The following is a 288,358-nucleotide window of genomic DNA, read 5'->3' as shown; positions in this document are numbered from 1 at the left end:
GCTTAAGTTTCAAAAACCTTACAAGTCCACATTTTTTCGATACACTTCTACAACAAGTGATGAATGTTTGAAGCCAAAACCCAGTATTCGTTACAGTTCTGTCCATAACATTCAGATACGCTCAAAAGTGTATAAATGCTGCTAGTATGTTTTAATATCGATACTGATAAATCATTGAGAAATAAATTAATTATTAAAATATTAAATATTAAATAGCCTTATTTCTGCTATAGAGAGGGGAAAGGGTTTGCAACCAAGGCTGGTTTTATGCACTCTCCTCTCCTGAAAAATCATAATCCCACAATCTATTCACCCTCTTCATTCACATACTGCATAGTACTCCATCCACCCCAGTTTTGGGAGCTGCAGCTGATGGAACCTGCAATTACCTAAATATGATTACTATGTATTACTTAGTTAATCACAACAAAGCAGCCTTTGAATAATATTGAAAATAGGGCAGGAGTAGTTTAGGATTATTGCCTCTTATAGGTAGATTAGCTTGTGTTTAAAAGTTGGTGAACATTTTCCTACCAATAATCAGGGACTAAAAACAAGATTCTAAAGGGTTAATCATATTGCACACCAAACAGCAGCTTTCATCCACACACCAAGGCTGTTTTGTTTTTTTAGTGGGGGTGGGGCGCGGATGTAGACAACTTCCAGAATGAAACAGCTGTTTCTTTAAATATAGATCACACATCTGAAGTAGTGAGGGCTCACTTGAAATCTCTATTAACATGTCTTCTAAACTTGGAGCTTCCACAATAATGATGGGCATTGAACTTGTTTATTTCTGAAAGCACTTTAGCTCTGGCATGTTAGTAGAATATGGAATATCCTGAGATGTAGTAAAGCAATAAAGATGTCATTTTCATCAAAACAATGAGTTTTGTCTTTTTCCACTTTAAAACCTCATACACTTCACAAAAACTGTTCCTTCCTAGCACCCACACTGTGTCTTTTACCATATGCAAATTTAAGTCACTTGAAAGCTAGACAAAATGAAAATTAGCTAATTTTTTAATCTGTTCACCTTAGATTAAAGCCCAGTTAAATCAAATGGAACATAATTATTGCTAGAACAGTAATAGCAGAAATACCCTTTGATATTGAGAGAGATTACCTTCCAAGCAGAGGACTATAAAGGGCTAAGCTATGGACTCAGACAGCCTGAGGCAAATAATTTGTGCTAGTTTCCATTTCATATCTGAGAAGTGGAAACAGTGACCCTATCACAGCATGTTATGAGTGCATTGAAATATATTTAGGAAAAGGGTTACAGCTCCATAGTACAGAACACACTTTGCATGTAGAAGGTCCCAGGTTAAATTTTTGGATTCTCCAGGCAGGGCTGGAAAAGACTTTTGCTGGAAACCCAGGAAAACTGCTACCATTCAGCATTGATGGCTCTGAGCAATATGGACCAATGGTCTGACTCACTGTAAGGCAGCTTCCTATATTTCCTTTATTATGCCACTATTCAGGATCTCAAAGCAATTGATAATATATACAAATACAACATTCAAAATCAGCAGTCATACACTAAAATAGATTATCCACTCATTATAATAGATGAATACTCCTCCTCTACCCACTACATAAGCACACTCCCTAATAATACTCAGGCAGAATGCCCACAGGAGCTATAATTATATTAGCATTCAAGTACCTGGTCCAAAAAAAAATGGTGCCAGGCAAGGCTTCCCAAGGAGAGCAGTTCACAAATGGGTGGGGGCATCCCTGAAAACATCCATGCTCTTGCTGCCGTCCTCCATACAAAGAACCTCTGATGATGATCTTAGGATCTGGGGAAGCTCATATAGGAAGAGGCCATCTGCAAGCTGTTGGGGTTCTGAGCTGTGTAAGGCTTTATAGGTTAAAACCAGTCCTTTGAACTGGGCTTGGAAACAAACTTGGAGCCAACGCAGCTAGGCCAGATCTGGTGTTTTGCAAAAGCTGCAGTTTCCAAACAACCTGCAAAGGCAGCCCAATTTATAAAAACAGTAATGTAACCTAGAGATTACAGGAGCATAGGCTACTGATGCCAGGCTATGCCCATCCAGATGAGGCCGAAGCTTATATAAGGCACTTGGAGCCAGAGAGGCTTCTTGTCCCTCCAAAATGATTATAGAATTTAAAAGTAAAATGCCAAAACCCTTCTTTGCGCTTATCTCAAATTAAAGGCAGTAGAAAGAGCAAGGTCCCCCTTTGCCACAGTTTCCCTTTCTTCCTTTTGAAGAAAGGGTTTGCTGTGTCAGAATTGCCTTCAGACTGCAGATGCAACAAGCCTTCAGAGTGGAAAAAGAGGGAAAGGGCTCCTTTAACATTGATTATTAGTTACGAATTAAACAGGCTTCAGCCACTGGGCCACTTTCCAAGCCGGGATAGGTTAAAGAGAGAAGGCACTCGAGTGGATGAAGCCGCCAAGTGTGAGATTATAAATGGTGTAAAGAACCATTTGGTGGTAGTTATTCCGGATTAAGCATCCTTGTGCATCTTGACTCTCCTATCCGTGGCCTACGTTTCCTCCTCGAGGAGAGGGAGATGCAGGCGAGGGCTGCCTCCCTTTGGCCACCTGTCAAGACACCCCCAGCCACGGCTGCGAGAGAGGGAAACCCCGACTCCGAAACACACACACACGGGAGAGACACTTGTCAAGGGCTGCGATGTGCCACTCGCGTGTCGCCCTCCCCTCCCTGGATAGGCCATCGATTCCCAGGCCTGTCGCTATGAGGAGCTCAAGGAGAGCGAGGCCTGCAGCTCCCACTCAAGCCCCGGCCTGGAGTTAGCCATTTCCTCTCAGAGCGGGGAGCGGCGGCTATAGCGGGGCAGGCGGGAGAGGGAGACGGATCTGGCCCACCTCCCGGGGGTCTGCCCCTGATGCCAGGCGCAGATAGGGGGCGGCAGGCCGAAGGGGTTATTATTCCCTGGGCCCCGTCCTGAAGGGGCGCCTCCCTGCGCTCCCCCCACCGGGCGCAGCTCTCGCGTCAACTCCGAGGCTCCCCGACACCTGACAGCAGATCCCCCTCCCCATAAGGAAGCCCCCCACAAACACACTCTTCCCCAGTTAAATTATAACCGGGGGGGGGGAATACGAAACGAGTGCACTACCCCTTTCCAGAAAGGCGCTGCGCAAAATAAAATCACCCCGCAGTTTTAAAATAAACAAGTGCCCCCCCGCAGTGCTGCCCCCTCCCTGAATTAGCCAGCTGCCTTCAAAACCACACACGCCCCATTAAGTGGAGTGGGGGGAACAACGGATCCTTCCGGATCCGGCCACAAAACCCGACCCCGGTCTCCATTTGGGATATGTTGCGTCTCTCGTTATTTACTTTTGTCATTTGCCCCTGGGATTCCTTCGGGTCTTTATCCATTTTGTTCCCAATCACCCCCGACACTAGGAGGACTAGGCAGCCAGTTATTAATATACATCGGTTTTTATCTCTCTCTTTAAAAAAAACCTATCAAGCCTGGCAGAGTAGCCGACACTTTCTGATTGGGAAGACGAAACTTCCACTCCCACAAACCAGACCGCCACCATAAACATGACTTGGGGTGGGGAACAAAAACAACCCCCCCAAAAAACCTGTCAACCATTTTAGATCTCTATTTGGGAAACATCGGGGGTGTTTGTGTGTATAGGAGGGAGAATACGCCTCTCAACGCCGCTATGGTCGTCTTCCGATGCGGGCTCGGGGATGCGGGCGGGGTGGGGGTGGGGGAGAGAAGAGAAGAGGAAAATAAAAATTGGGGAGGGAGGGGGAGGGGTTGCATTACCTGAGACCAGCCACTGGCCTCCATTGTTGGAGAATTCAATGGCATTGACACAGCCGAAGTGGCCCAGGAGATCCTTCTTGTAGAGGTTTCTACAGCCTCGCAGGCGTCTCCTCTGAAAGTCCTGGGTGAGCAGGGGGTCTCCCTGCAAGCCCCTCTGGGACAAGAAGCCCACCACTGACCTCATGTTGCCCCCCAGATCAGCTCGCCTTCTCATGCTGCTGCTGCTGATCCCCCACCACCCCCTCGCTTGCTCGGCTGGCTGGCTCACTCCCTCTGCCTTCTCCCCGCCTCCCCCCCTCCTTCTTGTTATGGTTATGATGATTTTTCTTTAGCCAGCCATAGCAGGGGAGAGGTGTTAGACACTCCGTTGCTTCCTGATCCCCTTTAAACTCCTCCCCTGCCTCGCAGCGGCGGCGGCGGCGGCAGCAGCTGATCCACAGCTGCAGCCCCTTTCCTAATGCGATTCCTCGGCCGGCTGCTGCCCTGGACTGAACGTTGATCGGGGGTGTCAGTGGCTTTGGAGGTTTGGACTGTGGCTCTTGTCTCACTTGCCCCCGATCCCAGGCGGAGCCCCCAAACCCCCGCTTTTTCAATAAAGATAAGATATTTACGCTGCCTAACTTCTTATATCAGTCGCCTTCCCCTCCCCACAAGAACAATCTGCGGAAGTACATCCCTCTCCCGCTAGGGATCAACGTGTTATTGGATCCACTTTTATTTTAAGGGGCTGCAACAGCGGGAAGGCGCTAGATTGCGCTTGGGTGGGGCCAGAGGAGGGAGAAGGAGATGGGGGCGACGGCGACGACGGTGAACCTGGAACTGCCGATGCACCTCCCTCGGGCCCTTCCTCATAATAATTTAAAGCAACACTTAATTATGAAGTTGGACAGACGTAATAAGAGGCAGCCAGGTTCAAACTCCCTGCTGGAGTTTGATCTCTCTACCATCACCAAAGCCCATCCGAGGACTGAAATCGGAAATAAGATTGATTTGCTGTGCCAACATTAGCCTCTTCTCCCTGAGCCTTATTAGAAATGAGGTGGAAGAAACTTTGGGGAAAGAGTGTGCTTCCCGGATTTTCTGGTTTCTTTCTAATCCATCTCTCGAGACAGTTGCTAGCATTTAATATATTCCCCGTAGATAAAATGGAAACATGATAAGTTTGTTTTGGATCACCAAAGGATCTTCATAAAACCATCCAGTATTTCATCTGTTCAAAGGGCTTCTTAGAAATTGATTCAGACAAAGCAGATTCGAAGAGAAAGGGGTCAATGGGGAACACGTTTTGAAGGCATTAGCTAGAAAGAACAATAAATGAAGACAAGTTTGACATAGGAACTAATCTAAAGTGTACATAACTCTTCTTTCTTAAGCAGTACATTCAAGGAATGCCACTGGTTTTGTAGAACAGTGGATTTATTTGTCAATTCAATTTTAGAGAAGATTAAAAATGGATTTATGTAGAATGTGCATTTTAATTGTGAATTATGATAAAATTTTAAATATTTTTAGAGGGGTGACTGGGTTAGTGTATTGCAGCAAAAAAACTAACAACATATCTGTAACTGAGAATCACACTACACGTATCAGATGAAGTGGACCCAAGTCCATAAAAGTTTATAACATAGTAAAAATTTAAAAGACTCATTCTGGATCAGATCAAAGACCATTCTAGTACTGTACAGAGTCCTGTTTCTCCCACAAGCCAACAAGTAAGACATAACAATATCAGTCTCCTGGTTGTGTTCCTCAGCAACTTGCATATCACCTCTGATGCTTGAAGGTACTATAGAACCATTATTATTATTATTATTATTATTATTTACCCAACTTTTATCCTTGACAGGGACTCCAGGTGGCAGACAGATAAAATAAGATCAATTAAACATTAATGGAATTAAATACACACACATACGATCTAGTAAAAAGTTAGAGATAATTACAATAGAAACACAATGCACCACTATATAGTGTAGCAAATTCCACAATTTAATTATGCACTGTGTGAAGAAGTGCTGCCTTTTGCTTTTCCTAAATCTTCCACGATTCAGCTTCATTGGATGACCCTGTGTTCTGTCTAGTATTATGAGAGGGGGACTTGTCTACTTTCTTCATACCATGTTCCCCCTAACTAACTCTTTTTTCTACGCTAAAACCCATGTTGTAACCTTTCCTTATATGGAAGTTGAGCCCATTTGATCATTTTGCTTTTCTGAGTGTTTTTCACTCCGGAGGTGGCATCCAGAGTTAATCACAGTATTCCGTGTGTGACCACACCATAGATTTGTATTATGAAATGGGCAGCTTTGCTTTCAATTTCTTTCCTAATGATCCCTAACATGGATCATTTTCCAAAACTGCCATACAATGGGCAGATGTCTTTGTTGAGCTGCCCAATATGACTCCAAAGTCTTATTCTTGGTCACCCACTGCCAGCTCAGACCCTATTAGTATATATGTGAAATTAAGACTTTTTGCCCCAGTTTGTATCAATTTACACTTGCTTACTTCAATTTACATTCCCCATTTTAGTGTCCATTCACCCAGTTTGGAGCTCCTTACAATCCATTTTTGTTTTAGCAATTCTGAAAAAAAAAAAAAAGATCAGCAAACATGGCTATTTCACTGCTCCCCCTTCATTTGCGGTATTTGCCACAAAGCAGATTTGCAATACTCAGCTGATGGAGGGGGCAGCTTATAATGAATCCGTTCCATTGTCATGGACAGATCACTGTTGAGATTTGTGCTGAATGCAGTTATAATAATAATCATAATTTATTATTTATATGCCTCCCATCTGACTGGGTTATCCAGCCACTTGGTGGCTTCCAACAAATTAAAACACAAGACGACATCACTATGCAGGGCTGGAAAACCAAATTAGATAGTCCACCCATAGAGAATCTGATGTATTCCTGAATACTTTGAGGGATTTCCATCTGGTGATTGGTGCTTACCATTCCACAGTGTGACAAGAGCCTTGACACAAGCACCAGTCACCGGAACAAAAAAAATACGGAAAAGCAAAACAATGGATAAAATCCAGAGCCAAGCAGCTACCTATAGCCTCAGTTGACTAACAGACTCACTGAGAAACAGCTTGATCTTTTATTTTCCCAGTTATTCCCACCCAGCCAAACTGTGGTCAGCTGTCAGTATCTGTCACTCATTGTCCCAAGACAATCTGTTCTGAAGATGCAATCCCACAAATATCATTTTGACCCGTTCCATATCTCTATCCTTCATCCCTCCCTCTGCTCTCCAGAGAAACTTAAAAGTTTAGGGAAATGTCTTATTAGTTACACCAATGCTTGCCAGTTTATTTTAAAAATTAAAATATTTTGTGCACAAATACTACTTTTTAAAGAAAACACACACACATCCTCTGATCCTTGGAGCAGGAGAAGGGAAAGGGATGGGCAGATGGAAGATTTCCTGTATTGGTGACCTTGACAAGGACTTCACCCAAGCTTCTCCTGTTTCATTGAGAACAAGGAGAGCGAAGAGATAATGACTAAGCTTTCCCCCAGCATTGTCAGGTTCACCAGAAATCAGAGAAGGGAGACCTTGGCATTAGTAAAACTGATAAGAATGCATACATTTTTTTTAAGAGGGAGAAGTGGTAAAAATGTAGAGAGGGGAGAATCCCCAAATGTGTGGTACATTATGGGAAGAATGGTGGGTGTAGACCTCAAATGTGTTTCATAAAAAATATCTATATACTTCTAACATTTCTTCTAGCACCTTAGGATGGTGGAGAGCCCTGATGTATACCAGAAAAAGCACCAAAGAATCCTCTTTGTTTCCTATATGCACATTTAATTGTTAGGTACCAACTAACATGCCACAGAAGATCGCAAAATGAGGAATTGTCCTCGGGTATGTCATGGCTTGCAATTTGATTTATTGGCGGTGTTGTATAACATCTTCGATAAGACTTGAAAGTTAAATTATTATTTTTTTAATCTGAGAAGGCAGTTCAGTTGCTTTCAAGCACAAACAGTCACAGATGAGCTTTTGGCCAAAGTTTGGTGGCCATCTCCCTCTTATGTGCCAGTCAAATTTAGTTCGGAGTTTCAATATTTCTTCCTTTACCAGAATCAACTCATGCATCACTTACTTTCATTTATTTTTCATTCAACATTTACGCTTGAATACTCTGTTACAATACTTAAACTGGGAAACATGTTTGTGATATTGATATTATGAAGAATAAAAGCTTTCCAATCCAACAGCTGTTATTTTGCTTTCATTTTCCTGTTTCTGACTTATGCCTCCTGAACAAGGATAGAATTGCTACTAAGCCCACTTGAATTATGGAGCCTGAAGATACACTGACATCATGAACGCTCATTTGCTCTCTGGGGAACTGTGGAGGAGTATGGATTTGATATCCCGCTTTATCACTACCCGAAGGAGTCTCAAAGCGGCTAACATTCTCCTTTCCCTTCCTCCCCTACAACAAACACTCTGTGAGGTGAGTGGGGCTGAGAGACTTCAAAGAAGTGTGACCAGCCCAAGGTCACCCAGCAGCTGCATGTGGAGTGGAGATGCGAACCCAGTTCACCAGATTACGAGTCTACCGCTCTTAACCAGTATACCACACTGGCTCTCCGTGGAAATTGGCTCTCTGTGGAAAATGAAGGTCAGATGATGGCTAGAGTGCAGATGGTGGAAATCTCATTGTGAAGATGACCAAATATGAATTAGAGTTCTTAATCATGACTATTGCATCATAGTGAAGAGGTCTTACTATTCTGCTTCCATTGCAGCCTCAGGTGGCCATCCTGCAGAGCTGTTCCACATGGTGAGTTTTTTTGTCATTTTTCCTGGCCAATGAAATGTGGAGCACTTGAAGGCCTACTGAGACAAATTTGTGAAGCTTTTAGGGGATAAAGCTGCTCACCTCATGCTAAACTAGACAACAGGCTTACTACATCTCCAAATGAGATTCCTTGCTCATGTTGCCAAACACATGGATGTTGGGTAAGCATTTCATATTGCAGGAAGCTACAGTGTAGGTGTGACCATGCCATATAGTGGTGTGGGAGGGACTAACTATGCATTCCTGTGCCCCTCACATTATTTCAGTGCATCTGCCCTGAAAATGCAGTCTCACAACTTTCATGTTGGTCTGTTCCATTTCGGTTTACTTTACCTCCCCTTCTGTTCTCCAGAGAAACTGAAAAGTCTGGGTAAATGTCAGTTACACCAATAATAATAATAATAATAATAATAATAATAATAATAATAATAATAATAAATTTTATTTATATCCCACCCTCCCCAGCCGAAGCCGGGCTCAGGGTGGCTAACAACAATCAAATAATCAAACAGTCAAATAATCTCACATTCTAAAAATATTTCATTATAAAAATTAATTAAAATCAAATTGATGGCAACCGATTAAGCAAAATTCTGTGCAGGTTGCCAGAGGAGGGAGTCAGGCTGCACCCTGACCAAAGGCCTGGTGGAAAAACTCTGTCTTGCAGGCCCTGCGGAAAGATGTCAGGTCCCGCAGGGCCCTAGTCTCTTGTGACAGAGCGTTCCACCAGATTGGAGCCACAGCCGAGAAGGCCCTGGCTCTAGTTGAGGCCAGCCTAACCTCTCTGAGGCCTGGGACCTTGAGGATGTTATTATTTGCAGACCGTAGGTTTCTCTGTGGGGCATACCAGGAGAGGCGGTCCCGTAGGTACGAGGGTCCTAGGCCGTATAGGGCTTTAAAGGTTAAAACCAGCACCTTAAACCTGATCCTGTACTCCACCGGGAGCCAGTGCAGCTGGTATAGTACCAGATGAATGTGATCTTGCAGCGAAGACCCCATAAGGAGTCTCGCCGCGGCATTCTGCACCCGCTGGAGTTTCTAGGTCAGTCTCAAGGGCAGCCCCACGTAGAGCGAGTTACAATAATCCAGTCTGGAGGTGACTGTCGCATGGATCACAGTGGCTAGGTCAGGGCGAGAGAGATAAGGGGCCAACTGCTTAGCTTGGCGGAGATGAAAAAATGCCGCCTTTGTTATAGCTGTAATCTGCGCCTCCATAGAGAGGGAGGTATCGAAGATTACACCCAAACTCTTAACGGACGGTGCTGGCACTAATTGCACCCCCGCAAGAGATGGGAGTTGCCCCCTCAATCCCATATCGTCCTGCCCCAGCCAGAGGACCTCTGTCTTCGAAGGATTTAACTTCAACCGGCTCCCACGTAACCATCCAGCCACAGCTTCCAGACATCTGGTCAATGCCTGACAGTTTATTATTTAATCTGATTAATCCGTGCTTATGTCTTGGAGTACAGAATATGAGGTTAGTACTTTTTCCTGATAAATTAATACATACTGAAATAATATGTTCTTGTGTATACATTATTATCTGACAGGAGACCAAAGCTCCACCCTCTTTCCAACAGTAGCTTCCCAGGAAGCTCTATGGTACAGGCACTTCTGTCTCACTCTGGCTTGGCAACTAAATGAAGAACCAGGCAGCAACCTTCTGGCTAGACTTGGCACAGGGGCCAGCTCTGCTCTCTGAACTCCTATTTTGATTACTTGCTCCTTGTTCTGTTAGGTAATCCAGGTGAGGGAAGAATTGGTGCTTGCAGGATGTTTTTTTATTTTAAGGTCAACAAGGGCCAGGAGCAAAACAGAGATGCTCTTGATCAGGTTGTCACTGAGGACCCAGAGATTTGTTGTCAGTATCATAATGGAGGTCACAGTCCTGTCATACAAAAATCTCCCCAGCCCCATTCTCTCCATCTTTGCAGCCTAATTTAGAAGAGGGTCAGAGTCTGAATCCTGCAGGTCTACAATTTATTCAAAGATCTGGACCAGATACCAGTCTACCTACTGCTGTCCGGTGAAGTAATCATTATCAGTAGTGCAACCTGCGAATTTGATAGTTGGGGAACTCCTGCCTCCTGGACAGGGATCTACATTAAAACAAAATCACCGACAAGCACACATTAATATATATATATGAAGGAAATACACACGGCAACCGTTTCCAACATGTTGCCCCAGCAGAGATAGTTATGAGTTCCAGGCACAAAGGGCGATTGATTTTTATTTTTGCATTAAACTGAGGTGCAAAGATGCAATCCTATGGGCGCTTCCATTGAACCCCGTCGCAATTAACTTCGTTCCAAACAAACCGTGATAGGATCGGGCTGCTTGCTTCTCTTTCCGCACTCATTCTAAAAGCTCGGTTAGTGCGATCCGGAGCACATTTAACTCGCGTATAGGATTGCACAACCCGCGCAAGACACACACGCCAGTGAATCCCAACCGCACTTGTTCTCTAGTAAAGGCTGGCCTGGTTTTAAGAAGAACTTCGTCCACCAGGCGCTATTCCTTTAACCAGCCCGGAAGCCCAGACAGATGGAACCAGGGTCACAATTGCCGTACAACATGGCGGCTCCCTGCGTTCCTGGAAGCTCCGGCAACACACGTGTACGTTCCTCTCCTCGAAGGACGGAAGCGTTCGCGTACGAGCAGGCTCCGGGAAGCGCGCAGACCACGGAGAAGGAGTTCCTGCCCCGCGCAACAGAAGCAGGTAACATGCACGTGTCTTTTGTTGATAGTAGATACGGGTTTCTTGAAAGGTTCAGCCCTTGGGGAGGATTAAAAAAAAAGCGAGATTGTTGGGACTGGCGGGAGGGAGAAATCGCCATGAGATGGTTGCGTTTGATTTCCTCGTCGCGTGGTATTTTTCTTTCCTAGAGATTGTTGTAATATCGTTCAGAGGTTGGTGGAGCTCTTTGCTTCTGCCTGCGACTGTAGCCCTAAGAATGCTAGTATAAAAAACTTAAAGATGTAAAGGGGCTTTAGACAAATCGGGTCTACTTGAGTGGAGATAGGATACCCTCCTGCTCCTTAGGCGAGCTCTGAACCTGGTCCCGATTCAACAAGGAGCATCCCATTCCCCAAGTAAAGAATATTGTGCGATCTTTCCTCACCAATCGCCTTTCTTACCTCTCTCAGCTTCAACAAAGTTTCGCGGTGTAGGGGGAGAGATTAAACTGTTACCATTATTATTATTATTATTATTATTATTATTATTATTATTATTACTACTACTACTACTACTATTATTATTATTATCTGTTATCTGTTCACTCTGTCATGCAAACGCTATATGTGTGTTCGGATTATTTAAAGAACATATTATGCAACACATTCAAAGTGCCTAAAAGCACTAAGCACCATACCCTGCATTAAAACTCTGAGGGAAGGAGGTCTTATAAGGTGAAATGGACTGATCTGAAGGCTTGCCTCTTGCAAAGCTCACCTTACTGGCCATTAACTCCATTTAAGAAACCTTAATGGTGAAATAAAACAGTCGGTAGCTCTTGTAGTGAAACTGACTGACTGGGAAGCCAATTACCTTGAGTCTATTAAGATTTACAAACATAAGGAAGGTTGGTCAGTTGTAATGGAGTGGCAGTCTCTCTGCCACTCAAAATTGTTACAATGGAAACTGAAGCCACTCTTCTCAACGAAGACACAAATTGGCACTGAGAAAATATTTATTACATTTATTATTATATCCCACCACATGGAAAGCACAGAGTGACAAAGCTAAAACCCTGGAGCAGTCTCCCAAGCAGTCCTTTAAAAAAAATGCCATTTTCTATCTTAAACCCATTGTGTTTGCTCTTCCTTCCTTCCTATCTTTCTCCCTCACAACTCTCTTCAACTGTCACTTCCATTGGATTCTAAAGGGGTTTCCAGAGGATTTGTGCAAGAAGGATCAGAATTTGGAAAAGCGGTTTTGGGGCCTAATAAAGAACTAATCTCTAAAATATATAAACTATTGTTAGGGTGGGAGACTAAAGATGAACTTTTTAAGGAGGCAGGGATAAAATGAGCTATTGATATTGTGTGTAATATTGAAATTGTTGAGTGGGAAAAATTATGGAATTCAACGATGCAACTTTTCAGCATGTTATCAAATATGAGAAAATACGTACAAAATGCAGTATAGATAGTATTTGACACCGGTCAAACTGGTTAAAATGTACCAAAAAATAAAATAAAAAATGTGCTGGAAATGTCTGGAGGTAATGTAAACGGGCAAGAAAATTTTGAGATAGTGAACAATAAATTAAAGAAAATCTTTATATTTACCTTTCCCAAGAAACCAGAAGCATTTCTTCCAGGTGTAATTACCAAAGAAAACCCATAACTTATTTTTATACATAACAGCAGCAGCAAGGGCAGTATATGCAAGAGACTGGAAACAAAGAGAGATCCCAGGGAAAGAACAGTGGATATACAAAGTAGTTGAATATGCAGAGTTTGCCACTATAACATCTAAAATAAGAAATCAAGATGACACATTGGTGAGGAATGAGTGGGAGTACCCAGGGGAATATTTACAAAAACTGGACCTTAAATATAAATTCCAGGTAGGAGGCACTTTGTGACCGACAGTTGATAATATGAAAGATAAGAGAGAGTGGAAAATTGGGTGAAGGAATAAATATATATGCAGTCAAACAAGAAGTAAAAAGAGCTGTCATGAAATGCTGGGTAGGAAGTAAAAAAGAATTATGGTATATAGTATGGGAAAAAGGTGTAATTGTAAAACTGAAAAAACTCAAAAATAAAAATCTAAAAGGGATTTCCACAACCAAGTGCAGGGCTATTTCTTTTGCCAATTGAGTGCAAAATACTAAGTTATTTCCCAACCAATATTATACCAGTTTAACGTCTTAGGCAATGAAATAACCACACACAACTAAGCAATACACTTTTAAAATACCTGTAGTTCATTTTAAAACTTGAGGTGCACAATTTTAGAAAATGCATGATAGATTGTTATGATGAGGCCTGGATACAGTAGGCGTTTACTCAGTAGATGAATTAATTAATCCAGCATTTTACAAACTGTGTTCCATGGAACCCTGGAGTTCTGTGACATTGTAATGGTTAGTAAGCATGCACAATGTGTGATTTCCACTGAGCTTAGGATCTCAAAAATGTATATATTGTGCGTTACATGCTCATTTAAATTTAATTAGTTGATTTTGTTAAAAGGCTGTTCAAGCAACTCCAAGTTACTTAACTGGCTGTAAGCCCTCATTATAACTTAAAATATTAATATTTTTTCCTTTACTGTTTGGTATTATTCATTCATTCAGTGCCATCCATGGAATGTGGCATCTTACAATGAATGAGAGGATACATCCCTATGCTAAAGTGCTAATTGTCTATAAAATGGACACAAGGGAGACAACAAAGAAAGGAGAGGGACACAGAGTGACGGGAAATTGGATGGAGAATGCACAGTTCTGCATTTTGCATACATAGATTTAGTTACTGTAGGGCAAAGGAGCCAGGAGACTGTGCCAAAGTAGAGTATTGAGGAATAGAAATGGTGTCATTAAGGGGTTAGGCATCTGATGAAGAGCAGGAAGTTGAAGCTGGGTTTATTTCCCTAAAATGGATGTTCTCCTGGAAAAGGACCATGCTGGGTCAAGACTGTGTTGGTTATATCATTATAAGCTTCCTAACCTAGTAACCTAGTAAGCAGCTAGTTTGTCAGATCTTGAACATCTCAGTTGCATGCTTGATGGAATTAAAAGTAATATATGACACAATCCTATGCATGTTTACACAGAAGTATATTCTGCTGAGCTCTGTGAGACATACTCACAGATAAATAGGTATACAGTAAGATTGGAGACATAATGGTCCCCTCTCCCAGAAGCCTGTCTAGGACTTCATATATTTTCCATAATATTTTGTTTACAAGGCAACTCTAAATAATGCCATTTCTTCTGTAGGTGAAGATGTATGGGGAATGAAAGATGCCAAGACAAACAACCGTTGCTGTTACTGTCGCCTCTCTGCTGGGCATTGCAGCAGGAGGCCTGATTTTCTGGAAAGTCATCCGCCGTCAGAAACACAAATCTTGTGTTGCACTTAACCTAGGAAGAGCAGTCCAAGAAGGAGAAAAGGAAGACACCTCAGAAGAGAATTTTCTTTCACTCCATTCTTCTTCCACAATCCCCTGGGTGGAGAAGATTCTTGGGGCAGAAGTAGTGGTAATTTCTGAGGCAGAGCAGTGGAATGAAGTGGAACCCTTTATTCAGAAAGTGTTGGTGCGTTGTCCAGTCCTTGGAATTGACTGTGAGTGGGTAAGTCATAAACGATGGGAAGGTCTGTTCCTTTAACACCTTAGGGCAGAAACAGATGATGGACAACCACATTACAATAGTCCAGTCTTGAGGTTACCAATGCAATTGCATTGTTTTTACTGATGTTAAAAAGGATGCAATTGTCTAGGTTCCTTTGGTGTTTGTTTGCTTTTTAAAAAAATACATCACAACACATGTTTTATGGCAGATTATTAAAATATAACTCATCTATAAAGACAGAAAGTATTATAGGTTTATGGCACTAGATTAGTGGCCCACCAGAATAAAAGAACTACTAGCTGCTGGCTAGGATTTTAGCCTAAGGGTTCTGAAACATAATACAGGCATACCTTGGCTCCCAAACGCCTTGGGAGTCGAACGTTCCGGCTCCCAAACGATAAAAAACCGGAAGTGAGTATTCTGGTTTTCGATTTTTTTTGGGGACACTGAACGTCCAGCGCAGCTTCTGCTATTGTTTCTGGCACGCCTGCACAATTGGAAACAAATCGGAAACCGCGCCTTGGTTTCTGAACATTTCGGAAGTAGAACGGACTTCCAGAACGGATTGCATTCCACTTCCGAAGTACGACTGTAATAATGGCTAATGCATGGTGTTACTGTCTGAATATGGGAGTGCTTCTGAGCTTGTTCACCACCAGCCCATACATTATGCAAGTAGGAGAAAGCTGTGTGCTTCCCAAGGTGTAGTGTTTAGCAGTCTTAGAGCCCAGAGTCAGTTTGCAAATTTAACGACTGGTGATGCAACCTGTATCAATTCACATTAGGATAGGCAAGAAATATTGACTGAAAATGCATAATGTTCCCAGTAGGCTTGCTCTAGATAGCCAAAAAGGTTGTTAAAATTAACTCTGTACTTCCGTTCTGTTATGGCATATATATATAATCCAGAAATTATCTTTTTATTTTTTCAAGGTCTCAGTCAAAGGAAAGAAGGATCCGCCTGTGTCCATCTTGCAACTGGCTGTTTACAGTGGTTTTTGCACTATTCTTCGCTTGCCCCAGCTGACCAGAGGTGGACAGGTTCTTCCAAAGACTTTGCTGGACATTCTGGCAGATGGAGGCATCCTGAAAGTTGGGGTAGGGTGTTGGGAAGATGCTTGCAAGTTACTTCATGGCTACGGTGTAACAGTGAAAGGGAGCGTGGACCTTCGGTATCTAGCCATAAGACAGAAGTATGTATCCTTGCAAGAAAGCTTTGTGTGTGTGTGTGTGCGCGCGCGCACATGCACTGGTGGTAAGATAGAATTGTGTTTTCACATTTATTTATTTTTTTAACGATGATTACCAGAGACGGATGCTAGCATGGTTTTTCCCTAGAGTGTTATTCATTGCAATTGGTACAGAATAGTGTCGGTCTTTCCTTTTAGTGTTGCTAACTTTTTTTATATATTCCCCATATATATATATATATGAGGAATATAAAATTCACCCAGAATTTATTATATATAATTCATATAAAATTCATTAATCACATATTGCATACAACAACTCCCAATAAAGGGGGGGGGACAAACTGCTGTATAGCATCTTTACATTTATCCCCCACAATGCCACATTTTGGGGCCAGTTACTGCTGGCAGGAGCAGCAGGTATAACAGTGACCTCTGTGACAGACATGGTTCTTCAACCAGCTAAGAAACCCCTCCTCTCCATCCTAACTGCCTGCAGTCAGCTGGTCTGTTAGGATTGCTCTGCCAATTATCTTCGGCATCACAGCAACGTGCCATATGCTCACACTCCAAAACAGGGCGAGCATTGCCTCTTTTCCAATTACTTGTGATACTTGGCTGTAGTTGGTAAGTTAACTTGGCTGTAGTTAGATTAATTACTAATGAATTCTAAATTAGTCTCTGGCACTAAATCATTCAGATAGTATTATAAAACTACTTCTGGGCTCAGTTTTCTTTTTTTTTTTAAGTTATAACTGTCACACTTATCTTATATATCAATTATTCTCTAAAACAGATTAATACGTAGGCATGCCTGGAAGATATGGGAAAAGTCATTACCCAATTTATAAATTTGCCACATTTTGGGGGGCAGGGGTAAAGATTTTCGTCATACATAATACAATATAGAAAACTAATGCAGATAAAAAAGAATAAGAAAAAGAGCTAAGAAAAGTACAAGTAGAATACAGAGTCCTCTTATAAAGGTTGATCTTAACCCTTACCACCCACAGAAGATAGTAACACCTCCCAGCTCTTGCCTGGGATCTTTCCTTTCTCCTCCCAGCCTCTCACATTTACTGATCTATAAAATACTATTCTGCTGGCCAGGTGCCTTGTTTTTCTGAAGAGAGTCTTCTAGTTGAAAGGACAGCAGACTGAGTGGGCCCCTAGGCCACCTGATCACAGTCTTTCCCATTATAGATGAGAGAGAGAGAGAGAGAGATCAACAAATGGAAAGTTGGGTTCTATCTGGCCACTTTTTTGTCTATGCATAAAGGGTCACCCTATATACCACAGATACTGGATTTTGAAAACATTTCCCTCGAATTCTGCCAACATATATTCCTCCCAATATAGACCCCATTAAGCTTGTATATATATTAAAAAAGGGACGTGCGTGGCACTGTGGGTTAAACCACAGAGCCTAGGACTTGCCAATCAGAAGGTCACAATTCGAATCTCCGAGATGGAGTGAGCTCCCGTTGCTCTGTCCCTGCTCCTGCCAACCTAGCAGTTCGAAAGCACGTCAAAGTGCAAGTAGATAAATAGGTACCAGCGGGAAGGTAAACGGCGTTTCTTTGCGCTGCTCTGGTTCACCAGAAGCAGCTTAGTCATGCTGGCCACATGACCCAGAAGCTGTACACCGGCTCCCTCGGCCAGTAAAGCGAGATGAGCACCGCAACCCCAGAGTCATCTGAGACTGGACCTAATGGTCAGGGGTCCCTTTATCTTTAAGCTTATAAAATAGGTTGTCCTGCATATTTTCCCTACTTCTCCTTAGAGCCACAGTTCTCTTTCTGACCAATGTAGTCACATTTGATACATTTACTATTAGCACTTTGAGAAATACCTCCTGTTATTTCTAATTCAGAAGATGTTTTAGATCTTAAGGCTGCATTCCTAGACATTTTTATAGGGAAGTAAGGCATGCTAAACCGAGAGGGACTTACTTCCAAGTAATCATACCTAAGATTGCAATGCAAATCTCCAGGGCGTGTGCGCGTTGCTGTTTTTACTAAAGCCATTGCCAAGCATCCATATTGGAGACAGCAGCAATTTAGAATATATTTATAAATAAAAACAAACTGTACAATGTTCTGCCCGTCCATGATATGGGTCATGTCAACCAGAAATTACTCACGAAATTTGTCATGAATTTGCTATGATTTATCCCTGAAATATTATTCGTATCACCATCCAGCCATATCCCTAAATATTTAGCTCTAGTTTTCCATGATGTTAGTGTACTGGCACAAGAAAGGTGGGATAGAAAACTCGTATATACATAAGGGAAGATCGCCTGCTTTTTCTTCTTTAATAATTGTATTTGTTTTATATACAGTTACTCTATGTTTTCAAGTAACTGCAATTGTGAAATAACTTCATATTAATAACACTGACAATTTAGATGTCAAATCCCCAGATTAAACAGTGAGCGGTTACACTCGCCAAGACAGTTCTAGACACAGATGGCACTTTCATATAGTGGTTGCAAAAACATATGCATCATTCTGTTCCGAAGTCATTTCGTTTTTCTGTGTAAAAAAATAACTCTTCTTTCTCCCATTTACAAAACCTAAAGTAAGGTCCTTCCCCAAAATGGACTCAGCCTCAAAGCTCTTTCTGAGAGGATCCTCAGCTACCCACTTGACAAGTCTTTTCACCTGCGCTGCAGCAACTGGGAAGAAGAAGAACTGACTCCAGAGCAGGTTTGGTTTTTCATCACTGCACTGGTAGTAGTTAGTGGTTGGAGAGGCAGCTCACAGTAGTTTTGCAGTCATTCACTGTGGCAGTTGGAGCGTCTCATTTTTCCCATGGGAAAAGGGGAGCAAGGCTTTGCAAGAAACAGATATGAGGACGACTGAAGCACATCTTAAGGATTTTAAAATATATATACTGATTTGAATTAGGACTGCATTGCTTAAGCCAGGATCTGAATACGTGAAAACGAAGAAAGAGTGGCATAAGGAGCTGCCACAACAGAGGGTGTAAATGAAGGTCGGGAGCACTTGTGGCTGTGCTGCAAGGAGGAATGTCAGAAAATTGTAGTGAAAACAGAAATGGGAGTGGAAATTGCTGGTGTTTGCTTGTGTGTCCAGAACATAAATCAATCCAGTGAGTACAATCAATAGTTGATGTTGCTTTCAGTCCACAAATGATATGCAATTGATTATGTTCCTCCCTGCCCAATCTGAATTGCATTTCCTTTACATTGAAACAAATGGGGTGCAATAATGTAGTGACAACCTAACGTACATAATTTATTACATAAGTTTCATAATTTTTCAACAGCAGACAGCGAGGCAAATAATGTAGTTGGTGGAAGACGAACTGCAGCAGAATAGAAACAGTGCTTTCTTACACTGTTGGAAGTCAGTTCTACCATAACTTCACGGAGCTTTGGTGTTGACACTTCAGTGTGGGGGTTCTAAGTAGAATAAGGGAACTTAATTTCCTTATCTTATTAACCTGCATTCATTATTTTCATGTTTGGAATTGTTCCTCTTGGGCCCTCTTGAATACTAGAATCACTCCTGCATACTATAACACGGAGTTCTTGCTTTTCCTCTTCAGGTTGCTTATGCTGCCAGGGATGCCCAGGTGTCAGTAGCTCTGTTCCTCCACCTGCTGAACTTGCCCTTCCTTCCAGCAGGCCGTAAATATGCTCTTCTTCCTGGTTGGGAAAAAGTCCTGAAGATGTGTCAGGGTTTGGCAGATGTACCTTTCAAAGGAATAAACAGGAGTAGCTTTGGAGATGACGAAAATATAGGAGGCCCAGAGAAAAAAATAAACATTCCAAAGTCAGTAAATGATGGACAGTCCCCTGTCAATCAACAATCAAAGGATCCTCGGAAGCTCAAGCGAAAGCCGTTGGGCGTTGGATATTCTGTCAGGTAAAACTGTTTGCAGCTTTGTATAGTTTTTCACCAAATAATGGGCAATTGGCACCGGTTAAAAATTAAGTCCCCGCCCCGCAGGTTAACTTGTGAACATAGGATACTGTCTTTATACCCAATCAGAATCTGCTTGGTATTGGTTGCACTTACTGGCAATGGTTCTCCCGAGTTTCAGACTAAGGACATCCTTAGCCTTCCCTGCAGATGATGGAAATTGCACTAGGGATCTTCTGCATGGAAAGCAGGTGGTCTACCCCTGAGCTGCAGCCCTTCTCCAGTTTGTCAGTGGTGGCAATGAGCATGCCTGCCTGCTAAGGAGAAGGGCCATCTACTTGCATGTTGTGAAAGTTTACTCAAAGGTTCAGTCGGACTTACTTCAGAGTAAGGTGCATAAAATTGCAGTCTTCCTTGGAAGGCAATCTTGTTGAAATTAGTAGGTCTTGCTTCCCTGTAAATCCAAAGACTGAGGTGATAGTATTATTTACCTTTATTGCATGTGAACTTGTGTGCAATAAGCGGAAGTATTAAGGCACTACCACTGTATATTTTGGGCAATGTATGCTAAACTTACTTCTCTGTGACATCCATTGGTTTTTGCAGAAAATCTCCCTTGTATGACAATTGCTTCTTACATGCTCCAGACGGGCAGCCTCTATGCACTTGTGATCGCAAGAAGGCTCAGTGGTACCTTGACAAAGGCATTGGAGGTTTGTGAGCCTGTTATTTTACTAGTCAACAACACTAAGCTTTTTGGCCAATGTTATGGTGAGTTAGAAGCTCAGCTACATATGGAAAACAGCCCACTATTTAATGTGCATCAACATTTGGGCCATATCTGTTGGATAGTCTCTTGGGGTGCAGATGCTCTTCCCATCCATTCCAATTCAAATACATCAAGTTGCTTATCTGAGGCTCACCACAGTGTGCCCTCCTTCACTTCATAACCCAGTCTTGGCCACATGATGCCCTTCTATCTTCTTTTGTTCCTCTTCCTCCAACGTGGGAACTAGATCTCTGTCTGGATGAAGGAAGTGAGGGATGAAAGGTATCTGAAAGGCAACAAGAGGTTTGTGGGCTAAAGTTGGGCCACACTGAAACAGATGCAGAGGCTGAAGATGTTGGCTTGGAAAACAAGATTTGCCACATACACCACACCCTGCCACTGCTAAGCATTCATCTTCAGACAGTCATTATTATTATGTGCAACCCATTGTTTAGACAAGACACGTAAGCAGAAATTAAACATTTTAACATACTTTTTTTTGCCATTACAGAGTTAGTGAGCATGGACCCATTTATTGTGAAGCTACAGTTTGAACCTTCTGGGCGCCCTGAATCTAAAGTGGATTATTACTTGACTGTCAAAGAGAACCTGTGTGTTGTCTGTGGCAAACGAGAGTCTTATATTCGGTGAGTTCTCCAGTAATCCAGGGAAGGCATTATGTTCTGGTAGAGCAAAATACTAGAGGCTGAAAGAGGATCAGGTGTTTGCTGAAAACCTTTATGGGGGCAGGGGTGCACTCAGCACCCTATCCCCCAGTGCCCTCATACACCTCGCCCTGCCCACTCAGTCTCCGGCCTTCCCCATGTTGGTCAGGAAAGGTCTGCTGAGGGCTGTCACGCTCCTGTCCCACAACACAACAACAGTGGGGGTAAGGAAGAGATCTTTACTCAGGCTAATAGCAGTATGGGCTCAGAAGCAAACACAAGGTCCAGGAGCCAAGAGTTCAGGGTACGTGAGCAAGACAAGAGATTCATAACTGAACAGGAACTACAAAGATGTCCTAATGTTTGACACACCTCTATCAGATGAGGTGGGGCGTTTATGAGACTTGTGCACCAGCACAACTCCTCCTGGGCAGGCGCAACTGATCCCACCTACCAAGGTGGTCCTGAGCTCTCAACGAAGAGACTTTCCTGCCTGCCTACCTCAAGCTCCTGTTTCTTCAGCTCATCCCTCTGGCTGGACAGAATCCTCTCCATTCCTAAGGAGTCTCTCTGCTGCACAGGAGGGGTGGCAGCGAGATCTGATGGCTGTGCTTCCCTAGCCCTGACATCTAGAGTAAAAAGGGGGAGGACTTGCATTCTTGGCTTCCAGGTGCCCACCTTCCTGCCCCTCATCTGCTCCATCTCCATCCTCTTCCCCTTGTCTGGGATTCCCACCCCATGCCCAGTCCTGATGAAACCAAGGGAGCCGTGACAAGGGCTTTTATTTGCGTTTGCTTTAATGTAACTAGAACCAAGCATGATTGTAGACCCTGAAAAACACTTAAACATGTACAGTATACCCTACCTTTTTATTGCTTTGCTCATTTTACTGTGTTTTGCTGCTCTGTACACTGACTTTTTGTGTCATTAACTGCCTCAGGGATGAGGAATTGGGGATGAGCAAGCTAGGATACCGCATTAGATCAGGTTGTCACTGGGTTGTTGCAAGCTCAGAGCTGACTGTTGGCAACCGCTGCTGTTTCCTCAACAGGAAGAACATAGTTCCTCACGAATACCGGAAGCACTTCCCGATCCAGATGAAGGACCACAACTCCCACGACGTGCTTCTCCTCTGCACCTCCTGCCATGCCATCTCCAATTACTATGACAACCATCTCAAGCAGCAGCTGGCTGAGGAGTTTGGCGCCCCCATTGGTTGCGAGGAGGGCGTCCGCCTCCTGGAAGACCCCATCCGCAGGCAGGTCCGCTCAGGCGCCAGGGCTCTCTTGAATGCAGACAGTCTTCCCCATGCCAGGAAGGAGGAGTTGCTACAGGTGATCAAGGACTACTTTGACTCTGTGACAGTTTCCCCGGAGATGCTGCAGGAAGCAGCTGGACTGGAAACCAGGTACAGTCGGAAACTTCGCTCTGTGTCTAGGTTGCAGGGGTGATGGAGAGCCAGAGGCTAGACCTGATCCTCACCCCCAGCACTTCTCATTTCTGCCTGTTTCTTTGCAACACCCTCTCGAGGCTTTTGTTTGTTTGTCCCCAGCCTGCTCGTATTACAGATAATTTTATAAAGTGCATACAGGAGGCCAAAGCATAACAGGCCTGTATGTGGTTTGGAATTCCATGGGGTCCTGTCTTTGTATCTGAATCCACATTTTCTATCTGCCCTTTCAGGATTTGTAATGAGAACTACATGCCACATGGCCTAAAAGTGGTCCAGTGTTTTTCCCGCGGGGGCCTTCGCTCTCTCATGCAGCTGGAGAGGCGCTGGCGACAACACTTCTTGGACGTTATGCAGCCTAGGTATCTCCCGACGCAGTGGTCTGTCAGTCACAATCATGAGAAGCTGATCCAAAAATATGGGGAGCATCTCCAGGTCGAACTTTCTTGAAGCGTCATGAGGACTAATACGCTAAGAAGGTGACGGGAAATATACTTGGGAAACTTGGGAAATAAACTGGGGCTCTTTGTTTTCCATTACGCACCTATAATGGATGTGCAGGATCCTGCTCAGATTGTCTGTCGCTTAGGAAATGGTCAGCTGAGTCAAATCAGCAAAACCGTGTGAAATGGTTAAAACGTGCATTTTTTAAGTTCTGAATAAATTTTAAGTACCATTTGAACCTATTGTTTCTTTGCTGCTTTGTTACACAAAGGCTACGGTAGCCAGATTTTTGTCAGGGAGGGACTTTCAGGATCAGGAAGGATGTCATGGTAGCAATGAATACTGTTTTAAAGTCACAAGTGTGTTCCCTCTGGTCCCGGTCCGCTTGGCGGACTGCAGTAAGCCTTTTTTAACTTTACCTTTGTGGTAACTGGAAAAAAGCCTTGTATGCAATAGAAGATAATGTCAGACTGGTGGTGCTACAGCACAAGGTGTATTTGAAGCTGCTGAGTGCTTGAATTTCACCCACACAAGGGCTTTTCAAGTTCCCAGCCATCCAGGCTCAAGCACTCACTTGACCAGTGACACCAGGGGAAGGGAAGGAACTGTTCAGGAATTCCTGTATAAGCCACAGGCAGTTTCGAGAAGACCACTCCTTTGTTGAAAGACTGAGGCATGTGGATGTTTCTTTCTGTCCATCATTCTCTTTCCCAAGTAAGACATACTGGCAAATACTAGGTGCAAACTGCCTTAACAGCATCTCATAGCCACTTTTTCTCTATGACTGACCAGGTATGGAGGAGCCAGTCTGCTAGCTTCCCAGCAAGTGTGTTGCTGCTTTGGTTCTCATTCTGTTTCAGAAAGTGCAAATTAGGGAGGTTCCCCTAGTCTGAAGCAAGATCTCTACCTTGACTTCTGGAAGGTGTTGAAATTCAATTCGTATTTAAATGTGAACCTACCTAAGTTTGAACTTTCCAGAACATTACGAGATCCAAAACATAGCCAGCCGTCAAAATGCACACCTCACTGAATTTTGAGATGCCACTCTCCAGCCAAACAATGTTTACCGAAACACATATATCAGGGGAAAGTGTGCAGAAAAATGATTTTTTTTTTCGAAAAAAATGTACATTGGTCAAAACTATATACAAGAATGTCTGTGTGAGAGGATCAATGTTGATCATGCAGTTTAAAAAAAATAAACCCACAAATTGCTGCAGAAATGTGGCAAGCTGATTTTAAGACTGGAGAAATATTAATCTGAGAGAACTGAGATTGACAGGTCTGTCCATCCCTACTTCAGACACATGGAAGAGGAGGTTGTTACTAAAACTTACTGCAAAATTAAACAACAACTGACTGCTATCTTATTAACCAAGAATCACTGTGGCATATGAATTTTGAGAAGCTAAGTGGCTGAGGCCTCATCTGCAGTATCATACCACTTTAAACAGTCATGGCTTCTCCCAAAGAATCTTGGGAACTGTAGTTTGTTAAGCAGTCCCATTCCTTTCACACTTACAATTTCCAGAGTGGTTTAATGATCAGTCCCTCTTCCCAGGGAACTCTGGGAATTGTAGTTCAGTGAGGGGAATCCTAATACCCTTAACAAGCTACAAGATAGGGTCTTTTCTGCTTGCCACAATTAGCTCCTTAGAGCTAGAACTAAAAATAAGACTTTTCTTCAATTGCTTAGTCCAGCATCTGGACTGATAGTTCATTGACATGATTTTAAAACTCCTGATATTTGAGGTTTGCCAGGCTTCTACTGGCTCTCAGTCTGATCAGATCCTGTCACTTTCATACTCTCTTTGGTGCGGGAGGAAGGCCATTTTTATTTTCCCAGGCTTTTTAAATCTTTGCCTCTTAATGCAATGAATTTCAGATCTGCAGTGTACTTTTAGTGATGCTGTGCATCTTGTACTATTTTACTGGCTGCCGCTGACATTTTCATGCTGCTGTTTTATTGTTTCATTGATACTGTATTTTAGTGTTTTGTTGCTGCCCCCCGTACACTGATATTGGGCGGCATACAAATACTGTAAATAAATTGAAACAAGCTGCCTTGCAATGGAAAGGGGGGAATGGCTACATGAATCTTTACTTAATTAACCTCACAGGGTGCTGCAAAGTCTAACCATTATTTATACATTCTAGGGAATTTAATTGGGTTTTTTAAAAAGAAAAGAAAAGAAAGAAAAACTGTGCTAGCGGCTATTTGTGTTCACCATTAATATTTGATAGGAGTGTCAACATTTTCGCGCATTTTAACACTGTTGAATAAATCTTAGTTTTAAAGAAATGATACACCAGCTGCTTTGTTTTCTTCTCTTTGGGTTGGCGCCAAACTTCATTAATTTGAGTGGAAATTCTGTTAAGTGCTTGGTAAGGTCACCCATATTTCTGCAGCTCCCTGCCACACCAGATGCCCTTCCAATGAATCCCCTGGGCGATTTAAGTGACTTTTGAGGGCCACAAAGAGGAACGGGCAAATCTGTCTCTTTAGGGCCTATGTCACTTTCCCATCTGTTCGACTCATAAATACCTTTTGTCTTATTTTCACATATAATTTGATATTTTAAAAAGCCAACCCGCCTGAAAATCAGCACATTTAAACACACATTGTGAACATTTCCTTTAAGGATACAAAGCTCCTTTTCTCTCCAAGTATGAGATTTAGACACGCTTTATGCTTTTTTTATACGTTTTTGTAATTAGCTAAGAATTGTGTTTCAGCATTTGGAGATGAGCAGAACCAAATAGCTCTGTTCTAATCCACACACCAGTGTGGGAGGTGCGGATCAAATCAGTGCATATTAAATTTGCAAAACTTGAGTTCCTTTTGCAACTCTAGCTGAAACAAGGGAAGGAAATCAATAAATCATTGCTCACATGCATGGGCAGAAGTGCCTCTGTTTTTTGCATTAACAGGTTTGGATCCAGGCACACGAGTACTACTCATTTTTGACTGATCTGTTTTAGCTATTCCTGATGAAAACTCAGACTGTTTCCTTCAAAACTATTCTACCACTTTTTCCTCTTTCCCACTGTTTAATTTCATTAGATGAATGAGTATTGTGTTTTGAGCAAAAGTGAATGTACTCATCAAGATAATGAGAGAAACAGAATTTCTTTCATAGCCCCTAAGAGATGTCTAAGCAGGTATATTATTTATTTCCCTTCTTACGTTGTTCCTCCTCCATCCCTCTCTGTGTCTTCCCTTCCCTTCAGAGTACAAAATTCTACTTGATTCTGGTGCTAAAAGCAACCTAATGTCAGTGAGTCACTAGATGACATCTTAATGTTGTAATTAATGTTTCAAAGACAGGAACTACTAGAAAAGGTGCAAGCTGTCCTGTAACCTACTATGGGTGCTGCTGCTTCTGCAAGGTTTGGAAAGGGTGTCTTTCTGCTTCCAGTGCAGTGTATCACCTTTGCCTGGATCCTAGAGAAGAACACGGATAGGGAACCTGTGGCCCTCAACCACTGTTGGGCTCTTAACTCCCATCCACTCCTGTCAACCTGGCCAATGGTCAGGTGCGATGGGAGTTGTGGTCCAACAGAATCTGGAGGGCCACAGGTTCCACATTTCTAGTCTTAGAGATCATAGAATTGTAGAGTTGGAAGGGACCTTGAGAATCATCTTAGTCCACCCTCCTGCAATGCAGAAATATGCATCTGTCCCATATGGGGATTGAACTTGCAACCTTGGCATTATCAGCACCATGCTCTAACCAACTGAGCCATCTAGCCTTGAACCTTTTCAGTTTCTTTCCTTTGACTTTTAATAGACTACAGTGGAGGGTTGCTTGCCTCATTCTTCACGCCTTTTTGACCTAGAACCCCTAGACCCTTCTCCACTTCTCCCACTTCTAAAGCATTTTACCCCACCTTTCTTAGGTCTACGCGTTACTCAGATCAGCTTACGACAATGAAAATTACAATCACACAATAAAACTGAAGCACTGGCAAAATGCAACAGAGGCAGAAATGGTGGATTAAACAATTCTCTGTATTTAAAACCATTAATGACCAACGGAGTCTGGTCCTTTAGGGCAAATGGGAACGGTGCCCTGCTAATCTCAATCTGTTTTTCTTAGTTACAGCCAGGCCAGAGGGTGGCGCTGCCTGTTAGCTTTCTCCTCCCTCGCCTCACTGTTTCCTTAGTAGACATCATCAGGGAAGAGATTGGGGACAAAACTAGAATTAGATCTGCCTTCACCTCCCCTGGGCCTTTCTGCGTTCTACTGTACCAGTCTCAACAGGACCCAGCCATCACTGTTGGTCACCTTGCAAGGCAAAAGCCTGCTGGAGTAGAAAGGTCTTGAAAAACTCTAAAAGATGCTGCCAGCCACATGTTAACGGGTAAGATGCTCCACGATTTTGGTGTTGCTCATCTCTCTAGTCACTGCCAACCACACTTCCACCACATCCAGAAAGCAAAGAGGGACCACTCTGGCAGATCATAGGCAACAGGAAAACTGGAGCACGAGGAGGAAGTCCTGAAGGGTCCAGAGCAATTTATGCCAGAAAATAAATTGTTAGTCTTTAAGGTGCTACAAGACTTCATTTTTTTAATGTGCAGATATATCACAATTCTGAATTAATCCCCAAAGATAACATCATATTGACTTTGCTTTTTAAAAGGTGTGTGTGTGTGTGTGTGTGATAGTTCTGCTTGCTCGTTACATTAGCCTTCCTTCATAAACAGTTTACAGACAATATACAAGAGATGAAGAAACAGAAAATGTATGTAAAGACCTGCCTTGGTGCCAATATTCTGCCTGGGATTTATTGGCTAAGCAGGCAGAAGGCAAAGTATTCTCCTTCAAAGCAGGTGGGATTTGAGGCCAGGACTTGGTGTGTTCCTAGAAACAATGAACTTGGGCTCCTTAATTGCTAGCAAATCAATGTTGTCAGTCATTTTATCTCTTGAAATTCCCTCTAGCGATCAGGCCACTGGGCAGGGAGCAGGAATATTGCGGAGAAGGAAGTTCAAGGCAGTAATGAATTCACCTCTTAAATTCTTAACACCAGGATGGCAAGTTTACAATACTAATTTTGCTCACAGTGCTAACTATAGTACATTCATACTTACTCAAGCGCAGAATCGGGGTGGGAGGAGCTCAATATATCTCTTTAGGTTTTGGTTGGGTGGGGCTGAGTGGGAGTTGTTTGCAATTCAGTGCAGCCTTCTGTTCTGTCAGACCCAGACTTTATGGCAATTTACTGGGATTTTCTGTGACTGGTGTCCAGGTTAGGAAGCACCTCTCTGGCCATTGTCACTTGCCATAGATTCCTTTTCTTTCCACATTCCGTTCCTCTGTAGTCAGAGTGTCCAGTATCTTTGTCTCACTCCAGCCGATATTATGGCATCCTGTTGTTTTGCTGGTAGCACCGAGACACTTAACCCTTTCTCTCTGCACCTTGCATGAATTCCATTTTTATGGCATAAACATTTTTTTCCTATGTAGCTGTTAAGGTGCTATCTTATGGTCTCTGACATCCCAGATGATATTATCCTCCAGGCAGTTGCCAATTCTGATGCATTCGTTTGGAAAATGACCTCTTGGTAACCACGCAGCTGTCCATTTCCACTAGTCACGCAGATTGGCATATAAAATCCTTGACCACATTCAGCCTTCAGCTTCATTCCAAAAGCCTAAATGCTTCGCTAAGAACATATGGCTTGAGTTTAGCAAAGTAGGGGGGGCTTTGGAAAGTAATTTATTACTTTATATAGCCGCTTAAGAAGTTTCCAAAAAGCAATCCTTTGGAAAATAAAGCCAAAACATGAAGAAGTTCTCCACTGCCATACAAGGCTATGTTTTGAATGTTTTAGTATAGCACGTGGATTAAAAAGAACGAAGGCCTCTAAATTCAAGCTGGAATTGCATTTTTTAAAAAGCCATTATAAGGAGCGGAAGAAGAAAGGGGGAAAGAAAGATGAGAAGGTGAAAGAGAACCGTGGAAATAAGGCACATTCATAATTTTTATTTCTGTCTTAAGCCACAAAATATTTGGGCCATCAATCCACAGAAGTTAGGAAGAGTCAACATATGTTTTGGACTACAACTCCCATCAGCAGGGGCCAGCAAGACCAATGCCACCCTGGGCTCCTTTGGGAGGAAAGGCAGGATACAAATGGAATAATTCAAAAGAAAAACAAAGGCTTTGTGTTCCAGCACTATAATATTTCACGTTCATCTTTTTCCCACAATAGCACAGGGTGGATTAAATCATCATCGTCATTCATTTCTGCTTTGCCCCTGTGCCAGAAAGAAAGGTGTGGCTATATTAGAATTACCTCCATATGCTGGGTAAAGGTAGAGGATTCTGCTCTTGAGAAGGGAACATTGTCCAGTTATGCTTATCTGGGACAGATGCAGATACTCTGAACGCCAGAAGCATCTTGGAAAATGCTATGCGGGAACCAAGATATAAACAATTTCCTGATCTCCGAAATAAGCCACAGATATGCAAAGCATAGCCTAAAATGCAGAGATATAGAATAAATCGATCAAATAAACATGAATATATATATATATATATATATATATAGAGAGAGAGAGAGAGAGAGAGAGAGAGAGAGAGAGAGAGAGAGAGAGATCTCAAACATGAAATCAATTTGAAATCAATCAAATATGTAGAGATATATATACAATCAATCAACATGAATTCAGTTACAGTGTTCTAGGCAAGCAGAACTAACAATGATGCCAAGAAGAAAAGGTAATGGATTTGTTTCTTTTTATAAAGAGATGTAAAAATACCCACGTTTCTATTTTCTTCTTCTAATTTGCAAGCAGGCCTCAGAGGAGAGAAGAGGCAAAGATGCCTAAAACAAAAGGTTGTCAGCCAGCCAAAGTTTTACTGATCTAGCCAGCAGAACTCCTTGGCTGTGTACACACTATGCATTTAAAACACATTTAAGCATTTCCCCCAGTGAACCCTGGGAACTATAGTTCACCCCTTGCAGAGCTGCGATCCCCAGCAGCCTTAACCAACTACGGTTCCCAGGGTTCTTTGTAGGAGGGGGAGTCTTGTGCTTGAAATGTATGGCGTGTATGCAACCTTTGTGGGCCCATGGAGAAATAGTCCAGTGCCTCTGCACCCAAAGTATCAGGCTGAGCAGCTCCACGCAGCCTCTGTGTGCTAGCTGCAATGCACACCTTGTTCTCAGGTTCCTTGTAATGGAAGGGAACTATTTCTCCCTTTCCTATGCCATACACTTGCAAGAAGGGACCCTGCACCAGTGCATCAAAGCACAGTTTTCAGCCTGAGGCAACTGTGAGATACACAAAGCGAGAGTGGTGCCGATGAAGGGGGTTCGGGGGACTCTGAGAACAAACGTGCAGAGGAGCCCAGAGCAGCAGAAGTGATAAAAAGATTGGACAGATGGCCTCCTTCTCCACAGTGGATGCAAACAGCCTCTGCAACCTTCCATAGGGAGCAGGCTTCAGAGCTTGTTCAGCAGGAACATTTAATTACTGTGCAGTCGGAGGGACTGTGCAGAAGGAAGGATTTCATCTCCCCTTTCCCTCTCTCCGAAGGCTGCTGAGCCGCTGTATTTTTCTCCTAAAAATTCCATGATTGACATTTAAAAAGCTATTGTGATTAAGGAACCGTTTTTTAATTGTAGCAGCATAAGATCGGCCCAGTATACCTGAAGGAGCGTCTCCACCCCCATCATTCAGCCCGGACACTGAGGTCCAGCTCTGAGGATCTTCTGGCAGTTCCCTCACTGTGAGAAGTGAGGTTACAGGCAACCAGGCAGAGGGCCTTCTCAATAGTGGCACCTGCCCTGTGGAACTCCCTCCCATCAGATGTCAAGGAAAGAAACAACTATCTGACTTTTAGAAGACATCTGAAGGCAGCCCTGTTTAGGGAAGTTTTTAATGTTTGATATTTTGTTGCTTTATTACTACGACTACTACTACTACTATTCTTGTTATTCTTATTTTGTTGGGAGCCGCCGAGAGTGGCTGGGGAAACCCAGCCAGATGGGTGGGTTATAAATAATAAATTAAAGGTAAAGGTAAAGGGACCCCTGACCATTAGGTCCAGTCGTGGCCGACTCTGGGGTTGCATGATCATCTTGTTCTATAGGCGGAGGGAGCCGGCGTTTGTCCGCAGACAGCTTCCGGGTCATGTGGCCAGCATGACTAAGCTGCTTCTGGCGAACCAGAGCAGCGCACGGAAACGCCGTTTACCTTCCCGCCAGAGCGGTACCTATTTATCTACTTGCACTGGCATGCTTTCAAACTGCTAGGTTGGCAGGAGCTGGGATAGAGCAACTGGAGCTCACCCCATCACGGAGATTCAAACCGCTGACCTTCTGATCAGCAAGCCCAAGAGGCTCAGTGGTTTAGACCACAACGCCACCTGCGTCCATAGTCACCACCTATGTAAGGGCCGCTTACTGTGAGTTGTAGGGGAGCTGCGGTTGTGGTCCAGTGCAGCCACGGTGGTTCAGGGCAGTCTTCCATCTTCAGCGCTGATGGGTGAGGACACCACTTCCTCCTTCACCAGCCGCCCTGGCTACTGGGGTTTGCCTGTGGTTGCAGCCTAGCTACGGGGTGTAGTTTGGGGAGCAGACCAGAGGGAAAACTTCATCCCTCTGGCCTGCTGCCTGACTATGAAAGCTCGCCACGCCCAGACGTCAGCCTCAGTGGACACTGGAGTCCCTAGACACCCTACTCTTTATGTTGTGGGACACTGCATTTGAGGCCAGGGAAGAATTCGCCTTCAGACAATTTGGGCTTGTCTGGATTTTGGTCTGCCTCATTGCAAATGTTACAATGTGACAGCGAATAAAGCATAGGGTTGGATCCTTAGTCTAGGTGGACATGGATGGGTTGGTAGCCCCCCCCCATCCTAGGGGTCAGGGCATCCCTTTAAATGGATCCAGGGGGATTAACCCCGCCAAATAATGAGGCAGTGCATGAGTTGGTTAATTCAGGATACACACCCAGTGCCTGTGCCAAAACCTGCTGACATCTGTAATCAATAAAGTTGTGGCCTATTTAAATCCCAATTGGTTGTCTTGTGTTTATTGCAACTGCACCATGTCTTGGCCCTGGGGCTTCCCTGCTCCTGGAGCTGCAGAGCAAATGCCTATTTCACAAGCTCTGCACTTTGCTGTGCCTGCTTCCTGCTCCCAGCACTGCAGAGGAGGGGGCTGGACTAAAGGCCGCATCCAGACCTGGGGGAGCACAGGTGATTGGAATACATTAGCTGCATGCATGTAAGCAATCTAATTTACATCTCATTTTAATGAGCCTAGCAGATGTCAGATTCGAGCTGGCACTTATTTGACAGTATTCTTGCCTTTAAAAATTGGTTCCTGTCAAACTGGCGGCAGGGGGGATGGTGGAAGCCAGGCCTTTAAAGGTCTTGACATGCGGACATAAGCTGAAAAGGCACAGCTTCTTTTCTAAGAATAGAATTTAAAAATGAACCTTCACCGTAGCAGCAATTTGTATGCCACAGCCAAGTACTGTAATGTAACCATAGGCGCCGACTTGAAGAATATATTGGGGAGACCCTCTTCCCCTCTGTCCCCACCCTGCACATCTCCCCCCCCCCGCACATCTGCAAAGCGCACCTTGCTCTGCCACATGCAACTGAGCACAGGTCTCTCTCCCCCCACCTGCATATAAGAAGTTTTTGCCCACTCCCCCCTGCCCCCCCTGCCTACTTGCCTCTCCCCAGCTGCCTTGGCTCAGACATGCTCAGAAATGGTTCCGAAACCTGAGAGGCAAGCTGGGAAAAGAGGAGGCGCTGGGCTGAGGTGGAGGTGGCTGCCCAAGGGAGGGAGGCACTGGTGTGCAGAAAATATTGGGTGGTGTCCCCCCTAAATATTTTATTAGGGAGCTAAAGGGGCCAGAGCCCCATAGAATTGGTGCCTATGAATGTGACTCTACCCTTTTGTGCGATGCGAAATCCTGTGGGGTTTGGTGCAGGGCTTTCTTAGCAGTGGCACCGCAGCTCCATGCTCAGGAGCCACGTGAAAGGTATCTTTACTCTCACTAGCACTGGCAGCTGAGAAATGTCCATTGCATTTTTATGCATCGTTGCTTTCCTTTCTATCGACGCTGGCATTTTTTTAATTAATTGTGCACAGCCTTGGGGCTCTGTTCAGACAGGAAGATGTTTTACACATACATAAATAAAAATAGTTGTGAAGGCAATCGAGGCTACAGCCCTATAAATGTTTACCTGGTGTAAACCCAATTAAACACAGTGTGACTTACATGCAAATCAACATGCAAAGGATTAGTTTCCCCGGCTACATCTTTACAGGGCTTGTTAACATATGTAAATAAATCCAAGGTCTTTATTTCCTGCTTCCAAGGTCTGTTTCACAACTCAGTTAAATTACTTGAATTTAAGACTGTTTTGCCCCATAAACTGTTTAGATTTAACTGGATTGTGAATCAGGCTGCCTGCTCAGTGAAAAACAATGAACACAACACCCAGGTTAGTGTGTGTGCAGGTGTGTTAGATAGAAATCCACCTATCCAACACTTCAAGGCTTGCCTGCTCTCTATTTAAAATAGCTAAGGGTACGGCTGCCATGTGTCATACGAGGGCAGTCCTGTATTTGAAGTGTCCAAGCTTGATCTAAAGGCAAGAAACCATGAAAAGGGAGAGTAGAAGCCTATCGAAAGACAGCAGCACCTGGTCAACAGACCGAGCAGGTACACCTGATGTCTATGGTGAGATTATTTCTATTTAAATTATAGCAATGTTTTCTAAATTTGCATCTATACATATAAATTACCTTCTGCAATTTTAATGCTGATTGGCATTCTCTTTTCGGTGATGCAAATTCTCTTCTTTGGCAATGCATCATGAGCCACCCTATGTATGAAACGTGGCAGAGGAACAATATTTTGCCCTGTATTCTGAGGGTTAGTGTTGGGGACAAGCTGGAAATCATGTCAGCCAACCAGGTTGACTTTGAGCTGAAACTCATAGTCTGATGGAGCAAAGAATCATTGAATTGTAGAGTTGGAAGGAACCACAAAGATCATTTAGTCCAACTACCTGCAGTGCATAAATCTTATTGCCCAACGTGGGGCTCAAACCCACATCCCTGAGATTAAGATTCTCATGCTCTACAGAGAGTATTTTCTGAGATGTACCACTGAGGCTGGAAATAAGGGAACTGCATGCTTAAAGAATGCTCCTCCACATAAAAATATATATTGACTATATACAGTATATAGAAAACCTCACGTCTTTCCCAAAATTAATATGCTAGTTTTGTAGTCTGGAATACAAACTAGCTGGATTTTTTTTTTGCTCTGAAACTTCAGGCCATGCAAATTGTCTCCCTGAGATTTATTCATCAAAATGGATAAGGCAACGTTGATCCTTTGGTTAGTATTGCAGACTGTCTGCAGACTCTCCCGGGATGCCAATTCTGCATCGCTCACATTTTTTGTTAAAAGAAAAAAATGCAGGGTGTTTCTTTTTTGTTTTTTTGCAATCAAAAGAGCTACATAATATTAGAAAGTAAAACCGTCTCTGGGCGCAGAGACGCCAACAAATCCTGCAGACACAGAATCCTGTATACAGTAAATGTGACCCAGACCATAAAATGTCACTGTCGAGACCTGCAGCTTGTGCTCAATACACAACACTTCAGAGAGCTGACAGCCTTTGAGGAGGGCGGGATGTGGAATCAATGTAAACTAGCAAAAGGACGTTCCAGGCGCTGCTGCCACATTCTGAAATATTGCAGAAACTGCAGGAGCCCAGTTCAGGAGTTCTGTATCTGCAGGTACTCCACCTCCTCATCTTTACAAGCTCCACCTCTGATCCATGGAATTGTCAGCCTTGCCTTTGCAGGGTTCTCAGCTGTGTGGAGAGGGAGAGCCCTTCCTGCACACAGCTCTACCTGCTGAGGCATCCAAATGAAGGCATATATCTCTATCAGGGTTGGATTCTCCTGCAGGTTCAGTGTCTACAGATATGCAATGTCCGGCAGGGGTACAATTTACTCTGCCTCAACAGGAGCAGCTGGGTGTTTTCCACTGCCTTGCCCCTTTCTTCCTGAAAGTCAATACTTTGGTGGCTTGATGCTGTTCCATGCATATTAACTGGATGCCAGCAGTCCCTGCTGCAGGACCCTAAGCTTGGGTCCTAGAAGGTAGGTAGGATTGTAGAATGCAACAACTGATTGGCTTGCAGGAGAAGACCAATCAGGCATATTTCACCTCCAGTAGGTCTCCTCCCTACTAAGGACTCTGGAGGTCCCTGCCCCAGGACTGGAGGTACACGCACCAACTGGATAAGTTCCTGACTGGTTCTTAGAGGCACACACCCAGTTTCCCAGAACTATAGGAACAGAGTAACTAGTGAGCCAGACAGAACTTCGGAGCTGCCAGCAAAGTACCCAGTTAGCTGCATTGAGAAACCTTCTCAGATTAGGGACTGAGAGCCAATAATGGGTAGAGTCTTCGGTTCCTGTATAAGTTCTGAGTCTGAGCTAGATAATGAATTTTTTTTCACAGAACCAACATTTACTTGCAGGCAAGTTTTCACACTGTATCTTCAGGAAAATCAGTGGCTTCTTTTTTCTTTGGAAATACTGTATAATTTAAAAAAAAATCTTCTGGCAAGAATGCTTTGGGCTAAATGACACAGCATTCTTATTTCAAATAGATTTCCCATTCTGTGGTGACATTCCTCTAAGAAACAGCACCTGTTTGGCATGAAATTCTGTATAGGCTGTTTGCTGGGTGTTGTTTTAACCAACTGCGTATTTAGACAGTGATCGCTTTGAACTGGGGTGTAAGAGAGAAAACAAGCCTTCCTTCCGGTTTGGGAAGTGAATTAACAGTTGGCAATATTGTGTCAAATGCAGCATAAAGATGTCCAGAGACTTCATCAATCCAGCGGTAATAGCTGCAGTGGTTGGCTGCAAGGCAAGCAGCCTATAACCTTTTGCAAGATGATGGGGACAAAACCATAGAGTTTGAACGTACCTCAAAGGTCATATTGTCCAACCTGCTGCAAATGCCTATACAGTACTGTATGAAAGACTATTGTGTTTCTCTGCTGCCCCCCCCCCAGCATTATGTAGATAGATGTGCTGCAAGCAAGACTCGTCACTAATTGACACAAACCCTGCATATGGAAAAGGACCCAGCTTCTAACTTACCAGCCACTCTGGCATATCAGCAGTATACAAATTAATAAATTAAACAATTAATTAAATAATGATGGCGTCTGCGAGGCCGATCACTCTGATGCCACAATTATGGCTTATAAATGTCAGAAGCCTGAAATCCAAGATGGATGAATTAGAGTACCTAGAATATACAGAGACTTTAGATATATAGTGGGCACATCAGAAACTTAGTGGAACAGTGAAAATCAATGGGGTACTGTTTTGCCTGGATATTCAATCTATAGAAAGGCCAGAGAAGGTCACCAGGATGGAGTTATTCTATAGGTTGAAGAAGGAATAGAGTCCAATAAATTAACCTTAAAATAAAGAGCTAGTCCTTCTGAATTGCCAAGGGAAGAAATGGGGGAAGGGCTGTTTGTTCTGTGGCAGAGCAAATGCTTTGGGTGAAGATGTCTTAAAAAACAGGAGGGTTGGGAGAAGCCTCTCTCTGAGACGCTGGAGAGATGATGACAGTAGATCCTGGTTCATTAGGAAAAAATAGGACCCTGGCCCAGCAACCTCAGCCTGCGTTCAGGCAGCCCCCACCTGCTTTCCTTTTTTCTCACAGCCAGCCCAGGGGGTGATAATTTCTGTCAGCTTGCTCTTCTTCAGTTTTTGTTTTGCCCTGGTAGGGTGAAGCAGGAGGAGGATGGGGTGTGAATAGAACACACACTTTTTAACTTCTGGGAAAGACTCTGGAAAAGTGATTTGAAGTTCACAGCATGTTATTCTTTGAAGGAGAACTACTTGAAAATGATTCACAGGTGGTATTTAACTGCCAAGTAGGGTTGCTAAGATGTGTAAGACTGAATCAGATAAGTGCTGGAGATGCAAAGAGGTTGAGGGGACGTGCTTTCATATGTGGTGGACTTGTAAAAGGGTATTGGGAAATGATACATAATGAATTGAAAAAAATGTTCAAAAGTACTTTCCCCCCAAAACCAGAGTCCTTTCTATAGGGGATAATTCCGACTGAAATTCCCAGGTGTCAAAAAGGTTATTTATGTATGCCACTACTGCGGTCCATCTGTTGTTAGCCCCAAAATGGGAAATGAGCGAGGTCCCAACCAAAGAAGAGTCGCAACTTAAATTGACAGAATCTGCACAGCTTGCAGACTTAACATATAAAATAAGAGAACCAGAAGAACATATGTTTAGAGAAAATTGGAAAACATTTATTGAATATTTGGGAAATAACTGTGTACAGCTGAAAACGCTGCCAGCGTTAAGATAGATGAACTGATGGTTTGACTAAGATTGAGGCAGATTCACCCATGAAGAGGTAGGCATAAAAATATTAGTTGCATGGTATGCACAATGGCCCCCTCTTTTATTAGAAGACATCACTGATTGTGCACATGAGTTGTTCTTGTTGCATTCTATGTCTTTTAAAAATCTGATAATCATGCAGTACAATCCTATGCATGTTTACTCAGAGGAAATTGGCACTGTGTTGAATAAGGCTGACTCCCAGGGAAGTGTGCATAGGATTGCAGCCTTAATTGAGAAAGTGTGTGTCATGGATGTGTGTTTGCGTAGGAAGGAAGTGCCCACAACTTGTCAAACTTCTGTGCAAAGCCAACATGTCGGCTCCATCCCTGGAGGCAACCATGGAAACATTACATTCCACTGCCAAAACTTTTCCATTAGGCTGTGTTTAATCTAAGCTTGACACATCAGAGGCATTTGGGATATCTCAAACAGAGAGTAGGAGTGGGATGGCTGGATCAAACTTTGTATTAGAGACACTATATAAAGTGTTGAGGGACGCGGGTGGCGCTGTGGGTTAAACCACAGAGCCTAGGACTTGCCAATCAGAAGGTCGGCGGTTCGAATCCCCACGACGGAGTGAGCTCCCGTTGCTCGGTCCCTGCTCTTGCCAACTTAGCAGTTCGAAAGCACGTCAAAGTGCAAGTAGATTAATAGGTACCACTCCGGTGGGAAGGTAAACGGTGTTTCCGTGCGTTGCTCTGGTTCGCCAAAAGCGGCTTAGTCATGCTGGCCACATGACCAGGAAGCTGTACGCCGGCTCCCTCAGCCAGTAAAGCAAGATGAGCGCCACAACCCCAGAGTCAGTCACGACTGACGAATGGTCAGGGGTACCTTTACCACTGATGTTCTGAAATAGGGCACATGGATATTCCCAGTGGCCTGCTTTGATGAGAATGAGCTGAGTTGAGCCTTGGGACTGCATCATCATCATCATCATCATCATCATCATCATCATCTATTATTTATACCCCGCCCATCTGGCTGGGTTTCCCCAGCCACTCTGGGTGGGTTCCAACAAAATGTTAAATTACAATAGTCCTTCAGATATTAAAAGTTTCTCTAAACAGGGCTGCCTTCAGATGTCTTCTAAACGTCAGGTAGTTGTTTATTTCCTTGCTATCTGGTGGGAGGGCATTCCGGAGGGATGGCGCCACTACCGAGAAGGCCCTCTGCCTGGTTCTCTGTAACTTCACTTCTTGTAGTGAGGGAACTGCCAGAAGGCCCTCAGCGCTGGACCTGGGCTGAGCAATGGAGGTGGAGACGCTCCTTCAGGTATACTGCTCCCCCATCCTCCTCAGGTGTCACTAGGAGGATTTTGGAAGATTTCAGAAGCTTTTTCATTAACTGCAGCTCACCGTGTCATCAGAACTTGGCAAACTGTGGTTAATTTTAACTATCATTTGTTTGAAACAAGCAAATTTCAAACCATGGTTTACAGGATGGTCAGGTGGCCTGCTTTGAGCGGACAGACCTGTATAGAGGACAGTCTTCTGTTTGAAGGAGTCGTCTCTTTGAAGGGCTGCCCTGAAGAAAGGAGAACAAGGACCTTAAAGTTGCTCATCCAAACTGAGTAGGCACATAAGTCACCTGGTCACAATCTTTCCCTGTATGATGTATTTCTGCTTATATAATTGTAATTATTTCAAAATATTCATATACTGTACTTAGACATGTATCCAATGGAGCAGCTAACACAAATTGGGAGAGGTGGCACATTGAACAGTGGCATGCTTCCTATATTTTTTTTGTCTTATTCCAAAAGAATGATTATAATAAATGAAATTAAAATTATGATTGACTGGTAACCCATTCACTATGGATATGTTAAAGATATACTACCAGTGGGCAGTGGCGTAGCGTGGGTTGTCAGCAGCCGGGGCAAGGCAAGTAATTTGTGCCCCCTAACCCGTGGATTTGCGCCCCCTAACCCATGGATTTGCGCCCCCTAACCCCCAGATGTTGCGCCCGGTGCGGCCGGCCCCCCCTGCACCCCCCACGCTACGCCACTGCCAGTGGTCACACAACTGATAACATATTAATGGATGCTTGCAAAGCAATATGTTTCACCTGGGAGAAACACATCTTTATGTTAGAAGACTGGATAGTAAAACTACGAGAACTGTCTTGTGGTAAAAGAGCGGGGTAAGACAGACAACTTGATAATGTGTTTCTTTAGAAGTGGAGCACTTTTGTACCATATTGGTATAACAAGACTGAGGGAATCGTTCAACTAGATATATTATTAGTAAGAATTTAAATAAAGAAAAATAAATTAAAATTGCCTCTGAGACTTGGGATTCATATCAGTTTCCTCTAGAGACACAGCATCATGTGTGAAGCTCACAGAAGTATTTATTTTACCCTAATTGCATAGCGGGAATTCAGTGCATACAAAAATGCAAGTGAAAATTCTGGGCAGACACCCTGGGTCCCTGCACCTCAGTCCTTGTCCAATATTCTAACCATTACACCACACTTTTTCTCTACCATTAAGAACTGTAATCCTGTGGCAATATAGTTAAGAGAGGCACAGCTTCTGCACGACTTCTTGTAATTTCAATGGGGCTTGCCTGGGGTTCCCATACAGGCACCTCGAAATAGGCAGAGGTTGCACAACAGCAGGGCTTGATTAATTGTTTTTTGCTCTCAAGGCTGACCGTTCCCCTGCGTCCTACATTTGGCCTGCAGTCAGCACACAGTTTCTCATGCTTTGTGCCAGTCCAAAGGAAAGATGTCTCCGAAATGTTATATTTAACAGAAAACTATTTTTGAGTTGCTGTGACTTCTAGCAAAATTGTTCTCCCTCATCTTTTTAAAAATCCCTCATAATTCAAAGCCCATTTGCTATACGGAGGTCAAGCCAGCCTCACGGCGAGTGATCAGGAATAGGATAAGATTTGTGTGTGTGTGTGTGTGTGAGTGAGTGTGTGTTCCGCTCTGCCAACGTGCGGACAATTTGTTTGAGTTATTCAGATATCAGATTGGCTTAGGGAATGTACATTCCAACCTTCATGTGGGTGACAGACCTCCTGCAAAGCGAATCCTGCAATTATTTACAGCTCCATGGGCTATGCCAGTAGTATTTTACTATATCTGAAGGACAAAATGTGGTTCTGCTGATAGCCTCAGCCACGCAGTGCTGTCGATTTAACAATTTGTTGCTAAACATTTATCTATTTCTTTTGCAGTGCGTAATGTATTTTAAATGTGTCACACCTTAAGAACGCTTATGGTCCGCATGGGAACGGCTTCCACAGCAGAAGCTGTGCTACCTATTTGACAGAGCCACACGGTGATGGCTAGGAGCAGATCCTTCTTGGCATTCGCCCCCCAGACTGTGGAACAGCCCCCCAAACCATGTAAGCAAAGCTTCTTCTTGCCAATCCTTTCACAAAGGTTGTAAACTTCTCAGTTTCCTGAAAGCTTTGAGTGATACTTTATTTTATTTGGTATGGCGGTGTAATGGTTCTCAGTTGTGCTGGTCCCGTGGGTTTCCATGAGGTGTGGTCTGAGCCCAGTCCGAGGTCGAGGGTGCAGTATTGAGGCCGTCCATCAAAGCTGAAGCTGGGTCCAAGGCAGGGAGTCAGGCGAGGTCAAGAGATCCGTGCAGGCAGGAACTGGCTACCAATAACATTGCTCCCGCAACTTGGGACTGGGGCTGGCTGGCTTTTATCTGCCCCGAGGCATAGGGCAGCCCCGGTCCACAGGTGACTCGCCTATCCTGGCCTGGAGGTGAGTACTCCTCCTGCAGGAACTTAGTTCCCTCTGCCTTTCTGCCCTGAGCCTCTGCAGCACAGCAGAGGCTGGAGGGTTACCGGACCCAGAGGCTACCTCAGCCACCCCTGACGGGGCTGAGAGTGGAGCACCTGCAGGCAATGGGTCCTCCATCACCTCAGGAGCCAGAGCAAACTCAGCTGGTGCCTGCACCTGAGGATCCAGCACAGGTGCGGACCCTTCAGGCTCAAGCCCCAGCCCCGGCTCAGCTGGTTCTGGAGGCGGGGAATCCTGTGCAGGCTGGGATTCCTCAGGTTCAGCCTCTGAGTCCGAATCCCAGGCCATCACATCAGTCTTGTTTTGTTTTTGGCTGGTGTGCATTGAGAAAGGGCTGTACAATATTTTAATCCATAAAGAAAAATGCCACTGATGTTGCATTGAGCGTTCAAACAATAATTTGTGGCATGATGCTTGGGGAATGTGTGAAAATTCCCTGACGTATTTTTTTGCTGGTCTTAAAGAAACTCTTCGTCTCCTGTGACTAGAAGCTGGGATCCTACCTACCTGTGACTTGGCTCTATCTCAAATGGGGCTTGTTTGGCACCACCTAGAGAGGGCGTCATCAGCAGGGGATACATTAAAAAAACATAAAACCAGTTACAGTACAAAGAACTTTCGGTACAGAAGACGTGATGGGATGCCACATGGTGGCAGCATCCTCAGTGGAAAGCAACACATTTTCAATCTAGAGAGCGTGGATGTTCTTCGGAGAGGGTGACTTAGCTGAGAAAGAGTGGTCAGGTTTAATAAATCAGAAGCTAACGTAAATTCAATAGTACAAAGGCAGGGGTTCTCACTGATTTGTCTACTGAAACCAAGAAAAGGAACATTTCAACACAAGTGTAGCTTATTCTAGCTCAGCCTTCCTTAGCCTGGCACTCTCCAGATGTTTTAAACTATAACTCACTCTACAGGAGTGGTGCTCATTCTAGCTCAGCCGTTCCTAAACCTTTTGCCTTTCAGATGTTTTGGACTACAACTCCCATCAGCCCCGACTGCTAGCTGGGAGCTGTAATCCAAAACATCTGAAAGGTACCAGGCTGGAGGAAGGCTGACACAACCCCATGCATGGAGGCAGGTAGATTCAATAAAAAGGCCAGGCCCTCTACACTGTCCAGACATGAGAATGCATGGAAGCCAGATGTGAGCTACTCTGACCTGCTCAGAGGAAGAGGGGCATATATGGGTAATAAAGAAATAATTTGTGATCCTTTAGGAAGAGAGTTTGCAGCAACCCAAAAAACCTGTCCAGAATTGATGTTGATTGTCAATCCCCATAGTGGCACACCGAATGTCGCTCAGATGCAAAAATGCATTTTACTTTGCACCTCCCAGAATTGCAGAGTAAAGGAGAACAGGGCACTTCCATGAGGTATTATGGCTGGCAAGACTCACTGTGGAATAAGGAAAGCCTTTACTTCAAAATGGAGATGTCCTGTCTTCACAGAAAACAGCAGCATTTTGCATCTAGATATCATCAATATATGAGAGTCAGCATATTCATATGTTAGCTGAAACATCAACCTGGCTGCCAGCTCTTTCTGAGTGAATTTGTCCATAAATAGCCTGGGTCTTGCCGATCAGAGCAAATGACTCATTCCAAATGAGTTGCTGCTGGGGCACTTTAGATCTTTAAATGAAGCCCCACTTTGAAGTCCATCTCGGGTGGAGGACAGAGTCACCTCAAAGAATAGCAAAGGCTTTTCTATTCTGACCCCAAGACTTTGGAAGGTCATTCTCCAAGGGGTCTGTCCCTTGATATTTTTTCAAAGGCAGGACAATATCTCTCTTACCTTGCATGGTTGTGGTGGAGATTAAATTTTTTTTGGAGAGGGGGGAGAACCATGTATGTGCTGAGAATCCACTCTTTCTTTTTTTGACCACTTTAACCCACACCTGCTTGCATTTGCATCTGAAAACTAAATCCTCTGGTTCCCATCCTTACCACTAGGCGCCACTCCCTTTTGTGCTTGTTACTGCCGCCCAGTTTGTTGATTCTAACCTGTTCATTAAGCACGAAAGTGGCATGCAGGTAGATACTGGTAAACCAGGTAAACTCTGCACCTTTTAAATAATAATGCCAGTATGCGATTGCATTCCTCCCACAAAATAGTGACAGTCTAGAGGCAACCAGCGATGGCTCTGCTTGCTGACCCTGTTACTAGGGTTGACACCTTTGGCCGGGCAAGATACAGGTGAGGTCGGGGTGGGGATTGTGGAGCACACACACTCTCATGACAGCAAATCCTCCTGCTTTTGAGGAGGGGTTTCCCCCCTGAATTTGGTCTCCTGTCTCCTCTCTTCCCTTTGACTCATGTTGATGGGCAGGGGCCAGGAGTAGACGGCCAGCTCTCATGAGCTGCAGCTCTAGCCTCTTGCCCATGCTGGCATCTGAAGAGACTTGAGTGCAGAGGAGGAGAAGGAAGGAGGAGAGGTCAGGTTGGGGTACCAGGTGGAGCCAAGGGGCAGCAGACCCATACCATGCTAGACCAGCAGGTGGTGGCTGAGGAGGAGCACCAGTGAGAAAGAAGGAAGGAGAGGGCGAGCGAAGGAAGCTACTCCTTCCCCTTTCTCTCTGTTGTTCTTCGTGCCAGGCCGGGGTCCTTGTCAGCTGTACCAACAGCGACGCAACTGCCATTTGGGGCTGGGCGAGCTCAAATACAGCAAAAAAGGTGTCCTGTTTGAAGTCCAAATGGGACACTTTTGTTCAAAAACAGGGCGACCCCATTTTTCTAGGGATGGGCGGCAAACTTACCTGTTACTCACCTGTTACCCAACCAGGACCAGCCCCATCATGCAGCAGTTTGGAATGGCCTGCTTCAGGCAGTACGTTTCGGGGAATCTTGAAGCAGGAACTGGTGACTGCATGATGCAGAAAGATTTTTGGAAGTGTGGCCCTAGGATTTAGGGTCTTGTTTAAGGCGGTAGCAGAGGGAGAATTCCATTAAGGATTCTGTAAGTGTGAGGAAGGAGCATTCGAGCTGTGCTTCAGGCAGCAAAACGTTTGGGGCAACACAGTCCCTGACTTGGGTGCACATGCCACAGAGGAGTGTACACTTCTCGTAGCAATTCTGCATGTCTCTTCATGGAAGCTTGCCAGATATTCTGACAATCCTGTTTCTAAAGCATACGATACTTAACACCCTTTGTATAATGTCAACAGCTAAAAAGTTGTTATTCCAATTAAAAATATTGATGTAATAACAAATAAAAAACACACACCATGTGGTTGTGGGAAAAGTAGGGGGGAATAGAGACGGAATACTTCTGTCCTGATTATGCATGTAAAAAATCTTTGTGAAAATGGAGAACGCAGTGCAACTAAATAGAACTTAAAAACAAAATGGAGGGTTGCATAGGTGTGTGTGTGTGTGTGTGAAATACCCAACAAAATTCAACTTAACAAAGGTCCATGAAGTCGGTTAAAGCTATTACTGCTCCAGCCTCTTGACTTCAATTGAAGGATAATGTGGCATTAAATATTTTCAATTTAACTCTGCATGACTTAGTTTAAATTGTTTCCAGAGCTCTAGACAGATCTTCCTCCGCTATTGTGAATGGCACGTCCTCCCCCACAGGCTGTGAATGCTGCCGACCCTGATTTTCTCAGATCAGAGGAGTGTTAAGGAAAAGCTCCTAGACAACTCCAGATGTTGCACCATCAGAGGTGTATCTATCTTATGTCAGGATACATCAGAATAACTTCATGACTGTCCATAGTTTAAAAAGTGAAGGGGAAAGTCTTTTATTGTGTGTTACTACAAACTGTCAATCTGTTCTCAGAGTGATTAAACACATGAGGTGGTTCTTCAGACCTTATCGAAGTGACCAACATTTTAGTCTGGTTTGCCTGAGGAATGTGGAAGATGCATCTGTGCTAGTTATCCCCAATTTGCAGACAAGGATTTCTCTGTAGCCTTGGATTTTGAAGCATTCTACCTTGATAAAAATGTAAACTGGGCATATTCTGGAAAAGAGTTGTGCAGGAGGGGAATGATTTAATTTGATCAGCACTCTCGCTTCATATTCTGAGCATACATCAGACCTTGGATTTTAATGATTACCTTGGAAATCAGATAATGTTTTTGCTGGAGAAAATACGCATCTAAGGATTAGCTGCTCTGAAGAAGATGGCAAATGTCTGTGGCAGATTAGATACACCTGGAAATGCCCCATTGTAGATTAGACGCACTATTTGGTATCCCCCATTGAAGATCTATCAGCCCAACCCTTCTGATAAGGGGATGTATTATTAATAATTATTGATTTGCAACTCTATGAAGTGGTGTGGTATTGCTTTAAATGTGTTGTGAAGATGGGACTTTTCTTGAATAATCTGCTCTCCTATACGCAATTCAGGTTCTCTGCCATGGATTCACCGATTGTCCTTGGGACTAGTCTCAGCATTAAGGGTTTCCCATTTCAAAGCTGGGTAAATGTTTCCTACATATTGTGCTCCTTAGAGAGGCTGGCTTCCTGATTGCAACTAGAGAGTCTCCTCTTCAGCAGGGGGGAGGAAAAGCTCATTAGTAACTGATAGCATGTGCTGCTGACTATTTGTAGCAAGGCTTCTGGATCTTACAAAAGGTGCAGAAATGCTCACTGCTAAGGATAAATGCCATATGTTAAAGTCAGCTATTGCTGTTGCTGGACAGCTTCCAAATGCGTTTTAGGGAAAAAAGGCCCTTTGGTAAACCCTATTTTAAAAGCTATTAAGTAGCTGTTAATTTATCCATTCTCTTGTGCCTTTTGAGTAGGCATCCATGCTTTGTGCAAAACACCAGCATAAGGATTAGGACCTGAAATCATCATTAAATTATTAGATCATAATTAAATCATTCACAGAGTTGGTACAGGAAGCATGCAAGACTAGCACTACATGCTCAGAAATCAAGCTCACTTGCATTTAACAAGGTACTCAGGCTTATATGGAGCAAGGCTGAGCTAGTAGAAGAGGGGTGTGTATACACACACACACCTTTGATTATACCAAGAATAGGTCCATAATGGGCTGATTTGAGACTTAGATTTGAGTACCAAATCTGCTTACTCCTCACATCCATTCTGCCCTCTACCCTTTTCTGAGTGTTCCCACGTTTTTCTCAATTGCTGTTAGCCCTAACTGTGCCATTGCCACCTCCACCCCTGACTTGGGCTGTGTTTTGCTCCTTCAGAAGTTGCTTGTGTTCAGTCTAGTAAGCAATTCCAAAGGAACAGTGGAGAGCAGATGTTCATCTCAGTGGCCTTTCCAGAGGTGATGTGAAATTGAAGCCACCACCATCCCATTGAGTGTCTGTGCATTCAGTGCAATGTTAAAGGTAAAGGTAAAGTTACCCCTGCCCGTACGGGCCAGTCGTGTCCGACTCTAGGGTTGTGCGCCCATCTCACTTAAGAGGCCGGGGGCCAGCACTGTCCGGAGACACTTCCGGGTCACGTGACCAGCATGACGAAGCTGCTCTGGCGAGCCTGCACCAGCGCAGCACACGGAAACGCCGTTTACCTTCCCGCTATAAAGCGGTACCTATTTATCTACTTAAAGAGTGCTTTCGAACTGCTAGGTGGGCAGCTGGGACCGAACGACGGGAGCTCACCCTGCTGCGGGGATTCGAACCGCTGACCATATGATCTGCAAGTCCTAGGCGCTGAGGTTTTACCCACAGCGCCACCCGTGTCCCTTAGTGCAATGTTACTGGCACGATATAGACACCACCAGGAAGACGTCCCTTGAATTTCAGTTCTCCTCCTGCTTGTTGGAAGGCTAGTTTAAGTTGATTTCATTTCTGGCTGATCTAAATTAAGGACAGGTACAAGGATTTTATTGTTTTGCCGATGGAAACACTGGGGTGCTTTTACAAATATATATAAGGGGCTGTAGAGTCTGAACAATTGCCATGAATCAGGGTGAGTTAATCCTCAAGATGTATGCTGTAAAGAAGGGGTTACGGTACTTCATGCACTGTGAAAACAACACCTAAAATACTATCAAATTGATTATGGCATTAGCTTTCATGGGACAGAGTCTGCTTTGTCAGATGCATGAAGTGTGCACTGGCGGAGGAACGGGAGTGTGGAGGGCGTGGACCGCCCCCGGCACCACTATTCCGGTAGGGTGCCATCGCGGGGGTCCCCCTGGACATGGGCCACACCCCCACAGGCAGCGCGTCATGGCCCCAGAATGTGTGCCATGCCCCTGCGGGCACCGTACCACACCCTCAGGATGCACGCCACGCTCCTCTGCTCTCCGCCCCCGGTAGCAGAGCATGCAGCTTCTCCACTGGAAGTGTGATCCCAAATTGAGTGTCCTGCATTTAAATTAATCAGAAGCAAAAGCCTCACAACATTTTGCTCTCTCTGTGTGTGTGTCATCAACAACATATTTGTATGCAGTTTCCTATACTTGAACTGCTTCTGGTGGGAAAATTCTGGAATATATGAAATGGCCTTTGGCCTGAAACTGAACTGCAGGCCCAGTGTTATAGTACAATTAATAATCTGAAGCCAGCTCTCATTGACAAGCAGGTCTGTTCCTTGTGCTGGGCTCCTTAAGAATCCCCCACATCTGTTCATGATCACATGAGCAATGGTTGTGGTCCCAGCTGTGGAGAAACTGAAAAACCTCTAGTCTGGATCCCAGCTGTGGAGAAACGTAAAACCCCACAGCCTGCAGGATGGTATGATAAACAGAATGACAATATTCTCTGAACTCTGGGTTACTGGAATCTGGCCCCATCTGTGCCAGATATTTAAAGCAGTATCATACCACTTTAAAAAGTCATGGCTTCCTTCCAACGAATCCTAAGAAGTGTAATTTGTTAAGGATGTTGAGAATTGTTATGAAGCCCCTGGTCTCCTTACAGAGCTATAATTTGCAGAGTGGTTTAACCATCGATTCCTTTTCCTGGCAAACTCTGTAAATTGTAGCTCTGCGAGGGGAATATGGGCCTCCAAACATCTCTCGACACCATTAACAAACTACAGTTCCCAGGATTCTTTGGGAGAACCCATGACTGTTTAAAGTGTTATGATGCTGTTTTAAATGTATAGTGTAGATGTGCCTATGATGACTGGGATAATATATTGTACATAGGAGCTGCTCATTGAGAATGTGGTTCTACATTACGAAGGTTGCAAGTCCAACAAATGGGTAACTGCATTATTTCGTTCCTATAGAGGTTCTAGAGTTTGGGTGGGGTGAGTGGGCAATGCCCCTTTATGTTCAAACCCTCCTGCCCATGAAGAGTTACTGGAATAACAAAACCTTTCCCCTTGCAGCGGTACCTCAGGTTACATACACTTCAGGTTACAGACGCTCCAGGTTACAGACTCCACTAACCCAGAAATAGTACTGTACCTCAGATTAAGAACTTTGCTTCAGGATGAGAACAGAAATTGTGCAGCAGCGGGAGGCCCCATTAGCTAATAAGAACATTTTAAGGTTAAGAATGGACCTCCAGAACGAATTAAGTTCTTAACCCGAGGCACCACTGTATAGTTAAGTTTGAAATCAAGTTTGGTACCAGAATTTACCTTTTTTTTAAAAAAAAACCACAACCAACCTGCAAGTGGTGATATGGGAGATTTTTACCAGTTGATACTGGTGGAAACGAACATCTGGAATAGATTACTGGTGAAGGTGACAGAAGAGTCCGAATGAATCTAAAAGATGGCTCTTCTTGCTACTGAGGAAGAGATATATGAAGTGCTGGGGAAAAGTGGGGATGTTTGATAATAATAACCTAAATCTGGTCATATCTCTCATGTGATGCTGCCATACATCCAGATTTTCCTGGACATTACTGGGATTTCAAAAGCAGAAGTGATCTTTGGCAAGTAAACCGAAAAATCACAATTATTGGTGTTTTCATAAAAAAAAAAAAGCTCAACAATTTTGGGGTCTTCCTACTCATGTTACAAATCTTTCTGCCAGGTGGAATGAATCATTCTGAGATATCATACTGACCCATATTAAGTATGACCAAATGTTTAATGTTTCAGTGTTTTAATGATATCACTGCCACTGTTTTCTAGTGTGGAGGAGGCAGCACCTCAAGAAGATAGCCTAGACAGACATTCATTATCATTTGCTTTGTGTATACCACTATAACCTCCCTAATATTGTTAAGTTGGACAGTTGGAACTTTTCTGTCTGCCTCTTCCCTGGGCTTAATGGATAGGCAGATATGCTTGGCATACCATATAGCTTAGGACAAACTTTCAAGCAGTGCATCCATTTTATTTTATTTTATTTGCATTTCCCTTATTTATATTTCAAAAGTAAACCTGCCTTTTCTGAAATGGGCACTTGATCTAAAATTGACCATCTCCTGCCAGGAGAGCAAAACAGTAACTGTAAAAGGCATTTCAGGCTAAAACATGGGGAGGGAACTACAGGTCCAGAGCCCAGGCTTCCCTATCTGGCCCTCAGGACTCCCTGGCCCTGCTCCATCAAGTGCTCTTCCCTGGCTGGAGTGTGTGCTGGAACTGTGACCATGCCTCTTGCTTGCTTGGAGGGAGGATGGAGAGGTACGAGTGTACAAGTGTGTAGAAACATTTGCCTTTTATATGGCTGGTATGTGGACAACGGCATGAGGTAAGAGTCACAGCTGTTGCCCAGCCCACTTTTGCCTCTGACCACATCCACCACCATGATGAGGCCCCTGGGAGGTTGCTCATATGTGAATGTGGCCCTTGGTGTGGAAATGTTTATCCACCCACCCCCTTGGGCTACAAGGTGTCATTTGGTGTTATGAAACTGTAGTCAGATTTAACAGCCATTACTCGTTTGGAGTTGTGTCTGTTCAGCTCTCTGTCTTGGTTTACCAAAATTCTCCTCAGCTCACTCTACAGACAGAAGCTCGCTCATTACAGATCAGATAGGGAAGTTTTTAATGTTTGATGTTTTATTGTGCTTTTACATCTGTTGGAAGCTACCCAAAGTGACTACGGCAACCCAGTCAGATGGGCGGGATACAAATAATAAGAATAAGAATAATGTGAGATTCAGCTCCTGTGCTTTGACTGCACTCTGGTCTTGCTCATCATGGGTATTGCACATCCTCAGTTGGGATTGCTAAACTTCACTCGGATTTCCGAAATATCCACCTGAGAAGCTTGGAGCTACCCTAGATCAGGTGTAGTCATTCTTAGTGGCTTGGAGCTGCAGGGCCACAGAAGCTTCTCTGTTGCCACTTCCTGGAGTTCCCACTTGCAATGCACCCCAGTTTCTACTACAAACGCTCTCCTGCCGCCTGCTGGTCGGAGTTCCTTACTGTGCAGTTCTCTAATTCTGCACCCCACCTATGGGCTGCATCTCCTACCTGACATAGGCCCCTAACTGCAGATTAAAAATCACATCAGTAACCACTCCAGTGTGCCTTTGGGATGAAGTTGTTGTTGTTTAGTCGTTTAGTCGTGCCCAACTCTTCATGACCCCATGGACCAGAGCATACCAGGCACTTCACAGTTACCATATTCCAAAGCTGTTGTCCACCATGAGAAACAGAAACTCCCCCCCCCTCACCGCCCTCATGCTGCTAGCACAGCAAGGCCTCAGGGAATACGGGACCATTACACGCAGAATATCTGCATTCTTCAAGTTTTAGGGTTTAAAAATAAATATTCAACTGCAGCCATATGGCCTCCCTAGAAATAATAACTGTGAGCACAATTCCCTGGGAAAGTTTTCTGTGTGAGTCCTGTTGAATTGAAACAGCCAGGCTCTTGTACTTCTCCCAATTGTTTTGATTATGCCGCACTGAGGAGAAAGTTCTACTGCAGGGCTAAGGGAACTGTGACCCTCCAACTCCCTTCAGCCCCAATCAGTGTGGCCAAAGGACAGGGATGATGGGAGCTGGTCTCTAACAACAACTGGTGTTCCACACCCATTTTAGTGGAGTCTGACCCATATATTAAAAAAATATTCTACTTTGTAGCCCAAAGAAGCTATCAAAAGATTATCATAATAAAGCCATACTCTCATCTAGTATAGGACCAAAAAGCACAGAGTGTCCATATGGAACCAGGAATAACCAGGAAGCATTTCATTTCTCCATCCTTAGCTCCCCCCCCCCTTTGTTGTTGTTGCTAGGAGGCAGCAGCTCCCACCAAAGTCTTTTGGGCAAAGGAATTGGGCTGAGCATCTAGAACTTGCACAGCCCAACTCAATCGCATTTGACTAGGATGTTCAGACTGACTCTGTGTTTCCTAGTAGGTGTAACAGAAGTTTTATGAATACAAGGATCCACCAGAACTCCCGTCTTCCTGCCACTCTGCATCTAATGTCATCCTCCTGGGGTGTTTGTTTGCGTAGTCAATTCTAGCTGAGACAGGAGTCTGAATCATTCCTACTGAATCATCAATACCACAATTGCTCACAAAAGTTAGCAGGGGCCATTCTGTCTGCAACACGGTCATGTTCTGTTCCCTTTCAAAGCACATTTTTATACCTGTCTGATGCTTTTTCATTCTAGCAGGATGGCTAGATTTTCCATGGTCATAACGTACATAATTTCAAGGGACATCAAGATTTCACTTTCATCCTCTTTGCAGAAATCCAGGGCTGGAATTCTAAATGCATTTATCAATGACAAACCATTAATTTAAAACCAGGCTGCAAGCGACAACCCCCCCCCCCAAATAGTGTTGTTTTACCCAGATGCTCTTGTTACCTTGGTGGGAACAGCAGTTCTGGTATTTCTTTATTTTATTTTTTTTAGATGTTGGGGTTGCAAGGGCACATCTAAAGTGTGACGGCAAGGCTTTCTGCATGATTCATCTTCCAAGAGGCAAAATCCCTCTCCACAATCTCTCATGTTTTCAAATCTCCTGTGGCCAGAGAAGAGAAGCTAGGATGATAAGGGGTCTGAGAACCAAGATTAAGGGGGCATGATGGCAGCCTTCAAACATCTGAAAGGACTGGCATGCAAGAAGATGGAATAAGCTTATCAGTGCTTTTTTCTGGGGGGTACGGTACACATACCCCTAAACATTTTGTGACTCTTAAGTTTGGCCTCATTGAGGGGCAGAATTTTTAAAGGAAAAAAGCACCGAGGCTTAATATCTGTTGTTCCAGGCATTGGGTGGATTGCAGGGAAGCAGATATCCAGATATCAGTGAAATGTTAGGAGGTACTTTATACATATTTGTTTTGCAATGGAACAGACTAACTTGGGAGGTCGTGGGCTGCCCTTTACTAGAGCTGTTTAAGCACAGGGTGGTCAGACATCTGCCAGGGGTGCTGGACTTGAATCCTGCATTGTAGAGGGTTGGACTGAATGACCCCCTGGGACCCTTCCAGATTCTATGATTTTAAATATTTGGGTTTGCTGGGCAAGATCTGTCTTGCAGCCCCTGGCATGCTGGGAAATGCAACATGTCCAGCAGCACCAGATTTAAAACCAACTGCATGCAAATAGTGTCAAATTTGTGTTTACAAACGAGGAGCAGCGCTACTCAGGCTTATACTGTAGTATGCTTTTTCCCTTTGGCGACGAACGAATGAATCGCTTCCTTCTGCTCTATGGGCAGGGTAAGCAAACCCCACTGCGCTCTTTGCACCCTCCCCTTCCCCGCGGGGCCTTGAAACTATCACAAAGCTCCCCCAAAATACAACGCGCAAAGGAAAATATGCCCCATTCTCCTTTAAAATGCGAAAGGCAGGTGCTAAAAAAATAAATAAACGGGAGGACATAAATGCTGGGTCCTGTCCCTCTGAGCCAGTCGGAAATGCAAAGCTAGATTGTCCCCTGTAGGATGGGCTGTTAAGGGATGATAATATATTAAAAAATGTAGCTGCTGAAAAGGGCATTAGGACCCTGAAGAGCTCTCGCTCGCTCCCTCGCTCTCTTCGCTCTGCAGGACTGAGCAGTGAGACAAGAGCTAAAACAAACAGCTGTGACTGTACGAGCCAGCCAAATAAGAGGGAAAGAGAGAGAGAGAATATCCTATCACCACTCCCCCCAATCAGTCTCTTCTCCACCCCACCCCCCGCACCTCTCCTACATCTGATCCCCACCCCACCCCCAGATCCCTCTTCCTCAGTTTACTCCGGGTCTCTCAGCATGAGGAGGATCCGGGCTAATGCCATCGCCATCCTGACCGTAGCCTGGATCCTGGGCACTTTCTATTACTTGTGGCAGGACAACAAGCCTCATTCAGCAGCATCCAGCCGTTCGCCGAGCAGCGGCGGCGGCGGCAGGAATGGGCAGAGATCCACGGGCAAAGTCGAGATCCACAAAGAAGAGAGGACTATCCCCCTCATCGTAAGTGTGTGTGGCACGGGGATCTTCCAGAGGGGGGTGACCTTTGGTTTCATCCTCATCCTCGCAGCAGCGGCAGCAGCAAACCCTCCGCGCCGACGAGCGCGGCGCAATCGCGTTGGCGCAGCTCGCTTTCGGGTTGCTGCTCCGGCGGCGGCTGCTGCTGCTGCTGCTCGACTGCGCAGGGAGCGCGAGGGATGCTCGGCGGCGCCGGAGCATTAATCTCGCTTGCGGAGAGATTGGCAGCGGCTGCTTGAATGGATTGGGGGTGGGGGGAGAGATGAAGGAGCGGGAAACGAAAGCGGAGGAAGAGTTGCCTTTGCATGGCGGGCTTTTGTATTTATTCTCGCATTCTTGCTTGGGTAACCATGGCAGCATTTACAATCGGGGAAGAGCTACGGAGTGGCGGGAGGAGAGCAGAAAGCTCCCTCCGGAAAGTGCGGGGAGCCTTGGCCGCCGAATTGCCCCCGGGGTCAGCTCCTCTGGCTAAGAACAACGGGGTTTCTTTTCTGGCTAAAGAGCGGTGGGGGAGAGGAAGCGGGAGGGAGCAGCAAGCCCCGGGGAAGAGGTGGCTTTGCAATCCGGATCCAGCCATTGCGAAAGATGCACTTCTTTTGTGCGCCGCCTTTGAGGCGCCTCGCGGAAAGCGAGGGAGAAATGCAATAATAAATATCGAGGAGGGCGCCTGTTGCAAATGGGGCTGGAGTAAGTGGCTCACAAAAAGAAGGCGCCTGTGCGGATTCTGGGGTCTTTGACCTGTTAAGGACTGGCGAGGAGGGATGGTGATGTTCTTGCGTTCGGTGTGAGCAGCCTGGAGGGGCTGATGGAGGTCTTGCTCCTGCTTCTCTGGCAGATGAAAGAGGCATCTGTGTGTCTGCAGGCAGGAGAGGCTGTCATGTCAAAATTGGCAATACTTCGATTTGGCTGGCTTCCCCAGCTGTGAAATGTTGGGTCCTTAAGGGCCAGTTGGGATGTTCCTTTGCAAGCTGCGATTCCAGATGTGGGAATCGCCTGGGGCTCTGCATCGCTGCTAGCAATGTGGCAGCCAAAGGGGAGGGGGATCCTGTGCCCTGCTAGACCGGGGTGCATGAAAGTCTGCCTGATGCAAGGTGAAGTCCTCATGCTGGTGCTTTTGGCGTTGATAGTAGTGGGGAACCAGATGAACAAGGGTCTGACATCAGGCATATTCACTAGTAACATTCATGTCAAAAGTGGCCATCAAATGGGCTGGGTTCATACCAAGAGAGAAAAAAGAGGGGCTATCCAGTTGATTTGGATTTCTTCTTTTCTCACTTCTTCTGAGATGTGTGAGATGGGGCTTACAGTTTTCACCAGCCATGAGCTCCAGAGCGTCCCAAGATTTACAGATCTCATTGTGCGTGCGATGAATGAGTCACACAGCTCCTTTCCCCCCTCTACTCCTCAGTAGCAGAGAGGACCCTGTAACTCAGCAGTGTGCTTTGCATGCAGACGGTTCCATGTTAAATTCTTAGCATCTCCAGTTAAAGTAAAAAAGAGGTGGCAAGGCTGGGAAAGTCACCTGCCTGGTGCTCTGGAGAGAGGCTGCCATTCAGGACAGACAGCACAGGATATAAAGGTAATCACAACATTTATATCTCCACTTCTCTTCGGAGCTCAAGGTAGCATACATTGTTCCATCCCCTCTGCTTTTCCCTTGAGTCACAACAACCCTGTGAAGTTGAGGAGGCTGAGAGAGAGAGAGTGAGAGGGGGGGGACTGGTCAAGGTCATCTAGTGAGCTTTATGGCTAAGTCCAACACTCTAACCGCCACATCACAAATAGGAAACTGCTTCATTTGTAATGTGTGAAGATGCCCTCAGAGAAAACCCACTAACAGTTCCTACATGTTTAAGCTGAGCATACAGGACCAGCTGACACAATGGCAAAAATATATGAATGTGCAAACTAAGTCAAACCACAGCTTCACTTGTTCAGATCAGAAGAATCCCTGCTTGCTCAATGGTCAAAACTATGATGAGGCATTCTTGGTTACCACAGTAGGAGGCTTAAAGGACAGCAGTCTTTTGCATATTCTTTCTGTGCAAAATTCTATGCATACATTCAAACTAGCTGGCAGCCTTGGATTCTGTCTGTTGTACAGGGTACTGTATCAACAGTCTCCTTTGCAAAGAGCTGCACTTTTCTCTTAGTGACCCTCCCATCACGCTCTTGCGATGAGAGGAGGCTCCTGCTCTCCCTTGTGTGAAGGAAAATCATAGAAGCCTTTCATCTCTGCTAGATGAAGGCTTTCCTCTGCCAGAGAAAGCTGCCTCTTGTTCAGGCTGGAAGATATCCTAAGATAAAAGAAATACATTTTAATAAAACTAACAGAACATTTTTGGGATGACCTGGCTTAAAAGCACTTTAGAAATTGCAGTACGTCATTTAATCTGTGTATCAAATTATTTCCTGGATGAAGAGATGAATGTGAAATAAAAGAAATGAAAACACATTGTAGGCCTTAAAAGTGAAAGCCCTGGATGCTTAGGAGTCTTGGGTCTTAGTCTTGTCATTTGCAAGGATGGGGCTGCCTTCCTTGCTGAGTCTCAGCTGTAGAATGGGTCTAATAAACTCTGGGGCATAGTTTTTAATGTTCCAAACACTTGGGTTCCACAGGACATTATATGCTATGATGATATCCCTCTATTGCTATCATCATATATCCAGGAAGGTGGTACTATTGTGGTCTAAGGATTTAGCACATGCACTTCCATGGAACACAAATGTGGCATTTCTTAACCCTCTGGTATATTCTTGAGGAACACCCACCAACAATTGCGCCTCCATTTGTTTTTGTGTTCAGAACCAGGCAGCAAAGCAATATATACTGCATGACACAAGAATGGTTTATATTTCATGTGGATGGCTGTAATATTTCTCTGAAGATTTTGGATGGAAGGTGGTGCAAAGGGTTATGTTTTTATTACTACCATGGACTGCACAGAAGCATGCAAAAGGTTCAGTTACAAGCGGGTGTTCTTTTAAGTTTATGCAAAATAGAATAGCGTTGGCAGAATAATATTGCAGGTGTAGTAAGATGTAGTAGTAGGATTATTGTTATTGCTGGGTTTACTCTTCACACCTATTGAAACAGAGACATTTCTACCTTTTTCCTCACTCTCTTAAGTATCTGAGTTGATGGTATGCCTCCTCCTCATACTTGCTTCATTTGGGGGTGGGGACATAAATAGGGATGATTTTGAAGTATGTAGCAACATACTCTCTGCTATGCAATCTTGGTGATATATTCTTTCTGAACTTGACCAGTGATCACTTTATTTAATGAAGCAGGGTGGAGAGATACAGACTCTTTTTCAGATGGCTGTCCCCCCCCCCCTCCAGTGCATACATGGCATAGTTTCCACAGCATTCTCTACTACCGCTATAAGCACCAAGCCAATAAAAAAGCCATATTCCTGCTGCCATGACCTCAAGCAGTTGTGCTTTTATTGATTTGGCAATGTAGTGAGTTGGTAATGGGACTGTACTGGGATGTAATGTGAATAACAAGCAGCTCCATTGGTCACCAGATTGCTTGATGTGGAGAGGAAAGTGGATAGGCTGGAGAGCAAATCTCGAAGTGGGAAGGCAAGTGAGCAGAACAGAACAGATGGGGAAGGAATGGCACCTTTGTCTTCTGTTTTTCTGGAATGGGCAGTAGAGCACATCAGGTACTTGTTGTGTTCACACTTTCATATCGGTGTGAATCCCAGACTCTCTTATCCCAGTCTCAGGCCCCATCTTCACTATACATTTAAAGCAGTATCGTTCCACTTAAAAGGCTACGTCTTGCTCCAAAGAATCCTGAAAACTAGTCTGTTAAGGGTTTTGTGAGTTGCCAGGAGCCCCCCCTCCCTTTGCAGAGCTGCAGTTTCAGAGTGGTTTTGTTGGGGAAATGTTGATGTTCAATACCCAGTACCCTGTAGGTTCAACCAGGACGGCCAGTAAGATCCAGACTCCAATTGTCAGTCCACCCCTAATCTATTTGCTGGTTGAGATTATGCCACACTGGTCTTGCAATGCCTAAATAAATGCCTGAATCCAGTTTGTGTCTGGATTCTCTTGGCCTTATAGGATGAACCTGCAGGGTGTTGAACCCCAATATCTCTCCAGACAGGTTAACAGTTAATCCCTCTACTTAGTGAACACCAGAAATTACAGCACTGTGAGGGGAATAGGGGTCTTCTAACAACTTTCAGCACCCATAGCAAACTACAGTTCCCAATATTTTTGTGGGGGAGTCATTGCTATTCAGATTGGTGTTACAGTGCAGCTGGGCCTTTAGACAGGGTGGCTAATTTCTAATTCAAAAAGACTGACCCTCTGGAGGAGGCCAGGGGTCCGATCATGGACAAGCAGAGGCAAGGCAAAAACTGGCCGAACATATGTTCTGGTGGAACATAGGAAGCTGCCTTATAATGAATGGATGAGACCATTGGTCCATCAATTGTGAGCACTGAGGGCAGCGATTTTCCAGGTTTTCAGGCAGGAACCTTTCCAGACCCTGTGTGGGATTGAATCTGGGACCTTCTGCCTAAGCTCTAACATGGAGCTGTGATGGGTCAGTGAGCAGAGGGCAGGATAGAGCCCGTCCCTTCTGAGTGAACTCAAACCCACCATTTCCCTTTTCACACTGCCCCCTCCAGTGTTCAGAGCATTGCATAGAAAGGACCCCAGTAACAGACTAGGAAAAAAAGCTGCTATTCCTGACTTTTTTTTTCTAGCTCTGAGCAGGGTCCCTTTGCTCTTCTGCCCACTCTGATTCCTGAATGTTAAATGTGATGAAAGCTTTATGAGCTATTAACTGCCCAGCTGAGTACTTTCTCTCTTTGAATAGGAGGTGGATGGGAAAGAGTCTGGGGTCGCCTCCAGGCTGTCAGTGTTTTGTGCAAGAAATTAAATCAGTCGTATACTGGAAATATAGGTTTGTGCAATTAAAGCAGATTAAAGTGTTCTGTCACTCTGGTGCAACAAATCCACTTTTTTAAAAAAACCTGAGGGTTTTGTGACTAGGAAAGTGAAGGGGAAATGCAGTAAAAAAATTGTTAGATACGTGATTGATTGATTGATTGATTGATAGGAAGATATATGGTGTTTGTGCATTGGGATGATTATTCATTGCCATAAAACCTCCCTGTAAACAAATCAGAATGAATGCTCAGTAAAGGATAGACATTGTATAACCTCCATGCAAGCAAATCTGAATGAATGGTTAATAAGCCGGGGGGGGGGGGGAAGACTACAAGGGCACTTCCAGACTGCCACTATTTTCTGGGTAGGATTTAAGTGAATTCTGGCAGATTCAGGTTGTTAAAATGGATTTGGCATTCTTGTGCAACAAATCCTATTCCCAGAAAAATAATCTGAATTTTTTTGCAGTAAGGAAAGCAATGGGAAAATGCACTGGAAAATGGGGGGGTGACAATTGCTTCATACAATGTCATATAATTTCCCTACAAGGAAGTTGGGATGGCTGCTGAATAAACAGCCGCCCTTGTATAACTTTCCCACAAACTTTCTGTGAACAAATCAGGATAAATGCTCAATAAATCGATTGTCTGGAAGTCATCTCTGTCTGCCTTGCTAAATACGTAGTAAATAAGAGAGTACCTTGGAGGTCAAGTGGGAGTGAAAGAAAGAGACTGCTTTCATCTGCTTTGTGGATTCTCATAGTGTATATTGTATTCCCCTGCCCCATTTTTTTCCTAGTCTACAGATTAAGTGTGTATGTAACTTCCCAATTCCTGCAAACTGGTCTTACTCCAGCTCCCTTAATAAACTAGCAGCTCTACAGAGAGGATTTACTAGAATGCAAGAGCCAATCACTGTTCAAGCAGCCAGTTCTATGCCCAATTTTCCTGTTTTTGATGGGTCATAAGGCCTGAGAACAGCTTTGAATTTGGAGTTGAGATCCTAACATCTTGGTACCTGGGAGTAAGCCCCTTTGAATTCAGTTGGACTTAACTTCTCAGTAGACATAGTTAGGATTGCACTGTTAGTCTGGAGCCAGTGAGTTTTAGGAGTAGCGATTCTGTTGTTGGCATCTGTCTTGTCTAAAGAGACATTAGAGTGTGCCTCTGGAGGTTATGTTAAACTGCTTCGTTAGCAGCACTGAAAGACCTTCTTGGGGTGCAAGCTTGGGCAGTGTGTATGGAGGTCCTGGCCTGCCCAGACGACAAGACCCCTGTCTTGGCCTCACTGCTGTGGTCCAAAGGAAAGTGAGCAATACATTTGGCACCAGCTTAGCTTCAGTTGCCGGAAGGAGGCGTACAAGGTGCCATCCAACTGTCTAAGGGACTCCACTCCGCATTTATGTAGGGTTTACTCCTTAGCCTTTTATTCTCCTGAAGTCATCTTGCCAGGTAGTCATCTTGCCAGGTAGTGGATACAGGTTGAAAGTGCTTCTTTGTCCTTTTGAGTTCATTCCCTACTCCAGTGAAAATTCCTGTTTGAAAAGAACACTGGCATGGCAGAACCAGGAATGTACTAGTTTTTCTGTGCCCAGTGCTGGTTACCAGGCAGGCAACCATTTTGGCTGCTTGGTAACCGTAGCCTCACTATTTGTTCAAGTGATGCTTTCCTTGCTTTTGGAACTTCTCACCTCCTTGATTTGAACTGCACAGGCTTCTCAAGAGTCATCTGCCTGGTTACCTACGGTGAGTAAGAATCACATCCAGGTGACCAGAAGAATCACCTCCATCTGGCCCGGGGGGAGGGGGGGGGAATCAGTGTGCAAGAACCTGTGCAGGAAGCTGCCTTATGCAAAGATAGATCATAAGTCCATCTACATAGCTCAGTCTTGTCTCTTCTGACGGGCGCTGTTTCTCCAGCACTTCAATCAAGTGTGTTTCCAGCCCTACCTGGAAATGCCCCGGTTGAACCTAGATTCTTCCGTGTGTATATCATATGCTCTGCTACTGAGCTAGGCCACACAGTGCAAGGGGGCTAAGTGCTGTTGCTTTTTTAATGAGCTGGGGGATAATAACCTGTGTGGACTTACTTGCAAAGTGGCAATGCAGCTAAAACGGATTCTTCCACTTTCTGTCTCTCATTACATACATTCGCATGAGACACATTGCAGTCTAAAAGGCACCCCCAGCATCAGTTGTGAAAATTCCCATTCTAGCAAGAGGGATGAAAAGCAACAATGGAAGCCAGGAAACAATCTTACGGCATGCATGCATGAATTCCTTCCCTCTTAAAAATAAACACTCCACCAAGAGTCTTCTCAAGTTGGAAGTGGTGAGTCAGGCCCAGGAAGGTAGTCTGCCATGGCAATATGTGTGTATGTAGGAGCAGATGTATTTATCTATACTCACATGCAGATGAATTACACAGTTTCTAGGATGGTGCTATTCAGTATATAGGCTGAAGATTGTGAGTTTTACCCCGTCTAAAAGCTTCCTGCACACAGAGCACTTACAGACCAGAGGAAAGATAACAATAGAACCCATCCTATATGGACTAGAATATTTATATACGTATATATTTAAAAGTAGCTGTAGGCTTGTTCAGCATGTTCAGCATGGTTCTGAGTGTATGTGGGAAACCCCACAATTATAGCAAATTAAGGTTAAAAAGAAAAAAAGCTAGAGAAGGTATCAGCCAGTCAGAAAAGTCACTCCAGGGGAAAGCAGCAAAGGGATGGTTGATGAAAAAGGGGATATTTTGCAGCAGGGCTGGCTAACCTGAAGCCCTCTGGATTTGCCTTCTACCTCCCATCAGCTACAGCCAACTTGGCCAGTGCTCAGGGATAATAGGAGTTGCAGTCCAGCAAGCCATCTGTAGAGCCAGTGGATGATGGTGGTTGAAATTTGTATACCATCCTTCATCTGTAGATCTCTGGGTGGTGTGGACATCTCAAGCAGTGAAGCCACAGGCTTTCTCCGTGCTCAGTCCCCCATGTTCAATGCATGCCTGGAAGTTGTGGGAGTGGGATAAGGCATGGTGGTGCATGGTGTCAGTGGAAGGTTCAGCCTTGCAGCTCTGCTTCCCATTAATTGTGTGGAGCACCATCACACAAGTAATGTGTGGGTGGGACTCCTGTACCACCTGGATCTAGTTTGGTGTATGTACTGATTCAGCAATATCAAGTGGATGAAAAGCTTTCTTAAAAAAAAAAAATCACCCCAGACTTAATACTTCTTTTAATTTAGTATTGGCCAAAACAGCAATAAAGGAGTTGTTGCACTTTCAAATCTGGACTGCAGTTTTAAAAACTCAGCAAATCTCTTTCTCCAGATTCCACGAAAGTGGCTTGAAATAATAGTTTATGAAAGAAGAACTAGACTTCAGAGATCTGCCTTCTTTTTTCCTTTGAGTATTCAGAAAGTATTCTGTTGTCAAGCTTTCGTGGTTTTCCCACCTGAGATCATTAAGACGCAACGTTTGCTAGGGCTGCCATATGACCGGATTTTCCCAGACATTACTGGGATTTCAAAGGCAGAATTGGCAATCTGAAAGGTGGCACTTTGGGGTTTGTCGAGAAAAGCTCAACAATTTGCAGGTCTTCCTGGTTCCTGCTTTTTGAAATACGGCAGCCCCTACATTTGCACGCATTGAAAAAGTGGAAACTGGCAATAGAAATTGTTCAAGTAGCCTCGTATAAGGAGGAGAGAGGGAGGCAAACCTGCAGGGCCTGTGAAAAAGTGCAGGGATGTTTAATCTGAAAAACAACAACTATAACAACAAAGCTGAACTGGATCAGTTGTTCAGGTTTTCTTTCCATTTTTCTGGAAAAAAAAGAGAGGATGAGAACCAGATCTCAACAATGCCATTAACAATTTTGAAATACAGGGTGCAGATCTAATTAGCATACTTTGCAAGCGAGTGTTGTGGTTAGAGCTGGGCTGTGAGCGTTGTATGGAAGATGAGTTTCTTGGCTCTGTGGAAGGGCAGGATGACATGGGATAAACAACTGAACAGTAAATAAATGTGAATGTTAAAGTCTGTATATGTGAAATTCAAGTAGAACACATATCTTGTCTGTTTCAAACCCCTTCAAAGCTACTGTGGCTTTGGTCATCCCCTTCTCCCCCCCTTCCTGGAAACTGGAGGATAAAATCAAATCATCTGTGAGGTATTAATGCTGAGGAGCCAAGGCAAGACAACCAATATGTTCTGCCCTATCTTTCCAGGAAAGCGGTACAACATGAGCTAAGCTAACCCAAGCATTGGGGCGGCAGCAGCTATTTAGAAGTGAGATATATCTGTGTGTTTCTCTTCAGGTATGACAGAAAATAATATATGTATATTTCAGCTAAAAGCTGGTGAGAAAGCAAGTTCTTGAAAGCCTTTGCACTGTAGGAAAAGAAGAAACAGTTCTTTATATCTAAGGATGCTTCTTCCAGGCGGCTGTTGACTGTGTGATGGTGTGCTCTTCATCCAACTATTTTTATTTTTATTTTGCAGCTTCCACACAACAACATCAAATTGCTAGCCTGCAGTTTCTCCCCATTTAATCCGGATTTACCCTTTCCAGGAAAAATTGAATAAGGTGTTGTTGTTTTTTTGCGGGGGGGGGGGGGGAGAACCCTGTTGCCAATATCTCATTTATGATACCTTAATGACTCATACAATATTAGGCCTCCTGTCTGGCAGTACTCTAAGATATGAAGAATTGGAGCTCAAGAGTGTCAGGAGGGTCCACACTCCGGTTTACTTTTGCAATCCCAGATGTGCGTGAGCTGACTGTGGTCCCCCAATGACAAGAGCATGGTTTTCTGCATGTGCTTAACAGCTTTCTTCAGGCTGAGTCATAGAACCGGACATAGGTTTTGAGCCCTACCCTTGATAACCTCTGGTTTAAATTAAGCCCCAGAAGCCTTTCATAAAGCAAGAGTTGACCCTCTTCCTCAAGATTTTATGATATTTGTATTATTGCTTTGGCACATCACTATTATTTTTATTATACATGTAAGATGCCTTGGGTTTATGAGGAAAGTGTATTAAAATAAATGCATATAAAATATGAGGTGAGATTTTGGACCTTTTCTAGAGTCTGGTAAGTGCTTCATAATCCATCCTGGTCAGTCGTTTTGTTTTGTCCCCTTATTGATCCTAGGGTGTTTCTATCCCACCTTCCAGCATCTCATTTCCAAGGCAGGTTACGGCAGATAACAACAATAAATGAAATCTATAAAAACACTGAAAACAATTAAAAATAATAGCTAAAACATCAGACAGCAGCACCAGAAGCTGCATTTATGTATTATATTTATTGCTTGCCCCTTAATGAAAGTTGTCTGGGAGGAGCACCATAAAATCACAAAACTCTAATAAAACGCCAAAGTAAATAACAGCACACTATAAAACAGAGCAGCAGATAAGCCAACAGGGATTAAAACAGATTTAGTTGTAATCATAACAATCAAAATGAGGTGAGCAACAAAAGAGCCTCTTCACAAGGTTGAATCATATAGTGACATCATAATGAATGTTAAAATGTTCACAACTTTAAGCCAATTTGCTAACGGGGTTCCTCCAGACATCCTTTTTATTTCATGTTCATCATAACTTGTGATTTGTTCTCTTGATTTGTTCAGGGAAGTCACACACATGATCCTACTTTAAATACTGTTTGCACCTGCAGAAGCTTTGGATGAGTCACACTGATTCATTTCCAACTAATGCATATCCTGTAACTTCTTGCTAAAGTCCAGTTTTTTCTTGTCCCGCTTTTGCTCTGCTATAGCCACTCTGGCCTGGACAGCAATAATGCGATAGAAACTGGGGAGCAGGGCCACCACTAATACACTATTATTGTGTCGAGAACATGCTGTAGAATACACCAGCAATGAAATGCTGATCCGGAGGGGCCTACAGATTTTTAAAGGCCAGAGAAAAGGCAATGACATATAAGCACCAGGTGAGTCTCTCTGAGGAGGACATTCTATAGCTAAGGATGGGAGGTGCTGTGGAAAAGGCCCTTTTCCTTGTGGTTGCCCTCCTTAACACAGATTGAAAGAACACTTTTAAGACAGAACCCTTAAAAACATGGCCAGAGACTGATAGAATAATAAAAACAAAAATATACTTCATGTGCCTCACAATCTGAAACCTGAAAAGTAGCTATGATGACACCAGGCACATGTTTCTGAGGAAACTCTTTCTCTAGCTGCCATCTACCTAATCTTTGAAGAGGGAGGTCCTTGGGGAAGAGCCTCTGAGGAAGATCTTAAAATATGGGAAGGTTTTTGTGAGAGTCCTTCAAATACCCTGATGCCAGGCTATTTTAGGACTTCAGAGGTTTGCATCAGCATTTTGAGTTGTGCTTGGAAACATACTGGAAGCCCTTTTAAAGCCTCTGAGAGACCCTGAAGGCTGAATATCCATTTGAAGCCCCTCTTCTTGGGGCACCTTAAGTCAGTGCCATTTTTTTCATAGTTGGACTGTGTTGTCTGTCAGTATTGCTGAGGCAACTTGCAAGTGTATATGCCTACCGGCAAAAAATGGGGCTGGTGTTGGCATTATACACTCAGTCTCATAGGTCCTGGGCTACAAGGTTGTTAACATAGAACCATAAAAATTGTAGAGTTGCAAGGGACTCTAAGAGTCGTCTAGTCCACCCCTTGCAATGCAGGAATCTCAACTAAATCATACATGACAGGTGGCCTTCCAACCTCTGCTAAAACCCCCAAGAAAGGAGAGTCCACCACCTCTTGTGGGAGTCTGTTCCACTGTCCAATAGCTCTTACTGTCAGAAAGTTATTCTTGATGTTTAGTCAAAGATCTACTTTCTTGTAACTTGGATCCATTGGTTCAAATCCCAGACTCTGGAGCAGGAGAAAACAAGCTTCATCCTCCATGTGACAGCCCTTTAGATATTTTAAGATGGGTATCATTTCCGCCTTTCGAGGCATATTTTGTGTTAACTGAAGTTTCCAAACTGTCTTAAAAAGGCAGACTTACATTTAATGCTTTAATTTAAAGCATTTAATTGATGCTTTTGAATTCTGGTGCTGGAGGAGACTTTTGAGAGTCCCATGGACTGCAAGAAGATCAAACCTCTCCATTCTTAAGGAAATCAGCCCTGAGTGCTCACTGGAAGGACAGATCGTGAAGCTGAGGCTCCAATACTTTGGCCACCTCATGAGAAGAGAAGACTCCCTGGAAAAGACCCTGATGTTGGGAAAGATGGAGGGCACAAGGAGAAGGGGATGACAGAGGACAAGATGGTTGGATAGTGTTCGCGAAGCTACCAGCATGAGTCTGACCAAACTGCGGGAGGCAGTGGAAGACAGAAGTGCCTGGCATGCTCTGGTCCATGGGGTCACAAAGAGTCGGACACAACTAAACGACTAAACAACAACAACAACATTTAATGCATTGTAGTGACCCAGACCTTGGAGAGACCTCTTCAGAGAGAGAGACTTGGGGCTTCACGCAACACCCAACTCCCACTGAAGACGTGGAGAAACCCACACTGGTCCAAAGGCTGCGGAACCTCATTTTAGAGAAGCCTCTCCTCCAGTGACCCCATATTAAGTTCTGTTTTGTTCCCTGATTCTCCCCCATGATGCCCAAGGCTCAGGAATCAAAGATGGTGGTGGACCAGACAGGAAGTCCAAAGTTGCAAGTGGAGCACTCTGTTGGCTGCTACACAGCACTATTGGCAGGGGTCCTCTGAGAAGCAGGGGCCTCCTTGGGAGGAAGGATTGACTCCAGCAAGTGACTTAGCAGAGGACTAGGTAGAGGCACTGGTTTTCTTTTCTTCTATTTTCTATTTTATTGGTTATTTCGTCAATAATATTATGTGCTAATAAATAGTCCACATATTTACACATTTTCTGCTCATGTAATAAACATTGGAATAATGATTATGTTTCCGTGTTCCTGATTTAATTGCTATTGTAATGTTACCACAATCGAAACAACCATTTAAATGATATAGACTTGTTGTTTATCATTTCATTACAGCTGTTGTTAATTTTTTACATTGCAAAATATGGGGTTGGCTTAGGGCCGCAATTCATGCTGTTTGCTCCAGGTGCCAAGAGACCTAGTTCTGGCCCTGACTGCTGTTCCTTGATCAGAAATGAAAAGGAGAAAGAGAGCAAGGGATCATGAGGAGCGATGGCGCCTCGCTCCAAATCTCCAGCATGGGGAAGTTAAACATCCTTTTGACTGCATCCCTGGTATAAGCTTGCTAGACTGCAATCTGGCCTGAACCTCTGAGCTTCTAATAGCTGTGTGACAATGAGGTATTTGGCAGCTGTACTTCCCTCCATCATTTTGTAATATTGAGATGGAAACAGCTGCATCGATGGGACTTTCCCCTGTCAGAAGTTCTAAAAGCAATCCAAGATGGAATCTGGCACCGATAAATGAAGGGATTTTGTTGCAGTTTGTCAGCTGGAGTAACATTCATGCTTGTAGTGCAGAGCATTTAGCGTAGCACAGATGTGTCATACCCTCCAGCTGCACCTTTGGAAAGGCATAATATTCGTGTCCTCACTATACGTGCCGATTTCTGGTGTGCATCACTGCATCCTTGCCAAGGTAGTGATTTGGCTTACTCTCTGGTTTTATTGAAAGCTAAATGCTGCAATGCTGTGAGCGTGTATTAAGATTTGGCATTTTAAAGCATTTTAATATAATGGGTGCAAGACGTGGTGTGTGATCTATCTATGTCCTCTAAATAAGAAAACGTGCTCCCTCGAGTTATGGGGAAATATTTTGAACTGTGCTTTAAAAATATCTTGGCAGGAGCTCATTAACAGATACCATGAAAATGTCTCATTTACCCTTTTATAACCTTTTATTTAATCTATGTAAACAGATACGCTTAGTTTCTTTTGGCAAATGTTGGAAACTGCAGCATTCTGGTCTGCCTAAATGGGGGCTCACAGTGCCTTTTTGTGGGGGGACACGGGGATGCATACCCCTAGGCATTTTGTGAATCTTAGTACTTTTGTCCATTTACTGCATTTATTTTTCCCAATTTGAACTATAAAATGGTGACCTTCTTGAGTTAAAACATTTTTTTTAAAAAGAAAAAAGCACTGGGGGCTCAGAGCCTGCATCTCTGGATGCTGCTGATGATATAGGCCTGCTATATGCCTGGGATTTCCCTGACATTACTGGTTAGGCAGAAGTGACGTCCAGAGGGAATTTCCGGAAGGCGGTGGTCTGTCCTGGATCTTTGGCAAGTAAACAACTGAGAAATAGTGTTTTCATTTAAAAAAAGCTAGACAATTTTGGGGTTTTCCCTCAACAACTCAACAACTTTGGGGGTGTCTGGATTTTTACTTCTTGAAATATGGCAAGCCTATGGTGGTAACCCTCCCTTCACTAGTAGGTTTCCAGGGCAGGTTACAACCATCTAAAACTTGCAGAAGTACTTTAAAGCAGGAGTTGGCAGGTTGTGGGTCATGATCTTTTGGTAGATCTATGGCTGAATTACAATAGTTTGACAAGGGTTTCTAATGTTCGTTGTGGAAAGATTCAGCAGTAAGCAGCAACTCCTCCCCTTCCCCAAATTAGGCTGCTGCGTCAAAACTTAGGGCAGAACCTGTGTCTCTTCAGATGTTGTTGGATTCCCAACTCCAGCAGAGCCAATGCTCAGGGATTCATGGAATCATGGAATTGTAGAGTTGGAAAGGACCTTGGGGGTCATTCAGTCCAAACCCCTGCAATGCAGCAATCTCAGCTAAAGCATCCATGACAGATGGCCATCCAACATCTAGTGCTCTAGTGTGCTCTCTCTCTCTCTTTCTCCAACCACTACCGATAAGGCCTTCTGCCTAGTTCCCTATAACTTCACTTCTCACAATGAGGAAACCACCAGAAGAGGACTTCAGGCTGAATGATGGGGGTGGAGATGCTCCTTCAGGTATACCGGGCTGAGGTCGTTTAGGGCTTTAAAGGTCAGCACCAACACTTTGAATTGTGCTCGGAAACATACTGGGAGCCAATGTAGGTCTTTCAGGACCGGTGTTATATGGTCTCGGCGGCTGCTCCCAGTCACCAGTCTAGCTGCCACATTCTGGATTAGTTGTAGTTTCCAGGTCACCTTCAAAAGTAGCTCCATGTAGAGAGCATTGCAGGAGTCCAAGTGAGAGATAACCAAAACATGCACTATTCTGGTGAGACAGTCTGTGGGAAGGTAGGGTCTCAGCCTGCGTACCAGATGGAGCTGGTAAGCAGCTGCCCTGGACAATTGACCTGCACCTCCATGGACAGCTGTGAGTCCTAAATGGCTCCCAGGCTGCACACCTGGTCTTTCAGGGGCACAGTTACCCCGTTCAGGACCAGGGAGTATAGTGGTGCCTCTTGCTTCCCAAGAATGTTTCTGGGGGCACTGCAAGAGCTGCTTAGTCATGGGGCAGTGATTAAAGAAGCGAAAGGTAAACAAAACCAGTTAATAAATCTTCCTTGCCCCCTAGGAGCAATCCATGATTGCTCCATATTGTTTTCTCTGCTGCTCTGTCTTGTTCAATTTCAAATATGTCAAACCATATTGTGTCCCTCCTTTTCCCAGCCAGATAATTCAAAAGCTGATACATCTCCCTGCCTAATCACCACCATTACAGTTCCCTTGCCGAAATCCCATCACTGCTTGTATGTCTCCACTTAAATCACTCTGAACACCTTCTCTCTTCAACAATTGCTTTGCCTTCTATCAGAAAATTCAGAATGCTGTATAAACAATCTTCACTTCCCAACTGAAACAGGAGGTCTCCTTAAAGTTTACTGCAGTGCCAGAAGAGCCACTTTTCCCGGGATTAATCCCGTGGTGCTACAGTAAGATTTCAAGGCTGGCATCCATGTGCACAAAGCCTTAAAGCAAAATTGTTGTTCCTGATCCCCATTGGGTAATCATCCTCTGTTTAGCATAGTAGAAACAGTTAGCCTTCTGCCTGGGAACTGGATGACATCATCAGAATGTGGTAGCCTCATTTGTGATTTAGTTGTAACAAAGCACTTGCAAAAGTCAGACCTGTCTCAGCTTTGTAAATATATTGATGCATGCATTAAATACTGTATGCAACGGTCCCACTCACATGGTTATTGACCTTTAGACACCACTGCGGCAGTATCATACAAATGAACAGATGCAAAAACAGCTCCCACAGGCTGTGGTAGTGTTTAAAGGGGACCAGAGTGTGTTTGAGACTGTGTGCAGTGCACACATATACTCTACACTGTAGTCTACAGGCATGAAATACAGTATCCGGCACAGAAGTTGGTTCCTATGAATCCCAGCTTTATTATTATTAATGTCAAATTGTCCTTGCAGAGACTTGGAAACATGAGGACGGTGGCCTAGTCTAGACAGTCATATATCTGCCCAATATGCCAAGCTATGAATAAGCTCCTTGCCCACACAGCTCCTTGGTGGCATACTAGAATGCAGCATGGAAATCCTTAATTAACCATAGATCCCTACCTTGTCTGAACTAGGAACTATGGTTACCAGTTTCAGAACAAACCAGGATCTGAAACCATGGTTTGAAGTTGGCTTAAGATCCTGACTGGTTCTGAAGCAGGTAACCATAGTTTCCTGGCTGGGATGAAATGGGAAACTATAGCTAATTAAAGCTTTCCACGTTGTATTCAGGTGCACCCAGAAGGGAGGAGGGAAACAGCTGCCACATGTGGGCACAAAGCTCATTTATCTCTTGGCTCATTAAACCAATATACGAACAACAAAGATTTTGGACAAGAATAGAATACCTGCTATCATAGAATGTGCCAAACAGCCTTTCTTTTGGCAACCTGGAAAAATCTTGCTGGCAGATATGGGAAGCAGAACTGTGAATATAACAAGGCAGTGTTATAGACTGCCTTTAGACTAATGTGGGTTTCTCCAGGACTTCTGTTAAAGTCTCCATGGAACCCCAAGCCTCTTCTTCTGAAAAGTCTGTTCAGGATCTGGGCTGGACAAAATCCTGACACTCACTGGCAAGACCCAGCAAAGTCTGGCAGAGGGACACCTCCACCTAATCCCACTTCCTCTCCGGCAGTGCTGATCAGGGGATTAGGATTATGTTGTAAGAGTGTTATGGCACTCATTTCCGTCTTGTGGGCTTGCCACAGGCCACTGCAAGAATAGCGTGCTGGACTAGATGGGCCTTTGGCCTGATCCAGCAGGGCTTTTCTTATGTCCCAGTGTTTTTCCTGCCTTCTTTCTTAGCACAATCTGACCTTTTTTAAAAAAAAGGACGGAAGAGTAGCACAATCTCCACAGGTGTAGGAGCTTTTATTGCCACTCTTCCATCTATTTAAAGAGGCATGTGATGTATTAGGCAGGTCAATTGAGATCACAGCTCAGCACATATTATTTGCACCGGGAACCATTTTATTGCCCTGTTTATATTAATGAAATACCACCTAAATGAAACAGGATTATAATGCTGTAATTCTGGTTCATTTTGAAACCCTTTCTGCTCACCACCTTTCTAGCTGTGTGGACTCCCCCCGCCCCCCGCAATTGAACACTTGCACTCTACAGTCCAAACCAAATGCTGAACGCAATGGGAGGGATTCAACGTCACACCCTTATGATCTTTCTGTGAGTGCAAGCATTTCTACTTGCCAGACAGAACAACTGCCCCCTCTCCTCCCCCCTGCATGCTGTTCTGGGTTTTCTCCCAACCCCGCAGAGCAGATTTGGTGGAGCTGCAGCAGGGGAGGAAGGGGGAAGCCCAATTGCATTGGTGGGAAGCCTTGTGCTGGCTTCCACTAGCGCACTGGGTTAGTTGAATCTGGGCCTTGGGGTTCTCTTTTTGGCATCTAATTGGTAGTAATGGACTCAAAGGCATAAGTGAGTCATGCTAAATAAACCACCGTGTAAGGGAATTCCTCCCCACAAGGAGCTGTTTGGGTAAATTTAACTTTTCCCTTATCATCACACATCAGTTATGTCACACCCACGGGAATGAAGGGAATACTGTGAGAAGTATCCCTGATAATGTGCAAAGTCTGTTCCACTTGAACCTTACAGAGAAAGAACTATGAAGGCTTGTCCACACTTCCACTTGTCCTGTGCTTAGAAAGAATGGGTCCAAGAGGTTTTCCACTTGTCCCAGACTTTCTAAGCACAGGTCTGAGTGGTTTTCTGTTTGCGCCACTACGTTCCCTGGGAAAACCCACTTTTTAGCGCTGAATTGGAACGAACAGCAATCTGCTGAAAACCCATTTACCGTTTGCTTCCTTTCAGTGGTAAAGAGCAGGTTTTCCCAAATGGGGCAAATGAAGTGTAGACAAGCCCTAGGAGCCTCCCAGTGGGAAGAAACCTTGTCGTCCTCATACCCTTGTACTGCTGATCTTAAAGATTAACTCTTTTGGAGATCATATGCAAAAAACCCCACATGCCTGTGATGTATTTGGAGATACACAACACAGCTCACCTTTAAACATTACATGTTTACTGTGGCATAAGAACAGGGGTAGGCAACCTAAGGCCTGGGGGCCGGATGCAGCCCAATCGCCTTCTCAATCCGGCCCACGGGAATCAGCGTGTCTTTACATGAGTAGAATGTGCTCTTTAATTTAAAATGCATCTCTGGGTTATTTGTGGGGCATAGGAATTCGTTCATTTCTCCCCGCCAAAATATAGTCGGGCCCACCACATGGTCTGAGGGACGGTGGACTGGCCCACGGCTGTCTTCCTGTGGCTTCCAGCTACTGCTATTCAGAAGCGTGACTGCCTTCAACTGGTGGAACACCTGTGCCCCCAGGACATGGTGTGAAGTGAGAATTTGTATCTTCTCCTGCTTTCTTGCTTCCATGGAACATGAGGCAGCCTGTGAAATCAGTTTCGAAATCCTGTTTTAAGAGGCTGCGGCAAGATGTCAGGTGGCCTTTAATCTCCCTGTCTTTCTTGATGATCCAGTGCAGCGCGGTCCACTTGTTTTATTTTGCTCTGACCGTTTTGTCTTTAAGAGTGCTTTAAAAAGCTATTCATGTTGTGGGACTATCACACAGCCTAACAAAGATGCACTCCAGCAACGCCGCAAAACGAAGAGCCTGATGTGCAGTTGTTGTGACCCACATGTGAATGGGGATTTATCTTGAGCCATCCTGACACCCCTGCTGCATAATTAACCGGAGCCTCCCCTAAATTATTTATCCCCTACTTCTCTTCTGCGGCTTGTAAATCTTCTTTAGTACCTTCTGATGAACATTTGGAAGTGCCCGTCTTTCGTCAAGAGATGGATTCACATCTGACAAGTGCAAGATTGCAGTCAATGTCAATAACAGCAATGCACAGTGGTGATATTTTCCCGCTTGTTTGCTGCTGTAAACCAGAGGCGTTGTTTCGCTCACAACTGGGATAAACTGCATCATTCATGGATCAATAAGTGATCTCTTTTATTTAGCCGAAACTTCTGTTCTACCAGGCCTCACAGGCTCATAGGCTCTCCTTCAGGCATTTCTTGTTGGTTTCAATGCTGAAAAGATAGGAATGGTACACACACAGCATTCCTCTTTGGGGTCATGCTAGGCTTATGAAATGTACTAATTATGAAAGCTGCTCCATAGCTCAGATTAGGAGCTGAGTGAGTAGGTTTGGGACAGAAGTACAGTGCTACCTCGGTTTAAGAACAGTCCGGTTTAAGACCAATTCCGTTTACAAACTCCGCAAAACTGGAAATAGTCCCGGTTTCAGAACTTTACCTCGGTCTAAGAACGGAATCCAAACAGTGGAAGGGCACTGGTGGCGGGAGGCCTCATTAGCGAAAGCACACCTTGGTTTAAGAATGGTTTTGGTTTAAGAACAGACTTCCGGAACGGATTAAGTTCATGAGGTACCACTGCATTTGATTTCATTAGAATTTGCCTCTTCCCAACTAATGTGCTCATGACTCTCACATAGCAAATATAATTTACTCTGTCATTTTGATTTTATAAGTTAGCCGAGGTTTTCTTCTAGCTTTTTTTTATTGATATAGCTTAATTCAATCAGTTTGTGGGCATAACATGGCAGGTCTCCCCTTCATGCAAACCAATTTCTTTGGTTTCTTAAAAAAACAAAAACTCTATACTGGCAGTGGGAGGGAGAATAATAAAATGTGACTACCTGCACCCCACCCCACCCCACCAAAACTGGCTGTGGGGAGGAAGCTGAGACTCACATACAAAGATGTAGACTTTCCCCACAATGTTTATTTATTGAAATGTCTAGTCTGCCCCATCTCATGAGCCCAGCATGGTAACAATATGATAAAAATTGTGTACCGTATAGATGTGTCATGTCTTTGAGGAAGGTTGTCTGTGCTGTAATTTGATGGCATATGGTCAAAGATTATACCAAAGGCGATGCTTCCTGTATTCCTTAAAGCATATTGAAACAATTGCACCTACTTTCTGTCGCCCCTTTAAATTCAATCTGAGCTTTTCTTCTGGAAACATTTGAGTCAATAACCATGGTGACAGTCTAATTATGTTAACGTGATTGAAAGGCAATTTTGATTTCCTGGAACAGTATCAATGTTTAAGTTGAGAGGATTTCAAAAGAGTCTGGGGACTTTTGTCCCGCGATAGGATGTGATGTCATTCAGAAGGATTCCCTCCCCCTTATAAAGGTATATCCCCCATCCCTTATAAAGGTATATCTTGTTGATTGTTAGTCCCATACTCTGTATTTGGGCGGTGATCACGCAACACAAAAGTGCTCACAAACGTGGCTAGCAGGGGTAATGGTTGGAGGAGACAACCCATAGCAAATTTAACTTTTCAACAAATGGGAAAAACTATTATTATAAGAATCAAGTAATAATCTAAAATAGCATGTACAGCATAAACACATTTCAATGGCATTGCCATATATAACAACACATGTTAACATCAAAATCCAGGTGTAGGTAAGGAGAAAGATTTCTATATTTTTGCATTTTTCTTGCATTTAGGTAATCTTCAGGACTGTCATTCCAAGCAGCATCCCCCAACTCTGGACTGCTGCTACAAAACTGAATAATGAACCTTTTATAAGCCTCATATTTGCACACCTGGTTGGGAATTGTGTCTCACGCCCTTCCCAATGAACAAAATTAATGAAGTCACTCCTAACTGTTGAAAATGAATCTGTTGCTTTAGTGATTTGCGGTGGCATGTGAGTTTCTCCAAGTCCTAAAGTTTTGGTGTACCAGTTCTGGCTATTCAAGATCTGCAGTGCCTTTCCAGTTCTTTGCAATACTCAAATCTGCTGCCACAAGCATAAACCTAATCAAATCCTTAGAAGGTGTTTCTGCATTATCACCAAGAAACCAAGCAGGAGAGACACAGGAGTTGGACACAGCAGTTATACTTGAAAACAAGTGTTTTCCCCGCTCACTTACATGTGTGGGGCAGTCTGTCCTGCCACTCTCAGGTCTTAGATGTCATTGAGTGTTTGTGTAAGGTGCCAAAGGGTAGGTGCTTGTTCAAGTTTAAAGCAGGGAATTGTTTGCAAAGTGCTGAAGTTCCTATCTTTGTCGTAAGGTCAGATTCTTTTGTGAACAGGGCTCCCTTTATTTGCAGAGTTCACTTCCTCCATAGTTCACTAGTGTTCCCCCTGATCACTTCTTAAGTGTGCTTCACACAAAGCCAGAGATTTGCAGCTCAGCTCCACGCTGTGAACCCTATCATCCAAGTTGTGGTCTCCCTGTGACTGGCGGTGATCTCTTGTAATTGGGTGCTCTCTTACAACATATCCTACATTTGGACATGAGCGGAGCTGCCATCTACATGGAGGTTGCTGTTTAAAAAGGGAATCCCTCTCAATGAAATCAATGGGATGTAAATTATTTGTTCCTGGTCTGGGGCAGGTGTAAATTTGTGCTGACAACAGGGACATGCCCATGTCCTGGAAGACTATAGGACAGAGCTTCAGTGTGCTCCTCTCCTGTGGCAAGCACATTGTAGATGTTCCACCAGCACACTGCTGCCAGCAGAATGGCTCTGATGCTGCCATGTACCACACAGTCATCTGAGTTGTTCTGCTTGCACTGCCATTGTGATGGTGGCATAGCTTGCATTCTGCTGTCATATGGGGCTTTTCCACTGAACCCTTTATCTCCTTAACTGGAAAATCTTCAGTGGCAGTAGACACCATCTTAAAGGTAAAGGGACCCCTGACCGTAAGGTCCAGTCGCAGATGACTCTGGGGTTGCGGCGCTCATCTCACTTTACTGGCCAAGGAAGCTGGCGTACAGCTTCCAGGTCATGTGGCCAGCATGACTAAGCCGCTTCTGGCGAGCCAGAGCGGCGCATGGAAATGCCGTTTACTTTCCTGCTGGAGCAGTACCTATTTATCTACTTGCACTTTGACATGCTTTCAAACTGCTAGGTTGGCAGGAGCTGGGACCGAGCAACGGGAGCTCATGCCGTCGCAGGGATTTGAACCACCAACCTTCTGATCAGCAAGCCCTAGGCTCTGTGGTTTAGACCACAGCGTCACCCGCGTCCGAGTCAGACACCATCTTAGACAAGGCCATATATCTTGTGGGTGAGAGACAAGAGAATGCTACTTCTAAGATAGCATCTTTCACACAGTGGGGTTTTTTATTATTATTAAGTATCTACTAAAAACAACAAAGAAACAAAATCTTCCACTTGCTTAATTGAGGGCACTTTCATAGTGGACCTGAAGGTGTTTAATTGATTAATGTAATCAATTAATGGATTAAACGTTGCAACCCTATTAATTATATATATTATTACTACCATAGCCATAGATTTCTTGAGTGATACAGAACAGGTAGAGAGAGGGGCTCCGTTGGACATTCTGAGAGGTTGGTTCTTGCAGGGGAAGAGTTTAGGGTGGAAGTCAGAAGCTCAACCAGCAAAATGGACAGGTGGGCATTCAAACACAGCAAGGATGGCTCAATACATCTTGAAATAGGTAAAGCACATTGCCGTCTAAAGCATGAGCTCCCATAAGGCAGCATTAAGTCCAGAGTCTAAAATTGCCTAATTGCACCACGAGGGTCTGCGACAGAGTTGGTAACTTTTTCTTTCATTTGGGGTTACCCCTTTAGCTCATTGCATCTCAGAGTCAGGGTACGCTCAGAAGAATGGCTTAAAACCCACCAAGCTCATTCCCCATTCCCCTGCGGTGTTTCAAGTTGCATTTGCACTTGCTGTACACACCCCAGAGAGGGGTAGACATGTCTTCACCCGATGCCTGTTGCCTGATTTGTTTCTGTGCACCTGCAGTCTCCCAAACATGTGCATCGCCACCTCTCTGAACTGTGCACGCCTCAGCTTTGCTGCAGCTTGCGTTCTCAAATTGGATAGCAGGTGGTTTGAGGGGAAATGCATCAAACAGGAGTATTTCTTGAGAAACAACAGGCTACAGATGGATTGTGGCTGGCGTCATGTGTGCTCGGCTTCAAACACCAGCAGTGGGAGAGTAGTGGAGCTGGAGTAAAAAGGGTAACGTGTGCATAGCCTTGGAGTCAATTTTTTTTTTGGCAGATCTAGCCATTAAAAATCTTAAGGCATTTCCCCTCTCCCTGCCCAAACAGCAAAGGTGGTCGGAATTTATCAAGAGCATTAAATCTGTCTGCATAATTGAATTTTAGCCCCCTTAAATTCTGCTTGCCATTTGAGCTGGAATAAATTATACACGTACTTTCTTATCTGGAATTAGTTGTGTAATTTTAAATTGAAGCTCTGTTCAGTCCCTGGCCAGCTCCTGTCAGCCTTCCTTTCAAGGCACATCTGCTACGGGGGAAGCCCTTATGATTGTCTGTGGTCTGTTTCAGACAATTTAGGGAAGACAAGCCTCTGGCATTTGCGGCTTGTTGTGTCAGAGCCACTTCTGATTGGGCTTGACCTTTTCATGCTCACCCTGAATCTGGCTTTTGGCTGTTTCTCACAATCCAAAAAGATGAGAGGATTTTGCCGGCTCTACAGTACAGAGACAGCAGGTAGTTCTCTTCTTTTCTAGGAATGCGACCATAAGTCTGAGATTCAATGAGCATTTCAACCGTTTTATTTATTTATTGTGTTTACACTCTGGATCTAAGGGACCGCTATTTGCCTAAATGGCAGAAAATAATTTCATATTCAGTTTGTTCCTGCACTGCTCGTAGGGTTTAAAAAATGTAAAATAAACAAGAGCAAGAACAGCCATCACAGTAATTTAAAGCAATCCTTATCTAGTCCACTGGGTCTCAGTTGATCTCATGTTGTTGCCATTCTGGTGGATGAATGGTTCTAAGCACATTAGGTGAGTAAGGAGCCGGAAGGCGCTGGGCCGTGTGTTGACTCTGTAATATATAGGATGACATTTATAGTGAGCGGTTCCACAAATTATAGCTGAACATTTTATGATCTCCCCAACCCAAACATGGTTTTCACTGCTCTTCTTACACCATCCAATCCTTGATTTTTCTTATGCACACAGGAGATTCTGTATGGCCAGCTACTGTACAGGATAAAAATGGATTTCTGGAATGTGTTTCAGAGAATTGGGACATACCTTGTAAGCATATTGATGGTTCCTTAGAGAGAAAAGACAAGTTCGACCAATGATAACCATTAGTAAACTCTGCATGTAATGTGTAGGTGATGCTCAGTCAATGTCCCAGTTTGCACTTGGCTTAGCATAAGCACTTGGCTACATCTCAAACCATGAGCCTGGGTTGAGATGACATGCTTAGCCAAACCATGGCTTTGCTGAGGATGGAATTAGTTCTTACGGTGGATCTGGAGCTTCCATTGAAAACAGTTGGTACATTGCTCCTTTCTCCCTTGGAATATATAATACAGGGATGTTCAATGTGTGACATAGTATCAACATAGGTTGTTGGCATCCATCTGTCTCAAGAGGCAATGGAGGTGAAGTCAAACCACTGTGTTAGCAGCACTGAAGCCAGGGTGCAAGCCTAGGCCTGGGCTGCCAAGACGACAAGACCCTGCTGTTGGCCTCGCTGATATGGTCCAAAGGAAAGTAGAGGAATATGTTTGACACCAGCTTGGCTGTAGGAGTTGCTGGAAAGAGGTGTACAAGGCACCATTCAACCATCTTAGGGACTCAACTCCCAATTTGTGTCACTCCATTGTCTTTTCTTCTCCTGAATATATCGCACAAGGCAGTGGAGGTTATGGGGTTATAGTTTTCCTTCTCCTAGATGGGCAACCTTCTCAGGTTGATGAGCCCCATCTGCCCCTCACTTACCTCTACAGCATGTGCAGAAAACCACCTTCTTGACCTTTGGAGCCACTGTTGGTCTTGTCTGCTCAATCAGCCGGAGCCTGTCTTTGCACGCAGGGGAAGTCCCCAACTCACCGAGAATGGGAATGGAATGAAATGGAAAAACGCCATAAAAATAAAATTATGGTGATGTTGATCAGGTTAACATAAGAAGAGTCTGCTGGATCAGGCCAATGGCTCGTCTAGTCCAGGATTCTGTTCTCACAGTGGCCAACCAGATGCCTGTGGGAAACCCTACATCAGTAGGAAACTATTTGGACAAAATCAGAAACGGGAAACTGAAAAACACAAGGAAGGCATGGGATGACAGAGTTCAAAATTATGGCTTCTAAACCAGATATTGTAGATATAGGTTTGTAATAGCTGGATAAGTTTTCATGCTGTGATGAAAATCTGCCGAAGCACATTCAGGGGCTGCAGTTAAAAGATCGTGTTGATTTCCAGGCGGATCCAAGGCACACTTTCTCAGATGTAAGCCCCCATTCCGTTCAGAGGCTTTTGCTTCGCAGTAGGGATGTTAGCACATTTATGCATTTGTAGGGCAGATGCTGCTCCTCAATTAAAGCCCTATTCACGGGCCTCAGCTGGATTCAGCACAGCAAGACACACCCAAATAAGAAAGAAGATTAAAGTCGATGACCAGATTGTTTATCATCCTCGTTGCATTTGCCTCTGTTTAGTTTGTCCGCTCCCCCACCCCCACCCCTCGCTTGCAGAGCTGAGTGTTTTTCTAACTCAAATAATTAAGTTATATTTCAGACCAGAAGGTTCCGCAATCACTGACAGGTGCAATATAGCTCAGTTAGAGCAGAAACAGCATATTTTGTTCTTGTCTTTTTAATTTCTCAGGTAGGCGGCAAAACGAGGAGATAGGCTTTGCAGTGGAGTTCCTGTGAACTGCGCTCAGTGCTATTAATTATGTATAATCGCCCCAGTGTACAAAGTATCCCTTTTGAAAGAAACTCCTTGTTCTCCAGGCAAGAGGTCTCCCTATAGTTTTCTGAGAAAGGGTTCGTAGTTTTCTGAGAAAGACTTTATTAGAGGGGCAGAGAAATGACTGCTGCCGCCAGGCTAACTTCTCTTGAGAGGATGTTCTTAATGCTACACTGCAATACATTTAAGCACAACCCTCTTAAACAGTGTTCAACTGACAGTGTTCTCGACTGTGGCAACCATTTTTCGCAGGGGTTCAGTTCCTGACCCCCCGCGTGCGTTGGCGAAGCACGCACAAGCCCACCCCGTTTGGGGAGCACTTCTGGGTCAGCAACGACAAGCGTGTGTGTGGTCGCACATCAGTTGGGCACGCCTAAAATGGCTGCTGCCTGTCTGTATATCCTACCTTCTGTCAGCGAAATCAGGGCCAGCAGAATGACAGCCCAAACGGGGCCACTGAGAATCTAGAGGGAAGTATCAGCATCCTCTGGGGAACCCCAAAGTTTGCAGAAGTAGAAAAAATAGGGGGGAACTTAAGGGACAGCCCCTCTAAAATAGCTCATTGAGGACTGATTATTCTTACTACCCATAGAATGTTGACTCTCGATTGGAAAAGCAAAAATAGGAAAAGCAGGGAATTACGGTAGAATGCCCTGTTTCAGCTGTTTTTGAGGATTTGATATCCTTGAGTCGGTAGGCTGGCTGGCTGGCAGGAACCCAGCACTCGAGGATTCCTGCAAGATGCTGAGGTTACATTGCAACATTTTCTTGCAGGCCCCACTTGCAGTAAAGAAATAAAAGAGTTCCCCGAGGGTTACTTTTGGTGCAGATGCTGCATCACATCATTGGGTCCTGCAGAAACTCGATTCATGAACATACATTTGGGGTCTTGGTCAGGTGACGGCAGGGCAGGAAATCAGTCTCTCTTCTGACATGCTTCAAACATACCTCTAGATAACACATAGCCCTAGTCCAGTCCTATGTGGTATCTAGGGCCCCATCTTTCTGAAATTTCACTGAAATAAGCACTTTGCAGAGGATAAGTGCCAGGTCAGGATGCTGGGGAGAATTCACATTCAGACATTTGATATAATGGAGAATTCAGTATAACCGGAGCTGAGTAGAGCTGCATATATGTTGGACTGCATCAGGGTACCAAAATGGTTCTTTGGAGATATGTGCATGTGAAAGCACAAGTTAGGTGAAGAGCAAAGTGAGAACGCTCATATTCGTCTGATGCCTCCAAGATGCTTAGCAATTAACAAGTATTTCAGGGATTTCATTCATATCTGACATAAATCCAGCATGTAAGCCAAGAATATGCCCAGAATCTTGCAAAAAGTACATGATAAAAACAAGAACAAAAAGCAGAAACCAATTAACCTCCCTCCCCAAACACGTTAGAAATTGTATTTTATTTATTCATTAAATTAAATCATTTATTAAATTTTATACTACTACTACTACTACTACTATTACTACTACTACTACTACTACAATCATGAGTATCTGCCCCTATCAGGATTCCTAGCTGTACATACATATAAATTACATGTTAGTCATTTTGGTTTGGGGGGATTGATACCATTATTTGAGTGGCTTAACTACATATATCATGAATTATAGGCAGCAGCTTCATTTGTTGCACATAAGGTTTCAGAAAATGGACGACTTCTCTGGGCAGCTTGAATCTAGGGGCTTGATAGGCAGCTGTTTGTCCCTGGGGACTGATCTTTTCTCTGCTACTTATAGACTCTCCTGCGCTGACTTCAGTTGCTTTGTACTGTTCATTCAGGTGGTGCAAAAGAGCAGAATTGTATGTCAGCTCCTTGTAACTTGAAAAAGAAAGAAAAACGGGCTCTCAGTGCACTGCAGGATTTCTATAGTTGGAACTGCTGGGCTTTCACAGTGAACAGCGAGCAGTTGTGTGATACACGCAGTACATTGGCCTTCCCAAAGGAAGTTTGATGGCCGGTGCTGATACTGTTTTCTACTCAACTAGATCAGGAAAGTGAAAGCTAATAGTGTTTCCATGTTAACTGTTCTGCCATTAATGAAAAGAAGCTTGTACTTCAGTGGTGTCAAAATTGCTTCTGTAGGAAAGGAGTGGCATGGGCTGCAGACATAAGCAGAGTTTCTAGAGGGAAATGCTTTTGAACAGAGCAGAGTAGTTCCACTGAGTTTCTTGGAAGGTCAGTGGTTCAAATCTGCACCATAGGTGTGCTCTCGTTGCTCTGTCCCAGCTTCTGCCAACCTAGCAGTTCAAAAGCATGCCAGTGCAAGTAGATAAATAGGTACCACTGCGGCGGGAAGGTAAACAGCATTTCTGTGTGCTCTAGCACTCATCACAGTCCTCCATGAACCAGAAGCTGTTTAGTCATGCTGGACAAACGTTATCTCCCTCGGCCTGAAGCAAGATCATTGCTGCACCCCATAGTCATCTTTGACTGGACTTAACCGTCCAGGGGTCCTTTACCTTTTAGTAGTAAGTTGTATCTTCACCCTGTCATACCATTATAATTTTTTATGACGCTGAGCACTTTCTCTCTCTCAAACCAACTCATTGGTGTGAGACCTATTTGCTGGTGCATTATTCAGCACTCCTTTACTAATTTTTTTCAGCTGCTTTGGGGTTACAGTGTCCTAGTTAACAGGGATTTAGTTCTCACAATTCATCTCAAAGTGTCTCTCCCCCCCCCCCTCCGTTTTGATAATGGATTATAGCTGTTGCATTGAGCTTAAAGGAGATTGGATTGTTCTATATGCTTTTCTTCTTTTCTGAATGTGTCCTCAGAGACTCTGTGAAGAGGGGATAGGAATTGATAAATTAAGTATTACCACTTCCTACAAGCACTGAAGAAGGTACAAGAGATTTTGTCTTCTCTACAGTATGTATCCTTGTAACTGCTACACTGGATACTTTGCAAGCTGTTAACCTCTGGCAGTACCATATCAAATTCCTTTCTAGTTATCAACCTCCAGTATTAGCTTTGACAAGGTGAAAAGAGTTTTCCTTTAGCAGGCCAGTACGGATAAGCTTTCTTCTGGTGAAGGGTCTTATCCACAGTCAGCTCCAGGTTCTGAGGTGCCCTGAGCAAGATGCCATGGGGCATGTGTGTCCATAAGTAGACTCACTTCCTTCATTTTTCTGCCAACCGTTTGCTTGTTCAAATCCTCTGGGCTTAACCCACCCCATCAAGGCAAGCAGAATCTCCTCCTCAGTTGCTTGAAGAGGGCAAGAGAGAAGATAGGGCAGCAAGAAGGAGTCACAGCAACCTTTGTTGGCTCTGTGGCTTGGCAGTAGGCCTCTTCTTGAGTCATGGGCCTTGGCAGATGCCTACTGATGCCAACTCTACCTAGGTTTACCTAATTGTCTATGTCCCTGTACATATTTCTCTCATATGTCCTCTCACTGTGGAGAGAAGGGTGAAGCAGTGATATGGAAGCTGTAGTCCTCAAGATGCTGTTGGACTCCAACTCCCATACGGTAATTCCTGACCATTGGCCAAGCTGGCTGGGACTGATACATGCTGGAGTCCAACAGCATCTGCAGGGTCAGCTGTTCCCAGGGCCTTTTCATCTTAGAGCCCTGCCTCTTTATACTGAGCCTACAGCTGCAAGAGTTGACACAATACCTGTACCTTTAAAAGTAGCTAAGAATTTCTGGATAGCCTTTGGCAGGAGCAGCTGCTCTTCTCCCTGGGATGCTATGACAGTAGAAGCTGCACAGATTATTATTTTTCCATTTGAAACAACTGTTCAATATGCTGCCATTGAATCTGGCAATCCTCACCATGCCTCCCATGAAGATGCCACACTTTATCATTTAATGCCTGCATGCCCCTTTCATGTTCATGCCCTGTGTTTCAGTACAACTTGGTATGCAAAGCAAGATGTGGTTGCAGCACGTACTTTGCTTTTATTTTTGGTTGCATGATCATTGGAACAAGTGCAGCCAGAATTCAAGGTTGCGTAATGGGGCTCCCAGCCAATCTCCCATGTAGGCACTGCTGAGACCCAAACTTGCATAACTTCAGGAAGCTTTCTAAATCATGTGACTTCTGACCTGACCTGGGGTCTCACAGCGTTTTTAAATTCAGTTTCTTGATGAGCAGGACTGTTTGGGGAAATATAATTTGGAATCATGAGCTGAATCTCTTCGATCACCTATTGTCTGCAATCTCAGATTGATTACCTTACTTCAAAATAGATGGGCTCTGATTTAAATTGATATAAATCTAGTTGATGAATCTTCAAACAAAGTAGCAAAATCACAGCTTAACAGCCATTATGCCACTACAGTTCTTGCCCTCTTGTAACCACAACTTGTTTAACGAAAGTTGAGCAATGAGGAAATGATACAGCTTCATTTATTAGGTGGAGATGAAGATCTTGCAATTGATCCTTGTGACAAATTAATTAAGTTTAATTAAGTTTTTGGAGCCCACATTACAGCATCAATTTTCTCCTTATCTTTCGTTTCCTAAAATCCTGGTAGTATGGAATACCACTAAAAGCCTGACTTGCTGCCTCCGTTTAATGCTCCAGTGTAAGCTTTGTGTTTGCTATTCCACATGATAAGCAAAGTGCCACAAATCATAGAAGAGGATGGTTGTTTTTTTAGTCCAAGGAGTAAAATATCCTATCTCTAAGAGCTGATTTAAGGGACAGTCAAGTCCCAGTGGGTGGGTGTGAGGAGAGAAGATTTATTATTTCACAGCCTGCTTTTCCAGTTTGGAATCTGAAAAGTGGATAAAATAGATTTTATGTATCTAGCTGAAACTGACATGATCTGAAAATAAATGACATGGCCATTTTAGGGTGAGCTCAGTCATATTCTTTAAAAAGAAAACACAGTAGCTTTGTCCTCGTGCCTCACAATTTGCACGGCAGATGAACATTTCATCATGTTTAATTCAGAGTCAGTCTTGCGCCCCCCCCATTACAACTAGAAGACTGCTCATCTTTTTTGTATTTTTAAAGTGCCATTTGTAAGTGCATTCCTTGCCCTTTTTTGTTTAGTTTTAGAAAGGTGTCCCCCCGCCCCAATACAAAGTTGCTCTGTGGAGAGGATATGCCTTGGGGCTGTAGCCAGTTGGTGCTCTCCATAGCTGACTTTTGCTGCAAACCTCTAGCTTTAACCTGGAAAGGAAAAACAGCATTATTGGACTGAACACAGGGAGGGCAGTTCCAGACTAGTCCCACTTTTCCCAGCCAATGTTGCATCAATCTGCATCCAAAGAAGAAATGTTCAAGCTGGACAAATATCCAGTTTATTTGGACAAGCACTATATGCAAAATCCATATTTCTTTTGTATTGGCATTTTGATACTGTGCTTTTAAAACAGAGCTTTAAATAAACAACACTATTATGGTTCACTTGAACTCTAACATTCATTATGAGAGAGGTGGTTTAATTTTATTTATTTATGTTACACTTCTATCCTGCTTGTCTTCAATCATGGAGCCCAAAGTCGTGTACATGTGGTTTCTAGGTAGTTTATCTTTCCAATCACTGACCAGACTCGGACCTGTTCAGCTTCAGCAAGGAACACGCCACATTCAGGAAATAGGAGCTTGTCCTCATTTGAGCATTATTTAACTGTTAAACCACTCCCCGCAATTTGAATTTGACCAGAAGGGCCCACCCTCCTACCTACATGAATCTGCCCATGAGGAGCAACTTCAGTCTTTCCCATTCATACCAGTAGGCATTCCTTTTTGTGTCTGTCACTGTCTTCTAATTTTGATCCTATTATGCCCATTCAGGGTCAACAGGGCATGTGTGCAGATAGCTACGTGCATATCTTAAAAAAATAAAAATAAAACAATCCACCCCAGAAATGTGTAGTCAGGGAATTGCAAATTTGGTGGAGAAATCTGGTGAAATTGTCCACCCAGTTTCTCTGTGCACAGATAGGGTGAGGGTTTCGACAAGCCATTTGCGCACAACTCTAGTTTGTAGTTCATCTTTGATGTTCCATGAGAAGCTGGAGAAGGTGCACTGGTGTGGTTCGCCATGCTCTTCTGAAAGGAGGGAAGAAATGGCCAATGAAGAGGTTCTCCTGCTTCCCCTTTGTTAAGGAAAAAGGCTCTAACACCTTCAAGCCTTTTGTGGTGGGTCAGGTGCACACAACCCCCTTCCCCCAAAACTGAAGCCCCTGGGGAGTTGCACACACACTCCCTGATACAAGTATTTAGGTACTGTAGAACCAAATACAGTGGTACCTCGGGTTAAGTACTTAATTCGTTCCAGAGGTCCGTACTTAACCTGAAACTGTTCTTAACCTGAAGCACCACTTTAGCTAATGGGGCCTCCCGCTGCTGCTGCACCGCTGGAGCACGATTTCTGTTCTCATCCTGAAGCAAAGTTCTTAACTTGAAGCACTATTTCTGGGTTAGCGGAGTCTGTAACCTGAAGCGTATGTAACCTGAAGCGTATGTAACCCGAGGTACCACTGTAGATTGGGAAATACCTGGTAAACAGGAGGATAGAGTATGCATACCGCATATAAGCCGTTTCAAGCATGTATGAAAGAATCAAGTTAAACTTTTTTCTAATTAGATAGGATTCAGTTGGCAAGGGCCAATTGGAGGGCATACGGCAGATCTAGATCATTTCAGCCGAGCTGATGTCAGTACAGAGCTTCAGTGCTGCAATTTGCAAAGTTTTGCCTGAGCTCCTGAAATCAATAGGACTCGCAAGGCTTCACTGCACAGCCTAGCAGCCAAGTTTCATGTGCTGCAGGATGCTTCATATAATCAAATTAATCAAATCATATACCACAGCAGCGCAGCTTGGAATAATAACTTTGAACAGATCAGCATTGTCTGATTTCTACTCCTTCATTTTGAACCCACTTACTCTTTTCAATGAAACTGGGGATTGATGAGTAAAAGTGGAGGAATAGTTGACAGTTGATGGGCTTTAATGATTTCCCACTAGTTCTGATATAAGGTAATCTCAGTGACTCAGAGATTACCTCCCGGTGTTGCTTCTTACCTTATGAGAATGGAAAAGCTGTTAAAGTCACATTTCAGCTGGGTAATTAAAGAGTCCTGAAAAGCACTCTTTCTTTTAAGATGTTATCAGTCCTGCAGTGATTGGAAACTGTTTCAGAAAGCTTAACATCCCCAGATGGGTTTTTCCTAGGGTTGAAATTGAGATTTGGGGTGAGAAGAGTTTGGCTTTTCCTCTGCAGTATTTCTGTTTCCTTGGTTCAATATTTAAAAGCATCCAGACATTTAGGATTGGCTGCACAAAATTGAGACTGTCCTTCTATACTGCTATCAGCCTTCAAAGCCAGAAGGAATGTGAATGGTTACCATATGTGGGCATTAGAAAGGAAGGATTTTCAGTGTATATTCTCCATTCATCATCTGTAACCATCTGTAGACATTGCTTCCCATTGCTACCTCTCACCAAATTTAAGTGCTTCAATTACAACCAGGGCATTTCCACCTTGTGACTGATCATGCACTACTGCAGTGTGATGCTAATTTGGATGAAGCAAGGTTTTGCTCATGAAATCAGTCTGATTCAAACCTTAAAGCAAGGACTCAAAGCATCTTATTTTCTGAGCAATAATAAGTTAGGAGTTACAGGCACAAAAATGCAAAGAGCTGAAGCTGTGAGAGTTGGCACGCTCACCTGAAGATGAATGATAAAGCATAAAGGGCAATGGACTGGACTTTGTGGGATTGCCACACATAAAAGGCAGATCTTCTACTAGGCATACATTAAAAATGATCAGGGGGAAGAAAACCACTGACAGCAGTTATATATATTGAAGGGACACTTCTACAAAAACTCAGTGAAAGTATAACTAAGTATGATCAACAGCTTCAAAAGCAATCCTGAGAGGGAAACATCAAGGGTAAGTATAGAACAGAGGCACCAAGATTTGGCCAGGCAGAGGTCATGAGGGACCCCAGCAGTCAACTTCAAGAATCCAGGACAGAATTGAAGACAAAACCGGTGCATTGATTTTAGACCATGTTGAGCAATTCTATAAAAAGAAGGGCAGAAGACTGTAGTGAGACATGAAGGTCAAAAGATCTTTTGCAAGGCTGCCTCTTTTATATATACTAAAGCTCTCCTTTTTGGGTCTGTTTTTTCCACTTGAGAATGAACTGGCCAGATCCACTGAGCATTTCTCACTTACTAATGATTCTATAGTCTACACTAGGGGTTGCCAAACGTTTCTGGATCTGTGGCTACGTTCACAAAACAAATAAACTGTTGTGGGCACCACATGCCTACCACAGCCAAGCACACGCCACAACCTATTCTATTGGGTGAAACCAAATGCCTCTTTCATGCCTAAATGCACCCACAGGTGCCACGAAAGGCCTCTGTAGGCACATGTTGGTGCCACGTCAGCAACTCATTATCTGCTACAAAATATCTTTAATTCCAGAGCAAAGTTTTCTACTTCACTCAGCTCGAGGTCCATGGGTTGGTTATATTTAGCCTAGTCAAGCATTCATCATGGTCTAAGCTAAATAGGAGAAGCTCTTCGAATCTCTGCTGCATAAAACAAATTATTCCTGTTTGCATTTTTGTCATTGTTCTTTGAATGTCTTTCCACTTGAATGCATTTTTCTTGAAAATTGGTGACCAAAACACTGCACTGTGTTACAGATGTGGCCTCATGAGGGTCTTGTGCAAGGCAGCCAATGTTTCTTTATCCGTAGCAGAAATGCCTCGTCTAATGCTTCCAGGAATTAAATCTGCCATCTGTGTAATTTTGTCGGCCAATAGTCATCTTGTGATTAACCCGCTGTTTCCCATACTTCTGGTAACTGAGACATATTAGCTCTTGACTTAAAAACCACAGACATGCACTATTGTGTTGGGCAGGAAAAAATTGAGTGGGTTTTTCAGACAAAACCATCCTTTATTGCTCCACCTCTGAGCCACTGCAGCAAGAAAACTACATGAGCTCAAAACACTGACAGTGAAACCACAGCACCACTGGTATGAAATTGTTTCATTTTTTTTATATAGCAAGAAATCGGAAGAGCCGCCCTCTCTGATTCTTCAAGAGTCTCTGATCTGAACCTGCATGTTAGTTGAAAGAGGCCTTGCAGAAATACCTCATGGAAAGTTCAGGAGTGACTAGCCCGCTAGGGTGGAGCTGCAGCAATAGTCTCCTGGCAAGTTGCTGCCGCTTAGTGGGAGGGGAGAAGAGGGGCAGCTGTATGGGCACATGGGTAAGAACGCTGGATTGGTTCCACTGGTGTGTCTGCACAGCTCCAACCCTGCTGCCAACACACCCTTTCCAATAAGCAGCAGTGGTGCCTCTGCCAGGAGGCTTCTGCTGCGATTCCACAACAACAACAACAACAACAATAATAATAATAATAATAATTTATTATTTATACCCCGCCCATCTGGCTGGGCCTCACCAGCCACTCTGGGCGGCTTCCATAGAAACCAAAAATACAGTAAAATATCACACGTTAAAAACTTCCCTGCCTTAAGATATCTTCTGAATGTCAGGTAGTTGTTTATCGCTTTGACATCTGCTGGAAGGGCGTTCCACAGGGCAGCACCACTACCGAGAAGGCCCTTTGCCTGGTTCCCTGTAGCTTTGCTTCTCGCAATGAGGGAACCGCCAGAAGGCCCTCGGCGCTGGACCTCAGCGTCCGGGCAGAACAATGGGGGTGGGGACACTCCTTCAGGTATGCTGGGCTGAGGCCGTTAGGGCTTTAAAGGTCAGCACCAACACTTTGAATTGTGCTCGGAAACATACTGGGAGCCAATGTAGGTCTTTCAAGACCGGTGTTATATGGTCTCGACGGCCGCTCCCAGTCACAACACTGGGGAAACTGATACTGGTTAAGGTAAAATAGTCAGCTGTACAGTCAATCACCTCTATCTACAGTGGTACCTCGGGTTAAGTACTTAATTCGTTCTAGAGGTCCGTTCTTAACCTGAAGCACCACTTTAGCTAATGGGGCTTCCTGCTGCCGCCGCGCCGCCGGAGTACGATTTCTGTTCTCATCCTGAAGCAAAGTTCTTAACCTGAAGCACTATTTCTGGGTTAGCGGAGTCTGCAACCTGAAGCGTATGTAACCTGAGGTACCACTGTACATTTTAAAAGTAAAAACAACATGAACATCCGTAAGCAGGTACATGCCTGATTGAGAGGATGCTGTGGACTGACTAGTCCCAGTCCCACTGAGCCCAGCCTAGATCAGGTTCTGGCATGTGAGTGTTTGCCCCTGCCTCTCTCTGGGGGTTCATTTGGGGGCCCCAGCACTTGGACCCTGAGGTCAGCCTCTGACTGCACCTGCACACTGCTCAGAGGTGGGCTTAAATGTTCAATTAATGTGTTCCTTGTGGGACGCCAGCAGGTGCCACACTAGAGCTCCTGGCACAGTTTGAAGATTACTGGTTAGAATTATGTTCCCAGGCCCATTTTATCCTCTGTTGTGTCTAGTTGATGATCTTCCAGCCGATAACATATGCTATTTTTGTGGTGTTGTTTTCAAATGAAGGAAGACGGGTGGGACGTTGTCTTGGACTCAGAACCCTGTGGAACATTTGTTCAGACACAATAAAGGGAACTTGTGGGGAAATTAATACTCCTTTTCCTGAGGTATTAGCTGCCATGTGAAGAGTACTGATAAAGGACAATTGGGAGTGGTGAGGGATGAAGTGTAGACCTCAGCAACTCCTCTGGCTACTGAATGAAATGCATGAGTTAAAGCACATGGACCTTTGAATTGGATGGAGTTCAGAGACGCTAGCTAGGTCTGTTCTAAATTTACTTTCTATTCTATATTTATGCATACATTGTTGATACTTCACTGTTTTACTTTGAAATTTTAATTTATTTTCTTGAATTTTATGGTTCTTTGTGGTGCACATTTATTGGTTTGTGTGTGTTCCTTTGCTTTGAAATTTTAATTTGTTTTTTTGAATGTTATGGGTCTTTCTTCTGTATGTTTAATAATTATTGTATGTTCCATCTGTGCACTGCTTAAAGATTGTTTATCTTAAGTGACACATAACCTACATATAAATAAAATAATATAAAATATAAATAAATAAACTGGAGTGAAATGTCCCTTGAGTTCAGACCTGGTTTGCCTTACCATGTCAATAAGCCTCCAGTACTGCTGCTGTCACCCTATTCCTTTCTCACGCAAACTTCCTTCACAGGGATGGCAGCAGAGATTGTGGGAACAGGTGAAGGGGCCTCCTCTAGGCCCTGAGACAGCAGCCTCCTGAGCACCGGGAACTATGGAGCATGCCCCTTCCATGGCTCCGGGTGCCTGGGACAACATTGCAGCAGTATGCTAGGACCTAATGGAGATTTTGTCTATCACAAAGCTTCCCTTCCTGACTTATTACCACCAAGTTTAGACAAAACTATTAACCCGGCAAAGTTCGAGAGGGGACTAAGATACTTACCCGTATATACTTATCACTGGCTCCTCTTCCAACAATAGGCAGCCAAACAGGCTGGACTTCCCAGCAGGTTCACTGCTGTTTTTGCTTTTGAGGCTTTCTGACATGAGAAAGGAGAGAACTGAGGATCAAGGCTGAGTTTGGGATGCAGTTGGTTATTGGAGGGACCAGGTGAAGCATCTATTACATGGGGCTCTTTGGACTGCTCTGAGTTGTAGTGGGGTTGTCTGGGGTCCTTTGTAGAGTCGCAGACCTTTTCCTTCAAAAACTCTGGGTCTGTTGAGATCCTGATGACAATCACCCTCTTTCCACCAACCTCGTCATTTATTATTTTTCTCTAGGATAAATCCTCTTCATCTCCTGGAGAGAGAGGGCCAGGTATAGGCTAGGAGAGGGGGGGGCATAATATTTTCACATAATTGTAATGATACTACTTTCTCCTAAGCTCAGTTTGAGCCAAGCTGAGGAAGTTCGCTCAATACCAACATCCCCCCCTCTGTTTTAATAGTCATTTATTTTTAACTTGCTTGATTTTTGTATGTTTGTTGTAATTGCACATTTATATCAGCAGAAAAAGGCTAATGGTCAAGCGTCTTAATAAGGAAATGCATTAATTATATATGAATTTCTTGACTTCAAATATCACTTTTGCTGTAATTGCCTCCTGAGAACTAATGGCACCAGTTCTTTTGTCTGCTGCTATGTATGTCGTGAAATACTAAATAAATCATCACATGCAAATATACACTTTTTAAACCTGCTGTTCTTTTCCTGGGCTTGAAATGTCCTGGGCAAAAATGAATTTCCACCGGTAATATCATCCAGTGATACACATAAAATAAATGGCAGGCAGTTTGACCTGTGGCGTGTTTTTATAATCAGCAGGTCAATGGGATGCTTCCTCTCTGAGAGAATAATTGTGACTGACGTACAGTATCTAATAAATGGTGAAATAGGATCTGCTAAGGTAGTATATTTAGTGGGAGGCAGCCTTTGGTTCTCTAAAAGCTTCTGTCATTCTCTTCTCCTTGTCTGTATGAAACAGATGTTTTGCCCATAATGTCCCTAAGGGGATCAGGGTGTACTGATAGTTTTTGGTAAGGCTGATTAAAAAAAGGAGTATGTCAGTACATCTGAGACGGTTCATTTGAGGAGGGAACGCCTATGACAGGCCTGTCGCTAAGGTTCATACGCTCACCGAAAGCACCCACCTCTCTAGCAAAGGTGTCCGTGTGTGGAAAACAAATGCTTGCACACTCCCACCATACCTACAGCATAATGTGGAATACAACTATATGTGGTCCCTCCTTGAAAAAAAATGCAAGTATTGCCTGAACTATCTGGGCATATAGCTGTTTCCCACAGTAAGTTGTAGGTTTGGTGGGAGCACATGAGCATTCTTGTGTTTCCCTCCATGCTAAGGGCTCATCTAGACTTATTTTTGTGGCATGCTTTCCAGACACAGGTCTGAGGTTTCCAGGTTCATGTCTGGGCAGGTTATTTTTTTTATCCTGCTGCTTTCCCTGGGGAAAAACCTGCTGTTTACCGCTAAACACAACAAATGTCAATCTGCGGAAAGCCCAGTTGCCGTTTGCATACGCTTCAACATTTCTCTGATGAAAGTAGTGGTATCCTTTGTTGTTGTTTAGTCGTTTAGCCGTGTCCGACTCTTCGTGACCCCATGAACCAGGTATCCTATTTAATAATAATAATTATTATTATTTTATTTTACTTATACCCCACCCATATGACTGGTCTGCCCCAGCCCCTCTGGGCAGCTTCCAACATAATAAAACGTTAAACATTCAGAAACTTCCCTATACATGGCTGCCTTCAGGTATCTTCTAAAGGTTGCATAGTTACTTATCTCCTTGGCTCAGTGGGTCACATAACTCCATACCCTCTCTGATGAAAATAGGGATGTCCTAAGGAATGTCCTAAGTGGGACGTTCCAGGATCAAATCAGAAACCCAGACAGCTTCTCTAAATCCAGGACTGTCCCTGGAAAATAGGGACACTTGGAGGGTCTGTTTTGTTCTGATGCAGCCAGTTTTCCCAGGAAAAGTGGTGGCACAAAAAAATCACCACAGAACTTGGAAAGTGAGGACTGGTGCCTGGACAGCACAGTGCAAAAGGAAGTCTAGATGAGCCCCCAAGAAAAGACGCTTGAGGTGAGCATATGTGAGCAAGACTTGGGTAATGAGGTTTCTGACAGCTGCCACTCACACAGCCTGAAATGCCTCAGGCTACAAGGTTGTCACAGCACACACAACTGCTGCAAGTAATGTCTGGATAGACATCCCAAAAGCTTTGGCTGAGCTGGTATTGATACCATTAGTCTCGATAGTGGTAGCTGGAGAATTGTTTGCAATAATCTCTGTGGGAAAGTGCCGTAGACTATTGACCCATTTGAACATGAACGGCAGTGACAGCAAATCAGGGTTATGTTGACTGCTGTGCTGGGGCAGTTCTTCCAAAGATGAAGTCATACAGTCATTTCAGAGGCATTTTGAGAGTGCACTGGAGTGTTATATTATGACATGTGGGTGAGCTTCACAATAATAGAACTCTTTGGATTGCCTATAACCTTAGTCTTCTATTTCCAAATATACCTTGCTTTGTCCTCTTATGCTGCCTTTAGTGAAACTTCCTTTATGTTTCCATCTCTCTCGGAGAAATTTGGATCTATATACTGCCTGCCTGATGGCAGAAAATCACTGCTGTATCAATATTTTGCAGCTATTGTCTATTTATTTAACTCTTTTATTTAACAAAATGCACATGCTGCTTAATTGAAACCACTACTTTATATAGAACTGTGTTCCTGATTATAAAATGCTTTAGACTTTCCCAAAATCTACCGTGATTGCTACCCAAATATGCTTTGTACCTTTAAATAAGTGGTTGCGTGTGGCTGTTTCGATTGCCTCCAACTCCAAGGAACTATTTGCAAGAAGAGGCTTTTGCTCCGCCCTTTGGTCTTTCTTGTCCCATTCTAATTGTTTGCTTCCATGGAAGCAGTGTCATAGCTGTCAACTTTTCCCTTTGCTTGTGAGGAATCCAATTTGGAATAAGGGAATTTCCCTTAAAAAAAGGGAAACGTTGACAGCTATGAGCAGTGTTAGAAACTGAGATATGAAAGCTAGGAGCTACATGGCACCTTATACGTAGGTTATGAGTGCAACAACGGAATGTCTAGGCACACTTTCTTATAACTAGAATACAAAGCTGAAAATGAATGAACTGCAGCTAAAATATTATGTTCATTTTTCACAAGGTCTAGTCCTTCCCCTGCTTACCCCTCTAATATTCTCAAGAGGGTCTCTTTTCCAGTCTTCAGGGAGTAGCTGGAAGCGGGGAGGCAGAAAAAGGTCCTTCTTTCCTTCCACTCTGCAGTTTTACTCTGAAATCTTAGATGCAGTACTGCGCCCAGACCTCAGAAACTGCTTGCATTAATGAAATTCCTTGTTGCAAAATGTGCCTAGAACAATGGGAGTTTTGAATGTTGCCGGGAAGTACCTAAGGAATCTGATAAATATATGGATATCACAGTGGAAGTCAGATCTGGTATCTAGGGCTCCACCTTTCTTCCCGATTCCTATGCCCTTAAAATGTGTGTGACAGGTAGCCATTCAATAGCTCTAGATTTACACATCCCAAGCCCTGGAAGAGTGCATCTGTTGGATGTTTGTTGGTCTTGCAGCTGTTTAGGCACAGAGCCTCCGTCAGGGAGAAAATGTGGCAGTCTTAACTAGACTAGTGTCATTGGCTTGAGTTAAGCATTGAGCAAAATAGGTTTAATGCATTATTTGGTGGTTATACTAGGTTAGACTTCTGGCACAAACTGTAAAATTTGATTTGTAAATCTGAAAATGCCTCATTGTTTCAGCTGTGCTGGAATGGAACAACTTTGGCTTACCCTACAACATCTGTCAGAGGAAAATAGGTACACTTGTTTTACATTAAGTGAACAGATCATTCATAGCATGGTAGTGATCAAGCCAAGTGAGAGAACTTCCTCGATGGGGCCTGGCAGTAGGCCCCGCTAAATCATTTTTTGGCACATTAACTTCAAAATATGCATTCCCCTTCAAAATATGCACTACAACCCCCAAAAAAATTTTATTCACATTTAGACGTCGTAAACGTTTGTACAGTTTTCCTGTAATATTAATATTTTTAAAATGTTAAAATCCAACACACTAGTGCTATTATCTATTACCTGGCAACAAGATAATATAGTTTTGTGCTAAGCTTAAGCTCCAGGTATTTGGTCCAAAATTCGGTTCACAAAAGCAAATTATCTGCACCAGTCCAATGCAGATGTAACACTAGCCCTATTCAGGCATTCAGAAAAGAAAAAAATTGTGGGGTGGGTGATGGATGTGGGATATAGTGTAGATGGGGCCTCAGCCCCAAACCAGTATTCCCATCATTCCTGGCTTCATGCTGCCCCACGTTGAGTGGGGAAGACTGAGGGAGGAGTCTTATTCAGCTGAATATGCTCATAATTCTCCCTGTGATGGGAAACCCCGTGGAATCAGAGCTCCTGGTGATGGGAAAGATTCTAAGCACATTTCCCCAAATGCTTGCTTCAGACCACCTGGTTTGATGCAAGGTTGGGCCAGTGGGGAAGGGGGCTTGAGGGCAGGACTGCCCCGCACAGGCCTGTGCTTCTTCCATACTCTATTTCCCCCCCACACACACTATTTGAAACCTTGAGGCTATCTCTAAAATAATTGCTAAAGGTTTGGAGCAGGCTTGTAAACCCCCCTCCACACCTCTTTCTCCCACTGATGTTAAACATAGTCTGCCAACCAGCTTGAAACCCCAATTTGAATTCCATTTATTAGCTAGCGTTAGTTAAGCCTTGTTATCAGAGATTTTAACCATGGTTAATGCCAAGGAGGGAAAGGAGAAAGAAATTTGGCCAGAGATGTAAGGAGGGTGGGGGGATGCAAGCCCCACAATGCACTGCTGATCACTTAAGTCATACCTGCAAGGTTAGCAGTTAGGTTTGCAACGGGCCATAGCGGGAATCAAAAAGTACTCTCTCTCTTTTTAAGAATAGGTAAAGTTGGGAGGGTATGCCATGTATGTCTTGCTACAAAACTAAGGCAATTAGTTGTTCCGTTTTTCCTTCTTGGAGCTATTCAGCATGTTCAGAAAAATCCTGTGATGCAGCTCTTTTTGAAGTACTACTTCAGAATGCAAATGGGAGATTGTTTTTGAATGCCTGTAGGCACTGCCATTTCCTTTCTATCCATCACACAATTCCTAGCTTTTATTAGCAAAGGCCTGACTATTACACTGCCAGTCATGTGCTCCCGTCTGCTCTAGTCTGTGACTGCTACAAACCTCCGCTGACTGAGTGGCAATTTTGACACCCATGCTGCAGGCTGGCCACCCAAAGTACGCAATTTATTTATGTATTTATTTTATTTCTAGCACATTTATATCCTGCCTTTCCTCTAAGGAAAGTGCAATGTGCATGGTTCTCTCTCTCCTCATTTTATCCTCACAGCAACATTTAACCTGAGAGATGGGGACTGGCCCAAGGGACATGCAGTGAGCTTTATGGCTGAGTTGAACCCTGGTCTGCCAGGTCAAACACTCTTAACCACTACAATATAGGGAATTTTGCAACAAAATGATCAACTTGTTTGTTAAAAAAAATAGTAATAGGAGTGTAATAGAAAGGATCTGCCTCTCTTTTCAATATTACAGTTTAGTTTAATAATTGCACCTTTAAAAAGACTGGCTGGGTTTTCTCCATTGAGAAATGCGTCATTCTTATTCCCCTTTTCAGTTCTAGGATAGATGTCCTTGACATGCTAATGATCCATACCTGCTTATTATTTAATATGAATTGCACCAATTTTGCCTGCCAAGGCATTGAAAGAACATTCAGATTTGCTAGTCTAGGCTATGATGGATGCAGTTATGATTTCAGACTTTTTTCACAGTCCATCAGCTGAACAATGCACTTTGGCAACAGATATTTAGAGCTGCCCCCCCCCCCGTCACCTTACTCCACTTATGACCTGCGTGGCTGTTTTCAGAGAGGGAAAAGTAACCAACAACGGGTGTCAATTTAGAGAAATATATATTCTGCCTGCTGGTAAACTTCCCAAAGCGTGGTCCTTGTGTAAATAAACTACTTTGACCACAGGCACTGCCTTATTAACTTGAAAACAATGGTGTGGTGGTACACTGTGTATAATACAGCACAGTTACAATTATTACTTTAAAAATAATTACAATATCCTTCAGGCTCTTACGCCACTTGCAGTGCATGTATACTTTTGCCAGTTCTCCTATTCACACAGTACCCAGCAGGCACCACCAACACTAGGGGCCCAAAGACACCTTGGCCCCCTCAATCTTGAGGCAGACCTGCACACATCACATGTGTGTGGCATTGCCAGTCCAGTGGGCAGCTCCTCCAGAGTGATTGGCCTCCTCCGTTGTGCACGGTGCATGATGCACGATGCATGTCATATCGCACACTTGCAATGGGCCCTCTCAATTTGGGGGCAACCTGGCGCCTCTGGTACCCACGATGTTTGTCAGGGATCTCCTTGCAAATCTGTCTTGGAATAGAAGTGAAGTGAAGAGCAGCCTCTCCCATCCTGCTGCCCTCTAGATATTTTAGACTGCAAGCCGCATCAGCCTCAGTCAGAAGGACATTTCCCCACTGGGCTCCTCAGACTTAGAGTTGGCCTGGACTGTATGTGAATGTATAATTGCAGCCTCCATTTTCAAATCTTTGCACAAAGTTCTGATGTTGAGAATATGACTGGAGCATCGGGGGCTGGACCTTTAGTAGGACACTGCCCCACTAATCTCCATCTGCCGTCAGCCACTCTCCATTTCCCTTGACTAGTCCAACTAGTCCAAGGAGTGACACTGCCTGTCAGGTTCCTAACCCTTAGCCTCAGGGCTCATCCACAGTAATTTCCCTCTGCACTTTCTAGGCACAGGTCCACACTTTTCTGGTCCATGTCCTAGCACTTGCCCCACCCAAAAAACCCCATTCTTTAATGCTCTCAGGAATCCACAGAAAACCCATGTTGCTGTTTGTTCCAATTCAGCACTAAAGAATGGTTTTTCTTGGGGAAAGTGGTCAGAAACAGCCAAGGAAAGTGCAGGGCTGTATCTAGAAAGTGCAGGGGGCCAAGTGTGGACGAGCCCTCGGTGTGGTGACTGAGGAAGATAAGGGCAGAACTAGAACTTGTTAGCACCACTTGCAAGTAGCTCTGGCTTTGCCTCTGGTTGGCCTCTGAGCCTTCTGTCCTACTAGTCCCAGTGGAGGCAACTTCAGAAATCCACTTTCCTTTGGAAAGTCCAAATAATGACCTTAATGTTTCCCTTTCTCTTGTTATAAATTAGGTCAAAAATAAAACAAAAGCAAAGCCAAGTAATTTTGGTACTTGAGGTGGGAAATCCAAATAGCCCTTCTCCTGATAAATAGCTGATGATTTAACAGTCTTAATTGCCTGCCTGAGGTTGCCCCCTCAAGACTGTCTCAACCTGTGGCCAGAAATGAAAGGTGTTCTCCTTTGCACTCAATTTCGCCTCTCTTTTTTCCCTTTTCCTTTTTGCAAAAAGCAGTGTGTTATTCTGTTCTTAAGAGGTTAAATCTCTGCCTGGTCTGTCGGGGCTCCTAAGTTGGTTGCTTATTTCCTTCAGTCCAAACAGAAAATAAGCATTAGGCCAGGCAACCAAAGTGGAAAAATTGTGGAGTGAATAAACAATTCCAAGACGTCGTGTTCCCTTCACAGAGTAATGCATGTTGGTCAATAGAAGGGGTTTTGTGTTCTGCTCAGCATCTTTCCAGATATTGAGTCCCCAAAGGATATTGGGATGATTTCTCCTACATCTATAATGAAATCACCTCAGAGATAGAATGTGGCAGTTCTTTAATATTGCAAAAGAATTTCTAAGCCCTCTCTGCACTCTGCATTATCCCCTGGGGCCTACAAGTAGGCAGCCTTCATTGTTAGCTCCCACAATTCTTTGTGAATCTGCAAGAACAGAAAACGAATTATTAAGAGAAAATGTAGCAAAGTCTTCTTAGAACACTCCAGCTCTTGTAATGGTATGGGCATGAAAGGGTAAAATGGCTGAGGTTTCCTGCAGCTGCTACTTCCATTCATCACCACCACTTGTTGCAAAGCAGCCCTTCAGAGGTTTTGGAGTACAACTCGCAGGGTTGAGAAGCATATGTCACATCTGTTGTTCATAGGTTCAAAAGGGACATATGCTTAGATGCTTATTTATTTAACAAGATTTAAAATTGCTTATATCAATAACATTTCTCTAAGTGATTTACATAAAATGTTATAAAATATTCAGTAAAATAGCAGTAAAAAGCACCTTTAAAACAGGAAACATGGAAGCCACCCAGGGTGGCTGGGGCAACCAGTCAGATGGGCAGGGTACAAATAAAACTTTTCCTTTCTCCTCCTGTGAAGAGGCTGCATCCTAATGTTTTAATGTTGTATTTTAATCTTTTTTAAATTATATTTTAATCAACTTGTTTTTATTATTGGTTGTTAGCCGCCCTGACTTGGCTAGGGAGGGCGGGGTATAAATATTTTTTAAAAAAATTATTATTATTATTATTATTATTACCGCCACAACAACAACACAGCTATACCTTGGTTTTCACACAGCTTAGTTCTCAAACGTTTTGGCTCCTGAATGCTGCAAACTTTGAAGTGACTGTTCTGGTTTGCAAACTATTTTTGGAAGCCAAATGTCCAATGCAGCTTCTGATTGAGTGCAGGAAGCTCCAGCAGCCAATCAGAAGCCACGCCTTGGTTTTTGAATATTTTTGGAAGTTGAACTGACTTCCAGAACGGATTCCGTTTGAGAACCAAGGTATGACTGTTATAATAATAATGTAGCAAAATAAACATCTGGGCTGAAAGGAAAAACTCCAGCAGCGTTGAGGAATAACAAAAAGGTGTTTATTGCTACCAATAAAGGCTCAGTGGGATCACTCTCCAAAAGCTGAGTGAGCCCAAAAGGGTGGGGCCTGGTAATATACTGGTACATAGCCGTTATCTGTTAAAGCAATACATATGCACAAACTTCCTCCAATCTAAAATTACAACACAATAATAATTATACCATGTATGGTCTTTCTTTCATTACCTATTCATTGAGCAAGCGAACAAAGAATATGTAGGCGCTTAGGAATGTGCTTACAACCTTGGGAGAATAGCTGCTCCTATCACAAGATAAGGCACAAGGCCTCTAGCCTGGCGTGTTAGCTGAGCTTACAGGTCTCTATGTGCGTCAATAATATTACTGCTACATTATCAAAATATAGATTTTAAACAACAAATATACACAACAAAATTACATATGTGGGTAGGCTTGCCTTTTTTTTTTTAAGCAGGAGTCAGTAACCAAAGTTCCCTTGGTAGAGGATTTGACTGTTAAAGCCATGAGTAAGCAAACTAAGGCCCGGGGGCCAGATCCAGCCCAATCACCTTCTCAATCCGGCCCGCAGACAGTTAGGGAATCGGTGTGTTTTTACATGAGTAGAATGTGTTCTTTTATTTAAAATGCATCTCTGGGTTATTTGTGGGGCCTGCCCGCTGTTTTTTCATGAGTAGAATGTGTGCTTTTATTTAAAATGCACCTCTGGGTTATTTGTGGGGCCTGCCCGGTGTTTTTTCATGAGTAGAATGTGTGCTTTTATTTAAAATGCATCTCTGGGTTATTTGTGGGGCATAGGAATTCGTTCATTTTTTTCCCTTCCAAAATATAGTCCAGCCCCCCACAAGTTCTGAGGGACAGTGGACCGGCCCCCTGCTGAAAAAGTTTGCTGATCCCTGGTTAAAGCACTCCACAAATTGTAGCTCTGTGAGGAGAACAGGGGTCTCCTAACAACTCTAAGCACCCTTAATAAACTACAGTGCCCAGGATTATTGAGAGGAAACCATGACTGTTTAAAGTGGCATGATACTGCTTTAAATGCATAGTGCAAGTAGGGCCACACTGTGCAGTATTGGAACAAATTTACACCGCCAGGTAGAAATATATTTAATTCCCAACACATCACCATTTCTGATTGATTAGTACAAGAAACATTTCTTCCAGAACATTGTCAGAGGAAAAGATAATAATAGAATTTCACATAGTGTAATTGAAGACCACTTGCTTGCTTGTCAATTATTTTCTTTACACTGGCTTTCAATGTGTCTATTCCGCAATATTTGCTGTGCTTCCAGCTGTGTGAAAACAGTTTTTACATGTTCTGTTGAAAACAGTTTTTACACGTTCCACAGTTCATCCAGAAGGGGAATAGTACTTTGGTTAATACATTTACAGCCTGATTTTATGCATGCTTATTCTGAAGTAGGTGTATATAAGATTGTGGTTTGCTTTTTTTTTTGTCCACAGGATTGCAGATTTAATTGGGTGAAGGTTAAAAGTGCAGCTTGGAAGGGTGTCAGGCTGTAACTTGAGCTGGTGTCTGGGACACAGTTTTAATGAGGATGGCACTTTTGTGAGGTATATCTTTTGATCTGGGCAATATATTCGTTATTAATTTCAGACTGAAAACATTTCATGAGGACAACAAAGCATTATTGGCAAATCTGAGCTCCTGTAATATGTCTTTCCATTTAACCCACTGTAAACTGACTTCCAAAATCTCCCATTAAACCCAAGGACAGACATCCCAAACCTGTTTCTTGTTGAAATGCTGCCAAAATAACTCAGTTATATGACAGACTCCGTTTTTGCATTGTACCTTCTGAATGTGGCCCTTATTTGAGAGAGCAACGCAGCTTTCCAGAGACATTAATTTACCATGTGTGTGTGGCATACAAACTATTTTGATGATGAAAGGCCTTTGCATAACTGCAGGGAGATCTAAAACCTACTGTGTCTTTCTTTTTGAAAGGCAGGCTTTTGGATGTGGTGCCCCAGGCAACTAGATAAAATGTGTATCTTGAAATGGGTGGCATTGTTTGCTGCAGATGTTTTTGGTTATTTATTTGCTTTTTAGAATCTCACCTCTGTAAGAGTTGATGTGGGATTGGGTAGTTTCTATGGCTACCAAGAATACACAGTATTGCTAGAAAGATTTTTTTTATTTATTTCTGCTGGAATAGGCACAGTTTTAGCTTGTTTCAAATCACAGGATATAGGACAAAAGCTTGGAAAATCAGGTTCCTCTTGCCCTGTCTTTTAAATAATTGGTAACAGCCCATGAGGAAGAAGCACATATTGCCTGCAAAAGTATAACGATCAGCATGTGGACAGTTCACACATAATGCTAAACTATGGTTTAGTCAGTGGAGGATGTTCCATTCGGGCAAATGAGGCTTGCATGCTGCTCTTCCTTGGGACATGCTAATCTTTTTATTCACATGCTAGGATGGGCCGGATTTGATGCCATTTGTGAAGCAAGTCCCAAGCAGCAGGCAGGCAAAGAACACACTGCTGAAGATCTTGTCAGTTCAAATTGATTTCAGAGCCCTGGAATTGAAGGAATGCGGTTAGTGCAAAAATTCAATCAGTCCAACTGAATTTTATTTGGCTCCTGAACAAAATGCCAACAGTCCTTTCGTCTGAAATCCACACTGGCAAATGGAGCACGAGGCCTTTCCGCCACTGGACGAGCAAGAGACGTGCTGTATACCTAAGTGCTTGTAAAGCTCTATAAACACAGTGCCAGCATAGAGGCGACTGCCTTTATCTCACAAATGTTGACATTAGCCATGTTTGCAGGTAGTGCTAAGCCAAAAATATTGTCTGAGACACACAAGTGGTCTGCACCTGCAGACAGTCTCTTCACCCCTCCCTTTGTGTAAACAGCAAAACAAGCCCAAATAACCAGCCCTTAACTATAGCTTCCTGTTAGTATGCTTCAAAGCAAGCCAAGGACTCAGCTACATTAGTCAAAAAACAGTGTTCTGAATGTGTTATAAACATACAACACCAAATGGCGTTGGAGAGCAAAGAAAATTCTAAGCAATTTTCCATAGTGTTTTTCTATTGTTATACCAATTTAATTTCTGGTTTATTTATAGTGGGTTTTTCCTTTATGTAGATCCATCCCAAGACAAACAGTCCACTTTAAACCATGGCTTCACATCCTGAGTTGCTTTGAAACCATTGACTAGTTTCTGGGTTAGTGCATAATAGGAAGCTATGGTTGAGTACTGAACCCTGTGTACTGAGCACTTTATTCTGAGCTTTCTCAGACCAATTTTGTGCCGACTTTGAGTTATTGCATTTTACTGCTACTGGTCGTGTCTTGTGAACCAACAGACAGTATTATTACTATTTTGGTGAAAGTGGCTCTAGTCCTGCAGAACTAGCAACCTAAAGGTCATATTAATGATAGTCTTTTTTGTTTTTTAAGTGTTAATCAGTGGCATAGCGTGGGTGTGCAGGGGGGGCCGGCCGCACCCGGCGCAACATCTGGGGGGTAGGGTTAGGGGGCGCAAATCCACGGGTTAGGGGGCGCAAATCCATGGGTTAGGGGGCGCAAATTACTTGCCTTGCCCCGGGTGCTGACAACCCACGCTACACCACTGGTGTTAATTCTTAGTGTGTGCATGTGCATCTGAGTAGCTCCATATACAACTTTTCAGTAAATACTACAGTGGTACCTCGGGTTACATATGCTTCAGGTTACATACGCTTCAGGTTACATACGCTTCAGGTTACAGACTCCACTAACCCAGAAATAGTGCTTTAGGTTAAGAACTTTGCTTCAGGATGAGAACAGAAATCGTGCTTCAGCGGCGCGGTGGCAACAGGAAGCCCCATTAGCTAAAGTGGTGCTTCAGGTTAAGAACTGTTTCAGGCTAAGTACGGACCTCCGGAACGAATTAGGTACTTAACCCGAGGTACCACTGTACTATCTTCACTGCTACCTTGAATAGATTCAGGGTGCAGGCTGAACTGTTTGCCTTCCTGGGGATAGCATGAGAAAGTGGGGCGCAAACTAGGCATAAAAGTGTAAGGAGAGAAGCAGAAAGAGGGGACACCACCTGGCAATGAAACACAGTGAGAGGCAGAGCATCAGTGATGGCAGGGGATATGAAGAACAGCACTTGTGATGCAGGCACCAGGAGCCTCTCGTACCTGGCTGCCTCGGCCTTTACCACTGTCACACTTACACAAACATACATGCACTAGCATCCCCCCAACACTCCTGTGGCCATTTCGGTTCCATTATGGGAACTGCATTCAGTGAGGAGTTCATGTTATGCACCTTGGGGTGCCTATCAGGAACCATCGGGGCTGAAGCCAGATGTAGACAGGTGTATGTAGATTTTAGGGTTAGGAAGGTAAGAGGGACTAGAAAAGCAGACTAAAGCAAAGAAGGAAAGGGGGGGTCAGACATAGACAGGTGCAGCTTAATGACTGAGGACACACAGTGACAATATTTTAAGGTAAAATCAACCCTGCTGGTCATTATTATAGAACTGCCATCCACGCCCGGTTCCAGCAGAAGGGATTGTGAATGTATTTTTGAAACTATGGGTCCAGCAAATGAAGTTTGTGGGTGTGAAAGGAATTACCCACTGTCTGCTCATAGCTGTCAGCGCAAGGGTGTATGGATGGATCTGAGGTGGTGACTTTCAGATGTCACTTTTTATTGCATTAACAAGTGATACGTAGAATGAACTTGCATTATAAACAAGGAACTTACAGGGTGGCATTCAGTGCTGCACTATTAAGAATGTTCCATCTGCACAAGCATTTCAGCAATCCCCCTCTCCTCCCTCAGGCACTGTTCTGGGTGTTCTTCTGACTGCCCCCCAAGCCAAATTCAGGGGGTGCAGGGGCAAGGGGGGGAAAATACCCATTGTGCAATGGGAAATCCTTGTGCAGAGCTTTGACTAACAGAGCTTCCCAGGTGAATACCCCTCATAGTGTATTTCACACACTGTGCTCCACAAGCAATAATTGCATTTGTGAGAAGATCCAGCACATTGTGGATCTGTCCCCATGGAAGCCATTTTGTGCTCTTCCACACTCTCACAGCAGCCATTTTGTGACTGGTGCCCACGGCACTCTCTCAAAATTCCCAATGTGCCCTCTGGCCCCAAGAGGTTCGGAAAACCCTCGGATCCCATATATGTTAAAATATAGCGGGGGGGGGGGAATATCTAACTGAGAAACATTCTTCCCTTTTCCTCCCCACTCCCAGCCCCCATAAAAAAACAAAAAAACTCTCCTGGCGCTGCAACACGAAAGTAGCAGTAGGACGGGTCCTTGCAGAATTACAGAAAACCTTTGGCAAGCTGGGGACAATCCATGGCAGTTCCTTGCCTAACACTGAATGTAGTGGATAAAGTTGGAGCTTGAATCTTGTTAGAGACTTTTACTGTTTATACATTGTTTTGCAATTACTATTAATTTTGTTTCTTAAAATGTCAAACCTGCACCTGGGATAAGGCTGACAAAATGACCCAGCCGAGAGAATGCCAGCAAGCATGTTCTGATTTCTAATTTCACTTAGTTCACAAGACTAGAGACACGGTTATGATTCCTCCTCTTTGCTTGGGACTTTAACATGCAAGTCATATCTGCCCTTTGAGTTATGAATTCCGATGTGTTTATTCCCTACTTGGGCACTCCCCCCTCCTTTCCTTTTTTGTCAGTCAGCCACACAGACTTTGCGGTGGGGGGGGCGGGGACCGACACCCATACTCACCCAAAGCTCAGCAGTGAATCTGAGCCATTGTCCTACCCCTTGCCAAGTCTGAAGTGCCTTTTGCCCTTCCTGGGGGAACTAATCACTCTGCACCCAGCTGTTGCTCAGAACAGACATGAATCACTGGAAGAGAGCTTTGAATGTAGGTCATCCCAGTTCAAAGGGAATATATGAGCAAATGGAGATGAATTAATATGCCTGGTGTGCGTGTCTGCTGATAGCATGAGTGTAGGTACGATGAAAACACTTGCATATGTTAATAAGGTCCCAGCCCTTACACTAGGGCTCCGTTTGCCTTCAGATGTTGTGCACGCCAAAGCACAGACACAGACAACGTGTCATGGCAGGAGCTAATGCACAACAAGACTTGCGGGTCTAATAACCACAGAAGCTCCCCAATGTTTAATTGCAGATAACTCTAAAGGGGGAATTTGATCTCCCCAGTTTGTACAATTAATAAAGGACGAAGCTCAAATAAATTTCCTTTCAGGGCCTCACCTTTAAAAGATTCCGCTCCTTGGTGTACTCAGTGCCTGCCAAATCAACTCTTCTCCTCTGAATCTTACAGGCAGCGGCTGTTTTAGGCGCATCCAAGAGTGTCACCCTATACCCACTTGTCTGGGAGTAGGCCTGATTTGTGTCTCGGTAAGCAGGTGCAGGATTGCACCATTAAGGGATATGTATTTCTTAGTACAGTGGTACCTCGGGTTACAGACGCTTCAGGTTACAGACTCTGCTAACCCAGAAATAGTACCTTGGGTTAAGAACTTTGCTTCAGGATGAGAACTGAAATCGTGCTCCAGTGGCACGGTGGCAGCAGTGGGAGGCCCCATTAGCTAAAGTGGTACCTCATGTTAAGAACAGTTTCAGGTTAAGAACGGACCTCCAGAACGAATTAACTTCTTAACCCGAAGTACCACTGTAAGTTATTATGATGAACTTTTTTTTAAAAAGTGTGCTGAAGTTGAGCCTTTTCCTTTTGAAGCAGGAGCAGCCATGTAAACCCAGATCCAGATTGTACTCCTGATCTAGATTGTGGCCCTGCATAGGATACCCACCAGAAAACACCCTCCCTAGGCTGCTCCCCCCCCAAGATGCTGCTTATAGCAAACAGGAGCTTTGGAGGCAAATGGGAGGGGAGTGGCATTGGGGGGGGGGATAGGGCCCCTAATCCAGATAAGAAGCATAATCCGCATTATAATCCTTTGTGTGCTTTCCCTTCCATCCCTTCCCAAAGCATACCTTTTAAACATTATGCTGCTTTATGCAACATACTATTGCCCCACATTTCTATTCACATTGAGACTAGGTTGTAGGTCTTCCTAGGCAATCTGTTGTTGTTATTTGCATTTATATCCCACTCTTTCTCCAAGGAGCTCAGGGTCCTCCCCCTTCTTCATTTTATCCTCACAACAACCCTGTGAGGTAGGCTGACTGTGGCTGGCTCCAGATCACCCAGCGAGCTTCATGCCTGAGTGGGGATTTGAATGCTGGTCTCCCAGGCCCTGTTCTAACACAGTTGCATACAGGCCAGTTGTTTTTCTCGTTTGAGGTTTTGCAGTCAGGCACCACGGCTGTTCTAGTGAAACAGTAGCTGTGGCTTCCTTGCTGATTCTGCTAGCCTCTCTGGTTTTACAATCATCAGAATAGGAAGCGACTTCCCCAAATAAGTGCAGTATGGATGTGAACTACTCACCTGCTGAGCGCTGATCACTGCTTCCGCCTTCTGCAGTTCAGGTGGAGGGAAGCAGAAATGTGATTCTTAACACATGTTTGAGTTCAAACAGTCTGCTGTCCAAAATGTTACTTTTGGCTCTTGGGCTAACATTTTTATATCCTGCAGGAGTCTTGTGCTCAGCTGCTTCCTGCTGGGATTTCATTTTTGATGATGCTGTAATCCTGGCAGGGGTCTGCTGCAGTTTTGTTCTGCATCCAGTATGCCCAGCCTAAGCTCTTAGTTATTCCATCCGTGTTCTTTTGCGTCTGTCTCATTTCTCTGTGGCCAGATGTCATCAAGGAAATGTACAAACTGTGAAACTCGTCAAGAAAAGGGAAAAAGTGTATCGTCCTCGATTAATCTCTTTTTTCCTTTGCCCTTCATGCTACTGCTAATTTCTGAAGACGTGCTCTTAACTCTGTTCACCACCTTTCTTCAGTGTCAATTCATTTGTTGTTGTTTTTAGCAAATCAAGACTGCAAACCTGTGTGCACTTACTTGGGAATAACCCCATTGACCTCAGTGGGAATTTTGAGGATCAAGCTATATGTACGTAAGATCAAGCTATATGCACCCATTTAAAAACTTAACAGGAAAGTCAAAGTTTTTTATTTTGTTAAAAAAGGATTAACAACACAGAAAAGCTGTAGAGGGATCAGAATCATGGAAATGCATACATACCGGGTTTCAGGGAGAGGCAAGGAGGATATAGCGGAAAGTATTTCATGCAGTTAGGATGACTGATCTTGTCATAATCCTTCACAGTTGTGAGAGTCCTGAGTTACTACAGATTATCTCCAGTTTGGAAACAAATTTCACTCTACTGCATAATTTCCCATCTAAAAGACAAATGGAGCTCTTCTATCTTTTGAGATATATTATTATGCAGCCTAATGTGTTTTTATATACAATGTAATATACATCAATCTTCCTGCAGCTGTATAATGCATATATTATATACACAGAAAGTCTGTATAATGCTCAATATATTAAAAAAAAAAAGGAAATACATTACGCTCTGTGACAAGTGTAGTAAATCACACTTGATTTGAATGTGGCCTTTTCAGACTTCCTTTGTATGCTATTCTTATAGCCTGATCCTGTGACCTTTTTTTTCCTTGGGAGAAAGTCCCATTGAATAGTGTGTGTACAAGTGCAATCTGAAGATGCAGTCCTATACACACACAATAATAATAAGAAGTTAAGGACTGGTTGCATCTGGGGAAAGCAGAACCTTTGCTGTATGTGATTTAAACATATGCCTTTGGGAATTGGCATTTTTTGGGAGTAGAGTATTAGATTAAGTGCCTTGCGGCACCCCCATTTAAAATTTCCTTACCACTAATTATGAAATGATAATGCCTTAGCAGCATAAAAGGGCCCTAGTATTGAGAAGATCATCAAGTGCGTACATAGGGGGTAAGTGCTTTTGAATGTCTCTATAGTCAATTTAGACTGATCAGCTGGCCAGCACTAGAAGTATCTAATGCAAGAGGCTTTTCTTTTCCTTATGCTCATGCATATAAACAAGCATTTGGCATTCTCTCTCAGGAGGTCTAGTAACAGATGTGCAGAAGAGGGGGTTTCAGCAGGTGTAGCTTGCCATGAAAGTTGCACCTGCTTATATTTCTTCTTCTGGACAACTATTAAAGAGGCAGCAGGCAGGTATGTCCTCTTTTGACCATGTTATTCCTAGCCCTGCTGTCAAAAGCTTGTTCCCTTGAAGTATGACTATTTATACAGGTGCATCACTGATACTGACTTGGTTTAAAAAATAATAGAGAGTTATCATTCGCTAGGGTTCACCTAATGAGCCCCAATGGCGGAAAGCCCTGTCCAAGGACTTCTGCTAGTGCAGCAGAGCTCCCTGCTCTTTTCCTCCCATGTGCCCCAAAACTGGCTCTGGGAGGGCAGGAGAAACCATCCCCAAACACTGCTGAGGGGAGGGGAATTGTTCCATCTGCACACTGCATGCATGGGGCGGGGGGGGGAAGGTTGCATGGGAGAAGAGGGGAAGAAAGTCCCATTGCACAAGCTGAAGTCCTTGTGCAGAGCTTCCACTGATGAGTCTCTCCCATAGTCTCCCACCAGCCTACCCCCTATATATTGGTTTCCTCAGAAAATGTGCAGAAGAGAATGATGTTCCCTGGGAGAAGTCCTTTTACTTCCACACTCCAGTGCAAGGTTTTCCAGCTTAGGTTACATTACCACAGCTTCCCTGCCAGTAATGTTTTTCAAGGCTAAGACTCTTAAATCTATTGTCTAGATGCAAATAGAACCTAGACAGCATCTTAAAAAGTAGAGACATCACCTTGCCAACAAAGGTCCGTATAGTAAACGCTATGGTTTTCACAGTAGTAATGTATGGAAGTGAGAGCTGGACCACAAAGAAGGCTGATCGCCGAAGAATTGATGCTTTTGAATTATGGTGCTGGAGGAGACTCTTGAGAGTCCCATGGACTGCAAGAAGATCAAACCTCTCCATACTGAAGGAAATCAACCCTGAGTGCTCACTGGAAGGACAGATCCTGAAGCTGAGGCTCCAATACTTTGGCCACCTCATGAGAAGAGAAGACTCCCTGGAAAAGACCCTGATGTTGGGAAAGATTGAGGGCACAAGGTGAAGGGGACAACAGAGGACGAGATGGTTGGATAGTGTTCTTGAAGCTACGAGCATGAGTTTGACCAAACTGCGGGAGGCAGTGGAAGACAGAAGTGCCTGGCGTGCTCTGGTCCATGGGGTCACGAAGAGTCGGACACGACTAAACAACAACAGATGCAAATAAATGCAGAAATTTCTCAGCTGTATAATCTCTCACATCAAAATTTGTTTAAAGTGTTGTATTTGTGCACGGTCTTGTTTTCTCTGTTTATATTTTCATATTTCAGAAATAGAAGTTCACATTTAAAGAGATTTAAAAGTCAGAAGCTAAGCTTCCTACTCTGTGCCTGGCCAAAGGTGCTTATGGTGGAAGGGGAGAGAGATCTGATGCTCTTTGAAGCAAGAATACATGTTGATTTGCAGACAGTCATCATTACATGCTATTAATACACCAGATGTCCTTAACATTTGTCTAAGAGGCTATGGTTAAAGCACACTTCATTTGTGTGGAAATGCATAATGGAGATTTTTCAGGTTTTCAGCAAGCAAGCAGCTGAAGTTTCTAATGGTGATTAATCCAGGCAGGTTAGCAGCGCAAGAAAAAACTCATCTAGTAGGTCCCTGTGGCATAAAACCTGAGCAATGAAGATGAAGGGTTAATGAAAAATAAAGAACAGGACTACTAAAGTTAGTAAGCACATATGTAGAGTGGAGCGGGGGAAAATAGTTTTTGAAGTGATTAAAATAAGAGCAAAATGCTGTATGAGTACATGCTGATAGATGAGAATTTCATAATCAGAGACTCTGTTTGTTGGTGGTTGTAGGGCTACGTGGCTGGTTCTTTTGGATGTTCTGAAATGGGGTTTTGTCCAATGGTGATGTGATGTTCTGGGAAAAAGAACAAGTCTACAAATTATGAGATCATCCTCTGTGTGTGAAAGTACAAACAGTCTACTGGAGAAAATGTGGACCTCTCCATGGCACTTAACCAGTAATACAAGTAATTTCCCAAGATTGAATGAAAGTGTATTTTGCCAATGTCCCCTGCCAGGCTTCTATGTTCCTTTTTCCGTGTTGTGCCATATACACAGTCACTCAAGAAATGGGTGGGGTGGAGGGGCAGCTGGGACATCTACATTAGCTGAAACAGCTGGCTTGTCTTTTGGTCTCCATAGAAACACCTTTTATTTTCTGTTTTGGCAGGGATCATATTCTGAGGTAATTGAATTAATCAAATGCTATCTTTCTCAGAGCAAAGCAATTGTTTTGCAAAGCTAATATCTCTCTCTCTGTGTGTGTGCACACACACCTGTTTGATAGAGAGGAATACTGCAGAAGTATAGACTGTGATTTCTTTGTTTCATGAAAAGGATGCTGACAGGGCACAGTGCCCATGTTTCATGTCCTTTATATCTGTCAAGAGATGTACTAAAAATCATAGCAATAGCTTTTTAAAGCCCTTGCAAAAGCTCCCCCCCCTTTTTCAGCTTATATAAATGTCTAGATGGAAGCTGGTATCAGTATCTGTAACATCTGTTCTACAATGGTCTTTTTTTGCACTAGAGGTCATTGGCAAGGAGCCTTCGAATGACAAGCAAAATTATATTTTACAGTAACTTTAATTAAAGGATTTCAAAGGGCTTTTAAAATTCACACTAATTAGGCCTGACAAAGATTCCTAAAAAGCAGGTAATTACTGTTGTAATAACTTAAAAGTATGCAAGCATTTTTTCTAAGCTGTTCCTAGAAGCCTACAGCTTTTATAAATGATAAAAGCAGGAGGAATACATGTACTTTTCACATGGTAGAAGAGAGGCTTAGAAGCCTTCTCCAAATGTTCATAAAAACAAAAATGTAAACATTTTCCTCTTAAGACTCCTAATCAATAAGCACTTCAAGCAGACCAGCCTGACCATGTTAACGATTGCCTTGGATCAATGGAAAATAGATATTTTCCAACAAAGATGGACATGTTCCCTGAAGCTTTTCCATTGCTGCCATGAACCCCCATTGCAATTTCTGATTCTTCCCGGAGCTGCAAAGGGCAAAAATTATGTAGAATGTGAAGCAATAAGGCCTGTGGGGAAAGTTATGCTGTGCAAAATGGGTTTTCATACCTGCTTTAATTGTCTTATAGCCATAAACATTTGCTGTGTGCTAGGCGTCACATAGCGTACTGTGAATTTTTTATACTGTTGGAAGAAACATGACTTTTCATAAGTAGAGTAGTCATGGTCACTAGCTGTAGCAAAAGAAAAGGGCAGTCACAACATTGTTCTTGTACAAGGACTGAATTTAGATTCAGCTGAAGCATCGGCTCATGGAGAAAATGCTGAAAAAAATAGTATGTGTCACGGCCACCCAGGACGGGTCCCAGCTCACAAGAGACCTCACTCCGTTGCAGTTTATTTACAGGAAAAGTTTATTGAAGATTTCTGCTTCTCGTACAGTTCAGCATCGTGGCCGTACGTCTGTCACGTTAGACCGCTGAAGTCCCCTCTGACTCCTCCCCTCTTCCACACCAACTTAATAGCCTGGCTCTAGACCACCTCTTCCTCTCCTTTCTTTTCCGCAGGGTCTTCCTGCCCCCCTGGGTTCCCTCTCTCCGTGACTCGCCTGAGGCTGAATCCTCTGCCGCCTCTTCCCCCCTCCTTCTGGCTTTAGGGCCGGGCTCCTCCCCTGAGCTCTCTCCACTTCCGCGCGCCTCTACGTTTGAACTTGGCGCGCGTACGTTGCTGCTGACCTTTCTTTCGACCGCTACACCACCCCTTGTTCTGCTCTCCACCCTTTCCGGCTGAACACCTTGCTCCAACCCCCTTTCTCTGTTCTCTCCTAATCCTGCTCCCTCCGAGAGGCTGACGACTCCACCCCCTTTACTCCGTTCCGGCTGAGACGCCTCTTGCTGCGTCTGTCTTCCACTGGGCTCCTCTCCGCTTCTCCCTTCTCCTCCCTTTTGCTTGATTAAGGTAACCCCCTTTTGAGAATCCTCTGACTCGCTGCTCAGACTCGTGGATTCCCTCAGAATTCCGTCATCTTCTTCCTCATCCTTCTGCCCCTCCTCCCACTCGCTCTCCGTCTCCTCTGTCATCTCCTCCTCTCTCCCAGAAACCCTGACATCCATCCCCCCCTCGAAGCCCCCCCTTCCCCCCTCCCGCTCGCCGGGTGCAGGTTGAGGAAAACGTGGTTCTTCCGGGGTCGGTTCAGGATACAAGTTGTCCACTTCAACGTTCTCCTCTGTCATCTCCGTATATGTGTGTTCGAACTCGGGTTCCCCACCCACAGACCTCACAGTCTCTTCCTCCATCACTGCTTCTCCTGGCGCTGCCTGCCAAGGACCTACCATCCATCTCTGACTCCATGCCTCCCTTGGCTGATCCACCCACCAACAAGGGCCTGTCTCCTCCCCCCCCAGTCTCGGATCCCTGGTCGGGCTTGTTTCGGGCGTATGGCCCTCGGGTGAGGAGAAACCCTCGAACGTGCTGTCTGACAAAGTGGGCGTGAAAAGCCAATCATCAAAATACTCCTCGGGCATGGGCTTGTGCGGAAAAAGTGCATGGAACTCCTCCTTCAACAGGGGTTCGTCCAACGCGTAACCCGGCACCCAGCTATTGGCAGAGGCCGGAGTGCCTTCCCTGGCTAGAAAATATTCAACTCCCTCCTCCCCCCATCTCGAGTCCAGTATCTCTGTGACCTCGTTAAGAGGTTCTGGTCTTGGCGATTCCCCCCCCTCAGGCGCCCTCCTACGTGGCTCTGGGAGTGCTCCTGACTCTTGAAACCTGTGTGGGGTTTTGTAGGGAGTGAGCACCGACCTATGAAAGACCGGGTGCACCCTGGAACCCTCCGGAAGGGCTAGACGAAAAGCCACCGGATTGATCTTAGCCTCAACTTGATATGGCCCTAGCTGCCTGTGTCCTAACTTCTTCTTGGCCAATGACCTGGCCGGCATCGCGTGGGCTGCTAACCACACCCAGTCCCCAATCTGGATGTCCTCTCCCGCCCTCCTGTGCTTATCGGCCTGCACCTTATACGCCTGTTTTGCCAGCTCCAAATGTCTCCGCAGCTCCTCGTGCACCTCTTGCAACTCCGCTGCAAACTGGTCGGCATCTTGAGGCCCCCCCCCTCCTGGTGCCGCAAATCTCGGGAAGGTTCTGGGATGACGGCCATTGTTCGCGAAGAAAGGCGTCACCCCGGTGGATGCGTGTTTCGTGTTGTTGTAGGCGAATTCAGCCATCGGCAGATAGTCCACCCACGCCGCAGGTCGCTGGTTGGCGTAGCACCGCAGGTACTGCTGCATGATCGCGTTGACCCTCTCCGCTTGACCGTTGGTTTGTGGATGTCTCGCCGATGTCAGGTTGATTTTGACGTGCAAGATGCCCAGAAGCTTTCGCCAGAAAGTGGAAACAAACTGGCGCCCCCTGTCGGACAAGACGGACTGCGGAAGTCCATGCACTCTGAAGACGTGATCGATGAAGAGCTTTGCGGTCTGTTCTGCCGTCGCCACCTTGGCACAAGGGATGAAATGCGCCATCTTGGTGAACAAGTCCACCACCACTAACACCGCCGTCTTACCTCTGGAGCTGGGCAGGTCCGTAACAAAGTCCAACGCTACCCTCTCCCACGGTTGCTGCGGTGTCTCCAGCGGTTCTAGCAATCCCGCCTGCTTCTGGTGCACTGGTTTGGACCTCTGGCAGATATCACACCTGGCGACGTAGTCCGCCACCTCTCCTCTCATCTGGGGCCACCAAAAGTCTCTAGCCACCAACTCCATCGTCTTCTCTTTGCCGAAATGGCCTGCACTAGGGGCGTCATGCAATTGTTGCAGAACCTTGGCTCGAAGATCGTCGGTGGGCACGTAAAGGGCACCCTTACGAGTCAAAAGTCCATCTTGCAATTGGAACTCATCGTTGTCTCGCGACCCTCCGCGTAGCTCCTCCATCTTGGACTGTGCAAACTGATCCCTTTGCAACGCGCGTCGCACCGCGTCCAGGTCGACTGCGATGGTAGCGCACGTCCACGCCTGCGGTGCGAAAATGTGCTTTGCTGCGATTGGAGCTGCTTCCTCCAAGTATTGCGGCTTTCGGGACAGCGCGTCTGCAATAACATCGGAGTCTCCTGGGATGTATTCTATTTTGAAGTCGAAATCCGCAAAGAACTCCGCCCAGCGCATGTGTCGCTGGGTCTGTAACTTAGCCGTCCGCCAATACTCTAAGTTCTTGTGATCCGTGCGGACTTGCACCGTGTGCTTGGCTCCTATTAAGAAGTGTCGCCACGCTTTGAAAGCTGCATGAATGGCCAACAACTCCCTGTCCCATATGGTATAATTGCGCTCCGTCTTGCTGAGCTTCCGGGAGTAGAACGCACCCGGTCTCCAGTTGCCTTGTGAATCCTCTTGCAAAAGAACGGCCCCAACCGCTCTGTCTGACGCATCGGTCTCTACCCGCATGGGTCTGCCGGGATTCACGTGGAGCAGCTGCTCTTCGGAGGCGAAAAGACCTTTAAGCGTCCGGAAGGACCGCTCCGCTTGTTCGGTCCAGACGAACTTCTTCTTCTTGGAACTGAGGGTGTCAGTGATAGCCGCCGTCGCGTTCGCAAAACCTTTAATAAACTTGCGGTAAAAATTGGCAAAGCCGATGAACCTCTGGACCTCTTTCCGATTTCGAGGGCTTTTCCAGTCCAACAGCGCTTGAACCTTAGCCCTGTCCATGGCCAGTCCCTCGTCGGACAACTTGTAGCCAAGGAAATCAACCTCTCTGACATCAAACTGGCATTTTTCCAACTTGGCGTACAGCCTGTGGTCCTTCAGCCTCTGCAGGACCTCCCTCACGTCCTTATCGTGATCCCCCGGCGATTCCGAGAAAATCAGGATATCGTCGAGAAAGCAGACACACTTCTTGTAGAGGAGACCTGCTAGCACGTGGTGCATAAATGCTTGAAAAACGTGGCTGCCATTTTGGAGACCGAAAGGCATGACTCTGTATTCGTATGTGCCCAGAGGGGTGAACATGGCGGTCTTCCACTCATCTCCTTTCCGGATGCGGATGAGATTGTAAGCTCCACGTAGGTCCAGCTTGGTGAAAATCTTGCCCCTCCTGACGGTCGCTAAAAGGTCGTCAATCTTGGGCATGGGGAAAGCTTTGGGCTTAGTCAAGCTGTTTATGAACCTGTAATCCACTATAAGCCTTTTTTGGGGCGTGTTTTTCTTCTTCACAAAGAACACAGGGCTGCCACCCGCTGCTTTAGATTCCTGGATGAAACCTCGCTTGAGGTTATGGTCTATGAACTCCCGAAGCTCTTGCATCTCGTCTTCCGACATGGAGTACAGCTTGGCAGCAGGCAGTTGCGCCCCTGGCACTAAATCAATCGCGCAGTCGTAAGGTCTGTGAGGCGGCAACTTGTCAGCTTCCTTCTCACAGAAAACCTCCAAGAAGTCCTGGTACTTGTGAGGCACTGTTTGCACCATACCCAGATGCAACTGCTGCTCGGCTTCTCCTCCCTGATCGGTCTGAAAGCAATGCTGAGCACAATACGATGAACAAAAGGTGATCTGCCGCTGGTACCACGCAACCGCGGGACTGTGCCTCTCCAGCCAACTCATGCCTAACACGATGGGTGTGTCCGATAAGTGGGTGACATTGAAACTAATAAGTTCTCGATGGTTGCCAATCTGCATCATCATGGGAGGGGTTTGCTGCACCACTTGCCCCCCCAGCAACTTCCTGCCGTCTACCGTGACCACGTTTAGAGGCGTAGTTGCAGGCAGGAGCGCCATGTTGTGCTGCTTAACGAACTGCAGTCCCACGAAGTCGGCGTTGCTTCCCGAATCGATCGTTATTGGAACCTCGAGGAGTCTCCCATCAGGCAACTGGAGTGTTGCTGTGAGCAGAACTGCCGGTCTGGGAGGCAAAGGGTCCACGCTCTGCAGTGATGCTGGGGGCTTGTCTACAGATCCGCCCGGCTGAGCCCCAGTAGCTCTGCTTCCAGCCAGGCACTGTCGTTTCCCTGAAGCTGCTCCCCTGGTTGCACCTCTGCTGTTACAGTTGCCAGTGCTGCAGTGTGCTTCTGGAGCCTCTGGGGGCACTCCTTCGCCATATGGTGCGCACTGTCACAGATGTAACACTTCCTGGTTCCTCTAGGAGGCTTCGCTTTGGCTGCACCAGGGACAGGGCTCTGGGATGGCTTCTGAGCCCTAGCACCACCAATCTCCATTGGCTCCTCGCTGTCCTTCCCCATTGGCGAGGGGTGCGCACGGCTGAAATCCCTGTGCACAAAAGGGAGAGTCCTCGCTTGCGCACGCGCTTGGGGCCCGTCCTCCTCGTGCCACGGACGTCCCTCATGTCGAATTCCAATAGCTAAAGCCCGTTGCACCACGTCTTCTAGGGTCTGGGGTCTGTCCCCCCTAGCGATCTCATCCTTGATGGGGGGGCTCAATCCCTCCCAAAAAAGATCTCTGACCGGCTTACTGTCCTTTGGCCAATCTAAGGCGGTGAGCAATGCAAAAAATTTAGAGTGGTATTGGCGCACAGTCGCTTTCCCCTGCCTCAGCCCGTGCATTTGACGGCGCGCAATGTCCACATCCACAGAGGATTGAAAACAAGAATCCATCGCTTTGATGAACGCAGTTGAATTGCGACGGGCCGGTCCATCTTCGCGCCACAGATTGCGTAGCCAAGCCCTGGCCTCCCCATGCAGGTGCGAAACAATGAACCCCACTTTCTCCTCCTCATCTTTAAAATCGTGACGGAGTAAATGCAGTGCATATACGACGTCCGCTCTGAAATTGGGATAGTCTTGCAAGTTGCCATTAAAATGCGGAACCAGGGCACCCCCCCTCCGTCCAAGTGCAATGCCCTCCGCTCTGGAACCTGGGGCCCCCGCCCTGTCCACGTGTTCCCACCTTGCCTGCAAATCCTGGCACGTCTTCTCCAAGTCGTCATTCTTCTTCTGCGAAGCAATGACTGCCGATGTGAGAGCGGTAACCTGATCCCGCAGTGCAACCAGCTGCTCCTCAGCGCTCATGGCTGCTCCCGTTCGTGAGCTTCGCAAAAAAAATTTTTTGCTTTCGGAGAGGGGACTTACTGTCACGGCCACCCAGGACGGGTCCCAGCTCACAAGAGACCTCACTCCGTTGCAGTTTATTTACAGGAAAAGTTTATTGAAGATTTCTGCTTCTCGTACAGTTCAGCATCGTGGCCGTACGTCTGTCACGTTAGACCGCTGAAGTCCCCTCTGACTCCTCCCCTCTTCCACACCAACTTAATAGCCTGGCTCTAGACCACCTCTTCCTCTCCTTTCTTTTCCGCAGGGTCTTCCTGCCCCCCTGGGTTCCCTCTCTCCGTGACTCGCCTGAGGCTGAATCCTCTGCCGCCTCTTCCCCCCTCCTTCTGGCTTTAGGGCCGGGCTCCTCCCCTGAGCTCTCTCCACTTCCGCGCGCCTCTACGTTTGAACTTGGCGCGCGTACGTTGCTGCTGACCTTTCTTTCGACCGCTACACCACCCCTTGTTCTGCTCTCCACCCTTTCCGGCTGAACACCTTGCTCCAACCCCCTTTCTCTGTTCTCTCCTAATCCTGCTCCCTCCGAGAGGCTGACGACTCCACCCCCTTTACTCCGTTCCGGCTGAGACGCCTCTTGCTGCGTCTGTCTTCCACTGGGCTCCTCTCCGCTTCTCCCTTCTCCTCCCTTTTGCTTGATTAAGGTAACCCCCTTTTGAGAATCCTCTGACTCGCTGCTCAGACTCGTGGATTCCCTCAGAATTCCGTCATCTTCTTCCTCATCCTTCTGCCCCTCCTCCCACTCGCTCTCCGTCTCCTCTGTCATCTCCTCCTCTCTCCCAGAAACCCTGACAGTATGTTTTACCACTTCTACAGTCACAGAAACAACACAGTAGAAAAATAGTCAAATGACTGTGTGCCTTTGTTGTGCACTTTGTTGTACATTTTCTCATCATTTTGGCTGCAATCCTAACTCCACTTAACAGGGAGTAAGAGCCACTAAATTCAATGGGACTTCTGAGTATACATGGCTATGATGGCAACCTTTAAGCCATCCTACACATTATTGTTTACTCTGGCAATCTCACCACTGGTGTTTGAAGCTGTGTGCATGTGATATTAACCACAACCCATATGTATCCTATAGTTTCTTGAGAAATTTTGTGTGTTATCCCTTAAACCAGCTTCCATCTGATTTGAAAATGTAAGCTAGGGTTAAGCTATGGTATGTACATTTGAGACAGTCACTGTACATGCACAGTGTGTGCAAATATGAGAGTTTCGCTGAATATGAGTTTTTTGGGGGGGCTGAGTTGCAGGTGGATGGAAACAAATCAGGTAATGTGCATCAAGTGAAGGCCTCTCCACTCTTTCTCTGCTGTCCGCAGCACAACACAATAATGTAATTTGAAACATAGGGAAGGGAAATGTCCTCGCTGTGATTGTGTACAATGTGTACTGAATGTTGATGTATGGCTCTCATTACACGTTAATGAGGTACAAGTGGGCTCCTTTGGGAGGAAGAGCGGAATATAAATTTGATGAATGAAGAAACAAATAAAATACATTCGTCAACGTGATAAAAATTGCCATCTTGTAGGATTTGTTCAGGAGTAGAATTTTTGGGTTTGCTTTAGCCATAGTGAAGGGCCATTACCTTCAATAGGTTGCATACATTTAAAGCACTATTATACAAGTTTAAGAGTTGTGGATGTGCTCTTAGAAGTTTTTTTTTTGGGGGGTGGGAGGGAGGGAGGTGATGGTGGTATATATGGTCAGCCTCTTAAACCAGCTCAGCTGGTTTACAGCACCGAAACACAGTTATTGTCAAGCAACAAATAAGACGGTGTGTAGTGTAGTTACACCAGCTCATTCCTAAATAATTAAAAGTTTTTGAGATTAGCAAAAGCTACCTCAGAGAGAGAGAGAGAGAGAGAGAGAGAGAGAGAGAGAGAGAGACTTCCCTATTTCCAATAATAGTTCTTTCCCTATGGGAAATCGTGTAAACTGTCAGTGTTACACATCTTTGTTAGTCATTGCACAATGCAGCTTCCAAACACGCCTAGTCCTGGCAAGATAGATACCAGTAGCCACACTTGACTGTGTACTTTTTTTCTACAACTGTGTTTTTAAAAAATGTGCCTGAAAGAGTCTTCTGCGCCATTTACATAATGCTTGAATATACTGCTGAACCTTGTCCTCAGAGTTAGCCCTTATAAATAAAAAATAATTATCCTTGGCTCCCTTCTAATAGTCATTTTCCTCCCACAAGTTAGAAGCTGCTAGTGTTAACCCAGAAGCAAGCTAATGCAGGGCAATCTGATCCCTGACACACTTTGTTTTACCTGTCCGATTTTGTTCTCAGATACCCAAGGACCTCAAATTCTTCATTCCTTCCTGTTAAACAGATCATTAGACCAGCTTGTGTAACTAACATCTAGAAAGGATTATATTCCTCCTATCCTCACACACCCAGCTTTGTCCAAGCAACTACAGTGGTACCTCGGGTTAAGTACTTAATTCGTTCCGGAGGTCCGTACTTAACCTGAAACTGTTCTTAACCTGAAGCACCACTTTAGCTAATGGGGCCTCCTGCTGCTGCTGCGCCGTTGGAGCACGATTTCTGTTCTCATCCTGAAGCAAAGTTCTTAACCTGAAGCACTATTTCTGGGTTAGCGGAGTCTGTAACCTGAAGCGTATGTAACCTGAAGCGTATGTAACCCGAGGTACCACTGTCTGTCTGTCTATCATCTATCTATCTATCATCTATCTATCTATCTATCTATCTATCTATCTATCTATCTATCTATCATCTATCTATCTATCTATCTATCTATCATCTATCTATCATCTATCTATCTATCTATCTATCTATCTATCATCTATCTTATCATCTATCTATCTATCTATCTATCATCTATCTATCATCTATCTTATCTATCTATCTATCTATCTATCTATCTATCATCTATCATCTCTATCTATCTATCATCTATCTATCTATCATCTATCTATCTATCTATCTATCTATCTATCTATCTATCTATCTATCTATCATCTATCATCTATCTATCATCTATCATCTATCTATATCTATCTATCTATATCTATCTATCTATCTATCATCTATCTATCTATCTATCTATCTATCTATCTATCATCTATCATCTATCATCTTATCTATCTATCTATCTATCATCTATCTATCATCTATCTATCTATATCTATCAAAAGTGATATCATTCCTAACACTAAATTCCTATAGAGTTTTATATTTGCACTCATGCTTCTTTCCATCTTTTGAATGTGCTGCTGATTCTGAGTTAATACCAGTGGTGGAAGCTGGGAGCGATATAAACTTCCTTGGAGTCCTCACCTTGGTTTTTAGAAAACAATTACAGACGGCTGTGCTTGGGAAGAATATGGGATGCTAGAAAAATGTATACACAAGTGTCTCCAAGGCAACCTTTGATCCATGAATGTGGAATACTAAACAATAAGAGTGTGTTGTGTTGTGGAGTTATTAATCTCCCACAGCCCTTATCCTGAGTGGCTAAGAGAAAAGCCATTAAAAGGACATTCATAGGTCATACATTTGTGGATAGTAGTGAACTACCCAGCTAAAAAGGTAAAGGTACCCCTGCCCATACGGGCCAGTCTTGACAGACTCTGGGGTTGTGCGCCCATCTCACTTAAGAGGCCAGGGGCCAGCGCTGTCCGGAGACACTTCCGGGTCACGTGGCCAGCGTGACATCGCTGCTCTGGCGAGCCAGAGCCGCACACGGAAACGCCGTTTACCTTCCCGCTGGTAAGCGGTCCCTATTTATCTACTTGCACCCGGAGGTGCTTTCGAACTGCTAGGTTGGCAGGCGCTGGGACCGAACAGCGGGAGCGCAGCTAATTCCCAATAATTAAAGGCCAGATTTTGCTTCTGTCTAAAGCACTCCTAACTCTCCAGCACGTCTCCTCTTATCTTGATATTCTTTATCTTGTGGAATTGCAGCCTCTCAGCTTGTACGTCTTTTGTTTTCAGAATTGTGGACTCTGCAAAATGTGCGCAATCTTCCTTAACAGATCAAGATAGTAGTCCTGGAAGGCAATATGATAAATATTGAGTTTTTTAGTTATAGCGGTGCTGTCAAGAGTTACATTTTAGATCATGCTTTATTCCCTTTGGAAAGTCTTTTGTTATGAAGATGCTGCTGTCTCTGAGAATCCCATCAATCACAGAGTAACCCAGTGTCCTGCATGTATATTGATAGGGTTTGTTGTGAGGCAGGTTTACAATACATGCTGACGGTTCATAGGGTTTTATTTGCAGACAGGTTTCATTTTCAAAGACTGTCCTATAGAGAAAGCAGTCTGCTTAAATGCAAAGCAACAGCTACACAGGCATTCTCTAGGGTGATCAAATCTGAAAGGAGGTAGAGGAAAGTACAGTAGAGGAAATCTTAGCAGCCTGGTTTGCACATCACACTAAACCATGGCTCAGCATTATGTGTAAGCCACGTGTTTCACTCTGTCTGTTAAGTTGTGGGCGAACATATCAGACAACACAGCGATTCTTCCAAAGCAGCTCTTTATTTGTAAGCTGGAACAGAACTGAACTGAGGAGCTCAGTCAGCCTGCTTATATAGAGCTCCACTAGAATGCAACAGTAACCATTTTCCGTAACTAGCCAATCACTGAACGTCACTTTCGATCCTTCATTTGCATACAAACTATCCAATCACTGAACGTCACTTTCGATCCTTCATTTGCATAACTATCTACAGTATCCCCCTGCTGGCCCAGGGTGAGAACTTCAGTACATAACACCGTCAACCCTGAGTTTTGAGAAGTTTGTTCTTCGCAGTACTCAGTAGCTGAAGGAGGAAGTGGAAGGAGAGAGAGGGAAGAGGGGTACATATATGGCTGAGAAGGTGAGTGGAGCTTATCCACAAAACACCATTTGAGAATTATTAGAATCACTATTTCTTACAGATCAGGGTGGGGAACCTGTTTGACTTGCAGGCTATATTTGTCAGGAGTCTCCAAGTCAGACCTTAAAAGCACCTTCCGTGGTACTGCTCAAATGAATTACCTCCCTTCATTTTCAGAGGGGATTCTGATGTAAACCCCTTCCTGAGCCTGAATCACTTTAACTGTAAAGCTACCCAAATAAAGTGTGAAGCACCTTTGTACTCAAGTACCTATTTCACTAGACTTTCAAAAGAAAATGATTGCTTGCAAGAGTGCAATGCTGCTGTTGAAGAATTATTATTATTATTAATATGATTATACATTGCACAGCTTTGATGCAGAGTACTGAGGCCAAAGTGGGAGAAAGATGAGTGCTGCTTCAGGCCCGGCTTTACCATTAGCAGAGTGAGGCAGCCACCTTGGGCAGCTCATTTTATGTGTCATGAAAGGGCTGCAAATGGTTGCTGTGTTGCATTGCTGCTGCCAGGGAGGAGAGATGCCCCAGTGGGATTTTCTGACTAGCCTTGAGTGCTACGCATCTATATGCACTGTGGAGGGTACCATTTGCTGCTCTCCCTTGGGCAGCAAAATGTCTTGAGCCAGCTATGTGGACCCTCATCCGACACAAAGAGAGAAGATGATTTAGAAACTGGAGCCACTCCAGGCTCTAACCTGGACCCTGGGCTATTCAAAGCATATTTGATGTAGACCATTGACCAGAACATTAATTGACAAGTTTCAGGTTTCTTGTGCTGATATACAACTTGGGCCCAGGATACCTTAAGGATTCCTAGAACCCTTATGTGCCAGCTCCATCACTGAGATAATCCTGGGCTTTTTTCAATGGTACACAGTACTGGCACATCCCTCCTTCAATCTTGTGGTGATCTTCGTGTTCCCTTCCAACTCTACGATTCTACCGTTCCCACCCTCATCCCCCATGCCCAGATCCTAAGAAAAGGCTGTTTAGGTACAAAGGCAAGCATCAGTGCTTTTATCCCCTTGCCCTTCCAAGTCTTGCAATAGGGCAAGGCTTCAGAGGTGCCCAAGGCACAGGAGCCTGGCTGTCACGCATGCACACTGCCTTTCCACCCTTTAGTTGGCAGTGGGTGGGGCCTGGAGTTTTTGGTGGCCATGGAAGGAGGGCAAAAAAAGAAGCCTGGGGCCTAGGGGTGTGGATGCAATCTCTGCGAGCCCATGAGTGCACAGCTAGTTGGCGGCGCAGGCACAGTGAGGCCTAGCCACTGTGAGGAAATGGGGCAGGGCAGGTGATTGCTTGTCTGGCTTATTGGGTGGCGAACATTTGGGGGGGGGTCCCGTGATTTGCCCCCTGTGAAACGGGCAGTAGTGGAAGGTGGATCGCTACGAACCTGGTGAGTTTTTCCTAAAAAAAAAGGTACTGTACTGTGAAGCACCGTTAGTTACCCCCTGTGTAACAGGGGCCTGATGGCCTCTACCAGAGGTTGGATGTTTACCATTGCCAGTAACAGTCAGCAAGCATGCTCAGTTTTTACTTTCAGGCCCCTCTTGAAAACTTGGTTGTGCCGGCAGGCCTTTGCAGCTGTTTAATTTTTTATTTGTTATAGTGTTTGTGTGTGTGTGTGCGTGTTTAAAGAATCAGATGATGTCCTATGTTTTTAGTGTATATCTCCTTGATATAGATGCACTTTTATAAATAAATAAATCCTTGCTGTGGGCAACACTGTATTTCAGACTGAACCAAAACAGTTTTTTGATTCCTAAAACTCTGGCTACAGTAGGATCTGATGATGACCCATTTCAGGCAGAAGAGAATTCAGCCTTTTCATCCTAGGAAGGATTTGGCTATGCTTGCTTGTGTTTTATAGCTTTCCTATTGACAGCCCTGCTTCCTTGGGGTGCAAATTTAGTATGGCCATGGACATACTTGCTTATATCACATTTTATTTTCCTGGCACAGAATTTTGACTCTTATCGGCTCAGGATATGCAAAGCCCTGATTATTCCGTAATTCCATTGCCTGATTGTTCTGATTTGACAATTCTTCTTCAGTCTCTCCTTTATCATTCAGCTGCATTCCTTGTCCTAATAGCCACAGAAAACACCAGTTCTTATCATCCCAGCATATAGCCGCTTTTTGCATATTTGAAAGCTTTTATCCACCCCAACAGTACTTTTCTTTTCACACAACTAATAAGATTGAGTACTCCATTTGAGAAAGTGGCAAGTTCATTCAAACATCATAAAAATTAGACATTTACGGCTTCAGACTTACACATAGCACAGTTCTCGGGATCCTGGTAATTGAAAATAATCTCTGCTCTGTATAACAGTGAGGAGATAATGGCCACTGATGCTATCAACCCAAGCAGGAATAAGGAAGCACAAGTATGCAGGATGAACAGATAATGGGAATGCTGTGCTGAATCCTAATAAACTGAATAAACTCTAGCAGTTGAGGCAAATAAAAGGCCTGATCAGAGGGAAAGTCTTTTCCCTTCCTAAAGTAGGAAGTGTAAGTCAGATCTCATAGTGGTACAAAATTGTATGATAATACCAATGTAAGATGTGGAAAGGCTTGAACATTTGTACGTTGTTCAGTCTTCCGACATTTACTTTGTCTTTCTAGAGCAGTCGCCTTTGATTTGATTCCAACAGTAATTTTTTCTTTGTTTCAGTTTTGTCCATATGCTATAATGATTCCTGATGCACTCCCTCCCTGTATGGATTGGTTCTCTCTCCTCACAACAGGATTGCACCATCCTCTGTGGCTCAGACTTGGAAGGCCCATAGGGGCCTCTCTGCTCTCTTTCTTTCTCTGTCCCATCTCTTGTACAGTTGCTCTTATATGGCACATACGGAGCTTGATCATTCATTCATTCATTCATTCATTCAATTTCTTACCTGCCTTTCAGCATGAAGTTCCAAGGTGAACTTGGAAGCACAATATTAAAATCAGTTATGACAAATAATGATCAAGAGAATAGAGTGGGTCCAGCAGAACAAGCCTTGCAGAAGCAGAAGCAGAAGCAGCATGGCTTCTGAAGGAATAAGCCCTGCTTACAAACATATTAGAGTTCTTTGAGAGTATCAGCAAGCATATAGATAGGGGTGATTGACATTGTGTACTTGCTTGGACCTTCAAAAAGCTGTTGACCAGGTCCCTCACCAAAGACTCCTGAGTTAGCAGTTATAGAATAAGAGAAGAGATGGATTTTGTGTATCAGGAACTGGTAATGGAACATGAAGTAGAGAGTAGGACAGTAAGACCAAAAAATAATAATAAAATTATTATTATATTTACTTATAGCTTACCTTTTTCCCAGACTGGGACTCTATGAGATTTATAGATTAAAAAAACCACACACAGATAAAATCGAAAAAGTTTAAAACATAGAAAAGATTATTATTAAAAAGTAATCACAGTAATAGAATTAAAACAATATAAAAATATCAGTTAAAAAGGATCTCTCCAAGCTAAGTGAATAGACAATAAAATGGCAAATGTGATTCAATGTAAACAACTGTAAAGTGATGTATGTTGGAGCAAAAAAAAATCTTAATTTCACATATCTAATTCTTTGGTGATCACTTGTAGCCAAGTAAGACGCTCATGGTGTCTGGACCGAATGAGGACTTTGGGGTTGTAGTGGATAGTTTGATGAAGAGGTTGACTCAGTGTGTGGCATCTTTGAAAAAGGTATGTTTCATGCTAGTGATCATTAGGAAAGGAGCCATTCACCTTTAGCATGTGCCTTGAAGGTTCTCACCAAAACTTTTAATCAGGAAGTTCTAGAAGGTTCTGAACTTTGCTTTCCACAGATATAGGCAACAATTGTGGAACTGCACAGATGACCACTCAAAAAACCAATTACACTACCTGTTTTTCTGCTGGGACGTGACCTTTCGGTTTAGTCGATTAAAAAAGCTCTAGGACAGAGGCGTAAAGGTGTACACCTTTTAATTTTAGAAAATCTCACTATAGTTGATATACATTTTCACTGACATGCCTGTTGCATTTAATCAGGAGATAAAGGATTCCAACCACAGAGTATTTGGCTTAGTCATGGATAGAGAAGAAGCTGGTTCACTCTCATTTTTCATGGCAATTGGTTTTCCCAGTACTACCAACTTGAATCCAGCCGGTTACCTCTCACTGCTCTTATTTCTCCCTGAGTATTTGAATTTCCATTGGTTTCATTAGAAGTTTTAGGTTTGGAAAGAATGTCAAGGGAGGCTCATAATGGTGCTTAGAATATGAAAAGCCGAGCAATTAGCTGAGCACGTGATGCCAGAAAACAGTTTTGGCTGAAAGCCACTCCAAATGTTATTTTCTTTAAATGTCAGTAGTAATGCAAGAGCCACAGTTTCTAGCTGAATTAGATGAAACCATTTGTCTATAATGGCTCCAGGAGACTTGCTACAGCACTGCCACTGCCACAGAAAATGTTCATGCATCTCCTTCTTAGAGAACGAAAGACGTGGTTTCTCTCCTAATCTTTGGGTAGAAAAATCTGGCTGTGTGGGGGTAGCAGAAATCTTTTGCTAATAAATTAAATGAATGCAGGCCTAAAATGTAATTAGTTTCATTTGTTTGCTTGTTCATTTTGAAATTTCTAAACCTAATGTTAATAGAAATTTGTTTGTTTTGTTTTTAGATGGGAAGGATGAGAATTAGCCCCATGCAGATTTTATGCAAATTTGGTGCCCACCCTTTTTTAGTGATGCAAATCCTTTATTGGTAAAGCATAATTGGCCACCCTAAAATTCAACAGCCGTCACTTGTTGACTGACATACACTTGACACATGTCTATGGTCAGATCTCTTGACAACCTTATTTAAAGCTTAAAACCAGCCTCCTGTGGGGAGTGGAAGAAAATTATTCAAGGTCATACATACTCCCAGGCTGCTATTGCCTTTTCTGGGGGTGGGGCAGGAAGATGGGCGCCCAGATTTTGCCTCTGAGGCTATTACAAGTTTCTGAGGCAAGGGAATTCAATTAGGAAGAGTGTGAGAGAAAGAGTCCATCCCCTAGTGCTGCTGCTCCATCAATTGCCCCCCCTACTCCGCTGTTACACAAATCTACATGTGTATACCCTTTCAGACAATCACTTGTACACATGTAGAGAGAAAGACAGTTTGGATCTGAGTTCAGCTTAACATGTGAATTCAGTGGGAAATGGCTGAGGCAACATCTTCCCCCAGCCATTCTGCCATTGAACTTGCACTCTGCTCCAGCTATTTGTCATTAAAAACACACTTGAGGGAGACTGTTGCATGTGGCAGCCGGAAAACATCTAGTCTGGACCCGAAGTGTCTGGGTGACAGTTATCATCAAATAGCCAATGTTTTTTAGGGCAGGCTTTAAAAAATCTAGTGTCACAGTGGAGGTCACTCGTGTTGAATTCTATGGTACAAAAGATAACTGTATTCAGAGATAGAGAACATGTTAGGTTTTTATTATTATTTTAAAAAACAACCCACCCACCCACAAACACAAAGCAATATTTGTACAATTCATATCTCTCATGGAAAAGAGCACAACAATAATAGATGAATATGAAGCACAGGAAGTATAGAACCTACGCAGCCCAATTTAGTCTGGGGGGTCATGACTAATTCGAAATCCATGTTTGTGAATGATCTGTTCACAGTTTGTTTCTTCCAAAGTTCATTCCCCCTCCCCCCCATCATGTTCTCCAATTATTTGTTTCACTGTTCTGGATGTTCTTTGATGCTTTGTCTCTCCATGTGAGAGGCAGATAATTTGACCACCCGTGATGTTTACATTTCTTCAGAAGCCAATGGCTCTAACAGTGGCTGTGCACAGTAAGTGGTATTTGTGTTCGGTTTTATAATATTTGAATTTTAGACTTTAAAAAACCCTGATACATTATGAAGCGTTGATGAGCCCTCAGGTAGGACTTCACTATTACAGTCTAGCCAGTCTGGTAGTGAGTACCAAATACAGGAGCTTAATACTGCAAAATAGGTTATGTAGGTATCACAAACAGATAATTGGCAACAGGGATTTTTTTTAATTTATTGGGTTTTCTGAATAAATTGGGGGCAGGTGGGAGAGGGAATAAGGGCTGGCATTTTGATGCCAACCACAATGCAGCAAAAGCTAAACTAAACTTACATGCATGAGGAATACCATCCCGTTATGAACACCTGCCTGGAATCACCCACTGTAGTTGAGAAGATAAAATTAGATCATAGGACATAAATGTGAAAAATTAAGAAGTGAAGGAGTTATGACCCCCATGAGCAATATGTGTAAAAACTGGAGGTGAATATATGGGTGGCACACTCATGGTGATATGACAGCTAGGGCTCCTTTGAGCCCACAGCCATCTGCCCTCAAGCCTGAGAGGACCCTGCACAAAAAAGCACTACCTCCTATTGGTTAAAGAATCATATTAGCTTATGCTATTTTCCCCTTCAAAATTCCAGTCCCCTTCAGTACATTAGAGGGGGCAAAAGCTGTATGCTGCTCACGTCTTATTGTCCTCCCACGTTCCCATGGATAGTTTTTAAATGTTGGCATTATCCTCTGCTGAACAGTCAATTGTACAACAGCCATATTGAAAATAAGCTATTTTAAATGTGCTAAAGCTAAAAAACCCAACAACGCTGGGATCGTTAGAGCTGGAAGAAAAGATGTGTATTCTGTGTTCTGTGAATCAAAATAGGATGCATTTTCCAAGGCTGTTCATTTTATTACACTGGCTTTCTTCTCTGTGGGTGTGTGAGCAGTTACTGACAACAGGCTAAAAAATGGCTTTCTTCTGCCATTTTAACAAATATTTTTCATCATTTGTGCACTCTGCTTTCTCTCAGTGAAGCTGTACTTCCGAGAAAAGCTTTCAGGACTGTGGAATCAATCACCCTTTCTATGCAGCGCAGAACAATTTTAGGTCTCCTTTATTGGAGCAACCACACTCATTTCAGCCTGGGGTGAGGAGAAAGTGTCTATTGTACCAACAGAGGGGGGGGGCATTGTTCAAACAAGGCAAGTGGCGGGGTACTTACCACATCATGTTTGTATGGGACTGTAAATTGTGTACTTGCTATTTCAGATTTTTTGAGCATCTTAGTGGACTCTTTGACGGTGCCCAGCCAGGTCTCCACACCAGATAGTGTAGTCTTTGCCAACCTGGTACCCTCCAGATGTTTTGGGCTAAAGCTCTCATCAGCCTCAGCCACATGCTATAGTCCAAAACATCTGGAGGGCACCAGGTTGGCAAAGGCTGAGATAGTGCCCAGCGTTGCAACCAGGCTCCTGGCCTTTCATTTTTTTGGAAAATCTAGAGGGGAGGTAGCTGTTCTGGGGGGGCAAGGATGATTGATTTCTTTCCCAGACCAAAACCAGCACTCAACTGCAGGTAGAAACTGTGTTCTACCGAGTCATGTGCAGATGTGTTGCACTTTAACATTTTTTAAAGTAGTTTTTCCCCCCCACAAAAAAATAAGCATGGCATGCTGATTTGAGGAACTATGAAAACCAAATTGAGAATTTGCTCCTATCTCAGTAGAAAAATGGCAGGTGAAGATGTTGGACTTTTGGGAACTGGCCGACCTGTCTGGAAGAATGTGCGACCAGAATGAAGAGGAGCATCAGGAAGATTGGAAGAAATTTAAAGAATATGCAGCCAAATATTGTAAAATAAGATGTTAGAAGTTACTTGAAAGTGCCAAACAGGCCTAGGATTAGAATAAGAATAAATTGTAAAAGATTATGGACTAGATTATTAAGAAAAGAGAATTGAAGGAGTTAATTTTATGAGAAATATGATTTTGGAGAACTGTTACAAAGTGATTCAATGAAATTCAGTTAGAGGGGATTCGAGGGAGTCAGTTGACAATGAAAGTTAAATTGAGTTTTAGAAGTAATAAGTCTTTTATTTTTGTTTTATTTCTCTTTAGTACTGTAATGTATTTTCTTTTGTGTGTTTTATATGTTATGTTTGTGATAAATGTGGAAAATTAATTTGAAAATTTGAAAAAAGAGAATTTGCTCCTATATAAGGGTAGAGGGGTGGGGGTTATATGTATTTGTTTTGTGCAATTTTAGTCCACTTTAATTGGGCAAGCCTACATTTCCAGTATACACTTGAATCCTACCCGCAAAATAGTGAATGTGGAGACACCCTCAGTCGATGGAGTACAAGGAGAAAAATAGTCCTTTTTCCTGTCATGAGCATAAGAAATTACATGGCCATTGTGTAGCAGGATAATTACCTAGACACCATCTTCTTTGAGTTTGTCCTTGAGGTCATTGCCATGCAATGTGGCCTTTGTATAGAAAGGTCTATATTATGTAAAAATAGGTCCTAAAAAGCTCTGATTTCATACACAGAACTAAATCTTGGTCTTGCCTCCCTCTAGGCATCCAAGCCACCACAAGCAGAGAAAAGTGGCTTACGGGGTTTTGATGAAAAGGCATATGTCTCCTCAAAGCTGCTGAAGGCCGGAGAAGATCCTTATCGGCAACATGCCTTCAATCAGTTAGAGAGTGACAAGCTCAGCAGCGACCGGCCCATTCGAGACACGAGGCATTACAGGTACTGTATCAGACTGCTGCCGTTTACAAACCATCACCTTGTGCTAGACTATCTTTGCCAATCCTTGAGTCATCTTTCCTGTGAGGAAGACAAAAGTAGTGTTCACAGGTAAAGCTAATAAGTTCCATTTCCCCCTAGCACATGCTTTCCTTTTCTGTTTTGAACATGCAAAGATTATTAAGACCGCATGCAACGCAAAGAACAGGCATTTTAAACATGTAAGCTGGCCATAGTTCCAGCCATGTCTGCAGAACCTAACTGGAAACAAATTGTCTATAGTTTTGTAGAAGTAGGACTTGTTGGCATGGTGCCATGGAGCTGTTCTTGCAACAGCAGGGTCTCTCCTGCCTACCCTGGACGGTTGGTGCGTAGGGCAGGCTGCAGTGAGATTGCGGTTGAGAATTTAAGTGTTTCCCAGAACCCCTTCACTTTCTGGGAAATGGTATATAATGAGTTAAAGAAAATGCTGAAATATAGCTTTGTAAAGAAACCAGAAACCTTCTTACTAGGAATAACTAAAAATGAAATAAATAAGAGGGACTGTAAACTCTTTCAGTACGCAATAACAGCAGCGAGAATATTGATGGCCCAAAAATGGAAACAAGAAGAACTACTGACTTTGGAAGAATGGAGAACAAAACTAACAGACTATGCAGAACTGGACAAATTAACTGGAAAAATTAGACTTCAAAGAGACCATAAGTTTCTAGAGGACTGGGGAAAATTCAGAGAATATTTGAAAACTGTATGTGAGGAACATACAACGCTAGTGTGTTTTAAAGAAGCTTTGTGAAAAAATAAGGAATATTGCAAGAATGTAAATGAGGACAGAAAAATTTTATTTAAAGACGATACTATAATTAAGGAATGTGAAGATAGAAATTTAACTACGGATGATTGTCAGAGGAGTTGAGGGAGGTTCAATAAGTCAAAATATGTGATGTGAAAATTTGTATGATTGGAGATATTATGGAAAAATTTAATAAAAAATTATTATAAAAAAGAGAGAATTTAAGTGTTTCAGCCTGTATGTGGAGGGTGCAAAACAAACTGCTTGGGATACCCAGAAGATGAACTCCTTGCATTTGTAGCTGCCCCGACTGTAAGACCTTAACTGGAGATGCCTCTCTAGGTTCCTCCACCTCCTGAAGTGAGGTAGGTGGTTTCAAAGGAAGAGGAGGGTCTTATTGAGGGTGGTTCCTTGCTTATGGAATACTCTCCCCAGGGATTTGCCTCGCACCAGGTTTTTCTCCACCAGGTGAATACCTTTATCTTCTCCCAGATGGTTAACATTTCATGCTTTTAGCTCTAAGAACTATTTTGTCATCTCTTGTTGGTTTGAAGTGCTAATTACTGATTTCATGCTATTGTGTGGTTTTATGCTGATTTTGATTAACTTTGTGTCGCTGTTGCTTTTTCATATTGATTGTTTTTAGTACTGTTTTGCTTAGACCAGCACAGTGGATAAGTTGCTTTTAAATGTTAATTATTCTTCATGAAATGCTGCAGCAGGCTAATGCTTTTACATGTAATTGCCACTTTTGGAACAAGCCAGGACCCTAAACTAGGGTTTGGAACTGGGTTAGACTGTTGGCTGGTAACCCTTAGTTTCCTAGTTAAGACAAAAGTAGAAACTATGGCTTCTTGGTTTAATTGATCAGCCTGTGAAAAGAGGAGTGAAGGGGCTTTATGCACAGGCAACAAGCTCATTCATACCTCGGCTTATTAAACTGAGATATGAGTGCTGTGTTTTCAATTCAGTTGCTGCATGAGGCATCTGAGCTGGATACTGATATTGATTTTTAAAATATGGATTTTTGTTCATTCTTTCACAAATTTTGCTTTAGGACATTCATTATATGACCAGTTAGAAGAAAATCAGAAATACGTGAAAAAATCTATGTACACTCACGTCCGCCCCACTTCAGCCAAAGAGAGCAATTTCTGAGAATGGAAACATGAGTACCAATATGAGTCTTCATTATTGCTGTTTTGAAGCTACTGCTCACAATCCTGTTTTAAACCTGTAGACACCAGATTATTGTCGATTTCCCCACTGTGTTCTGTGTATATTCTTCCATTTCTCCATCGTACCTCACTGCCGTTTCTCACATTTCTCCATGCATTATGCATTCACAAACAGAAACTAAGTACAAGCCTTGATTTCCATACCCTTTCTAAATACCTTGCAAGTCGTTGCAAGACTGGACTGTTGAAGATTGGACCGGCAGCTGTACAAAAGAGCTGAAGGACTGAATATTCCCCCATCCATCCGCAGATAATTCGAGGCATTGCTATCTCCGCTGAATTGTAAGCTAAAGAATGATGTTAGAGGAAAGCATCTCAGCATTTACCAGTTCACAGTTATTTAAGTGCATCAGGAGATAAGATTATTTGAAAGAGATGAGGTGGCAGATAAGACTCTGAGGCTTTGGACTGTAGATTACTTTTATTATCAGCAGGCTACTGTTCAAAGCAATTGAGTTGGCAGGTCTATCTAGCATAAAGCCAAGAGCAGGATATGAATACTTCAACAATTCAGGCCCCCATTTGCAACATACATTTACAGCACTATTATACCACAGTCATGGCTTCCCACACAGAAACCTTGGAGCTGTAGTTTGTTAAGGGTGCCAACACCCCTATTTTCCTAACAGAACTATAAATACCAGAGTGGTCCTCTGAGTGGTCCTCAGGGAACTGAGAATTGTAGCTCTCTGGTAGGAATAGGGGTCTCCTAACAGCACCCTTCATGGACTAGTTCCCAGGATTCTTTGAGGGAAGCCATGACTTTTTAAAGTGGTATGATACTGTGTTAAATATACAATGCAGATGGGGTCTTGAGATAGCTGATAAATACCTGGAGACCATACATATGAAATCTGAGTGTTTTGTTAGTGTCTTCACAAAATTATCGTTGCCTCCTCCCCCCCCCCATGGAACACAAAATTCAAAGTTGCGAAGGTAAAAAGAAAAAAAAAGAAAAAGTCAGCTGTTCCCTACAACTTGAGATCGTGGTTGTGAGTCCTGGAAGAACCTTGCAGGCCTTTTTCTACCCAACCTGTGAGGGGAGGGCCCTGACTGACTCCAGCTACAAAAGCTGAGGCTGCTGAACTGAATATTGGACTAGGGTATTGTTTAGCGGGGTTTGGGGGGGGGTTGTTGCTGTTGTTGATAAAAAAATTTACCTTTATTTTAGATCTTATGATTTAAGTGAAATTGATTTCATTGTGCTTTTTTAATGTTTTGTATATGACTATTAAGTGTGGATGTGCTATGTAAATGCCATGTTTACCTGAAAATGCCTGGTTTACCTGCAACCAAGCTAGGTATATGCTGTATTGCCCAGGCCAAGCTGCTGGATTCAGGTCATTAGAGTGCTTTCATAGGCATGCGTGAAAATCCCCTTAACTGCCGATTATTATAATACCATTATTCTTTATCCTGCCCTTCCTCCACGAAGCTCAGTGTGATGCACATCATTCTGCTTTTCAATGTATCCTCCTCACAACTCTGTGAGGTAGGCAAGGCAGAGAAATGGTAACTGGCTCATGGTCACACAAGGAATGTCCTGACTGAGCCCAATACCCTGAGTGCTAGAACAGCACTCAAACCACTAGATCACACCACTGGCTCTTACGTGTTTAAGAGGCTTTATACTGTATAGCACTTTATAACATGTACAACACACTATCAAGAAGGTCAGTATTATATCCCCCACACTGAGGATGAACTGTAATATTTATTTGGATATTCAGATACAGCAGTACCTTGGTTTAGGAACAGTCCTGTTTACAAACTATTCGGTTTACGAACTCCACAAAACCGGAAGTAATGTCCCGGTTTGCGAACTTTACCTCGGTCTAAGAATGGACGCCGAATGGTGGAAGGGCACCGGCGGCAGGAGGCCTCATTAGGGAAAGCACGCCTCGGTTTAAGAACGGTTGAGGTTTAAGAACAGACTTCCGGAACGGATTAAGTTTGTAAATTGAGGTACCACTGTACTGCTTTTTATTAAAAACAAACAAACCACAAAGCCATATAGAGTACTATACCATGCACTAGCTTTGGATTGGAAATGCAAGCTCCACTATTTGCAGTACTTAAATCAGCAAACAATCAGATAAAACCTATTTTACAAGGAAATGTAACACTAAAAAGTAGTCATGAACAATCAATACCAGGACAGAAGAGAAAACCAGAACATCAGCTGAAACTGCTCCAAGTATCTTCAGGGACACTGCCCTCAGATAGACAGTTTTGCCGGTATGACTGTACTTGCTTACTGATAGCCCCCAACAAAAAACACCCACACACTGGCAACAACAGGCTACCTGCCCCTGCGGCAGACCCAGATGTTCGGATATAGATATCGATCTGGCCCTTGATCGATAGAGCCGCGACTTCAGACAGCTTTACGATCCCAATCAATCACTTATAGCGGTCCGGCACGCTTCCTCCCAAGCTGCGCAATAACTCCTGCTGTCTCTTCTCAATCACGGCTTTTAGCAGAGTAGAACACAGCGTGTAAAGCAGTCTTGCTCCTTGTAAGCACACATAGACAGATTTGTCTATTTACAGCTCTTTATTAAAACATTACAGCATCAAAGTCCAGGGCTTCTTTCAGCCATGTCTCTCTCACAGATACACAGAGAGAAGTGAAAGTACAGGGAAAAACTCCTCCTCCTTAGCTTCTAAAAGCTTCTGTCTCCTCCCAGCTTCTAACAGCTGACGTCGGAATGTGACGCACACTCAGAACAACTTAACCAGTTAAGTTCTGAACACTCACACCCCCCCTTGCGTTGGATTCCGACTGCACCTGTGGAACATCCTCAGCAAAACTCTGTGAGATCAATGCCTTCCCCAATGCCTTGCGCCCTCTCTTGGCGTCCCTTTTAGGCAACTGTGGAACCACCTCACAACTCTCAGAATCGCACTGTGCGAAACTTACCCACGCACCTGTGGCCTGGTACCTCTCTGGTGGGATACCCTTAGTTGTGCGACTGGACCTCCTAGGCACAAACTCAGGTGTTTCCTCTGACTCACTTTGATCAGCAGGTGTGTCCTCTGCATCATGGGACTCTCCTTCTGACTTAAAGCGTCTTCGAATCCTCTCCATTACACTCACAGGAGAACTAGGCTCACTTTTGGGCTGTCTCTTAACAACTTGTGGAGATGCCCTATCCTGCTCCTGACCCTGGTCAGTGACCTGGTCGTCATCAGCAGCCTCAGCCCCTTCTTCCGCCTCATCAGAACTGTCTTCTGGATCAGAGAGACATTCTGAGAGAACATCACGCCTGACAGGAGTCTTTGACTTTACCTCCTCCTCTAAGAACTCAGCGTGTTTACTGATCAGCACCTTACTCTGATCACCTGACGGGTAAGCAAACCGCCATGCACGGGCTTCTGGCTCATACCCACAGAAGATCATTTTCTGGACTTTGGCTCCATCTGGCCCTTGCAAAGCCTTAGGCAAAGAGACAAGCGCAGGAGTCCCAAAAGTCCGCAGAAAGTGAACCTGGGGTTTTCGGCCATTTAACAAAGAGAACGGTGTGTCACCTACCAGTGAGTTGTAGACACGATTCCAGGTGAATGACACAGCCCTAGTAGCCTCCAACCAAAACTCAGGAGGTAACCTGGCTTCTTTCAGCATCACCTGTGCAGCCTTAACCAGAGCTCCACTTCTCAGCTCTGCCACCCCCCCTTGCTGGGGTGAAATAACTGTTTGTCGTATCCCTCTCTTCTGAAAGAACTTCTGCAAAGCAGAACCAGTGTACTCAGCATTTCTGTCACTGATGATCGCTTGAACCCTGGTGGAGAACCTCTGTTCCACCCCCTCAATCCAGCTCTTGATCAGCTGTGCTGCATCCTCCCTGGATTTGAGACCGTGAGTCCAGGAATTCTGCGAGAAATCATCCAGAAAAGTTAGCAGAAACCTGGCCCCCCCTAGACTTGGTTCCTTGACAGGACCGGACAAATCTATGTGTACCAGCTCAAAAGGTTTGGTGGCTACACGTTCCACCTTTGGGTAACTGCACCCTCTCACCTTTGCCTGCTTGCAAGTGTCACAATTAATGGCACTTTGACAATTTCTAATTTTACAACCTGTAACAACCTCAGGTAACACCTGCAAATCCTCTAAAGGATTGTGAATCGTTCTCTGATGCCATACGCATGCACATGTAACATTATGAGCGGGAACTGTAGTACGCTGGTTGGGAACTGTAGCACGCGACGCTTGTGCTTTCTCAACCTTCCCCTCACCCCCAAGAGACGTTTTAAGAACGAAAAGATCATTCTGTTCCTTCCGCACTTTGGCCAGTAACCTCCCCTCTCTGGAGATTGTGCAGACATCATTTTCAAAACAAACTTTGAACCCCTTACTTAACAAATAAGGCACAGATAACAAACAATGATGAATCTCTGGAACAATACAAAAATCCACCGTCTCCTGTAAAACACAAAGATAGGCATTAGTGCACTTGGAAACTCTAGTTTTCTGTCCATTCGCGAACTTAATAGTCTGTCCCTTCGGAACTGCCGTGCAATTCCACCTCTCGACTGCAGGGGTCTCTGGAACCATGTTGCGGTTAGCTGCAGAGTCAATTACAAAGGCCATCTCGGAATTTTCCACTCGGCCGTCTTCAAACACTGCCATACTCGCAGAAACCTGATAAGACTCTTCCTGTTGTTTACCACGACCACCTGGCTCAGTTCCACGCCTGCCTGTCTTCCCAGGCCTGTTGCCATGGAAACCCGCCTGATTCCCATGGGAAAAGTCTTTGCAAACATCCTGCATCGGCTCTCTGCTCCGGTGGGGGCAACTGCCACGCCGACGTTGAACTCCAGTGGAAAAACACTGCCCGGGGCTCCTCCCAGCTGGCCTGGCCTTCCTCCTTCTGGAACGGTGCCTCCCACCAGCCTGGCCCCCCCTGAAGCTCCTCTCTGCTTCAGCACAAAGGGAAAGTCCTTTAAACTCGCCTTTGGAACTCTTCGCCCCCCCGATCTGCTCACTAGCGCTCCTAGAGGCCAAGACATCGGGAACAGGGCCTGCCAGTCCAGCTTCTCCAGGACTCAGTCCATCACACAGACGTGTAGAAGCACTACAACAGCTCCCCAACACTGTCTCAGCCCCCATTGGGCTTTCTGGGCATCCTTCAGCCTCTCCTGGGCTTCGGCCTTCTGCTGACGCCTCACACAAGCCCTTCAGCAAATTCCAGGCAGCCCACGCTGTCGTTATGCCCTCCAAATGAGGCCTCAGTGATACATCAACGCATGCTCTGAGCACTTCTAGCTCTTGCTGCAGCCTCTGGCTATCTTCAGCCAACACAGCCCCACAGCTTGCTTCACCTGCTCCAGCTGCTGGCCGGCTAAGGGGTGGTGTCTTAGGCTCCCACTGGTTTGCTTCCCAGACGCCTTCAACCAAGAACAGTCCCCTTATTTTTCTGGACCACGTTGCCCAACTCTTTAGAGTTAGAGGCTCCACCGGTATATTCTGGCTTTCAGCCATCTTCTCCCGTTCTCCCAAGGTGCCCCAAGCTGTACTTACTCCGTACCAGCTGCTTGGCTCTCCCTTCCGTGGAGAAACGTTATCGGCTGCGTCCCAGCCTCCAGCTCTTAGCTGCTTTTTAGCTCCAGCTCTCTGTGTCAGAAGCTCTCACTGCCTCTCGGAAGCAGGCAATTAATCATTCTTGCTCTCCGGCACCCAGTCAGCTCCCGTTGGCCTCCGACGGCCCCTCAGCCTCAGAACGCTAACTTCAAAAACATTCCTGAGGCTCACAGTGACTGCTTTACGAGCGTTGGCTGACCTTCCATAACCTGATCGGATATAGATATCGATCTGGCCCTTGATCGATAGAGCCGCGACTTCAGACAGCTTTACGATCCCAATCAATCACTTACAGCGGTCCGGCACGCTTCCTCCCAAGCTGCGCAATAACTCCTGCTGTCTCTTCTCAATCACGGCTTTTAGCAGAGTAGAACACAGCGTGTAAAGCAGTCTTGCTCCTTGTAAGCACACATAGACAGATTTGTCTATTTACAGCTCTTTATTAAAACATTACAGCATCAAAGTCCAGGGCTTCTTTCAGCCATGTCTCTCTCACAGATACACAGAGAGAAGTGAAAGTACAGGGAAAAACTCCTCCTCCTTAGCTTCTAAAAGCTTCTGTCTCCTCCCAGCTTCTAACAGCTGACGTCGGAATGTGACGCACACTCAGAACAACTTAACCAGTTAAGTTCTGAACACTCACAGATGCCAACTTTGTCCACACGCAACACTATTACAGGATCTAATAATGCTATTCACAACAATAATAAGGGTTTAAGCATTCGCCTCCTCATCTTCCCATGTGAAACTCACACACCAGTGGTGTAGTGTGGGGGGTGCAGGGGGGGCCGGCCGCACCGGGCGCAACATCTGGGGGTTAGGGTTAGGGGGCGCAAATCCACGGGTTAGGGGGTGCAAATTACTTGCCTTGCCCCGGGTGCTGACAACCCACGCTACGCCACTGTCACACACACACACACACACTCATCTAAATTCTACATAGAACAAACAGACCAGTATTTATGCAAAATAATAAACAGATACTAATCTGACACCAGACATGGTAATATTCAAAAGCTAGTGGGGGCACTTTTCAGCCTCCAATGACACCTGCAATTTCCCTTAAAGTAGCAAAGGACCTTCAGGAGGGGGGCAGCAATGCAAAACTGCAGAATTAACAATGCATCAAGTGGTTCAGTGCTATAACTTGTGGAGTGAACCAAGACAAATGATTTTTAGCACATTACATATGTTAATTGGCTTACCAATGCCAGGATATCTGTATTATTAGCAACTGTTAATTGTGTAATTATCACTGTCTGTCTGTACTCTCTCTGTTGTTTATGATCCACAAACAGCCTCCACCCCACTATGTGTGTGTGTGTGTGTGTGTGTGTGTGTAATATGCCTGTAATTCAAGATAACACTTCATGCCTATGCTGAAGTGGACTAAGTGGATTATAGTTCATGAAAGCTTATACCATAATAAATTTGTTAGTCCTTAAGGTGCCACAAGACTTACTATGAGGGCTATCCCTCTGGAAAATAAAAATGCCTGTCATTTCTCTATATCATGTGGCCTTAATAGCATTTAAACAAACAGCAGAAAAAGAAAATGTGAATTAGTGCAATGATATACATAATGTGTCTTGTGCCTGATTCCACTTACCCTTCATCAGAGTGTCTTTTTATGCTTAGAAATTGCAGTAATAGGCCACTGTCACAGTAATAAAATGCTGCGTTAAAAAATAGTTGTCACTTAGAGCGGCCATAAAACAATAGCAATGAACATTGGGATAAAAAATAGTAGCAGTTTAGTGATAGCCATAAACCAATACTAATAAATGCTAGAGCAATATATAGTTCAAATAAGTCCTGGGCAGAACAGCTATCTTTCCCAGCTCCTGGGGAAAAGAAACTGTAAAAGTAGCCCTGATTGGCCAAATATATACCTTTGTCACACCCCTATTCCTTTGCAATGCCCCCTCTATGTCTTCTCTTTTGCTGTACCATGCTCCAAAAATCCCCTATTCTGAAGTCTCCTGGCCTTTCATGTTTCAGCACTTTATCTTATGGAATCCGTCCTTCAAGTTGGGTCTGTGACATCTGTTGGCGCCCTTCGTCTTGCTCTGCCAATGCCCACTTCTCCCCTATGTCTTCATCTGTGTTTTAGTAGAGTGTTTTCACAAACAATGCTAAAAGCAGCTGTTGGTCTCAATGGCCTGATTCATGTGTCACATTGAACCATAGCTTAAAACAAACTATAGTTTAATGAGAATGTGCAGTGGGCTGGTGCTACCACACCAGCAAGCCAGAGTCACTTTGTTGTGTCACCTGAACCTGGGCTTATGATTGCTCTCTCTCAAACAAACGATTAATGGTAGCCACAGTTTGTTCTTGGTTGACTGCTTATGGGTTTGTTTGTTTTTGGAAGAAACAAACTATGAGTCGGGTTCAGACAACAGAAGCCAGACTCTGGTTGTTTTGCCTGTGGTGCAGTAACTGTACGGGAGGAATGCCGCATGAACTTTTTAACAGTGTGTACTAACACACTGCTAATTTACGTTAAGCCATTTATATGCAAAATGGGCTTTTGTTAACATAAACCGCAAAGTGAAACAGACCCGCTTGTACATTAAATGTGCATTCTATAATGTAGCTTTTAAAATTGACGTATGAACTGCAATTTTGACTGGTTTGAAGATCATTTACATATTAAAAAATTGCCTTTTGTTATTTTTCGCTAAAAATAACAAGCCCCCCCATTTTTTTTTAGTAAAAAAAAATTCAGGGGAAACTTCATCTTGAAACTGGTTTTGGAGCTATTTGCAGAGTAATAGCTGAAACGAATGGAAATCGGTTATTGTTTTTGGTTTGATTTTATATGTTGTGGTCTTGTTTGTGAACTGCCTTGAGACCTCCAGGTATAGGACGGTGTATAAATTGAACTAATAATAATAATAATGTCAACAACCCATGTGGTGTGGGGCTGGTCTGGACGGTGCTCTGTACCACTAGCACCACTATGTGACTCCCACCAATAAAAGCTTGGAACCTCCCCTTCTCCGTAATTATGGCCGATTCATAGACATCCTGCCACATCATCCTATCAGCTGCTGCTGGGCCTTGTAGGAATCAACAGTGCAGCTGCTTTTATAGAGCCATAGATTGCCATAGATTTCCCTCTCCCAGCCCTTTGGAGAGAGCGTGAAGCAGATTCCAAAAGGATGTGTTGATACCAACTTTTTTTTGTTAGTGCTGTTTGAAACCAACATGCTTGTTAACTGGTGTTACTGGCAGTTATAATCCGATGGATACTAAGTACCGCTGTCAGCACTGCCAGCATGTGATGAATTGCACTCCCGTAATAAAAGAAGCTATATGGGGAAAAGGTTGGCAGGGCACCAAAATTCCGTTATCGGCTGTTTGGTAAAGATGTGCATGAGATTTTGTGAGCTTGGCAGCGGTTTGGGGAGTTTTACTTTCCTAGCAAATCCCCCATTTCATCACATGCTGTTTCTCTCTGTTTGTTACAGGTGTGCCTCTGTGCACTACGGTGCCGACCTGCCAGCAACCAGCATCATTATCACTTTCCATAATGAGGCTCGTTCCACCTTGCTCCGCACAGTGAAAAGGTAAGGCATGCTTTTAGCTCCGACGGGACTTGAGGTTTCAGCCCTAAACAAACCTGCTTGGAAGTAAATCAGCGAGGCTTACTCCAGAGTAAGAAGAGTTAAATCTGTCCTGCAAAACTGCAGTCCCAAGTGTATTTAGTGGGAAGAAAATCCCACTGGGCTCAGTGGGGCTTATGCCCAAGTAACTTTTTTGCAATCTAGCTGTTTAGCTCATTTGATAGTAAAAAAAAAAGCACCTGAACCTCTATTTGGATAAATCTGCAGGCCATTTGCTCACTGGATGCTTGGTGATGGGAGTCAATCCATATTGCCTGCTACATCCACAACCATCTCTTTCATAAACTGTGGTTCTGCTTGCATAATCACAGCATTGGTATCAATGTGTTAGAGACTCGGGGCCAAAAATTGGTTTTGTTTTTGTTTAAACCAACTCCCAACAATATACCTGCATCCCATTCCCTTTTAAAACTCATTTAAAGTCCCCCAAACTGTAATCATTGGCTGTCACCACCATTCCAAATAGGCTGTCATAAGAACTTTGGGTTGTCCCAGTTTTTTTGTAGAGACCAGATTGTATGTTCATCAGTCATGTATAGGACATATCTATGAAGGCTCACAGACTGAAATCCCCCAATGCAATAGATTAAAGTAGACAAGGGCTGAAAAGCTGAAGTCAGTGCAAAGAAGGAGCAAGTGAGGAACCTGCAGCCTTCACTCCTTTTCCTGTTTTTTCATAGACTACCATTTATTAAGCCAGGAGAAGTTTTCAATTAGCAATAATTGAACCTCGGATTAACCTCATTGGCTACGAAAGTGCCTGAGCCAATATCTTATATGACTGCAATATACAAGTTATAACTGGGCAAAGCATGAATGATGACATGTACTTGAGCAGGGACACAATATACTTCTGCCCTGTAACAAAGTAACTTAACACTTCAACATACGGTATGAAATTCCAGAATAGATAGCTTTTCTACCCGACAACTCTTTAGATATTTGAGAAATTCCCCAGGGTAATTCAGGGCACTTATTGGGCATCAAACAGCAGATGGAGAGGTGGTAGTGATGGGGAGAGGTATTTTGGTGTGAGAGTTGAACTGGGAGCTTCTTCATGCAGTGCATATACTCTGGCACATGATGATAATAATAATAATAATAATAATAATAATAATAATAATAATAATAATAATAATAATATTGCCATCCATCTGTCTCAAGAGACAATGGAGGAGTGTGCCTCTCGAGTGAAGCCAGACTGTTGGACAGTTACAGCGCTTGCTGTGGCTGTAGAGGCCGATATGGGAGAGACAAGTTTTGTTGCAGCCGGGGCAAATGAAGGTGTCTGGTTGTGCTGCTGCAGATGCACCATGGCGTTTCTTCTTTCTGCGCTCCTCCTGGTGGTCATTCCTCCTCTGGTCACTGTCTCCAGGCACTGCAGCCGTAATGATGACAATAGTAATGATAATATAACTCAAAAGGCACTGAGAATGGAAGGTTTTTATCTGGTGCTGAAAGATGGTCGGTGCTGGCCCCAGCTGAACCATAATGTGTGGGTATTGTGCAGCCGGGGTGCCATTGCTGAGAAGGTGATCCTTACAAGCCACAGTCCTTATGCGTTCCTGTACAAATTACAGTTAAAAACAGGAGTCACACCCCAATGTTCTGCTTTCTATTTTAACTCCCTCTTTCTAGTTTTGTTTCAATATTATTGCATTAGTATATATATTTTTAATAGAGACATCACCTTGCCAACAAAGGTCCGTATAGTAAAAGCCATGGTTTTCCCAGTAGTGATGTATGGAAGTGAGAGCTGGACCATAAAAAAGGCTGATCGCCAAAGAATTGATGCTTTTGAATTATGGTGCTGGAGGAGACTCTTGAGAGTCCCATGGACTGCAAGAAGATCAAACCTCTCCATTCTGAAGGAAATCAGCCCTGAGTGCTCACTGGAAGGACAGATCCTGAAGCTGAGGCTCCAATACTTTGGCCACCTCATGAGAAGAGAAGACTCCCTGGAAAAGACCCTGATGTTGGGAAAGATGGAGGGCACAAGAAGAAGGGGACGACGGAGGAAGAGATGGCTGGACAGTGTTCTCGAAGCTACCAGCATGAGTCTGACCAAATTGTGGGAGGCAGTGGAAGACAGGAGTGCCTGGTGTGCTCTAGTCCATGGGGTCACGAAGAGTCGGACATGACTAAACGACTAAACAACAACAATATTTTTTAATGTAATAAAGAAAAAAGTCAGCTGAAAAACTTTTCTCAGGAGGAGGGATTTGTGAGAAAGCAGCAACCAATCAGGGCTGGGTGCAGCCGGTTTCTGCTGCAAACTAGCAGACCTTGTGTCTGCCTGCCTAGTCTCCATCAGGTCACATAGCCCTGAATAGGGTTCAGGCATGTGTGACATATCCAATTTTTAATATATATTCTTTTCATGCATCCTTGGCTTGGCTGCTTCTGGTTTTCTTTTTGCCGCAAATAAACATTTCCAATGACCATTTCCCCCAATATCTTTCCGGGCTAAAGAATGCAGCAAGACTGTTTACTCTTGGGGGTTGTTGTTGTTTCCTGAGAAAATGTCCTCTGCTCCCTTTGAGATATTAAACTTTTGCTAAAAGTGTCCTTTAAGCCGTCTTCCAGGTCAGAGAAATGCTTTCTCTGTGGACACAGAGGTGGGGAAAGGGGGAGGGAGAGAGAAAGGGAGAGTGTATCTCAGCTGGAAGGCAGCTGAGAGCACCTCTGGCAGTGATGCATTATTCATTGGGACTATTTTCCCTCACTCCAGGTCTTAGGGTCTTGCAGAAAACTGCTTTGTGAATAAATAAGAGGTTCTTTCAAGTGCATCCTGGCTGGGCTTCATGAATGCAAGGATGCTTTTGCGCACTGGAGAAAACAGAACAAATCTTTTGCAAGGCAGTATTGGTCTTGGGGAGGCTGCCCCTGGGGAGCATAAAACTTTTGCTCTGAACAATAGGCAGTTAGGCCGGCAGGACAGACCCACAATCTTTATGTGCCCCCCCCAGCAGTAAAACAATCAAATTCAATAACTAGCCATTCAATAACTGCCTCAAAATAAAGCCAGCCTTTGAAGCAGGGGCAGCGACAGCACACACCAGCTGAATAGCTGCTTAGTTCCCAGCAAAGATGGCTGAACTATTTTTGGGTTCAGCAGTGCAATGCAGGAGCTATACAATATATTGCCCATCTAAGCGCTTCCTTTCCAAAATGACAGCTGCCAGGTCTCAAGTATTCCTGGATGACTGTTGTTTCGGGGCCATTTCCGCAGGTCAGGAAGGCTGAAGCTTGGAGCGTTGATGAGAGCTGTTGCTTTATCAAGGGTAGGGCTGCCATATGTCCAGACATTACCTGGATTTCAAAGGCAGAATTGACATCCAGAAGGGATTTCCAAATGGCAGCACTTTGTCCTGGATCTTAGGCAAGTCAATCGAAAAATCACTTTTGTGTGGTGGTTTTTTTTAAAAAGCTCCTGGTTTTTACTTTTTGAAATATGGCAACTCTAATCAAGGGAGCAACTCAAATGGTAAGCCTGTATAGGAGCTGCGGATTCCACCCTTTCTTGGGTCTCAATCACAGAGCAACGCCATGGGCTGGGAACTTCAAAACTCTGAAGTACATGCATTTCTCACCATCTCTTCTGCTTCTCTAGCCCTTGAGGGAGATGAGGGGAGTTCTAAGAGCCAGCCAGAAGCTCAGGCAGCCGGTGTAAGAATCATCATAGCTGGGGCAGGAATATCAGGTTTGATGGTACTTCAGGATCACTGCAGGGTGGAGATCTGCTGGAGGGTCCAGCTCTCTTTGCTCTTCATCTGAGGAGACCTTAGGTTTGAGGCAAGGGCAGGGATAAATCCTGATAATTTTTTATTCTTTCATAGCACACCTAAACCTGACTGCAATTCCGACTAGAAATGGTTTCTTATCTCTAATTCCAACTAGGAATGGGCTAGAAATGAAGGGAGTCATAATTCCTTCCCATTCTAGAGATTCTTTCCCCTAATCCTGCCCCTGAATGAATGAGGGTTGGTTGTTAAGAGTTGGGGTCGGGAGAGGCATTCTGCCAGTCACATTATTTTGAAATCTCTGGAGCTAAACCACAGCATTCAAAACAGGTTCTAGGATTAAGACCTTGTGAATCTTGACTCCTATTAAATTCCCATTGTCTTCTTACTTATAGCTCCAAGTCTTTGCTCATGGTGATAAAGTGTAAATCGTGGCTATGCTACACTCAAGGGTAAAGTATAAGGCTAGCAGGCAATCATCCATGAAGTCATATATCTCCTGGACTTTGCATTATCTGAATCAGAGGAATGGTTGGAGTTGACCTTCAGCAAAATGTTACGGTTAAGGTTATGACTGAAGCAGGGATGGTATGGGCTTGCAATGGCAACCAGAAGGCTGACAATCAGTGCTGGAAGGTAGTAAAAGCTTCCCTAGCACCTGGCTCATTTCCAGGCCCAGGTCAACCATTAAAGCCCTTCATAGCTTGATTCTTCAGTATCTGAAAGATATTCTGTTCAAAGACCCCAAGATCTTCAAACGAAGCCTGTCTCTTAAGTGCTCCCCCATGGTGACATTTAGTGAGCAGTGAACTGTAGAGTGCCCCATCAGAGACCCACCTCAGAATCTTTTTGATACCAGGCGAATAGGCATTTTTGTTTTCCCTCAGTGATTTCATTAACAAAGAAATAGTGGCCTAGTCTTTCCACATATTGCTGCCATTCTTCTGTTTCTGGATTGAATCCCTTAATTCTCCTATAGGATATCTGATTTTTCCCCCTTGTTGCCATGGTTCTAAATTGATGTATAAGACCAGGTTAATAAATTTTAAGACCCAGAAAAAGAGGCAACAGCCTCTTGATGAACAGTTTAGCACACAACTGGATAGGAAAATGAAAGTAACCACAAGAACAAGCTAAATTGTAGCGTCTTGAGATAATGCTAAGCTCTATCATTACCCATTACTACACCCAGGCTTTTAAAGATCCTTAAAAAAAAAATCGGTATAACGTTATGGTTTGAGAATGGTTGCTTTCGTTCTGTGGAACTTATCTCTTGGCTTTCTGTATTAGCTGATTGTTGCTGTGATGTTTTAATCTCTAGACCCTCTTCCTTGGAATAGTTATTTTTTATAGTTGCTTTATTTCCTGCTTTATTGATTCTTGATTTATTGAAACTGTGATTTTTAATGATTTATTTTGTACGTCACCCAGAAAACTATTGTTGGGCGCTTGATGAATGGAGTAAATAAATCAATAGATTGTGGTTCAGAATTTATCTGGTTAAATTCCCCTGGTGTGTGTCACCTGCTGACGTCAGCTCGAAGCTGGGCGGAGACAGAAGCTTTTAGAAGCTAAGAAGGAGGAGTTTTTCCCTGTACTTTCACTTCCCTCTGTGTATCTGTGAGGGAGACATGGCTGAAAGAAGCCCTGGACTTTGTTTGCTGTAATGTTTTAATAAAGAGCTGTAAATAGACGAACCTGTCTATGTGTGCTTACAAGAAGCAAGACTGCTTTACACGCTGTGTTCAACTCTGCTAAGCCGTGACCTGAAGGGAGCAACAGTGGCGCAGCTGTGAAGAAGTGTGCCGGACCCGTTATAAACCGCTGTAGGTGATTGATGCGGATCGTAAAGCTGTCCCCGGTCGCGGCCCCATCGATAAGGGAAGATCGATAGATATCCGAACAGTGGTGTGTCTGTGGTGCAGCTGGGGCCGAAAGCAAAGGCGCCAATTGGCCAATGAGGAAGGCAGCTCTGAGAATGGTCAGTCATCAAATCCTTATGAGAAGGTGCTGCAGGGACACAAAAGCCTGCGGCCTGTTTGATACATTTCCTGTGGAGTAGTGCGATAGTCACTGTCCCATCATTCTCCTACAAAACGCATGCAGTGTTTTTAACTTTCACCAGTCTGTTTAGGTCTGCCCTAATTATATAGGTAAAGGTTGTAGAAATATAATTATCAGGAGCGCTGTGAGAACAATCACAAGATGCCAGCTGCTGTGCTACATTGAGTAATGCATGAAACATGCCAGCTAATCTTGAGGATAGGTTCAAACATGCCAATTGAGATGATATAGAGCCCAACCTTCCCCATCATTGGGATGTTTGGCAACTCCCATCAGCCCCAGCCAGCATAGTCAGGTATGATGGATGTCACAAGCCAAGAACATCTGGAGGGAGCCCTCTGTGACATCCTGCCAGGGTTTGCCCCATTGCTGGGTTCATTAGGATGTCAGTGAGAGGCAGCACCTAGTAGTGAAGTCAACACTGCCTGGCAGCCCAACTTGTGGAATGAACCATGGGTGCTGGCCAGAACTCTTATCCTTACACCCACAGCCTGATTCCTTCCTACTTTTTCTGAAGGTCTTTGGGCAACCATCACCACCCGAGTGGAAGTGGTGGTGCTCAGATATCAGACTCCAACCAGGAAATAACTGAGTCTGAATCTGCTCAGAGGACCTTATATCCTGCATATCTTGAAGAGGATACATATCCCCAAGCCCAATGCCCTGAAGGGAGCACTGTTGTGGTTTTAGCCAGGGCTGTCTCTATCCAGGGGTGCAAGGGCTGCAGGGCACCTGGGCGCCGAATTCTGGCGGGCACCAGATGCCCGCTGCTGAAGTCACCTAAGCTCTTACCACCACCACCTCAGAGAATGAGCAACAGCTGCCATCGCCGCTCCCCACGGTGGCGCCCCTGACCTGGCTGCCACTGCCAAGAGACCCGGCTGGGAGAGGAGGACAAGGAAGGAGTGTGGGGAAAAGCAGCGGCAGTGCCAGTGGCAGCATCTGCAGCGGCGGGGAGCTGGTAGGCAGCGGCGGGAAGGCATGTGTGGTGGAGCTGGATAGGCCACTGCTGCAGTGCTCCTGCAGAATGGAGCGGGCAACGGGCAGCTCCCGCAGAGAAGGACAAGGCGGCAGCAGGGGCTGTTGCCACCTCTCGCAGCTGCGGCAGCATCTCAGGCTAAGCCTGAGTTGGGCTCAGCGGCAAAGCTAGAGCAGCCGCTGGCGCTGCAGAGACCTTGGGAGAAGCTGTGACTGGAGGAGCGGGAGGAGGAAAAGGAAGCGAAGTGAGTGAGCAAGAGCATCGAGTGGGCACTCAAGGAACAGAAAAGGGAATACAAGCAGACACACTGCCATGGTGGTGTGCGGGGCCGGCCAGAGTCCCATCTCAGCCTCTCCCTTCCCTGCCCCACAGAGCCCGCCTGCTGGGAAGTGGTGGCTCCCTCACCCACCCGTCCAACAGACGGACCCTTCAGGCTGGCAAAGGCGCTGTAACCCCTCCCCTGGCACCGGGGGGGGGGGTTAGCTCCACCAGCTGTGTGTGCACTCCTTTCCCACCCAGGGAACCCGTCGCCCACCACGGTGCAGGCTTCCCTCCCTCCTTCCAGTGTGCCCTAAATTTGGGGGCACTGGGCGAATCTTTGCACCCCGGTGCTGCATATGCTAAAGATGGCCCTGGTTTAGTCCTATTTACATTAGAGCTCCACCAGTGTGAAGTAACAAATGAGAACCAATAAGACCTTTTTTTTTGTTTCATCATAATTGTTTTTCTATTTTTCATTTACACGGAAACCGTGGAACACAATTTGCTTCTGATGAGCCTCTCCCCATGGACCCCATAACATCCTCTCATGGCAAAAGGGGCCGTACCACCTGACATTTCATGTGGGGAAATAGTTTCTGGCATGCTATTTTGTTTCTGTGGGGGCTAATTCCTCCGTACCACTGCACTGTGCATATTTGAATGAAACCATGAGTCCATGGTGCTCATGTATACTTTAGCAGTTTGTGCCTTTTTCATGAGACCAGCAAGAAACAGAAAGTTCCCTTTAGCTCAGGTTCACTTGTTATTCTTGGTTTGCTGATAGAAATAGAAACAATAACAACTCTGGCTTAATTTTCAAGGTGCTTGAGGTAAGCCATGTATCTCAATAAAATGGATCTGAATGCACTAGGCTGGGCATGAATTATTACTGTGAGTATAATTGCTGCTGCCTTCGCCTACACAGCCGGAGTCCATACCACTAAGTAATTACTGTAAAGTGCTGTGGGGTATCTGAAGTATGAAAAGGGCTGCTCTGTTCCAACTATTGGTTTCTTGCAAGCCTGCACAGGACCACAGCAAAATCAGGCAAGAGGGAGGTGATGCTGTAAAAATTGTGCTGCCTGCCTATTTTGCAGTGGCCGGTCACCCTCTTCTGATGCCATTCTGCTTTCCTTCCAAAAGTGCAGCAGGTGGATTTGGCCTTCTGTGACAATTAGGGGCTGATTTGATTTTGATTAATCAGCCATTCGAGTAGCACCTGTTGAAAATTATATGTAATTAAATTGTTATAGATGATTACAGAGTTGTTTTCCAAAACAGAAGTTTAATTTCACTTTGGGGAATGGCAGCGATGAAGAAGTCCGATTGACGAGTTAACGTTAAGGCCAAAAATCTATAAAACCGGCTAATGAGTTTCTATGCCTGAGTTGTGGCTTGATGCCCCATGAGGCTCCTATTTCAAAGATGATGAGATCCCAACCAGTCTGTTTGAAATCTGGGGGCAATTGGGAAGTCTGAAAATAAACTTCCAGGCGGAGCTGGTGTAGCATTGCGGTTAAGACTCCAGAGGCCTTGTTTTGAATCTCACTTCTGCTGCAATGAATGGTGAATGGTCAAAGGAATAGAAAAGTTGTACTCTGTCTCACAATATGGGGATAATAATTATGACCTTTAAAAAAACTGTCCTTGTAAGGGATTGAGCTGTTTAAAGTGCGATCCCTCAGAAAGTTTTTAATCCAATCAGAGATGGTAGAAGAAAGGTCCAGGTCCATCAGTTGCCTCAGGCCTTGCCTAAGCTAGGATAAAGGATGCAGGGAGAGGAGCACCAGGTAGAGCATGGAGTGAGCATGAAGCCTAAAGAGAGAGAAACTAGCATTGGGATGGGGTGGGACTGGCCGGGGATGAAGCCTCATTGCTGATGAGTGGCCAGTATGTGGGGCAATTAGTTTGAAGCAGTGCAAGCACCAAAGAACTGGAGGTTGCGTGAAAGAAATGTACTACAGACATGATGGGAGACAGCAGGGAGCAAAGGCTTGGTGGGGAAGGCAGGCCACCTATGACTGCAATACAGGAGATCCAGCAGTGACCAAGGACCTGTCTTCTTGGATTGGACAAATGAATGGGAATGGTGATCAGTCTCACAATACTGGCATGTAGTATAGACCAGGGGTTCCCAATTCATGGTCCACGGATCACAAACCTCGTTGAAGGGGGCCCTGGCATGTTAGTGAAGAACACTTACAATTTGAATTTTCGTGGGATTCTACGGAACTCAAATGTAATTCAATAAAATACAGTATAAGAAATAAAAGAAATAATGAAGTGCAATTGAAAATCAAAGCATCTAGCACAAGGCATGGCAGTAGCTACAATAGGCAGAAAAATCATGCAGCGGTTTGCCAAAGCCTTGGGAATCTTCAGGTGGCCCATGGCAGGGGTGGGGTGAGGGGAAGCTATTACTATTGGGGAATGTTGTTGTTGTGAATTGTTTTTAATATTGTTTGTAATGTTGTAACCCACTCTGGGACCTTATATAAATTAACAACAACATTGGTGGTTGATGTTAAAACATTAACATCATTAGACATTTAAAAAAATCCCCACTGCTTTGAGAACACAAATTGAGGTTTTAGGCTTATCATAAACTGGTCCAAAAAACAACAACACACCCCAAAAGAAGATCCAATAGTGTATTAGCATTTTGTCACTCACTTTCATACCAACAGTGCAAATACAATTTGGTCTAAATGTACAGATTGACAAACGACAAACTTGTGAATTGAGATTGGTAAAAACAGGGAGGCCAACAGTAGCCAGAGCCCATGACAGACGGAAGCAGTTCTAGGTTTGTCCCCATGCTGATCCTCATTTAGTTCTGCAAGGCAGTGCTGAGACCCAGGAGGAGGTGGCTGACAGCCAGTGGCACCCCTGGGCAGATTGCAGGTAAGAAGACAGACATGTGGGCATTCACTGAGGGCAGACTGAGGTTGGTGGGGCAGCGCCCCATTCGCCCAAATAGGCCAGCTTCCATTTCCATGGAAACAACAGGCCGCCTTATCCTGATGAGCTGCAGTCTGGTGGGGAGGAAAAAATACAATTCCAGAACCTTGAGTGGAAAATGTGGTTTGAAAGTCTGGCTATTAATTGCCTTTTATCTCTAGGTGCATATAAACAACACAGTCATTGATTTGTGCAATCGTTGGCACACATCATGCAGGAAGCAAGTACCAAGGGCTGTCAACCATTGAATATCTATTATGATCCAAGTTTAATGAATTGCATAGTGAACATAATCCACAGTTCAGGCAAAAGAGGTTGCAATTTAAATAGCTATGTTGATATGTGACTAAATGTAGAACTTGGGGGAACTATGGAAGTTGGAATCTAAAGTTACGAAAAGCAGGAATAATACATTTCGCTAATCTTGCCATCGGAAGCCTTTCCCCTTTTCTAGTGTGACAGGAAGCTGGACTAGATAGGGAGGAATTGCCAGGAGAAATAATGTACGGTGTATACTGACAACCCCTTTTGAAATTACGGATTTGTGTTTGAGGGGGGCACAAAGATGGTAAGAGAGACCTGAAGCTTGGAGTCAGGGGGCTCCTTATTTTTTGCAGAAGTGAAAAAAAAAAACAGAGAATAAAGTCATTCAGAATTACATACCTGATTTTGTTCTGAGGAAATATTTACTTGGCAAGGATTAGCCATCCACTCTCTGAGGACTTATCCTTGTTTCTCAATGGGTGTTGCTATTAATGCACCCATGTTTGCATCTGCTGTTGGTGTTGGGTGCAAAGGAATGAGTTGTGCTTAACTTCTTGAGGATGGAGCATGTTTTAGATCTCCAACTATCTGATCTAGGCAAAAATTGTGTGAAATTTTGCTGTTGCTGAACATTAAGGTATTTGTGCCTTTGGGAGCCCTAGTTCTGGCAAGGCAGGGATCCTGAAGAGTGATGTGCAGGAGCAGCCTGTCTTCCAGAAACATTTAAATGGCCTCTTGAACAGCTTTCTCATTGGCGTCTCATGTCCTCTGCAGGGGGGATGGTTGTCGGTCTGCTTGACATCTTTTGCATCGCAAGAAGCAGCTGTCTCTCATGAACTGCTTGCTCATTTGGCATCCCCCACCCCCTCGCTTGCTCTGCAGAAGATCTCTGTCAGTGAAAGTGTGTCTGCCCCAGCTACTTGCTCCAAGATATATCCTGGAACAGCCGGACTTCAGTCTGGAGGACTTCATCCCGCATAGTGTCTCAGGGAAATCAGTCCCTCATAATAATATTAAGTGGTTATTTAACATTTTAAGAGTATTCAAAGCACTATCCTTACATTATTTCAGCTTTTCTTACAACACCCCTGTAAAGTAGGCAGTGATGACGAGGGGGATTTTTCCTAGTGCTTAATTCTTTCATGGAGAATTGTCCATTTCACGAGTTCATTAGTAACAAAGAATGGGTGCAAACTGCAAATTACAGTAGGCAAGCGTGGCTGTTCCTGAGTTTTTAGCTTTGTTTAAGGTATTTTATTTTACTTCTTTATTTTTGTACCTCTTTTGTACTTACTCTTTTCGAGAACAAGGTTGGGGAACCTCTGGTCCATGGGCTGAACGGGGTCCTCCAGGCCTCTCTGTCTGGCCCTCAGGAATCTCCCTAGTCCAGGCCACCTTCCATCCCTCATCACCCCACTCTGTGCCCTCCTTAAATACTTTTGTCTGGCTGCAACATAACCTTGAACATTGATAATGTCCATTGCTTGCCTCAATGGAGGATGGGGACAGGCATGTTTGTGCGTAAACTTCTGCCTTTTGCAAGGCTAGACATTATCCTTCTATACAAAGGTAAGCATCACCTCATTTGCTTGGCCTATCCTTGTTTTGGCCTTGCTCACACCTGGGATGCAGCCCCTGGAAGTTTGGCCACAAAGGAATGTGGGCTTCAGGTGGCAAAATGGCTCCTCTGCTCTGCTCTAGAGTGCTATATTCTTTCTGGTTGCCTTATGCAAATTTCCCTATTCTGCAATAATTTTTTTCTGGAAACCCCACAAAAGGCTTCAGTATCGTTTATCTCCACCTTGTGGTGTGGTCTGGGGGGAGCAAAAGCCAAAAGAATAAAGACTTGTCTGAGTTATTCCTCTGGCGGTCTTTTCATGTGGAACTATGTGCACACAGATTGTGCCAGGAATGACTTACCCCAGAAAGTGGAAACATCTGTGATAAGAAATAGACACTAGGCTTGTGGACAAGTGAGTGAGAGAGAGAGAGAACTCTTTCTTTGGGATGTCGTAGAGGTTGATTATATTTCAGAAATCAGGAGCTGGTGATGCTAGAGGGAAGTGGGATTCTTCCTGTGAGAGAGGATCATTTCAAAGAACAAAATAAGAGAGAAGATTCCAACTGTGGGATGGGTTTTCATGGGTAGGAGAGGATATATTAATTGCAATTTATCCATCCAGCCGCCCACATATGTGGGTTGAGAACAGCTTTTCAAAATCCCATCCTTGGCAGCAAAATTAAAAGCATAGGAATTACACAGTAAAACCTTGTTTTGAGCAAGTCCAGCTATGAAATAAGCTGGTTCCCCTTTCACACCCAGCTTATAAAGATTCAGGAAACAACCTGGGAAGTAAATTTAAAAATAAAAATAAAATTTACTTTATTTTTTATGCATTGCATCGCACCAACAGTAGCAATAAAAAATTGTGCAAGCAAAATACATGTACTTATTTCAGGCATGTGCCCAAGGCTGGAACAAGCAGAGGCATATGAGCATCCAATGCTTCAAAGGAAGAGGGAGGGGTGAGAGGAACAGGAAGTACTATATACTCCTTCCTCTCTAGGTGAGAAAGGGTAATGACATCACACAGAGTCCTCTCTAGTAATTGTGTTTCTATGGTCTTAGTATCTGCCTATCAGCAGTACACTTTTGTGGACTTAGCCCTTTCTCATGCTAACTAGCAAGAATATTCATTTGTTAGGTTTGGCTGCTAATCGCCCACACTAACTGCTTTTGTTTTACTCCCATAGTTGCTAATGGGAATTCAGATCTACAGTATAGAGAATAATATTGATAGGAGACAGGTGATTGAAATGTGACTAAGGGCCCCTCCAGAATGATTGTTTTTTGTGTGTAGGTATATTCCGCAGCGTGTCATTCATGTAACATTAGTGCATTAATGCAGTATTTATCCACATGTTATGCTGCTTTATTAGGTTTTCTGCCATGCTTCCCCGGTGTTATTGCTGCCTAGAGGGGCACTCTGGTGCTATAACACATCAAAAGTGGGGCAAGCAGCCAGACGACACTCAGAATGTGGAAGGAAAAATTGCAGGATTTTAGCAGGGAGCGATGGGGCAGGCAGATACCGCAGAGGAAGCAGCGTGAGCAACCCAAAATGTTTGCAGACGCAAATGGTATTGAAAGTGCAATCACGTATAACCATCACAAATAGCCTGAGCACAAATCATGATGGATGCTCAGTAAAGAGGGCATGTGGAGGGGTCCATAACAAACAACCATTTGAATTAAGAAACAGAGTTCAGGGATTTGAAATATAGTTCAGCAATTGATATTTGTATCTGGTTGCAATGACTTCCGTTAGCAGAGAGGGTACACGCTCAACATAGATAACTACAGATAGGCTTCCTTTTCCAGAGATCTGCAGAATGAGCAGTGCTCCTAAATCTCTCTTCCCTCCCCCACCACAACTTTCCCTTTCAAGCAAAAGATAAGAGGGGTAGGGATTTGCTGTCACAAGGCCAGATGTGCAGTCACAAATTTCTGGATTGGAAAAGCACTCAATCTGTTTCATATGGAAGATTCACAGGACCTTTTCAAAAATCAGGTTTTAAAGTATACATCTAAAATTATTTTGAATAGACACCCCAACAAACAGGTTTTTGAAAACACACATTTGGTAAGAAAATGTGCTCATTCGAGTTAGGATTTAATGTGTGGACTCAGGTGCAAGGTGCCAGCGGGGACCCAGGAAGGCATGGTGAATGAACACAGAACAAAGTATTGGGTTCGAATAGGCTATCACTTTATTGATCACAGATGTAAGTAGGTTTTGACATAGGCATTGGCTATGTATCCTGAATCAGTCAGCCTGACTGCTGATTGTTTGGCTGGGTGGACCCTATGACGTACATCAAACCAGGGTGATCCTGCCAGAGCCAATACTCAGGCGGGGTGCCAAGGCCCATCAGCCCCCATTTGGGCATCAGGATGAGGACCCCCTCCAGGACCCCTTTATCAGCTTTTATCGTGACTCTCTTTTGTTGACAATGTGATCATGCCCCATGGGCGGCCACAATTGGCCCATTCAAACAGGCAGGCTCCTGTGAACCCATGGGGCCACAGGAATAGGGGCCCTTGTTCCCCTTCAACAGCCACATAGGGTGGTGGGAAGGTGGTGCCCGGCTCTGCCTTATTACACCAGGCCACAAACCACTGCTCCTGGGGGACTCATGGGAAGTGGCAATTGTTGCTGTCTAATCTGCTGAAACAGCTCTCACAAAAATGCATCCTTTTGCAGGTGAGAAAGGGATCATTGGCGGATCAGAACTATTAAAGAATAACTATTTAGAATATCAAAGGCAAACCCTTATATTTTTTTATTGATGTTCTTGTTATTCATTTTAGTGTTCTGAACCGCACTCCTGTCAACCTAATTCAGGAAATAATTTTAGTGGATGACTTCAGCTCCGATCGTAAGTATTACTTTTCTTTGTTTCTCTAATTATCTTATTTCCTTTTTATTCATTTTCATGTGGCTGTATACATTTTTTCTGCTCCACTCAGGATATTTCCTCACTTTTTCATCTGAGGAAAAGAGCGAGAACAAAGGCAGGAGCAAAGCTTTGTTGCGCTTTGTTTTAATTTCCACCTGAGGAAAAGAAACTAGCCAATTTTTTCTTGTTATGGTGTCTTTCCATCGATTCTCAGTGTGACAGTCCTGCCCAGGAAGCCAGAATGCTCAGTTTGGTTTCATTAACCACCATTTTGTGGGTCATTATTGTAAGTATAACAAGTGGTGTGCACAGCTAGGAGCCCCAATTATGTAGGTTCAAAGGGGAGGAGATAATGTATGCTGCACTGTGTTTTTGGCAGACTAAGACTGTTATCCACAAAATTCTTGCTGAGGTTTTCATACAGCAGAACTATCCCAGAACAATAAGTGCCTGGAATTCTGCTGCAAGAGGCACTATCCTTTCTTGAGAAAAATAGCACAAGAGAATAATGTTTGTTCCAGCTTTGAAGCTGGACTTTTAAGTGACTTTCTCCAGTAATAAAAACAAGTGGCTAGGAAATTTCAGTTCTTCAATTTTTGTAAAACCAAAGTGAGGGCCAAATGTGTCATTAACAATCATGGCTTGTATCCAATGCAGCACTAAGTAACCATCCCGCTAATGCAACAATGTCCATGTGCACAATGGGACTTTCCTTCCCCTGTGCTGCCCCCAAGTCTGTTCTGAGGTTTTCTGTAACCCTCTGGAACAAATTTTGGGAGTGCATGGGGAAAGAGAGCAGGTCCTCTTGTGGAACAGCAAGTCCTGTTGTGGAAGCAGAAAACCTTGCGGTGACAGGATGCTTACTTAAAACTGCATTGGATACAAGTCCATGTCTGTATTTAAAAGAGAGAGAAAATAAATCATTAACAGCAGGAAGGGGAGGGGTTCATTGGGGCCATGGCACACAGGAAAGGGAGGTTTAATTCCACGCTCACCCCCGCAGTCATGATGAAAATCTTCCTCCCTCCCCCCCCCCCCCGTTGTTCTTAGGCCTGCAAGGAAAATTCCTATTAGCACCAATGGAAGAATTCCTGCTTCTAATTTCAGCTGGAAGGATTTCCATTGGGAATGCAGCAGGCAAAGGGAAAGATGGGCCTCGTCAACCTGGGAAGGTATCCCATCTGGGAGAAGGAAAACTGATACTAAACCTCTGCTGCCTTGTGGCTATACTCATTTGTGAGAAAGACTTCAGGAGTAAAGCCTGAGGAATAATCTGTACCTGCTGCCTTGTGGGAGAAGGAAAGGCTAAGGAGTACACCCTGCACAAATCCAGAGTGCAGTTCCTAAGACGGTTGGATGGCGCCTTGAATGCCTCATTCTGGCAACTCCTGCAGCCAAGCTGGTGCCAAATGTATTGCTCTGCTTTTCTTTGGACCACTTCAGGGAGGCTGAGAGCGGGGTCTTGTAGTCTGGGCAGTCCAGGACCTGCATACACACTGCCCAGGCTTACAAAACATACACTGCCGAGGCAGAGAAAACAACATGGGAGGCAGCAGTTAGAAGTTACAGTCTCTGCAGCCACAGCAGGAGTTGTGATTCTCCGAGGTTTGACTTCGCAGGGAGGCCAAAGAGGTCATTTAACTTCCCTCGCTTTCCTCGATGTGTCAGAAGATGCCATGTCACACCATATCAGATACCTTGACCCTGGAATTCACTTGTGCACGTGCTGAATTTTGATAGTCTTGGAATACATTTCATTGTTTTCATGTTCAATACAATTATAAAGCACCGTACCCAAACAGATACAGAATTACTCTCCCAATCCCCACTTTCTCTAAGCATTATTTTTATTTACATTTCATGAGCAGTATTTCCAAACCACCTTTCAACATATTCTCTCTGGGGATTGCTATCAGACCTATGAAGGGAGCATCTCAAATGAAGCCCCTCGAATGGATGTTGCTAATATAACCGGAATGGGATTCTGCTGTGTTCTTGGAGTGTGAATTACCTAAAATGGATTCATGGGCTATTTTTGTACATGGATTTCCTTGCTGAGCACATGTCCAGCAATATCTCAGTAGCCTTTAATCAAGTGTTCCTGTCACTGCATCTCAGCAATACAGCTCCTGACAAACTGCCCTCACCAGAGCAATATTTCAGGTGGCAAGAAGCTATAGAAAAATGGAGAAGCTCCAGGATAGAAGTGCCAAGAAAAGTATTTTGGCTGGTAGCCTTTGTGTGTCTTGCCAGGATACTGAAGCTGTGGGAAGATGATAAGCGAGGGGCTTCTCAAAGCCTGGAGAATAGCACACAATAAAAACACTGCTGTTGCTGGGTAGTAAGAGAGTATCAAAGTGGTGAAGTTTTGTCTCTGGGGTGTGTTGCTCCAGAGACCTCTGAAATTATTTTTCAGTGGTCAGCCATTGAAATATATGTATCATCTACAGTATTGTTGTATTAAATACTCTGGGTCAGACTAAAGGTCCGTTTAGTCCAGCACCTTTTCTCAGACCAGTGAATAGGATCCCTATGGGAAGTCTAGAAGCAGGACCTGGGTGCAACAGCACTCTCCCCACTAGTGATTCCCAACAACTGGTTTACAGGCACATACTGCACCCAACGAGACACGGGTGGCACTGTGGTCTAAACCACTGAGCCTAGGACTTCCTGATCAGAAGGTCGGCGGTTCGAATCCCCGCAACGGGGTGAGCTCCCATTTGCCTGGTCCCAGCTCCTGCCAACTTAGCAGTTCGGAAGCACGTCAAAGTGCAAGTAGATAAATAGGTACCGCTCCGGCTGGAAGATAAACGGCATTTCCATGTGCTGCTCTGGTTTTGCCAGAAGCGGCTTAGTCATGCTGGCCACATGACCCGGGAGCTGTCTGCGGACAAACGCTGGCTCCCTCAGCCTATAGAGCGAGATGAGCGCCGCAACCCCAGAGTCATCAGTGACTGAACCTAATGGTCAAGGGTACCTGTACCTTTACCTTACTGCACCCAGCACTACACAGACATAGTGGCTAGTAGCCATTGGTAGCCTAATCCTCTTTGAATTTGTCTAATCCCATTACGGCCATCCAAGAACAGCTATCCTATCCAACAGTGTGCTTCATTTCATGTGGGATGTAGACTGGCAGCTCTGCATTAGAGCCGTATGATATGGCCTGCTGTGTTTATCTTGACAGATAAAAGAGTTGAGTCTGAATGTCTTGCCCCTCTTTCAACTCTTTTCTCATTTCACTGCATTCACTCCCTTTCTTTTTCTTAGCATCCAGCCTGTGCCTCTGCCATAAATCTCTTTCATGTTTCTCCTAAAAGTCAACAGGCAGAGCTACATGTTACAGAGCAAAGACAAGGACCCTGACTCTTGGTCTTGTAATGGTGATGCAGGGATCAGAGTGGCATTTGCCTGGGAAAGTCAGGGCATGAATAGGGGAGCTGAACTTTTCCTCCACCTACTGATTCTGCGCACAACCTCCCCCTTCCCGCATTTTCTCCACAGCCAGGCATATTTCCAGCCCTGGAGTCGGCTGAGCTAAAAAGGAAATGTGTGTTTGGAGTCTTGGGGATAAATCAGTCCGCCATTTCTTCCATGCTGTTTCTCCTCCCTGCTTTACCATTAACCTCCAAATATGAGTTTGCGAAACACATGTTTTCTGATGTGCTGTGTTGTTATATCCTGAGGCAGGTTCCCTCCTGCCTGCAGTTGGGTTTGAAAGCAGCTCTCTGTTGTAGCTAATAGAATAGGTTGCAGTCCATGCTTGGTTGTGGGGTGTGTGGGGTGCCCACAACAGTTTCTCTGGTTTGCAAATGTGCCAGGGCCTCCGAAAAGCTGATAACCCCTGCCTTAAGGCGTACGCTGTCTGTGGTATCAGCTGTTCACAAACGTCACAGCATAAAACCAGGCCTCCATAGTTCCTTCTTCCCTTGTAAAGTGCCCTCTGGAAAGGACGATTTGCTTCAGAGAAGACACAGTGGCAATGGAAGTGCTTAACTTTTCCCTTGCTAGTTGTTTTCCCTCTGACTATTCTCCTCTTCCCCTCGCTGGGAGGGAAATTTGAGTGAAAGTAGGCTGGCAGAAGAAAGGTTAAGCACTCCCTTCTCTCCTACTCTAAAGCTCTCCCTTTTCTGTAGGAGCTTAGAGAAGGAGAAGGATCTGCTGGGCTTTGCAGCCCATGGCTGCCGTGTAGTGTGTAGTGTGCCTCCACAGATCTTACAAATGCTGACTAAAACCTTTGAGGCAGAGGAGGAGGAGAAGCTGAGTGGTAAGCAGACGTCTTTGGGCGATAACTTGAGGCGATAGGATTAAAGCCATTTATTTTGGGATCAACAAATTGATTAATATTGTAAATGAAAGCAAAGCTTTGCCCTCTGTTGAGGCACATGGGGAGAGTTAATTGCAGCTTTATGTCGATGCCAAACAAACTAGGCGCTGGCGCCAACTGTTTTCTCTTCTCTTCAGCTGAGGATTGCCAGCTCCTTACCAAGATACCAAAGGTCAAGTGTCTTCGCAACAGTCGACGAGAAGGTGAGTATGACAGATTTTGCAAGAATCGTTCACTTTTAGAAGGACCCAATGGTAGCACAAATTAATACTTGTGGGTTTGGGAGACATACGGCGGCCTCCTCCTCTGAACCAACCAAGTCCCTTTCCTATATCTAGTTTCATCACCATCTGATGAAGAGCCATCGCCAGCAAGAAGTTCTGTCTTGTCTGAGTTGAGTTTCAATATATTCTCTCGCATTTCAGCCCATTACAAACCTCAGGCAGTGATTCAATTGCAAAAAAAGCACCACAATTTATTCAGGTGGAAAAGATAAATAGAGCTAGGCACCATCAGTTTACTGATAAAAATCCGCTCCAAAACTCAGCACGACTTCTCCCAGTGGTTTCACTGTGAAGAAGTATGATGGAAAGGATAGAAGTCTGTTGTATTCCACAGGGAAGCACATGGGGGAGGAACAGCAATCAGCTGGAATTTTCCAGCAATTAGGAGCAGAACTACTATAAAGCAGAGCTTCCTATTCCTATCCCATATTCTGGATCCAGAAAGATGCTGTGATATAAAAAAAAGATACAGTAAGTTTAAAAGAATCAGCAGAGTTACACTCCCTGGTAATTCCCCTTGCACAGATAATAAACTAAGAGAGTCTCAGTCCTGAGTTCTAGTTAGGAATCAGGTGGAAATGGGTCTAGATATGGGAAGCACTACATGCAACTGTAGATTTGGCCACAATACAGTTCAGCCAACTTGGCTAGAAAATAAACTGGATATTGCTCCCCAATTCGTCCAAGGAGGGCTTCTTTTAACAATGGTCTTGCTGCAGCAGGGATGGGGAACTGGTGGCCCTCCAGATGTTTTTGAACCACACGCCCATCCTTCATGACCATTGGCTGGGGCTGATGGGACTTGTAGTCCAACAACATCCAGAGAGCTACAGGTTTCCCACCACAGGGCTAGATGGTACAAAGACCCCCTTCGATTAAGGATAGATTATCTTCCACAAGATGGCCATCACTTTCTCCCAGTTTATTAATTCTAGGAATTAGGGACAGAGGTCAGACTGAGATAAAGTGGTATGTGCAGATCTACCTATTCTGTCTACATCTTTGGATTTTAAAAGCTGAAACTAATCCAATAAAACCTGACCAGAGGATGATGCATCTGCTATTGACTCTGTCTGCAGTGGAGTCAAGGTCAGAGCGGAGGGGAGCGATTGTGTCCACAAAGAACACTGCAGAAATGTTGCAGCAGGCCTGAGGATTTGTAGCAATCCAAGGAAGGAGAGTTAGGTTTTGTATTGTATTTTTAATATTTTGTCGGAAGCCGCCCAGAGATGGGCAGGGTAATAATAATAATAATAATAATAATAATAATAATAATAATAGTTATTAAAGCTCAGAAAAGCTCCACTGGATAAGGTTGCACAGACTCAATGGTGGTCAAGAAGAAAGAGCACCATGGAACAGGTCTTCAAGTGGCCTCTAAGCTGTGTTCAGATAGATTTGTCACAGGCTTTCCTCTGTTTGCACTCAAGCTGTCATCCCTGTTGCCTCACTGTACAGAATACTCTACTGAGCCATGGTGAGGCCTGTGCCTTGGCAGGTGGGAAAAGTATGCCTGAGAAATTTTGTGTCAGCTGCCTGTCAACCTCCTGTCCCAAGATTGCAGTAAAAGTAATTGGCCAAATCAGCTTTAAAAAAAATCTTCCAAGGTTATCTGGAGGCCGTTTGAATCTATAAGGCCATCCTAATGGGTCCATTGCCCCAGATGCATTCACCCTAACAACGGAAAACAAAAATGCCATGCAAATTTGTGGTGAAACGTCCAAAGAGGGTTTTTTTGAGGAAAACTAAAAGGGTTTTAACAAGACAGGTGAAATTTCTCAGGGGTGTTTTGCACATCTCTACAAAGGAGTCACCACAGCTGCCCTTTCAAATTCAGCTCCGTGCTTCCCATGGTGAGAGGAAAACAGGGGGAAGCAGGAGGGGGAAGCATGAGAATTATGGCACTCAAAGCATCCCTGTTCAGGGCCTGGTTGCCCCTGAATGAACCTAACTGTGAGCAAAGGGATAGGTGCACTGCATGGTAAAGTAAGCCAAGAGCAGAGCAAAAAGAACTGCAATGCAGACGCTTATAATTGCATGTCTCAGCCATGTCAGGATGATGACGCTTTAGGAAAACCAGACACCTGTAATTTTCCCCACCTGTCCTCAAGTCTTTGGATGCCATACCAAGCTTACTTCTTCTCCTAGATAAAGAGAACGTTCAAGGGGATCAAACTGCTAACTTGCAAGTCTACTTAAAATGCTGTGGTTGGGAGAGGTCCAAAAAAGGGCACCCAATGCGCCATCTGGTCTGGTTTAGGGGGGCCAGTTTCAGTTTTTGCAGCTGATGATGTGGACAAACTACTTGCGGCGATTTGTCCAACCATCTGCCCTTTTGACCTTTATCCATTTTAGCTGATTCAAGTTAGCCAAGGGAGACTGACCGTCCAGGGGACGGTTGATGCTTTGTAGCATGAAGGAGTGCTGCCTGCCGCCCTTTAGGTGGGGTGTCCACTCCTTTAAAAAAAGGGGGGAGCCTGCCCTGGACCCAGAGGTCACTGACAACTATCACTCAAATGTTAATACTCTCTTCTTGGGCAAGGTGCTCAGAAGGGAGGTGTCAATTCAGCTGCAGGCGCTGCTAGATGATATTGATTATATAGATGCTTACCATTCTGGATTCAGGCCCAGTGTTGAGGGCCGTATCGACTTAAATAGTTCCATCCTTTTTCTTTTCCACTGTCCCTTTATATGCTACCAGCTCTCTTCTCTACACTTTTCCAGGATTGATCCGTTCTCGTGTGCGAGGTGCTGATACGGCGGCAGCTGAGATCCTTACCTTTCTGGACAGCCATTGTGAAGTCAACAGCGAATGGCTGCAGCCGATGCTTCAGAGAGTGAAAGAGGTAAGTGTGGGCAGCCTGGCCTCCTGCCCTTGCTTCACGCCACCCTCTTTGCTATTGGCTGGCTACCAGCCCCTGACGCCTGTGACAGTGGGCCTGGCTATAGTCATTGCAAATAGGAAAGAGAGCATAAGAAGAGCCTGCTGGATCAGGCCCATTTAGTCTAGCATCCAGTGGCCAACCTGTGGCTCCCGGCAACTGGTATTCAGAAACATTGCTCCCTCCAACACTGCAAGCAGAGTCACGCCTAGTAGCCATCAATAGCCCCCTCCTCCATGAATTTGTTTAATCCTCTTTGAAAGCCATCCAAGATGGTGGCCATCACTGCCTCCCATGGGAGCGAGTTCCATTAATAATAATAATAATAATAATAATAATAATAATAATAATAATAATAATTTATTTATACCCTGTCCATCTGGCTGGGTTTCTCCAGCTGCTCTGGGCAGCTTCCAACAGAATCTTAAAATACAATAACCTATTAAACATTAAAAGCTTCCCTAAACAGGGCTGCCTATAGATGTCTTCTAAAAATCTGGTAGTTTTTCTCTTTGACATCTGGTGGGAAGGCATTCCACAGGGCAGCTGCCACTACCGAGAAGGCCTCTGCCGGGTTCCCTGTAACTTGGCTTCTCGCAGTGAGGGAACCGGCAGAAAGCCCTTGGCACTGGACCTCAGGCAGAACGATGGGGGTGGAAACGCTCCTTCAGTTGTGCCACTCGAAGGGGTACTTTCTTTTATCTGTCCTGAATCTTCCAACATTCAGCTTTGTTGGAAGTCCAGGAGCTCTAGCGTTTGAGAGAGGGAGAAAAACGGAGCTTCCCGGCCTCTTATCTCCTATTGCTGAATTCCTTCTCCCCACATGCATTCGTTACACCTAAGTATAGCTTAATATGGGAGTCCTTTTTCCAGAGTTGTGTAATAAATAATGCACTGTGTGGCGTTCATTTGGGATTGTGGGGGGGAGGCGGTAGCCCCCAGGGTAGATGGAGAGAAAAAACGATGCAGCTGAGTTGGCAGTTCTCATCCTGCCTGTGCCAAGAGGGTCAGCGAAAGGATGTGACGGTGCTGCTGAAAACTCTGCCGTTTCGGAGCTGGGAGGGGAGGGCCGATCTCCCTGCCGCATTTAAGGCCTGCTTTCTCCTCAGGAAGGCAAGAAAAGAGGAGGGAAAGCTTTTAGGTAGTTAACAGGGCCCAGGAGGCAGGTGGGAGGAACTGCTATAGATGCAAATTACATATATGTTCAGCTTAATGCCAAAGGGAGGAAGAAGGTGAAACCTTAGAACTGGTGACTTAAAAAGCCTTGGCTCAATAAATCCTCCTTCTCAGTAGCCCATAAATGTCTGTTTTATATTTGCTCATAAAATCATGCTGCTGGCAGGACCAACAATAGCAGTGGCAGCTCATTGACTGCTCTTGCACGGAAGGAAATGTGCCCGGACAGCTCAGCAGCAGAGGAGGATTTGAGTCCAGACATTTCAAGAAGTTTATTGTGTTTGAGTTTCTCTATTTCAGGCCTACCTTTTTGTTGTCAGGTGCATGCCTGTTTCAGTGCCAAGAAACACGTTTGCTTATATATCTGCGCTACGGATAGTATGGCATATTTACCAGCCCTTTCCTCTCCCAGGTACTGATGTTCTGTGAGGGCAGCTTGGAGCCTCTAAAATAATTTTCACCACTGTCACCCAACTATAATTCCCAGGATTATTTGGGCGGTTGAGTGGGGTGAATAATGACGGTTATGATATAAAATAATATAAACTAGTAGACTTAACATACCTTTAGACACATGGGGGGGGAACCCCATAGCTTTAGACATTTCCCCCCTTCATTTCATCTTTGTGCCCAGATCTCAGAGCCTAACTATATGTGATGCAGGTGATGTGATTCTCAACCACATTGTGTTGTTGTTGTTGTTTAATTAAATGCCTAGTGCAGAAGGTGGCAACTGATTGCCCTTGGGAATGTGGCGTTTGGTTAGGGCAAATTTACGCTAGGAGTCAGGAGGGGGAAATCTGTGTCCTGCTGCATGTTACTGGACCCATCATCCCCTGCCACTGGCCGTGCTAGTTGGGACTGGTGGGAATTGGTATCCAGCAATATCTGGAGGGCAGCAGGTTCCCACCCATCCTGCTTTAAGCCTGTTAGTAAAATTACCATGTTAGTGAAAACTGCTCCCTTCCATGTGGCAAGTTTACATTAGGAAAACACCACTTGGAGCTCTCTTCCTAACGTAAGTTGCCTTGGAGGCAAGTTTTACCACTATCATGGCCCCGGGAAAGAGAGGCTTGAACCTCTCCTGACCATGTGCTGCGTTACTAAGGGCAATTCCCTTCTTCCCACTATGCCTGGTATTTTCAAAAATCCACAATGTGTGTCTTAAGTGTCACAAAGGGTCTAGGCCCCTTCCCTTACTTTGCCATAGCCGTCTCTCCCACACCATTTTCAAGGTCACCGTTTCTGAAGTTGCTGCCTTTTATGTGCTGTGAGCTGGTTGGATTTTAGATCTCTTGGAGCTTGTCAATGCCAGCTATCTCTGACCCCTAGGCTTCTACTGCCTAAACATGAAACATCTGTTTTGTCTGTTGGCCTCCAACCACTTTGCAGGGAGACCAGCTCTTGACCCTTTTGCCTGCTCGTTTGTCTTCCTTCACCCCTTCTAAAGATAGGCAGCCCCCAACTGTCCAAATTAACCACCCTTCCTATGGGTTTTCCTAGTGGGCTGTGCCTGCTCTAGCACGGCCTTCAAAAATTATGCCTGGGGCAAACTCCCATTGTCTTCACTTCATAGGTTTCTGCACTGCCTTTTGTATTTTGTAGGCAGCGTGTGTTAAAAAGCACAACAGGGATTCTTCACCCAAGTCCTGAGCTTGCTTCTTAAATGATTAGTCATTAATGGATTCTCTGGCTGAAGGATGTTCCTGCCTGCCAGCAGGAGATCTCAGCGCCTTCCCTGCTTGACAGTGAGCAAGCAGGCAGTGACATCCGCTGATCCTGCTTTGTCTCCATGGTTGTCTGGGCCAGAGCAAGAGGCGGGTGAACAAGCTTGTTGCAATGACCATGAGCAGAAGCTCCAAAGGGCTGGGCCTCGGTAGTTCAGCAGCCAGGCCAAACTTGGATACCAGCCCTACTTTCCTGCAAACAGCCACCTTATTCACTCCTAAGGGGGTAGATGCCGTTCTCTTCCCACCCTTAGAGCCAAAAATTGCTGGAATAGCCTCTTGGGCTGTCTATCCATGATTAGATGTGCCTGTGAGTACATACCTGGCATAGGATGCTTCCAAATGACTTGTTTATTGAATGCTTGTCCTTATTTGTTGACCGGGAGACAAGACTGCATTGGCTGTTGAATGAGCATTCATTCTGTTCTGTTTGTGGAGAGCCGGTTAAATGGCATCTCACCACAGCAAGCATTATGCTATAGCCCAGCAGGTGGCTCAGTGGTTTTGGGCTTGCCAATCAGAAGGTTGGTGGTTCGAATCCCTGCGATGGAGTGAGCTCCCGTTGCTCTGTCTCAGCTTTTGCCAACCCAGCAGTTCAAAAGCACACCAGTGCCAGTAGATAAACAGGTACTCCTGCGGTGGGAAGGTAAACAGTGTTTCTGTGCACTCTGGCTTCCATAATGGTGTTGCGTTGTGCCAGAAGCAGCTTAGTCCTGCTGGCCACATGACCCAGAAAGCTGTCTGTGGACAAACGCCAGCTCCCTCGGCCTGAAAGCAAGATGAGCACCACAACCCCATAGTGCCTTTGACTGGACTTAACCATCTGGGGTCCTTTACCTTTTTTCTTTTTACTTCCCAGTGCATGTCCCCATCACCTTTATTATTGTGAAAGTCTGATATTTTGGGGAAGTGGGTTTGTTGCACAAGCCAACCCAATCAACTATAATTGTGCCACCTGAATTTTATGGTATGTGACATAGTCCCACCCCAAAACAGCAACCGCCTGGAGGCACCCGTTGTCGGCTGTTTCAAGCAGCAGCCTTGCTAGGAGTAAGTGTTCCTAATTACCAAGGCTATTTCAGGGCAAGTGAGTATCTCTTTAATGAGGCATTCACTTTGCAGTGACGAAACCTGGAATTAAAGCCCTAGTTAGGGACACCACTTGGGATATGAGATAGACTTCACCAGCTGTCCCTGGGATGTAGCTCTGGGAACATCTGGTATGGATGCACCCGCAGAAGTAATAAGAACAGTTGGAGAGACAGACAGATTTCCCTGCAAGATGATTCAGTGGAACAATTAACATTGCCTAAGCAAGCAGACTTCATGAAACTATGAGCAAAATCAGGAGAAGGATGCGGATAAAATGGCTCTAAACGATTGTGCATCTCAAGTGCCAAAGGGAGGCTTTCGCTATCAAGTTCTCCCGTGGAATCAGAAAGGGAAATGGCTTCTGTCAGAAGCAGCAGTTTCCCACCTCCATAATTCTAGTCTGTCAACAGCTTTCCTAGGATGACAGTAGGAAATCAAAGCTTAACAGTACACCTGCATGATCTGATAGTGATTCTGATCAATAACCCTTTGAAACCATGTCCTGCATATGTGACCAGAAAATCAAGAACAGACATTTTACCAGTAGCCATTGTGTTACTAATGTCCACCCCCTCTTCCTCCTTGACTTCTGTTAATTGTGGAAGAAGTTCCTTTGAATCTCAGCTGCAACCCCCCCACCCAAAAAAAAACTAACAACAACAACTGAGGGGTTAAAATCTCCCCCCAAAAGCCACAGATTTGTCCTTTCCTTATCTCCAGGTTCCGTGCTGGGACTAAGAAAGTAAGGCAGTATGCAAATATGCTTCTCATTCCGCTATGTGCATAAATCTCATGGTCTCTGATTTCCTGACGCTTAATCTCCCTCCCTCCTGGCAAAATTCTAATTTCTTTCCTTCCTTGTCTTTTCTTTCAGGATTATACTCGGGTGGTGAGTCCTATCATCGATGTGATAAGCTTGGAAAATTTTGCCTACTTAGCAGCATCAGCAGATTTGAGGGGAGGTAGGTAAGGTGAATAAGTAAATTCTTAAGAAAGGTCTCCCTCCCCCTGGATAGGCCCAACATAGCTGGTTCCTTTTGATCTTGATGCCAAATATGCCAGAATAAAAGCCTAGGATTTCATCAGCAGTTGAGCCTGTGCTCAGAGTGTGTATATGTGTGTAATTTCAAATCTTCATGGCTGTGATTATGGAGTACAGCCTTGTACAGTTTGTGCAGAATCCAGCTTTCAGATTTTTAAACACACACACACACACACACACACACACACACACACCAGCATTTAGCCTTTCATAGTTGTTGTGGGTAACACCTGAAAATGCATTGGCAATTTCTATGAAAACAGTAAGAATCTGGGAAGGGGGTTCAGGTCACAACTGAATGAGGTTAAGTCACCTTGCTGTCAGTTCCTTCCCTGTTCCCCATCCTTATTCCTCAACCTTAAAGACCGAAACACCCTTAATTTGTGGTTTCTAAAAATAAGCTCATGCTTGTTTTAAGCCCGTGACATTATCTCTCGTTTTGCGTTTAATACTGTGGATCCATCTATTGAATCTGTAATTTCACACACCTTAAAATGAAGTTTAATAACATATATGTGCTGTGAAAGAGATTCTGCCTGAGTGTCACACAGTCCCCTATCTTTTTAAATTAGTTCTGACAATAGCTTATTGATGCCTGCATTGCAGGAGGTTGGACTAGATTACCCTTGTGGACCTTCCAGCTCTCCAGTTCCATGAACCTATGGCCAGCAGTTACCCCTTGGGCTTATGAGCTGCCCACAGTCTATGGATTATTAACTTGGAAGAAGGGCAGCTGCAGCTGATCTCCAGATGTGGCTGGAAAAGCTCCAGCCCTTTCCCTGCTTTCTCCCATTTAGCAGAAGAAGGCAGCCAAACTACATACTCTAGCAGAGAAGGCTTTATCAGGCTCCGAGGGAAAGGATAGAAATCGAGAAAGCAGGGTACAAAATAAAACAAAATAGGCTATGTTCTACACAACAGTGCGGGCTATAGGCTAAGTTTCAAAAATGGCTTATATGCAATTAGCCTAGGTCTTCACAGATGTGCCTTTATCCTGTGCCGCCAGGAGTGGGGGAGATTGACAGGTGGAGGGAATGTCATGAATCAGGAGCTGTCAAGGGGCATGTGGTGCAACCCCTCCCATAGGCAGGTGATGGCATTGATGCTTGCCAAGGCAAGAAACTGAGAAAGAGAGGTGCAAATTGAGGAGATATTTCTCTTCTGCTGCTGCCAGGCAGTTTTATTGCAGGAAAGGCCCACTTTGTGGCGTCAAGGGAAAAGGCTGGTGTGCCTAGAGACGGTTGTAGGTTAATCGAGAAGGCAATACATGGACCAGCAAGGGATTCTTAGAGGAGGGAAAGCCTGTGATGTCTTAGAGAAGCTGCTTCAGCCCAAGAGCTGGGTTTATTGGATGGAGAGCTCTCAGAGGCCATATTCCAACAGTGGGTATGGTCAAGCATACACAAATACACAACCCCCTTAACACACATTCCTAGCACATACACACATGGAAGGAAAAGAGAGAACCAGACATTAATTTAGAAAATGCGGTATGCGCACCTTCCTCCTCCTCAGCTGATCTATGCATGTTTGTTGGGGGTTGACTGGGGAGGTGGAGAGAAGAACCTGCTTTTAAAAAAAGAGTAGTAAAATAAAAATTACATAAAAACAAAGGAAGAGGAAAGCAAAGATTTCCTTGAATGAGGGGAATCTGCTTTGGAAAGCACAAATGTCTTTCCCCATTCAGTGCCATCTGCCACAGATTACTAATACAGATGACCAGCATACTAAGTGATTAATATGGGGAAGCCTTATATTTGATAAGCCCCCAGAATTTCCTTTTATTTCATTGCATTTGGAACCCAAATGCAAAGAAGTCCAGCTGCTCCACTCTGTTCTCTTGGTGGTGGGGGGCATCTACACATCCACCACCCTTTCTCCAAGTGTTGGGGAAACACTGCTTCTACTCAAGTGCAGGTCTCAACTTCCCCTCCCTCTCCGTTTTGCAGAGCCCACTTGCATACAGCTCCTGCCATTCACCTTCCTTCCCACAGGATCTACCCAATTTGCAAAAATGGTAAATTAGGCAGCATTTTATGTGATGCGCATGGGGAAAAGCCAATTACAGCGAACAGAGAGACTTTGTTCCCGGAAATACATGTCATCCCACTGAGAGTGCTGATTAACGTCTCATAACTTTGGCGGCCAATGAGGCATAGGACAGTCTGAGTGGAAGGCTGAAGCACTAATTATTGCATTTCTCTCTGGGAACACACATTGGAAGATTTGGAATGCAATTGAGCTCAGATAAATACCGCTAAGGAACAGGGTGCATCTATAGGGATACCTCGAGGCCTGGCTAACACAAGTCTGCTTGTCTCCTGCTGCCCTGAGATCATGTGCGAATAAGCAGTGTCAACACCATCTAATTATTGCTAAGCGGTATGTGTTGCTGTGTTCCAAGCTTCTTCCCAATGTATCCTAAATGGAGACTTGAAGCCTATTTTCACATTTTCCAGAAACCCTTGTTAGTTTATGGTTTTCCTCTGTATTTGAGAAACTGCAAACATGTTCTACTCTGTTCCGCATTTTAGGGTTTGACTGGAGCCTTCACTTTAAGTGGGAGCAAATCCCCATTGAGCAAAAATTGTCCAGAACAGATCCTACTGAGTCCATCAGGTAAGCTCTTTTGCTCACAACTTCATCTTTTTGTCTGATATGAGAAGCTGTTCCATTTGTTGATGTTACCACGGGAAGTGTTCAGAGGTCATGTGTGGTTCATTTAAGAGCTGCAGTTAATCAATATCTATTGTTCCCTGAAGAGTTTTAATATTCCTGACAAATACTTGCAACTCAATCTGTTGACTTGAGTGGCCTGCACTGCTATAATATGCAGTGCATAGTATATTGGTTTTTCAGGCTGTTATGAATATATGCGGCCATCTCCTTTCTGAGGCAGGGGAAATGTCATGGTCCTCATTTTAGAAATTGTTACCATTGTCTAGCAGGAACAATGAACTTTTCCAAGCTGGCGCGTGACCAGAATAGGGTCTACTGCGGCCAAGACAAGGCCATCCTTTTCCCTCAAGGTTTCAACAAAACCATTTGCACATTCTGTGGTGGTGACCTATATAGTCACTGCCTGGTTAATTCTGATATATATACACACATTCTCTCTCCACACATACTATAATGCAGATAGGTAAAGGTAAAGGGACCCCTGACCATTAGGTCCAGTCGTGGCCAACTCTGGGGTTGTGGCGCTCATCTCGCTTTACTGGCCGAGGGAGCATGACTAAGCCAGCATGACTAAGCCGCTTCTGGAGAACCAGAGCAGCGCACGGAAATGCCGTTTACCTTCCCGCCGGAGTGGTACCTATTTATCTACTTGCACTTTGACGTGCTTTCGAACTGCTAGGTTGGCAGGAGCAGGGACCGAGCAACGGGAGCTCACCCCGTTGCAGGGATTCGAACCGCCAACCTTCTGATCAGCAAGTCCTAGGCTCTGTGGTTTAACCCACAGCGCCACCTGCGTCCCATATAATGCAGATAAGGACACCAAATCGAGGAAATTAAAAGAAGGAAGATAGGTGGGTTGAAGCATAATCAGCTGATTTGCACTCATATGGGTGTCCACACTGCCTGAATTTGTGGGTGTTGGATCTCTAGTACAGTACCCCCAACTCCTCTAGTCTTAATCATCCAGGGTGATTAAGCTTGTTCTAGTGTCTGCTGGTCCACATGGCTGATTGGGACAATCACAAAGTCTGTACATTCTTCTGCCTGACTTTAGTGCTGTGGTTCAGTGTAGTGGTTAGGGTGTTGAACCTAGGAGACTGGTCTTCAAATCCCCACTCAGCCATGAAACTCTTAAGAGCATGAGAACAATAGAAGGGTCTGCTGGATCTGGCCAAGGGCCCATATAGTCCATCATTCTGTTCTCACAGTGGCCAACCACATGCCTGTGGGAAACATGCAAGCAGGATTCAAGCAGGAGAGCACACTCTTCTCTCCTGTGGTTTCCAGCAACTGGTGTTCAGAAGCATTATTTCCTCCAGCTATAGAGGCAGGGCATAGCTATGATGGCTATTAGCCTTCAGTAGCCCTTTCCTCCATGAGGAAACCCATTGGATGATCACTGTCTCTCAGCCTAACCTACCTCACAGGGTTGTTGTGAAGTTAAAATGGAGAGGGGGAGAAACATGAGTGCTGCCTTGAGTTCCTTGGAACAAAGGTGAGATATAAATGTATTACTAATAATTATTATTGTTATTATTAATATGGCAGGATTTACTTGCCTTTCCCTATCTTCCCAACTGGAATTAGATGGTTCAGTTGGGGGCAAAGGAGGTGCCTGATTGCACTGCCAGCTGAATCTTTAGGTATGCCTCTGGCATGGGTGTGGAAAATTGGTCAATTTGCATTTTGCTTCAGGGTCTTCTGCTTGGCTTACTTGCTTAGTTATTAAACAATACCATACTCTGGTTATGCAGAAACCAGGTTAAAATTGCTGCCAATGTAACTGCAGTTAAGGGCTGTGTGTGTGATTGTGTGTGTGTGTGTGTGTATGTACATACATGGGGGGGGGGAGAGAATATGAGTGATCTTGCACTTGCTTCTAATCTCTTAACTACAGTTAAGGTTTTACTCTAATTAAGTCTGCACCAGCTCATAGAAAATTCTGGAGTCTAATGGTTTTTCTTTCTAAATGACTTCAGATGGAACATGTTGCTGTATATATGCAGTATGTTTCTGTTGCATTTAAATATATTTTACTGATATTTTGTGTAAATCCTTTCTTGCCCTCATTTTCCCTAGAACACCTGTCATAGCAGGAGGCATCTTTGTGATAGATAAATCCTGGTTTAACCATCTTGGAAAATATGACACTCAGATGGACATCTGGGGAGGAGAGAACTTTGGTGAGTTGATGCCATAACTTCTACTTTTGTTGTCTAACTCTCTTCAGTTCTTCCCAGGTCACCTGGTCATACAACGTTTCCTTCTGGTTGGGAGCATCATAGATTGTGGCTTTCACCCTCATCCAGGAACTACTTGCAGACTGATAGGATCTGTTTCCAGCCACCAGAGCATCTGCTCTACAGATCTATGTATATGTCAGTCTCACTCTACAGATTCTTAGACAACTTTTTTGTGAGATCTTTATTACTGGTTTGCATGCATATGTGTTCAAAGATGATAATAACAATAACAACAACAACAATTTATTATTTATACCCCGCCCATCTGGCTGGGTTTCCCCAGCCACTCTGGGCGGCTTCCAACAAAATATTAAAAATACAATAAAACATCAAACATTAAAAACTTCCCTAAACAGGGCTGCCTTCAGATGTCTTCTAAAAGTCTGGTAGTTGTTTATTTCCTTGACATCAGATGGGGACAACGTTCCACAGGACAAGTGCCACCACTGAAAAAGCCCTCTGCCTGGTTCCCTGTAACTTCACTTCTCACAGTGAGGGAACCGCCAGAAGGCCCTTGGCGCTGGACCTCAGTGTCTGGGCTGAACGACGGGGGTGGAGACGCTCCTTCAGGTATACTGGGCCGAGGCCATTTAGGACTTTAAAGGTCAATGCCAACACTTTGAATTATGCTCAGAAATGTACTGGGATCTTGAAAGGGGTCCAGAAACAGGACATGTCATAGATACTGTTAGTTAGATTAGTACAAAACTGCTAAGGATTCAACCATGATGCTGGAGGGTGGTGGCAGCTAGGAGCTCGGAGAAGGAAATGGGTCAGAGTTGGAAAACGAACAGTACATTGGGCTTTCAGAGTGCTCTAGTGTTCCAGAATGAGGGGAAATGGAGTTAAGATATTGGCCACAGGTCTGTTTTATTTATTCCTATCCCATGCTTCAGCCAGCAGGCTCCCAAAGCAGCTTATAGAAATAATCCAATTCAAACACAATAAAAACCATAATTAAATCCTAATTAAACAGCACAAAATCAGTAATGATAGAAGAAAGATGCAAATAAATGTTTCCCAACTCAGCTCATTAAAACCAGATTACCATAAAAGGGTGGTGAGAAAGGTCTTCACCCTCTTTCAAAAAACCCCCTGCAACATGCTGGCCAGATCCAGCTCTCCCAGGAGTTCCATGCAAGGGCCACCCACCAAACTTCCATAGATAGTGGGCCCTGGTAGGAACCAGAGGCTTGGGGTGAAGGCTAGGATCCATATCAGTTGGGGTGGTGATAAATCTGCTTTTCCTACTCCACCTGTTGCAGTAGCTGCCATTGGTCTTCACCATCACGTACTGACCTTCAGTGGCCAGACAAAAGAACATATCAGAGACAATCCATAATATGAAATATCCATGAAAGCCCTTTCTAGTGACTGTACAACCTCTCCCCTCCTTTGTGATTGATCTGGCAGTCCCTTCCCTGGTGTTTTCTTTCTGCCTCCAAATAAATATTCAAATAGGGAGCTTGACCAGAGTGGCAGATATTAAACGCAGGAGGATGGATCCATAAGCTTTTGCAAGGTCACCTCTCTTCAGTGATTCAAATGAGCTTTTGAACATCAAAGCCCTGGTGGTCCTCTGATGCTATTAACAAAGAAATAAAAGTGAATTTTACTTCAGGGCAGCAAAACGTCTAGAAGCAAAGGGGGATGGGTCAGAATATATCTGTTTAAATAAACAGGGTCAGACGCTGCCGTAGGAAACAGAGTTGCTTAGCAAGTGAATCAATAGTGGGTTTGGGGTTTTACTGAAAGGTTGTACAATAAAGAGAGACAGCTCCAATTTTAAGAAAAGGGAAGGTTTCAAACAGGCTCTTTGGCCCATTATGCTTCCAGGTTTTTGCAGTTCCAGTGTTGATTCCCATAATACGTGTGGACCTACACAAGCACTAGTGGTCCAGATATTTTAAAAAGCACAAACATTGACCAGTGCAGACATCCCCCTAAGCAGTGATTAAAGCGAATTACACATTTTTCTAGAATGCCCATAATCTTTTGGCATCTCTTTAATCTCAAATGTGAAACGTGTTGCTTGGAACACCACAATGTTTTTCAATGCCTATTTTTCACCAGTGCCCTTAAGATCATGCATTCGTCTTCCATTTCCTGTCCCTCGCTTTGTACTCTCACACCGATTCAGCCCTTGAAATTGATTCCTTTCATCTTACTCTAACAATCTTCTCTAATATGTACTGTCTTTCCCTTTAGACACTCTGGAATGTATCCAACAGGGTCTGTGTAAAAGCAGAACAAAGTTTGCCTCGTGCAGCATGACTTCTCCTTCCTTTCCTCCCCATTGCAGCTTCCTACATGCTCCCATAAGCTCTGGAGGGTTGAGGGACCCCCCCTCAAAAGTAGATTTGGGGGGAAGCACAGGAGGCTGCTGGGGGAGGGGAGAAGAAGGCAAAGTACCATTGCATGAATAGATCTCTGCTCATTTATATCAATAGAATCTTACTCTGGTGAACAAGTCTGTTATAATCTTAATTGCTCACTGTTACAAAATAATGCCATACACATTGATAGCTTACAGAAAGGCCCCTCCTGACTGGTGTTTTATTGTGGGTGTTTTCTACAACATGTTCTTGACACAATAATAGTGCATTAGTGGTAGATTTGTTCTGCTTTAGTTTGTTCTGCAATGCTTCCCCAATGCTGCCACATTACTGCTGTCCAGAGGGACTACGGGACAACAGAAGTGGGATAAAAAATACACTAGAACATCTGTGGGATATAAAGTTACAGGATTTCAGCAAGAAGTTACCGGATGTGCACTGATTGGAAATGAAGCAGTGTGACCATCCCAAACCTTTTGCAGTCGCAAACAGTATTGGAATCACGTGTGATCACTTTGATAGCATCATAAACACAAAATAATCTTGAATGTGTAATTGAAAGGATGTCTGGAGGGGTCCCAAGACTCCACCTGAAAAGGCCAGGAAGCTCATCACTATCCTGATCAGAGGGACCAGGGAGGGGAAATCAGTTGGAAATGCATTTATTTCCCCCCTCAGCAAGAAGCATCATCTCTGCTTTAAGAAATCCTCTTTCACTTTACCCATTCTTGCCTTTGTGGTTTCCCATTGTATTAGTCATGTACAAGGTGAGATGGGAGTGAAAAATAAGGCATAAAACCTTCACATTTCTTCTCTCACCTTATTTTTCTGCTGTCTTGGATCTTTTCTAGAGCTTTCTTTCCGCGTCTGGATGTGTGGAGGCAGCTTGGAGATTGTTCCCTGCAGCCGAGTAGGCCACGTTTTCAGGAAGCGCCATCCGTATGACTTCCCTGAGGGAAATGCACTGACCTATATCAAGTAGGAATGGGTGACTCCTTGATCCCAGTTCAGGAAACAGGAGGGTGGCAGAGTGCATTTAGGCCCAACTAGGATATAGGGTTTGCCTGAAGGAAAGAAAGGACACTGGGGCCAACGTCTTGAGGTATTTGCCAGTTTCCTTCCTTCACTCAGGGACTTGAGTATGAACCCAAATGGAATTCATGAAAGCTGCTTGGATATTCCTGGCTAAATCTATCTCGTTTCCTGCTGTTTTTGTTTATTTGTATTTATAGCAAACACTTCTCTAATACTCTGGAAATAGTATTTTAAATCCTCTATATACATTGGGTATATACTTTATATACTTGGAAAAAACCACTATACTAATGCAGAGTAGTGTGTGAGCTATACCCTAATTAAATAGCAGTTTATAAAAACCATTGAAGTATATTTGACAGTGAGCCCCTATTTAATGTAAAAATATGATTTTTAAATTAAGGGTGACTGTTTATCATGCAGGAGTACAGCTGCACAGGCTCAATACTTGTGGTCTATTGTAACCCAGTGTTAATTTCTGTGTGGGTTCTTGCAAACCGCTGATATGTTTTGGCCAGAATTAGACATTATGGAAAACATGCGGCTCCTGCCAAAAACAGCAGCCCCGGTTTTCCTCTTCTCTTCACCAGCAACACAAGTTTTTCTACCCCCGCACGGCAGCCAGTGAATCCCTGTTCAATTACCCTCCACTCATAGCTGCTTTGTGGCATATGTGGAAGATCCAGATGTCTCAACCCTCTTACATATTTTGCACCTGTTATGACCCTAAGTATGCAGGAGGGTTAAGAGGTGTCTGGATCTTCCACATGTGCCACAGAGTGGCAGCAGCTCTGAGTGGAGGCAATGGGTTGAATCCAACATCATGTGAACAAAGTTCTGCTTGCACAATAGGACTTCCCCTTCCTCTCCAGTCCCTTGTGCTGTCAATCTTCCAGAGCAGAGAGCTGAAAGGGAGAGGAAAGGATAGAGAAGTCCCATTGTGCAAGCAGAACTCTGTCCCACTCACACGCAAACACCACTGGATACAACCCAGGAAGGGCAACTGAGTGGCTGCCATAGAATTTTGTTAGCAGCCATGGTGGGAAACCAGTGTACCTCTTCCTTTACAGGGATTTTCTCACAGGAATGTGCTGAACACACACCCCTCTCTTTTCCATGCATGCTCCCCCAAATTGGCTCTGGGGTAGGTTCAGGAGAACCCCCACAATAGCATGTTGGGGAAGGAGAAGGCCAGTCATTCCATCAGGCAAGCTTAGTAACTATGTTGAATTCTTCCCTGCATATCCAAGGTTCTGTGGGATATAAATAACCCTAGAGAAAATAACAGTTGAATAGCTGTTTTATGTTGATGCAGCCGTTGGGATGGATGAATCAGTTGTGGTCTTGCAAGCTCAGAGATGGGGTGCAAACACCACCACCCATCAATTGGTTCCTGTTTTGGGGAAAATGTACAAGTTTAGTGATAGTTACAGATAGGTAGCCGTGTTGGTCTGCCATAGTCAAAACAAAAAAAATTCCTTCAAGTAGCACCTTAAAGACCAACTAAGTTAGTTCTTGGTATGAGCTTTCGTGTGCATGCACACTTCTTCAGAAACACAGTGTATCTGAAGAAGTGTTCATGCACACGAAAGCTCATACCAAGAACTAACTTAGTTGGTCTTTAAGGTGCTACTGGAAGGAATTTTTTTTTGTTTTAAGTTTAGTGATGACATCCCTGTGCTTCCAAATTTGCTGGCAATGAGAATTTGGGAGGGTTGAAGTTTCCATAAGGGTGACTTAATTTCATGTTGTGACAAGTGGTACAGTAAATAACCGTGGTTCACCTTTCCCATCTGCAGAAATACCAAACGTACAGCAGAAGTATGGATGGATGAATACAAGCAGTATTACTATGAGGCCAGGCCATCTGCCATTGGAAAGTCATTTGGAAGGTAAGCATCCCAAACCAGGCAAATGGGTATTCGTGTCAGATAGCTCTTATAAGCTACTCTTAGGGAGAGCTGACAGCATAGGCACTCTTCCATAACTAACATGCCCCTGGAAACATGATTCGAACAGCTGAGTAACACATTCTTGTATTGATTGGTTTTATATTTAAACATAAGTTCATCTCCGGCACTCTGTGGTAGTGGCTCTGTATAATCGAAATGGCTTGAACTAGATGACTTTAAAGGGGATTAGGCAACTTTTGGAGCTTTAGCCTATCAACAGTGACCAGTAATGAACATGATGGTTATATCCTGCCTCTGGGATCAGGGTTACTATGCCTCTCAATACCCATTTCTAGGAGAAAGCTATTGCTTGTGGGCTTCGGCATCTGGTTGGCCATTATAGGATGCTGTACTAGATACTAGGCCTTTAGTTGGTCTGATCAAAAAGGGCTCTTCTTAGCGCATTTCTAGGCATAAGGTCTATCTGACAAGGCAGCACTTTGCCACGGATTCAGGCAAGGGGTTTTGCTATGGGGATTTTTTTTTTATTTTTTAAAAAAATGTTTTGCAGATTCATAGCTGAAACCTGCTATATATATGTGACACTGATTGGCTGTCACCCATCATATTCCTAAGAAATCTCTCATACGCAAAATCCCCAGAACAGATATGCATTTTAAAATACCGTTACAGGTTAGGGTTTGTTTGGTTTTTTAAAAAAATTAAGTTGACAAATTAATGCATCACACTTGTAAAACGTAAAAAGGAAGGACGTCTTGAGAGAAGGGCAACACCAGTGACTGCACTAGCATATGATTTGCTGGTATGTATGTCTGCTTTTCAGTTTGTGAAGCCTGAGCAAATGAGTTTTGTTCGGCAGCTGAGGGATCCATTGTGACTTCACTTTTTATATCACCATAAAGAGACCCCGGGCTGAGGTGATGGCGTTTACCTGACCTCCTGGCAGTGAGAGTAGGCAAGACGGTGAAGTGGTTGTTTGCTGTGGAACCTTATTGGCTTATCTAGTGCCAACCTCCCCACTGCCTTGCCCCTCACAGTAGGCTGTGGAGACTTTGCTGCCGGGAGATTAGGTAACCAGCGCTGCCCCCACCCTGCGGTCTGCTACTGTATATTACCTTTCACTTTACCCTTACATAACTGGATCCTAGGCAAAGCAAGGAGAAAGATGTTACTGGAAGCAGAATAAACACTCCCATGCTACTTCAGTTTCTCACAGTGAGCTGTAGGATACACCCATATCTGGCCCATGAAGCCCAAAAGGGTTCAAGATGAACAGAGAAGTGGGACTACATTAATAGAAAGGAGGAAGAGACAGGCAGAAGAGGTCTGACTTAGCCCATCAGCCTGAGAATCCTCCCCACCCCCTGCGCTAAGCTTAAAATATAAATTACAAAAGCACCTCTGTTAGGACTTGTTAGCATAGGTGTTGTGAAAATGTGTCATTGTATTGTTTCTGTAGCATGTGGCAGCACTTCACACATTTGGGCATTTTGTAATCTTTGCCTGTGTTCTGCCTGTGTTATGAGAATCTCTTTTGTCCACATTCACAACGAAGATAGGAACAATTTGCTTTTGCTTCCAGTATTGTGGACCGGGTGGAACAGCGCAGGAAACTGAACTGTAAATCCTTCCAGTGGTACTTGGAGAACGTCTACCCTGAGCTCAAGTGAGTCATCCTTTGAATCTCAAGTAAAACCGCAGGATGTATATTTAACATTGTGGGAAGGAGGAAAGTGGCAGGTGCCTTCCCAAGAGGTAAAACATGCTTGTAGCACATTGGAAAGATGCATGACAACTTGGAGGTTCTTTTCTGGAACAGGTATCTCCACACCTCCCACCCATGGGCCTGACATGGCTCTGTTTGAACCAATGCCTCTTCACCATGGCAGCTTGAACTTTTGAGGTGGGATTAGACAACTGGGAGCTCATCCACACTTCTGCTTTGTCTCGTGCCCAGAAAGCATGAGTCCAAGGGATTTTCCACTTGTCTCATGTTTCTAGGCATGGTTCCGAGTGGTTTTGTGTTTCCTCTGCTGCTTTTCCTGGGAAAACCTGCTCCTTAACCCTGAATTGGAGCAAACATAAATCTGTAGAAAACACGATTGATGTTTGCTCTGATTCAGTGGTAAAGATCAGGTTTTCTGAAAAGTTGCTATGGGAAACGGTAGAAGGCACAGTTGGGTCGAGCTTAACTTATTGTGAAAGGAGGATAGAAGCATCAGAACCTCATAAGCAAGGTTTAGCCTTCTTTCATGAGGCATCCTAGTAGGCAAAAATATATAACCCACTCAGAGAACAATAGAGTAATAGAAATGAGAATACATGTACATATATGTATATGTTACATATATGTTACAACATATACATATATGTTGTAATATGTTTAGAAGTTATAATCTGTTGTAATTAAAATGAATAAGACTGATTCTGAAACCTTTTGCCATAATTTGAAAAAGATCAAAAAGTCCGCTTTCTTAACTGGTACAAACTAGTTAGTATCACTGAGGTAAATGTGGTGTAAGATGCACCTCACTTCTGTGGGTTAAACCACAGAGCCTAGGACTTGCCAATCAGAAGGTCGGCGGTCCGAATCCCCGTGATGGAGTGAGCTTCTGTTGCTCGGTCCCTGCTCCTGCCAACCTAGCAGTTCAAAAGCACGTCAAAGTGCAAGTAGATAAATAGGTACCGCTCCGGTGGGAAGGTAAACAGCGTTTCCATGCACTGCTCTGGTTCGCCAGAAGTGGCTTAGTCATGCTGGCCACATGCTGTACACATGCTGGCCAGAAGCTGTACACCGGCTCCCTCAACCAATAAAGCGAGATGAGCGCCGCAAACCCAGAGTTGGTCCCGACTGGACCTAATGGTCAGGGGTCCCTTTACCTTTACCTTAAGAAAGAGCTGGAGTGGGTTAGTTAAGGGGCATAGTTAATCTTGGGGGGGGGGAGAGAGACTTTCTTGTATACAATTTGTAGCCCAAGAAAAACAAACGGTTCACATATATACCTGTTTTAACATGGTATTATCATTCTCACAATTGGTGTTCTTCTTGAATTCCCTCAGTGATTTCAGTTGATTGCAATATTCTTTTTATTGCTGTGTTTCACTCCAGAGGTGGGATAGCATTTCTGTGTTGTGTGATACTATTCTCATATGTATATGGAAGATTTGTTTTTATTTTCTTCTGGATTATCACCATCAAATATAGAGATGGTATTGATAATTTGGCAATTTGTGTTCTGGTTTTGTTTTGTCTCTCAGGGTTCCAGAAAAGGAGCTGATTCCTGGCATCATCAAACAAGGAGCAAATTGCTTGGAGTCTCAGGGACAGGATACAGCAGGGAATTCTCTAGCAGGGGTTGGAAGCTGTAAAGGGACAGTGAACAATCCTGTGGCCACTCAGGTGAGGTGAACTGAAGTTGGTCCCTTTTTTCTTTTCTGCTGCTTTTCTACTACCTACTGGGGAAGATAAATGTGTGCATTTGAAGCATAGTGATCTTAGTGGATCCCTTGGCTGGGCAGAGGCTGTAGATAATTTGTGGACAATAGGGTTAGGCCTCATTAGGCCTTGCCTCAGTTCTTCCTCCAAGCCACATTGATTCTCCTTGTTGGAAGGCAGAGAAGGAATTGACTGGGATTCATCCTTCCCTGAAGGTCCTCCCCAGCCACTTGAGTGGACCCCCTTGATAAAGTGCTTACACAGCAAACCATCATAAAATGGGTTGCCCACAAGGCTACCGCCTCACGCAGCACAATCCACAGGGGGAGCAGATCCGGCCTCCAAGGAATGCATCACCCACTGCTGCTGTTGTGATTGCAGTAACAACTGTGGTGTGCTTCTTGGAGGCTGGAGGCTGCCTCCTCGGCAGCTGGCCGCCCCCACCAGTACCACCTCTATAGCAGCCTCTTGGCCAATAGGAGGCACTGATGGTCTCCTCCCACCCTTATTCCCATTGTTGAACTTCACTCCCCACACCCTTATTCCTGATGGAGATCTTCACCCACTAGGCAGGGGAGGCCTTCTGTGATTTGCCTCAGGTACCAAAATGTCTTGGGCCAACCCTGGTAGCCCAAGCTCTTCTTCCGAATAGGCGCTGCTTGGCATGAGCTTTTTTTTTCAGTCAGACATCTCCCCTCTGGCCATTTCCTTGGCCCTTGAAAATCAGCACAGCCTGTAGATGTACAGCCAGAACAGATGAGAAGGGTCAGGGAGAAAATTCAGAGCAACTCACAGAAACCAGCCCTCAGAGTTCCAGCATCGTGTGGGCAGCAGTTGAGATATAGTGCCCACATAGCTTTGTTTGGAATTGGGGGAGCAGTGAAGAGAATGGAGAGCTAATGTGAAGAATGACCCAGATCCACTTATTATCTTACAATTCCATTATTATTCTGTTTTACTATTGCCTTAAGGACATAGTTCAGATGTAGAGACAGGAAGTCCCTTGCCACATGCAGGAGCTGTCCAACAGAGGAGGAGGAGGCAGCTATTTAAAGGACATTGGGAGCTATGGTATTGTGAAAACTTTTATGTCTTGAGGCTGTTTCACACAGTACACAGTTTTCCTGAACTACAATGAAGGACAAAAAAGTGAAACCAATACGTAACGTAATATCTGCAGCTGTGGTGATCACACACACATGTATTTCATTACATGTACAAGGCATGGGGAAGCCACACGTTTACCATGGATGTGATGGTCAGAATCTACAGACCACTTTTTTCCTACATGGAACTCTATAAATAGTGATACCGTGTAAAATAGTATTTAGTGGCTCCTAATCAACCAGATTTGTTGGATATGGGAATAATGCCCACTTTATCCCCCCCCCCCCGAGCTTTTCACCAGTTCAGTTTGGTATGTAAAAGTTACTGGCACTACTATCACACAGGGAACATACGTATGTTGGTCCTGGGTGTGGTTGCACACATGTATTATTATTATTATTATTATTATTATTATTATTATTTGAATTTATATACCGCCCTTTACATGGAGGTCTCAGGGCGGTTCACAGAAAAGATCAACATAAAAATCACAATCTATATATAATCAAAATAAAAACAGCAGCCCAATAGCACCCCCCCTCCAGAAAAAGAGCCACATTTTAAAAGAACAACTACTAAAGGCCTGGTTAAAAAGCAATGTTTTTGCCTGGCGCCTAAAGGTGTATAATGAAGGCGCTAGGCGAACTTCCCTGGGGAGAGCATCCCACAGAATGCAAGGCACGGAATTAGATCCTGCAGGTTGTAGGAGTTAGAAGTTATGGCAACAGATTGTTGTAAAGAATTTACTGCTCTAAATCTCTTTAAGGCTGTGCACACATTGCCAGTTTAAAATGCAGTGACATTGGATTCCTCTAGCTGGCATGTTCAAAGTCCGTTTGGGGGGCCTAATCCAGTCCACTGGTCGGTTTAATCCGGCCCCTGTGGCAGTTTATTTTCTGGGGTAAAATCCTATAAAAAGCTCAACAATTTCAATCTTAAAAAAACAACCTTGCTTGGCCCTTTGGTCGGCCCCCTGGCCCTTCACTTCATCAAAACTGGCCCTCTTTGAAAAATGTTTTGACACCCCTGTAGATAAATGTGGATTGTGGTTAACATTGTATGGACATTGCTTCCCAGAGCAGTGCTGAGAGTGCATTGGATCCAGAGCACACAGCCTAAGACCTTTTCGTTCACCCAGGTTTTTATATTGGTGTTTTAAATCTCCGGGAGGGGGGTGTTTCCTCTCCCTTTTGCAACAAAATTATATTTTTCTATTGCTGATTATGATCTATTAGTATTGTTTTGTTTGTAAGCCACCCAGGGGGGAATTTCTTTGTGAATAAATATTGGCTTTGCTTATTCTGGAGTAGGTAGCAAATCCCCTCTATGTTGAATAAGAATCAGTTGCAAATGCTCTCAAAATTGGCTTGAAATAGTAGCTGCTTTCTTTATAATTCATTATGGGCATTCATAATAGAACTGCTCTGTAACATAGCGGTTCATGCTATGTGTGGCAAAATCCTCTATACTTTTTAAAAAATATATTTTTAATTATTTCCCGGAAAGAGAACAATACAGAATAAAATACAGAACAAACTATTGGCGTACATAGTAAATAGCCACAAACATAACATGTAGCTACAGAATCTTGCTTTTTGCAAAACCCTTTAAACTTCAGTGGCTTCTGAGGAATTTATTCCAGCTGACAATCTCGACCGGAAACCCTTCATTCAGATGCTGTCATACAGCAAGGAAGCAGCTTGATTCAGCAAAAGGTCGCAGTAGGATACCGGATGCCAACAAAGGCTCACTCACATCTGTTAATGGTTGGGAAGAAGCCTGCAGACAGCGTCCAACAAGCTGTTTGATTTGACTTGCTGTGCTATTTTGTCATTGTTTGAAACTGCTGAAATTCATTGAACTGTATCTCTGTCCTGGGAATTATCCCAGCGAAGAAGGCGAATGTTAATTGTCTGTTGGGAAGGATGGTTATTAGGTGGGAGGGTAAATCAATGAAGTGGGCTTGCCCTCTTGCTCTGTGTTTGTTACTGGTGGGTGTCTATGCTGTCTCCCTAATGATAAATTGCATGTTTTGCCACCATAGACAATAGCTACAATCGTGTTTTAGAAACAGGTTGATGTTTCCCTATTGGGGAAGATAAGTAGAAACTGTGGCCTGTTCTAGAAAAAGCAAGGGAGGGGGGGAATCCTCAGGCCCAAGGGTTGAATGTGTTCTTACCTATCTCTCCATCAGACTCTTGGGACGGTGCCCGGGCTTTGCCCCCCCCCCCAAGCCTCTCCCTAAGCCCCACCTCTCACTGGTCCCACTCTGTCCCTTCCTTGCATGCTCTTGCATGGAATGTGTCCTTGCACTGTGATACTACCTCTTGCTGGTCCAGATGGAAAGAGGTGTATGGGCTGTATGTAAAAAAACCCCAACCCTCTGGTTTTTGGATTGTTGTAAGGTAAGGCTACTGCATGGAAGGTAAGAGCCATATCTCTTGCACTGCTCAGCTGTGCCTCTGGCCCCACCCACTATTGTCATGTGACCTCTGGGAGGTTTTCCATGAGGGGATGTGGCCCTTAGGCTGAAAGGTGTTTCCCCGCACGCCTCTGCCAATCATGGGAAAAGGTAGTCCAAGGTTGAAATTCTTGGACAAGCTGTTGTCTAGCAAGAGGGAGAGCCAATTAGTATCCTTTGAAGCACACCTCAAAAGCTCTTTTTTGAACCCTGAATTCTTTGAGTGCCCAGTCTTTCCCAAACTATATCAGGATTTCAGTCTCTGTTTCCAAAACTGAGTGTCCTTCACATATGCAGTGTTTCTTGCCTTTTTCCTGCTATGTTTCCTGTCTATACTGAAAGCTGCTGCTGCTGCTGCAGGTTCAGTAACCTCTGAAGCAGTAAGTGGACTCCTGCTGCTAGTTTGCACCATGCTTTGTCCTTGCGATCACAGGTACATGCATGCCCAAAGGCCATTGCATAGAGAAATTCAGGTGACGAAAAGGTCTGAGTCAGCCCTTTTCTTACAAGCAAAAGCAACATGCACTGAGCACTTGATGGCTGAAAGAGGTATTGTGTTTCCATCACTGAACTCTCTTCTTTTCTTCTTCCTCCAAAGGAGTGGATATTCAGTGACCCTTTAATCAGGCAGCAGGACAAGTGTCTTTCAATCACCTCTTTCTCCGCTGGCTCTCAGATCACAATTGAGGCATGCAATCAGAAAGATGGCAGACAGGTACTGTGCTTCCTTAATCACACTTCCCCTGTTTTATTGTGGTGCCATTGTAGTTTAGTTTTAAAAATTACTGTATAAGGGTGGTTTGGCTCTGGAGATGGGATACAATCCATGGTGATATCATAAAGCTGGTGTGTGTGTGTGTGTGTGGTGTGAGTGCCATCCAAAGCACACTGGCCACGCTGACTGTGGCTGATGGGAGCTAGAGTCAGACAACATTTGGGGGGCATCCAAGGCGTTTAAAATAAGAATAAATACAGAACACTAGTAGCAATTTTAGAAGACACAATACAGCACAGGTATCGGGAGTGGTGGGGTTGGTTTGCACATCACACTTCATGGCACAGGTAATATCTAATATATGTTCATGTCACTGGTACAACTCTATAGAAAAGGATACGGAAACGTGTTGCTTTGCTATAGCATATCTTATGCCAGGAAAGGTAAAAAGTGGTTGCTTCCCTGCGTCAGTTTTAAAAACTAGGGCTCAGCTTCAAATTTCTGGTTCAGTTTTTTTTAGGGGGCAGGGAGTATCTCAAAATTGAGGGTGGAATTTTAGGGAGACATTTCTGAAAGGTTATGTGATGAAATTTACAACTGGTAGTGAGCGGCAGTGACTTATCTCCCCCCCGCCCTTTTTTTACCCCAAAGCCACTATAATATAGGGTTGCAGTATGTCCGGGAACTCCCGGTGGTCATACATACCCATCCGGGGGGGAATTTTACATTTTAAAGCAGATGCCCTGGATTTTGGGGTGTGTTTTTTTTTAAGTGTGTGTGTGGCTCTTGTTCAGGGTCTGGCTCTGGCGCAGACAACCCTGGCTCAAGCTCGAGAGTGCCGGGGGGCTATTGCTATAAGCTCAACAACTTTTGTATCTGAATAACCCTACTATAATAGACTGTATTTTTGCTATTGCCGAAGGTGGGGTGGCTGAAGCACTGTTATTCATAGCATCCCTCAACAGGTGGCCAGGTTACACGCCCCACCCCTTCTGCAACTTATAGCTCCTCTCAAACCGTGCTGCGTCTTTGCATAGTGTCATTTCAAGGGAGCTGTGGGGCGGGAGTGGGAGAGATCGTGACCATGACTGGCAGCTCCTATTTTTTCCCCAGGTTACCCCTGGAACAGTGCTATATCATGACAAAGCGTTGTTCCGGGTCACAGCAAAATAACTGTTGCTTTTTGGTGGTCTCTAAGAGCAGCCCTGTTTGTTGCTGCAGCTACTTACCATATTTTTTGCCCTATAGGGCGCACCGGCCCATAGGTCGCACTTATCTTGGGGGGGAAATAAAGAAAAAATATTATTCCCCCCCCCCCCGAGCCCCAAAGAGCAAAGAAGCCATGACAGCAAGCGGGATGGATCCCACTCGCTGTCCGGGCTTCGTTTTTAGCCTCGTGGCTGGGGGTCCGGGAGCGAAGGCGAGGTTGCACAACCTTGCCATCGCTCCCGGAGCTTGCCGGGCTGGGGCGGAGGAAGCCCGAGCTTCCCCTGACCCCAGCCCCCAGAACAGGCTGCTATCCGCAAGCCTGGGGAGCCCGGCGGGAACTCCCGGCGGGCTCTCCAGGCGTGCGGATATCTGCCCGAAGCCCGGGGTGCGGCCGCTGCGTTCCCTGGGTTTCGGGCTGCAGTCTGCTGTCCGCAAGCCTTGGGAGCCCGGCGGGAAGTTGCGCCGGGCTCCCAAGGCTTGTGGAGAGCTTCCTGAAGCCTGGAGAGGGAGAGGGGTCGGTGCGCACCGACACTTCTCACTCTCCAGGCTTCAGCAAAAGCCTGAATTCGCCCCATAGGACGCACACACATTTCCCCTTCATTTTTGGAGGGGAAAAAGTGTGTCCTATAGGGCAAAAAATACGGTACATGTGTGGCAGCAGAAATACAGTTCGAAGCCTCAAGGGGATTTTAAATAAGAAAAGGGGCAGAAAAGAGAGAAACCATTGGGGAAATGCCTCCCTGAATTCTTCCAGTCCCCCTCCAAAAATTGACAACCCTCCCCACAGTTTGTTACCTGCTAAATGGATGGAAAGTAGGGGTGGGATTTCATCTAACCGATAGATCAGGAAAGGTTCTGAATTCCTGGTACGGGAGGTTTTTCTATTTCTATTAATAGCTGTGACACAGAATGAATCTGTTCTGCATGAGGGAGTTGACAAGTCTAAACTAAATATGTGCAGCCCCTCCTTCATCTCCTGCAGTATCGACCTGTTAAGGTACTCCTAATTGCCTATATGTCTCTGTTTTAAAAAACAAAACAAAAAACAAGGACAGAATTCCTTTTAAAACCTTGCACATAGAGAACATAAGCACAAGTTTCCCAAGAGCTCTGGCTAATGTAGGAGCGCCCATAAAAACTGTCACAACACATATGCCCTCAATAAACTCTTGCTGTTGAAATTAGGGCTGTGTGAATGTCCCCAGTGAGTTGTTCTTGCCTAGGCCTACCTTCCTCCTCTGCTGGTGACCACACGCACACCGGCCTGCTTTGGAACTAGGTCACTAATTTCTTCTTAAGTGCTTTCACAAAATCTTCCTCCCTGTGGCATAGCGAACTCTTGCTGCTGCTGCAGAACTCATCCTCCATTGTCTCTTGTGCCTAAGAAGCAAAGTCTCCGTCACCTGCAGCTCTTAGCTGGTGTCCTTTTTGAAATGGAAACAATGAATGAGCCTATGAGACCAGTACTCTGCAGTCTTCTGGATTCAAATGGAATCCCAAAGCTCAGAAGCATGGTTCTTCTTTTTCATATTTTTTTTCAGCCTTCATTATTACGAGCCATTTAGCAAGCAATGTTTCTACAACAATTCCCATGCTGCTTTTTGTATGCATGCCCAAACTCAAAACTCATCTCAGGAACTGACCAGGGCAAAGAGGGGGCTAAAGTGAAAAAATAAGCTAATCCTGTTTTGGCCTGGAAAGGAAATAGACGTTGTGGATATGGCATTGGGCTCTGTGTGTTGATTTTATTATTTTTCACTAGCCTTTTTCTCCATCATTCTTAAGAATCCCAGATGGCATCCTTCCCAAATCACTGGATTCCTGGAGCTCCCCCCTTGGCATCACTTCATTTAAAAGTGCTGTTTCATAGCAGTGCTTCGAATTTCTATCACAACAGCAGTGCAAGTAACCATATGACATTATGCAAATAAAGCTCTCCACAATAAGCATTTAATACAATCCAAACATATACTGTACAAAAATAACAATTATTAAACACAGTACCAAAATGTCCCCCAAATATATGGCAATCTTCCACGGTTGGTAGAACTCATGCAGTTTGTATCAGGCTGCCACTGATGTGCTGTGGCTAACAAACTAGACCCTGAAAACTGCATCGGACAGACTCTGAAAATAGTGGCAATGTGTTGAAATAAGCTGGGTTATGGATGGCCCAATTAAGAGCTAAGCAAAGCATCCCAGGAAAAAGCTACCCGTTCTGAGGCTGGGAGGCAAGGGGGACCCCCAAGTCTTGGCCAATGTAGTTGTGCAGAAACACCAGCACAGTGAAGCTTCCCCAATCCTACTTCCCCTAATGCTGGAAGTCTCACAGCTGGGCATGTTTTTTAAAGAAGAAGAAGAGTTTGGATTTGATATCCCTCTTTATCACTACCCTAAGGTGTCTCAAAGCAACTAACATTCTCCTTTCCCTTCCTCCCCCACAACAAACACTCTGTGAGGTGAGTGAGGCTGAGAGACTTCAGAGAAGTGTGACTAGCCCAAGGTCACCCAGCAGCTGTATGTGGAGGAGCGGAGACGCGAACCCCATTCACCAGATTACGAGACTACCGCTCTCAACCACTACACCACACACACAACAGCTTTTTCTGACAGCACTCACTAGTAGGGACTACTAGCACTGTTTTTTCTGCTGCCTGTGGCAGATATTTTGCGCTAGCACCCATGACACTTTTATCAACATATGAGTACCAGCATCCCCCTTTTTACATAGATAGATACTAAAAAAAGACATTCTCATTCTAGCATTGATGTACAAAAAATACCCTTTGCAATTTTTAACACACATTCCCCCCTTTTATCAGCAACTGTGGCAGATGAATAAACAAGTGAAGGAGAATCCCTTTTGTGGGGACCAGATAATATGTCAATAGCAGTGAGCGGGGACAGCAGCATTATAGCACCAAAAGTAGAGTAGCACCAGAGAGAGCTTAGAATCGCACATGTAGTTATATATCAATCTTTCAATCAAAGGGAGAGGGCATTCTCTCCTGCAGCCACTAAACTGTGGACTCCCCTCCTTGCAGAAATGTGTCTGGCACCTTCATTCATTTATTTATTTTGTCTGTCATGGGTGCTTTAGCTGAGATTCCTGCATTGCAGGGGGTTGGAAATAAATTTCCTGCCTGATGCCAAGAGGCAGAGTTCCTTGTATATCTTCTGACATGTGCTGAAGGAACATCTCTTCACCCTAGTCTTTGGCACCTGAAATAGATACATGTTAGAATCCACCTTATTCTTAGCATAAATTGTTTTAATATTGTATTTTTATATTGAGTAAGAAATCTTATAATAAATCTATTGACTAGTCAAACAATCCTATTTTTGGTCAGCTTTTCAATTTGCTTTATGTTTGTCACAATGCAAATATGATGATTCTTAAAAAGTCCAAACTTCTTACATTTTCTTTTTATGTAGGAATTGGGACAATGGAGAATTGATCTTCCATTAAAAACATTTTTGCTGTATTTCTGAAGTGTTATTAATATTAACCTGCTAGATTAGTTGCACTGGAATGACTTAATTGCCATGTTGAGGAGTAATGATTCTATGTTAGATGAGTATCTGGGTACTCGAAGAAGAAGAAGAAGAGAGTAACACCTACTCCCAAATATTCTGAAAATCCTATTTTGTTATGGACAAATTGGGTGTGAAACATTAGTTGCTAGCGGAAAGTGATGGAAGTTTATCATGCGGTTTCTTCAGTTGCTTGCTTCCAGAGAGGGGGAAATGGAACACTACAGGAACAGACAGATTGCCATTGCAGACACACAGAGAGAGAGATTTTCAGGTGCTTGGATCAGCATCTACTTTATAATAATCTGAGAAAACATTCCTTTCTGAATGTGACCCCTGCAGCAGAATAGTACTTGGTTTTTTTAGTAGGCATTAGCTTCCCACAGCTCAGATTCTTTTGGTTTTATTTAGTGCATAGCTTGAAGTGAAGGGGTTTCAAAGTGGGAATGAGAGAGATTAGCATTTGTAGTCCATGTATTACACAATCTTTGATTCCAGAACACTTGTTTTTAATGCGGTTTCTGCACATGCTAGTATAGCGAGAAGTGAGGGGCAGATGGGCCGTGTCCACCTGGGAAGGTAGCCGATCTAGGAGAAGGAAAACTCTGGTCAACGTTTTACCTTTTTCTAATTTTCTTTCATTCAGCCTCTGACCCTTTCCCTTCAGAGGAGGGAGGGCCTATTTTCCCTCCCTGCTCCTAAACATCCCTTTCTCCCAACCACCTTTACTCAGTCTGTGAGGAATTGCTGGTACTCGCATTGAGGAGACACCATTTCAGCAAGGCCCAGTGTTTGAGAAACGTTGATGTAGATCTGGGCCCACAGGCTTGCAAACGGCCACCCAGTTTGAATGCATGATTCAGACCTACAATATTAGCCAAGGTCAAACTTGAATGCTTTCTTCTTTCTTTCTTTTTGCTATGGAAGAACTCATCTCCACTCTGCTGGCCCAAGGCTGGGTTATTTTTAATAACTCTTTTGTGCACTCAAGCCATCAGATGTGAAATTTCAAACGAAGCTGTGTCTTGTACAGTGACATTACTGCTCTTTGGGCCGTGTCCTGGAAAATGCAGTGGCAAGCCTGGATGTGTGTGACGGGGTGGGGGTGGGAGGTTAATGAAACCAAGCCCGCCATTTACAGCTAACTAATTACAAGATGCAATAATTGCGGTAATACAGTTCCCTACATGTCATCCCTGCCCTCCGTTCTCACTCTTGTGCCCTCTCTCACCTTACCTTTCTGTTGAATCGGAACGGCTGAAAAAGATTCTGTTGATACAACCGCTGCGCTTTCAAGTTGTGCAATTAATAGAGGAGTTTCTATCGTTTGGTGTCGTTCATTAGCGGGAGAAAATGCTTGCTGGGTGCCCTGCTGCAGCTGCAAGCCACTGCTAAGGAATGAGCGAGGGATATCAATCCTACTTAAAGAGGTTTACAGATCAGTGGGCCTCTAGTCCAGAAAAACAGCATGATACATGGGTCTCTCAAAGGGGCCAGGATGCTGCTGGGGGCCAAAGGAAGGGAAACGTTCCTGGCTAATTACCATTGACAGCAATCTCTGTACAATGGAAGAGCTTGACAAATCACAGCTGGTCCCCTTACAGACAGTAAAGAGTACCAGGATGATTAAGTCTAACCCACCACAATCTTGTCAAAAGACAATGCATTAGATCTGTTGATCTGAGATAGGGAGGGCGCTAACACACAGGGAAAGGTGGCTCTCCAGGCACTGTAGTCCTAGTCCACTAAAAGCAGCTATGGGGACCCTTGTGAGGAAGCTTCCACCCTCCAGATGTTGCTGAACTGCAACCTCCCATCATCCCTGGCCATTGGCCAGGCTTGCCGAGGCTGATGGGAGTTGTAGTTTGGCAACAGCTGGAGGGCCAGAGGTTCCCCACTCCTGACTTGGAGCTTTAAAAATAAGAGCCAGCACTTTGAATTGAGGTTGGGAACAAATAGGCAACCAATTCCAGCGAAATGGTATCAGATTAATATACCCTGCCCAGTCAGCACCTGTTATTGGTCAGACAGTGGCATTCTGAACTGGCTGAAATTTCTGAGCTCTTTTAAGAGTTACTAAATGACTGTCTTTTCCAGGAAAGTCTACAGCTGGCCTACCAGGCTAAGCTTATAGAAAACATTTCATCCTCTCCCACTGCCTCTAGATCAGAGGTCTATACTCACTGCCCCAGGCAAGGACTAGTCCCCACCCCCAGCAAATCTTTTTGGGAATCCCTCCCAAGACTACACCAATTTTGGACGTGATGGCAAAAGGGGAAAAAAACCACAACAGGGAAATAGTGCTAAAGTGGACACGTTTGAAGCTCTCCACCTCAGCAAAGCCCAGTGTTCTGCAAATCACACATGTCACTCTTGCTCATCAGAATGGTACCTTCCTTCCTGGAAGAACTGCAGCTGCCTAACATTCAGCGTGGCAACCCTATTCTTTTACAGATTCCAAAGTGTTTGCAGAGCAGATACTGGGTGTCCTTCAAATCATCACAAAGAGAACACCTGGTACTTACACAACCTTACCATATAAAAAGGGGATACTGAGATAGGTTTGTTAGAAAGGGGGCCCCATCTTGGATTTTGTGGAGAGTTTTAATTCTCTCTCTCATTCTTCACCACCTTCCTGCACACTGTTGCTTTATTGGGTAGTTCTGCTTGTATGGGAGATATGGTCAGTCCACCAACAGAACTGAAGGAATCATGAAAGTGGGTTAAATATCAATGTATAGGATGCCAATGTTAATTCTTTAAATGATTCCGTAACATGGCAGCAGGCAGAGTGCTTTGAAGACGGCACAATCGATTCAAGACAAATAATGATCTTGCCAAAGGAAATCAGGTGTAGCAGGTGGTACTTCCAAGAAAATGAACTAATGATAATGGCTAATGAAGCCTTTACTTCAAGTGTTTATAGATTTTAACATCTGGACATTTGCTGGTTGCCCTACAACCTACGGCATATGTCTTGGTTGTCTAAAACTGTTCAGCTTGTCAACCTGAGAAGAATTGCCCGTTATGAATGCGTACTGTGTGCTAGCGTGAATTTTAAGGGGCCAAGCAGCCTGGGTGGAGCTGCTAGCTCTCAGCATTTGCCATGGGGTTGGAGGCTGTCCCTTTTTACCCTCATCAATCAAGCAGCTGAGACAAATAGCTATTTAATATCCCTGAGTGGTCAAGTTGCTAAGAGCACCCTGGCCCTGGCTGAAGAAGCAAAAGGGGAAAGACGAGCTGTTGGGAAGGTTCAGCCCGTTCAACTGCTAAGCAGTCTCCTCTAATGTGCCACAGAATTGGCATTAGGGAGTTCTCACAGCTATACTATGTTGTTACTCTATTGAGCATTTCGTTTTGCCACGCTAGCTGGCTTCTAAGCACACAGGACTAGTTAAAACACCAAGCAGCTATGTTTGGGGCAGGCGAGAGGGCCTAATTTCATGTGCTATAAGAACCTATAACAGGGATGTTGCTGGACTCCAACTCTCATGGCCAATGATCAAGGGTGATAGGAGTTGGACGTCAACAATATCCGGAGGACCACAGATTGCCCGTCTTTGCCCTCTACTAAAAAATGGAATCATGCAGTTGGAAGCAAGCCATGGCCAATTCCCTGCTGCCTGGCAGAATCAACTGTCCGCCCACTAGCCCTTAATAGATCAATGGTTTGCATCACCATATGCCACAAGACCAGAAATGTGTACATACTACAAAATGCCACTTACAAAGCAAATAAGCGTAGAATGGCTTGGGTAAGTGAGCTGAGCCACAGCTGTAGGGGAGGGCAGAAAACGACACTCGGTCACATAAATTACTGGTTTTTATATTAATAAGCCAGACTGTCCTTAGCTAAAAGAAACTCAGAGTTTGTGCACACATTTCGCCTGACTGCCTGGCTGCTGAACCAAGAGGTAATAGGTGCACTTACCTGTTCAGAGATGCATCTTCTTATAAGAGGCTTTGCACTCAGATAACACATACCCAGGTACAAAATGCTTGCACATTATCTCAGTCGTGAAGTGTCGATGTGAATAAATGTGTGTCGGTGATGACTAGGAAACCGTTGGGTCCACTCAGAAACATTTGAAAATGTTTGATTTATACTCATGTGCTTATCCTAACTAATGCAAGCAACACTTCGGTATTTTAGAACTTGGGTAGCAGTGCCTAAAAATAAATTGCCTCGTAAGAAGTAGCCCCGAGTCAAGACATGGAAATTTTGCTGGAGGCAATTCACAAGAGGAAAAAGAGAATAGAGAATCTGCTAGGAGGAGGGGGGGGAGCAGCCCAATGCTACTGATTGTACAAAATATATGTGATTCCAAAAGCTAGAGGATTGGTTGCCATTCATCCCAACTCCCAGTCAGAATCCCAATGATCCAAATTTCTGATGCCTTCGCCACTTGTTCCACCCCCTTAATCAGGTCATCCTTGATGCCCCAAGCCTCATAGTGACAGATGCAATTCTATGCATGTTTACTCAGAAATAAGATTTCTATGGGACTTGCTCTGTGGTGAGTGTGCATGGCATAGTGCTGTGACTATTGTAATCATTAGAGACACAGGATACCTTTCTCACTGAGATGTGCTACTGAATTAGAAGGGGAAAGCTCTGAAACTGTCATGCACATGCCAGAAATTCAAAATGGTGACACTAAATAACACTGTGAACAAATACGATTTATTTAGCACTTCTTGAGTGTGTAGCGTCACAGACACAGCTGTATGCTTTAAACATAACAAGCAAGAAACTAAGTAAAGACGGGGTCAGGTTTAATCGCTTGATGTTGTTCTTTGTCTTCCTTCCCTTCTTTCCTCTCACAGAAATGGAAGATGAAAGGCAACTTCATCCAGCACTTCGTCAGTGGCCTTTGCTTAGAAAGCCAGTCCAGCAGACTAGTGACCAACATCTGCCAGTCAGACATACTGGGCCAACAATGGCAGCTGCTTCAAGCCACATGATGGTTGCCGGGCAACTTCTCTGATGCTTTTGCATGAGACTCTTGGGAATGGAAGGGGTTAGGGTGGGGGATGAAGTTTGATTATCTTTAAACCCTAAGTATTTTGATTGTGAGCCTCAGCCGATAACTATTTCAGTTGAAATGTCAGTGTTTTTGGATCCATTAATGAAGCACTCCGAGATACATGGAAAGATCCCTGGAAATAGCCCATCTGCTAGCCGTTTCCCCTCTGTGAGTAACTCCATAAGAAGCTCCACAGCAGCTCACGGCTCGGGAAGGGTGCAGCCCAGCAGCCCAGACTTAGGTGTGACTAAGACTGACTGACAACTCTTCTCCTCTCCTCCATTCCTTTCTCTCCAGGGAAACTTGTGCTCTCTGGCCCCATGGAGTTGTCGTAATGGATGTCTGTGACAACGCTTAATATGAACTCCCGGTAGATTTGTTTGGCTTCACTGGCATTTCGACCTGACATCACTTCTCATTTTGCATGTGTGTTGTACAAAAATGCTGTATGAGAAAACTAGCAAGAATTGTTGTGGCTAAGTTATTGGGAGATGCCTAATTGTGGGGGGTGGGGATGAAAGAAGCAGCAGCTAGGGTCTTTATTGTTGTTTTTTGTTTCGTTTCTGTGTTTGGTTCCTCACTGGCGTGTGTTAATATAATTCATCGCAGAGATTCTCTGTACGGCTTCTTGTTTTGCTGTTTCTGATAGGGTTGATGGTACATTGCAGTAAGAAACTTAAAACCCCAACTGGCTAAATGGTCTGTTGGTATTTTTGATTTGATTTTTATTTTTTAAAATGAGTCCGGAAGCGCAAACGCTGTCTGAAAAGCACATGGACAAAAGGTCCCCTTTTCCCTTACAGAAGATGCGGCATAAGTGATGCTTTTTGTTGTTTAGTACTGTCTTTACCTCTTTTCTTCCACCGCTAGGAAAACAATGTTCAGAAAATGAATGCCTAAGCTATAGTGGATAGGTTATTGGAGGTCACTCTTGAGACTGATAAATGTGAGGCAGCAGCTGCTAGGGAACCATCCATTAAGTCTCATCCAGAAGCATTCAATGACATTACCCTGACAGGCTGTGTTAAAAGTGTTGGTGCTTTCTGTGCTAAGCGAAAGGGCTTGAAGGACTCAGAAGAGAACAAAAATCATTCCCTTCTGCCTTCACTAACATGCATGAGAGATATACAGTTACATGCAGAAAGCAACCCATTATATTATTTACCATATTCTTGTAAGCACAGCTTGTGCTGAAGAACCGATGCCCAAATGGTCAAGCTGTGCTCTTGTGCCTGGCCCATGTTAACAAATCAAGCAGAACTGGATTTCCTTCTTAAGACCTAAGGAGTTGCTTCACAGCCTGTTCCCGAGACCAAAGCCAGACTTTTGCATCCTTGCACGAGATAAGGCCAACTTTGCTGGGTTGTGTTTATTTACTTTTTTCCTCCCTGGAGTGTAAAACATGAACTCGGACCATTTGCTGACTACTGTGCTCCTGTCGATATCTGTGTGGGAATAAGCCCATTGAACTCATTGGATCACAGCCAGAGTGGTGTTACATGAATGTTCTCTTAGTTCTAGGACTTCTGCTTGAGCAACGGAATGTCCTGCCCCTCTTCTCCCCCTGTGTGTCCCCTAAATCAATTCCACAGCCCTCTGGAGAACATTTGGGAAGGATGCTGGGAATGTGGGGGGGGGGCAGCAACCCCATTGCACAAATGGAAATCCTTGAGTTGAATACCACCCAGTGGGGCTTACTGTTGAGTTAACATGCACAATATCAAGTCTCAGATGAGCTGCATGGTACTGTGCAACTGACCTGCATCACTGCATAGGTTGCATGAGCTCAGTGTTGACATGCAACCCATATGGCAACTCAACATGAATTCTGGTGTGTATATGTTCCCAGGATCTAAACCAGTTTCGAGAGCAGACCCTTTTGTGCAAACATGGTTCCCTTTAAGAGAATGCTAACGAGAGGGACCATGGCCTCTTCCACATGGTTTGAATTATACTTGAATGGGAACAGCAGGAGAGAAAGTCATGGCCTGCATGACTGTTGCAAGACTCATGTTAGTGAATTGTACCTTGGCACAGCAGTACCACTGTTTGCCTGTCAAGTCTGTGTCATCTCAGAGAACTGAGGTGCTGCCTGCATGCTGACATTAGTATAGGCTCTGCAATGTCCTAAAGAGTCCTTCATGTGGTCACCTTATACCAGAGGTCTTCACTACCAAGAGGTCTGGTTCACATTAAAGAGGTCTCGTAACATTAAACCATGATTTAGCGGAAGGATGAATATCTATGAGTCTGGAATGAAGCATCGGCTCTCATGCTTCCCCCCTCTTTCTCCCCACCTGACTGGGCTTCTGCCAAGTTTAGTTCACTTTTGAAAAATCTCAAATTAGCATTATAAACAAACCAGGGATTCTGGTTTAAAGCAATGGTTAATTGCTCAAGAGGCCAGCTTTGAACCATGAGTTAGGAATTGTTTGTTTTAAACCAGGATCCTTGGCTATATATGTAACACCACGCAAATACATTAATATGAAAGCTAAATTGATCACAATTTCATGCAGTTTCTGTATATGGCACCAAGTTGAAATCTTTTCAACCATGGCATCATACATTCCACTTGTTGCTGGAACTGTGTAATGAGCACTCAGAGACTTAAAATATGAACACTTCAGACATTAAATTCTCTGCATGATGTTGATAAATAATCATGCATGTCTGAATTGGCCCTAAGGTGGTAGAATCATGTGAGAGAACTGTGCCGTCTGTCAGTTTCTGTCTATTAAACCTGCATGTAGAAAGAGTATAGGTGTGTGATTGTGTGCGAGTCCTTATATCTGGAGGTAGAGGAGACTTCTGAAGAGGGGCAGCTGCTGAGATGGCCCTGTTGAGGAAGTAAGCACTTGGAAAAGGGCATTCGCTACTGTCTGCATCTGATGCTGCTGTTTCTCTGTTACATCGAGCTGGGAAGCAAACAGCTAAGTGAAGTCGCCTTCACTGTAACTTTGGGGGACTCCATGATTGTCTCTTGCAGCCATTAAGCAGGCAACTCTAAGGGATCACAACAGTGAGATTTGGGAAGCTTTCAGAGGTAATGAGAGATTTTCGGATCACATTAGAGGCACTCAAGAAGTATGGCTCATTTTAGCAGGGAAATCAAAACCAAGCCTCACGCTGCTGGAGCTAACATCAGAGCAGGAGTAATACGAGGGGCGACAGTAAGACCGGTCAGTATTATGGCTTGCTTTCAGTATGAGTCTTTCCACCATAAAAGAAGAAATTACTCTGTTTTTAACTTCCATGCATCTGCTAACAAAAAGCAAGGATTTCCCCTTTTCCTAAGTTGTAACCTGACAGTTGCAAAGACTTGTATGTTCACATCACTGCTTAAGTGAAGATTACATGTCTTAATATCGAGCCATTTAAATTGCTAGGTGGTGCTAAAAGTCCCCATGCCCCAGGATTCAAACACTGCTTTGCAAATTCGAATAAAATCAAGGTGTTTCCAAAATGGCCTCCCTCTACCGTTACAAAATCAACATAATATATTACTACTTCCTGTGACATTCCTTTAAAGACCCTGATTGAGAAACACACCTGGCTTTGCAGTCCTCTGGCTGAGCAGCAGGTGGCAGGCATGGTCAGCTAAGATAGTGCTGTGCGTCTTCTCTGAAGGTCTAAATCCAAGCCCTGTCCGGAGTGGGGGAAAGGAGTAGCTGTGTTAAGATACTCAGCAGGTTGGCATCCCTAACCACCTGTTAGGTGCTGTGCCCATTATTCTCTGTGTTGGGGACCACAGACACAAGTCTGAATGCTGGATGCAGGGAGGAATCCAGCATCTGATTTGGGGCTGGGGTTTCTGGTCCAGCAGGGGATGCTTGTCTAGGGAAGCCGCCTTCCATGACAAAGACCTCCCCCCCCAAAAAAAGCCTTACAGTGTTTTAAGTAGAGGGGCTGAGTGTAGCCTTCAGCTTGGGAAATACGTAGTCAGAATGAAACAATGACAAGTGATTTCATTACCAGGAAAAGGTGGAATAGGGATTTTTAAAAGATTTAATGAAATCTTATCCAGTGTAATTGGATGTGCAGAATGGGGAATTAGCAGGATTTATTTAACAGGAGCCAAAAACGCTGTCCAGAAATCCTTTTGGAAGGCTTTGTTTTCTCCTCTCCTTTCATTAAAATACACTTTGCCAAAAGTAATTTATGTGGACGCAGGTTTGTTTCCCCCCTTTCCCTAACCAAAGCATGTACCAGAACGTGTCAGGATGCTGGAATAAACTCCACTTCTGAAAATGTGTTTCAGCATTTTAATTGGGTTCCATCTTAGGCTGCATTTGCATTAACGCTTCAGCACAGGATTACTTCTGGGACTGCAACAACCACGGGAAGGCGCCTCTGCAGCTGTAAATTCACACCTCCAGTGATAGCTCAATGTTACACCAGCTTTAGCTGCCACTAAAAGACCTGGCAGTAGTTCCAAGGGTCTAGGCATGAAAAAGAAACGTGCAGACAGATTTAGGATTCAGCACGAGGTGGAGAGTTTCTCAAATGGAGCATCATTGCAAACTTTATTCATTGCAAACCGGCAGATGGACACATTTATCACAGCAGAAAGTGCGCTTTGAACATGGACACAGAAGACATGACAGCCTCAGGAAGGTACCTGAAGTTAATATGAGCACAGCATCAGGAGTACACAAAAAGAATGCAGTCTCATGTAAACACCCATGTGGAATTTCCTGGCTTTAAACTGGATTGACCTTTCCTACACCTCTGTTTTGATTAGTCTTTATCAGCGGTTAACTTCAAAATAAAGGCTTTATAGGTCAATATCAGAACTTTGAAATGGGCCTGGAAACTAATTGATAGCCAGTGAAGCTAGGCCCAAATTAGCATAACCATCTTGGTCCAGAGAGCAACCTAACCACCAGATTCTGCACCAACTGAAGTTTCCAAACCATCTTCAGAGGCAGCCCGATATATAGCACATTGCAGCAATATAACCTAGAGATTACCAGAGCATAGATGACAGAAGTGAGGCTATCCCTGTCCAGAAAGGAGCATAGCTGGGCTACCAGCTGAAGCTGATGGAAGGCATTCTACACCACCAAGGCTGCCTGAGGCTCCAGCTCAGGAGGATCCCCAAGATGCATACCCACTCCTTCAGAGGGAGTGTAAGAAGAGCAGGCTACCTCCCATCCATCCAGTCTAGGGAAACTAAAAGTGCCTGAGTCTTCTCTGGATTGAGCTCTCATCCTTGTTGGCTCTCATCCTGTCCATTACCAAGGCAAGACAATGGTCCAGCACCTCCACTGCCACGCCTGCAAGTGTAAAACAGAAGTAGACCTGTGTAATGTCTTGTTAGTCTGCTGTTAAAGAAAAGCAGATGGACACTGGCCTAGAGTTTTCACTAAGAACTGAACAGACATGGTTTCAATGAATATCAGCCGCCCCTGGTAACATTTCCATGGGAACCAATGCAAAACACAATTGAAAGCCTGTAGGAGTGGAACCATTGTTAGGGCAGATAAAATGCAATGTGCATGTATAATTGACCTCTCCATATAAGAAGAGCTTCGAGTTTTCAGGGCCTTACAACGAAGCAGCCAATGCTATCTCTACATACCTCTTATTTCTTATTCCACTTCTCCACTATATAGATAGATAGATGATATAGATATAGATATAGATAGATAGATAGATAGATAGATAGATGATAGATAGATAGATGATAGATAGATAGATAGTAGCTTGGCAAAGGTTTCTGAATCCCAATAGTTTTAACAATAGCAAGAAATTTTAAAAGCTCATTTTTGCCCCTAAATAAGGCTTCTGAATGGATCGGCATGTGAAAGAGCAGCATGTGTGGGTGGGTGACTGAGTAAGCTGTTTTGGGGTGCAGAATGGTGTCTGGAGTATACACCAAGAAGGGAGAGCAAGAGGCCTGGAGATTTCTTAATGGAATGGGGATTGCTTGGAAGGAATGGGTTTAAAGTGCCATTGTATTACAATTTGATTCAAACGCCTTCATTAACTTTTCTGTTATTCTTTTACATCTCTGGTAAGATGCCTTTTTCTAAGAGCGGGTGATGTTATGAGCTTGTGCAGGGAGGGGACTCGGTTTCTCTAATGGTGCTATGATTTAGTAAATATTTGAGGGAGTCATCCCCCCAGTTGATGGGCTTTGCCATTCAAATGGTGCATCTTGTGATTGATTCTGCATGGCCAGGGCTTACTTGGGCCCCCCAATATTTTATTCAAGTTGGCACCCCTGCCCGCATATTTGCCTGGTGCTAATGGGCACAGCCTGCCAGGTCTCTTAAAACCCTCCCCAGTGAAAAGACTTCCCAGTGAACATCTAGGCCACCCTGCATTTAGCTGCTAGGACTGAGCGGTTCTTCCTCCTCAGCATCTGCAGCAAGCTGGGGGGTGCTCTTTTATTATTTTTCTTATTGTGGAGTTTCGCCAACCTCTGCCTTAGAGCTCAACGGCATCACAGCCAAGATCACTAATAGCTGAAAAAGAAAGATCTTTAAAAACCTGACAGATGTAGCTGTGTGTAAATTGTACTGAAGTGTTTACCCTTTGGGTTATAAATTACCGTACAAAGCGTGAGCAATTCAAGTTGGCGCATCTCAAAGCAGGTTTTCCCCCTCCCTTTGTGCGCTCTCTCTTTCTCTTTTTCTCTTTTGTGTGCGGACGTCAGGACATTGTTTAATACCCATGGGTTTTAGCTTGCTTAAGCACACCATTGTGTGTTCTTTTATTGTTCCCCTACCTGCTCCATTCTTTCCCCCTCTCTTTAATCTTGAGGCGAGATGTTATAGTGCCATTGACAAGGACAGCCCAATGATGTCAAAGCCCTTCTAATTATCCCAGGCTAAAGTGCCACCTCTGTTTTCTGTCTGGATAGATGAAAACAGCATTCAAGGAGACCCATTTAATACCCGGGCATTTCTCTCTCTCAAGGCAATCATTTGCTGGATGCTTTTCTTCCCCCAAGCAATCTAAATGCTAAGTAGATCTTTAAAATAATTACCATACAGAGGATGAGGAGTCAGGCTCCTCTTGGCAAACACCTGATGCTCATTAGCAATATTTAGTGTGGCACACATCACCTCGGTTTATTTCAAACTTTCTGGTCTTTGCTTGGCAAGGGCTCTGGGAAATTAAAGTGGCTCCTGTAAGTTCCTCAAACGCCCCTTGACCACCGACTTCAGGAGGTGGAGAGGTTATCAGCAAAATCAGGCTGAGCTCAAGGATAGGCTCTTTATTTCTATAGAGAGATGCTTCTGCTATGCTGGCAGAACGGTTGTCAAATCTGGTGTGTGCTCAGCCCGGGAAGGGGAGAAGGGGAAAGAAACACAGCACTCAGAAAAATGGAAACAGAAGATATGCTTCCAGTGTCCTTGGAAACATCACATAAGAACATACTTACAGTGGTATCTCGGGTTAAGAACTTACTGTAATTTGTTCTGGAGGTCTGTTCTTAACCTGAAACTCTTCTTAACCTGAGGTACCACTTTAGGTAATGGGGCCTCCCACTGCTGCCGCACGATTTCTGTTCTCATCCTGAAGCAAAGTTCTTAACTCAAGGTACTATTTCTGTGTTAGTGGAGTCTGTAACCTGCAGCGTCTGTAACCTGAGATACCACTGTACTTTTATTTGTTTTCTTGCCTTTCCATAGTTAAAAACCATGCTCAAGGCGGCTTACAACATGAAAAAATACATACGGTAATTAGAAACATAACAAAATCAGTCATAGACAATAAATAAAACACCAAAGAAACACACAGCCGAACTGAACAATTTCCACAGAAATCATAATAAAATCTAAAATGAAGTCACAAAAAATTAATATTAGAAGCATCAACCCTACCCAACAACCCAGAGGCATATTTTGTTCTGGCCTCTGCCGGCCCCGCACTGCTTTGTGAGTCCGATCCCACACTGCAGCCTCACACAGCAGTGTGGGGCTGGCGGGGCGGCATGAAGAGGACGCAACAGGCATGTGCCATTCCAATCAGTCTGATGGGATGGTTGGAAGGGCGTCCTCCTCACATCGCCCTCCGCGTGCCCCCACCCACCCCTGGGTGCCAGGAAAACATGCTCCGCTGCTGCAACACCCCCCTCCAAACAATACCGTAACCCAAGAGTCTGTTCAACAGCCTCAGCTTTTGTAGCTGGAGTTAATCTTTGCTCTACCCTGCCAAGCCAGGTGGGGAAAGACCTGCAAGGCAGGGAGCAGGTCTTCCAGGACTCATAGCCAATGTTAGTTGGTATGAGGAACCTGCCTCATCAGGCCAGTGGCCCATCTAGTCCAGCATCCTGATCTCACAGTGGCCAACCAGATGCCTGTGAGAAACCCATGAGCAGGACCCAAGCACAAGAGGACTCTCCTGCTGCAGTGTGCAGCAACTGGTATTCAGATGCATACAGCAGAACACAGAAGTCAGGGCAGAGGATGCATGATTGCTGTTAAGTTGTGGGTTTCCCTGCTCCCAGGCTGAGCACATTCTGGATATAGTTTATCACCAAAGCCAGTATAATGTGAATATAGGACTGTTATGTTAAGAAGGAAAAAATCCAATTAACCTTTGAGAGAAGATCTTATAAGGGGGGAAAGGGATTGGTAAGACCCAGTGAATGTATGTCTTTAAAAAAAACGCACCACCAATCTACATTTTTTTGCAACTTAGATCATAAAGAAAAGGACAGACAAACCAAAAACTCAGACTAGAATGGCAATGTTTTGAAGAATACATGGACAAACACTGTTCAAGAAACAATATGTTGATATGCTTAGATTAAAGGCGTAAAGTAGAAAATATTAATTAGGAATGTCATAATGAGATCAGAATTTAAAATTTAAACATTGCAATGATAGTATCGAATCTATAAGATAGGGAAGTCGAGATGTTGTGGGGGGGTGTCAAAGGGTGTGGTGGTGGGAAGATATGGGGGTAGGAAGGATTTATGTGTATGTGTATGTAAACAGTAGCCTTATTTTTGTATGTCTTTGCGCCGTTAGGGTGGTTTTCTTTTTCCTTTTTCTGTATTACTAAAATTTAATTTAAAAATTTAAACGAAAAGAAAAGAAAAAGAAAAGACTGTGGGAATGCAATCCAAGTTACTGCTTTGCAATCCCCAAAGTCAATTTTTTTCTTTGCTTTTTTCATTTCACACATGTGTCTAAAGAGCTTCCACAGATGCATTTTCTTTAGTAATAAAGTAAAGGTAAATGTAAAGGTACCCCTGCCCGTACGGGCCAGTCTTGACAGACTCTGGGGTTGTGCGCCCATCTCACTTAAGAGGCCAGGGGCCAGCGCTGTCCGGAGACACTTCCGGGTCACGTGGCCAGCATGACATCACTGCTCTGGCGAGCCAGAGCTGCACACGGAAACGCCGTTTACCTTCCCGCTAGTAAGCGGTCCCTATTTATCTACTTGCACCCAGGGGTGCTTTCGAACTGCTAAGTTGGCAGGCGCTGGGACTAAGCAACGGGAGCGCACCCCGCCGCGGGGATTCAAACCGCTGACCTTTTGATTGGCAAGCCCTAGGCGCTGAGGTTTTAACCCACAGCGCCACCTGCGTCCCTTTAGTAATAAAGTACTTCTAGCTAAATACCCAAATCAAAATGGCAGCCACAACAAGGAGTGAATTACTAAATCAGCTCTAAGAGTTGGAAAAGCTTTCTAAATGAAGATCAATTTTATCAGGGCTTTTACTTCTAACTGTGTAAGATGTGTGTTTCTGATTCTCACAGTTCATTAAATAGACCCAGATAAAGTTTCCATAATGCACACTATATATTCCCTAGAGGCAGGATTCACAACAGCAGCTGAAGATGTCCTGCCAGCTCCACAAGGAGAGAGCAACGGTGAGATTGCAAGCATTAAATACCAGACAGACAAATTTGTGTCTAATACATTTTTATTAATTGCATCTAGCTTACTGCACAAAAAACAAAGTCTGCCATATTAAAATAATAACCAAAGCCACCAAAAGCCTAAAGTGGCCACTTCCACTTATTTCTGGCACATTTACAGTAACAAAGCAGACTATTTTGATTTCTCCTGGGATAAAGGAGAGAAAAAGATGAGAGAAATTTGCCCACCTCCTCACTTTACACTAAATCTCCGACCGCACCTCCTCGCTGAGTGATCTGCTTGGCTTTGATCCAGTAATGCATTGCAGAAGGAAGATTCAAGCTAGTGAGGAAACTAGCTAGGATCAGGCAATCGGGGAAAATGTCACAGACTCAAAGCAATTCTCCCTGTTAGAACTCAATTGCAATATATACCAGTGGTTTTCAACCAGTGTGTTGTGGCACCCTGGGGTGCCTTGAATGATGGTTGGGGTGCTGTGGGCAACACTGGCCTCTGTCCCCCTTCCCTTCCCTCCCTTCTCTGATGCCCCCTTGCATCTCCGCCTCTGAAAGGCATGCATAGCTGTTTGTTGCAGAACCCCTGGCTACAAGCTCAGCAGGCGAATGGTGCCTCTGGGGTGGCTAGGAGGTGCTTCCCAGGCCCCTGTGGGGCAGTGTGAGGAGGCACCTCTCTTTGGGGCGGCTCAGAAACCAGGGGCAGCAGCAGCGGCTGCCCAGAGGACTCCCAAGGAGAGAGGAGAGGAGAGAAGAGAAGAGGAGGCTGAGGGAATACTCCACAAGGGAGGGTGTTTGAAAAAGGGTGAGATGCTGAAAGCCTCTGATATATACAGATACAGTGGTACCTCAGGTTACAGATGCTTCAGGTTACAGAAGCTTCAGGTTACAGACTCTGCTAACCCGGAAATAGTACCTTGGGTTAAGAACTTTGCTTCAGGTTGAGAACAGAAATCGCGTGGCAACAGTGGGAGGCCCCACTAGCTAAAGTGGTACCTCAAGTTAAGAACAGTCTCAGGTTAAGAACAGACCTCCAGAATGAATTAAGTTCTTAACGCAAGGTACCACTGTATTAGCATAGTTCACAGTTGTAGGATTTTTTTTCGGGGGGGGGGTTGCAGTGTTTTAATCAGGGTTTGGATTCCTTGAAAATTGACTGGAGGTTTTTTTTCATATTTAACTTATTTAAAAATAATGTTTGGGTCCCCCCCCCCACAATTTTATACATTTTAACTCTAACCATTTCAAACATTAAAATAAAGGGTTCTTTTGAACCTTCAGACCTCCTTCCCTCCCTCCATTTAAAATTAAATTTACTGCATCTTTTACCTTTGTCCATCTGTTGTATATCCATAGTTACCATAATTAATTCCACATTACAAGTGTCATTACATCCCTGCCAATGATTTTAGCTGTTTACAGTGGTCTTTTAAATAAATTAAAAATTTACTCCAGTCTTTTAAAAATACTTGATCTTCCTGGTTTCGGATCTTCCCCATCAGCTTTGCCATCTTTGCATACTCTATCAGTTTTGTCTGCCATTCTTCTGTTGTTGGTACTTCTCCTTCCTTCCATCTCTGGGCTAGTAGCATTCTCGCTGCCGTCATTGCATACATAAAAAGTATTTTATCCTCTCTTGGTATCTCTTCACCTATTATACCTAACAAAAAGGCTTCTGGTTTTTTAACAAATGTATTTTTAAATATTTTATTTAATTCATTATATATCATTTCCCAAAAAGCCTTTACCAGTGTGCATGTCCACCCCGTGTGATAAAAAGTACCTTCCTCCCCTTTACATTTCCAACATGAATTTGAACTCGTTTTGTACATTTTTGCAATTTTACTTGGTGTTAAATAAATTGACTGGAGTTTTTTAATCATTCATATGGCTATTCAAAGCCCAACCTATTTCCATGGGGATCTTCCGGCCGCTGGATCGTCTGTTGTGATGGTGGTTAATTAAATTTGTATACCGCCTTGTACCCGCAGGTCTCAGGCCCGTTCACAGGATAAAAACACAATATTAAAACAATATTAAAACACAAAATACATAATCAAAATAAAAATAAAAACAAGAACTCAATACCCCCCCCCCAGTTTTAAAAGGGCATTGAATGTCAGTCAGACCAGGTATTTACAGGGATCTGTTGCAAAATGTGACAGAATTTAGGATTTTTAAATTTTTTTTAGTGGGTTGGTAAACATTTTCAGCAAGGCTGGATTATAAGAGGACACAACAGGGGGTAGAAAACAAGATCATCCCACATATGAAGAAACTCGAAATTGCCAGTTAGACTCCTGCTGATACTCAAGAAGCCGTGCACCGGGATATGGAGCCTAGTTTGTTATCCGTGCGTATGTCAGACTCAAACAGAGGCTTACTAGGAAGAAGAAAGCAATAGTATAAATTGGAAAATTGCCCGCAACCCAGCTAGCTAAGCTCTTTGCACAAGCATAGTTCAGATTACAGTAATTAGAAGGAACTAATTGCAGACGTTCCTTGTAATATCTCCAGATGGGGTTTTTCTTTAGCTTTAGTGATTTTCAATTTTGAAACCGCAGAGGAGATGAAATGCTTATTAAGAGGACATAATAAAAGGATCACTTCTCATAATATGCAAAGCCAAAGAATAACCTAATTCCGCAGATGTAAGATGCAAATAAATTCCTTCAATACCTGTGCAGTGCTGCAAATATCTAAGGCAGGAAAAAAATAGATTACAGCAAAATAGGACACTCAGTGAAAATTCACAGCCAAATAGGACACTCAATGAATATTCACTTATGTGGACTTTGAAATTCCTTTCTATTGCAGAAGCCTGCAGAATGTCTAATGCTGTCATTTTTATCAAAGCTGCAACGTTGAATTGAATTGGGATGGGTGGTGAAGTAGCTATTCTATTATCCCAACACGGCAGTGGAAGTTCTTGCTGTCAGTGATCTCCATAGTATGCTCCTGATTACCGTATTTTTCGCACCATAGGACGTACTTTTTCCCCTCCAAAAATGAAGGGGAAATGTGTGTGCGTCCTATGGTGCGAATGCAGGCTTTCGCTGAAGCCTGGAGAGTGAGAGGGGTCGGTGCGCACCGACCCCTCACGCTCTCCAGGCTTCGCGGACCTCTTCGCAAGGAGCGGGAGCACTCTGGCTCCTTGCGGAGAGCATCATCATCATACCACACTTAGCTCTTAACTGAGACATTCATAAAACCCTGTTACATACAGCCAGTGCTTTTTTTCTGGGGGGTGCAGACCCCTAAACTTATTGTGAATCTAAGTTTGGCCTCATTGAGGGGCAGTATTTCAATACGAGTAGGAAAATGAGAGTACCCCTAAACATTTTTTTTTAAAAAAGCACTGCATATAGCCCTGATTATTATCAGAAAAGATAGCAGAAGTTAAATTTTTACCAGAATTGTAAACTTTTGATACCTGAACGAAGCTTGCTGCTCAATCCTTGCAGTGAACACAAAAAAATTGTCTAAAAAAACCCTAAATGTCTATTTGCTTTGAAGACTGCTTGGTTGTTGCCAATGTCACGAGCTCATTAAAAAAGCAAGAATGGTAAAAATATATATACTTTTTTGTGCTTTTTTCATTTGCCATGAACATAAAAGCCTGCAACTCTGAGGTCTGCTTCTGTAAATCTGGCTCCATAACCGTTATGGTAGCTGCAGCCAGGGATTTTGTTGGCATCTCAGCCTTACACTGGGCATTTAAGTATTTTAGATGGGAAATTTGTTTGCTTTAACTTTTCCCTGCAGGATTCTATGATTGCTTTGCAGAGATTTGTACTGGAAAAGAAATGTAATGGTTCAGCTGTTACAAATGCTGCAGTTAGTAGAGATATTTGCAGTTCTTTCATAGGTATTTTGCTGTATAGCTATTATGCTACGGCACCTTTTCATAAACAAACAAAAAAGCACTTGAAAAGCTTTGATTTTCTGTAGGATTAGTTGGAGGGGATCTGCAGCTGTTCTGCTAATTAAGACTCTAAAAGTAGATTCCAGTCCACCTTTCAAAGTAGCTCCTTAATGAGTCATTGTCTGTGTTGCAGAGGTGCTGGAATCAGATCAGCACTGAGCGAAAGGTGTAGTAAAAGCATCAACACTTACCTTGCATTCATGTCATCATAGCAAGAAGTAGAAGACACAGCTGGTTTCTAGCTGATGGGAGAACTTCCTTCTTAAAGTCCTCCAATCTTGGTCCTCTTTTGACTAGAGGGGACCTGGAGCCTTCTTCTCCCAAGCAGCTCTGAAGATATTGTGCAGGGATCTAACCTCTTCCCTCCACTCACCCCCAGTAAATTATAAGCAGGTTATTGTTAAAAGATCCTCTAATCCCCCTCCATCACTGTTTGGATGGCTACTGAAGACCTTTCCATTCTGGCAGACTCTTATGAGACAGACAATGTATTGGGGCAACATCTAACGTCCATCTGTTTGCACAATGGAAACCCACTTGATCAATAGGACTTCTGGTTTCACTTCTTTCCAAGCCTCCAGAGCAGATTTTGGGAGCATGATGAGAGCTGCTATAGAGAAAGTGATGAAGAAGCCTCACTGTGCAAGAAGATCCCTCTCTCACCACGCTGGATCTGACCCTTCATGATTTTTTAAACTGCTGACCCTGTCTTGTAATCGTTTTCCATAATTGTATTTTATATGCTGCCTGACTAGTGTATTCACATTAATGCTCTAAAATAAAACAAATCTATTTTTAAATGTAACTTCTTCAGTGAATCACAAACAAGGGGAAAGAGGAAGAATAATCCATTATAAAATAAAAGGTTACGAAGCAGGGAGAAACAATACCAGGGAGGGAGGGAGAAGTTACCTTGTGATGTTTAAGGCACATAAAATGGAAGAAACATTTAGATGACACACACCCTCAGGTTGAGGAAAGGCCTTTTGAAAGGCAACAGAACAGCACTGCTTATGCTGAATGCAGCACTATAGTTTCCTATTACATTCCTCACAGATAAAGTATGTCTACCTTATATTAGTCTGAGAACCCCCAATATAAAACAGGTTGCTTATCTGGGCAGATCCAGCTAAGTCTTCTCAAAGATTTGAGGATAGAGATGCTCTACAAATGGTTAGTCTAGAATGCTTACATTGCAAAAACTGCTCAGTGGCTTGTTTGGTAAGCCAAAATCCTTCTGTACGTCTTGATCTCCTGTGCTAGGTCTCTTAATTGCAGGCTTTTTCATTCAGGAGAGCATTTAAAAAAGAATGACACCCCACCCCTGACTGCTTGAAGAGCAGCATGAAAGTGGCAGTCTGTTTTACCACCTCTTTCCACTATATGTGTAGGTTCGACCTCATTGAGATAAATCTTAGTAGAGAGAGAATACTAATTAGAAGCGCACACCAAACATGTAAGACTATCCTAGTAGCTTTTACATGTTCTCTATATATTGATTGAACTCTCTTTCCCAGTTGAAATCACTTGGATATAGAGATGCCACTATATTTACCAGAATAGAAGGAATCTTGGTTTTGTTGTGCTTGAAAATAATCTATGACCCAAGAGATTCGCGCATATGACATAATTGCTAAGCTGTATGCAGCGTCTCTCTCCAATTTAATACTAACAAAATGTCAAGTTTATGTAGAACAGACTTCCTCAACATGGTGCCCCAGTTGTTTTGAACAACTCCCATCAAACCCAAAACCTATTTGGCTCTTTCATATGAAATATTTGCAGGGCATCAGGTTGGGGAAGGAAGGTGTAGATGTGTGCCTTGCAGTCAAATTGCCCAGAAGAGCCCCTTATTCTGTTAGCAGTGGCCAAATGGTTGCACGCTAGAGTCACAGTGCACAAAGATAGGCTCAAAGCAATGTTTACATAAATGAATTCAGACTTTATGCTACACACACAAAAGTATCCCAGGCTCCAAGGATGCTTTTTGAACCATAAAGCAGTTGAACTGGTAGAGAAACAAATTATTTGTTCTCATTGAAACATCTCACAAATTCAGCTGGAACAGAAAGCCCAGCCTCTAAACAATTGATAGTTGCAGTGTGTGGGCTGGAAACTATTGGAACAAAGTTTCTTAAAAGAGATGCATTTGATAGCCAGAAATAAAAGGTTGGAGATAAAATATTTGCACTAATACTTCCAGTGCTGTTAGGCCAATACATAGCTGTGAGAATCAGGAAGTAGAGATGTCATGTACCCAATTGCCATCTTAAAAGCTAACCGAATATGTGCAAGTTCTCTTCTAACTAAAATGTTAAGTACTGTCCTTTTCCATGTACAGGGGGACTCAAATTTAAGAAAATGGAGGGGAGATGGCACAGAGTTGTTGAGCTTTTTTGCGGAGGATTGCCCAGAGTTGTTGACCCAATCAACACCACACCACACATTTAACATGATTTTAAAATAAAAATACCTAGTTTTATACAGTGGTACCTCAGGTTAAGTATTTAATTCGTTCCGGAGGTTCGTTCTTAACCTGAAACTGTTCTTAACCTGAAGCACCACTTTAGCTAATGGGGCCTCCTGCTGCCGCCGCGCCACCAGAGCCCGATTTCTGTTCTTATCCTGAAGCAAAGTTCTTAACCTGAAGCACTATTTCTGGGTTAGCGGAGTGTGTAACCTGAAGCATATGTAACCCAAGGTACCACTGTACACGGAAAAGTATGGTACTTAAAGAGACCGAGTATGAAGGAATGGTTTATTTTAAAAGTAGCTTGATATCTTCGAATTGGGAATGGCTGCCCTGAACCCAACAAAGAATGCCTCAGCAGCAGATAGGCCTCGGATATCACCACCAGTGTGAGAATAGAACTATCAAGTCTAGCAACTTGTTTCACTTTGTGGCCAAACAGGTGCTTATAGGAAATCCATAAGCAGGATGTGATAGCAGCAACTATCTCCTGCTGTTGGTAGCCAGCAACTGATATTTCAATTTCAGCAATTTATAAAGCTCTACCTCCAAACCATGTAAATGTTGAAACAATAATTGGCAGGAAACCAAGGCCTGTTCAAAGCACCAAACCAAGGGTCCAAGTCTATCTGGTTATATTTAAATGTTGTCATAATGTATCATGAATGCAGCAACTCAAAATCTTTCATGCGCCAATCAGTATTCAAGCTTCAAGTTCCACAAACTGGCTATATTTAACTTACACGGCTTATGAAGCCACCACTCAACACATTTATCTAAAGAGAATTTATTTTATTCTTCACCGTGACTGCCTCCAAGAAATAACATTGGAAAAACTCCCAAAGAGGAGTACATACAGCGACTGTGGTAAAGCAGAATTGAACAATCCCGGGAGTGAGGAACGGAAGAAGAACTGTCTAAACAAAGACAATTAAACTAAAAGACCTGTGGAAGGCATATCCTTTTTTCTTCGAGTATTAAACTGAGAAAGTCCCTGGGAATTCTAACAGATTTTTGTCTCAGATACAGGCTAACAAGAATGAACAGGAGGACTACAATACAAAACTTTCACTACAGAACGCTGTACACACCTGTTGTCAAAACCCTTCCCTCAAAACCCCCTTAACCATGGTGTCTATTTGCTTGCTTGTTGAGCTTGTCTGCGGAGGAGGACATAGATCTTCTCCTTTATCCAGTCTTTATTGTATGGCTGGTATGTCTGAGTATCAGCACGGTAACTGTGAGGGAAAAAGAACAGGCCAGTTAATATCGTTCATCATGCATTTCTTAAATGTCACAAATCCAAGCAGCCTCAACCTCACACGTTTTTTAACAGCAGCTTATACAACAGTAGGATGCTAGAACAGTGTCTGCTGGGAATCAAAATTCAATAGTTTCAATCCAGCAGGGGTTTTCCACACACCCACCAGTTGCCCATCAATGCCCGCTGCTTCAGAGCTCACATTTGCCCTATACAAATGGTAAGGGTACCTCAGCCATGTCCCGTTTGCTGAACCAGAGTATTTGTAAATAAAGAATACAGTATGTGCGGCTAAGCCAAAGTCAGCAGGTCAAAAATGCGAGTGAAGCCATGGTCTCTCTTCTAGAATGAACCAGTGGTTTCTAAATGGAAGAGATACCTATTATCAGGATCCCATTTTCCAAGCAGAATATAAACACCCCTGCAATTCTAAAAATGAAAGGCGATAATGTCTAGGGTCACAGAGCAAGTCTGATGTGTATCTTGGAGGAATTTATATATTTGTAAGAGCTTGCTTCCAAAAGCCCAGCCCAAATTGGTCTCCACTTGCTTCCAAATGCAATTATCTTGTGATGCTGGAACAATGCCTTCAGTGGTTACCATTAACACAGCACTAGTAACAAAGTTTCAAACAAATATTAATCTCAAGCCTGTACCAACTCGGCATCTCAACTTAATGAAAGGTATAATAACTGCAAGCTAATAAGCAGGTCTCTAAATGCCCAGCTGTGCTGAACTCAGTTGTGTGCCATCAGCATGTCTGTATGGTTTTAAGTTGTCATTGATAGTATGCCATGGAAGGGGCAGTAGCAGAACCACCATCTAGACCTCTACAGCTAAAAAACATAAAATATTTCATGCTCAAAGTATGCCCTCTGGTGGCTTTATAAAATCTAAATAAATATGAATAACTATGATTTAACTGATTAATACTTCTGATCTAATACGCTCGTACAAGCAAGGAGTGATGCGGCCTAACATTTTTTTTCCAGACCCATACCCTTCACGGTTCACAACTTCAGCCTCAGCCATGAGACTGTACATCCGGTTGGGTTCAAAAAGGAGATACTCTGGCCACAAAGAAGGAAGTTGCAACACTACACTGTAAAATACCTGCCCTGAACCCAGAGGATTACAATAAATAGCAGTTAGTGGCACAACTCCCATTTTCAGGCAATGTGCTTTAACAGGCAGTAGCCATGCAACTTGACAACACCATTTGATCAAACCAGAGGTTTTCAACCTTTTCGAAGTCACGGTTCCCTTGACCAACTACCTTCTTTCTGCAGCACCCGTGTGGAGCTCAGGAGTCCAGTTAGGTCACCCCTTGTCTGCAGAGTTGGCAGCCTCTCACGCTTTTTCAAATACCTTTCCTTGTGGAGTGTTCCCTCAGCCTCCTCTCCTCTCCCCTCTCCTCCCCTTGGGAGTCCTCCAAGCAGTTGCTGCTGCCACCCCTGGTCTCTGAGCTGCCTCCTTGCCCCCCGCAAAAAGATGCCTCCCAGAGGCACCATTCCTTGTGAAGCTTGTAGCCAGAGCTGCTGCAATAAACAGCTGTGCAAGTCTTTGGGAGGCAGCAATGCAAGAGGGCATCAGAGGAGGAAAAGAAAGAGGTACAGAAGCCAATGTTGTCTGCGGCACCTCGGGCCATCATTCAAGGCACCCCAGGGTGCCATGACACACCAATTGAAAACCACTATATAAATCCACTTCAATTCCTTCTTAAGATGTAGCACTGAAATTGCATTGGTTGCCCAGCTGGATATCTGTGAAGGGAAAATCACTGGGGAAGTTGGTCCTTCCACAGCTCTGTGGCCTCTGATATCAGTCACACCACCTTTGGAATTGTCTGTCTTTCAGAAATAGGTCACACAGCTCTTAGTTCTGTGGCATTTGTGTGGTTGGATTCCACAGGATCTTTTCATTAGCCCAGGCTTGTGTATGGCACTTCCTAGACAGCAGTAGCCTGAAAAAGTTATCCAGACTCTTGTGTTATCAAGGCTTGTTATGCATAGGGTCACCCTTGAAGACTGTTTGGGAGTTCAGAATATAGCAGCAAGAATGTTTATACACTGATTTGTCTTTTAAAGTATTACATAGCTTTGAACTAGCAGTATTTCTCAAACTTGGGTCTGCAACTGTCACTGGACTACAATGCCCATCATCCCTAGCTAGCAGGACAAGTGGTCAGGGATGATGAGAGTTGCGGTCCAACAACAGCTGCAGACCCAAGTTTGAGAAACAGTTTCTTCTCCAATCCTCTAGATGGAGCATCAGCTAGAAATAAAAGAAATCAGGCTAAGAAATGCTATTTTCACACAATGAAATACACTACCGATGTATTAGTATAATCTTGAATGCTACAGAAGAGTCACAGATTCCATCGTTACAGTGTTTATTATTATTTCTCTTAATATTTTATCTGTATTCTTTTTCCAAGTTATGTTGAAAGAAGAATGAAATCCAACTAAGGCTGCAATCGAAACCGCAGCTAAGGAGCAGGGTTACTTAATGTAGCCACCACTACATCCATAGCTCTGCTTGTGTTGTGAAGGCAGCACTGGTGTGAAGACAGGGGGAAGTAAATTGCTGCACCAACTTGGACTTAGCAACGATCGGGTTCCATGCTTGCCTGGCAGCTTGCTTCAAAGAGCACTTTTGCAAAGGACTTTAGCCCCCATCCCCCAAACAGGTGATGAGCAGTGATTAAATTCTGCTGTCTTGGCTACACAATCCTGTTCTCTGCTAAGAACACGGTGCTTCACTGATGCTAGACTAAACCTTGTTCTCCTCCCATTCAGCTGACACCACCAGTTATGTCAGCAGATGGGTGGTCAGATGTCATTTGGGAAAAATGGCCTCTCAGGCCAGAAGTTCCCCTTCCCTACCATAGACCATTTATACTGCTGCATTCCAACTGATTTCATTTGGATTGCAACTGTAAATGGTTTTTAAATTTTTAAATTTGCCCCATATACGATGCAAGCCCTCGGTATGGTTTTGAAAAATATGTTGCCTTCATTCAATAGATCAGAGACAGGATTTGTGCTGCTACCATAGAACCACAGAATTGTAGAGTTGTAAGGAACCACCAGGAATCTTGCTAAAATAGTTACAACCAGCTAATTTTGACATGACTGCTCCAGACCTGCAGCTCTCTGCATGCAAACGCATCCATATGTGCTTTATACTGGACAGCTTATTTTAGACTTCATGGTGACCCCAACAATTCAAGCACTCATTCTGCAACAGCTGATAAAAATTTACAGGTGTTCAAAGTAGAAATGTGAAGGGTGGAAGGGATCAGAAAAGGGGGGGGGGAAATTGGACAAAAACTGGTGTTCCTCCATCTTTCCCCACCGACCTTCACATCTCTACCTCCAATGTACATTCTGTGTGCAATGGAAATCCTATTACAGTGGTACCTCGGGTTACAGACGCTTCAGGTTACAGACTCTGCTAACCCAGAAATAATACCTCGGGTTAAGACCTTTACTTCAGGATGAGAACAGAAATTGCGTGACTGCAGCGCGGCAGCCCCGTTAGCTAAAGTGGTACTTCAGGTTAAGAACAGTTTCAGGTTAAGAACAGACCTCCAGAACGAATTAAGATCTTAACCCGAGGCACCACTGTAGATAGATTTTGTCCATCTCAAAATCATGTTACATTTCAAGTAACACTGGTTCCAGATGTATATTAACACCAAAAATACATGTTGTCATAGCTAACAGAACTTGCAGAGCTGTTGAAGAACATAAAAATCTCACTGTAAATATGTATACTTCAGAATACATGTGTAAGCCAATATATGTATCTCTAAAGATAAAAAGCTATAAAATACTTACACAAGGCAGCTGAGGTCAGCCAAGTCATCAATGAAATCAAATAACTGGCTAATATCATATGTAATTGAAGGGCTGTTAGGATTCATTCTCTTCAGATGCTCTTCATACATTTTACAGACTCCTAAGAAAATATTCAGGACTAATATTAGAAACATTTAAGGTCCCAGCTTGCTAAAGTTCTTAGATGTCAAGAAACATAGGAAAAGGGGATCAGTGTGGAAATAGGCTATCACAACAGCTTGAAAGAAGGTAGACTTTGGCTTATGTGGATAAGCCTACCAATAATGCAGCATTAAAATGTCTTCATAATTTGGTAAAAGTAATTCTTCAAATACATGCAATACATCTTAGGCTAGTAATTACTGTATCCCCATGATAATGCAAGAACCCAAGACTTTTACTGGGTTGGAATTCCTTCTGCCCTCCACAGTATATGAAAGATCTGGCCCAAGCTAAGGATCTAAGCAGGTACTTGTTTGGCTTTCCATCTAGAGCAGTGGTACTTACCTTCCATGCATTCATTCACAGATTCATAATCAGCATAAGTCCTGCCTTCTGGTCGTTTGGTAGGTTGAACAAGCAAAATTGTGTGAGACTATAAAAAGAAAGTTAACATTTACACAGAATGGAATGATCTTTAAAAGGGGGGCAGGGGGGAAAAAGAGATGATTTGTTTATGTGCAAGGAACTTTTTTGTATGGAAGCTGGAGAGGAGGGCTCTTTTTTCCTCTCCAATTTACAACAATGGGGGCGCGGAGAGAGAGAATACATTACACCAGCTCCAGGACTGGTGCAATTTTGCAGTCAGTTTGTGGGCACATTGGAGAAAATAGGATACTCAGGAACCTCAAAGTTCATGTCCTTCTCTTACATGCCCCTGAAAGGCTCTGTTGTGGCTACTGCTGCGTGTGGGTGGGGTGTTTCTGCCTGAAGATCAGCAATGGAACAGATCCTTCCATCGTCACACCTGGGCACTTGAGACTGTAAGTAGGGACTCTGCTCATGTGATCAAATGCTCCTTCACACAACAAAGGGTGAAACAATCCCTCCATACAGGGATTAGTGTTCTGGCTTTGCATTCTCCCTAGCATGCTTGTTTTTTCTCAATTGTGCAAGGAGTTTACTTGTAAAAAGTACGTTAAGTTCTATCCAGTACCCTCAAATGATACAACTTAAAGAGACTTATCTCAGTGTGAGCTTCATTCTCATCCACCACAGCAGTGACATCTGTGTGATTTGGGGGAGAAGGGTTAGGTGGGAGAAAGACACCCCCTCATAAAAAGAAACACGGGTGAGACAAGCTTGAAGCTGGTGTTTGAAAGTTATGTGACCACTAAGGGGCCTTTGTCATCAGCTAAAACAACTCACTCAAAATATACTTTTAGAACTCAGCTGACATTGATATGGTTTTTATAGAGCTATTTTTTAACATCACTGCTTCTTTTTACTTTGTTGTTAGGATTGCTTGTTGTGATTCATAGCCTGATTTGCCCGCTTTAGTGAGTTTGCTTTTTATCATAGAAAGCACGCCAAAGTAAAAAAAAAAATTATGAGAACTCCAAATCATGCACTGCTATCTCCACGCACCAACTCGAGGCATAATGGAAAGCAAAGCACGCCTTTATGCATTATTAGCTCGAATTTGTTTGAGCAACTTTTTGGAGTGGGGGTGAACTGCGGTTGTTCTTCCTGAGATGCTACGGGAGCCTTCAAGAGAAAGCAGGCACTTCATATGGCGGCAGCCCAGCAGCCGCCTAACGGACCTTACTGTGGGGCCATGGCCATTTTAGGCCCGAAGCAGGGGATGAGCGCGCCGGGAGACGCCACGCGGAGCGCCTCCCTCTCCTCCACGCTCTCCAAGCAAACCCTTCCGCGCTCCCGCCTGAGGGAGACGAGAGGGCAGCTTCTCTGCCTTAACTCACCATGGCGACTCGTTCCGTTCGGCTCAGGCGCGAAGCACAAAACTCTCAACGTCTTCTCGACCACAATGCACCGCGACCACCGGAAGCACTACACCTACCTTCGCCCTCACAGCCATAGACATGATTCGCCTCTCGTTCGGGTACATAACGAAAGTCTCGCGAGACTGTGGCTCGCCTTCAGTTCTCTCCGCGCGGGAGACGGAAGTTTTGCAAGAACTCAGGAAGCGGCCATCTTTAGTGAGGGCTCACTCGGCCGTCTCATTCCTGGCAAAAAAGACAACGCATGGCCGCCCGTTACAGTGCCCAGCTCTCCTCCCCTTTCTCCGCCATCTTAAAATTGGGCAGGGAAGACGAGGGAGTCAAATGCAGCGTTGCTTGGTCAACGGGCCTCCTTTCAACTGCCAAGTGTCCCGGAAGTCGAGTGAGGGAAGAGGAAGTCGAGTGAGGAGCTGCCACTTGGCCTTCATGGCAACAGCTGAGGGAGCTGGGCATATGCTGGCGGCAGGGATGGTGGCGGGAGGCTGAGGCACAGGCCGTTTCTCGGGCTCCCTCGTAGCTTTCTCGCTCTGCGTGACGGGAGCCGGCCGGCCTGCCTGTCTCTCCGCTTGCACCGCAAGGGCGCCTGTCCTTCGAGCTGCGGGTCCGAGGGACGGGAGGCAGCCTCCAGGGGTTGGTTCGGGGCCTCCGAGCCTCTCCGCGGAGGCAGCGGGCGGACGGGGCCTTGGGGGGAGTTTGCGGCGTCCCAGGCGCGCAGGTGTCTCGCGGGGTCTCGGCCTGTTGCGGGCGCGGGAGGAGGCGCCGCTGTCCCGCTCGCTGCTTCATGCGACCCCTGAGGCTGGCTCCCCTTCCGCAGCCGGGAAGGTGAATCCTCTCGTGAGTCGGAGCCCCTGCGAGCAGCTCGGCCGAGGAGCAGAAGCCGGCCATGGATGACTTCTTGTCGATCAGCTTGCTCTCCCTGGCTATGCTGGTTGGCTGCTACGTGGCCGGGATCATCCCTTTAGCGGTGAACTTTTCCGAGGTAAGGAGGAGGCTCCCGCGTAACTGTCCGCCCGCTTTTGTAAGGGAGACGCGCAGGAGCGAGTTCGTCCAGTGTGTGTGTGTGTGAGAGAGAGAGAGAGAGACAGACAGACAGAACCGCCTGCTTTTTCAAAAAGAGTGAGGCAGCAAATGAGAAACGTTGAGAGAAAGCAACTTAATAAATGCTCTGGGTAAACGGAAGCCTAACCTGCAAACTTAGCCCACCTTTTGAAATAGGGTACACGTCCCAGCTACCCATGATCCACACGTCACGATTTCCGTGCTCTGCGATGACTAGGGGGGGGGGGGGAGAAGAGGTGGCAAAAATTGGAGGTTTAAAAAAAGCAAAAGCAGCGTTTTGAGTTCTCTCTGTGATTAACTGTAATTTTTACTTGACTAAGTTCCCTCTGATCTTTAACTCCCTCTGCTAAGAGTGTGTGGTGCAAATGTTGGTAAAGGTAAGTAGCTTTAACATTTGTATTGTGTGGCTTGGTTTGTATAGCTTGCAGAAATGTCTTGTGAAATCCAAATTACTGAAACTCGGTATTCTTTATACTAAAAATGTTGATATGTTTTTTATCACTTTGTTGTCCTTTACTGGTAACTCAAACTTGAACAAGGAAACTTTTTCCCATAACCTCTACCTGTTGCCTCACCTCTGTCCATTTGACAGAGTATCTCTGATTCTTCTGATCTTATATGTAAAAAAATATATGCATACATAGCACTAGGATTGTGTTGTAATAAAAACTTCCTGAAAAATGCTTTTTGAAGCTTCCATAGTGTGTGGGTTTTTTTGGGGGTGTGTGAAATTTGATGCTAAAGGTTAAATGTACAAGACAAATAATCACCCAATGTTTCATGTATTAAAGGCAGTACTTGAGTTCTTATATGGGCTTTCATTTCTTCAGAAATGGCAGCATATTTAAAGGAAGCATATATGCTAAATATCACTATTAGAAAAGATTTCTGTAATATGCGGCAACTACTTTACTGTGAGAAACATGAATGGCACGGTTGCTTTTGGATACTTTTTACTGTACTATGATTTTTCTCTTTGGGAGAATTGACTGTAAAGTGCTGAGCTACAACAAGTAATTTGAAAATATTGCTGGTTTAGAACAAGTAGTTGGAGTAGGCAGCTTCCTTAGTTGTGTAACTTTTGTAGTGAATAGCACCTTTTCAGCTTATTGCAAGCTAATTGCAAGTTTTTCCAGAAATCTTGGATGTACTGTACCTTTGGGCCACAGTGGCTGAGGAGCTATGTATTTGGAAGATGATATTACATTTTTCTACATGGCTGGTTAAATAAACGCCTGGTTTGTTCAGTTCCTAATTCCACTGCTGGAAGCCTCCTCTGGATCTCAGTCCCTTATGCAAACAGAAGGAGCCCTTCTACCAACTTGCTTAAGCAAGCTAGGGCGGTGTGATACATTAATATTAAGTGGCGCTCATATTGGAAATGCTCAAAATGGGTTTTTTAAGCACTACACATTTGTTATGTGTATGTGGTCCAGAGACCTCTTGATCGACTATCGCTTCCTGCAGTGTATGCCCACATTAGATTTTGGAGATTTGTAGGGTTTCTGTAGATAGATGTGTGAATCAGTCCTTGGTAAAATGCCAGTTCAAATACATGTATTCAGAATTGCACTATTCGGTTTCTCTTTTTTAAAGAGTTATTTGCATTTTTGCTTTCCTGTTTTGCCAAGATGAAAGGCAATGAGAGGAGACCCACTCTTGCTTTCTAGCTTAGAGCTGGCAAGAAGTGACACTGCAATTGTACTGTGTTTCAGAAGGCACATTACAGTGATCCATCCTGCTGCTCTGCTGCTCCAAGCTACAAACAAAAGTTGGGATAGCCATTTTTGTGGTAAGGTGTGTAAAGTGCCACCACTGCCCATCACAAAAAAGCCCCAGACTTATTCTCCAGCTCCAGAGTTTAAGGTTGGGGTTGGCAGTGGGCAGGCAACACGCTTGAAGTGCCCCATCTGGCTAGCACCAAAACAAGTTTCTGTTTCCCTCTCCCAATTCTAATATCAAGAGCTCAGGTATATATTTGAGCAAACAATATCTATCCAAAAATTATTTGTGTGTCATAATTTTGGTTCTTATGAAATATTCATTCTGAATTTTATTTGCAGGAAAGGTTGAAGCTGGTAACAGTCCTTGGTGCTGGACTTCTTTGTGGAACTGCCTTGGCTGTCATTGTGCCTGAAGGAGTACATGCACTTTATGAAGATATCCTGGAGGGTGAGAAAACAACACTATTATTCTGGTGCAGAGTATGTGGGTTAAACGATGTAACTGTTAGGTGCACTAGTAGCTGGTTGACTGACCGAACCCAAAGAGTACTCATCATCCTGGAAAAAGTGACAAATGGGGTCCCGCAAGGTTCTGTCCTGGGCCCGTTGTTGTTCAACGTCTTTAAAAACGACTTGGATGAAGGAATTGAGGGGATGCTCATCAAATTTGCAGATGACACCAAACTGGGAAGGATAGCTAATGCCACAGAAGACAGCATCAGAATTCAAAATAACCTTAACAGATTGGGACACATGTAAGGTTCTGCACTTAGGCAGGAAGGACCAGATGCACAAATATAGGATGGAGGACCTCTGGCTTACTAGCAGAACATGTGAAAAGGATCTAGGGGTCTTGGTGGACCACAAGCTTAACACGAGTCAACATTGTGATGCAGCAGTAAAACAAGTTAATGCTATTCTAGGCTGCATCAACAGAAGTACAGTGTCCAGATCAGGGGAAGTAATAGTACCACTGTGTTCTGCCTTGGTCAGACCACACCTGGAATACTGTGTCCAGTTCCGGGCACTACAGTGTAAGAACTATGTTGACAAGCTGGAACGTGTACAAAGGAGGGCAACCAAGATGATCAAGGGTCTGGAAACTAAGCCTTATGAGGAGCATTTGAAGGAGCTGGGTATGTTTAGCCTGGAAAAGAGGAGACTGGGAGGAGATATGATAACTGTCTTCAAATATCTTAAGGGCTGTCACATGGAGGAGGGAGCATGCTTGTTTTCTCCTGCACTGGAGGGTAGGACTCGAACCAATGACTTCAAGTTGCAAGAAAGGAGATTCTGACTAAACATTCGAAAAAACTTTCTGACAGTAAGAGCTGTTCAGCAGTGGAACCTCCCGTGAGAGGTGGTGGACTCTTTGGAGGTTTTTAAACAGAGGTTGGATGGCCATCTGTCATGGATGCTTTAGCTGAGATTCCTGCATTGCAGGGGGTTGGACTAGATGACCCTTAGGGTCCCTTCCAACTCTAAGATTCTATGATTAAAAATTCAAGCACTGGTTACTACAGAAGAGATACTTTTAGTTTGTTTGCAGTCCCAAGTTGTGGTCTTATAGATTATGAGGTATTTTGAATTGTAACAGTTGTAGAACAATTTTAAGCTTTCTATTTCCATCTTAATTAAAGGTCCAAAATAGGTAAAAGATCATAACCAGGACCCGGACAACTTTGAAACTTACTTCTGTGAGCCCAAGGAGAAATTTTGATTTGTTTTTCTTGACTAACAGCACCCCATGCCACATGGCAGTCGGTTTTTGAAATGGAGGGGGCTTTCAAAAGCAGCTTGTGATATACCATGGGGATTCAAAGATTATAATGTGAAAAATAGGTAAAATTCCGGACAGTTCTCTGTGCTTATTAGATTTTAGAGAGGACTGTACCTCACAGTGTGGTGTTGTTATTGCTGCTGCTGCTAATTTATTTTTTTTGCCTGCCCTTCACCTTAAGGTCCCAGGTCAGGAAACAATATTAACAACAATTTAAAACAACTTACAACCATAAGATTAAGGTGTTAGGCTGAGAGAACCAGCCTTCTTTGCACATCTCATTTAAATCAATTTTAAACAAACTATAGTTTAATGTAAATTAGCACCATACTGCTGCACCCTTCTCAAGAATTCCTTTGGTGCTGCTCCCTCCTGCCATGCAGAAGATGAAACGAGCCAGATTCTGACTTGTCTCATCTGAACCTGGGCTTATAATTTCTTGTGGAGAGGGACAAACCACAAGTTTGGGTTTGGATAACAGGACAAGCCAGCATCTGGCTTGTTTCCTTTGTGAAGAATGTTTGAGCAGTGTGCATCACCATGCTGCTCATTCGCATTAAACCATAGCTTAGCTGTACAACAGCAGGATCCCAAAGCGGAGCAAGAGGATCTTAAATACACCTAAAAATCTTTACCTTTGCTAGCATAAAGACTGCATAGTTTCTCTTTATTCGAAGGAACCTGTCTGTTTTGTCTAAGGATGGAGACAGAACTGTGTAACAGCTGGTGTTTGTATTTTCAGAGATGAGTTGAGCATTATGTGTCTTGCCTTCCTAAAGTGCCTTGGTGCAACCTGAAGCCTGTGTTACACATTAAAGAGTATTTTGAATGTCTGCTGCCTCCTTCCACATCCCATTTTTAGACTCTTACCAGATATAGTTACAGATGGTTTTATCATCAGACAGCCTCGCCAAACTCTACCCAAGCCATCTGGAGAACTCAAAACCTTGCACACCATCTTGCGACATTTGAGTTGGCCTAATAAAGAAATTACCCTAATAAAGTTTTTGGCATTCCGCTAATAGGGTACCTTTACCTTAGATAAATGCTTCACTTTCCATTTGTTAATCATTTGGAAACAGATATATCCACCCTGCAGATAAGGGTTAATAAGGATATATTCACTGTCCTCTTTGTTGCTCATTCCCCATCTCCTTAACTGTCTCCTCTTTCCGTTTACTAACTCTTTCCATCTGGAAAACGTGATGCAGCTCAGAGAGCTGGGGAGGCAGATGACTGAGCCATGTTGGTGTTACATCCTGGGGCAGCCTTTTTCAACCTAGGGTCCCCAGGGAGTTGGACTACAACTCTCATCATCCCTAGCTAGCAGAGCCAGTGGTTAGGGAAGATGGGAGTTGTAATCCAACAACATCTGGGAACCCAAGGTTGAGAGAGGCTCCCTGGACATACAGTAATCTCTTCCTGGGATATAGCTATCCTGATTACCTCATATGCTATAGAGAATTTGGTTATCATTGCAATACTCTATTTCCAAAAGCACAAAGGAGTGCTTTGGGACTAGTAGGGCAACAAATTGTTTGACAATTAAAAATAAGTTGGGAATGTAATGTTTGAGGCTTCTGTGTTATAACTCCAGATTGTCCTGTTTTTGTTTTTTCTAGCAAAGCACCACCCAGCTAGTGAGACTCAAAAGATGGTTGAATCAGAAAAGGCAGCAGATGTGCCCGTAGTACATGACCATGTCCACAGCCATGACCATTCAAGGTTACATGCTTATATTGGTGTTTCCCTGGTCCTTGGGTTTGTCTTTATGCTTCTGGTAGATCAGATTGGCAGTTCTCATGTCCACGCTACAGATGGTAAGTCTTAACTTCTATGGACACATAACCAGAATAAATTACGAGGGCTTTGAAATATTCAAGTAACTGAATGAATATTCTGGTATTCACTCTTAAGTAAAACAATTTGTTAAACACTCACTGATGTAAAGAAAATGTTTCATAATGTTCTAGATTTTTACAGTTAAACAAAAAAGTACACAGTATGAGCTTTAAAGTACTGGGTAAATGCAGTCTTAATTCAGGAAATAATAGCAATCAGTGCAGCTACTGGTACTTTATTTATTTTAATAAATTTATATCCCACTTTTCAGGAAATATCTATGCTAAACAAACAAACAAATAACAAAAAGTATATGAAACAGTCCAATGAAACACAGAAAATTGATTTAAAAATCATAGGTAAAATACTAGAAACAACAAGCAGCAATTACTACATATCCAGGGCCAGCTGCAGCAAACAGACCCCTCACATAAAAACAGGAAGAGAATGGGCAATAGGAAAACTGAAGTTTAATGTCTCTCAAAGCTTTTTGGAATATTCCACCTTCCCTTAATTCTAAACATAATCTGAAATAAAGAAACAAGTGACCTTTTAAGAAGTTGTAGTTTGGTTTCAGTTGAAAAGTTGTGCCTTAATGCCTGTAATGTTTTTCTTTAGGGTTCTGTTTCTACTTATTTGTATCTTATTTGCTTAAGATTCCTTAATTATTTCAGACCCAGAAGCAGCAAGGTCGGGCAATTCCAAAATTACTACCACACTGGGACTAGTTGTTCATGCTGCAGGTAGGTTACTGTTTTCATTTCTGCATAATGCCAAAGAATTAGGGTTGCTTTGCTAAATGTGACACTAGTAATTAGTCCTTTGTACAGTGGTGCCCCGCAAGACGAATGCCTCGCAAGACGAAAAACCCGCAAGACGAAAGGGTTTTTCGGTTTTTGCGACGCTTCGCTAGACGATTTTCCCTATGGGCTTGCATCGCAAGACGAAAGCCCATAGGGAAATCTCGGGGACCTTTTTTTAAATGCTGGCGGTGGGGAGCAAAGCCTTCCCCCCCCCCCTCCGGACTTCAGAAGAGGTCCAGGAAGGCCGGCGGGGGCGAAAGGCTTTGCTCCCCACCGCCAGCATTTTAAAAGCGGTCCGGGATAGCAGGGAAGCGCTTCCCGCTATCCCGGACGGCTTTTGAAGGCAAGCAGGGGGGGCAAAGACTTTTGCCCCCCCTGCCTGCCTAACCGGGGGCTTTTAAATCGCCCCGGGACTGTCCGGGGCGATTTAAAAGCCCCCGGACGGCTTTTGAAGCCTCCCCCCGCCACCCGGCTTCGGGGCATCGTCCCGATGCCGGGCGGTGGGGCAGGAACGCCTCCCCCAGCCGCCCGGCTTCGGGGCATCGTCCCGATGCCGGGCGGTGGGGCAGGAACGCCTCCCCCCGCCGCCCGGCATCGGGGCATCGTCCCGATGCCGGGCGGTGGGGCAGGAACGCCTCCCCCAGCCGCCCGGCATCGGAACGATGTCCCGAAGCCGGGCGGCCGGGCGGGAAAGCCTCCCCCCGCCGCCCGGCTTCGGGGCATCGTCCCGATGCCGGGAAGTGGGGCAGGAACGCCTCCCCCAGCCGCCCGGCTTCGGGGCATCGTCCCGATGCCGGGCGGTGGGGCAGGAACGCCTCCCCCAGCCGCCCGGCATCGGAACGATGTCCCGAAGCCGGGCGGCCGGGCGGGAAAGCCTCCCCCCGCCGCCCGGCTTAGGGGCATCGTCCCGATGCCGGGCGGTGGGGCAGGAACGCCTCCCCCAGGCGCCCGGCTTCGGGGCATCGTCCCGATGCCGGGCGGTGGGGCAGGAACGCCTCCCCCAGCCGCCCGGCATCGGAACAATGTCCCGAAGCCGGGCGGCCGGGCGGGAAAGCCTCCCCCCGCCGCCCGGCTTCGGGGCATCGTCCCGATGCCGGGAAGTGGGGCAGGAACGCCTCCCCCAGCCGCCCGGCATCGGAACGATGTCCCGAAGCCGGGCGGCTGGGCGGGAAAGCCTCCCCCAGCCGCCCGGCATCGGAACGATGTCCCGAAGCCGGGCGGCTGGGCGGGAAAGCCTCCCCCCGCCGCCCGGCTTAGGGGCATCGTCCCGATGCCGGGCGGTGGGGCAGGAACGCCTCCCCCAGCCGCCCGGCTTCGGGGCATCGTCCCGATGCCGGGCGGTGGGGCAGGAACGCCTCCCCCAGCCGCCCGGCTTCGGGGCATCGTCCCGATGCCGGGCGGTGGGGCAGGAACGCCTCCCCCAGCCGCCCGGCTTCGGGGCATCGTCCCGATGCCGGGCGGTGGGGCAGGAACGCCTCCCCCAGCCGCCCGGCTTCGGGGCATCGTTCCGATGCCGGGCGGTGGGGCAGGAACGCCTCCCCCCACCGCCCAGCATCGGAACGATGTCCCGAAGCCGGGCGGCCGGGCGAGAAAGCCTCCCCCCGCCGCCCGGCATCGGAACGATGTCCCGAAGCCGAGCGGCGGGGCGAGAAAGCCTTTGTCCCCCCTGCCTGCCTTCCCAGGGGCTTTTAAATCGCCCCGGACAGCGGAGAAGTCCTCCGCTGTCCCGGGCGATTTTAAAATGCCGCCCGCCAGAAGAGGTCGGGGGAAGGCGTTTTCCATAGGAACGCATTAATTGATTTTCAATGCATTCCTATGGAAAACCGTGCATCGCAAGACGAAAAACTCGCAAGACGAAGAGACTTGCGGAACGAATTAATTTCGTCTTGCGAGGCACCACTGTATCATGCTTGCTATAGCCAGCTCCAGGCTAACTGAGCATTATCATGTTTTTGTTTTTTAAATAATTTTTTATTAGTTTTCCAACACAAATTAAAAACAAAACAACACACACACATAAACAAACAAAAACATATAAACATGTATAATTTCAAAACCTCTTTTTCATAAACCTTGCTTCTCGGACTTCCCCTTACCTCCCCTTTTCTGCATCCCTGTTTTAAAATTTCTTCAACAACTCTTCATACCAATTAATTAATTACTTATTTTCTTTTTAAGCTTCTTCTCATACTTAATCAATTACAGCTGTAATTCTATATTTTCCTTTCCCTTGACATTTTAGCACTCATCAATTTTACAACAATTTTTAAGGTATACTTTAAATTTCTTCCAATCTTCTTCCACCGTCTCTTTTTCTTGGTCACGGATTCTGCCAGTCATCTCCGCCAGTCCCATGTAATCAATCACCTTTGTCTGCCATTCTTCCAGCGTGGGTAGTTCTTGTGTCTTCCAATACTTTGCTAAAAGGATCCTTGCTGCTGTGGTGGCGTACATAAAAAACGTCCTATCCTTCTTTAACACCAATTGGCCGACCATGCTTGCTATAGCCAGCTCCAGGCTAACTGAGCATTATCTTGTATTGGATAAGAGAAGGGAGAGAGAAGGCTGTCATGAAGCTCAAGGAGATGTACCTAATGGGGACATGTAATTCAGTGCGTAAGCAAGAAGCATCAATTTGCTTTTAATTTAAGTTTTTTTTCTGAGGGGTGGGGGAAGCTTCTGGTTCAGGTCTCTGGAGTGGAATAAGAGGTGTGTTGGTACGCTTGTTCCTTGCATAAATTGGTCCCAGTAAGCCTTTGATCAATGGGTGAGTTCACTTTTGTGTGGTTTGGTTTTTTCCATCCTCCTTAAGCTGATGGTGTTGCCTTGGGTGCGGCTGCTTCCACATCTCAGACCAGTGTCCAGCTAATAGTGTTTGTTGCGATTATGTTACATAAGGTAAGTTTTGAGTCTCAAACCTTTACATATTTCTTGTTTGCTTGTTAAATTTATTACTGTTCAATAGCACCTTTCATCTGAGCATCACAGGGCAGTTTACAACACAAAAATGTGTAAGATAGTAACAAACAAAACAATACCCGCCACAGTTTAAAAAGTCATAGATTGGCTCATTAGCCAAAGGCCTGGGAGAAAAGTTGTTTTTGCCTGGTGCCTAAAGATAGATAATGAAGACACCAGGCAAGCCTCCCTGGGGAGAGCATCCTACAATGGAGTCACCACAGAAAGAGCCCGTTCTCATTTTGCTGCCCTCTGGACCTCTCATGGAGGAGGCCTCAGATGGTGAGCACAAGGTCCAGATCTGATCATAGGCAGTGGCGTAGTGTGGGGGGTGCAGGGGGGGCCGGCCGCACCGGGCGCAACATCTGGGGGTTAGGGGGCACAAATCCACGGGTTAGGGGGCGCAAATCCACGGGTTAGGGGGTGCAAATTACTTGCCTTGACCCGGGTGCTGACAACCCACGCTACGCCACTGATCATAGGGCAAGAAAAAGTACTTGAGGTATTGCAGTCCTGAGCCATTTAAGGTTTTACTTCAAAACCAGCACTTTGAATTGGGCCCAGAAACTAAGTGGCAGCTAGTGCAATCAGACCAGGATTGGCACTATATGCTGAAGCTATCTTGTCCCAGAGAGCAACCCGCCACTGAATTCTGCACCAGCTGAAATTTCTGAACCATCTTCAGAGGAAGTCCCATGTATAACGCAATGCAATAATCTACATATTTCACTATCGGCTGTTAGGAATTTGAAATTGTAACAGAAATTCTCTCTGGTTGTATAAATTTTGATTCAATAAACTATGTGGGTCTTAAGACATCCACACATTTTCTTAATTGTTCTTTAGTTGGAATACAATTATATATTGCATCCTAGTAGTAAATATATGCATTTAAGTGTGTGGTATCTGACATCTTTCTGATAGCCTAGGATGGGAAAGGAGTGATAAAAGGTTGAAATAGAGTCCTTTCCCTGTGAGGAAAGAGTCATTTTAGCTTATTCTAAAAAGCAGAAAAGGGATGTCATGCTAAAAGGTTCTAAATCTATGAATTGATAATTTCCCCACTGTAATCCAGGTCACATAGTGAAACTTCCTTGTTGGTAAGTTAGGAATAGAAGTGCATTTTCCAGCAGAAACTTGTGATTGATGCTGCTTTGAAGTTAATAAATATAAAAATGAAGGTGGAAAAGACCATTTATAGCCTTCTTAATGTGATTTTGATGATTATGCAAACCTTTGAGCTGCGAAGTGCTAATAGCATGCTTTTTGAAAGGCAGTTTGTAAATCTAATAAGTAAAAATTGAGCTGCTTGTAGTATACCTCATGCTCAGAATAACCATAAATGCAGAGAAAGCTGCCCACAGCATGGCTACAGGCTAGTAGCAGTGTGGCTAGCTGAACATTTCATTTCACATGAGCAGAAGGAGGGGTGTCACCTTCTTTTGTATTTGTACATAAGTTTTGTTGACTGTTTTTTCTCTTGTAGGCACCAGCTGCTTTTGGTCTTGTTTCCTTTCTAATGCATGCTGGTCTTGAACGGAATCGAATCAGGAAGCACTTGCTGGTTTTTGCACTTGCAGCCCCTGTTCTGTCAATGGTGACTTACTTGGGACTAAGCAAGGTAAATATTTCAGGTCTAACTTTCCAGAATACTGATTAATAGCTGAGGAGCATGGCTAGTGTTTAATCAACTCTTCAGAAGTGCTCTATCTACTCCTTTTATCACTTTTATTTGTGAGCCACTTAACACACTACCATCCAGTTAGTCTTACAGCTGAAAAAATAGCAGTATGTCTGCATGACTGGTATTTTTTTAAAACTGCACAGTAACTAAAAACATAATGGATCTTATATGGAATGAAGGGGATGCCCTTGTGAAGAAAGGTAGAGTGGAAACAATTTCTGCTGATTCCGCTTTTCCTTTTGGCCTCCTGAAAAGTTGATGGGGGCGGGTTAAGAATAAACTAGGTTCTTTTATCTGTTTAGATGTTTAGAATAAATGAGATTCAGTAAGCTCTAGAGAGAGAGGGCAAGTAAGCAGTCAGACAATACGTATTGGAATGATTCTATAACATTGCTTTATTGATTAACAAACATAACATATAACAAGATGAGGGAACATGCACTCAGTCAAACACACACACACACACACATACACATACACACTCAACACTCTCTTCACTAGAAGTGATCAAGTTCTAGTAAGAGCTATGGGTGGCAGACTTCAGCATCCCAGTCCGGCACACAGCTTAGTCCGAGCATAATCTTATGTGCTCTTCTCGTTGTGCATCTGAATCTCATATTCCTGAGTGACATGTTCCTGGCAGTCCTTAGCATGCTCTTGGCACATTGTAGTACTTATTGTTTGTACTTGATCTTCTGTAACTTCTGGCACAGTACAATACTCATTGTTTGTAACTAGCATTGCATGGCCGGCCTTTCACGCTTCCTTGCAGGTGTTGTACTTTTTGCCAGAACATGAACATCCCATATTTGATCAACACAGTTCAGAAATAGTTAATTAACAACATCCAATTTGGGTGATGGTCTTCAGCCAATCTTGTGGCTCATTCAAAGCATGCCATTCATGACAGGATAACCGTCTAGAATGGGAAATGGTAATTTAAGGATGATTGGGTAGAAATTAACTGCCCCCACCCCCAGCAGGCACCCCCCACAGGATTAGAGTCCCTTCTGCAACTGGCAGGAGCCCTTTACCCACAGAAGAGCATGTCTGGATCCAACTTTGTTAATGGTTCCTTGTGCAGACATGCTTTGAATGAAAACCATTGTTTGGCTATTTATTTCATAAAATTTACCGTATTTCCCCCCCCTATAAAATTCACTTTTTCCCTCCTAAAAAGTAAGGGGAAATGTGTGTGAGTCTTATGGAGCGAATGCAGGCTGCGCAGCTATCCCAGAAGCCAGAACAGCAAGAGGGATCGCTGCGCAGCGATCCCTCTTGCTGTTCTGGCTTCTGGGATTCAGAATATATTTTTTTCTTGTTTTCTCCTCCAAAAACTAGGTGCATCTTATGGTCTGGTGCGTCTTACAGAGTGAAAAATGCGGGATACATTGCTTGATTGTAAAAAACAGACAAACAAACACCCTCAAAGTGGTTTACAAAGATTATAAATCAATAAACTTGTCAGTAAAAACAACTATTCAAAACATTGAATAAAATAAAATCAGCAGTAAACTAAAAACCAGTTAAAGCACATATCAACATACTATATATATGACATATCTGGGTAGGCTGTTTGAACAAAAATATTTTTAGCAGAAGCTGAAAAAAGGGCAAGCCTGCCTGGTGTCAGTAGGCAGGGAGTCAGTCCCAAAGTGTATGTGCTGCCACACTAAATACAGAAGAGGTAGTATGTGGCACGTGTAACAGCACTAGTTCCATATACTGAAGTGTTTGAGTGAAGTGCAACAAGTGCAGAATAAAGATCACTTCAAAGTCAAGCAACATTATCCTCAAAGTGTGTAACCAGTTAGTCACAGTAGGTCTTTGAAAGAGGTCCTTCCCACACCAGGGAGTCAGTAACTTCCAGACTGTCCAAAATAACTGCTACCGACTGCAAGAGGATGCAATGCGAGCTGCAAAATGAGCTTTTTTGCAGCTCGCACTGCCACATGGTAGGCATAATTACGTGTTTGGTCAACTTCACAGCAGGGCTTGAGCCATTTGCGCTCAGGTCTTCATCCAACTTGTTCTGTAGCCTGGAGCTTCTCAGAATACCAAAGGGCTGCTTGGGCTCCACAACGCCAGAAAGGACGCATGGGAATGTTTGTGTCAACCACACATTTCATTACACAATTCCATAGCGAGATCAAGAATCGTTAGCTTTCTCCACTGGAAAATCCCCCAGAGCGATCAGGAACACATCAATTTCCATCAGTCTCTGAGTGCAGGCCATCTGAGTGGGCCCACCACCCTTACAGGGGGGAAATTATGATTTCATAATCAATATTATGTTAACCATCTGTAGGCAGTCTGTTTTTGCAATGACAAGTGCATGTGCATTAAAGATAATAATCTTTAGGGGGCAATGAGGGAAGATAGCTGTAAAGGTAGCTTGGTTTTTTGATTGCAGAAATCCTTTTAGGTCAACATTAACATTTCTTCAGAGTTGACTTCTTCCCTGGAATAAGTTCCAAGCATTATTAAAGACAGATCAACTCTGTGTTTTTTCTCCCTTGCCACCCTCTTCTTTTACAGAGCAGCAAACAAGCACTTTCAGACGTCAATGCCACTGGAGTCGCCATGCTTTTCTCTGCTGGAACTTTTCTTTATGTTGCCACAGTTCACGTTCTCCCTGAAGTGGGCGGAATGGGACATAGCCACAAACCTGACTCTACTGGAGGCAAAGGACTCAGTCGCCTGGAGGTGGCAGCATTAGTTCTCGGCTGCCTGATTCCTCTGATTCTGTCCATTGGACACCAGCATTAAAGGTCTGAAGTGCAGCAGTCTTCTCCTCAGTCTCTGATGTGAGCAGCAATCTGGTGTGTCAAGCTGCCCTTTTATCATTGTCTCTCTTACCCTGTTAACCACCTCATCTGTTTTAAGGAGTCAGAGAGACGCAAAGGAGGATTTCTGGGAAAGCTTGTTAGCATAGGAGATGATACTCTCGACAGCCGGATATAAATTCTGCATAACTTCCCTTTTCTGAAGATGTTTCAATTATGACTTCCTGCCCTATTCTCAGGGAAGTTGGAATTTAGAGATTCTATGGCAGATGATTTGGGAGGACTTTGTGGCTCATCATGAAAGCATAATCAAAAGTATTTTATATGTCAGCATTCACAGCTGACCTCTTGACATTGGATGCTGCCTTCTGACACCTGGGACTAGTTTTCACCTCCAAGATTTTTCATGTGATAATGATGGCATAACTATCTTGGGAGATGCATCTGGGGAAGAAACATCAGCAGGATAAAGTCCTAGAAAAGAACTGTACAAGTTAAACAGCTTGATAGGATTTTATATATTGCATTACTAGGAAGCACATCTATTGTGTCCCTTGAGTGTTATCATCTATATGGTAGAATCAAGGAGTCACATTGGGCTGAAAGTTAGGTGGTTCTGAGCGCAGAGGGGTATGTGCTTATTGAAATGGACACTGTGCACATCTACAAAGGCTTATTCTGCTAAAATAGACTAAGGTAAGCACTGTTCATTAAGAGTGAAGGGTGCCCAAAGCATTTACCTATACAGAAGCAAAGACCTTAACATTTCTTGTTATTACAAACAAGAAACATTCTAAATTGTGAGCCTGTCTGAATTGAGCCTCCCTTTCTTTCTGAAATCTGATTCTGAAATATTTCAATCCGAAATATTTCAATCAACATTGAGTGTAACTGCAGTTCTGAAATGCAGTGCCTTTCCATGGAGAAGAGCCTTCCTTTTGGCCTATAAACTTAACTTCATTGTGAAACAAACTGTAAGAGTCATAGGGAGAATCCTAAAATATCTGAAAGTTTATGTACATTCTTGGTGCACAATTTTTACTTCAATTTGAAACCTTCACCTCCATTGTTCTTCAGTTAATGGTCATTTTATCTTAAAACACACACACAAAGCAAGAAGATGAATTGGCAGTTTTCTGTAGCACTGGTTATTCTACGTGACAAATGTTTCCCCATCTTTTCACAGCCCAGTAGCTCTTAAAATTCTGATCTCTTCCATGCCTTCTTCACATCCTGTAGTTGTGTCCTGGCATAGTATACTGGTATGATTCCTCATGAAGGTTTTGTTTTAATGGGTGATTCTTGCTTGTTGGTATTGTTTGGCATTGGTACAGCAGTGACAGTCAAGATCAAAATTTCACCAGGGATCTTTTTAAAATATATATATATATGGGGGCATTTAAAATTAAAAATGTAAGTGAAAAATCCACACAGAATCAATATTGTATGTATCGTCTTTTCTGAAGGCTTATTATTGATCTACTTTAAAAGATCTCAGCAGGCCTCCTCAGTGTAATCTATTCTACCAGGTACCCAACTACATAAGGGGATCCACTAGAAGCTTGAATAAAACACCTGTTGTTGCTTTTTGCCTGCCTGGGACTGGAAGAACCCACAGCTGCTGGGTTTGTGCAACACAGGTTATATAGGCCTGCTTTAAAAAAGTAAAAATGCTTTTGTACTGATCAAGAGTCTCTTTTGAAAAAGAATCTCTTCTCTATGTTGAAAACAGAAATACTCTTTAAATCTTGTAACAAAGAAAAGGTACAGACACCTGATATGTGAACCAAGATGTGCATGTCACATCTTCATCATTGATGACCAAAGGTAAGTTGGGCACAAGTATAATTAAAGGCTGGATTTGGCCTACTGTGGTGGGCAAGATGATGAGGAAGCTGTTCCTGAGCTGGCAGAGAGGAAAACCGCAAAAATGGGAACTTGTGGGTAAACGGCAAACTATCTGACATAGAAGCAATGGGTGTAGGAATGGGAATTGAACCGCACTTAAAACAATTTTTCCTAGTATATTTAATATTTGAGAGTCAGCGTTGTGATGCTGGTATCTTGAAAATCCTGCTGTTGGCCAGAGTTGCCTTTAGCTGCTCATTACATTTTGGAAAGTGGCCAGCAGCTGCCTATATTGGATCACTTTGTATTTATGAAAACAAGGCCTGCCAGTTCTGCCATCCCTGTTCACTAACTTTTGGCCCATTATGCCACTGGTAGGATGCCTTCATTGGACTTCTGTCCTTGATTTATAGGGCTGCGTCTAGAGCATTTGGGACAGGATCTAGAATTATACTGTATACCTCTCACACTATAGAATTATATTGTGTGCATCAATTTAAGAGCGATGTCATAGAGGCAGTGTGTCAAGATCTTGTGAGGTTAGAATGTTGCCAGAAGCAACCTGATTTTCCACTCTGGTGATGAGGGTGTCTAGTTGCTTCACCTGCTAACTACCACAAGAAAAGTAGGTAGCAAAGAGAGGGGAATATTTACATTATTAACAGCAACCAGATGTTTCATCTCTTGTATCTGTGAGAATCCTAACTTTAAAGAATCTTCCAGATTGGTCATGGTAAATGTGGATTTATTTCAATCTTCACCCTAAATGAGGGCTTTGTAGTCTAGTTCTGCTCTTAGATCTTAGTAGTAAGATACAAATTCCAATCTAGGCTTCGCTGTAGACTCCTAGGAGCCATAGACTGCTGAGGATAAAGGGATTTATTATTTGCAACTACTTGCAAATTCATGTACTTCCATTATTCATGTCAGTTTTGGACTGAGTTGAAAGTGGAAATCAGTTTAAGTGGAAATCAGTTTAAGATGAGCTCGATCTGTGTGGAACATTGCTTGGTCATTTAATTGGCTATCCTGCTTTCATTCACAAAACAGGGATGATCTCTTGCCTGAGTTAAACTTGTTTTATAACAGCTAAGAGGACAGCAGAGCAGACATATCAAGGGAACACCGAATCTCCAAATGGTGGAAGGAAACTTCTCAGGATAACTGCAAATGATAATTTGAAACAGCAGAAAAAAAAGTATTCAGCTGCTCAGAGGGCTCAACAACTCAAAACACTCAGAGCAAGCTTGCATTTGTAGCCATCTGTATTCAAATGGTTAAAACTTGAACTTGTGTATGTACTGTTGTTTTATGCTCTTTATGATGAACCACAGGAGACTTGGGTGGGTGTGCTTACAGAGACATTTGAAAATTGAATGTCTGTTTCAAAAGGAGATCAGCTTTTCTGTGCTTTGGCTATGTTTCTGAGCAGCTCGGACTTTGTGGGCACAGCTGTATACCTGATTCTGTGTACAAAAGTGTAATTTTAATGTTTTTTCCCCAAATCATTTGTACACATGAAATCATTCCATGGATGGCTGCCTTATTTTTGATTTTTTTCCCCACTTTGTGAACATTTTAAAAAATGTTGTTTTTATTATATTAAAATTTTTATTAGCTGCATTGCTAAAAGGAGTTGGCCTTATTTCATGTGAATAGTCTTGCTGTAGAGGTTTAGTAAGTCTCTTGTACTTCAGAGGTGTGTGTAGCTTTTCTACCACATATTTCATTTCAAGTTGCACTTGTGTTTGATCTTCTTTCTCCTTGAATAATACAAACATTTATTTATTTTTAAAAGATTATACCCCTCTTTTTGGATTTCAGGGTGGGGTACACTCATTCATAACAAGAATACTATGAAATGGACTTCTAACAAATTGAAAATCATTCATAAGCAAACATTTTTGCCTGGTACCCCCCAAAAAATCACAATTTTGATGTTTCATAGCCAGGGTGCTACTGTTAAAGCCCATTTGCTGTTCCTACTTCCAATAAGAGAGGCGTCTGGAAGAAGTTGTGTGTGCACTTTTATTCTGGTCACGTTTGCACAGTTCTCAGAGGGGTGGCCAATACCAAGTGTGGCTCTTGGGCTAACAGGGTTAGGAACCCCTGTGTTAAATGTTCATTCTATGGACATAGACTTTGGTTGTTTGGTAACTCCCATGGGGCTGAGGTTCTTAGAATTATAGAGTTGGAAGGGACCCTGAGGATCATCTAGTCCATCCCCATGCAATGCAGGAAGATGCAGCTGTCCTTTACGGGGATTTTACCTGCAACCTTGGCATTACCACGCTGTAGCCAGCCAAGCTATCTCCTGTTGCACATTGTTTCTTTCTGAAATTGCCCTTAGAGATGGGAGTGGAACCATCTCACAGTGATATCCCCAGTTCCTAAATTCAGATAGCTGTTTGGAAGGATTTTGAAGAACCATGCAGTCTATTGTGAGAGAATAAGCTTTGAGAAGTACTAGGGATTGCTCACACTGTTACCATTCCTAAACAGGTATCCTCATACGGTTTTTTATTTATTCTATTTTTTTTTAATTCCTCTTTTATGAGGAATTTCAGTATTTTAAAATAATACATCTCCATTTCTAACGTGTGCAATAATTTTTGAATTTGCTACAGTTATGCATAAAATGGTTTTAATGATAGCTTATTGAGCAGCAACGTATTTGTAAGGCGCATTAAATTTTTTGTGATGCTGCATAGCGAATCTGCACTGAGCAATCATTTGTAAACCCCTGGGAAACTGCCAAAAGGTGTAGATGAAATTGAGGAGTGCCGGTGCGATGTAATGGTTAGAGTGCTGGACCTGAGAGACCTGGGTTCGAATCCTCACTCATCCATGAAGCTCACTAGGTAGTCTTGGGCTAATCAGTGTCCCTCAGCCTACCCTACCTCATAAGGTTGTTGAAAGCATAAAATGGGGCGGAGGGGCTGGAAGAGAAATGGTGCAACCCATTATGTTGAGAAATGCATATAAAAATTATGGGATTTTTGTGTTTTTATATTTTTTTAAAATGCATATTAATGGGAGGATGGGGTGGGTTTTAGAGAAAACGCATGCAAAGGTAACAGAGTGATTTATTTGTCCCTAGTTTCATGCGACCATTGGCTTAAGATGCTAATCCAGAGTAATGCTGGTTACTGCAAATAGAGGCCACAGTTCTAGACAGCAGTAGTGTGGTAGGAATGCTTAGTGTTTGCTTTTATTTCAAACCCCTCTATATGCAGCCCCTTCAGCCAGGGCCAGCCCACCCATGAGACAAGGTGAGGACTTCCTCAGGCGGCAGGATCCTCAGGAGCAGCAGATCCAAGGAATGCATCGCCTGCTGCTGCAGTGGCAATGGGAGTTGTCCTGTGCTCCTTGGAGGCCAGATCTGTCTCCCACACCAGGGGTCGGCAGCCTAAGGCCCATTTTCCAGCAGCCCCCAGGGGCCGTTTAATTGGCCCACGAGCCACTCCTGAACTGAGCCACCTGCTCGGCAAGTCCCCATGCACTGCACTAAATCAGCGCAGTGCAGTGTGGGGACGCGCTTTCTCTGCACCAAAAATCGCATTTGTGCAGAAGCTGGAAATCACAGGCGCGAGCACAATCCGGCCCATGGAGGGATCTCTGCTGGAGTGAACCGGCCCAGGCAAGCTAAACCTTGCTGACCCCTATCCCACACCGTGTCACGTTTATAGTGGTCTCTTGGCTAATGGGAGGCACTGCTGGTCTCCCACTCTTGTTCCTGATCTTTATCTCCCCCCCTTCTTCCTGATGTAACTCTTCCCCCCACCCTTCTTCCCTGGCAGGGAAGTGTCGTTTTTGTGGCCTGCCTCAGGTGCCAAAATGCATTGGGCTGGCTGTGCCTTCAACTCACTATTTCAAGGACAATTTGCAGGGAAGTTGCCCCGCGAGTTCTCATTGCCGCCACTGAAAAATGAGCAAGCCACTTTTCCACTCAAAACCAAACTGGAAAGAAACTTTGGTTTTGAATGAGCCAAAATGTATTGAGCAGGTAATATTTTTTTGTTCTTGTGTTGCCAGTCAAAACCTAAAGCCAATGAATTTCTCCTGGCATCAGATAAAATAAAATGTGTCCTTTCGTTTTTCCTTTTAATTTTGCCTGACCTTAATGCATCTTAACACAGTTGTAAAAGCCTCTCCCGCACTTGGCTTCCTTTCCTGCAGTTAACTTTGCATCCACAAGGTGGAGTACATGGAAAAGAGAAGGTAGGAGTTGGGGGAGGTTTTGGTCTTGCCATTGCTACATTTGCAGAAACTAATAAGGTGCATTGCAGGATCTTGGAATTTCTTTGCCGTGAGACCTTTAAACTCATCCTTTCCCAACTGCAACATTGAATATGGCCTTATCTCTCCATGCAACCCTACAGATGAGTTTAAAGAGCATAGCTACCCTTATTCACATGTTAAGTAGGCTACTGCTGTATTTACTTTAGGACTGAAAATAGAGCCATTGCTCACCTTGTAGGGGGAATGTTTGGAGCTTCGAAACATTTTAAAGAGAGCCTGGCCCCAGTGGGCAACAAAGCAGACAAGAAAAGAGGCTTCAGTAAGACAATACATTTTATTGAATTAAAATGCTGTGAATTTGCCCCACCAGCCAGCAAAAACATCAATTTTAGCACCACTTCCAAAATGTGTTCAGACTTGGGATGCCTCCAGGCCGTCACGAGGCATTCAAACACCTGCCAGAACTTTAGGTTTGCTCTGTTCCCCTTGTGCAACAAATCTGCTTTTAGAAAGAAGGAGACTTTTTGAAGTTGGGAAAGTGAAAGGGAAATGCATTTAAAAGTCTGGGGCGCACATCTGAGAAGCAAATCAGGGTAACTTCTCAATAAAGAGCAGAGGTAACCTAACCGCCACGTAAGCTTTGTGCAAGCAAATCGGGATGCTTGTTCAACAAACAGGTCATCTGGAGGGAGCCCTGGGACCCTGAGCCCTTGAAGTTTTTTTGGGGGGTGGAATACGAAGAGGAGCCGCTGAGGGTCTGTATTCATGCCCTTTCATACTGGTAATACATTGTATTTATTTACTTACGATATTTCTATACTACTTTATTCATATCTCTGAGCAGTGTAAATAAAAAAATCCACTGCAAATTTATTGGCAAGGGATGCATGAATCTGTCAATTTCAGTTTCTCTCAGTTTTCCCAATCTTAAATTCCAGTTCTACGCATTTCCACAGCAATCTGTGGTTTTCTTTTTAAAAAAAACAGCTCATGAGAATGCACCAGGCTTTTAGTCTAAAGTTCCTGATAAGCAAATTTTTGTATGCAGTTTCGATGAATATACCAATTTTTGCAAGTGATTCCCCCCAATATGCATTTTTGACAGGCATTTTCACTAATAAACACATTTGTATGCACACTTTCCATTAGTTTTTTAAAAATATTTTAAATTGGTTTTTAGCTTACAAAATTATAAAACGTACCTCACAATTTATCACAGATACATTCTTATTTGGACTTCCATCAGCACCTCTGATAATCCTTCGTCTTAATCACTTCTTATGCCTTTCTTAACTTAATATTGCCATTAAATCTTTTAACATATCATCTCTCTTTTTCCATTTTTACAATATTTTTAATATTACTCCTCACAGAACTTCTTGCAAACCTACAAACGTTTGCACACATGTGTGTAGGTTTGCACACTTTCCATTAGTAAATGTATTGGAGGAGGGCATGTTTCAAATAATATATGTCTTTCAGTTCATATATTGGTCTGAATAATGCAAATTAGGTCATTTCATTGCATCTTTGTAATGCAAACAAAAACAAATCCCTTTCCCAAACTGGACATATCTTAAGAGATCCAAATGGGTCCGGTAGAAAGAGTGGTGTCTCTCTAAGCTAAGCTGAGCCTAATGTATTTTTAATTATGCTCCATTATGGATGGACCCAAGTATGATGGTACAGCGTACTTGGCACAATGCCTAATCTTGTTCTGCCCATGTTTAACAGCATGGTTTTTTGTTCCATGGTGGGCAAGGATATGCCACATTAATTGTAATAACTTTGGTTCTGCCTGGAAGGCTTGAGTCAGGTCTTCCAGTTATAACCTGAGGGAAGGCTACACATTAACCTTCAAACTTGTTAGCAAGCATGGCAAGACTGGCCACCTGCAGGGTTCTGACTTTTATGGCTTTTTTGTTGAATAACCTTCCTGGCTTTTGAATGTTGCTCTGCTGTTCCCCCGCCTCTTTCATTTCAGGCTCTTAAAATTTAACAGGGCTGTGGGCTGAGCAAGAGTCATCAGAGTTGCTATTACCAAAGTAGGACCAGCTGAGTAGTGCTTTATTCTCGCCCACTTGGAAGACCTGAGCTCCTGGGGATTGATTCGGATGCATAAGTCTGTAGCTACAGTACAGCTCACAATGTGGGTGGGTTGCATGTTTGAGGATTAAAAAGAAAAGAAACAAGCTATAAAATGGTACAGATTTTTCAGGCCAGTTTATCGTCCACAGGCTAAGTGTATCAAGGTTCTGCACATCTTTGGACCCGGCCATTATGGTCAATTATTGCCTAGTCTCAAATCTTCCAGTCTTGGGCAAGGTGATTGAGGGGGTGGTCGCTGAACAACTCCAGGCACATTTTGAGGCTGTGGACCATTTGGATCTCTTACAGTCAGGATTCAGGCCCCATCGTGGAACCGTATTGGTCGTGCTTGTTGATGATCTCTGGTAGGCTAGGGACAGCGGTGAAAGCTGCTTCCTAGTTCTGCTGGATCTCTCAGTGGCCTTTGATGCCATTGACCATGACATCCTTCTGGACCATCTAGAGGAACTGGGAGCTGGGGGCACTGTTGTACAGTGGATCCGCTCATTCCTTCTGGGCTGTGTCCAGAAAGTGGTGTTGGGGGTGAGTGTTTTGGACCCCTGATCACTCACTTGTGGAGTACCTCAGGGCTCTGTTCTCTCCCCCCAAAAAACAACCATCCACAAAGCTATAGTCTGGTTACTTTTTCATTGTCTTACAGGAGGCTGAAATGGTTTTGTGTCCAGAACAGTAGACCTGGTTCACACATGCATGTTCACCGCTGCATCACAAAATTTGGCAAAGTGCAAATTTTAGCTATGCTTTGGTTTTCCTTTGGGGGCAGGGAGCGTGGATTTGATCAAATCAGCTTTACTTGCAAACTGAATTGAATTTCTCTCACAACCCTGGTTTCTACACACACACACACACACCCCTCCCTCTTCACGCTCAATCCAGACAAGCAAGCAAGATGATCAAGATTCAAGGGCAAATTCCAGACAGGCAAAGACATTTGAAGGGGTGTGGAGCACGGCTAATGAGGGGTGTGACCTGAGAGTGTCATGGGGGCCAGATGGAGAGGCCCGGAGGGCCACATTCAGCACACAGTCTGAGGTACCCTACCCCTGATGCCTGAAATCATACCCTGGGGTGTGTGAGGGAAGGCAGGCTCAGAGCTGGCTCTCAACAACGTGAATGGCGAGGCTGATGTGGTTTCTAGAATCAGATACTTGGATGTGAACAAGATATAATAACTTGCCTTTCTCTCTCTCTCTGAACGATGTTGGTTACATGATTTCCTGGGATTGCTAAAGGGGAGCATAAATGACTTTCTGCTATTAGGTTCACACAATTCATCAATGGCATGTTTAGTGAAGGAATCGTGATGTTAGCCTGAACAAAGTCAAAAACAGCACTGAGGGAACATGAGGCTTTTATTCCCTTTTAACAGCTCTGGACAATCTTTTGTTCTTGTTTAGTCGTTTAGTTGTGTCTGACTCTGTGACCCCATGGACCAGAGCACGCCAGGCACTCCTGTCCTCCACTGCCTCCCGCAGTTTGGTCAAACTCATGCTGGTAGCTTCGAGAACACTGTCCAACCAATCTTTACCATTCCCCATATAATCAATCTCCCATCACCGCACAGTACAACTGCCAAAGCGGAAAGCATATTCTTTCCTGCTTCCCCCCTCCTTCTGAATGCTGGGAAGTTCTGGGAAGCTATTATAGGGTACATTTCTCTCTCTGCAGTTAAGAAAACTAGAGGATTAATAGGTTTTTTTAAAAAAATAAAAATAAAATAATAGTCTGCTTATGCAGTTAAAAGATTGAACAGGCACTACAGAGGCACAGAAGCAAGCCTGGCTTCTGTTTAGGGATGTTGTTGTCCAGCAGGACACTTGTGTTTACCTTTGTATACATAGTGAGAAATAAATCCACTCACCCTGTGTCTACAGGACAGAAGCAGATGCATGCTAAGTATTAATGTGCTCCGGCCTCTGCTGCAGTGGGCATTTTGCCAGCGTCTCATGCACATTCAGAGTTTGGCCTGCTGCGCGATGTTTGGAGCGTTCATTCTGCCTCGCTTGTTTTCAGGCTGGTCTGGAATGTTGACTCACTCCATCTCTCCGGCACATCGGGAAGCAGGCACATGGCGCGAGGAAGCTCTCATAATCACTGCATCAGGGAGACAGGTATTGACTGAGCACTGAGCAGTCCAGATATTGATTCAAAGCACAGCCTCAGCCTCTCTAGTGTGTGTGTGTGTGTGTGTGTGTCTGTGTGTGTGTGTTTCTCCCACCGGGGCGGCTGGTTACGTCCTTCTGGTTCATTGCATTTAATCGGATTCCCTGAGCTGCAGAGCAGAGGCAGAGAATCAGCTCAAAAATCCATCTCCCTCCCTCGACAATGTTCACTTCAAAATCCAACACGGTGTCTCCTTCGCCATCGATGGAACCTGCCGATTCGGATGCCTTGGATATCAGCACCAAAGTGCAGCTGTATGGAGTGCTCTGGAAGAGACCCTTTGGGAGACCCTCAGCCAAGTGGTCCAGGAGGTAAGTGTTTGGAAAGAGCTGCCGTTGCAATGAAAAGGCTCCCTGGGGAGATGGTGGGGCGGGGGACGACAATAGAGTTTGTGCTGCAGGGGGAGAGCCAGAAAATCAAGGGAAGTCACCGCGGGACACTCAAGCCAGGCATGAAAAACCATTCCATGACCAAGCAGATGGGTTCAAGAGTTGAGGGGAGACCTCAGCAAGTATGCTAAGGTTGTGTTCGACACAGTGTTGTAAGAGATCAGCTGCAGCTTCATAGCATCTGTAGGCTAGCAGGTATGTGTAGTGGCATTTGCCCTCCTTGGTGACTGGCATGGTGTCTCTGTCTGCTGCCCTCTGTGCCCCAGGGAAAGAAAATTGGAGCTAGCACTGGGCTAGCTTTAAGAAAGAATATGTGTGGCCTTTTGAAGTTCACAGAACACTTGGGTTTGGGGGACCAGGAATTCTTTTCTGGGTAACTGGTTGCATGTCCTGAAGGCAGGACATGAGGCAAGTATGACAGGGAGGAGTTGTGTTGTGAGTGATGTCGCAGGTACTATCCAATAGGGGTCTGTGACTTTCAGCCATGTTGCGTTTGCTCTCACAATTGCCACGCTAGCTGGGGAAGGTTGCGGTTTCAGCTGAGAATGTGTGATGTCCCCATAACGCAGACACTTTTCCTTTACAGAAAAAAAGACATCAGAATGTCTACAAAAAGTGGAGGGGGTTGTGTAGGCGTTTTGCCCATTTGGGATGGGATCTGAGCATCAGTGGTTCTGTGAAATGAGTATTTTGAGATGCCCATGACAATTTCTTAGGATACCAAATGTGCCCCTGGACCTAGTAATATCGTGGACCCCCATCTTAGGCCCAGATGGAACTTGCTCCTGAGTAAATGGGAAGTAGGAGTGCTGTGGGGACCTAGTGATGTATTATGAGTCATGTGGAACCGGTCCTGCTTCTACCCGATGGATAAATCTGGGTAAGGGATTTGACTACAAATACTCATACATAATTTAAGAAATTGTGTCACCATTGACAGTAATGTACCTTCATTAGGAAAAGACTACTCTCAGCGACTTTTTCCCCCTTCTTCCTGTCGTCTTTCCTTTTGTTTCATAAGTTCAGCATGTCACTAGTTTTGTTAATCTGTTACGAGAAGAAAATGACAGCCAAAGTGCTTTGTGTTTACAAGCAAGTCCTATTTAAAATTCCAGAGTCATGGTGTTTCTGAAAGGAGCCAAGGACTGGTGGTTTATCCCCTGTGAGAGAGAACGCTGAAGGGCAAAAGATTCCTTCACAGTTGGCAGAAAGTTCTCTCCAATGCTCATTTCCTCCAAACTAAATTGCTTACATGCAACTCCGGCCTCAGAGCGTAATTATTAATGCAGCAGTTTTATTGCTGGAAGTGGTCACTTTTAGCAGGTAGCGTTACTCAAATACGTATGTGCATCTAAGCTGTAAGAATCAGGGGGTGCTAGTTGTGGGACAGGCATGGGGAACTTGTAGGTCTTTCCCAGAAATACAAGGGTCTTTCCTAGATCTTTCTTAAGATGTCAGGAATGAAACAGGAGAATTTTGCTTGCCAGGCATGTGCTCCAAATTTGGGAGGTTTTTTTGGGGGGGGGAGGGAGTAACATCCTCCTGTAATGAAGGAACAACCACAGGAACCTGTCTTGTTCATCTGACCTAACACTGCCTACTCTGACTGGCAGTGGCTCTCCGGACTTTCAGGCAGGGGTTTCCCTGAGTCCTACCTGAAGATGCTGAGCAACATATTTTCCCCATTCTAAATCCTTTCCCAAAGTTCCTTTCTGACATACAGCATCCCACCCCTAGTTTGGTTAACAGCCCTTTTCACTGTTTTGATCTAACCCCGTGGCTGCTTTTGGACGTATCTCCAGCATCACATGACTGCTCCAGCCCTGAGTCATCATCATTTGTCACAGACTCATAGACTTTTAGAGTTGGAAGGGACCTTGAGGGTCATCTACACTCCAACCCAACCCCCCGCAATACAGGAATTACAACGAAAGCATCCATGACGGATGGCCATTCAACCTTGGCTTAAAAACCTCCAGTGAAAGAGAGCTCACAACCTCTCAAGGGAGTCCGTTCCACTGCCCAACAGTGTCCAGGGCCTCTAAGATGAGCTTCAGACCTCATCAGAGAAATTAAGCTGAGTGTTTCATATCCCAACCCAATACTCAGCAGCCACAATACTGGACCACCTCCAGGCAAGGAAGGGAAGCCGTCTTCTGCCCATAGTGTAGCTGGTGCAAAGGGAAGGACAGGTTAGGTTAATCCAAGGGAACACAAGGGACTCTTTCTTCTAACATAGCTGGTCTCTCTGGTGCATGTGTGACCCCACCCTCCTCTGTTGTACTTTCCTTATAAATCCCTACCATCACCCTGAATTAAGGCTTTAATGGCAAGAGAAGTTGACACTGAAGAAGAATCTGCCCAGGATCATCTACATGCATACTCTATTTGAACAGGACCACCATAGAAGAGTCCTTCTCCTTTGAAGGCATCCTTTGTTTGCAATGCTGTGTGTTCCAAGCCCAGTTTAGAGATAAAGACCATGACAGAATGGCCGCCTATGATAGGCTTTCAGTCTGATCCAGTGGGTGGTATTTGCCGCCCCATTTATTGATGAAGAATGGTTGCAAGAAATGCTGGTGAAATTTTTGGCACAACTGTATTGCCCATTCCTAACGGCAGTATGTATTTGAATACAACTTAACAATTATACATAAATATAGGGAATAACTCTGTCATTTAGAAGCCTCATGACAATAATAGTATGTTGTTTGTTAACTTTGCTGCCTTAAATGTGCATTCTGAAGTTGACCTCCTTTGTAAAGTTTTATTTTGAAATCGTTAAGATAACATTTTAGTTCCCTGTTGCTTTGAACGTATACTGTACTTTATATTTGACTTTCTTCAGTAATGTTTTATTTGGGGTTGTTTTATTTGATGTAGGTTTATATATGATATATGATGATAATGATAATATTGAGGAAGCAAGTTTTTAAAAAGCTCCTCATCGTTTCACTGTCACCTGCCCAGGAACATTTTTGGACCCATCTGTGACCCGCACTTTGAGAAGCACTGCACTATACTAAGGTTCCAAAGCCATATAAGAGTCATGATTAATCAGGGGAAATATCGGGACAAATTTTAGTTAACAATTCAGGATGGTCAGACAGAAAACTGCACTTAACAAACAGGAACACAGCACAAACCTTATCCACTCCTCCACCAAATGTCTGTTGCCTGACCTATTTAAATGGCTTTGGAAGTCATCCTGGCTTTGGTTGATGGGAGTTGTAGTCCAGCACATCTGGAGAGTAGCCTGTCTTAGCCTTCCAGGTGTCACATGCATCCCACTGAGCAGTTTCAAAACTGAACCGCCCTGGAGGCTGTCTTGTTCCACTTTTACTGGAATATCCCCAGAGGAGGAAAGATCACCCCAACATCAATTAGTTGCTATACTTAGTTCCTGGAGCTATTCCAAAAAAAGCATTGTGGGCTCCAAGACCCAACAACGATGTTATAATCTGTGGGGAATACTTAACAGAGCCCTTTCATGTTTTCAAAACGCGCTTATGAATATTACCTAACTAATCTCATTGACTGTGTGTATTAGGAACAAAACATTTATGGGTGGAAAACAGGCTTTTGTGGAGTTGATCCCACAATCTGGCTCTCTTTCTTTTTTTCATATAAGCAGTCTCAGTCATACCAGGTGTGTGTACAGAAAAAACATGCTGTATGAGTCAGCAGTTTGTGAAGGTAGTTCTCTGGAAAGAACACATGAGGCAGAATCAGTGCCTGAATATGATAATGGACTGGATGTCAGTAAAAACAAAAACACACCTTAGAATCCAGAAAAGCTGGAGATAGTGTTAGTAACTGGCTCACCTGTCCAGGTGTGTGGAGTTCAACCTGTTCTGAAAGGGGTTACGCTCTCCCTAAAGCAGGAGTGTGGAGCCTTCCACCTTTGGGCAATCAACATAATAAACACTCCTGAACATTATGTCCTCCGGCTAGAATTAGCAACATTGTGATAGTGGGAGCTTATACAGTTGTCACCTGAACCCTAAGATTTCTTTTGACATCATTAATGTGAGTACTATACTCCCTTACCATGAACAGTTTTTGTCTTTTTTGTTGTTGTTTTTTAAAATAAGGATGCTTCATCAATTTATGGATATCTTCTGTACTGAATCCTCTAAAAGGCAGCAGAGACAACACTTATCTCCAGCTGTGGTGCTAACCTCCACAACACTTAAGTTCAGAGAATAGAGATGCCCTCAGATGATTTTTCCTCTCAAAGAGGGCTTGGTTCCAGTATTGGTGCTGTGAGGTGCTTTTTGCTGTCCTGCACCTGATGTCAGGCAATTGGCATTGGGATAAGGTATTGGTATTGGCATAAAGCGTAAGGATAATAATAATAATAATAATAATAATAATAATAATAATAATAATAATATTTATTTATACCCAGCCCTCCCCAGCCAAGGCCAGCTCAGGGCAGCTAACAAGCAATAATAAAAACAAGTTGAATGAATACAACTTAAAAACAAAATTAGAATACAACATTAAAATATTGAAACATTAAAATATTAAAATGTAGCCTCATCGCAGGAGGAGAAAGGAAAAGAAAAAAGAAAGAGGGGGAGGGAATCAAGTTGGCTCCAAGCCAAAGGCCAGGCGGAAGAACTCTGTCTTACAGGCCCTGCGGAAGAAAATCAGATCCTGCAGGGCCCTGGTCTCATGAGGCAGAGCGTTCCACCAGGACGGAGCCAAAGTTGAAAAGTCCCTGGCTCTAGTTGAAGCCAATCTAACTTCCTTAGGGCCCGGGACCACAAGGGTGTTGCTATTTATGGACCTTGAGGCTCTCCGTGGGGCATACCGGGAGAGGCGGTCCCGTAGGTACGAGGGTCCTAGGCCATGAAGGGCTTTAAAGGTCAAAAGCAGCACCTTAAATCTGACCCTGTACTCCACCGGGAGCCAGTGCAGCTGGAAGAGCACTGGGTGAATATGCTCCCATGGCAGAGACCCCGTGAAGAGCCTCGCTGCAGCATTCTGCACCCGCTGGAGTTCTGGGACAGCTTCAAGGGCAGCCCCGCGTAGAGCAAATTACAGTAGTCAAGCCTGGAGATGACTGTCACATGGATCACTGTGGCCAGGTCGGGGCGGGAAAGTTAAGGGACCAACTGCTTGATGCGGCGAAGGTGGGAAAATGTCGCCTTGGCTGTTGCTGTAAGGATAAATGTGGCTGTACTTTTATGGATACCTCCCATGTCTAATTTAGGAGGTTGGGCTCAAGCAGGATGGAGGACTAGAATGGGAAAGCAATTCCACACAAATGCCCTTTGAATGACCACACCTGATCTCTGCACTTAAGTCTTCTCCAGTATTGTCTTTAAACTTCCTGGAATCCATTTTATTATACCTTTTAAAAATGAAGAGTTTATATTTTTCAGGGAGTAAAAGTGAAATGCTAAAGACCATAATTTCTTCTTGTGATGTGCATTCTAGTGGCCGGGGGTGGGGTGGGAGGTGTCCCACCATGGTCACAGTCGAACAGACTTGTCAGGTTCTTCTAGTGCAGCAAAATAAACAACTCTGCACAGCATGGGCAGCGATCCTTTACCATGCCATCTTTCACTCATGGAAAAGCCACCATCCACCTCCAGCCTTCAGTTCTTCGCTAAGAAAACAAGGTCTTCTGGAAGACCAAATGCAAAGAAATCTTTAACACTAGAAAGCCCTGTGTGTGGCAGAAACGAAGCAACTTTGCTCACTTGACAGAATGGAAGTAAAAAATGGTTCTCCCTCCTCCACCATCACCACATGCCCTGCTAAGTGGGTTCAAATATTGACAATAACAAGAAAAAGGCAACTGGCTCCTAATGAAGTTGATGATAATAGATGTTGGTGCAGTGGCTATGGTGTCAGACTAGGACCTGGAAGACCAGGGTTCAAATCCCTGCTTGGCCCTTGGCGCTGTGATCTAAACCACTGAGCCTTTTGGGCTTGCCAATCAGAAGGTTGCTCTGTTCCACCTCCTGCCAACCTAGCAATTCGGAAACACACCAGTGCAAGTAGATAAATAGGTACTGCTGCGGTGGGAAGGTAAATGGTGTTTCCATGCACTCTGGTTTCCATCACGGTGTTCTGTTGCACCAGCAGTGGTTTAGTTATGCTGGCCACATGACCCGGAAAGCTGTCTTTAGACAAACACTGGCTCCCTCGGCCTGAAAGCAAGCTGAGCACCCCATAGTCACTTTTGACTGGACTTGACCATCCAGGGGTCCTTTACCTTTTTACCTTTTTTACCTCACCAATTTGTTGTGAGGGTACTATGGAGAGGGTGACCTTGAGTTTCCTGGATGAAAGGTGGGAGTCATTACATATCTCTAGGCGCCAGGCAAAAAACTTTTTTATTCTCCCAGGCCTTTGGTTTATTAAACAATAATCCTTTGGTTTATTAAACAATAATCACACACTGTGTGTGTGATTATTATTATTGTTTGATATCATGTTATGTATTTTTGTGTTTTTATATTGTAAACTGCCCTGTGATCTTTGGATGAAGAGTGGTATAGAAATAAATGAATGAATATAACTAAACTAAATATTAGAGAGTCCCTAGACTAACACTTTGCATTTGAGATGGGGATGCAGAGATTTGCATTTAGCCATGCCATTGTTGACGGAAGTGCTTCTGGAGTGATTTACTGAGGAACTGGAGAAAACACCTATCCAAGCAGGAGCTTCTGGGGATGATGAATCAAGAGTCCCTTGTTCTGCTTAGACAGAAAGTGCCTTTCCTTTGCCAAGGCTGAGAATTGGAATAGCTCTGAAATATATTAGCAATTAAGGGCAAACCTATCATCTAAAGAAATATTGGGAGCTGCAAACCTCTCAAGCTCCTTTTGTCACTTTGAGAACATTCAAAACAAATCTCCAGCCTGGATAATTACATTTCACTTTAGGCTTCAAATCCCTAGACAATGTCAGTGGGTTCTATATTCAGTTTTTTCATACTCTGCTAATGTTGCTTTGCTCCTTTCACACATAAGAGCAAACATGGGGGAACAGTGTATCATTCCAGTATTTGGCCTCCTGAGATTCTTAAGCCCTCCGAACTGCAGAGCTAAAACTTAAATGTACAGATAATATTCATAGAACACTCTCACTGCTGGGATGGCTTATAGTAGCAAGGGAATACAGTACTGTATCCTTCATCCCATTAGAGAGTGAATTTGTAGTCATCTCTTTCGATCTAACTCCTTCTCTGGGTTTGCTGGTGAAAACCCCCTCCACAAAGATAATCAACATCCACTGGCATGCAGTCAATGGACCCTTAGGGGGACTAGACTAGTCCCCTACATGTTGCCCTGGTGCCTATTTCCCAAAATCCTGGAAGCTTCTGCCCGGCTTGGAGAGGGAGGCTGGATGCTCATGCACATGTGATGACCCCTCCCCAAAATAGCCCATGCACACCACTACCACCATCCAAGGGTGAAAAATAACCACATTCAGTGATTCAACCAAATCCATCCCCACTTTATAACCCAATGTGTAACTGCTTTCAGGTAATATCTCTTGTTTTTCATTAAGTTACGTGTATATGTGTGTGTGTGTGTGTGTGTGTGTGTGTGTGTGTAAAACAATACAAATGAACTACTAGCAATAAAAGGCCTTCTCAAATTATCTTCTAACTTGGTGACTCACAATGTAGCAATTTCTAACGAAGGATAAAATTATTTTGAATTATTGTTTTGGCTGATTATGCCAAAATCTTCTTCTTTCTGCCACCATTTTATGCCTGGCTCTGCCCCTGTGCCACCATTTTGTGACTAGTGGGCCTCAGTAATTTTCAGCCATCTCAGGTGAGTCCTGAGGGTAGAAATTTTGAAAACCTCTATTCTAAACCTTTCAAGTCTGATAGTATCAGGTCAGCCTATTGGTTGGAAGCACAGAGCTGTAAGGACAGCTACCATACTAGCCAATCAGCACATGTCATTGGAAGGAGAGAGCGTGGTGCACATTGCTAGAGAGATCTGCAGGTCAAACACAAAGTTTGGTAATGTTAGCACTTTCCACAGAATCATGATACAGTCCACCTGCAGTATTGTCATCCATATGAAATTATTGGGGAGTTAAATGTTTTTATAAAATGTAATATTTCTGTCTTCCTTTCTTTTCAGGTTCTTTATCATCAAGGAGAGTTTTCTGCTTTACTATGCTGAGAATGAAAAGAAGAACTTTGAAAACAATCGCTACTTTAATATCCACCCTAAAGTAAGCAGCATCTGCAAATGCGCTCCTCATAGACACCTGGAGCTAGACTCTTGTGTATCTTCTTCATAGAAGATATCCCTGGAAGTACCTAGGTGTGCTAACTGGGCATTAAAAACACGAATGTGTATATTTCTGATTCTTGTCCCTTTTAAATATGAATGAATGGGTATCCAATCATTTCCTCTGTGGGCACTTGAGTGTTGCCTAACTCAGGGGTCAACCGGTGGCACTATGGGAGATCTCAATGATTAAGCTGGGATATGAGGATTCAAGTGGACCCATAGGTACTCTGGACCTTAGTTGTTCAGGGCTTTGTAAATTAATACATGTACATTCTATAGTTCATGTACAGTTTCTCATAATGCACCTTTAAAGAAAAGTCAATGCACATTTTCTCTCAAAGAATTCTGGGCACTGTATTTTTTAAAGGGTTGCTAGGAATTCTAATCCTCTGTGCGGTAAACTACATTGCCCAAAATTCTTTGAGGGAAAGAATGTGCTTTAAAGATATAACAGTCTAAGATAGATCCATATTGTTATGACTGCTACTGCAGAGGGGCTGCAGCTGAAAAAGAGTGATGTCGTCAGTGGCTGAGGGGAGATCTAAATGGGGGACTTTCTGGTTTTTCTCTAATCTCACCAAAGGATGAGCTAGAAACCACCATGATAGATACCCATTGACCCTAACTCATTTTAAGCTGTAAAGGTAAAGGTAAAGGGACCCCTGACCATTAGGTCCAGTCGTGGCCGACTCTGGGGTTGCGGCGCTCATCTCGCTTTATTGGCCAAGGGAGCCGGTGTACAGCTTCTGGGTCATGCGGCCAGCATGACTAAGCTGCTTCTGGCAAACCAGAGCAGCGCACGGAAACACCGTTTACCTTCCCGCCAGAGCGGTACCTATTTATCTACTTGCCAGAGCGGTACCTATTTATCTACTTGCACTTTGTGCTTTCGAACTACTAGGTTGGCAGGAGCAGGGACCGAGCAATGGGAGCTCACCCCATCATAGGGATTCGAACCACCGACCTTCTGATCGGCAAGTCCTAGGCTCTGTGGTTTAACCCACAGCGCCACCTGTGTCCCATTTTAAGCTGTATCATGCTGCAATTCAGTAGAGAGTCACACGAACTAGTCTAAATTTTTGGTGTGTCTCCGCAGGGTGTCATACCTCTGGGCGGCTGCATCGTTGAAGCCAAAGAAGAGCCAAACATGCCTTATGCAATGAAAATCTCCCATGAGGACTTCCACGTAAAGACAATTTCTTTTTCCTCCTCAGTTTACAGTATTTTTTCAAGCTGTTGCAAGCCACCAATTAAGGAATGAGCTGAGTGTGCTGACAGATGAGAAATGAATGTGATTGAAATTGCCACATACAGGAAGCTGCCTTATCCCAAGTCAGATCGTTAGTCTATCTAGCTCAGTATTGTCTGCACTGATTGGCAGTGACACTCTGAGATTTCAGACAGGGATCCTCCTAGCCCTGCCCAGAGATATTGGGGACTGAACCTGAGACTTTCTGCATGAGGATTAGATGCTCTACCACTGAACTACAGCCCTTCTCCACTATATATTCACGCTGCATATTTCTTATGGGGAATGGAATGACCTCCCAGTTTTGTTTTCTGTAACTGCAGCTTTTCACATAAGGCACTGTGGTGTCAAAGTAAGGCTGTTTCTAGACAATTATACTAGTTAAACCAGGGGTTACCAGCCTTTCTGGGCTTGTGGCCACCTTTGCAAATTGGAGAAACTGTTGTAGACACCGCAACCTGCTATATTGACTGCAACATAGTTGAGCAAAAGCTTCCTGCTTTGCCGGGGGCTGGACTAGATGATTCTCCCTTCCAGTTCTACAATTCTGTGATTCTATGAACAGAAGCCTTATTCTAGGAGGAGAGGGAACCCTGTGGACGCCAGGGAAGGCCTCTGTGGGCAACTGTGCACCCACAGACTCCACAGTGGTGATCCCTGGGCTTAATAGTTATTCTCTCTCCCCAGGGACCTCTGAGAATAGTTTGTGAGGGTGACTGGGTATCCCTGGTCTAACTACAATTCCTAGTCAGACCATCTAGGTCAGCTTTACCTACAATGACTGGCAGTGCAGAAACTCCAGGGTCTTTCCCCAGCTTTACCTGCATTCCCACCAACATTTCTCTGATGAAAATACGTCGGAGAAATACAACCCACACTTCTTACTGGGCTGCCCCAGCCACACTGGGCAGCTTCCATCACATATAATAACATAATAACAAAACAATAAACATTAAAAAAACACAACCCTTCCCTTTACACGATTGCCTTCAGATGGATCGGGGGTTGGATAACTCCATACCCTCCAACATTTCTCCAATGAAAATAGGGACATTCTAAAGAAAAGTGGGACATTCTGGGATTAAATCAGAAACCGGGCGGCTTCTCTAAATCAGGGACATCCCTGGAAAATAGGGACATTTGGAGGGTCTGTACCTGGAGATGCTGATGTCTGAACTTGGGATTTTCTGCATGCAAATCTGATGCTCTAGAACTGAGCGACAGCCCTTCTTCCCCCTGTTAAATTAGCATAAAACTGATGTGTCTAGTACAGATATACTCCCTGGACACTCGTCATACACAAGCAAAGAGGTTCAGGTGGACCTGGGATTTGGGCCAGATCAGACTGAGGCAGCCCCAAATCACCCTGAGACAGTCTGTGTGTGTGTGTGTGTGTGTGTGTGTGTGTGACCTTCCTTTCTTCCCTTGTTGACCACATGCTTAATTGCATGACTGGGCAAGGTCCACAATTAGGATTGGGGTGGCCCAAGATCATCCAGGGTTGGATCAGGACCACTCTGAAACACTGGATTAGGCCCCAAATCAGATCAATGGGCCCATGCAACAGCCCTAATATTTTCATACCGCTTCTCTCTTCATAGCCGCTGTGTTTCTCTTTTAAGGGTACCATTGTCCTGGCAGCAGAATCAGAATATGAACAAGCCCAGTGGCTGGAAATGCTACAGGAGTCCGGGAAAGTGTAAGTATCTGAGGAGCTGCTCTGTTAGGCTTGCGGTTACTTTAAAGCTACTATTTACCTAAGCTCTGGTTTCATTAATACTCTAATTGTTAGCATTAATACTATCTGCTGCTCTTTGGGGGCTGTATCCCAAAATATATAATTTGTAGTAGTAAAGCCAAGAGGGTAACGGAGATAATGGCAAGAATATGGCCACAGTCAGAAATCTGTGATGAGAATGAAGAGCTTGCCTGCCCCTCTCCTCAGCCCAGCCACAAGGAGAAATTTTTTGATGCCTTTGCTTCAGTTTTACTTTAATCAGAATTCAGCATTTTGTTCAACCTCTCAGCTGTGGTTAACATTAGCTGCAGTTTGTTTAAACAAGCCATCTCCTGAAACTATAGTTTGAAGTTGTCTTGTTTCAAACAAACCATACGCAGTGTTAACCGGTGTGGTTACGGAAAAAAGAGAAGCAAAAACTCCCAAACTCCTTGCAGCTCCACCAGAGGAGGGAGGAAAGAGCATGCAAGCCTGATGGAGCTTGCGGCAGTTTGCTCTCATCATGCTAAACTACAATTTAGTGGGGAGATTTGGGGCTGGGATCAAGTGGAAATTGGGTATGGCAACTGAAGTGGAGGGATTTTCTGAGGGGTAGGCAGGGAATAACAGCCCTGGAAAGGGGAATGGGAATTATGGGTACCTTCAGGTTACAGACTCCTCTAACCCAGAAACAGTGCTTGAGGTTAAGAACTTTGCTTCAGGATAAGAACAGAAATTGTACTCCGGCAGCGCGGCAGCAGCAGGAGGCCCCATTAGCTAAAGTGGTGCTTCAGGTTAAGAACAGTTTCAGGTTAAGAACGGACCTCCGGAACGAATTAAGTACTTAACCTGAGGTACCACTGTATATCCAGCCAGAGTTAAGAACTTAGACACACATCCCTAATTCTCCCAGTGAAATCAATGGCATTTAAAGGTACTTAACTCTGTCTGGATAGTGGCTTTGACTCTGAGAATGAAAGCTGCTTTCTCCAGGTACCACTGCATGATCAAGTCCCAGATTTCGTAACTTCCTAGTAGGCACAAGCAGAACAGTACATTTAAGACTAGGGAACTTTACAAAGTGGCCTCTGTACTTAGGTTACCGTGTCCAGGAGGGTTTATTATGGCACTTACTACTGTGGTTCTGTGGCCAGGAGATGAGGTCCCTTCCCTCCTGATCCAGATGCAGGCAACTAGGGCCATAGATGCATTTCAAGAAGATGAATCTCATTATGTTCTTCTCATCAGCAATCATGCAGTTCCCCAAAGTTCTACAAAGAAGTCTGTTACTCCAAGATTCTTACCCTGCTTTTGCACACCTGTAATATTCAGCAAACATGTGGTGTTTTTTTTACTAAGGATGCAAACCTTTGCACACTCAGGTGTACATTCAGTGAGTCCAGTGCATAAACATAAGAAGGACTGAGCTGCACACTTACAATCCTATATTGATTTAGGTGCGTTTCAAATTGTTTCAGTGTGCTTAGGGACCCTACACTGAGCATGGAACTGGACTGCAAGTGCTTGTCCTCCTGACCTTCATGCTGTGTTTCACATAATGAAAGGGGAAGCTCTTGCCATCTCCGAGAAGTAAGCAAGGCAAGGGCTAGAGTGGGAGGCACTCCCAAAACAGATGGGGAACTTTTAGAGCCCTATAATCGTCAGCTAAGCTGCTTAAGTTTTGCTGTTTGCTCCATACCAGCAGTTTATATCCAGCTAGAAAGATTTTATTTCATTGAAGCTTACAGGGAACAATTAAAAAAATAAAACCCTTTTCACCCACCAGGGTTTATTCTAGGTTTTGTGTGTGTATTCATACTGCGGAAGCAAGGTCACAATAGCAATAGCAGGACGAAGCACATAATAACTTTTCATAAAAGGCACTTATGCATCAGACATAGCACTGGTCATCTATGCAGCAGTCCTAAGCAGCTTTCTTGGCGGGTGTGACTGAAACGGAAAACTGGCTTGTGAGTGAACATGCACCGGATTGTTCTGCCAGTAGCTGCAAGCGTGAGTTTCCAGCTGTTCCATATTGACCTGGGACCCATTATCCCAGAGATAATAAACAATGGGCGGCTGGCAAAATCTCAAGTGGACTTGCACGACATCCCATTCCTCTCATTTGTCCTGCAGACACACTGATTTGCAGGATCCCCCAGCCCCACCACAGCCGATTTTAGGGGTGCACATGGGACTGCAGTTCATTGCTGTATGAATGAATGTTTGCCCCACTCACCCCTGGACATTATTGGATTTCCTCTGATACACTTTTAAATGGCTGGCTCACCCCTTGCATGTGCAAATGAATGAGGGAAGAGAGTCAGCAGCACCTAATTAGGCTGTGGAAGCTTCCAGCCTCTTATTGGCTCACAGTATAGTTTGTTGACTGGCTGGGAGGCCTTATAAAAACCAACCCTGGAGATACATCAGACCCGGTCCTGCTCATTATGTCAATGTTCTCTAACCTCCCTATGTCAGCTTACCTGAACTTTCTGCTCCAGTCCTCCCTTGTCTTGCTTCATGGACTGCTACAGAACTTTCTCAGACCCCAACCTCCATTTCCCCTTCCCCTCTTTATGGGACTTGCCTCACCCCTAAATTTATGAACCATGAAGTATGCCATCAAGCCAGCCTGGCTTCCAGCCTTCAGGCTGATAACCAAGCAAATGTCTGCAGGGCAACATACCCTCCAGAACTCTAGGCCTACAGCCCAGCTCAGTCACAAGTACAGTGGTACCTCGGGTTAAGTACTTAATTCGTTCCGGAGGTCCGTTCTTAACCTGACACTGTTCTTAACCTGAAGCACCACTTTAGCTAATGGGGCCTCCCGCTACGCTGCCGGAGCACGATTTCTCTTCTCATCCTGAAGCAAAGTTCTTAACCCGAGGTACTATTTCTGGGTTAGCGGAGTCTGTAACCTGAAGCGTATGTAACCCGAGGTACCACTGTAACAATCTAGATTGCTGCTTGCGTAATCCTTGCTGCAGAAGCAAAATCACCGAAGAGCACCTTTGCTGCCCAGAGGAGTTTAAAATAGCTCTGAGGAATTGCTCCACCAGTCATGCAGTTGCTTTGTTAGGAGAGAAGCAGAGAGCCCGTGGCCGTGAAGGTCAAGGAGCATTTTGAAAAATGTGGGCTTCAGCGGGACAAAAGCAAGCAAACTGGCCATCCGTAGCAGAGCAGGCACGTCCATTTTGCTCTCTGCGTGGCAATCTCAGTCCAGGGACCTCAGATATAGGGAGGGACGGCATTCATCTAGTTCAGGGAATGCTTCCAGCATTGGGGGCTGCATTCCCTGTTGGGCAACCTTTGGGTGGGGGGCACATGCCGGGGGGTGCAGAGAAAAAATCTGGCCAAGCAACAGGTGTGTATTATTATTATTATTTATATACTGCCCTATACCCGGAGGTCTCAGGGTTTTTCACAGAATAAAATCAAGATATAAAACCACAAAATACCTAATAAAAATAAGACAGCAACCCAATACTCCACCACACAAAAAAACACATTTTAAAAGAGCATAGGATATAAATTGGATCAACCAAAGGCCTGGTTAAAAAGGAACGGTTTTGCCTGGCGCCTAAAGGTGTACAATGAAGGCGCCAGGTGAACTTCCCTGGGGAGACCATTCCACAGATGGGGAGCCACTGCAGAGAAGGCCCTTTCTCGTGTTGCCACCCTCCGGACCTCTCGAGGAGGAGGCACACGAAGAAGGGCCTCAGAAGATGATCTCAGGGTCCAGGAAGGTTCATATGAAAAGAGGTGGTCCTTGAGGTCTTGCAGTCCTGAGCCGTTTAAGGCTTTATAGATCAAAACCTCTTGTAAAGTAGATTGGAGCCACACAAACACCACTGATTTCTACATGCATGTCCATGCACACAGGTAACCCTGCACCCATTTGGATAAGCAAGAAGCACCGTCACAGTTTAAAGACACATTCCGGCCGACCAGAAGCACTCAGAAGCTGGTGCAAAGTAGGGGCAGTGATGGTGTGGCCCAGGGAGAAAGGGTGTCATCTGCAGAGCGTCCTGAGCACCAAACTGAGAGGCCTGGAAGGTTCAGACAACAGCAACCAAGCACTCAGGCTTCCCCGGCAGTTAATTCAAATTATTCCTCAATCCTGAGCTCTGGATCCATCTGTTGCGCTGAAATCTGGGTGTGGTCCCGGCCCACATCCAGGCTTTGGGGTTCACATTTCCAGCCTTTCAGGATGTAGAATCTGCCTGTGGATGGAAATCGGGAGGGTTGTGATTTGTGGGACACAAGGGGAGAGTTTTGGAGCTACGAGAGCCGCAGAAAGCCTAGGAAATTGAAAGAGATGGTTAAAAGGACTTGATGAATTACTTCGGCCCCAAGCTTTTATTGCCATTTTGTTCTCTGGAGAGAAATGAGTTTCCTGATCCATTGTCGTGTTGGCGATTTGTTTTCATTATCTCCAACTGGTAGCCTATCTGTTCAGGTTAATGTACTTGGGGAACAGGCTGCCCACGCTCGCCATTTTTTCACAGGCCATCTCTCTCCCTCTCTATTCAGTGTTTGTGAAGAGGTTCTTCTGCTTTCACAGCCACAGGGAGAGGGGAGAATGCAAACTTGACAGCAGGCTGTTCTTTAAAAGGAGCTATTTCCATCCTTTCATTTGTTCTTTTCTTCAGGACCTGGAGAAACGCTCAGCTGGGAGAAGCCATGATTGAGAGCCTCGAAGCCCAGGGACTCCAGCTGGCCAAGGAGAAGCAGGAGTATTTAGGTTGGAACTACCAGCCGCTAGTCCTCAGGGAGGAATAGCGTATCAGCAGCACAAATCAGTATATGATTAATGCATTGTATCATTTGTAGAGCGACATCAGTGTACAGTGTGCTTTATAACATGTTGTTGGGGTGTGTGTGACAGGTGTAATGACCTCCCCCTCCCCCATATGCAGCATCCCAGGTGCCTACCTTCTTTCTGTAATGGTGGCTGAGTTAACAGTTCTCCCTGTGTACCTTCAAGACCTCATCACCAGTGACCTCAATTAAGCAGCATGTTCTACTAAGCTATTACAGCAGACAAAAATAAAGCAGAGTTAATGAGTGCCTTGGGAGTGCAGACCGTTCCTAGGTTCAAAGATATTCGTTTGATGTTGTGATGGAAGCTTCCAAGTTAATGTGACTGGGGGGGTGGCATTTTCAGGAGAACATTTCCCGCTCCTGTCGTAGCCTGACACCTGCCCATCGAGATCAAGTAGGGAAGGCCTTTGCGGTGCCCCTCCTATGTCGAAGCACAGGGACAGAGCATTCCAGACTATAGGAAGACAGCATCATTTATGCAGGGTAAATTATGCAAATGTAACTAATCTCTAGCCCAAACTCTGTTCGGGAGTGGAGCTACTACTGACAGATGTGGGACAGTTTGACTTTCACCACCTTTTTGGCAGTGTAACTTCTGGGTTGCAAGGTCACATATGTCTGAGTGACTGGAGTTTGGAATGGGGCGGTGGTAATAAAATAATAATAATAATAATAATAATAATAATAATAATAATAATAATATAACTCATACCCCGCCCATCTGACTGGGTTGCCTCAACTACCCTGGGCAGTTTCCAACAGAATATTAAAAACTTCCTTTCCCTCTCCCAGAAGGCCTCTTCTTTAGGGATTCACCCTGGCTTAGTCGGCTTGGGCTGAATCCTGACTGAGCCCGGATGCCGGACTTATACCAGCATATCTTTGGCCAGGCATCCCCAAACTCGGCCCTCCAGATGTTTTTGGGACTACAACTCCCATCATCCCTGACCACTGGTCCTGTTAGCTAGGGATGATGGGAGTTGTAGTCCCAAAACATCTGGAGGGCCGAGTTTGGGGGTGCCTGTCTTTAGCTGACGGAGGATGGGGGACTGGTATAGCCCAGGCTCAGCCAGCTCAACCATCTATCCCATCCTGGCAAATCTTGGGTTTGGATTGCTGAGGCCAGTTGGGATAAGGGGCTGGGCTTTCTGAGTGGTGAATTAATAGACTGGAATCAGGCAATGGGAAATTTAAGCACCTCCCACCCACTTGTTCTCATGCAAATCTCACCCTGAAACATTTGCATGGGAGCTGGGAACACTGTGCTGTTGTTTCACAGTGTGTGCTTCCTCCCCCAAGTGTATGAACACAGTCAAAGCCCCTTAAGGACTAGGAGTGAGCCTTTTCACTGCTTTGCTGCTGACCTTGTTCAGTGTGTACTCTTTTTAACCATCCGTTAAATGAAGGCAGTGATGCCATCCTACTTGATGAGAGGAGTTGTAAATCTAGGTACATTAGTAGACAATGACCCCCTTGGAAGGAAGGCACTAAAGGCTGAACAAGTTGTTGTTGTCATTTATAATTCATTTGGCAGGAGACTGGTGGGAGACGAGAACACATGAAAGCAATCTCATCATAGTAAATTCAAATAATCACAGCACAATATGCAAGAAGTGAGGTTCTCGCTGTGCTGTGTTTCAAGGTCCATGCAATTTCTGTCCAACTGTCTTAAGCAATTTGCTTCCATTCACTTTTCCCTGTCTGTTTGCAGATAAACTGATGGAAGAGACGGAAGAGCTGTGTCTACAGAGGGAGCAGAGAGAGGTTTGTTCTCCTTTTAACTTTCTGACTTTGTTTATTGACAACATGCGTAAGAGCAAGACTTCCATTTAATGCAATAGAAACAAGTTGCATTTTATGCCTCCCCCCCCCCAGAGGTTTAGAGTGAGGGGCGTCTGGGGATTTAGGAAAATATGTGATAATAAAATTATGGGGCAGCTTGGGGTCCAGTGATTGTACAGTATCATGATCTCTTCTTAGGGTGAAGGCAGATGCAACACTTTTAAAGGCTTTCCTGGAAGCACACCAACTTCATTCTATATAAATATAGATAGAATACTTGGGGGGGGGGATAGTTCTGCAAGTTTTGAAGCACTAGCTGCTATTCACACCATGCCTCATCATTGCATCAATAAATTTTCCCCAGATAATAATAATAATAATAATAATAATAATAATAATAATAATAATAATAAAATTTATTTATATCCCGCCCTCCCCAGCCGAAGCTGGGCTCAGGGCGGCTAACAACAATCCAAATAGTCCATCATTCTAAAAACATTCATTATAAAATTAATTAAAATCAAATTAAAATCAAATTAATGGCAACCATCAAGCAGAATTCTGTGCGGATTGCCAGAGGAGGGGGTCAGGCTGCGCCCTGACCAAAGGCCTGGTGGAACAGCTCTGTCTTGCAGGCCCTGCTGAAAGATGTCAGGTCCCGCAGGGCCCTAGTCTCTTGTGACAGAGCGTTCCACCAGATTGGAGCCGCGGCCGAGAAAGCCCTGGCTCTAGTTGAGGCCAGCCTAACCTCTCTGTGGCCTGGGATCTTTAGGATGTTTTTATTTGCAGACCGCAAATTTCTCTGTGGGACATACCAGGAGAGGTGGTCCCGTAGGTACGAGGGTCCTAGGCCGTATAGGGCTTTAAAGGTTAAAACCAGCACCTTAAACCTGATCCTGTACTCCACTGGGAGCCAGTGCAGCTGGTATAGTAACGGATGAATATGATCTTGCAGCGAAGACCCCATAAGGAGTCCTGCACCCGCTGGAGTTTCTGGGTCAGTCTCAAGGGCAGCCCCACATAGAGAGAGATCAGTTTGCACATCACAAATGATTATTGATTTTTTAAAAAATCAATCAATAAATGCATAGGCAGAAAAATACAAGAATGTTGTTCATATAGTGCTTCAATTTTTAATTTTTTTTTTTAAAAGTGGTCATCCTGGACAAACCTTGATGGCATCTCTTTAAAGCTGGGGTGAGGAGCCTGTGGTCCTCCAGCTATTGCTGGACTGCAGCTCCCAGTCATCCCTCCCTGACCATTGGGCATGCTGTTTGGGGCTGAGAGAGTCAGGCAGCAGCTGGAAAACCACAGGTTTACCCTCCTTTCCTAAAATTCTCTGTGGAGAGCACTTCCATATTGGAAATTATAATATGGTTGTCCCTACTGATCACTGAACGTACGGATTTGTATTGTGCATTTGTTGCTGCATATTGGCTGCATTCTCGCTTTACCCTTAGTCATAGTTTGTTTTAACTATAGTTTGTTAAATAAACTAGATTAAATCTTGCACACAGGCAAAGGAACTGTTGCTTTATTTCACCCTGTGCTGGTTTTGTTTTCAAAATGCTCTAGCCTTGCAGCTCTGTAGCCTGGCAGTCATCTGGGGTGAGGAACCAGAACATGCCAGGATAGTGGGTGTAGACACACAGAGAAACTAAAGTTAACTCACCCCTAAATTTGTAGGCCATCTTTAAACCATGGTTTCATGTTCTGGTTTGTTGGCTACAAACAAACCATAGTTAGCTGACCAGAGTAGGTCTAGTTATAGTTCAGTTTCACAAACTATGGCTTAGCTTCATTGAGAACCAGGCCACGGTGAAAGTGTGATTTGCTATTACCCCCTTCTGTGTGTTTGCATACAGCAAACGTTGTGTGACGATACCTGTGCAAGGTTTGTGTTCTCTTCTACATGGAAGTGTTTTCCACAGATGCATTTGTCATGTTTTCCACATGTCAGCACCTGACACAGTATGAGATAAGGAACTTTGCAGCCTTTTGGGCATTCCATGTCCCTCCTCCTCTTCTCTTTTAAGGCTCTGGAGCACCTCAACCAAGTACTGGAGGCAGAGAAGCAGCAGTTTGAGGAGGTGGTGCAAGATTTGCGAGTGGAGCAAGAGCAGATTAAACGGTAATAGTACCTAAACTCTGAAGCGGCCTGGTGAAAAAGTGGGTCCTTTCATTGGCAGCTAGGGGTGATTATCTTGAGGGAATGGCCACCTTAGCAAGCCCTCACTGAAAGCCCTTATTTCCTGGTACATCCCATTGCTTCTTAACTATCCTTGTGTCCCCCACTGGCCTAGTTCTTGTACATTGACCTCCGTATAATATCAATACATGTATTCTCCTCCTTTGGCAATTTGGGCTCCTCTTTTGGATATGGCCTTCAGGTTTTTCTTGTTCTCAGAATGACTTTCCTAATCTGAAGTTAATAAGCCTTAAATTTTGCTATTCTTTCAAGCAGCATTTTTACCAGACGCTGTCTTTCGGCACACAGCTGCAAAATATTTACCAAACTCTAGTAATAGTTACCTTAGTGCTGTCATGGTGAACGTGCAACTTGCAAGGCTGTTTCTTGCAAAGCCGGGCCCACCTGCCCAGACCCCCCCCCTCCAGCTGTGCTGACCAAGGTTGATGGGAGTTGTAGTCCCAAACATTTGGAGGGCACTAGGTTGGCGAAGGCTGCACGAATCAAAATTTCTTCCCCCAACTGGTTGTTTTCCAGGGAGCTGGAGATGACTGCCCAGTCCCTCAAAGGAGTGGAGGAGGAAAAGAAAGGACTCCGAAACCTGACAGAGACATTGCAGAAGACCCTGGAAGTAGGTGTCTTACTTTCCACCTCTCTCCAGATGGCAGCCTTTAAGATCTAGCAACTGTTTTCCATGGAAATCATTTCAGAATGAGTTTTTAATCTATACAGTAAGAACTAAAATCTTAAGGCTTCAAGTACAATTCCCTTATTCATGGCAGGGATGTTTTAGGAGATTGTACAATGGGCTCCTGGGCTTTTTGCAATACATTTTGTGACTCACACGTTAATACCCAGTTTTCATTTCCTGAACCAATACATGAACGAAAACTCTTTGAACATTTCATTCCTTGAAATGTTGCACTTCTCCGAATTTTGGAATGCTGCTTACCAATCACAAAAAGCATTCCAAAGTGTGTATACTTGGCAAAATTGCATTATTTTAGGAGAAACGTACTTGAAAATGTGTATGAATTTTGAATTCTTCATTTTTAAAAACCACAGAGATGTGGAAATGGGAAGAATGGATGTCAAGACTGGGAAAAAATAGAAATAGACACTGAAATCAACAAAATCGTCTATCAACAAATTAATTATACCTCCTGGTATAATTGTCTTGGAAAGTCACTCTCAGAATTATGGGTTTTCTTTGTTCACATGATACATTTCCCATGTAATCTCAAGGGTTGCCTGCCTAAATGCTGAATGAGAGATAGAAATTATGCTGGTCAAGTTTCTTCTGTTACTGAGATGCAGTGATGAGAAAGGGTCAAGCTGCAAAGTTTCTATTTAATGAGGGTGTGTTTAAAGTTTCTATTTATCGAGGGTGTGTTTAAAGGACTGCTATCAAGGGAAATGTAGCGACTCTACTTTTCATAGGTTTTCCAAGTGGTTTTCCATATGCCCTGCCACTTTCCCCAGGAAAACCTGCTCTTTCCTGCTGAATCAGAGAAAACGTCCATCCATGGAAAACCCAATTGATGTTTGCCCCGATTCAGCAGTAAAGAGCAAGTTTCCCCAGGGGAGAGTGGCAGGGAAAGAGCAAGTGTGGACGAGCCCCCCTATGTGAACAGAAAGTTTGTTTGAATTATTGTAAGGGGTAACCAATCCAACCTGTTTGTGTGGCTTGAAGGCGCTCTCCCTGGAAAAGCAACGGACTCTGGAAATGCTGGAAGAGAACCAGAGCGAGTTGCAGCCCCCGACCAGCCCTAGCTGTGAGCAACCTGATGCTGCCGGGGGTCTGCAGAGCAGCTTGCACCAGATCGAGGAGAAAATGCACCAGCTGCTGGAGGAGAAACTCCTGGCTGAGAAAAGGTGAGGGGTGGGGGGTGGGGAGGAGAGTCTTCCAAACAGACAGGATTCCCTGTTTGCAACCTGGTTGAAAGAAGTGGGCAACTTGGCATCTGTGGCTTTTTGTATCCATTCCTCCCTTGACTCTGTGGCTCTTGCCATCTTGTGTCATCCCACGGGCAGGAGCGGGAGTGGGGAAATGGGGGCAGAGGAGGGAATGGGCCAAAGAGGAGCCACTTCTGTTGTGTGGAAGGATTTGAAGGTATAGAGTCAATCTGTGGGTTGCAATCTGGCAACTCTAGAAACACAAAAGAGGCAGAGGAATGGGTACAACGGCTGAATGTGTCTCTGGTGCTGCTTTGCAGGATGAAGGAGAATGAAGAACGCTCCCGAGCTTTAGAGGAGGAGCGGGAGTTCTACTCTTCCCAGTCGCAGGCCTTGCAGAATTCGCTCTCGGAGCTGACCGCTGAGAAGCAGCAAACCGAGCGAGATCTCAAGGTACTGATAGCTGGGGATTCAGTTCGATCTGATTCAGCTTGCAATTCAAGGGGACTCTACCTAATTTGCCCTTTCCCAAACCATACGAGAACTGGAACACAGCCATCCTGTGAGCCATTCAGAGAAGTTACACCTCCATGAATGTTGCAATCCCAAGTAATGTGACAAAAATACATATATTGAGCCAAAGCAAAATGCATATATTAGCGAAAATGGCATTAAAAATGCATTATATTTGGGGGAATTGCTTTGCAAATATGTGTATATTGGGCAAAATTGTAGAAATTTGTACTTAAATGCTGATAAATGTTCATCAGGACTTTTTGAAAATAATGTGGAAATCTGCATAACTGAGCTTAAGATTGGAAAAATGAGAAACTGAGAGAATCTGAAATTGACTGATTCACCCATCCCTACTGATAGCATAGAGTTGTACACCAATTTGGCTTCTGCTTTAGGCTCAGCAAACAATCTCATTATCCTTCGCTCTCTGTTGCCAACAGCTGAAGGTATATTCTTTGTTCAAAAAGTTATATGGCCTATTCCTACACACATAACACATGAACTTCACAATAAAAGCAATATAAAAAAAGGTATACATTAGGAGCCAAGTAACCTACCCCAAGGCACCAAACGTTATGAAGGACACTCCTCTTTCCTCAAAGGTCTGGCACAATTGCGTTCCTCCCAGTACTTTCACACAGAATGTTGACTGGCATGGCCCAAAAAACATATTTTAAATAGATAAATACATACCCTAGATGAACAACTTATATACAGTGGTACCTCGGGTTACATATGCTTCAGGTTACATAAACTTCAGGTTACAGACTTCGCTAACCCAGAAATAGTACCTTGGGTTAAGAACTTTGCTTCAGGATGAGAACAGAAATCGTGCTCCAGCAGCGCGGTAGCAGCACAAGGCCCCATTAGCTAAAGTGGTGCTTCAGGTTAAGAACGGACCTCCGGAACGAATTAAGTACTTACCACTGTAATACAATCCATACCATAATTAAATAAATTATGCCTGAAGTAGGTCACAGCATACAAGTTCCCAGATGTGCCTTAGAAGAGGACAGGGAAAGAGAGAGAGAGAGAGAGAGAGAGAGAGAGAGAGAGAGAGAGAGAGAGCGCGCAAAAGGAAGGAAGGAAGGAAGGAAGGAAGGAAGGAAGGAAGGAAGGAAGGAAGGAAGTCCATGCTTACGTTTGTCTTTTGGTGTTTTGTTTCTTTCCCTGGGTTATTTTTATTGGTTGGTTGAGGGCTGCCTGATTTCCTTCCTGCTCAGGCAGAGGTGAAGGTTCGCATGGACCTGGAGAAGCGTTTACAGGAGGCTGAGGAGGCCCTGCAGAGCCTGGAGCAAGGCCTGAACTGCAAGCACCGTAACAAAGAGAAGGAGGAAAAAATGAAAGCCGACGTCAGCAATCTGAAAAGTAAGCAAGCCATAATTTATCTTGCCTTCCCCAACACGTCCGGTGCCATCACCCCAAAAATCCAGATGAACAACTGAAAGCAGAAGCCTACTGTTGATCCTCGTCAGCCGGAACTGAATCTCTGCAAGGAGATTTTCCAAAATGCTACATCCATCTGAACTGAGGCTGCCTAAGGCACATCTTAACTGGCTCCCTTGGGTGTCTCTTCCCTGCAGAATTCTTTGAAGAGTGCATCCGAAATGCTGAATTGGAAGCCAAGATGCCCGTGATCATGAAGAACTCTGTGTACCTCCACAAGGCGGCCACTCGCAGGATAAAAAGCTGCCGTTTCCATCGCAGGAGATCCAGCAACTCCTGGCTCGACTGTAGGTGCTATTCCCCATATTCTCCTATGGCCTTTCGGGTGCCAAGTGCAGGTTTTGCAGGAACCCTGCCTTGCAACACTTGGATGCAGTTGCTAAGACCAGCTCTGATACCCCTTTCCCTTGCATGCTCTGTGACATACACATCACGCTCTGGCTCTGATGGGCCTGTGAGCCCCTGTGGCTGAGTGAGTTGACCTTTCTTCTTTGACCTTTGCACTGAATTATATGCATACAATGAGGTCTCAAGGCCACACTCCCGCTTGTCCCTTGCCTAGAAAACATCAGTCCAAGAGGTTTTCTGCTTGTCTTGGGCTTCCTAGGCATGTGTCTGAGCAGTTTTTTGTGTGTCCCACTGCTTTCCCCAGGAAAACCCACTGCTTATAACTGAATAGGAACAAATTTGTCATAGGAACATTCAGAATTCATTCAGAATAAAAAGGCCAGTGCAATCTCATCGCCATTTCAACAGTACAGTCATTTGCCAAAGGGAAGAAGAGGCGAGCAATCTGTTTTATCTTTGTGGGTCTCCAGCGAGGGCAGGATCTTGTAGCGTACTTCGGCGACAAAAAATCAAATAGAGGAACTTAACTACTGTCTTGGTGAGCTCCTGGTCTCTCCCCTGTAATAAGAAGTGTATAACCTCTGTCTCTGGTTTCCATGTTGAAATACATAGATGGTCTAGAAAATATTGGCGGAGATCATCATACATTTTACATTTAAGGGCCATGTGAGCTAGAGTTTCCACCAGGTGGGATCCTATCTCCTTCTGCCATACCTGCAAACCTTCCCCAAAGGAGGTTAGAAGGATTAGAATGGCTAGCCAGTGAAAAAGCCCTTCTTTCTTAAACAAAAATGGTAAATAATTACGGTTAAATTCCTGCGCCCAAGTGTATCGAAAATAAAGAGGGGAACATATTTTTTCTGCAGCTGAGATTAGTTTGTCAGTCTTCAGAAAAACCAATTGATGTTTGTTCTGATACAGCAGTAAACAGCAGGTTTACCCTGGGGAAAGTGGCAGGATGAGCAGTTGTGTGGACGAGCCCTCAGTCATTTCTGCTAAACACCACCTAGGTCAAACTTTATCATAATAGCTTCCAGATTCAACAACCCCATTCCTCGCCTGGTGTGGCTCTCTACCGGCACTAAGTGTTATGTGCTGTTTTCATTTTCAGTGCGGCAGTCCCAGTCATTCATGTATTCGGAGGCCGAGAGCATAGAAGACCTGAAGCAAGCGGCCAAGAGGCTGACTCAGGACCAGCACTTCCGGGAGACCATCTATCAGATCATGATATCGCGCCAGAGCTCCTCCTCAGGCAACAAAAAGTGAACTTTTGCTCCTTCTCTTGGGAGGGAGAGTCTGAACTCAGCTTGCCACTATTCCACTCGGCCAAAAACCAAATTGTTGCGATGAGGAGGCGGAATTGAGATGCCCGCTGGCAGTGCGCTCTTTCTGAGGGAATGATGGGCAGTGACTAGAACACTCTCCATTGGTGGAGGTTGTGGTTTGCCGCCATTCCTGAGGGGAGAGGAGCCATTTTGCCAAGCATGTTATGACTTGTCTGCCAGCTGCCCCGTCCCATCAGCTGAGACTCCCAGTTAGATGTGCTTTGTCAATACTCCATAGTTTGCCTCAAATCAAAACCACAGCTTACTCTTAAAGAATGTTTGGCCAAACCTTTCAGACTAGGAGACTAGTTTGACCTCCATTTACACAAGAGGAGAGTCTTTTTTTCAATGTGGTGAGAGGAATGATATTCCTATTCTGCTTCCTTGGGTTTCTGGTTGAATATGCAAGTATGACCAAAACGCTCCTCAGCTTATGTGTAGGCAGTTCCCCTAAGCATAGGGTGACCGCTTAGGAGACAGTTATATGTATTTATTCCGCTTTGGCTGCAAAAACTACATGCTTCTCGTATACCATTTTTGTGCTTCCCACTTCCTCGGAGTGGCAGGGCGTTTCAAGGGCAGCCTTCCACCAAGTTGGTTCTCTTGCAAGGCAGGAGGTCTGAGGAATTAACAGGCTTTTTATAGGGTTTGTTTACAAATTCACAAGCAGGGCAGGGTGGCGGCGGCAGATAGACATTGCTACACTTTTGAAGCTCTTTAAAACAATAGGATACCTTTGTAGCTTTCCCAAGGCTGCGTCTTGCTAGCCAGCGGCAAAATTTACCTCGTCTTATTTATTGCCCAAATTCAGGTGGCTCCCTCCCCTCCTGGCTTTCCTCAATAAACACACAGTATTAGCATCTGAAACACACTCTGCTGTCGGTGAGACCTGCACATCCCAGCACCTTGGAGTAGCCTCCAGCTATCAGGCAAGCTATCAGCCTTAGGCAGATGGTTGTAATATGACTTTGCCCTTTCATAAATCTCTTTTCATAATGTTGTGCTGCTAATCCGTTAAATGCCTCCTGGATTTCTTTCTTTCTTGAAGACAGAGAAAAGTGTGGTAGTGGGGAGAAGACAGAGAAGTGTGGTAGTGGTGTGTCAAACTCATTTGCACATGCAAGAAGTTGAAGGCAGGCCAAATTCTGGATTCCACTCCTGTATGGAGCCAGTACGGTGTAGTGGTTAGAGTGTTGGACCTATGACCTGGGAGACCAGAGTTTAGATCCCCACTCAGCCGGGAAGCTCACTAGGCCAGCCACCATCTCTTAGCCTAACCTACCTCACAGGGTGGCTGTGAGGATGAAACAGGGAGGAGGAAAACCATGTCACACCACCTTATCTAACAAAAGTAAAAAATAAAAATGGAGGGTCTAGGGCCATGGTTCCCAATTTGATTTTTAAGAAGGGCAATTCAAAAATGAGTTATTAATCGTTAATAGCCTTTTAGGCTTTCTCCACATGAATAGGGCTTCACTTTTTGAATAATAAGAATTATATGTCATGGGGGGGGAATCAGGATTTTAGAGATGCTTAGGTGGGGCATGGCCTAAAAAAGGTTGGGAACCACTGGTCTAGGGGAAGATAATAAGAGCTGTTTGGCAGTGGAAACAGACTACATTGGGCTCTCCTTCCTTGCAGGTTTTTAAGCAGCGGTTGTATATCCACCTGTCATGGATGCTTTAGGTGAGATTTCTGCATTGAGGGGGTTGGACTAGATGACCTTCAGTGTCCCTATCAACTCCTCAATTCTATGATTCTGAATTAAATCAATCCCAGCCACAAGTTACTATCGAGTTACTGTATTGGAGGAGCATGGGCTCCCTCTAGTGGCCCTTGGTAGCAATGCAATTGCGACGAGACAGACTTGGTTTCATTTATACGGTAACTCACCTTTTCCTCCCAAGAGCTCATGGTTCTTCCCCTCTACTCGTTTAATCCCCACAACAGCCCCTAAGGTAGGCAGGGACTGGTCCAGGCCAAGAAACACAGCCACCTCAATACCTGTGAGGGATTTCCCTTCCCTTCCATTGTTTCTCACCTGTGTGAGATGTTATTTCCCCCCAAGCTCATCCTTACTAGAAATAGAATATGTGTCTGGTCTACTAAGGTATTATACATCAGGGGGAGGGCATCTTTTTCAACCTGAGACCTGCATTTGTGGTAGCCGGGGCCAGAGGTAAAAGTAGGAGGAGCAATGAATGCAAATTTACCTTTGTACTCTCATACGCCCCATATCCTTTTGTCTGTCTGTTCAACATTCGGCTCCTGAGCCCCAGGCCTGCATGAATGCTGTTTGCCCCTCCTTGCTCCTCCCTCCGCCCACAGCCATTCCCTCTTATGTTTCCTGGTTTGCTAAGGTAAGGTTTGAACCGCTAAGCAAGGTTTGAACTGGGTTCTGGTTTGAAGGTCAGCTGTGGTCCGTGATTACCCCAGTTTACTTAGTTTATTTATTTATTTATTGGTTTTTGTAGGCTGCCCCTTTGTCACAATATCTCAGGGCAGTTCACAAAACACAAAGTAGTTTCAAGGTCTTGCCAAAGTGTGGTTACTGTGAACATGGAAGTGAAGGTGGGAGTTGCTGCATATAAAGTGGAGGAGGAGGATGATTTGATATCCCGCTTTATCACTCCCCTTAAGGAGTCTCAAAGCAGCTAACAATCTCCTTTCCCTTCCTCCCCCACAACAAACACTCTGTGAGGTGAGTGAGGCTGAGAGACTTCAGAGAAGTGTGACTGGCCCAAGGTCACCCAGCAGCTGCATGTGGAGGAGCGGAGACACGAACCCGGTTCCCCAGATTACAAGTCCACCGCTCTTAACCACTACACCACACTGGCTCCCTACACCACACATGGTCCTGAAATCTAACCTGGACCATTAATATTTGAGACATTCTTTGTTTGGTCTGGTTTAGTTTTCAGATTACATGAATGACATGTGCGCGCACGCACACACCTCTATTTGGGAACTTAGGTTCTGCAACAGTTTCACCGTTTTGATTCCACTTTCCTTTGGCTTATTGCCTAATGGCAAAGGAAACCAAGTGATGTCACCGTCTCCTGAATTGTGGCACTTACGAAAAGACATGCATTCATTTTCAGTTTTAACATCTGGAATGGGGGACATGGGCAAATCATTTATAGCATCTAAGAGTGAGGGGAATAAAGAGTCATGGCTCCATGGTATAGCACAGGGGTCAGCAAACCTTTTCAGCAAGGGGCCAGTCCACCGTCCCTCAGACCTTGTGGGGGGCCGGACTATATTTTGGAGGGGGTGGGAATGAACAAATTCCTATGCCCCACAAATAACCTAGAGATGCATTTTAAATAAAAGGACACATTCTACTCATGTAAAAACATGCTGACTCCCGGACTGTCCGCGGGCCGAATTTAGAAGGTGATTGGTCCGCATCAGGCCCACGGGCCTTAGTTTGCCTACCCATGGTATAGCACATGTTTTCCCCAGGATATGTCCAAGTAGGGCTGCCTGGAGATTCACTGCCATCTACTGAGTAAGATTGATGAAAGCTGACTCTGGACTCAGCTAGATTGGTAAAGAAAAAGTGTTATATAACCCTGTGACACCAGATGGCACTGTGGAGTCCCATCTTTCCCTCCCAGATACCCCTGTATGAGTTTGCAACACGTTTAACTGAATCGCTTCTTTGACATGTCTAGATCCAGCCTCAGTATAAGACAACTTCCTCTGTTTCTAGAGTAAATGTGGAATTATTTAATATCGGCCCAACCAAGGTATACTCAGGAGCGTAGGTTTTTACCGTACAGTGTTTATTTTGTGACAAATGAAGTAACAGTATTTTCAAGAACAGAGTGGCTCAGTTGATCCTGGTGTGATATTGCCGTATGTGAAGCTAATAATCTCACCAAGTATTTGGAAATGAATTAAAAGTTGTCTGATTTATCCATGAAAAATGGTGCTGTGTTGTTGTTTTCGTTCAGTGTTTCCCCTAAGTTTTCCTTTCCCCAATGCTATTTTCAGATGGAAAATACAATCATGTTGGAATTCTGGTAATCCCCCATTATTCACTTGAATATATCTGGGATTGTTGGCACCATACACTTGGACTCCCATCTCACCTGTTGGACTTTGATGGCAAGGTAATCAGGGGTCAGCAAACTTTTTCAACAGGGGGCCGGTCCACTGTCCCTCAGACCTTGTGGTGGGCCGGACTATATTTTGAAAAAAAAAAAAATGAACACATTCCTATGCCCCACAAATAACCCAGAAATGCATTTTTTTTAAAAGCACACATTCTACTCATGTAAAAACACCAGGCAGGCCCCACAAATAACCCAGAGGTGCAGTTTAAATAAAAGAACACATTCTACTCATGTAAAAATACGCTGATTCCTGGACCGTCCGTGGGCTGGATTGAGAAGGTGATTGGGCCGCATCAGACCCACGGGCCTTAGTTTGCCTACCCATGTAATATATGAAGCAAGGTAATGCATCATTGTTAGAAAAGACCGGATCAAGACTTATTATCTGAACAGAGACCCATAACTGTGGGATTTCTTTAAGCCTCGAATAAGAGACTGGCTCCAGATTTCAAGGTAGTAGAAAGCTAGATTTTTAAATTTTATTTTACTATCTCTTCAGTGCATAGGATGGCCTAAAAGTTCCAAGGTTTGTGTCTTCATGCAGCTTCTAGTTGACCTGTGAGGCTTTTATTGGCTTGTAAGTAGGGTGTGGGTCTATCCCAAAGAAACCAGAGTCATGAACGGCAGCTCTGTAGGCAGTTGACTTCTGCCTTCTGGTTCCAGATGCTTCCATGTTTTCTCCTTGGTACATAAAACAACAACAACACATGCATGTTTACAAAGCAAATGTTTAGAACATGAAGAGCTGCGTAGACTGTCTTCCTAGCTGCTACAAAAGAACTAGTGGAGAAGAAGAAGGTGCCTTTAGGCCTGGGAGTCAATAGGGGAGCAATTGGCAATAAGAAAGAAGCCTTTTCCTATTCATTGTGTTTCCTTAAGAGTCTTGGCTGTGCACTTGCCACAGGGAAGAGAAGTACTGTGTGAGTGATGGCAAATGGGAATGGAGGGGTGGGGTTGCTGAATGCTTTAGAAAGCCGGGAGTTGATGGGGCAAATCAAAATATCTTTGAAAGCTGTCAGATAGAAATACCTCTGCTGGGAGCAAACAGGGTCATTTTGCCAAAGTCCTTTCAGGGAAAAAACGCATGAGATTTTAATGGTGCTGTGATGCAGCAACAGTCCAAATGAAAAGCTATACGCTGTGATTTGTTGTAAAAATCATAGCCCTAGAACACCCTGCTGGCAATGTTACTATTGCACCTCCCTACCCAAAAGTGGGACGCGGGTGGTGCTGTGGGTTAAACCACAGAGCCTAGGACTTGCCGATCAGAAGGTCGGCGGTTCGAATCCCCGCGACGGGGTGAGCTCCCGTTGCTCGTTCCCAGCTCCTGCCAACCTAGCCGTTTAAAAGCACATCAAAGTACAAGTAGATAAATAGGTACCACTCCGGCGGGAAGGTAAATGGCGTTTCCGTGCACTGCTCTGGTTCGCCAGAAGTGGCTTAGTCATGTTGGCCACATGACCCAGAAGCTGTACGCCGGCTCCCTTGGCCAATAAAGCGAGATGAGCGCCCCAAACCCCAGAGTTGGTCATGACTGGACCTAATGGTCAGGGGTCCCTTTACCTTTACCCAAAAGTGGTTGGAGTCTCAAAGAAGACATATAAAGCTGGGTGTTGTGCATTATTATTTCCTCCACCTCTAACATCTCTCACATCCAAAACAAACACACAGATAAGGAAAGGGGACCTTGGATCTGTGACTTCCTGCCTCTTCCCTCCCTCACCTTCAGGATGTACAAGAAGAGGGATAGTCTGGACTGCAGCTGCATGGGAGGGATGGGGACGTGACAAGGATTGCTTGAGGGCCGATGTGACTCCTGTTCTGTGCACTTGGATCTTCCCTGGATGGGATTTCAGGGATCAGATTCTCACACACACCCTGGCCCCAGGTTCTCCTACATTTCCATGCTGTGCATCTATATCTATCTATCTATCTATCTATCTATCTATCTATCTATCTATCTATCTGGGACTCACCTGAGCTTGTGTATTTGATTTGTTTAGTAAATAAATGTATTAATTGCATTAATTGTGTATTTAATCATATTTATTTAATTAAATATATTAACTTTGTATTAAATAATATTAACTATATTGCAAACAATTTAGTCAATGATATAGAAATTCAGCGTGTGGCCTGTGGGTTCTGTGTTGAAGTACTCTCGCAGTCCACTTAGCCTGAGACAGTGGCGTAGCGTGGGGGGTGCAGGGGGGGCAAGCCGCACCGGGCACAACATCTGGGGGTTAGGGTTACGTTAGGGTTAGGGGGCGCAAATCCACAGGTTAGGGGGCGCAAATTACTTGCCTTGCCCCGGGTGCTGACAACCCACACTACGCCACTGGCCTGAGAGGCTGGACCACCCTGTCCTGGGCTATCCATTGTCTCTGGTCAGGCCTTAAGGGGTCTTGTCTCAGAATAATTCACAATGAGGGCCCTAGTCACAGAACCAGATCTGGAAGAGATCCCAGCAGATCAGCCAGGCCAGCCAGGCCATGTATTTCATAGACGTTGTCAGAAACACAACTAATTGTTACCTCAGCATACGCCAGCGCGCACACACATTTAAAAACAAACACGCCTTCTAATTAGTGATTGTCACAGGGTACTGGTGTTACTCCTTGCCATATGTTTGGCAGTCATAAAACTAAATTGCTGCAATCCAGCGTTTATTTCAGTTGGTGCCACGACCATTGTGGAGATCTGTAAGTATGTAACATACTAATGGCATTGGACTCTTCTTAGATCTGGACTTTATTTTGCTTTCGCTTTTACAGAGAAGTCCATCAACCTGCCCATGGAGTTACAATGAGAATAACCCCTTGGTGTTGAGAGACTCAGTCCAGAATAATCAAGGCTGCAATCCCATGCAAATGAATGTAATGCTCAAAGGCCCTTAATGTGATCTTGCAAATGGCACTTGCTGACTCCTCCACCCTAATTTTAGCCCCTTCCACCCCCTGCAGGCCTTTCATAGGGCTGTTACAAAAAGTAATGGAACTGTTCCCTGTTGTAATCTGTTTGTTGCACCACATGCCTAGGTTCAGGCTGCAAAAGTAGTGTGAGATACTTTTGCACACTGAAGCTAGCAATATTTATGAGTTGGTGTTTTAGTGCTCTATTGGTAGTGCTGAAAGCATCCCAGTCCTACAGGCTGCACTCTCTGTTCAGGTCATACAGTGGCCCCATTCTGTCTGTTGAAGTTCCTCCTCTGTAAGTTGAACTCTTCACTAGTCAGCTGTGACTTAATTCACTTTATGTAACCAATTATTTCAGTTACTGCTTTGAAAGGCCAGGGCGTTCTGAGTCTCAGCTACTTCAGGAACTTGCGCTGGAGAGGAAAGGGAGAGACAAGGAAATAACAAATGAAGCAATGGAGGCTGAATTTAAACTATGGTGGTCAGATAGAATCATAGAATTGTCGAGTTCAAAGGGACCCCAACCTCTTGTCCAACCCCTGCAATGCAGGAATCTCAACTAAAGCACCCATGACAGATGACCATTCAGCCTCTGCTTAAAAACATCCAGTGAAGGAGAGTCCACAACCTACCGAGGGACATTGGAGGTATACCTGACCTTTTCTAGGTCCTCAAATGGCTCTGCTTTTGGTAAAGGTAAAGGGACTCCTGACAGTTAAGTCTGAACAACTCTGGGGTTGCGGTGCTCATCTCGCTTTACAGGCTGAGGGAGCCGGCGTTTGTCCACTCCACAGACAGTTTTTCCAGGTCATAGTTGCCATCAATAATAAATATTTACCAGGTTTTTACCTTGACATTATTACACTGCATTACATTTTGTTGAAGTAGCCCCCCTTGACTTCAGTGGGGGCTTACTTGTATGAATCATCATAGCCGTCAGCTATTGTAGTATACACATCTGCCTTTAGTAAGCTTGGACAGTGTTAAGTAGTGTCTACTCACACCACAAATATCAACAACCTCAGATATGCAGATGACACAACCTTGATGGCAGAAAGTGAGGAGGAATTAAAGAACCTTTTAATGAGGGTGAAAGAGGAGAGCGCAAAATATGGTCTGAAGCTCAACATCAAAAAACGAAGATCATGGCAACTGGTCCCATCACCTCCTGGCAAATAGAAGGGGAAGAAATGGAGGTAGTGAGAGATTTTACTTTCTTGGGCTCAATGATCACTGCAGATGGTGACAGCAGCCACGAAATTAAAAGACGCCTGCTTCTTGGGAGAAGGGCAATGACAGGCCTAGACAGCATCTTGAGAAGTAGAGACATCACCTTGCCAACAAAGGTTCGTATAGTTAAAGCTATTGTTTTCCCAGTAGTGATGTATGGAAGTGAGAGCTGGACCATAAAGAAGGCTGATCGCCGAAGAATTGATGCTTTTGAATTATGGTGCTGGAGGAGACTCTTGAGAGTCCCATGGACTGCAAGAAGATCAAACCTCTCCATACTGAAGGAAATCAACCCTGAGTGCTCACTGGAAGGACAGATTGTGAAGCTGAGGCTCCAGTACTTTGGCCACCTCATGAGAAGAGAAGACTCCCTGGAGAAGACCCTGATGTTGGGAAAGATGGAGGGCAGAAGGAGAAGGGGACGGCAGAAGACGACATGGTTGGATAGTGTTTTCGAGGTTACCAGCATGAGTTTGACCAAACTGCGGGAGGCAGTGGAGGACAGAGGTGCCTGGCGTTCTCTGGTCCATGGGGTCACGAAGAGTCGGACACGACTAAACGACTAAACAACAACAACACTCACACCACGGTGCAGTGACCTGATTCAAAGCGAAAATGAAAGTTGCTGCAATTTATTTATTTATTAAAAAAACCTACACAATGCCCAGCATTCATGTCTGTAAGCTGAAAAATCCCTCCCCCCCCCCCCCATTCTTGCTTTCGGATTTTTATTAAAGATTTTCTTGTTTTACAGAAGTAAGTGTAATGTCTCTCGTATTTTTTCCATGTAACATTTTTACAAATCTGTTTCCTTTGTTGAGACATTAGGGGGAGGGGGGAAAAAAGGGTGTGGAGGGAGGGAAGATGGGTGGGGGTGGGGACAAATGGCGATGTTTCTATTATGCTTAATGTATGTAGGGTTTGGTGTCAGCGTTGCTTGTCTGAAAAGTCCCTTCTGATGAACTACCAGCAAATTCAAGAAGCTGCAAATTTTCGGAGAATCTTTAAGCTGCTCCCTGAAGTTTCCAACCATTCATTCAGCCTGAAGGGACTTCAAAAAGTCTGCTAGAATTGAGTGGCAACAGAGCCAGAAGCCAATTTCTGCTTCTCTTTGTGTGGACGTCCTACCAGATGTTACCGTGTTTACTCTTAAGAATGTGGTGGCGATGATATTGAAACATCACTTTAAAAGCTGTATGCAAAGAATTTGCATTTCTTTCAGAGATTTGTTTTCTGCTCTCATTAATAGTTTAAAATGTATCTCTCTTGATTTTCACAAGGAAGAATGTGCCAGGCTCATTATCAGTCAGAGAGCAGAAAGACTGTGCTGTTCCTCTCACTTTTCTAAATTGGGACTCCTCTTTTATTCAGCCCAGGGTTCCAAGCCTGGTAAAGGACAGAGAAGAGCTATTGGAGGCGACTGGCTCCATGTTTGTCACTAGACAGACTGGTTAAGGGGACTGGAATTTTCTAAAACAGACTGTGCTGGCTACATCATAAAAATGTGTGTCAGTAGAATTTGTGAGGAATAAAGTTACAAGTCAGAATGGATGTAAGTCAGATTTTTAAAACTGGCCTTATCATTTTTTTGTTTCTGGACAAAAATTATATATATATATTTGTCTCCCTCCAATATTTCTCTGATGAAAATAGAGAGGAAAAGCGAGACATTCCAGGATCATATAAAAAACCAGGCCAGACTCTATAAATCTGGGACTATCCCTGGCGGGTCTGCTGTAGCTTCCTTGCAAACCAGAGGTTCCCAAGTCCTAAAACTGTCATGGAGACTGGAATATATTCTTGCTGGTGCACATCCACCAAAAGCAACTTCAGTTAGCATAGAAATGAAGACATTCCTGAAACAGTAATGCAGACAGGTACCGAATTTGAATAGGCACATCCATCTAAGGCACAATTTCAATCGGCATGGAAATGGAGGGACTTTAATCCTGGCACTACCAACATGGGGCCTGTGGGTGCCAGGATACCCTGAGGGCTCTGCTTTTCTCTGCAGCATAGTTCCCAGAACATCCAACTAAAATGGCCTTTCTGTGCTGCTCCTCCAGCTGCTTGCAGTTCTTTGTTATGTCCTTGCTGCAAATGCCCACTTACATTCTGACTGGAAGACAGCAGGCCTTGGGGTCGGTTGGATTAAGAGAGATGGTCTGGCAATTACAAGATGGCAGTGATCCATCCTGGCACCTCACCACCTTCCTCGAGGGGCTATACCATACCCAGTACATATCTCCACATGGGATAGAAATGTACAAAAATCCAGCTTTCTGGAATTAGATAATCCAATAAATGAATAAAACAACAAAACAACAATTAGAAGACAATTGCTGCTATTTAGCCCACTTGTTACAGCATTGCCAACACATCTCAATGCACACAGCCAAACTATACAAAGTTGTTCTTGCCCCTGTGCACCTTTTCCTTACCTATTGTTTGACACAATTGCGTGTCATTAGATATGATGGTATTAGATATAATTTTATCTGAAATCAGATTTCATATTTGTTCTTAGGTGCATTCCTTTCTTATAATTTAAAGAAGATTATATATTCACAATTTATTATTTGCATTGGGACCTAATACTTTTTTGGCCATTCAGGTGTATCCCACTCCACACTTTTGACATTGTTGTAACAAATCTCACCCCCAACCCCGCAACCCTGTTGGAATGATCATTTTTAGCAGAATGCTTTTCGGTTTATAAGAGAATGTGGAATCTCTGGGGAAGTTCCTTCAGTGTATTGTGTGTGCGCGCGCGTTCGTGTGCGTGTGTGTGTGTGTGTGTGTGTGTGTGTTAAAAGCACTCATTTATCCATGCACTGCTGTCTGTCATACTTAATGGGTCTCATCTGTGGCCTGGAGCTCAGCTCTCTGTTTATCTCTTGTTCTCTAGAATCTTGTATTGATTCCATACATAGATTCTCCTCCGTTGCTATTCTGTCCTCAGTTTTTAGCTGTGAAGGAAACATTAGCTGGGAAAACCAAACCCAAAAGGTCATCATTACCTTGCTACTGTTTCCAGCCATCTAGCTCTCTGAACTCTTTTTCCATGTTAAATCAATATCTTAGTACTGTATATTTAGTCCTATAACAACATTTAAGGAGCCTTAAGTATATTTCCAATGTTTTCTTCCCAACTGACAGCTACCCAACCATTGATCTTCTGCTGTAAGCTACAAATAAAATTTGAAATGGACTTTCCACAGGTTTGTGAGCATCACATATTCTCTGTTCTGTGTGTAGATCCCACTATCTTCCATTCACACCAATGAGCATGACACAGGTGCTGTGGGCAGGGTCATTTGAAGTTCTGTACCCAGTTCAGTGTATGCCTTCTGGTGGTGCCTTTTCATGACCTGAGCAGAATGCAACCTTTTAATTGGCCAAAAGAACATCTCTCTTTTTTAGCATAAAGAACATAAAAGTGAAGTGTACCTGATGTAACAGGCAGGTAAGTTGCATCTTACCTGGTGATATCAGATGCAGATATAGTTCCTTCTGGCTGCCTTCCTGTGTAAAGAGGCAACATAGAATCTCTGGAGCAAAGCTTCTCTTCACTCCATCTGAAGATCCGAAACACAAAACTCAGCTGAATGGGGCTTTGTCAGTAAAACTATCTCAATGCCATGCCTGGAAGTAGGCATTGGGTTTCAGATTAAGGACAGGGTAAGTCCATGGTAAATCCCAAGGACACCCAATAATAGCAATATGCACTTAGAAATTGAGACATAAGGATACATACACTTTTTATTATTTTACATGTTGGGTTCTTAACTGTGGCACGGGTGTAGATGTTAACAAACATGTATAAAGTTTGTTGGTTGGTTTAATTTGTATACTGCCCTATAGATCTCAGAGCGGTTCACAAATATAAAAAAGACAAAATACATGATAAAAACAAACAAATAATTCCACAACACATTTAAAAGGTCATCAGATGTCAACCAGCCAAAACGCTGTCCCATATGTGTACCTCTTGTACAACATAAAAACATAGGTCTCAGAATGGCAGAGCTTTCGGATGTGCTCCTATGCAGTCAAGGGAGAGGATCGGTCACCTAGGGGTAGTATGTGGGGGGCCAACCATGGATCAAAATGGGCTGCTCAGCACCAGGACACTGACTGCTCCTGTAGGCCGAGGACAGTGAACCACTTGGACCCATATACAGTATTCCTATTGATCAGACAGTTCCGTAAAGTACCATTACAAATTCATATACAGATGTCACCTCTATGCCAAGAGCTTTGTTGCTTAAATCCTTACAAGCACCGAGTGGAGCTCTCTGATGGCAATGCCTTGTCAAATCAGGTTTTTGCTTGTTTACTTGTTTTAGTTTTGGTACAGTTCCTTTTCGTTTCAGGTGTTTGTGTTTTGTTTTTACCCTGCTTAATATTTAACTGCCAATAAGTGACATTTCTACGTTTTATGATAGCAAGTTCAAACTACGGTATCCTGTCTGATGGGAGTGCTAGAAAATATATTGCGGAGACTGACATCCCCACTTAAGGCAGGATCCTGAACGTGTACTTTGTCAAAGTCGTACAGGGAAGGAATCCCACTGGGGTGCCTGTTTTATGGATTGAAAGAGATGCTGGGAATTTGAGTCTGCAAGGCCAGCAGCTTTCAGCGGTATTGCATTTTACCCAACTAAGCCAAAAACAAAACAGCCTGGTATCAGGTTCTTACCAGAAAACAGCTTCTTTCTTGCGTGTTCAAAGGCAAAGAATATATATGTGCATGTGGCGCTAACAGTATTATAAAAATAATCATTTACACACGTGTTATGGGTGTTTGTGCTGCTCTGAATTTGATTTAGAATTAATGCAAGATAATTGGATTCCAATAGAGAATTGCAAGGGAGGGGGGAGTGTTTAACAAGAACTGTGCGAATATATTTGGAAGTGAGGGATAAACTGTTGGGTTACCATAGCAACAATACCAAAGAGCACAGTTAAGCCTTAACAGTGAGGCATCAGGCTTTAGAAGAACTGAGCACAAAGGCTGGTTTTTTGTTTCGTTTGGGGGTTGGACTTTTATGCTACAAAGGCTACAATCCCAAGCATAGTTACCTGAGAGTAAATCCCACTGGAATCAAACAGAGATGTACTCCTGAATAAATGTGGTTAGGATAAGGGTGTATGGCCACAGCGTGTGTTTTAATCAAAAGAGAGGAAAATCTTAATGTTTGAAGGAAAACAGTTAAGGACATGAATTATAGACAACTCACTAAGTCATATTCGGGGTCAGGCGTGGAAAGAGTGTGTAAGGCCATCTGCTCATTCTTACTATCTTGCCAGAATATTTGAAAGCAGCTCAGGCCAGCTGCTCGCTGGGTCCTGTAGTACCCCGAGGGAGAATAAAATGAGACAGGTTTCCAGTTGTGTGGGGCAGAGAATCAGGATTTCGTATTGGTGCCCTCCTGGTTCATCCCCTTTCTTCCCCTCCCCACCCACCAACCAACCAACCCCATAATGGCAACATCGGCTTCCTCTTCCTTCTGAGCAAAATACTTTAATTTGCTGTTGCTTGAAGATGTCTCACACCTCTGCTGGGAATAATACAGGCACGAATTTGTGAGAAAACAGCGTGGTGCAAGCCATCATTTGCTGGATGTGAATAATGAACACGCTGCTTTTGACCAACCCCAAATCTGCCTTAAATAATATATAATCCTTCTGCACCAGGGCTAGATCATAAATATCCAGCTAATGACTTGCAGCTAAAGCTGTGATTAATTGAATAATTGAATAAGTGAAATGCAGTCTCCTACTTTACACTCAACACTTATGTCTCCTCTTGGCTCTATAATTCAGACTATCCCAGTTTTCAAAGCTCCCTTTGCATGCAAACAGCACCTGCTCTTTCTAAATCTTGTGGCCGCCTATTGAACAACGTGCTTCTCTTTTTCAAGGCCTCTGCTTCTTCTACCTTTCCTCTGCTATTCCACTTCAGACCTTTTCACCCTGCCATCAGAGAAGTTTTATTCCGTAACTCCTCAGCAGCAACAGAAGCCAATCCTAACACACAGCATGGGGCAAACATCTCTCTCTGCTCCTGAGTCCCAAAACCCAATCATACACATCAGGAGCATAGGGGCTGCAGAAGAAGCCACAGCTGGGATTCTGCCAGTGTAGTGGAACTTCTACGGAATCCTGTATCCCTTCACCCCACAGATATAGTTTTAGGGGTGTAAGAAGGCATCAGTTTCCATTCTGCCCCATATTCTTTGCAAGCACCTCTGTTTCATTTCACCTGCAGTTTGGCTTCTGGAAAAAAACAATATTATTTGTCTAGCTTGGGTGAAAAGTTATGTAGTCAGTTATATTATACAACACCATGCATTTCAATACAAAAGAAACACAATGTAAATTGGAAAAAAGGAACAACATAAACATAAACCATATTGTTGCACGCCACCTCAGTCTCTCAGTGAGAGCCAGTGTGGTGTAGTGGTTAAGAGCAGTGGACTCATTATCTGGTGAACCAAGTTCGATTCCCTGCTCCTCCACATGCAGCTGCTGGGTGACCTTGGGCCAGTCACACTTCTCTGAAGTCTCTCAGCCTCACTCACCTCACAGAGTGTTTGTTGTGGGGGAGGAAGGGGAAGGAGAATGTTAGCCGCTTTGAGACTCCTTAAGGGGAGTGAAAGGCGGGATATCAAGTCCAAACTCTCCTTTTCCTTCTTCTTCTTCTCCAAGCTGTGTGATATTCCAGGCACTTACCCAGGGTTCATGTTTCCTTTTGGAAATGAGGCCCAGTGGAGACTGTGGGGCCTTTATGATATATGGTTTATTCACGCATATATGCAACCCGAACCTAAGATGGAAGAGCTCACAGGAGGGTCTTGCTTCTCCCATAGACACAGCCTTGGATTACAGCAAAAATCCATCATGTCTCTCTCACAGTCTTCTGCCTCAGCCTGCTCCTATCTCCTTGCTCTCTCTTACAGCTCTACGCTTGATTTTGTCCTAACTACCAGCCAGTTCAGAGGGGAGGGCCCACTCATTTGATTTATGGCACAAAGCCACTTCCTTTGTTACCTTAACGACCCATAGTGAGGGGGCCATTCCCTCACCAAGAAGCTGCTCTGACTCTTCCAGTAATTTAATCCTTGCTAGGTCCAGGAATTAGAAGGGGACTCAGGCATACAGCCCCCCGCTCCCCAACAATATCATTTGCGGAGATGAAAATAACAACAGCAGCAAATATCAATATATAGATTTTTGGCTGGATCGATTACCATTTTGGTTATGGGACAAATAAGTGAACATCAGGAATTTCTGTTCCCATCTCCATATTCATCAGAATTCTCTGACATCCCTAATAGGGTTACGTCCTAAATGTCTCACTTTCTCCTGCTAGCTGGAAATAGCCACTTAACCTTTGCTCTGTTTTCCCTCCTATTGGGAAGCCTTACTTCCTCCTTTGAGCCAGACCTACTGCTCAGTTAATAACCTCCTGCACTATTAAAAGCTCCTCCCACCCCCCAACCCCGCCATGAAGTATTATTTCTTGGCACACACTGCCCAATACACTTGGCCCAAAACAGTGATGGAGATACGTGTGTGGAATGGTGTGTGCTTTCTAGGTATCACGTCAATGGAGGACGCGGAAGGTAAGAGGCTACAACCCCATTCACCCACCCCACCCTCTGCATATCCAGAGAAAGCTTCTCTTGAAGCACGAACTGCTTCCAGAAGCCGTGATGAAGCCAGAGACCGCAGGACGAAGCCCCCTCCCTGATGGCGAGAGTTTAGCCTCT

The 288,358-nt window shown here is 44.3% G+C and overlaps 6 protein-coding genes and 1 long non-coding RNA gene across 10 annotated transcripts in view; 4 read left to right on the top strand and 3 right to left on the bottom strand.

Annotated features, from left to right (window-relative positions):
- The window catches only part of DCAF5 (DDB1 and CUL4 associated factor 5), a 41,864-nt gene extending 37,428 nt beyond the window's left edge, over positions 1-4,436 (bottom strand). The window contains exon 1 of one of the 2 annotated variants that reach the window (XM_081926406.1): positions 3,781-4,436. In XM_081926406.1, coding sequence (XP_081782532.1) covers positions 3,781-3,994 — 214 coding nt within the window. In that variant the 5' untranslated portion in view covers positions 3,995-4,436. Of the gene's footprint in view, positions 1-2,344; positions 2,949-3,780 lie in introns of those variants that run through there. The other variant, XM_081926407.1, reaches the window with a different exon arrangement.
- A 6,735-nt stretch (positions 4,437-11,171) lies between these two features.
- On the top strand, positions 11,172-23,565 carry EXD2 (exonuclease 3'-5' domain containing 2). The gene is made up of 9 exons (XM_081924187.1): positions 11,172-11,327; positions 14,563-14,916; positions 15,850-16,109; positions 18,691-18,817; positions 19,683-20,002; positions 20,606-20,712; positions 21,280-21,415; positions 22,485-22,841; positions 23,117-23,565. Exons 2-9 carry the CDS (start codon positions 14,587-14,589, stop codon positions 23,331-23,333), a joined length of 1,854 nt encoding a protein of 617 aa, XP_081780313.1. The 5' UTR covers positions 11,172-11,327; positions 14,563-14,586; the 3' UTR covers positions 23,334-23,565.
- Positions 23,566-53,417: 29,852 nt separating this feature from the next.
- GALNT16 (polypeptide N-acetylgalactosaminyltransferase 16) lies at positions 53,418-198,741 on the top strand. Of its 2 annotated transcripts, none has more exons than XR_014172027.1 (15): positions 53,418-53,816; positions 131,676-131,851; positions 142,937-143,035; positions 157,737-157,804; positions 162,290-162,355; positions 165,161-165,282; positions 170,188-170,275; positions 172,890-172,974; positions 175,114-175,217; positions 178,465-178,591; positions 180,448-180,540; positions 182,144-182,227; positions 183,820-183,961; positions 184,969-185,068; positions 188,164-188,280. XR_014172027.1 is itself a non-coding variant. In XM_081926360.1 (15 exons), the coding sequence occupies exons 1-15, from the start codon at positions 53,616-53,618 to the stop codon at positions 197,986-197,988; spliced, it is 1,710 nt and encodes a 569-aa protein (XP_081782486.1). In that variant the 5' UTR covers positions 53,422-53,615; the 3' UTR covers positions 197,989-198,741. The 2 variants fall into 2 exon arrangements, 1 of the variants encoding a protein (XP_081782486.1); XM_081926360.1 differs by lacking the exon at positions 184,969-185,068 and adding an exon at positions 197,851-198,741 and having other exon boundaries at positions 53,422-53,816.
- A 16,317-nt stretch (positions 198,742-215,058) lies between these two features.
- ERH (ERH mRNA splicing and mitosis factor) lies at positions 215,059-221,430 on the bottom strand. Of its 2 annotated transcripts, none has more exons than XM_081919993.1 (4): positions 221,313-221,430; positions 219,898-219,985; positions 219,391-219,511; positions 215,059-215,525 (listed from the first exon to the last, which is right to left on the bottom strand). In XM_081919993.1, exons 1-4 carry the CDS (start codon positions 221,313-221,315, stop codon positions 215,423-215,425), a joined length of 315 nt encoding a protein of 104 aa, XP_081776119.1. In that variant the 5' UTR covers positions 221,316-221,430; the 3' UTR covers positions 215,059-215,422. The 2 variants fall into 2 exon arrangements, with proteins under 2 accessions (XP_081776119.1, XP_081776118.1); XM_081919992.1 differs by lacking the exon at positions 221,313-221,430 and adding an exon at positions 220,978-221,034.
- Positions 221,431-221,572: 142 nt separating this feature from the next.
- On the top strand, positions 221,573-239,467 carry SLC39A9 (solute carrier family 39 member 9). The gene is made up of 7 exons (XM_081919983.1): positions 221,573-222,330; positions 224,474-224,582; positions 227,537-227,734; positions 228,431-228,499; positions 231,372-231,457; positions 233,004-233,138; positions 235,740-239,467. Exons 1-7 carry the CDS (start codon positions 222,235-222,237, stop codon positions 235,968-235,970), a joined length of 924 nt encoding a protein of 307 aa, XP_081776109.1. The 5' UTR covers positions 221,573-222,234; the 3' UTR covers positions 235,971-239,467.
- Positions 239,468-245,705: 6,238 nt separating this feature from the next.
- PLEKHD1 (pleckstrin homology and coiled-coil domain containing D1) lies at positions 245,706-273,648 on the top strand. The gene is made up of 13 exons (XM_081890462.1): positions 245,706-246,660; positions 254,865-254,958; positions 256,117-256,206; positions 257,892-257,968; positions 262,642-262,733; positions 264,525-264,577; positions 266,632-266,726; positions 267,321-267,414; positions 268,477-268,658; positions 269,000-269,132; positions 270,419-270,563; positions 270,779-270,928; positions 272,101-273,648. The coding sequence occupies exons 1-13, from the start codon at positions 246,512-246,514 to the stop codon at positions 272,253-272,255; spliced, it is 1,509 nt and encodes a 502-aa protein (XP_081746588.1). The 5' UTR covers positions 245,706-246,511; the 3' UTR covers positions 272,256-273,648.
- Positions 273,649-282,607: 8,959 nt separating this feature from the next.
- On the bottom strand, positions 282,608-285,994 carry LOC309358143. The gene is made up of 3 exons (XR_014163350.1): positions 285,824-285,994; positions 284,063-284,158; positions 282,608-282,862 (listed from the first exon to the last, which is right to left on the bottom strand). It is a non-coding gene; the product is annotated as an uncharacterized lncRNA (long non-coding RNA).
- Positions 285,995-288,358: the final 2,364 nt, after the last annotated feature.

Source organism: Podarcis melisellensis, assembly GCF_964234715.1.
Source record: "Podarcis melisellensis genome assembly, chromosome: 1".
Lineage (NCBI taxonomy): Eukaryota > Metazoa > Chordata > Lepidosauria > Squamata > Lacertidae > Podarcis > Podarcis melisellensis.
Note: the sequence above shows the minus strand (reverse complement) of the source record. Positions and strands in the feature narration are given on the sequence as shown.

Excerpts from the sequence above, each read along its gene's own strand:
- SLC39A9 (XM_081919983.1), top strand. The coding sequence starts at position 222,235 with ATGGATGACTTCTTGTCGATCAGCTTGCTCTCCCTGGCTATGCTGGTT. Across the intron at positions 224,583-227,536 it reads TTATGAAGATATCCTGGAGG|CAAAGCACCACCCAGCTAGT; the intron begins GTGAGAAAACAA and ends TGTTTTTTCTAG. Across the intron at positions 231,458-233,003 it reads TTGCGATTATGTTACATAAG|GCACCAGCTGCTTTTGGTCT; the intron begins GTAAGTTTTGAG and ends TTTCTCTTGTAG.
- GALNT16 (XM_081926360.1), top strand. The coding sequence starts at position 53,616 with ATGAGGAGGATCCGGGCTAATGCCATCGCCATCCTGACCGTAGCCTGG. Across the intron at positions 178,592-180,447 it reads AATGCACTGACCTATATCAA|AAATACCAAACGTACAGCAG; the intron begins GTAGGAATGGGT and ends TCCCATCTGCAG. Across the intron at positions 188,281-197,850 it reads ATCAGAAAGATGGCAGACAG|AAATGGAAGATGAAAGGCAA; the intron begins GTACTGTGCTTC and ends TTCCTCTCACAG.
- PLEKHD1 (XM_081890462.1), top strand. The coding sequence starts at position 246,512 with ATGTTCACTTCAAAATCCAACACGGTGTCTCCTTCGCCATCGATGGAA. Across the intron at positions 254,959-256,116 it reads ACTTTAATATCCACCCTAAA|GGTGTCATACCTCTGGGCGG; the intron begins GTAAGCAGCATC and ends GTGTCTCCGCAG. Across the intron at positions 262,734-264,524 it reads GGAGAAGCAGGAGTATTTAG|ATAAACTGATGGAAGAGACG; the intron begins GTTGGAACTACC and ends GTCTGTTTGCAG.
- EXD2 (XM_081924187.1), top strand. The coding sequence starts at position 14,587 with ATGCCAAGACAAACAACCGTTGCTGTTACTGTCGCCTCTCTGCTGGGC. Across the intron at positions 14,917-15,849 it reads TTGGAATTGACTGTGAGTGG|GTCTCAGTCAAAGGAAAGAA; the intron begins GTAAGTCATAAA and ends TATTTTTTCAAG. Across the intron at positions 18,818-19,682 it reads AAGAACTGACTCCAGAGCAG|GTTGCTTATGCTGCCAGGGA; the intron begins GTTTGGTTTTTC and ends TTTCCTCTTCAG.
- ERH (XM_081919992.1), bottom strand. The coding sequence starts at position 221,019 with ATGCATAAAGGCGTGCTTTGCTTTCCATTATGCCTCGAGTTG. Across the intron at positions 219,986-220,977 it reads TTCCATTATGCCTCGAGTTG|TCTCACACAATTTTGCTTGT; the intron begins GTGCGTGGAGAT and ends TTCTTTTTATAG. Across the intron at positions 215,526-219,390 it reads GCTGACCTCAGCTGCCTTGT|TTACCGTGCTGATACTCAGA; the intron begins GTAAGTATTTTA and ends TTTCCCTCACAG.